This window comes from Panthera onca, chromosome A3, assembly GCF_046562875.1.
Source record: "Panthera onca isolate mPanOnc1 chromosome A3, mPanOnc1 haplotype 2, whole genome shotgun sequence".
Classification (NCBI taxonomy): domain Eukaryota; kingdom Metazoa; phylum Chordata; class Mammalia; order Carnivora; family Felidae; genus Panthera; species Panthera onca.
In genome coordinates, this window is record NC_138341.1 from 18,821,276 (window position 1) to 19,065,426 (window position 244,151).

Genomic DNA, 244,151 nt, shown 5'->3' on the forward strand with positions numbered 1-244,151 from the left:
ATGCACTAGCCTCCCCTAGAGTACTACAAGCTACTTAAAGACAGAGAATGTGTCTAGCATAGTGCCTGGGACATAACAGACATGACTGTGCAGGTCTGAGAGGGAATTTATTTTTAAAAAGATAGCCAACAGAGAACTTTGCAGGTGCTAGGGAATAGGGATAACATGAAATAAATTTTTAAAGATTAGTCTCTCACTTTACTGTAGTTTTGAGTCCAACAGAAACTAAAACTGGATAAATAAGCCCAAATTCTCTCCAGAGCTCTAAAAACTTGACTGACACTCAAAGGCACTTATAAGTTACTTTTATATAAACATTTGGCTAGGGGCACCTGAGTGGCTCAGTCAGTGACACCGAAGTGTCTGACTTCGTCTCAGGTCATGATCTCGCAGTTCATGGGTTCAAGCCCTGCGTTGGGCTCTGTGCTGACAGCTCAGAGCCTGGAGTCAGCTTCAGATTCTGTATCTCCCTCTCTCTCTGCCCCTCCCTCACTCACGCTCTCTCTCTCTCAAAAAAAAAATGTAAAAATTTATAAACATTTGGCTAAAATTTTTAAAAATCTGTTTCCCAGGTTAATTATTACTATCAGTCTTCTGCTATACACAGATGATTAAAAATAAAAATTAATACAATCTGAAAAATCAAGAAAAACAAGTCTTATTCAAATTCAACCAGTTCCTTTTTACTATGATTTGGAAGGAAGGAAGGAAGGAAGGAAGGAAGGAAGGAAGGAAGGAAAGAAGGAAGGAAAGAAGGAAGGAAAGAAGGAAGGAAAGAAGGAAAGAAAGAAGGAAGGAACGAACGAACGAAAAGAAGGAAAGAAAAATTAAGGACTTCTATTAAGGTTAGTATCCTAATCTCAAGACATGAAAAGGTATCTCATGGTAGATAGCAGAAACATAGGCAATCTAAAGCCAAGAACATTCTATTCCCTTGAAGCAACAAGCCCCTCAAAATTCTGGTATGAAATTTTTCCATATTTAAATTCTATGTACTATTCAAAGTATGCTGGTAACTACCTGATCTAAGAGAAAACACTATAAAGTAAGTTAACCAAACTACCTGATGGTCTACTGGAACAGTCTTCCAAACAGAAAAACAAATGTCAGAAGTAATCTATTTGCTTCTATACAACATATTTTAGACAACCTTCAACTGGAATTAAAACCACACTTTCCCAACAGAAAAACGTTTAGCAAGACAATACCGAGGACTGCTAAAATCTAAAAGAATCCTATAATGAGATTTGGCGGGGGGTGGGGGGGGCGGTACTTAATAAACATCATTAGGCTCTAGCTGCAAAACAGACAAGTTCGGTTAGAACGTAGCACTGCATCTGCAGCCAACAGTAATCATCATCAGGCTAAAGAAAGGCAGGTTTTTCTTGCCATCTTTATTCAAGTATTTCACAGCAGTTATATTACAAATTACAGTAAATGTTCAAAATTCCAGAATTCAAAAATTAAATAATTTACTTCAAACTAATGTAAAATGAAGTCAAATGCAAAACATCAATTTAACACAATTCTAAATTAAACTATAAACCCAAAATAGACCATAGTTGATGAAGTCTACTTAATCTACAAAGTAGACATACGTGACCGAAACCAAAGAGGACTCCCAAAGTCTAAATAACTGAATGTACAAAATACAAAAGATGCAGGTACAAGCCCAAATTCAAGCTTACAATGTGATTACAAATAATAATTATAATAACAATGGCATTCAGCTACGGGACCTGACACTGAAGATAACCTACCGAATAGCACCATAGCTGAACCAACTTAATCAAAAATGGGAAGATATTACCACCCCACTCCCTAAAAATAAAATCCAGTAAACCTACAAATACATTGGCATATGAGAGAAATCAAGTCATGAAAGGACATAAAACAAAACAAAACAAAATTAATCACAGGTGAGATTCAAGCTCAAAAACACAATTAACTCCACAGCCATCAGTTTCAACCCTAGTGCGGTTCCATCATCTTCAAAAAGCTCCCATGGTCCCCACAGCTGAGCATTAACCATTGTTGGGCTGTGCTGTGATACATATTTTACTGATCTGAGAGCAAAGTTTTACATAGGAGCTATCATTTATAATGCTCACAATAGGAAATAAGAACAGAGGTCAATTTGTACATATTTTCGCCAATGCTATACAGCAAAAATTAAGAACTTACATAAAGGTAAACAAAATTGAGTCCACTTGGATAATTTCACAAGCTGCTTTAAACTATAGAACCACCAAATATCTGTAAAGTAAGCAAAACTGGTATAGTGTGTGGTTTTTGGGGGGGAGAGGGGGCAGAAGGGGAGCAGAGGAGTTGATATAATTTCAGCTAATTTTTCTCCCCTTGGCATTAGACTGGCTTTCTCTTTAAGACCTAAACTGTTCAAAGTGGCAGTTCCTATCATACTGAGGGTGCCTCCTATTTCTCCATCTATATCAAGGTTAAAATAAAAAAAACTTGATCTTTTGGAAGCATTTTAATGCTAAACATAAATAAATTTCCCTTGTCAAACCCACTGATGGCTAAAATCTTAATTAACTTGTACAAATTTAGTAACCTACTAAGAACATGTGCGTTTTTTTTTTTTTTCCTTTCACAAGTGCTGCTGTTACTTGAACAGAATGCTTCTGAATTAGAGTAACTGGAATAAATATTTAAAAAAAAATAGTGCAGCAAGAACCTGAGACTTGCAAAAAACCCTTTTAGCAGAAACTTGCTACAAAAAATCTGCTACATCTTATTTCATCAAATCTTTAAATTCTGTAACAATTTCCATCAAAATACAAAATGCTAATGTATTAGACAGTAAAATAGTCTGAACTGGTATGATGGTAATAAATACTAAAGAAAGCATGAAAATCCTCCCAATAATCAAATTAGAGGTTTCAAATAACCTCCCCTTTAAAATGGTTCATCGTTAATCGCACTTGCCCACCTTAAAAATACAGTGTGTCTACACGGGTAGCATCTTGAATTACATGACTTAACTGAATATTATGAAAACTTCATAGACTAGGTATAAAGAAAAAAGTGGCATTTCTTAAAAAATTAAGCTATAATCAGAAGGCGCAAAATGTTAATGTAAATGCCAAGAAGCACTTAAGATTACTGCAGTAGCCTACGGCCAAAGTGTGCTTTCTGCGCTGGCATTGGGCACACTCCGAACAGCCAAGAGACAAGGAGACAAGTACCTTAGCTTCAGCGTGTAAACGGTGGCAAAGTGATTACAGGACTCTGTAAACACTACTGGTAACTAAAATACAAAAAGCTGAGGTAGCTCAGTATCTCTGCAGTAGTCCAAGACCATTTGCTCTAATTAAAACCCAAACTATATGTGTTGCATATATTGGAAAGACACACCGGCAGCTAACGGCTACAATGAATGAAGTTATCAAGCCAACTTGTCAAAATTTTCTACTTTTTTTGTTTAAAAATCATCTGATAAAAAAATGTCACTGCACTCCCTTTGCCTCTTTGCAACTGCCTAGACTGTGTCTCCAAATTTGTAGAAAGGTTTTGTAAAACTAGTAACCCATAATTAATTTTAGGTAAGTACAATTCAGAGAAATCACTCAACAAGGTCCAAAACGGGTTCCAATCAAAATGAATAGTTGTGAAGGTAAGCTTATGGTAAGGGATTTAAACATTAATACTGTTAATGTCCATTAATGTCCATTAATTCAAGGACCATACCAGAGCTCACCTGCAACTATGCATATAGAAAATGAACTTTATGGAGCTTCTGACAAATTCCTCTTTTCTGTCCATTTGGCAAGTCCTGGCTTTAAAACAAAACAGTAACAATTTACTATACATGAAATCATTCTTCTCTGGGAACTCAAACATGAATAACTATTAAATTGCCACTGAGAGAAGAAAAAAATGTCATCTATCTATTTTCTGGCCATCATTGTCAGCAATGCTGGAAACGTGTGAGTTTTTTGGTGGACTGGGTAGTATTTGTTGTTGTTGTTTTATTACATGTTTCTTAAACAGAAACAGACCATACAGGAAAACTTACCATTTTAGTATATATCATGTGGCTTAATGAGTGTCTTGATTGAGTTTTGAAAACAAGATAGGCATTTTATACCAAAACACTGGTTGCCTCTCAACGACACAGAGTATCAAAACTTATTTTCAAGGTTGTGACCAAAGAGACATTCTAACTGATTTGCTACAAACAAGCCCATCCTTTTGTTTAGCCTTATCTTTCTCAAATGAATTAAAAGGCACGTTAAAGGCAGTTCTAAAGAGCCTAATCTAATTTCATCCAGTTTCTTCAGTTTCCCACCAGAATATACCATAGCCAACTCTAAAACAGGTTTCAGTCCATTACCCAGAGGAAAAAATAAAAACAAATACGCTAAAAGGAGCAGAAAGGAGGGGAAGGAAAAAAACAAAAACAAAAAACAAAACAGGTTGCCCACTGTTTAAACAATTCAACACAGTTAGAGAACTGCCCCATCCAGTTTCCTCGAGTTTGCTGGTCTGCTCCCTAAGAGAGAAGTCTCCAAAAGAGAGTGCACGAAAAGAGGAGCAGAAGTGAGAGCAGTTTCTGTAGCACCAAAATCTCCAATCTGTGGGGTTGTATTTTTTATTTGTGGAAAATACAACATGTTTCTGAAGTTCTGTTTGGTTCTTGTAGGCTGGTTGGTTTCAGGTACCTGAGACAATAGCACCAAATTCAACAGAGAGAAAGAATGAGTGAGAGAGCACTTTACACCAAGGCTCTGCACATAATTGGTGCAATTTGAAATTGAATGGCTCAGAAGACTGCTCTGTCAGGAGCAGATTGGAGAGGATAAACCACTCATCTTGAAAAGTTCATAGGAATGTCTCAAACATATGAACTGTTCTTTCCATCTCCTACAAGGGGAAAAAAAAGTGCATGTTATCTATTAAAGGAAGGACAAAAGTATTATGGGAAAATTCACTCTAACTTTTTAGAGAAAGAAATTTAGGTACAAGTTAAGCTTTAACTATTTTCCTAATTATAATATGGGAGCTTCTCTGTAAGACTATCTTATCTGCCCTGGACACTTCCAAATGCCTCCCATTGGATATTTAGGCGAATGGATGATGCTAGTACCACTCAATGAGTATTTATTGTGCCAGATATTGTACTGAGAGATTTATGTATATAAATAATTTGTCAGCTAATAAACAAAAGAGTCAATTTGAATATAGGTAGCCTTACTCCAGAGCCTGAGTCCTTCCTTTACTCATATTCTCCCAAAGCAAAATGAATGTATTCAGCCTAGTAAAACTTGTACCCAAAGTAGAATGCACCTGTTCCCACTGCAATTCACTCTAATCAGAGCTGAAAGAAAAAAGGAGGGAAAAAAAGAGAGCCAGAAATAGTCACTGCCATCACCACCAGAAATGCCACTCACTGGTGATTCTGCTATAGCTCCCTTCCCTCCCTAAACAAAACCCCTAGATTATAGAGGTCCAAGTCCCCTACTGAAAAATGTTTCAGTACTAAAGAGTATTCAATACATTCAAGCTAATCAAATGTCAATCATGTGAACAAACAAGTTCTGGGTGGGTGGGGGGTGGGGGGTAGTAAAGAACTCTACCCTACACATTTCACTTAGATGGCCAAGTGTCAAATACATCAAAGGCATCTGGTACATCTCTGTATACAATTAATAGGCCAGATTATCATTGATCAAAAATTTCTCATATATGACCAATAAAAATCACTTTTGCTAAATGTTTCATCATCTTATTACTGAATAAGAAAAAAAAAGTCAGGTTATAAAACAATATACAATATGACCTCAATTTTTAAATATACATTCACATACTTTGCTCTCTTCCTTTGATTCAAGTCCAATATTCCTTATTACACATGAAAAATAATCCCATCCTCTGCATACAAATCTTTAATGTACTAGAAATGCTCCTGGAGAGCAGGGACTGTCTTATTCATGTTTTGCAGCCCAAACATCTAGCACAGTATCTGGAACTACAGGCATTCAATAAATATGTAATAACCAGACCACCAGATAAATAAGCTAACAGGCAAATGAACAGGGAGTCTAAGTCACTTAGCCATTTAGTGGGTTTCTATTTGCTCAGATGACTTCAAAAAGCAGAAGTGTGGCTTGATGATGTAAATTGTATGAACAGATATGAGTTCCTATTTATAAGGAAGAACTCACTTATGGCCCGAAGTTGTCTAGAAAGGGAACAATTCACTTTAAAAGTGCCTAAACAAAAGAACAAGCACTCCTTTGTGCAGCCATTTCATAGGACTAGATCTGATTAATGAGATGCCTTTTAAGTTCTCTTCTAATCATTAATGGGGTGGCAAACAGATCTCACTTCCCAGGCCCATTCCTTTAATCAGCAGTGGCTGCCTTGATAGCACTGGTAAGGACTGTAGGGCCATTCCCACATTCAACTGGCCCAAGTGATATGTTTAGTGATCACTAAACTAGTCACTAGTCAGTAACAAGAAAGGGACAAGAGAATTGTGGCATGCTCTTCTGTGTATTTCCTAACCCAGAACCACGAATTTCTGTGTTTTCATAAACAAAGAATCTCAGATTACTTCTGTCCTGAGACAAAATGATACAGTAAGGCTTTATTCTTCAAACTATAACTCTTAATGAGTCTTCTAATCTTAAATCTTCAAAACATTCTTCAGTTACTTGGTGAAAGATAGAGACTAACTTTTTTCCCTTTTTTGGGGGAGGTGGGGTGGACAAGTAAAAGCATGTATCTGTTTAAGGATGCACTGAGCACTTACCTCTACAAGTTGTGATTTGTCATAATCTTTACGATGACGATAGATGCACTGACTAAGAAGAGAATATAATCTCTCAAGTTGATCAACTGCCAGATTGTTGCTTTTATCTACCAATAAATCAAGCAATTTCTAAGAAAAATTAGAAGAAAAGAGAATAAAATAAAGTTTGTTTTCATTGTTCACACTGAAACAGTTATATTCAAATGGTTAGGCAAGAGACACCACAGGCTATAATGTAACAGTGACACCTGATTTTAGAAGATTCTAGGGCTTAGTTTATTACCAAGACCATTTTCTAAATCCCTCAAAACACACAAAACTCTTTTTTTTTTTACTAGAAGCCCCAAAGCACTTATATTCCTAGGTTATAGCAAGAGATTATCAAAACTAGCTTTGTTCAACTGACTACAAACATATTGAAATGTGTTTCCATTCATTTAAAATTGACGATGGGGGGACAACACCTGGCTGGCTCAGTCAGAAGAGCATACAACTACTGATCTCGAGGTTGTGAGTTCGAGCCCCACAATGGATGTAGAGATTACTTTAAAATAAAATCTTTAAAAAAATAAACTGGGAATAGCTAAGCTTACCTTCAATCTCTCATGATCAACTATAAGAGGTGGCACAGGCTCAGAGGGCTCTTCTGGAACCAGTTCCAGGCTTGTCGTTTTTGCCTGCTCTAAAATTAACTTACGATATTTCTTTACTTTAGAAGCACCTACAATTGAAAAAAAAAAATGCACTGCAGCAAGTAAAAGTTAAGAAAAATCAGGCTTAAACAACTATAAATTCTTTTACCCACCACAAAAACTTTTTGGAATAAGGGTATATTCTTTAAATGGTAAATGATTTTTTTTTTGTAAGAATAAGTAGCCCACATTAAAGAGAACTAAACCACAACTATGAAAGCCAAGCCATACTAGAAGATCATCTAATAAACATATCCACTTAAAGGAAGAGAAAAGCAATCTTCACCTCTAAGCACTAACTTATAAAGCAGTCTTCACTCTTTTTATGATTCACTCTTTTTACTATAGCCATCATTTTATAATGTGGAGCTTTCAGGGGTGCCTGGGCGGCTCAGTCTGTTAAGCATCCAACTCTTGATTTCGGCTCAGGTCCCGATCTCACAGTTATCAGATCAAGCCCCTCAATGGGCCCATGCCGAGCATGGAGTCTGTTTGGGATTCTCTCTCTCCCTCTCTCTCTGCCCCTCCCCTGCTTGTGCTCTGTCACTCTCAAAATAAATAAATAAACATTTTTTAAAAATTTGGAGCTTTCAGAACTAGAAGAGGGGAAGGAACCTAGAAAAGCAGATGCAAACACCAAGTAAGGCCAACCTATCTTCATTATTTCCTTGCAAAGAAAAAAAATCTTCCTCAACATTAACTGAAATTTCTTATTTTTCTCTTTTACATTGCCCAGAATTCTATTAGAAATTGATCTGGGTTATGACAATTTTCCTTAAAAATATAAGCCTGTTTAAAGTATAATAGGGCTAGTGATCTTTCCTACCTTAGAGTGAAATACTATAATCTAATTATTTTCCTCTCAACATCATGCCAAGACCAGCCACACTACGAAGAAAGCAAATTCTGAGGTGGCTGAGCATGATCTGACAGCACCAGGCACTCCAAGGGCTAGCCAGGGCTGGAGGCCATCAAGCCCTATGCTCCCCTCTGTCTGCATACTCTATGAGAAGGCCTGGGGGAAGGAACACCAAGACAAACTAAATAAACTATTTCAGAACTCTATACAGGACTGGCCCACATCACAGACACCAAGGAGAACCTTTCCCCTCCCTCCTGCCTTAATCCTCTTATTCCCACGTCTTCAAACAATTCCCTCTCATCAATGCCTGCTAGACAAACAGTAAAAGAACTAAAATATTGCCTTCGAAAACAAATACCTCCATGTAGCAGAGAAACTGTATATTTCAGACAGGCTTTAGAGTGAAAGCCTTGTTTTATAGTTCAATTAACATATGCGAAGAGTTCTGTTAAGACCTTACTGATCTCATTACCCTATCTATGGACATCCAGGAGCCTGACCGCTTGCACTAGGTAACACTGCCCTCCCTGACATTTACAAGTGAAAACTTCAGGTAAAGCTTTTACACAACAAATATCTTTAAAGTTTTTAGGTAATCAATTGAACATAATATTAATTTAAACCTTTTCTGCAAGCTCACTAAAATCTCATAGTGAAGAACACTAAAAAGGATTCCTTGCCTCGTACCCACAGTGCCTCATCAGAAAGAGCTCCCCCTTTCTCCCACTCTGTCCCAGTCATTACTTAACCCTAGCTTCAACACATTTTTAAAGTTCTGACCGTATGATAAATATAAATAAATACCAAAATAAACACTGCTCTTAAAACTACCTTCTATTATTGAAGAAAAAGAAAAATTCTCAATAGGTAGCATTTAAGAACAGTACACACACACACACACACCCCTACCTATCTCTTTATCCATTAAAAGAATTCTAAGACTTTGAATTTTATTTTCCTACTTCCTAATTCTGCTAAAGGGCTCAAAAACTGGCAGCAAAAAACTTTTCCCACATAGCCCAAATCCCAGGCTAAAGCTATATATAACTCCGCACAATTTAGAGAGCATGACAGAATTTCAAAATAGCCTTGCGTTAGAAGAGTACCTATTCAGGATAGAAATGTATATTCAAAGGGTAGATCTCTAACTCACCCCATCCCACTATGGGCCAAAGAATGAAAAATAAACTAAAGCTAGGAAACCCCAGGCCCCCATTACTGCTTCTTCTTAAAAGAATCACACAGCCACGGGAAGTCAGAAGCTGGCAGAGTGCTCTGAGTCTGTGAGAACAAGGTAGATCTGACAGTGCTCATTCTACCGTTTCCTATACCAATGGCCTTACAAAAGCAATGGAGCACCTTAGACTCAACATCCCTCAGATTCAACAGTGAATGCCTGGAATGAATATACCTCAGTATGTGTCAGGTACCAGAACAGGTGATTAATATACATGACTTACTTAACCTCTGCAGTGACACAACTCTAAGTTTAATTCAGAAGATGGAAAAACAGGTTTGGAGAGCGTAAGTAACCAGCTCAAAGTCACATGATTATGATGAACAGAAGTGGTAATTTAACGTGGGTCTACAAGAGTGTAACATACCATACTGCTCTAGTATCCAAGTCTTCTCAGCCCATGCCTACCCCACCCCACCCCAATAATTCTTATCAGAATTCCATCTTAACACCTATGGGTTTACTTTAGCCATAAATCCAAAAGGATCGGGATGACAATCAGGTGGGAAGCAAAAGAGTAAGCAGACAGGAAAGCAACACATTCTGGGCCATAAACCCTCTGAAACTCCCACCCAAATGTAGTATTCACGTGTTCACTTTTCTAGGGAAAGAGATGAAAACTTTAACAGATTCTCAGAGAGTTATAACTGCTTATCAACTACCGCTACTGATGACCAGACAAAATAAGCAATTAGTTAACTCAGGAGTTTAAAATTTCAGGTTTTTTAAAATATCCGTTCTACCTTCTTTATCCAGTTCTGCATCTTTAACCTCCGCATCAGGGCCAGGTTCTAACTTCTCATTATTGCTACATTCCAGTGCCTCTAGTTTCTCAGGATCATCTCCAAGATGTTCATTTGAAGTTTCTGGTTTTTCTTTTGACTGGTCCTCCGGGAGAATCTTTTGTTCAGAACTACATTTATCTCCACTACCACAGAAAGAAACAACTTCAGCTTTGCCATTCTGACACTCCAGAACTGGTATTCCTTCAAAACTGTCGGTGGAGGCCTCACCATTTAGACAGCTTCCTTTAAGGAAAGGCTCTTTCCTAGATGTCTGCTCTGGATTTAGAGAACTGCTGCTGTTGACGAGTAGAGACTCATTGGAACTCTCTTCTTCAGTAGATGCAAAGTTCTCCTTCGTGCCGGCTCCATTGTTAAGCCTCTGCCCCTGGTCCATGTCCATGATGTCACACGATGATTCATCATTGGTCATAGAAAGGTCTCCAGTCTCTTCTCCATTTTCTTCATGGCAGTCAGTGCTTACCTCAAACTCTCCATTCTCTAACAACTTCCTGTCCTCTGTATGGTTCTCATAGTCTGCAAATTTGGTGTCCTCTTCATCTTTTTTTAAATTATTGACTTTCCTTTTCTTAATAATTCCTTTACCCCACTGTGATCGCCGCCTCGATTTTCTCCGAACTCGAACTATTTTACAGGGGAGGAAAACAGATATGTAGAACTTGGGAGTACAATATTTGTTTTACAAATGTTCACTAAATAAGACCCAAAAGAAAGTAAACCGCCCCCCGCCCCCAAAAAAGAACATAAAAGAAAGTAAACCCATACCGGTATAACACACAAAAACTACTTAGCTCTTGACATCCATGCTGACTAATCCTCACAACTTACAAGTAGAATGAATATGAAGTCAGAGATGAACTCTGAAGAATGAAGTTTTTTTTTTTCCTGAAGAATGAAATTTTTAAAAGTTTATTTCCTGTAGGAGTTTACCCAGCATTAATTATTTTCTATTATCTTAAATTCACAACTATTCCTAATTCCTAACATCCAAGGACCATGCATCTATTATGTACATTTCAGAAATGACCACATTACCAGTCTGCCTAGAAAGTTTGGGGCCATAGCCCTGGATTTCCACCGGGAAGGTAAATGCTTTGCCAGCATCACCCAAAAGCTCCTAAACCATGAAAGAAAATGAACACATGCTCCAGTATATCAAGGTAGAACAGTTACAGGTATCCCACAAAGAATTATCTATTACATCTCCTTCCCGAAGAAGGAATCCCCACAGTTAAGTATAGTCATGGATAGAAACCCTATGATAGTTACAGAGGACAATCTGGTTAACCAACTATTAGTCTCCTCTACTATAAATGATCCATCAAATAGGATCAATTGGTTACACAGTTGTTATTTTAAAATATGGGGAAAAAATTAAGCCCTCTGCTATCAAGGTAGCAACAACATTAACAAAACACTGAAAATAAATATTTGGTCAGTTATATGAAAAGGAAGACCCACAAAAATTGAAAATACTGTATTTATCTTTAGATGCTAGAAACCATCATGAGCTTTATGAGTACTTCCAGCTAACAATAGGCTCAGGAATCTTTAATTCCCCAAATATGCGTTTACATACTTTTTCATCCTTTCATCTTTAATCCTTATTGATTCTCTGTATGTAAAGACACCAAGGTATTCACAGGAAATGGACAAATGTTGTTATAAACATTACTCTTCTTTCTTATCTAAGAATAAATCTACTAAAGATTTCTGAAATTATTTCCAAAATTCAAGTTATTTAGTCACTTGGTTCAAACTATATTTTGCCTTCAAAACCATATCATTTGAATCATCTCACCATTTCTTTTCCCCCTACTAATTTCTATTTTTATAATTTACAGTTACAGGGTAATTGGAGAAGAAATTTATTAGTTTACTGTTAAAAGCTGTACATAAGCTAAAGTGATGGGCATTTGTAAGCATTCCATTAACTATATGAAAAACTAATCCAGTACACGTCAAAAATGGGGAAAAAAATTCACCTTGTTCTTTCTCTAAAAGGTGGAGCTGTTAGGTTTTTACTACCTGACAAGTCACTCCTGACAGTGTGACCTCACTTATTCTCCAACTGTGCAACCAAAAGTACAAGAGGTTCCCCTTTCCCTTCCTCACTAAGCTACAGAACTCTAGAACAAGTAGCAGCTCAACTCTGCTCAATCAAGAGCCAGCTCAATTGTCTGATCTGTAGTACACTAAGCAGAGGCTGTAGAAGGCCTACTGAAGCAAGTTTATTTCTAACACTTTCATCCCAGCTAACAACAACAAAAAATGTTCTCACTTGGGAGGATGTCAAACTAGAAATATTTTTCCCCTCCTTATAGAATTATTTCTAGTGGTTAGTATGATTTTGGCGAAATAAGAGAACTTGATCATATAAGCTCCACAGCAATAGGGAATTTTGTGTTAGGCGCTGCTGTAGCTCCACAGCACCTGGCATATGGTAGTATATACACTTATGGAACTAATCTTTAACATACCACTTCCTTTCACGGGACACTTTGTGTGAAAAAACCAACACAGGGGCACAATCTTTACAGTCAATTTTTATAGCCTCTCTGAGCTTGTTTCCAAAACTAAGACCTCAGGAAAGCAACTCTCCCTTAGGGATATTTAGATCTATAATTCAAGTAACTTAATGTAAAAACAGACAAATGATGAGTCACATATGCCATCTACTGGTAAGAGAAAACAAAACTCACATTTGTGGATTAAAATAACATTTTAATGTTTAAAGGAACTTAAACTGCTTAAAGCCAATTTTCAATGGGTTTTAGTTAGTAAATATTTGCATCAGATATAGAGAATGTACAGGACTTCAAAGTTTAACTTAGAGTGCTATGTTCTATAATCCAGATGATGATCCAAGATACAACTACACCAAATAGCTTTAATCAGTTTCATGGAACCAAATATACTACTAAATCCTTCAAAATTTCTCACATATGAATGCCACTTATCACAAAGACAAAAGCTAAAACAATGAGTATGTTTCATCCATTCGAAGTCAATGCCACTGGTGAACGAACATATTATGGCCAGCTTTACTGACAGTTTCAACAGTATTGCCACTTTTATACCAGAACAGTATGGCTAACCTCAGTGAAACATATGGACTGTATTAGGAAGATGCTGTGTTCGTTAACATCTGTCTTCTGGAAATCTTATATATCACCATGAATGAGGAAAAGTGAAGAAAACTTAGAACTAGTACTAAATTTTCCCTAAGTGTATCTCACTTAAACAAAAATAGATTAAAAGGGCTGTACACATTTTTCAAAGTGAGGACAAGATACTCTCTCAGAAAAATGAACCTCCTACTGTTAGCCACTCCCTTAAGTCAAAGTTTCTACTCTCCACCATAAAGAGAATATCTGGTACATTATAGAGCAAGGGTTAGGACTGGAGGCAGGGGTGGATGAAAAGTCTGTTGGCTCCACATCTCTACCCCAAATCCAAAGTTTAAAACTGAAAATATTCAAACCTAGTTCAACACCCGCAAGTACTGAATATAAACAGAAAAGAGCAAATACGGTTAGAGAAGCATGTTCCTCATTCAGCATCCGACCCCACAAGCTCTTCCCCTCTGAACAGAGAAGAGCTGGGAAGATGTGTGGGGAAACAACAGCACCTGGTTTGTGTCCCCAGTTCCTAACAAATCTGCATCCTTCTCAGGTGTCCCCACTACTGGATAACAGGGTCTCCTCAAACACTCACATGCACATTTATTTGCAGAGTTGTGCCAGACATCCAATGGATTTCTTTGTTTGTGCCGAAATGCCTCTTCAACTCTAGTTTCTGTCTTCCGAGCTCCAGTGCCATGAGGATTTATTTGTTCTGCTGTTACCGATAAGCCTGCAGGCAGAAGATAAGCAACACCCATTTAAATATTCCTAGCTACATAAACCAACAAGTTAAAAAAAAAAAAAAGTTTGAAATATAGAACTAAGTTTTAGTCATTAATTATACCTGGACAGTTTGTAATTTGGATGAAAAAAGCATCGTTTGTTTTAAGATGGAAAAGAAATTAGATATAAAATCATAACAAAATAACCTAGCAGGCCATGCTTAACACATAATCCTTAAAGGAACCCTACGTTTACTCGGTTTAATTTGCAAAGGCACACATTCTTATGACTGTAGGACAACGATAATGTATGGTCTAAAAGTCATTATTTCTGCCATCTTAGAATGTAGTAAGTGTCTGTTGGTCCATTAAACCCCACTCACATGAATGGGTTAGCTGGTGTTAGCTGCCTGTCACACCACACTGCAGTAAGTTTGGTTTTCCGATATTATCTTCCTAAGAGTAACCACTCCATCTCAATTTCCTTCACTAGACTTGTTTCTTCTAGGTGGTCCTTAAATGTTGATGTTTCCTAGGGTTGTCTCTGGAATCCCTTTTCTTCTCACTCTGATCTATACCTTCGACCATAAAGTATCATTCATGCCTTCAGCTTCTACTACCACTACATAATAATTCCCAAATCCATGTTTACCCCAAGCATGTCTTGAGTTTCTGACCCATATATCCAACTGCCTCTTTGATATCTCCAACTAGATATCCTAAAGATAGGTCGAATTAAAGATAACTAGTTTATCTTTCTCCACAAAAAAACCTGTTCATCCCTATCTCTATGGAGTTATTCCCTATCTCTATTGGTAGTATTAGCATCTACTAAGTCATTAAACCTGTAATATGGCAGCCAATTTTGACTTTTCCTTCCCTAACAATGCCCTCTTCGATAATTAAAACTCTGGACAGCTCTAACAGTTTTTTTCCTCCAAATGCTTTACTGAGGTACAATTTACATAACATAAAAATCACTCATTTTAAGCATGAAATTAAATGATTTTAGTAAACTTACAGAACTATGCAATCACCATAACTATCCCATGCCACCACTAACCTACCCTTTGTCTCCACAGACTTGTCTTTTGTGAATGTTTCACATAAATGGAATCACACACAGGTGGTCTTTTGTGACTAGATTCTTTCCCTTAGGATAATGTTTCTGAAGTTCATCTATGTTGTACCATGTATCAGTACTTGGTTCTTTTCTGTGGCTGAGCAGTATCCGTATACCATTTGCTTACCCATTCACCAGCTGATGGGACATTTGCGTTCTTTCCAGTTTTTAGCTGTTATGAATAGTCTTTATATGGGCATGTGTTTTCATTTCTCTGGGGTGTTTCCTAGGAGTAGAATCACTGAGTCGTATGGTAAATGTTATGCTTAATTTTTTAGAAACTGCCCAACTGTTTTCCAAACTGGCTCCAACAGTTTTTTAAATTGTCTCTCATCTTCCTATCCTGCCACATTGAGACCTTGCTATTTTCCTGCTGCCATAGCAATGTACCAATTCACTCCACAGCTTAAAATACTTCAATGACACACATTATGGCGATGATTCTCAAACTTTAGCGTACAAAAAAACCACTTGAGTAGTTTGTTAAAGTGCAGATTTCTCAGCCTCACTCCTCTCGGAGAATCTAACTCACTAAGTCTAATAAGCTGATGTGGGTATTAGGCACATACATTTTGAAAGACACTGACCTACAGGATAAAGTCTAAGCTCCTTAGCATTGGCATTGATTCATTCAAATATTTATAGGACAGAGTTCCAGGGACTTCAGCAGGGCTGTGAACAAACCATTCACAACACTTACATTCCAAATAAGGAAGAAAGACCCCCCCCCCACGCCCCCCCCCCCAAAAAAAAAAAAGACAAAATGCCACATGCTATGATGTCCAGACCCTATATTATAAGATTCGGTGACCTGGGAGGGCCTAAGGAAGTAGAAAAAAAGCTTCTTAATTTCAATGTCCTGGACTCCGCTCATCTCTTGAGCTCTATTTCCCACCATTCTGTACAGCTTCAGCAATACCAAACCGTTTTCAGTTCTTCAAGTACACCATGTTATTTCACATCTCTGTGCCTTTACACATGCTATTATCTGCTGTGCTTACAAATACCGCCTCCTCCTCTGTCACTGCCTCCCTTTTTCTGCTCCACTAGAGACAACACCCCTATATTCATTCCCCAAACTCTGGACAAAATGCTGGGATCCTTAACAGGAGGTCTCTCCTCTGTGCTATAAACATGTTCCAATCGATTCATATACCTCAACTGTACTTGATTCGTTTTACATTTTTCTCTGTCTCCTACTAAAGTGTGAGTTCCTCAAGGACAGGATTATACACTGAATGAACAAACCACATTTGCTAATTCTTTATTTTTATATTAACAAAACTGCACATAACTATCAACAGGGAAAACAAAAACAGTATTTCTAAAAGCTTTTAAAAAGTAAGCCCTCTACAGATATGAAGGTCTATCTAAATCCTTTAAGAATAAAAATCAATAGGGTGCCTGGATGGCCCAGTCAGTTAAGCATCTGACTTCAGCTCAGGCCACGATCTCACAGTTCCGTGAGTTCAAGTCCCATATCAGGTGAGCACGAACCCAGCTCTGGGTGAGCTCGAGCCCCATTTCAGGTGAACATGAGCCCCACTTTGGGTAAAAACACGAGCCCCATTTCAGGTGACCCTGCTTCTCTCTCTCTCTCCGTCTCTCTCTCTGCCCCTTGTGGCATTCTCTCTCCCTCTCTCTCTCTGCTCCTCGCTCACTTGCATCCTCTCTCTCTCTCTCTCTCTAAAAAAAGAAAAAGATTAAAAACAATTTAAAAATTTTTAGTTTAAAAAAGAAAAAAAAAACAATAATTAACAAAGAGATACTCCTGCAAAAAAAATTTCACTGAACAGAACTCTATTTCTGTAATTTGCATTGCTGCACTAAAACTTTCACAAAAAGTAAAAGTAAAATATCTTTAAGGGGCACCTGTGTGGCTCAGTCAGTTAAGTGTCTGATTTCAGCTCAGGTCATGATCTCACAGTTCAAGAGTTCAAGCCCCCCATCGAGCTCCATGCTGCAGGTGCCAAGTCTGTTTGGGATTCTCACTCTCTCCTCTCTCCCTGCCCTTCCCCCCACATGCACTTTCTCTCTCCCAAAATAAATAAACTTAAAAATATATGTATCTTTGAGAATTTAAATGACACATATTAATATCAGAAATTATATACAGTCTGTGCCTCAGGATGCATTATTTTCATTCTGCCAGCAACCATAAAGAGACACCACCCAGTAACATTCAATGACTCTTGGTCTTCAGTAGCCAAGGTCATTTCTAGAACTTACCTCTTTTTATTCTTGCTTCCTTTATTTCTTCACAGAGTTTATTAAATTCTGGATCCAATTCAGCTGCAATGATGGCATGTGCAGTGTCCTTCAGGGTACAAGCCCTGTGTCTAATTATTTTATCTGTTAAAAAAAGTTGGTATACATTTATTATACATATAAATAAAATAACATTAACAAAGGCCATTTAAAAAAGAGAAACAAAAGAATACAAACATTTAAATAAAATTGTAAAAAGCATTTCTGGGTGAGAAACAAGTTCATTTAAATGATGAGTAAAAAATAAATATAATAAGCCACTGAGTCACATTCATAATTTTATGAGAACTGTATTTTCAGAACTTCAAAGTACAGGTAACCCTTGTACAACACAGGGGGTTAGGGTGCCAACTCCCCACACAGTCGAAAATCCATGTGTAACTTTGGATTCCCCAAAAAACTTGCTAGTGATAGCCTAATGCTGACCAGAAGTCCTACATGTAACATAAATAGTCCATTAACACATACTTTGTACGTTGTATATATCATACACTGTAGTCTTACAATAAAGTAAGCTAGAGAAAAGGAAATGTGAAGAAAATCGTAAGAGAAAGCACACTTATAGTACTATCCTGCACTTAGTAAAAAACATCCATGGTAAGTGGACCCAGGCAGTTCAAACCTATGTTGTTCAGGGTCAACTGAACTAATAAGCCTATTTAACAAATCACTATCTCAAAGATACGAAGCTTTACTTTATATTTTAAAAAACATGTATGATTTTCAATAAAAACTTTAAGAGATTTGGAGGATATTCACCATTATGTCCAGCACCAAAGTTGCCATAGATGGATACTGAGAATTCAGAAAATCTTAATTTTCTCCATTTAGTGAAAACTGGTAAAAACTGTGAAGAATATAATATATCCTAAGTAAAGATGACCTATCAAAAAACTAACAGAACTAGAAAAATACAGCAAGACACACTAAGCTAAAGAATGCAAAATGGTAAATAAATTGTAGGTAGATCCGGGCAAGAAATACATACATCCTTTTAGGTGAATTATACCTAACATTTGTACTAAGTCTCTGCTTTACCCTAACCCAGAAGCCAGTATTCATCAACAATACAACCTAAAAAGTACGGTGTAGAGCTATGCAGCTCCAAGGTATTAAAAGTCAAGTAAGCATTATCGAGGCCACTTATTTTACAAAGTATCAAAAACTAAAACCCTAAGTCTCATAATAACATCTGCTTTTTCATCCCTAGTAATGGCAAAAATATATTTTTTAGGCAACACTGGTATATTTCTTTCCAACACATTTTCTCTAAACATTCATTTAAGGCATTCTAAGGCATTTAAGGCATTTCTCTAAACATTCATTTTAGGCAACACTGGTATATTTCTTTCCAACACATTTTCTCTAAACATTCATTTAATAAGTGTTGTCAATTGTACCAGGAACTGACCAGGTGATGGCTAGATGGTAGTGAACAAGAGAGGTCTCCACTGTCAAGGAACTTTTTGGATGAGTATAGGAAAGAGGTATTAATCAAAAAATCTCTCGTACACACATATTAATAAATACTTCCCTCACCCCTTTCCTCACACCCCAAAACCCTGAATCATAGCTACAATGAAAACCTACATGACATTTGGTGTGGATGCCAATTCGGATTGGACAAGTCAGAAAAGGCCTCTCTGAAGAAGCAGCATTTAAGCGAAGACTAAAAAGCCTGCACTGCAAGCCACTGAAAGAGTAGTGGGAAAACCAGTGCAGGCTCAGAAAATACCACGGGAGAAAGTTCTGGAGTAAAAAGATCTTGGAGATTTCAAAAAACTAAAAACTAGCCTCTGTGGTAAGAATACAATAAACAAGAGACAAATGGGAACCTGATTATATTTAAAGGATTCAGACTTTATCCTAAGAGCAATGAAAAAACGTCAAAAAGATCAGAGCAGGGAAGTAACATGACTTAAGTGAACATCTTAAGATCATCTCTAGCTATTACCTGGAAATTAGATTGAAGGGGTCAAGAATAAAATCAAGGAACATAATCAAGAAGACTCTTTTTTTTTTTTTTTTTTTAGTGAGAGAGGACAGCAAATTGAACCAGGATGGTGGTGGTGGTGGTGGTGGTAAAGAGGAGATTACAGATTTGAGATATGTTCTCAATGACACAACTTGATGATGAAGTATGGGATAAGTATCAAAGATAATTCTCTAGTTTCTTGCATGAAAAATGGGAAAATGAAAAGTAACACAAAGATGCAAAAACTAGAGAATAAATAAAGACAGAAGGAGGAAAAGAAGTTAGAAATTAGAGTTAAGTTTAAAGAGGTTTAGTCTGGATACACGTAAAAAATATCCAAAGGAGGTATCATGAATATATGGAGATAAATGAATAAGATCTCACAAACTTATGACCCAAAAACCACAACTGTGTAATCTGAATTTATTATTTCACATATTGTACTTCCCTAAATCTTTTTTTAAAAAACTAGATCTATTATGGTATAGAAAAGATATATTAAAGTACACATATTTAAAGTATACATTTTGATCACACCAAAAAAATACCTAGAAATAAACTTTAACAAAGAAATGAAAGACCTATACTCTGAAAACTATAAAACAGTCAGAAAACAAACTGAAGGTAATACAAACAAATGGAAAGATATCCAAGCTCATAAATCGAAATAATTAGTATTGTTAAAATGTCTATACTACCCAAAGCGATCTACAGATTCAACACAAAAAACCTAACCCTATCAAAATACCATTTTTCACAAAACTAGAACAAATAATACTAAAATGTGTATGGAACCACAAAAGACCCTAAAGAGCTGAAGCAATCTCTGAAAAAGGAAAACAAAGCTGGAGGTATCACAATTACAGATTTCAAGATACACTACAAAGCTGTAAGAATCAGAACAGTTTGGTACTAGCACAAAAACAGACAATACAACAGAATAAAAAGACCAGAAGTAAATACAAACTTATATGGTAAATTAACCTATGACAAAAGAGGCAAGAATATACGTGAGGAAAAGACAGTCTCTTCAACAAATGGTGCTGGGAAAACTGGACAGTTATGTGCACAAGAATGAAACTGGTCCACTTTCTTACATCATACACAAAAATAAACTCAAAATGGATCAAAGACTTAAATGTGAGACCTGAAACCATAAAATTCCTAGAAGAGAACACAGAGAAGTTCCCTGACATCACCCACAGCAACATTTTTCTAAATATGTCTCCTCAGGCAAGGGTAACAAAAACAAATTTAAGCTATTGAGACTACACCAAAATGGATGGTTTATTTTTGACAGTTTATTCTTAATGTGATTTATGTGACTGTTAGTAAAGTTGCTGTTTATTTTCTACCTGTCCCATATGCTCTTTGTTCCCTTTTCCCTCTTTCTCTCACTTCATTTGGATGTGTACTCATTTACGATCCCATGTTATCTCCTTGTTGGTTTATTAGCTCTAATTATTTGCTGCACTACTGCTAGCCCTGTGTGAGCTTGAAGGAATATTCCCTTTCTCTGGTCTCAGGTCGTTTCCTCAGATGTATACACCAATCAGTATTCAGCTGCCGACTGGAGGAGGCTCTTCTGATCTCCAGAGTGCTCTCTCTGGGCAGATTTCTTTCTTTATACTCTGAGAACTCTACCTACTATGACCTCCTTATATTCCCAGCTCTGTCTCTGTCAGGTCCACTTCCAGACTCTGCCTGGGCCCTTCCTTCCTGGACTACGGTCTGGAAACTCTCCAGGCAACTACAGTGCTCAACTTCTGGTTTCTCATCTTTCGGAGATCACTGCCCTTCATTTCTTGCTATCCAATGGCTTCGAACTTGTTTTTTCATACACTTTGTTCAGTTTTTTCATTGTTTCAGGTAGGAGAGTAATTCAATCCCTTTTACTCCACCACAGCCAAAATCAGAAGTCTCCTGATAACTGTCAAATATTCTTTGAGAACCAAACTATAAAAGCTGTGTAAAAATCCAAAGTAGCATGTGTTTTAATTTTTCAAAATTATTGTTCTACTGTTATAAGTTTTAAGTTGCGGGGTGCCTGGGTAGCTCAGTCAGTTAAGATTCCTACTCGTGAATTCTTCTCAGGTCGTGTTCTCACAGTTCGTGAGTTCAAGCCCTGCGTTCAAGCGCAGAGCCTGTTTGGGACCCTTCCTCTCCTGCTTCCCCCCACCCTCCTCAGCGCACACTCTCTCACTAGCTCACTCCCTCTCAAAATGAATGAACATTTTTTTTAAAAAGGAAGTTTTAAGCTGCTTCAAATTTTAGCTACTACACATAAAAACCTACAATAAATACCCTTAGAAGTAGCTATACCTTCAAGCCGATAACACAATGTTTGTGGTGCAGGGGATACCACAATTTTCTGCCACTGACTTTCTACCTCAGCTTGAAAACAGCTAAGAAAGAGGTAAGATTAAATATAAAGCCATGATCTACCTAGCATATTATCACTCTAAAATTAACTCAGTAACTTTCTTTTTGCCTTTTTAAATATATGCCTCCCACCCATATTCCATTCCCAATTAAATGGGAAATGAATGAATGAAAAAAAAATTCCATAAAAATTTCCCACTGGTCTGAAGGACAAGGAATTTATTCTAAAGAGATCTGCATTTGATGAGGAAACAATATTTTTCATGTGCCTATCATAATTATTTTCTATCATAATTATTTTTAATCATTCTTGTCTTAGAGCTGTGTTTTTGTTTATACACAGCAAAGAATCATAAGCTTACAAAATATTAAAACTAGAAGAGATGTCATGTCTTAGATCTTCATCTTTTTTGGAGATGTAGGGGGGTCATCTGAGATCCTTATAAGCATGTGATGAAAACGAAAAATTATACAGGTATACAATTTTGGATGTAGTTGTTCAGACTCTCTCATGGACATCATACCTAAAATCCTTGCTTTACAACTGTGCATGAATATAAGCTACATATTTACCAATTCTTTTGTCTTGTACTTTATGATCTTAAGATTCTCAAAATCCAGGTAATAAAACTACACACATTCGCTTTAAAGACAGAACTCAATCCACTCAGTTATGCCATATAACATTTGTGAGTTTGCATACAAATTACGTAATCTCTAAGCCCCAACCCCCTTATATCTATAAAGATATCACCATGTACATTTGCCTTCAATAAAAAGTAATGGCTATAAGGACAAATTGATGAGTATCTATAAAATTAACAAAATCACTATTTTTAAGAAAATGATAACTATTATCAATGTGTTAATGTTTCTTTTGTATTTTGGCAAACAGAAGTATATTAGCTAGGTTTTATTTTTTCAATAAAATTATTATGAAAGGTTAGTAAGGTTTTTAAGAAAAATTAACTTTTTTTAATCTTTATTATTTTTGAGACAGTGAGAGACAGAGTGAGAGCAGAGGAGGAACAGAGAGAGAGGGAGACACAGAATCCGAAGCAGGCTCCAGGCTCCAAACTGTCAGCACAGAGCCCGACACGGGGCTCAAACTCACAAACCGTGAGATCACGACCTGAGCTGAAGTCGGACACTTAACTGACTGAGCCACCCAGGCGCCCCAAGAAAAATTAATTTTTATGAGATGATTTTTTTCATCCCAAATTACTTCATAATTAAGAAATTTTATGTATTTATTGGCTTATATCTGCATTATGTTATTATGTCTCCATTTTATAATTTCTATCTAATCTGAAACTCCTTCAATTGGAGAACAATTAGTGAAATTTACTGACTGGCCACATTTGCTAAGAATATGCTCCATATAGGTGCCTACACAGATCCTGTTCCCTATCAGCTTAGAGTCTAAAACAAGGGATAGGGATATGTAAACAAGTAACTACTTCAGGTCATGGGAGTGGGGTAAAGGAATGGGTATTAAATGTCTCAGAAAAGTTATACAGTGCTATGATTCCAAGATGAAAGGATTACTTAATAATGGGAAGGACCAAAAACAAAATCTTCCACGAATGTAGCATTTAATATTCCTTGAAGGCTAAGTAGGATTTTAAAAGATATTTGTAGTTTTAAAAACAATGTACTCTATATAACTGACACCTCAATGAAACTGGTTGAAGAATAAAAAAGTGTCGGGGCTCCTGGGTGGCTCAGTCGGTTGAGAGTCTGACTTTGGCTCAGGTCATGATCTCTCAGTTGATGAGTTTGAGCCCCGCGTCGGGCTCTGTGCTGACAGCTCAGAGCCTGGAGCCTGCTTCAGATTGTGTCTCCCTTGCTCTCTGCCCCTCCCCCACTAATGCTCTGTCTCTGTCTCAAAAATAAATAAACATTAAAAAAAAAATATGTTCACACTCCCAGCAGGGGCAATACATTTAACAAAGGTACCCTAGGTTCCAACAGTAAGACAAGAACCTACATTGAGATTGGGATCTATATTTCCTACAGGAGGATCTCCTAGGCTTCTCTCTCTTCTCATTCTATATACTAACTACATGATCTCATTCACTCCTACACACTGATGATTCCAACCATGTTTCTTGCCCAAATGTCTCCCAACCTCTAGAACCATATATACAACTACTATTCTATAATGTCTGCATTTTACCTGGGTGCACCAAAGATTATCTCATACTAACACATCCAAAATTAAAGTTAGCATACTGCCCATAAACCTGTTCCTCCATTGGTTTACTTCTCATATTCCTTAAATACTCAGATCAAAAACTCAGGAGTCATTTTGATTTCTGTCAGTCATATCTAATTTATCAATCACTAAGCCCTCTATGTTCAATCTCTGCTGCCACTGCAACTGAATTGTAATTGATCTTCTAACCATCATCTCTGCACTCCCTTGACCTTACCCCAAAACTGATACTGCCTTTAATACTATACTCTTAAATGCAAATCGAATTGTATCACCTTCTGTCTCAAAACCACCCAATGGCTCCTTATCATTTAGAAAAGAAACTCTGAAGTCCTTACACATGATCAAAAGAAGACGGGGAACTTCCTATGACATTTAGTTATCTGCAGGACACTCTCTACTCAGTAGAATTTAGGCATCTTAGAGGCCAGAGCTGTATATTCTCAGTACTGACCACAGTTTATCCATAAGAGAATACTTCATGAATGGAGACTCGGCGAGGAGGAGAGCAGACTTCCCAACACTCCTCCACTCTAGGGACTCTATTCTCCAACCACCTTTGCTTTCTTTTTCTAACTTTGTACACTACTTCTCTCAGGCTGGAATGAATGCCCTACCCAATCTTACTCAACTCCATGTAGGGTCTTCTCCTCTGTGCTTCACTCACACTGTGCACATAGTTCTAATAGAAACCTTATAAAACTGCATTATAATCATCTGTGGTCACTTGAAGACAAGATCATAAAAATCATAAAATCATAATCACCACCTCTATACTATCTCTATACCTTAAAAATCTATTATAATTGTCATTTGTATTTGTCATTCCTATAATAGAGTAAGTTTCTAGATAGTAAGGACTGTGGCTTATTTATCTCTATATATATAACTTTTAGGGGCTGACCTGGGTTCCCCTCCACCACTCAAAGTTCGTATGTCAAAGCTCTAATCCCTAGTACCTTAGAATGTGGCTTTTTTAAAGCAGACCCTTTAGGGGCATCTGGGTGGCTCAGTCGGTTAAGTGTGCTGATTTCTGCTCAGGTCATGATCTCACTGTGAGATTGAACCCCACTTCAGGCTCTGCACTGACAGGCCCTGTCCCACCTGTGCTCACTCGCTCACTCTCTCTCTCGCCCTCTCTCTCTTTCTCAAAATAAGTTAAAAAAAAAACTTAAAAAATAAAATGAAGTAGAACCTTTAAAGAGGTAATTAAGATAAAATAAGGTTGTAGGGATACGTTCTAATCTATCTGTGTCCTTACAAGAAGGGGAAATTTGGACAAAGAGATACCAGGGGTGCACGCACACAGAGAAAAGACCACATGAGGACGCAGAAAGAAGGTAGCCATCTGCAAGCCAAAGAGAAAAGCGTCAAGAGAAACCAAACCTGCTAACACTTTCATTTTGGACTTCTAGCTTCCAGAACTGTAAGAAAATTAATCTCTGTTTTTTAAGCCACTTTTAGTCTGTAGCATTTTGTTATGGAAGCTCTAGCAAACTAAAACCATAACACAGAGCATAATGTATCTGCCACACAGTAATTATTCAACATTTATTATGTCTGAGTATCTCTACCACAAGAGGCAAGGATTGTCACAGTCGTCTTTGTATTCTATGCACGCAGCTCAGTAACTAGTACATGGTACTCATAAATACTAATAAAGAATACGAATGAGTATGGCTAAACCAGAGCCCACAGAGGGATCCAAAAGCTGGAGTGAAGCTGTGAGCTTTTATTCTTAAGCAACTAGTACAAAATGGAAGATTTTGAGAAGACTCAAGACTAGGGCTGAAATTTCAGCAAAATTAGCTAAATGACAGAATGTATGTGAATGCAACTGAGGGCTAGAAAAGAGACACAAGACACAGAATGGGGAAGAGTTAAACATATGTATCACATATCTGTAAGAAAATAATTAGGGTCAAATATCTGATACTAGTTACATTTAGCACAAGTTGAAATTCTTTTGGCTAACATATTTAATTTCTGTCCACATCATCCTCAAGGGAGAGAATCTGGGTAAACACTTAGGCAACATGTATAGCCTTCAGAATACTGGCTTTTGTCTTCTATGTATATGCTAGTTTTTTGTTTTCCCAAATGGCCAAGGGTTCTACAAAACAGAACACTGTAAGCTTTCAAATACTCATGGGAGCTTGTAAAAGTAATACAACATTCATGTAATTTCCACTTGCTACACAACAGACCCTGAGGTTGTTTTCCTAATACATAACAAGTGGTTCTGCTGCTAAGAAAAAACCAGGCCTCTTAACGTAAAGATATGAAATAACTTGAACAGAGCCAAAATGATGTTTTTGAATTATATCAGACTTTTTTGCATCTAAAACAGTGAAGAAACAAAGTTACAAGTGTACCATGTCAACTCTGAGATACAGCCATGTTCTTTGATTATACAACTGCATTGGATAGGAAAAGGTTATTATGCACCAGAAACCATTGCTTCTTTCTTAAAAGTAGTGTTATTTCAATGTGCTTATAATTAAGTAACATGTGGGGAAAAATCTGGATTAAACTTCTAAACTGGCTTTTTCTAACCATTCAAATATTTATTTTTTACAATCAGTCCCTAAATTTTTTCTAAAATAGATTAAATTTTCAATGTGGTTCAGGGAATATAATATGCAGCAATTGGTACCCACTAAGCACCTAATCATAAAAAATTAAAGCACAATTTCAATAATAATAATGATAATAATAAAAATACGACTACTAACTTCTATGGAACACTTACCATGTCTCTGGCACTATGCTAAGGGCTTAAGGTATTTAGGTTGAACCATATGAAAATCATGGTTTTTAAGGTTTAACCTAATACATTTTCTCATTTAACCCTTACAATGACCCCCGTGAGAAGAATACCATAATTATCCCTATTCTGCAGATAAGGATACTAAATTTAGAGGACTAAACTCGATTGTGTTAATGAACTAGGAAACTGCAGAATGGGGACCAACACTTAAGTATAAATCCAAAGTCTAAGCTCTTATTTACTACAGTTTCAGCAACCTCTGTGTCTTGAAAACTAAAACACAGTATAGGCACTCAGTACTCTCATACTTTGCTCAATGCCACTATAGACACTTGTGCAGACTGGACCCTCACCAAGGGCTCCAGCAAGGAAATCAAATGAAGCTGACATCCAGCCCATTCCTCTCACCACCCAAACTGTGATCCTGTTGCAGGATGCCATCTACACAGAAGAATGAGATTCTCTCGTTCACATAAAATTGTTATACTGGCTAACAGTGACCCTGATGCTGCTGGTAAAAGAAAAAAAATTGTGAGAAGAATTTAACAATACAGATTAAAAGGCTTAAAAGAGATATATACATCCCTTGATTCAAAAATTTCACTTTAAGAAATTCATTCTAAGGAAATAGCTAAGGATGTACATAAAATTTATGCTACAAAGACAGTCATCAGTGTTATAATAGAGGAAAAAACTAAAAAATCTAATATGTCCATCAATAGGGTATTGGCTATTACAGTACATCTATGTGATTAAAATAATGTCTTAGAAATATATTAGCTCATAAGCTTTTCACAAAATATTGCATGAATGACAAAGTTTATAAAAATTATGTTCTTATTTTAATAAAGATATGCACGTAAGTATTCCATATACAATACATCTGTGTAAGAGAAAGAAAGAACACAAGATAATGGAATTAAAGGTTACTTTAATAATCTGTTTTTAATCTTTAGAAATTTTTCTATACAACATATATAAAAAAAAGTCAAAATGAAGCAAAAGAAACAAAAACTAATGAGGCAAATGTCCTAATACAAAGCTTAAGAACTGATACCAGGTACAGCTATGTAAAATTTCATTCTGCCTCTTAACTTGGTATTAGGATGTGTGATTTACTGTGCTCTAAATTTAGATAAGAAATACTTAATTTCATTTGAAAATGACAAATACAGGTTCTAACATGTAGCCTAAGAACTACTGCCCATAAATACAGAAACAAAGCAGAAACTGTATACTAAATACTTTAGATGACTGAAACTTACATACATTCGTAAGAAATAAAAAAACATCTTTGATGTGTATCACCTGTTGAAGAACAGAATTCTCAATAGGTTGAGAAAGAGAATAACAGCCCCTGCCAGCTGGAAATTGGACTGGCGCTATCAGCTAGGCCTTGGTGTACTCATATCAAATACAAACAATTTTATAGAACACAACCTCAGAAAAGGCCACTCTGTGACCATGATGAATCAAGATAAAGCAAGAGCACCCCAAAATCATATGTAAACATAGACAAAAGTATGAACATTGTCCCAGCCACAAAAATAACTTAGTATAATCCTATCTTGGAGATTATGAGTGACCACTGCTTCTTTACCCATCACAGTTTTGGCCTTCCTCCATTCTTCTTGTCTTCCAGGTTCTTAAAATACCTAATCACAAAATTACCCCCACTTCCCAATAGCATCCAATCTACTGTAAAGTCATACTTAAATCCTCTCCAAAATTCTTAACACAAGCTCAAATCCTATATTGTTCTACATGATACATATTCTTCCTTGTTACAAGGAATCAGTAAATTCATCTTGTTTAACTACAGATATGTTCCTGGCGGTCCTCCCTGAAGGGCACTCAAAGAGCTGGGACTACAGATTTCAGTACAGGGTGGAATTAGGAACAAAACAATAAATTTACATTAAAAATACCCACAATCCATAGAATACATACTGTCTACCTAAAGGGGTCTTTTACTATGTAAACATATCCTATAATGAGTTCTCACCAATTTAGAATTCCCAGTGTTTATCAGCAATGGTGGTGTTGACTAAATAAACAAACTTTGGAAGGAAAAATAAGATTAAAACAGAGAGGGAAGCAAACCATAAGAGACTCTTAAATACAGAGAACAAACTGAGGGCTACTGGAGGGAGGTGAGTGGGGGTATGGGCTAGATGGGTGATGGGCATTAAGGAAGGTACTTGTTAGGATGAGCACTGGGTGTTCTATATAAGTGATGAATCACTGGGTTCTACTTCTGAAACCAATACTACACTGTATGTTAGCTAACTTGAATTTAAATAAATAAATATCTTTATAAATCTAAGCAGATCTCTTAAAAAAGTGTTTATATCAAATTCTCAATTACCCAGTTTTCCACCCTACCTGAACAAAGCAAGAACCTAAGTACAAAAGGTAAAAAGTAAATGAAGAAACTAAACCCTGAACAGAATACTTAAAATAATAAAATCCTCTAATTTAAATCCATTACTTAATTTAATAAATTAATTTAGTAATTAAATTTAAGTATATTATGCATTCCTCTTCAAAAAGTTTCTAAATACAATAATATGTCATTAAAACCAACTTATCTATCTGAGACATCGGCATACTTTAGTATTTAAACTTTCAAATATCTTCTCATTGATCACCAAAGTGAACCTTGCCCACTGCATGCTTACCTCCTGGGTCCTTATCTGGATTGTACTCTAAAGCATTGCTACAGATGAGGTCAATATCTTTCAGAAAATCCTTAGCAGTCAGGTAATTATGCTTATCAATTTTAGTTATTACTGTCGATAAATCCATTGGTTCCTTGATTACTTCAAGATAATCTGAAACCTAAAACAAACAGGATTATTTTAATGAAAATTACTTCTGCTATTTCACATGATCTACTCATAAAAACACAAAATAAAACCATAAAATTATTTAAAAATTCAATCTAAAGATCTAAAAAATAATTACAAATAAGGATAAAATTGTAGAGCAATTTACGCTACTAAAGTTACTACTTTGAAGTCATACTTTCCATGAAAAGCTTCAGTTTCAAGTCATATCTAAATCAACTCTGAAATGTTTCTCATCTTGAAATATAAAACCAATTTGTGTCAGCTGTTTTTGCCCCCAGGCCTTTGTACATACCTGAGAAGAGAATGTATGGGTAAAAGCACCCAATAAGTATCAATGCATGTTACTTCAAGAAATTTTTTTAAAGGAAATTAAGAAACATAGATTTTTCATATTATTTATTAGAAAAGTTCTCTGGTAAATCTCTTTAAAATCTTTAAACAAAACAAAACAAAACAACCCCCCCCACCACCACCACCAAAAAAAAAAAAACCACTTTCTTTCTCAATTTTCCAGGGTGAATTGTTTCATGGAAAGTGTTTTCTGCTCCTTTGGAGTCATTACAAACATTTTGAGTCAATTATATAACAAAAATAAGTATTGCTTTCATGACTAGAAGATTTACTTGAACTTCCCTAATCATAAATAAATTTGTAAGTAAATGTGCTCTATTGTGCTGATTTTCTAAGAGAAATAGGAGCTATTAAGTCACAATTTGCCCAATGTTTTATATCATTTGACCACTAAGAAATCTCTTACCAACCTATCTCTACTGCCTCCCCCAATGCATATCTCAAATCAAGCAATCAGGTCTGATATAAAAACAGTCTTAGAAACATCTACTTACTCCAGAATCAAATTCTGGAGCTAGGATAATTTCCACTCTTTGAAACTAAAGGCTACTTTTTCTCCATTGCAAATACACACATACACACACAAACACACAAAAACACACACAAACACACACATACACTCTCTCACACACACATACGCACGCATATATACATATTTTATACACGTTTTAAAATGTTTAGGTTAACTGTGTGTGCATGTTTTATTGTTGAACTTCTAGGAGTCAAAAAGCCAGTCAATCTCCTTATAGGGGAGGTAATGAAGCTATAATGAACAAGCGATAGTTCAGAAGGTATTATTAGTTGGATTCTTGGCCCTGGCATTGGCATGCCTTGAGTACATGTGGAAAATGTCTATTAACTGCAAAGCACTACAAAAATTTATACTAGTAAAGATGATAAAATTTTTGTTCTAATATTTAATTTTAAATTCTACATTTATTTTCTAAACTTTTCTTTCTCTGAAGTCTGCTTTGGAATTCCATAGTTTTTAAACATTTCAAATTCATTATTTGAATATAAATGTTTATGTTTTAGGTTATTTAAATGTTATCTTGTTTTCCCCTCGTGTTTCACACAGACCTCTCTATCTTTTCAGCTTTAAGAACAAAGAACCAGTAGCAGAATGAACATAACAAAGAATAAAAGAGAAAATAAGAAACATAACCCTTGAATAAAAGTTTTATCTGACCCAGATTTTTCTATCCCTTTCCACTGCCTTACCATCATTTATAAAACTTTTACTCTATCACACATGGCATTTGAAATCTGACCATCTCTTCTGGTTAGAAAGAGAGTTCTCTGGAGGAAAGGCAAAACTGGTTTAGTGCAGGAGGTTGACTTGAGATCAAGCCCTTATCAAATAAGTGTCAGAGGCCCATACCCAATTTGAAATAAAAATAAACATCTAAAATAATCCTTAAAGTTGGGCTAAAAGTTTTAACTTATCTGAAAACACTAAGAGGTGAAGAAAAATGTTCCACAAATGTAAAATGGTATGTATTAATTGCAAAAGCAAATTAGCAATTCCTGTCATTTCGACAGAAAATTTAAGGTAGCTATGATATAAAATAAAGAATGCAGGCTTTGAATTTCAAAAAAACCTCCGAGTCTTGGCTATGTCGCTTGCCTGTGAGCCTCAGTTTCCTCAGCTGCAACTTAAAAATAATGATTCTGTGAGGTTGTTAAAAGGATCAAATGGATAAAACTATGTATTTTGGATAAATATACAAATAAAATACAGATAGTTCCTCTACTCCCCCAAAAAAGGAAAACAGCTATTTTCAGAGGGGAAAAACAACACTGGTTCATTCTTCCCAGTCATAGATGAGGTAATGATTCCAAAGGAATCTGCTCAGGTCCAAAAGTACAGATTTCACAAGAAGTACACAACATTAAACTATGAATCATTGCAAAATTCAAATTAATAAAAAGATGAAGAAAAAACTTAAAACTAAAAACACCAAAGCTGTTCAAACATGGAGTCTGAACTATAAGAAGAAGGCCAGTAAAGACTGCATCGTGCTCATCCACATGCTATATTATCCCAGGATAAAACAAAACAAAAAAACAACAAATTTTAACTACGGTATTATAGTAGATTCCAAATGGAAAATTTCTTATCACCACAAACCATGCTCCCACAAGGACACAAAACAATACACATTGAAAGTGAGAAATTTTCCACTGGGAGCAGAGAAAATCCTTGCAGAAAAAAATAATTTTGGCATAAGATATGCTTAACATCAAACAGCATCTTAGTTACAGGCATTTCCAAAATATGAAAGACAAATTTCAGGTTTCTTAGCCACCTCTTTCACAATCGTATACATAATTTTGAAAATGCCAAAATTAATTGGTATGGATTGGTTAATACCAATATACTTTTTAAGAGCAAGATTTATCCTGGAATAAAAATAGTCTAGTATGGACATTTCACTAAAGTAACTTTTAATCCTCTTCTTACATTGAAGAGTAAGAGATCACAAAGATCAATAGTAAATAAGAGGACATACGAATTGGTCACTAATTTCATCCAAAAGTCACCAGATGTTTGCTGATGACATTGGTGGTTATCACATGGATTAAAATTTTACAGGCTAGGGGTAATATTCATCCATGCCTTTGCTTTTTTTCCTTCCAAAAAAAGATGTCAATATTTTTTTCTTTTAGCCAGTTCAACTTCACTGTTTGCACACTACTGAAACAAGACCTCTTCAATATCCACCGGTTTGCTGAAGATGTTAAAACGTTTATCCGTCGCCAGCCTCTTGGTTACATCCCTGAGAAACAACCGCAGCTCTCTTAAAGTATTTTCCTCCTGGTCCTCCATCCGGTTTTTTTCTGATTCTGATAACTGACGAGGTGGAGAAGGTAGTGCAAGAGGAAGCACTTCCATAGCACAAAGACCTGAAGAAAATAAAAGAAAATGTTAAGACTCCAACATGGCAGGGCCAGGACCTCAATTACTTTTCTGGCATTCTCTGAAAAAAGAACTCCAAATATGTGTGAACCACTTGCAAATCCAGCAAGTAAAAATTTGAACAGAAACCAACAGTATATTAGAGAAGAGAATTATTTCACAAAATAACTCACAGTAGGACTCCTTTAAATCGCAAATGATATGATTTTAAATAATTTGATTTTGAAATATTATTTACATACAACTTATGAGAAATATTTCAACTCAACAAAAATATCTTCAGGTGAAGAACTGTATACCAATTTGCTTAAAATCAATGTTGCTTAAAAACCTTCTTCTCAAAATGGGGTTGCCCGATATGCATGAAAGTGAAATGGGCAAGTAACAATTCTTTGATCCTTCCCACTCCCAAAAGAGCTTTGATTTTAGACAAGTCTTTTCTACTCTGATATTCTCAATACAACATAGTAGGGGTAGTGAATGGCACATACCTGTGTAGGGAGCAAAAAAAAATTAGGAACTAAAACAAGAATCCCAAAGACATGGATAAGATGGAAAATCCAGTCTACAGTGTTATATGTAAAATTTACAGTATTCATTTCCGCCTGAACAAACACAAAATCTTCTTAAAAAGTAAAGTATTAACTTTCCTAAACACATTATTCCCTAATTCCTTAAAAGTTTTTCCCAGTATCACACTGAACTTCAGGATTAAAATTCTAAGGATTCTTGCTGATTTCTAAATAGCCCCTAAGACAAAAAATGAAAGTAAATAGAAGCAACTCAAAAAGAAAAAGAATTATGTTAATCCTTAACACAGAATATTCAAATCTTTGAGACTAAAATGTATCTGAGAACAAGTAAGATACCTTATTAAAATGAATCATTACATAATAAAACATTTTAAGTACTGTTATTTTGATTAACAGGAAGCAACACCCAACAATCAGAAGGTGTAACTTCCATATTTAATTTTCCAAGGTTGCTGGGGGGGTAAACTCACAACTATAGCCATATGATAGGTGCTCATTTTTAGAACTCTGAGAAAATGTGGAAAGGAGTCACTAAAGAACAATAAAATAAAGTGTTGGATAATATAATCAGTAAAAAACAGAAGTAGAACAAATATGGAAAAGGAAGGACTTGGAAGGGGTGGAAATGTATTTAACATCCTACAAGAACCACAATGAGAAACATAAAAGAACAAGGGGAAAGATGCTTAAAAACTTCTAACAGGATTGTTATTTTCTAGAAGAAGCTGAGAGATTACAAAGAGGACCTTATCTTTACACATCTTTAAGATTAGAAACAGTCTTTTGATTGACCCAGAATGCATTCCTTTCTTAGGCCAGGGGGCTGAAATTTGAAATATTATGCTATTAGCCCAAATCCAAGAAAACTCTAATGCTTAAAACAAAGCCATGATAGGTTTCCAAGTGCCTCGCACAACTAACATTACAGGTGCTCAATAAATACTTGAAAAATTAGTAAGCCAGAAAAGGCAAACATTCCGATCAGCTCTTGACCTATCACACCTACTCTGACCCACAACGTAATCAGCACACGACCTGGTGTTCTCAATCTTACAGTTTAAGTCCCCTGTACTTGAACTGACTAAAACAGAGCAGAACCAAAGACTTTTTTTCTTCAACTTTTTAAGCCTCAGAATGTGAAATCTACCAGAGTAACTGGATTGAAATGATAAGGTGAATACTTCATTAATGGTCACCTGTTAATAAAGCCTTAACAATGAGGCTGTACTTCCCAATCTCAAGTCGGGTAAACACAACGACCACTTCCGCATAGGTCCATCTAAAGGTAAGGAGAATCTAAAAAACTGACTTTATTTCCACAAAGAAATGGTTTTTTTAAAAAGTGACTCCAAGAAGGGGCATTCTTAACTTCACTCCCCATCCTCCCTCTCCCCCATTTTCCTAAAGGCTTTAGGAACTTTACCAGTGTGTTTCCTTCGTGGTGGAGCCATTGATGCCTGATTGAGAATCAATTCTTGGAAAAATTTTCTTCTGTCTTCTTCAATAGGCCTTTGAATATACAAGACCTCTTCATACTGTATTCTAAAGATACATTTAACCTACACACATACACATACACACAAAGACATTAAATATATAAAGAATTAAAAGCTTACTTATTATACCAAACTACAATTTCTTCAACTTCCAGTACCATTTTCAATTTTCATTCATGTGGGATTAGGGTTAACCTCATCCCAGGCTATGCTGTTGAGAGATTCAACCTCATGGACTAAACAGTAATGAGAGAATGATCAGTTGCCCAAGTCGTTAATAAATTATACTATACCTGGGAGAGTCAGCAAATAGTAGCAAAAAGGATAATTGATCATAATAGTTAGATGGCAACAATCTCAAAGGACTTTTGTGTTAGAGCTAGACAGTAATTACCTAGAATCTACATTAGAGAGCTGAAACCATGCTAACAGCACTGCCTTCTCTTATGTTCTTTCTGTGTACTTCCCATCCAGTCACTTCCTTTCCTGGGCTCTTTTCATACCAAGTCTATTCCACTGAATCCTCCAGAATCCTGGTTTCACTGCAAATAAACTATACCTTCAGTTTCTCCCCAGAATGCTCCACAATAACACCACCTTCCACACAAAACTCCCAAACAATATTAAGCCAGTCATTCTCACATACCTCACAGTTCCTTCCTACTGGTGATTACCTACCTCTCCTTTATTTACCTGCTGTATAGAGGCTTTGACCCCAGATGTCCCCCTTGCAATATAGGCTGTTGAAATCCTCCACATCATCCATATTAATCTACACGCTTTAATTTTTATGTTTTTCTAGAAGGTCTATATTCCACTTCTAGACACCAAACTCCCTAAGAATAGAGATCATTTCTTACTCATCTGTCTTCCTATATGTACCACAGTGACTGGTACATACTAATGTTTAATTAGCATGGACTGAATGAGTAAAGCCTGTATTTTTTTTTTTCCTCGCCCAGATCAACTGGAAACTGCAAATGGGAAAAGGTTATTAATAAGGAAAAAAGAACCAACTACGAGACAATGAGGAAACACTGGATGAAAATTCAAGGAATCAGATCCTAGCCCAAATTTAGCCACACGTTTAAGGTAAACTACATAATCCGTTTAATTTGTCATGTCTAACTACTTACTAAGAATTCCTAAATATTATTTCAATCGAACTTATAACAATGAGGTATGTAGGAGTCCTTCATTTTACAAATGAGAAAACTTAGACTTGGAAAGGTTTAAGTAACTGGATTAAGGTCACAAAGTAGAAGTAAAGAGAGAACACTAGATCACATAATCTCTAAAGGCCTTTTCCAGCTCTAAAATTCTAAGACAGAAAAGACACAATCAATGAAAAGCAGAATTCAAAAATTTGCATAGAGAACTATCTACCTCAACCCAAAGCCAAATCCTTTTAAGAGTTTATAAAATTTCACCCTGTCTCCAATATATTTTTTTTTTTTTGTAGACTACTCTCATGTACAATTCCCCCAACCCATTGATCTATGCTTCACTGACCTTTCTTCAAAAGTTCTGGCAAGCAAATTTACCAGTGCACACCCACTGTGTGCTAAATATAATGTCAAATAGTGCAATTATAAGCTTGAAGAAAATATAGTTACTTCCTGCTGTCAAGGATCTTAAAAGTTTCATAAGAAAGCATTATAGTACCACACCAGGAGTGTTGTAACACAGGCAGAGAAACAGAAGAGACTCTGCAAGAGTCTGCAAGAGGTAAGGGTGAAGAGGCATTAGATATAGCAAAAATAGCTAACATTAACTGGGTCTTGAAAAAATAAACAAAATGCAATACCCTAGAAGTACCAGGATTTTGTTCAAGAGCAGCAAAACATTTAATTTCAGTTTTAAATATTCTTCCTTCTGATAATTGTTCAACATTGTGTTGAACTTTGTGAGTACAAAAGCATACCAAGAGTAAATCTACAGTAATCCCCTGATACTCCTGCCAGGTTATTACCGACAGCTTAGAATCCATCACTTTATAAGTAGGCTACATTTTACTTTAAATTTGCCCCTAACTTTATCTTCTGACATTCCCAGCCTCAAATTACATGCTGCAACTGAACACACCTCAGATAATTCCCTGAAATCATGTGCTTTCACACTGGCTCACAGTGGCCTCTATATGTGCTATCAGCTCTTTCCAACCCTGTTTTTAACTCTCTGCTCAAGCCAATGCTTTCTGGGTAATTCTTTCTCTGATTTTCTCAGATACACTCGGGCATACTATCTAATACCCCTCCAAACTTAAAAAAAAAAAATTTTTTTTTAATGTTTTATTTATTTTTGAGAGACAGAGTGTGAGGAGGGGAGGGACACACACACACACACACACACACACACACACAGAATCTGAAGCAGGCTCCAGGCTCTGAACTGTGAGCATACAGCCCGACACAGGGCTCGAACTCACAAACCATGAGATCATGACCTGAGCCAAAGTTGGACGCTTAACCGACTGAGTCACCCAGGTTCCCCCATCAAACTTTAAAGTTCAATGATTTTTAGTAAATTAATTCAGTTGTGCAATCATCACAAGTCAGTCTTAAAATATTTCCATTACCTCCAAAAAGCTCCCTTGTGTCCATCTAGCCCCAGTCTCCACATTCATACTCCCAGCCCAACAACCACTGATTTACTTCCAGTCTCCAGAGATTTACCTTTTCTAGAAATTGTGTATCAGACAATTGGTAGCCTTTCTGTCTAGCTTCTCTCAATATATCGAAGTGCACCTACATTGTAGAAAGTATCAGCAGTTCATTCCATTTAATGCTGAACAGTATTTCCCTGGATGTATATACAATATTTCATTTTACCAATCACCAGTTAATGAATACTTGAGTTGTTTCCACTATTATGAATAATGCTAGTAGGAACATTTGCATTCAAGTCTTTGTGTGAACATAATTCTCTTGTGTAGTTACCTAGAATGCCAAGTTATAGCCTAAGTTTATGACTAACATCTTCAGAACTGCCAGTTTTTTTCAAAAATGGCTACACCGCTTTATAATTCCAACAGCAATATATTAGGCCTCCAGTTTCTCTACATCCTTGTCAACACTCCATATTGTCTAGTGATCGTACATACAGTGGTATCCCATTCCTGAATAACTAATGATCTTAAGAATATTTTCTTGGGGCGCTTGGGTGGCTCAGTTGGTTGAGCATGTGACTTCAGCTCAGGTCATGATCTCATAGTCCGTGAGTTCGAGCCCCGTGTTGGGCTCTGTGCTGACAGCTCAGAACCTGGAACCTGCTTCAGATTCTGTGTCACCCTCTCTCTGCTCCTCCGCTGCTCATGCTGTGTCTCTCTTTCTCTCTCTCAAAAATAAACATTTGGAAAGAAAAAAAGGACCTCTTCTTGTGCTTTATTAGCCCAAGAGAATACATACTCTTTGGCGAAATGTGTATTTAAATCTTCAGCCCATTTTTAAATTGTAGTGTTCTTTTTTTAACTTAATTGTGGTAAAACAGAATATAAAATCTGCTATTTTTATCATTTTTAATTGTACAGCCTATAGTATTAAGTATATTCACAATGTTATGCAACCATTATTACCATCTCCAGAACTTTTTCATCCTCCCCAAGTAAAATTCTGTATCCATTAAACACTAACTCCCCACGCTCTCCCTTTTCCCAGTCCCTGGCAATCACCATTCTACTTTCTATCTCTATAAATCTGATTATTCTAGGAACTTTTTTAAAAAAGGAATCATGGGGCACCTGGGTGGCTCAGCTGGTTAAGCATATCTTGATTTTTGGCTCAGGTCATGTTCTCACTCACTGCTCATGAGATCGAACCCCATATAGGGCTCTGTGCTAATAGCATGGAGACTTCTTGGAATTCTCTCTCTCCCTCTCTCTCTCTCTGCCCCTCCCCTGCTCGACCTCTTTTTCCCTCTCTCTCTCTCTTTCAAAATAAATTAATGTTAAAAAAAAAAAAGGAATCATGTATTTGTCCTTTTGTGACTGGCCTATTTAACTTAGCATAATGCCTCAAAATTTCATTTATGCTGAAGCATGTGTTAAAATTTCCTTCCTTTTCAAAGCTAAATAATGTTATATTGTATGTATATGCCACTTTTTCTTTATCCATTTGTCGAAGGACATTTGTGTGTTTCTACCTTTTGGCAATTGTGTCACGAACATGGGCATACAGATATCTGTTCAAATCCCTGCTTTCACTTCTTCTGGGTGTATACTCAGAAGCAGAATTGCTGGATCATATGGTTATTCTGTTCAACATTTTTAAGGAATCACTGCACCATTTATTTCCAATGAGACTGCACAACTTTATACTCAAGCGCTCCAATTTCTTCACATCTTGCCCAACATTAGTCATTTTTTGTTTTTATGGTAACAGCCTTCCTAATGAGTATTAACTGACATCTCATTGTGGTTTTAATTTGCATTTCCCTAATGAGTAGTGATGTTCAGCATCTTTTCATGAGCTTCTTGGCCATTTGAATACCCTCATTGCGGGGAAGTATGGTTGGTTGGATTTTTTTGTTCTTGAGTTGTAGGAGTTCTTTATATACTCTGGATAGCAATCCCTTACCAGATATATGATTTGCAAATATTTTCTCCCATTCTGTGGGTTCCCTTTTCACTCTGATAGTGACCTTTGATGCAACAAGTTTTTAATGTTGATGAAATCCAATATATCTATTTTTTCTTCTGTTGCCTATACTTGTGGTATCATAGCCAAGAAACGGTTACAAAATCCAAAGTCATAAAGCTTTCCTATTATGTTTTCTTCTAAGGGTTTTACAGTTTCAAGTATTCTGTTTAGTTCTTTGGCCCATTTTGAGTTAACTTTTGCATATGGTAATAAGGGCCCAATTCACTTTTTTTAAGTTTTATTTATTTAAGTAATCTCTACACCCAACGTAAGGATCAAACTCACAGCCCCAAGATCAAGAGTCGCATGCTCTCCCGACTGAGCCAGCCAGTTCCCCACATCATTTCTTTTGCATGTGAAATTCCAGTTTTCCCAGCACCATTTATTGAAATCACTATCCTTTCCTCCATGAATGGTCTTCACACTCTTGTTGAAAATCATCTGTTGTAGTCGTATGTTGAAAGATTCTTTTTTTTTTTTTTTTTTTAATGTAATCTCTATACCTAATGTGGGGCTTGAACTCATTACCCTGAGATCAAGAGTTGCATGCTCTAGTGACTGAGCCAGCCAGGCACCCTGAAAGAGTTCTTAATACATTCCAGTTTTGAGTCTTATGAAGATATGCAATATGATATATTTGAAGTATTTCTCCCCAGTCTGTGGCTTGTTTTCTCATTTTGTTAATGGTGTCTTTTAAAAAGTTTTTAATTTTGATAAAGTTGCCTTTATCAATTTTTCCTCTTATGGATCATGTTTTTATATAATATCATAGCACGTCTCATACTGTATTATTTTTTTTAGGTCTCTCTTCCCTCTAAACTTTAAATTATTAGAGAACAGTGGCTATCTTTTGGTTTTGCACCTATTTTATTCATTCATTCATTCATTCATTCATTCAACAAAGACTTACTGTACTAGAAATATTTACATATACATGTATCTATTTGTGAGTACTGCATGTGTATGTGTACACATGAGAGACCCTGTAAGGCAGCTAGGCACTGTGAATGAAAACATGAAGAAACCAGACACTTGACCTGCCTTAAGCAAATTCAGACTCATGAAAACACTGCATTACATAAAACAGACACACAATAAATTTTGATGAATAAACAATGGTTTTAACTTGACAAACACAAAACTCTTTATTTCCCTGACCACTCATTAAACTAAGCAACACATTACCCAGAAATTGTCTCTGCAAACTTAGAGAATATAGTACATTGTAAGTGCATGACCTTTGTAATCAGACAAACCTGAGTCCAAATCTTTGCTCTGCCATACTAGTTGTGAGACCCTAGGCAAGGTCTAGGGTCTTACTTTTCTTACTAAAAGAGTTAAAAAAAACCTTGTATTAGATAATATATGTAATTGACCTCTACAGTGCCTGGCACATAGCTGCTTAAGTGGCAGCAATTCTTTCACTAGCAAAGTCTTGTTTTACCTCATCTATTAAATGTTAGAGTTGTCAGTCCTCAGTTTTAAAGGCAGAGTTTATGCAATGTCTATAATGGGGAAAATTAATAATTAAGACTCAAAGGTATGGAAATTAAGACTTCAAAGGTATGGAAAATGAAGTCAGAAATGAAACTAATATAGCTTCTCTGAATAAAATCTGCTTTCCAAAAACAAAATAAGTAAATAATTAAATAAAAATAAATAATAACACTTCACATACTTTAATATAGTAATAATTTATGTTCATTTACTAGAGACAGTAAACTGTGATTTAAAAACTTGTGGTGACCCTAGTAAATTTTAAGATTCACATAAATGTTTTACGACAAAAAAAGTAATACTAAGATATTTCCCTTGTACATATGATTATTCATTTTCAATGCCCCTAACTTGATTTTTCTACTTAAGTTATTGATTTTTAACTCCCAGTTTCTATCATAAACTGAGAGACACAAAATGACACGAAATACTGTGATGACAATATGCTGTTTGTAGTCTTTAATTTCCTAAGGGTAGCTGAGGAAATATTTCTTTAAAATTCATTTACAATATACTGAATTATATCATCTTGAGCCTGCCCATAATAATACCAAAATACAATTCGGTGAATCTCTTCAGAAATTTAAGTGCAATTCTTTCTGACCAAAGTTTGCTTTCCTTCCTGTAAATATTTATACCTCCGTCTGCTTCCTTGTTTAAAAATCCCTTTCCTAGAGCCTAAATGTCCATCAACTGATGAATGGATAAAGATGTGGTTTATATATACAATGGAATACTACTTGGCAATGAGAAAGAATGAAATCTTGCAGCACGCGGATGGAACTGAAGGGTAGTATGCTAAGTGAAATAAGTCAGGCACAGAAAGACAGATACCATATGTTTTTACTCCTATGTGGATCTTGAGAAACTTAACAGAAGACCATGGGGGAGGGGAAGGGGGAAAGGGGAAAAAATAGTTACAAAGAGAAAGGGAGAGAGGCAAACCATGAGAGACTCCTAAATACAGAGAACAAACTGAGGGTGGATGGAGGAGGGGAGCAGAAGAGAGGGGAAAATGGGTGATGGGCATTGAGGAGGGCACTTGTTGGGATGAGCACTGGGTGTCGTATGTAAGTGATGAATCACGGGAATCTACCCCCAAAACCAAGAACAGGGGCGCCTGGGTGGCTTGGTCGGTTAAGCGTCCGACTTCGGCTCAGGTCATGATCTCACGGTTCGTGAGTTCGAGCCCCGCGTCGGGCTCTGTGCTGACAGCTCAGAGCCTGGAGCCTGTTTCAGATTCTGTGTCTCCCTCTCTCTCTCTCTGCCCCTCCCCTGTTCGTGCTCTGTCTCTCTCTGCCTCAAAAATAAATAAATGTTAAAAAAAAAAAACCAAGAACATACTGTACACACTGTATGTTAGCCAATTTGACAATAAAAAAAAAAATATATATATAAAACATACAAAAAATATTTAAATAAAATAAATTCACCAATCACAAAAAAAAAAATAAAAAAATAAAAATCCCTTTCCTATGCTCAATCCTCAGTTCTTTTTTCTAATTCTCCTGAATGAAGAGAAATAACTTGCTATTCCCATGTATCTCAACTAACATTCTCCAACTATCCTCAGAGTCTACAAGGTCCACAAAAGTAAATTTACTTACATTAGAATTTCGCAATAAAAGAAATCAGGCTAAGCAAGAGTTAAAACCAACGTGGTGATTTAGTGGTAAATTCCTATTTTTTATGCGACAAACATTTAGTAGGCAATTCCAATGTGTCAAGAAGTGGAAAAGTGAAGGCCGGTAACACAATCTCCTCTTCTCAAAGAGCTTGTGGTCTAGGGTCAGAGGTTCTCAAACATTTTAGTCTCAGGACCTATTAAACTCTTAAAAACTATTCAGGAATCCAAAAGAGCTTCTGTGTATGTGGTTTACATCTGTCAAAAATTATGTGTTAAAATTAAAACCAAGAGCATTCCAAATTATGTATACACTTAAAAACCAATTACATGACACTGAAAATAGATTTAAAAAACAAAAAAACAAAAACAAAACACATTCTCTTGGGACACCTGGGTGGCTCAGTCAGTTAAGTGTCTGACTTTGGCTTAGGTCATGGTCTGTAGGTCTTAGGTCATGGGTCTGTAAGTTAGAGACCCACATGGGACTCTGCTGACAGCTTTGGATTCTGTGTCTCCCTCCCTCTCTGCCCCTCCCCGACTCATGCTCTGCGTCTGTCTCCGTCTCTCTTTCTCAAAAATAAACAAACATTAAAAAATGAAAAAAGAAAGGGGCATCTGGGTGGCTCAGTCAGTTGAGCAGCTGACTTCATCTCAGGTCATGCATGATCTCACGATTGGTCAGTTCGAGCCCCATGTCAGGCTCTGTGCTGACAACTCAGAGCCTGAAGCCAGTTTCAGATTCTGTCTCCCTCTCTCTCTGCCCCTCCTCCCCCAAAAGAAATAAACATTAAAAAAATTTTTTTAAGAAAAACAAAAAATACATTCTCTTGAAAAATGTATTTTTCGGATTTATAAAATATAATATAAAATAAAGTTTAGTGAGAAAAGTGGCATTGTTTTACATTTCCTCAAATCTCTTTAATGTCTAGCTTAATGAAAGACAACAGGATTCTCATTTCTGTTTCCGTATTTAATGTTACAATATGTTGTTTTGATTGAAGTACATGAAGAAAACCCATATTCAAGCAGGTATGTAGTTGGAAGAAAGAGGAATGTGACAACTCCCTGAAAGTCTTATGGGGCCCACAAAAGTCCTTTTTTTTTTTGATCAAACACCTCATCAGTAAAAAATTTTAAAATACTCATTCCAGTATATGCATATTTATTTAAATATACTATTCCACTAATATTACTATTTCTATCATAAAACATATATGTAAAATACTTAAGATAATATGAAGACTAAAAATGAGTAAAAGTTCTAATTTTTTTTCAATATTCCAATGTACTGACTTGAGTACAAACTTACTTTGGGGACTACTGGATTAGGGGAGATATACATACAAAGAAACATCTACAAGAGACTGTTAAAGAGCTCTAAAAGATGAGATTGTTATTTTGTCGGACAGAAAGAAAGTGGTTTTATATTCCGAATAAAACATTACCCCTATGGTAACTAATTCTTTTTTGGTTTTGTTCTATTTTAAAAACTCAGTATAGAACCTTTCCTTTTCGCCTCTGAATGAGTTTATTTTCTGAGAATAACAATTCAGAAAATGAAAATTGCTATAATCTTAATACCCAGAAATAATTACTATTTACACTTATTAATAGTTATATACGTATGCAAATAACTTTACATATACTACTATATGGTTATATGTATAGCATAATACTATACTGGTTACTGTATTTTTTTAACAACGTATTCACAACATCTTTTCACGACATTTTTTTTTTTACGATTTTATTTTTAAGTAATCTCTACATCCAACGTGGGGCTTGAACTCACACCCCTGTGATCAAGAGTCACACACTATACTGACTGAGCCAGCCAGGCACCCCATGACATCATTTTTTACATCAATATTACATTGTTTCATGGAAGAAATCTACTACAACATAACCAATCCCCTATAATAGGACATTTAGATAGTTTCCAATCTATGAAGAAAGGCTGTAACAAATATTCTTGTATTTTTTGTGTGGTCTGCACAGTATCTTTGTGTTAGTCCATGAACAACTCTTTGGATAATTACTCATAAATGGTACTGCTGAGCCAACATGTATGTACACATTTAAGTCTATTACCTGGACTGCCCTGGAGAGATTTATTTAACTGTTTTTTATATTTGCCTACTTGATAGGTTAAAATTTACATTTCACTTTTATTTTAAATTATCCACTGTATTGGAGCACCTGGCTGGCTCAGTCTGTAGAGCATGTGACTCCTGATTTTGGGGTTGTAAATTCGAGCCCCACGTTGGGTGCAGAGATTACTTTAAAAAAACAAAATCATTTAAACCACAATTTCTTTATCCATTCATCAGTTGATGGACATTTGGGTATTGAGGAGGGCACCTTTTGGGATGAGCACTGGGTGTTGTATGGAAACCAATTTGACAGTAAATTTCATATATTAAAAAATAAAAAAAAAATGCATTGAAAGCTTCAAAAAAAAAAAAAAAAGAAAAAAAAAAACAAAATCATTAAAAAAAATTATCTACTTTACTGTCTTAAATGGACTCTAGTAATTGGCCGTTTCTTTCTTTTAGAATCACTTGGTTTTCTGTCTACTTCATCTCTTCTATAGATCTGGCACTTTGCTAACCTACAGTTACTTACGGTGCAACTCTCCATGTTTTTCATTCATTCCCCAAATATTTATCAATATGTGCTAAGTATTATTCACTACTATCTCAGTTTGTGACCTAAACAAAGCAAGAATTCTAATGGTAAAGCTGAAATTTAAATGAAAGGCTTGGGGGTACCTGTGTGGCTCAGTTGGTTAAACGTCCAACTCTTGGTTTTGGCTCAGGTCATGATCTCATGGTTTGTGAGTTCGAGCCCTGCATCGGGCTCCGTGCAGACTGTGCAGAAGCTGCTTGGGATTCTCTCTCCCTATCTCTCTCTGTCCCTCCCCTGCTCATGCTCACTCTCTCTCTCTCTCTCACTCTCTCTCAAAATAAATAAATAAACCTTAAAAAATAAATAAATAAATGAAAGGCTTGGAGGCAGAGAAGGATTTCCTAAGAGCAGTATGTATAAAACATGTTATGTAATGAGTAATCCAAGAGAATTTTCATAATCTTCACCCCACAAATGTGATGACAGATTTAGTAGCTACTTGATTAGTAAGAGTAAAGAATACAGAAAACAAAGGGAGGAAAAAGAACTGACATTTCATGATTCAACGCTAGTAAATCTCTAATATTTTAGCTACTAATTAAGGTTACTGGCACACAAATAATGAATAAATTGGATCCATTAAAAATATGACAATATAACAACACAGCAGATTTGTATGATCTAATGTTAGCCTTAAAACAACTACCGACAGCGGGACGGATACCTGGCTGGCTCAGTTAACGAGCACGCGACTCTTGATCTCAGGGTAATGAGTTCGAGCCCCACAATGGGTGTAGAAATCACTATATACTAAACTTAAAAAAAACAAACAAAAAACCAACAACCAACAGTAAAATAGCATGTGAATAAACAACAGGAGTAGGCAAAATTGCTACATCAAGAAACTGGGTTCATAATACTTTTATTTACAAATTTTTCAATGTAAGGAAAACATCAGTTAATTATATATTCCTAACCAGAAACCTTAATTACCCAAATTTTCTTTTTTTTTCCTAAAAATATTTATTCATTTTTGAGAGAGAAAGAAAGAGACAGAACACAAGCAAGGGAGAGGCAGAGAGAGAGGGAGACAAAGAATCTGAAGCAGGCTCCAGGCTGTCAGCACACAGCCTGACCCAGGGTTTGAACTCATGAGCTGCAAGATCATGACCTGAGCCAAAGTCTGACCCTTAACCAACTGAGCCACCCAGGCGCCCCAATTATCTTCCTCTCTCATAAAATTATAATAAAACTACTTGACAGTGAGGATCTAATTTTTAAAAGTGGCTCCTAGGTTATGTCCAGGTTTAATCCATTTAAATCAATTTCAAGTACATTTCTACTTCATAATACCAAATATTTTATAACTCTGGCTTCCAAAATAAGTTCACATATACTATGTCACACCAACAAGCCTCTTACCATCCACATTTTATAGATGAGGAAACTGAGGCTATTCTGGGTCCAAATATTTACCCAAAATCAAAAGACTTGTAGAGTAAGTCAGTACAAGTTGGGTTTTCTGACTCTTACTACATATAGCATTCTAGTAAACTTTACTGGCCCCATGACAAAAAAAAAAAAAAAATTATAATTAATGGTCTTAACTAATATCAGATTATGAATAAACAAAAATGAATTATACTACATTTAATATACTTTTCTTACAAAAATCAGTACATGTACAAGTCAACTTTAACAAGACAGCTAACAAGTGCTAAACAGAAGATATCAGTTAACAGATATCTTAATCATAAAATTCTGCATAATCAAGATTTACAGTATAGCATTTAAAACACGCAAAATCTTTTCTATAAATTGTGTCACCTGGGCAAAATATTTCTAAGCATTTCTAAAGGTGATAATTTCAAGACCTAGTAAGCACAGGGTGTTAAAAACACAATTTTTTAAATATCAATTTTATTCACATGAGTTGACTACTATTTTTTTCTGAAACAAATGTGATTTTACCTTTGAGTCTAATATATTAAATATGAGACAGCTTTGAACTCAAAAACTACATATCAGATTTTAAAAATATGCACACTAGTAGTAATAGTCAAATTACCATGATGCTACCACCTGAAAGGTCAAATCCCACCAAATTATCTACCAGACAGTAAGGACGAGAAGGCTAACTGTAATGGAACTGACTGTGATAGAGCCTAGGCCTTCTGAGTACATACCACACATATGTCGGGCTCTGGGACAAACATGATTTATCTCAGTCTTCACGGCAACAGTGACAAATTTATCACTATTATATCAAAAAAGAAACTGAAACTTCAATCATTAGCTAACTTGCTTAAGTCACAGTGCTAACAAGTGGTATAACAAGGCATGAACCTAAACAGTATTTATTTTGTTAAATAAGTAAATTTATTAAATAAATTTAAATGTGTACAATTTACAAGATCAACTATTTTAAAACAGTAAGATAAATATTTAATCACTTACCTCTTCAGGCAGTTCACTGTACATGGTTTCAGAGGTAGACAATAAAAATATAGGTGAAAATGATGGTATATCTTGTAGCAATGTCAGAAAAGTTGCTCTCACAGTTTCACTGACAGCTTCCCACCAGTCACCAATGTGAGGCATGTAAACAATACTAGGTACTGTTCTTCGAGCTTCACGAAAAATCTAATTAAGGAAAGAACTGGCATTAAAAATTCAAACTGAAAAGAATGTTCAAATTGATATTATTCTAAAGTTTACTTAGTAACCCCCAAATACATGAAATGTGTCAGGCCTGTGACTGTAATTATTCTCAGCTCAAATATTTAAGCTGTTCAAGATGTGATGCATAAGCCTCACATATAGCTTCTATCTACCCTTGCTCCACCTAAAAAAAGAAGGGGTTTTTTTTTTTTTTGCCATTTTATTATTTCTATTCAGTACTTATTAATAATATAAAGGTATCAAATTGTTCCACTTATCTATCATGTAAAGATAACAAAGCAAAACACCATTATAAAATATGCTGCAAATAAAGAGATAAACATGCACCAACATGTCACCCACGTCAGAATGAGATCAGTAAGCACAAAGAAGAAAAGACATAGTTTCCGTGTTTGTGCACATTCCCTAAAATCACTAAATATATGGATTAAATATTTTCACCACGATGCATCACCCTAGAGCTTAAGATTATGAACTACCTACTGAACCACTTGTTTACCTCCTATCACCTTAATTCAATCCTCCACAGAGCAGTCACAAAATACCCTCACATCACTAAAGAGCAATAAATAAATTAGCAAAAAGCTCTGAGACACTCCCATCATCAGAAAATACAAAATAAAGTTTCCTCAGGTGTTAAAAAAGAATCCTAACCATAGCTTCAGTCACACTCTGCCAACACATGCCAATAAGGACCGGGTTGGCTATTAGTAAGTTGCCAAGCAGAAGTATTGCCCTTTACATAGATGTCAACAATAGCTCAATGGCCCATCAACAAATTCTTGTGGGATGATATGGCATCTCTTCAATACTTCTAACAAATGAAAGAATAAATGTAAAAATCTTCCTTCAATTTATTTCAGAATTCCATTTCTAAAATTCTCTACTACTTCCCTTTAAACATGTTTCAATTAACCTGTATAATGTGCAAGATAGAGAAATAATGATTTAGTATTTAAAATGATTAGGATTATTAGAAATGTTCCTGAGAATCAAAATGATTATTTTTCTTTAATGAATAAGCCTATCACTTGCATGAATTTTTCAAATGCTACATTTTATAAAGCTTTAAACATTCTGTGTAAAATAAAATGTACTGCCAATTTAATAAACCAGATGGAAGATGCTCAAATAAAAAATTTCCCCCAAATTGGAAATGTAGATGTTATGATCACTCACATCAAAAGTAATATTTGCTCCTTCCCTTCCTTTAATATTTGCATATCCACCAATCCAGAACAGTTGTACAGTACAACTCCAGGACTCTCAAATTTTGACCTTTTCTGCAAACACGCACCCTCTTATCCTGGATCTTGAAAATCCAAGGATTATTGTTTTCCAAAGTTCTTGTAGAAGATTCATAAGAGAAAAACAAGCATAAATATTGGCAAAAGGAAGGAACCACACAGGAGCACAAAGGCAAGTGAGGCATTTAATTTCCACCCCCCCAAAAAGAAAAAAATTGCTACATGCCACCCAAATCAGGGATGGTATGTGGAGGACAATAACCGATGCCTTTTGTCTTTCCAATTCCCACTCTGTGCTAGTAAAACTAGGGAGAGTCAGCAGGGAGAGAATGGTGATTACATGAAAAACACTAATGAGCTTATAAAACTTACTGAGAAACCTCACAAAACTAACCACCTAATTCAGCCATGCAAGTTTACCACATGCCCAAGGAGAGATGAGAAAACATGCCTTTAAAAAAAACAAAATGTAGCCTCTCATTCTAGTACTTGTAGGTTAGGTTTTCTAGAAATAGTTGTTGAGAACATCTAATTGCCAATAAGTATCAAAATAAGTATCAAAGAGTAAGGGCAAAGCAACAGAAGGTTAAGTGATAAAAACTTTATAGAGCCAGAAATTAAATAATGCAGGACTATAGGTGTTTTAACTCATTTGCAAGGCTGAACTAGAAACATAAGCATCACCAGCTCTGAAAGAGTTGAGGGTTGTTTTTGTTTTTTTTTTTTTCTATTTCTTTCCTCTTTTCATTCAATTCTCCCCAAAACAACAGAATGAACTGGATATTCTATTGATCTTATCTCTAAAGCCTTTAGGAAAGTATCTTTATCAGTGAAATTTTAAAAAATTATATTTGAAAACCTAAAGGGGGAAAACAAAGAAAAAAGTCTAAGACAAATATAGAAAAATAAAAAGGCTTAGGCTTATCCATGAATGTATAATTACCTAATTTTACAATTAATCTGACTACATGCAATATTAATAGCCAGGGGCTATTTTCAGAATTTTTTTCCTAAGCCTTTACAGGAAAAATATCTGTAATTTCTATAAAAATTTAAAATCACTACTAAAACAAGTTTTATTTTTAATTCCTTACTCCATGTGATTTCAGAACATTTAAACTTCCATAATTTCTTTAAATATATAGCCAACCTGTTCTAATTCTCCAGTTTTTGTAATGAAAATTCAAAAAGAATGGTCTAAAAACAGTATTTTAAAATTCAGAAAAAAAGTTTAATCATATCGTGATTTTTCCATAATGTAAAAGTAGCTCTTCAGCAGTTTGCTGATAACTTTTAAAGTTGTGGAATAACATACACTCCCTGAAATCAATTAACCAGATTCAGAGTAGAAAAATAAAGCCTAGTTTTAGTGAAGCGGCAACTGTCTTGGGAACAAGTGATGCCATTTGATAACTAGAAAAATACTCACCTATAGGGTGTCTTGGATTGGTGGATGTGCAAGGTGTAGTAGAAAACAGAAAAACTGTTATAGAGAAAAAAAGACAGTAGGCCAAATTACTGAACCAACCGTTCAAAACACCTCTGACATGACCAGCACTCTTGCACAAATAAAATGAACAAACACCAGTGTATGTGAACTGTTCATTTTGATTCTTTAAACAATATATTTTACTTCCTTCTGGCTTCTTCTTGCCCCAGACATCATGGTCCCTTGTGTAACTGTTTTAAAGGTTTCTTTATTAAAAAAAAAAAAAAAAAAGTACAAACTACTTCCTATGAATATTAAAGATATGAAACAAAAAAATCAGGCCACTGAAGTTAAAAGTATCCACACAAAGCAGCACTAATTATATAAACTGAACCTATATTTATAAAAGTTCTTATCATCTCAAAAGCTAAACTTTCAAGTCAGTATTTTAGCCAGCAAATTAAAGTATGTGGTGCATGAAATTTTACTGTATTTTAAAAATTAAGTCTATACAGCCCATAACAAGCCATTTTCTTGAGAAACTGAAAACTAGAGTAATTTTAAACACAAATGTAAATGAAGCAGAAAGCTCATGCCAGCACAGCTTTCACTTTCCTAAAAAAAAGCTCTATAAGAAAGCGAGAAACAATTCTGTCATCAATAAACTTCCAGAATTTGTCTTGGTCATGTTGTAGTACTAGGAATGTGCTAACATTGTAAAAGAGAGAGAAAAGAAAAATCTTGGGGGCTAAAATATTCTTGATTTTTATAAAAATTAAAAAGTACTATTAATATACACTATTAAAATAAGTATTTAATTCCTTAGACCATACTATCATAAATATTAATAATATATCTGCAATACTAATAACTTCATGTCATATCCATCACTTTACTCCATTTATATTCTATTCACCTAAGATTTATCGAGCATCTCTGTGAAAAGGAGGCAACGTCTAGGATCAGGATGCAAGAAATAAAGTGCTGAATTTCTTTAAGCATACAAATCAGCCTATTATAAAACATAACTATACTAGACTTTCTGATCGATGATTGTAATATAAAGCAACATTTTATGAAAATTAAGTCACCCAAATTCTTTTTCTGTTATTTTCATTGCCTAAAAATTTTAAGAATTTCAGTAAATGTGATATGACAAACTCTGGACCAGGATAATTTAACTTTTTTACAACTTAAGAAAAAAAAAAGGTTGTTGCTATGGTAAAACACAGAAACCCATGTGCACAAACCAAGAGTACCCAAAGTATACACAGAATGCTATGGAGAAATCCAGAAACCCTTATGCATAAACACAAGAGCATCCAAAGAATACACATAGGTAAGTATGTTAATTCCTTCCTGCTACTTAACCAAAAAGGATTTTCCTTGAACATTTCCAAATACAATTTCTTTCTGGGAAAAGAAAAATACTGCAATTTTCACCAAAAAAAAGAAAAAAGAAAAGACCTTATTGACCAAATTATTTGTAACAACATATAATATCCAAACTCCAAAGCTTGTGGCACACAATATATAAATTTATCAATTCAATCATTAATGAAAAAGAAAATACACTTATCAATTCTGATTTCCTAAATCAACAGTAGAAATAATATAAATAATACATTTGAAGATGTCAGAAAAAGGGAATCATAGCTGTTCTTTGGTTTTTTAGAGTGTTAATACAGATAAGTCTTTTAGTACAGTTACTAACATCTCCAGCTTTGTTTTAGGTCTCAGTAACTACTTGTGAATTTTACTCAACAACCATAAATCTTCCAGGCTACCCCAGGCTTTTCCATTCTCCTTCTAGAGCTTTTGAGAGACTATAAAATACTCAGTAACATAGATAGATAGATAGATAGATAGATAGATAGATAGATACATACATACATACATACATACATACATACATACATACATACATACATAGACAGGCAGACAGATAGATAGATAGATACAGACATACACACAGACAAAACCACTTTATGAATTCTGGCAATTGTTTCCAGTAATAAATGTCTAGTGTCCAGTTATCACCCAAAGTACTAAATCTCCAAGTGTGACTGATCTCTTAAGACCTAGAATAGTAACACCTGGATTCAGGTTTAAAGCACAGATTCCTGGGGCTCACCCCAAATTTAAAGAATCAGAATTCCTGGGTGTAGAGCCAGGGAATAAGAAATTTTAATAAGCACTCCCAGAAGAGGCTTATACCCACTAAATCTTAAGAAACAATGACAAAACCCTATAGTAGACACGAATTCCTCTACCATTTTCACACACTTTGTAATATTCATCATCAGCTGAGACAGTATGAAGGAGAAAAGAAGGATTAATATATATATGCTTGTATGTGGATATGTTTTAAAGAAAAGACAATTAAAAATGTATAAAGAACTATAAACTGGGCTCTTCCCCTTTCCCATCTTATCATATATATAAATACAGCCCTTTAAAAGTAATTGAAGACTTCTTTCCATGTTTGTGTCACACTATTAAATAATCCAATTTAATTTATATTAAGTATCTTAGAGACTAGGGAAAAGAGAAAAACACAGAAGAATAATGTGCCACAGACGAAACCACATCTATTTTGAGAAAATCCTGCCTATAGGAAGACTAGCTCTCAAGAGAAGTAAGGCAAAAGAAAGGGAATACAGAACAGAGGAATAGAAAGAAGAGGCTTTTATTCTTTCCAGCATTTTTATTTTTGTTTTGTTTTTTCTTCAAAATTTTATTTAAATTTTAGTTAACATACTGTGCAATATTGGTTTCAGGAGCAGAATTCAGTGGTTCATCACTTATACAACACCCAGTGCTCATCATAAGAACTGTCCACCCTACTTAATACCCACCACCTCTTTCCAACATTTTAGCACCTGACTAGTATGCTCTCTTACCTAGGACTTTTATGCCTTCTTCTACCCAGTTACAGATCCACAAATTAAGAAAAACTTCTTGGGGTGCCTTGGTGGCTCAGTCAGTTAAGAGTCAGACTCTGGATTTCGGTTCAGGTCACAATCTCACAGTTTGTGGGTTTGAGCCCCGCATCGGGGCTCTGCACTGACAGTGAGAAGTCTGCTTGGGATTTTCTCTGCCCCCTCTTTCTGCCCCTCCCCAACTCGTGCACATGCTTGCTCTCACTCTCTCTCTCAAAATAAATAAATAAACTTAAAATAGACAAAGGAAAGAAAAAATTCCTCAGTTTTATTACATAATAGTCTCCTTTTAAATAATCTTTTAGGGGGCACCTGGGTGGCCCAGTTGGTTAAGCATCCAATTTCAGCTCAGGTCATGATCTCATGGGTTTGTAGGTTTGAGCCCTACGTCGGGCTCTCTGCTGTCAGCACAGAATCCTGCTTTGGATCCTTGTCCTTCTTGCTTTCTCCCCCCTCCCTTGCTCCCTCGCCCTCTCTCTTTCTCTCTTCCTCTTAAATAAAAATAAACATTTGGGGCGCCTGGGTGGCTCAGTCAGTTAAGTATCCAACTTTAGCTCAGGTCAAGATCTCACTGTTCCTGAGTTCAAGCCCCGCGTTGGGCTCCGTGCTGACAGATGAGAGCCTGGAGCTTGCTTTGGATTCTGTGGCTCCCTCTCTCTCGATCCTTCCCCCACTCGTACTGTCTCTATCTCTCAAAAGATGAATAAATGTAAAAAAAAAAAAAATTAATAAAAAGTAAACATTTAATAAATAAATCTGGGGGAGCGACAGTAATATATTTACGATTTAAAATAACTTTAAAAATGCACTTGAGATACAAATAATCAGGGATTAATCAAGACAGTTTATCTGGTCTCTGGCCAATGTTCAGAAGTCCGAGCTTCAGCTACCATAGCTACAAAATTCTGACTCAGTCCTGAGCAGACTAGACACCCAGGTGTGGTCACTCAAGAATAAGCATTACTTCTAACCCACAATCTTGTAGGCAAAAGCAAGGAACAGAAGACTTCTTGATGTACTAAATGCAGTGTAATACAACCAAAACAATAAATGTTAAGTTTTTCTTCCTTTACACTGCCAAGGGACATCTCTCTCCACCCTCTCCAAGAACACAACAAAAAAGTAAAAGCCAGGAACTGAGTAAGAGACCAAAAAGTATACAGTTAGAATTCAAATTTGGCCCAATGATGCCCAGTAGAATACAAAAAAAAATATCCTAGGATCTCAGTAATACCAACATATGATTTACTACAATGGATCCTAAGTATCTCCTCACCTAATATTCAATAATGGATTTATGAACATGTATATACATGTATTAGCCATAAAGAACAGCTATACACAGAATACCATCTCACTTTGAAAATGTTCCTCTTTCAGAGTGATTTTCTTCAGTTTGCTCCATACTGTCAAATACACATGTCAAAAAAAGAAACCTAAACTGTACAGCAGAGTGTAACCTAAAATGAAAAAGTTTTATTCATTTCCCAATTCTCTAAATTCCTTCCCCAAAGCCAAAGCAATGATTATTAACAGTTTTTTAGGATATTCTTGCACACGATTTATATATAAAAGCATGAATATACATTTTTAAGGTTTTTTACACAAAGATTCTATTTTAATAGACCAATTTATGACTTGCTTTTTCACAAATATTTCCTTCATCTCTCCATATCAGCCTTATGTAAATTTACCTCATTCTTGTTAATGACCTCATAATATGTAAGGATATACCATAATTTATCACAGCCCATCCATCATTAAAGGACACTTAGTTTGTTGGTCTTATTTAGTTTGGGAATTCCATACAATGCTGTGATAAATGTCCTTGTACATTCAGCAGTGACTATTAGATCTAATACATCTTTAGGAAAAATTCCTTAATGTAAAATTCCTGGAACAAAAGGAATATGTTCTTAAAATTTTTTTAAATGGTGTCAATGACTCTAAAATCATCAGGCATCATCAAGCTTTTTATTTTTACAAACCAGACAGTTGCTTCAAAATAGTATCGTGTTGCCTTTTTTTAAAATTTTTTTATATGTTTTTATTTCTTTTTGAGACAGAAAGAAACAGAGCATGAGCAGGGGAGGGGCAGAGAGAGAGGGAGACACAGAATCCAAAGCAGGCTCCAGGCTCCGATCTGTCAGCACAGAGCCCGACGTGGGGCTCAAACTCACAGACTGTGAGATTATGACCTGAGCCAAAGTCGGACGCTCAACCGACTGAGCCACCCAGGCGCTCCTTCTTTTCTTTTCTTTTTAATTTTTTTAAATTCGTGTTGCTTTAATTTGCATTTTCTTCAGCTGTAAGGCTAAGAATCTTTTCAAACTTCTATTGGTTGCTTTTTCTATTGTTTTCTTCCTATAAATGGCATGCTATTTCGCCAATTTTTATATTAGGGTGTCATTCTTGTTTCTTACTGATTTTAACATATTTTTGTATATTTCAGAAACTTATCCTGAACATGTGTGTTACACACACACTTTTTCGCCAGGTTGTGTCTATTAATTTTACAAAAACAATTATTTCTGCCATGTATAATTAAAACTTTTATAAAGTCAAATTTGTTCATATCTTTATGTTTTCTGGCTGTGTTCACTGCTTAGAGAATACTTTCTCATACTCAAGATAATAAACATATTGACCTTGTGAATTCCCCTTTTACACTTCCATTAACAATGTAGAATTTATGTTGGGGCTACAATAAAAAGTAGAAACTCAGTTTTGTTTTTTTCTTTTTCCCCTCATTGAGTCAGTTTTCTAAGACCATTTATTAAATAATCCATCTACTGTATGATATCAAATGTCATCGTTATCATCATCATCATCATTTACCATCATCATATGCTAATCATCATCAGATACTAAATTCTCATTCTATGTAGGCCTAAGGGTTAATTCTCTCTTCTATTACTTTGTCTGTCCATTCTTGCACCCTTACATATTCTTTATTACTACATTCTGTAACACCTTTAAAAATCTGGTAGAGCTCCTTTCATTATACTTTTTCCTCCAGAACTCTCCTTGCTATGCTCATATTCATTTTCTGAAGAATTCATTTTAGAAGAAACGCAAAGCACTTTTTTTTTTTTTAACTTTTCCTCTTAAATTTTGGGAATATACTTGAGCCTGAACTTAATTTATACATTAATTTAGAAAAGAACTCACAGCTTTCCAATTTTGAGTCTTACCAGCCCTCAGCTATGTAAGGAAGCTGCAGTAGCAGTGATAAATATAATGACAGTTAAGAGCTACAGGGTACTTACTATATACCAAACCTATTGGATGAACTGATTTTAGTAGTCACAACCACCTTATGCAGTATCATTACCTTTGTTTCATAGGTAAGAAAATTAAGTCTCAAAGAAGTTAAGCAATTTGTCCAAGGCCACAACCAATAAGCCAAGTAGCTAATATTTTAATCAATTTGCAATTTGACTTGAATCCATACTTTGAACTATAGTAATTAAAAACAAGGTGTGTTTTTTTTTGTTTTTTCTTCTTTTAGACACTGCAAATTAATTATTTAATTTCTAGGTAAAATTAGTTGCTATTTTAATTAGGACCATTTTTTCCATTATATTTCTAACTTGTTACTGGGTGTATAAAAGAAAACTACTTATTTTATAATATTAACTTTGAAAGGTGTCCACCTTGCAGAATTCTCTTATTGTCCCTAATAATTTTTCAGTAAGTCCTAAAAAGTCTCCAAATATACAATCATATCACAGGCAAATATTTATAACTTCAATGTCTGTTCCAATATTTTTATCTCTCAATGTCTAAATGAATCAATTTTGCATGCCTTAATAATGGCATATTACACTTCTGATGTGCTACTAGAATCCATTTGTAATATTTACTTTATCACCATTGCCTAAGTGAAATTACTCTGTTTTCCTCTGTATTTCAGTTTAGCATCAAAATGATCTTATCCTTTAGGATTAAAAGAATTCACCCATGAAACTATCTGGATTTAGTACTTTTTGACACTCAATTTCTCCTTCCACACTTAGTGTCTGTTTAGATCCTCTCTCCGCTGGATTTATTTTTAATGGTACTGGGCAATTCTCTTAACTTGCATACAAACTGCAATAATTTTGTCTCACTAAAAAGGAAAAATATGAACAAACATATAAATCAACATTATTGGAAAACACTCCCAGCCAGGATGAGTTAAATGTACAAAATTTGTAGCAAATTATTTGTATATAGTTTTTATTTAAGCCATGGGTTTTGGGGTGAAAAAAACTTTTAAATAGAGTTTTCTAAGTAGTGAATGATGCTAGGATGCTGATACTCAGACAACTGTAAGTAAAAGAGAAACGAAATCAATGCTGTGGACCATGAAATATATATATATATATATATATATATATATATATATATATATATATATGTGTGTGTTTTCTTTCTACAAGATACAGAGTGGTTTTCAATTAGGTAGTATATGTGTATGTATTAAATAGTTATAAAATGTACTCAAAAACACAACATAATTATGCACAATGCTCTTAAGTGTTACTACTCTGGTCATGTAATCTCTAAAAGTAGGCTAAATATCAGAGTTGAAAGTGGCATTGCCCTAACTTGTTCCAACATGATACACTTATAATAAATTCATAGTTATACGAACACCCCAGTAGAACTCTGCCCTTCACAAACCGGCACAAAGTAGTTAAAAGTCAAATATCACACACACTTGACTACTGATAGAAATATATATAATTTTTAAATTGCTATCATTTTTGTGTTAATTTTCCCCAACTACATACAGTAAGGCTCTAAGTACACACTGAAATCTGGAAAGACTCTGAAACCACAGTGTTGAAAAGAGGGTCAGAAGAAGGCAAAAGAAGCTTCCTTTCTATAACGTTTAATAAAACTTTAATATAAGAAACAGGATATTAAAATTTCTGAAAAGAATGAAATATGGGGAAAACAATAAGCTCACTTTTAAACATGTTATACATCAAAAGGATCCCTGGCCTTAATATTAGAATGCTAATGAGTAACCAACAAAGAGTTAATATTCGCATTACTGTTCTTTGAAAAGACTTTATAAACACTACTGAGATACAGAGATATAAACAATTAAGAAAGTTGGAAGTACTCTGATACGGTACAAACCTACCTGTGCACATGATTCTTCAGGTGTTTTGGCACTAACTGAATAAAGTGCTGGGAGATCTAGTCTGTGCACAGAGAATTTTTCTAGAGTGTGCAAAAGTGCTGGAGCAAGGTGAGAAGTTTGACCTGAGCCTCTTTCTCCAGACAGCAATAATCTTGGCCTGTAAGAGGTTGGCTGATGATATGGTGACCTGGAATACATATAAGACATGATAATTATTTCAAAACGATACACTCTGAAGATCAGTATGAAGTATTAGGTAAAATATTTACACTAAATATGTAACTCCAAATTAATAGAATTTTCTCTTTTACTTCAAGTACAGTGAATCATTTTTTCATTAATTAGCATTTTAAAATGTTGATCTCCCTGACAATTTCAATAACCATGATGTAAAAGTATAAAAACTCATTCTAAAACAAAGTAATAATACCTGGGTATTCATTCTATCATACCATACATATTACTTGGAAAACACTTCAGACACTAAGGAGACATAGCTATTAATTATTCAAAATCAAATGTTAAGAATCCCATTTCGACAAAGAAGTAGGTATATCTGAAGATTACCCAAAATGTAGGACTTTTTTTTTAATGGTTAAAATGGTAAATTTAATGTATATTTTACCACAATTTTTAAGATAGAAAATAAATGTAGGACTTTTTCAGTGGCAGCAAATTTTGGTTTGGGGCCAATACAAACTAAATGTCCACACCCTAATACATGATGTCTAAAGACCTACAATACAGAAAGCAAATTTAGGAAAATGTATTAAACCAAGCTGAACTTACACTCTCAAGATTCCACAACCCCATTAAAATGATGAATGAAACAAGTTTATCTATCATTATAGATAACATAGGAAATTTTAAGCAATGCAGTAAGAATAAAGCAAATAAAAACTGGAATAGAAAGAAATCAGGAAAACACTGTTACTTGTAAAGGATACGATTATGCACTAAAAAAATCCAAGAGAATCAACTAATTAATAACTGTCAGAATCTACCAAAAGTAACAAGTCAGAAAACAGAAACAGAAAAATCAAAACATAATAACACCATCAATAACCAAAATAAAGAAGGAAAGAAGATCCTTTCTTTTTTTAATGTTTATTTACTTATTTTGAGAGAGAGATAATAAGAGCAAGCGAGAAAGGGGGAGAGAGAATCCCAAGCAGGCTCCATGCTATTTGGTAAAGTGTGCTAGACCCAATTTTAGAACAGTTAAACCTGTTTCAATAATAAGTACCTCACATAGTTTTAGTTTTCTTAGCAATTCTATGAAACACATAGTTTCTTCTTATTAAACAGATGAAGAAACCAAGACTCAGAGAAGTTAGGTATGAGACTGTTACAAATGGGTGGTCAAAGAGTTCAAATCTCATTCAGGTCCATATAATTGCTAAGCTGAACCACCATGCTAACACGTACACTACTCTATATTGTAATATATTACAGGGGCGCCTGTGTGGCTCAGTCAATTAAGCATCCGACTCTTAATTTCGGCTCAGGTAACGATCTCACAGGTTCATGGGATCAAGCCCCACGTTGGGCTCCACGCTAAGCATGGAGCCTGCTTGGGATTCTCTCTCTTCCTTTCTCTGCCCCTCCCTCACTTGCTCGCACTCTCTCTCTCAAAATAAATTTAAAAACATTAAAAAAAATCTATTGCAAGAGCACCTGGGTGGCTTAGTCAGTTAAGTGTCCGACTTTTGGTTTTAGCTCAGGTCATGATCTCACAGTTCATTAGTACAAGCCCCACATTGGGCTGCACGCTGATGGTACAGAGCCTACCTGGGATTCTCTCTCTCCCTCTCTGTCTGCCCCTCCCCTACTCTGCCTCTCTTAAATAAACTTAAAAAAAAAAGTATTACAGAACAGAATAATAGAATATAATGTAGAATACACCAAAGAAAAGAAACAGATCAATAGAATAGGCAGCCAGGAAACAAATCATCACAGTTCAAAGAATTTCATACAAGATAATAAGCATAAAAAATAAATGGAAGGGAGATTATAAAATAAATGTTATTTTAAAATAGAGAAGAGGGGCGCCTGAGTGGCTTAGTCAGTTAAGCATCCGACTTCAGCTCAGGTCCATGATCTCATGGCTCAACGGTTCAAGCCCCAAATCTGGCTCTTTCTGACAGCTCAGAGTCTGGAGCCAGCTTTAGATTCTGTGTCTCCCTCTCTCTCTGCCCCTCCCCAACTCACACTCTGTCTCTCAAAAATAAATAAAACATTTAAAAAAAATTTTTTTAATTTTTTTAAATAGGGAAGATTCAGACCCTCATTTCACAGAACAAAATTAATTCTAACAAAGAAAAAACACAAGATTATGTATTTTTTAATTCATAATCTACAAACTTTTGTAACTCAAAAATTACAATCTGAATCAAATGGCAAACAATCAAATGAGACAAACAATCTGCCATTAACAGGAATGGTTCTTAATGTATAAAGAGCTTATGTTCAAAGTGTTTTAACAACAACAACAACAACAACAAAAAACAGCTTCATGAGCAGAGGACACAGACAATTCAAAAAGAAAATAGAAACAGATAACATTTCTTAAAATGTTCATTCATTTAATAATTGGAGAATGGTTCCTATGCTAAGTCCCTCACCCTGGGTATCTAACAATACCAGTTATCATAGAGCTCACACTTGAATGGTATGAAGTAGAAAAAGGAAATCTACAAACTAAAATAATTCAGTGTGATTAACAAGCAGCACTGTTTAAGTACAGAATGCTATGGCAGACCACAATTACAGACTCAACAAAGTCTTTCCTGGACAGTGTTACAAAAGCACAAACCCAACAGGACGGAGGCAGAAAGGACAATTCCAAGAAACAAAAATAGGATGTGCAAAGGACCAAAGGCTCCTGGCCCTTTGGAGTAATAGTTCATACAACTAGCTTCTTTTAAGGTTTTAAAGCCATGTATGTATAAAGGTTCTGTGGTTAGGGGAAAGAGAATCAGACCATGAAAACCTACAAAGGGTTTTGTAAGCCATGTTAAAAGTTTGGGACACACATTGAAGACCATGAGGAAGCATTAAGATACTTAACCAGGGGAAGTGATACAATCATATACATGTTTTAGAAGAAAATTCTATTATCACTATGCCAGGATAGGAAATGAATGAGGGCAAAACAGGAGGAAAGATGACCAGTTAGGAGTCTACAGTATCAACCCAGGCATAAGATAGTAATGACAGTCTAGACAAGAACAGTGTCAGAAGAGGTGAGAAGGAACAGCCTGAGATGAGACTTAATTACAGGACCTGGACATTGACTAGGTACAGAGTAAAGAAAGAGGAAGGAGTTGAGGAAGATGACCATTTCTAGTTGCAACATCACCTTGGGTCCATGGGAGCTCTGATACCCACTGGAAGAGAAGGGGAGACCCAGTCCAGTACATAATGAAAGATCTGTGGCACACAAAGGGTGAGAGACAGCTAGAGATGGTCTAAAGCTCAAGACCAATGTTGGCTTAAGAAAGACTTGGTAGTTGGGCTCCTGGGTGGCTAAGTCAGTTAAGCACCTAACTCCTAATTTCAGCTCAGGTCATGGGCTCACAAATGGTGAGATCCAGCCCCGCGTCAGGCTCTACGCTGGCAGTACAGAACCTGCTTGGGATTCTTTCTCCCTCTCTCTCTCTCTCTGTCCCTCTCCCACTTGTGTGTGCGCGTGTGCACTCTCTCTCTCTCTCAAAATAAATAAACATTAAAAAAAAAGAAATATCTGGGGGCGCCTGGGTGGCTCAGTCGGTTGAGTGTTTGACTTCGGCTCAGGTCATGATCTCGCAGTCTATGAGTTCGAGCCCCGCATCGGGCTCTGTGCTGACAGCTCAGAGCCTGGAACCTGCTTCGTTCGGATTCTGTCTCCCTCTTTCTCTGCCCCTCCCCCGCTCATGCTCTGTCTCTCTCTGTCAAAAAATAAATAAAGATTAAAAAAAAATTTTTTTAAAAGAAATATTTGGTAGTTACAAACAGATGAAAAAATTTTGAAAATAATGAAAAAAACATCTTTTATGAGGAAAATGTTAGATTGATATACTAAAAATAAATTTTAATACCATTAGTGAGAAGATGTTGGGAAAACTGGCTCGTGGTAATGGAAAAAAGCAAAATTTTCCAAAATTAAACTTGGCAATTATGTCACGTATATGCTGAAATGTTTACAAAGGATATTCCGCAACTCATTCTACTCCCAAGGACCCCCTACCTCTTAAGCATTCTCTAAATTTTTTTCATAGTATACATCTTCTAATATTTAATATATTACACTTATTGTTTCATAGATACTTATTAGATACACTCCATCTAACATGTAAGTTCAATAAGGGCAGGGATCTTTGTCCATTTTGTTCACAGACATATTCCAAGTACCTAGACAACATATGGCACATGATGGACACTTTGATAATGTATCTGAGCAAATATGGAAGAACAAATGAACAATTCAAACAAGCAAGAAGATATTATTTTCATCTACCTGGTTGGCAAAAATTTTAAAAGGCAAACAGTGTTCAGAAATAACAAGGTTATAGGAAAAATAACACTCTCCTACATCAGTGATAAAAATGTAAATTGGTACAACCTTTCTGAAAGTCAATTTAACAACCTGTATCAAGTTTTTAAATGTATATACGCTTGATAGAACAATCACTGTTTTTAAAATTTACCCTAAACCATCAACCAGATAGTACTAAAAATGTATACTGAGAAAGATGCCTATCCAGATCCACATATCTATCATAAAAGAAGAAAATCGGAAATTTCAATATTTATCAATAAGATTATAAAAATTACAGAACACCCAAAATATAAAATATTAAAAGAATGACATTAAACATATACTAGCATGAAATAATGTTCCCAACATAGTGGATAAAAAAGCAAGTTATGTTAAGAGACTTACAGGAGGATTTTAATTTATATAAAAAAAATATGTAGGTCTATCTATATGCATAGAGAGAATATGGAAGTGTGGTCGCCAAAACTTTAACAAAAATTACCTTCAACTGCTTGGGCTTTAATTTTTACTTTCTTCTTTAAGCTCTTCTTTATTACTTGAATTTTTCTACAGAGTATATCATCTTTCTAATCAGAAAAAACAAAGCTATTTTCATTTAGAAAACCTCAGAAATCTGTTTCTAATCCCCTTATGGCAGGTAATATACAGTAAGAAAGAAAACTTATTTCCATCATAAGGGTTTTCTGTCAGATTGATAGACCTTAAACATCTTGACTTCTATTTCACCTTAAATTTAAACAAAGGTTTGGGGCACCTGGGTGACTCAGTTGGTTAAACATCTGACTTTAGCTCAGGTCATAATCTTACGGTTTGTGGGTTCGAGCCTCGCGTTGGGCTCAGTGCTGACAGCTCAGAGCCTGGAGCCTGCTTCGGATTCTTTGTCTCCCTCTCTCTCTTCCCTTCCCTTGCTTGTGCTCTGTCTCTCAAAAATGAATAAATGTTAAAGAACATTTTTTTTTAATCTAAATAAAGGTTTCAACATTGTTTTAGGAAACTATTCCCGGAAACAGAAACCCACCAGCAATGCCCAAGCTAGTGTTACTGGAGACCAGTGTTAAAATCATGCTTTCTACTTGTCTAGCACTTTTTCTGTATTGACCTGGCATGCTAACAAGCATTCAGACAGAAGGCCAAACCAAACCAACAACAACAAAAATGTACAGCCCTTACCAAAAGCTTATATTCTAAAGTATATGCTTCTTGGAAAGTGTGAAAATTGTATTGTCCAACCTACCCAAAAAAGCAATACAATTCCCTACCTACCTATTAAGCTCAGAAATCAATTTAGAAATCACATACAGTAATAGAAAAAAATAGGATCCTAGGAAACAAACAGTACAGAGTCTCGCTCTGCTACCTACTATCAGCTTAATCATGGGTGATTTACTTATTTTTCATTGTGGTTCAGTTTCCTAATCTATAAAACAATGATACCACAAATGCTATATGATTGCTGAGAGGCCTATTTGTATTGCTACATATAAAACCTCAAGCTTTATATACCTACCACATGTTTAGTTTGTAATGAACATCAGATACGAACTCCTAACCCTTTATACTCAGAAAGACAGCAAATATCACCATTTCTTCTGTCAAGCCTACCTGAACTTCCCAATGGAAACTTCTAGTTCTTCTAACACATCACTTCAGCCATATCACAACGTCTGTCACCTTCAATAACAAGAACTTCTCCAGAGTAAGACCTACTTTGTATCTTATTCATAAGCATGAATATGTTTTCAGCACCTAGTACAGTGCCTGGCATAAACACACAAAAACTGGCTAGGTGAGTAAAGAAATAAATGGATGGAATTTATCAAAACATCTAAAACAAAACAAGCTTATTTCTAGGATACAGCTGGCTTCCTACTAAATAAAGATCATATCATGAACTAGAAAAGTTTACCTAAAGAAGCTAAAATTCAGCCAATTCCTTCAAAAAGATTTAAACCAAATTAAAAAAGCCATACCAGTGATACGCATTAAATCAATGACAGAGAATGTTAATAAAAAGTCAACCTCAAAACTGCACATGAAGTTTTCTAATATCAAAATCTATTTCTATATTACTTAACTAACAACAGAACTATCTCATAAAATTGAAACAAGTCTTGATAGTTTCCTAGCTCCTATCATATATTTCAAATACAAACAGGTAAAACTGTCAAAACAAATCACACACTCATACACATGCATATAGGGTAGCCAGGTAATAGAAAAAAAAAAATGATTGTTTGGTTTTCCCTTAGCCATCAATAAAACAGATTTGAGAAATTACTGAAAAAGTCCCCCAAAAAATGTCCCTAAGGACATAAAGATCCAGAACAGAAGAAAAGTTACTAATAAAAGAGCTTGCTGCTAAAGAACAAAAGAAAAAAGAGTAAATGAAAATAACTTAGTCTCATTTTAAAAAATAAAAAGAAAGTTATCAATGCAAATAATCAAATTAACATTTTACTGTAATCTACATAAGAGAAACTTCAAGTTGGAAGATTTAAATCTGTTCAGAATAGATTTGAAAAAATTACTTAAAAGTATAATCAATCTAGCCTTTTCTAATAAAAGTGCTATTATAGACCTGCCTGGCAGAAACATTATGATCCTATAACATTCATGCTAATTATGTAAATGAAGCTGCTACTATTTGAAAACTATTTGGTCTCTTAATTTAAAATTACATTAGCACTACTCCTGAAACCATTATTACACTATATGTTAACTAACTTGAATTTAAATTTAAAAAAATTACATTAGCATTAAAATTGTTTACCCAATAAAAAGTGCATAATGAAAGCTGCTTTAACACGGATAAAGGTAAATGTAAATAGAAAACCCATAAAATCTAAATCAGAGAAGTGTAAACTAATGAAGTTTTGAAGAACCAGAAAGTTATCTGTTTATCTGTTTACTAAGAGATTTCTAATTCAGAATCTCTTTAGTACTCTTAGAATCCCTAAATTATCATCTCACACTACAAATTAAAATATTCCAGATCACGGTTAATATTTCATTTGTGAGCATTTTAGTTCAAAATAAAAGACATAAAATCGGGGACATTCCTTCCACTCTGGGAAGGAAGGAAGGAAGGAAGGAAGGAAGGAAGGAAGGAAGGAAAAGAAAAAAGGGGAGGGGAGTGGAGGGAAAAGGGAAAGGGAAGGGAAAGGAAAGGAAAGGAAAGGGAAAAGGAAAGGGAAAAGGAAAAGGAAAAGAGGAGAGAGAAAGAGAAAGAAAGGGAGGGAAGAGCAAGAAAGAATGAAAAAAGGAAAGAGGGGAAAAAGAAAGAAAAAGAAAGAGAAAGGAAGAAATCACACAATCAGCTTAGAAAAAATCATCTTTAGTTGACCAATACACCACTTTATTACCACAGAAGAAAAGCATACACAGTAAAAATGTTCCTGAATTATATCCAAATGACAGAAAAAAAACAGTCTTCAAAGTTACAACCATAAGTAATAATATACCATAATTCTAACCATAAAGTGGTAAATATTACTCTAAATTTTTAAAAAATTGGTATGTTACTTACATTGTAAAATGAAGGTAGGGTTTATGTATAGCAGCAGCTGATGACTGTTTCTTTGGTGATCCTGAGTGACAACTGGTCTCAAAAATTGATAAAGCATTCTCATCTTCACTATCATCTAAAATCAGAGTTTCTATATCTATTCCAAATAAAAAAAAAAAATCCAAAGATTATGAGACTTACAAAGTCATTTAATATTAGTGCCCCTCCAAAGCTAAGGACAACAGGTTTAAAAATCATGTACCATTAACAAGTTACCTATCAAATACAAATCAACCAAGCAAATTGACAAACTGCAGTCTTTTTTAATAATTTGGCTCAGTAGGTTAAGCATCCGACTCTCAATTTCAGCTCAGGTCATCATCTCCCAGTTCCTGGGATCAAGCCCTGCCTCAGGCTCAGAGCTGATGGTGCAGAACGTGCTTGGGATTCTTTCTCTCCCTCTCTCTTTCTCTCTGCCCTTGACTGCTTGTGCATACCTGCACACACACCCATGAGCTCTCTCAAATAAATAAACTTAAAAAAAATTGGGAGAAAGATACATATCCTCAGTTATGAAAATCAGAGAAAAGAAATGTTCAATTCGCAGCAGAGTACCTAGTTCAGACATAATAAAATATTTAACCTCCTATTTGACAAACTTAAGAAATCAAGTAATTCATGTGATATTTCATGAGAATCTATCCTTGAAAAATATAGTTTTTGAAAAATATAAATTATAAAGACAGCAAGATGCGTTGAATGTTGATGATTTTACTATATATAATATTTTTTATGTTAGTATAATTAATTGAACAATTTTCTGGTGCAGACTACCTGCCAAATAAGGTACTAAAAACTGGGAAAATTAAGATAATTAAAACTTATTACTTTGGGGACATCTGGGTGGCTCAGCTGGTTAAGCATCCAACTCTTCATATTGGCTCAGGCCATGATCTCAGAGTTTGTGAGACAGAGCCCTGCATTGGGCTCTGCACTGACAGCATGCAGGCTGCTTGGGATTCTCTCTGCCAGCACCACCCCACCCCCCCCCCCCACCCCAGCCCCCCACCCCCGCCCCACTGTTCCTTGCACTTGCTCTGTCTCTCTCAAAATAAACAGACATTAAAAAAATTTTTTTAAAAAGCATATTGCTTTCTCTTCAAAGTTCACAGGACTTACTTTGGTTAGTATATGAACCTAAAGTTTCCCTGTAAATGAATGACTTGTTTTTTTTTATGTTTGTTTATTTTGAAAGAGAAAGAGACAGAGTGAGTTGGGAGGGGCAGACAGAGGGAGAGAGAGAGAGGATGCCAAGCAGGCTTTTGCTGCCAGCACAGAGCCCAATGCAGGGCACAAACCCACAAAACCTTGAGATCATGACCTGAGCTGAAACCAAGAGTCAGATGCTCAATCGACTAAGCCACCCAGGCGCCCCTTAATGAATTTTCAAAGGTAACTTCCTATTTGTATCTCAGGTCCAATCTTGAGGCTAGAATTCAAGACCTTATACAACCAGGTTCTGATTTACTCCCTTACTAATGATTTACACTCCATTTGCACTGCACACTGCAGAATGCACTGCCAAGAACAACAAAATATATTTGATGAGTTGAATCCAGAGGGACATTATAAGCCACATAGTTAAGAACACAGGTTCTGGAGTTAGGTGCCCTAGGTTTGAGTAAGCCCTGGAACTTACTGAATGACCCTAAATAAGTGAATACATCCCTAAGTCTTCCAGTCTCCTCCTTTACAGTATAAAAGTACCTGCCCCACTGGACTGTTCTGGGGGTTAATAAGTGACAATTTATGTAAGGGCTTTATAATAAATTAAATACAGGGGTGCTGGCTGGCTCAGTCGGTAGAACATGTGACTCCTGATCTCGGGGGTTTTAAATTCGAGCCCTGTTGGGTATAGAGATTATTTAAAAATAAAGTCTTGGAGCACCTGGGTGGCTCAGTCAGTTAAGCATCCAACTTTGGCTGTTACGATCTTACAGTTCGTGAGTCCGAGCCCCACATCAGGCTCTGTGCTGACAGCTCAGAGCCTGGAGCCTATTTTGGATTCTGTGTCTCCCTCTCTCTCTGGCCCTCCCCTGCAAGCTCTCTGTCTGTCCTCTCTCAAAAATAAATAAACATTAAAAAATATTTTTTAATAGTCTTTAAATTAATTAATTAAATGTAAGCCATCATTATTATAGTCAACTTTTCTAAAGAGAGTAACACTTCTATGTTTAGAATCTCCCAAGCAATAACAAATAGAACATTCATTCTTTCTTTTTATAAGCATTCACTAGGCAACTACCATATGCTAGGCAATATGCCAGGCCTGGAATATATCCTGGTGAGTGAAATAGAGACATTTTCTATATTCATGGCAAATATAAAAGAATAACATATAAATAACCTTATGACGAAACTCAGAATTTATTTATGCCTATACTTGTTTCATTTTAACAATATGAAAAAGTAATTTATAGTACCTTCTTTCTTGTCACTCTGGCTAATTTCAGCATGAGGAAACACTTTTTGCAAGACTGCTAGGATGTTGTTGAAGCTTCTTTCCAGTAGCGGCTTTATGATGGGGGATAGTGCGTGTCCCGAAGACATGACAGCACGTTGAGAAGCAGGCACAATATTCTGCATTGCATGGTAAAAATCTTGGGCATTGAGCACTATTGAGGAAACATCTAGCTGCAGTTTATGACTGCTAGCATAGATCTGGGGATAACGCCTCCGCAGGGCAATGAGGGCAGCTTCAGTGCACAGGGCCTTGATATCAGCTCCACAATAGCCTAATGCACAAAAGGAAAAGAATAACAAAGGTAATAAGTTCATTCTTACAGTACCAACTATAGTTTGCAAATATATACATCTTTATTAATGTATATATTAAGAAATAATACTAAATCAATAATTATAGGCAATTTTGTTAGCAAAAACTGACCATTTAAATCACCTAATAAAATTACTCAGTAATAAAAGTATTCTGAATATTTTCATTAACAAAACATGAACTAATGATATTATAAGAAGCCATGTACTTTGTGCCAAAAACACTGATTATAATGTACAATTTTCTTCAGGAAAGGTGTTTAAAGAGTAAGTTTCATATCAATCTTTCATCAGTATTCCCAATTATCAGTTTAGTCCTCAAGATATTACACTTACCTGTAAATTTTTCTAATATCATTAATTTGCAAACACATATAAGGGAGCAGTACAAAGCAGAATATATGCAGAAATCTCAAAAACAGAGTCATTCTACTACCAACTTTGAGTGCCAACCACAAATTTATATGTAATTACCTGAAAAATTATACTTTAAAGTTGTCACCATCTATCATAATTTCAAAGGTATTAAAGGGAATAAGAATCCATTAAATTTCCATATTAATTTCCTTTTTATATATGTTTAAAACAATGGATAATCTAGTTCTAAAGTCTATACAAACACAGTGTATTACATTACCCATTACTCATATGTAACTAATTATTGTAGTTAACAGATCAAGCCCCCAGGGCTTTGAAGTCATTTCACTCATTTAAGCAACAAATACATACAAAAACACAAATAAACTCTTAGGTCTTAACCACAAAAATGAAGAAAAACTCAAACCAGCTATGTTGTTTTTATATCAGCAATTAAACTTGCATTTGGTCACTTTTATCAGTTATGCCAGCAGAGGGAACTACTTGAATCAGTTTTAAAACTAAACGCTATGCTCTTCAAAGAGTGGCATCGAGCTTATTTATCTTTTTATTCCAGGCAATGACCTTGTGGAACACTTGAATAATGAAATAAAAATGGTGATTAGGAAAACTATGAGCAGAAAAGAAACAGCCCCAGACTAACTGGCAGAAAAAGAACATTAAGGCACAAAATCAGATAAAGCAAACTGTAAGTAACTCACACATCTATAATGAAATGTACCTCTACTGTTAGTAGGGCAATCCTGTTCATCAAGTCCCACAAATAACAGAAAAATCCTCTTTGCTCCCTTTCTTCCATAACATGTACCACCGTATCATTTACCTATTATGTTTATTGTCTGCCTACCGCCAACTAGAATGTGAGTTTTGTGAGTGTACGCATATTCATCAGTTTCGTTCACTAACATATCTCATATACTGAAAATAATACCTGGCCTAGCATTCAGTAGATATCCAATAAATATTTCTTGAGTGAAAGAATGAATAAAAAAAGAAAGGCGAGGGGCGCCTGGGTGGCGCAGTCGGTTAAGCGTCCGACTTCAGCCAGGTCACGATCTCGCGGTCTGTGAGTTCGAGCCCCGCGTCAGGCTCTGGGCTGATGGCTCGGAGCCTGGAGCCTGTTTCCGATTCTGTGTCTCCCTCTCTCTCTGCCCCTCCCCTGTTCATGCTCTGTCTCTCTCTGTCCCAAAAAAAAATAAATAAAAAAAAAAAAAAAAAAAAGAAAGGCGTAACTCCAGGGTTATAGTTTGGTTAGTTAAGACTATAACGTTACCACATAGGATCATAAAAAGTGGAGGAATTGTATCTACTAGATTTTTCATCTTTTTTGAAGATGTCTAAATTCTTTAATCATTAATGAAAAATAAAAATTTCAATGAAAATTATGAAAAAACATAGAAAAATATTGCATTCTTCAAGAAATATTTATTCAGTTAAGGGAAAATTTAGTATGACTGTTAAGAATCTAATTCAGAAAACTATAAGCAGATTAAGCACTAACACTGTCCCATGACAGCAATCAATCTACCAAATAATTCTTCAAACTACAAATAGTCTTTCATTTTATATTCTATTTCTCTATGAATAAACCTGGAAAAAAAGGTACATTTTCCTATGCCATATATATATCGTAGCCATATTAGTTTAATAAAATGCCAGCTCAATTAAAAACAATTAATCAAATAAACCATTTCAGAACACGTAAAAAATAAACTACCATCTTCAAACAACATAAACAACTACATTTCTTTTTCTTCTTTAAAAGCGTATACACAGCTGGAGAATATATTATATGATCCTATTTCTAAGAGCAAAAGCCTAAATTTAAAAAAAACAAGCTCAGAAACAATGCAAAACAGAAAAAAAAAAAAAAAAACATTAAAAGGTATTCTATATAAGTGGTGCCCATAACATTTATGTTTGACATAATGTCAGCAACATACATAATAGTAATGCGCTGTTCATTTTCTCTTAATCTACTAAAGATAATTTAAAAGTTTCTCACAATAGATCCCATTTAAAGAAATAAATTTTCACTTGGATTATCATAATCAATAGACTAAAAGAATGGATTTATCTTCATTACATTTGCCCGTGAATGAGAATTATTCGTTTATATCTGGGGTTCTCAGTCTTGGCTACTCAACAATGAAACTGCAACACCAGATTCCCAACAAACCTAGTGAATCAGAATCTCTGGCAGTTTAATATCATAAATGTATATTTTGAGAAAGCTTTACAAGTGATTCTCATATACGAAAGAAAACACCGAGAACTACTTGATTAATAATATACTTCCTTTACTAGACTCTAAAACAATTAAAATTACATGAAAACCATGGCTAAAAAGTTATATTTAGTATCATGTGTCCTGGTTTAGGCCTCTTGTCTTATCATAATTAACAGTATATTTTTTCACTTTCTAAAAGGTCCTGATTTAGAAAACTAGATGTAGGTAATATGATCATCCTAGATATACAGAAAACACACTACAGCCTTTTGAAAGTTAAAAGCTGACGTTAAAGAAAATACCAACATCCCTTTCATAAGAATTCCATAATCATATTAATTCTACCATTACAATTCTAATACTAATGAACACACACAAATATCTAGATACCAAGGAAAAAGCATTCCTTTTTTTTTTAAAGTAAGCTCTATGCCCAATGTGGGGGCTTGAACTTAAGAGCCAAAATCAAGAGTCTCATGCGCTAACAACTGAGCCAGCGAGGCACCCCAAGAAAAAGCATTCTTAAATATTGCCACTGAAATGGAATTTGTCTGAAAAACTAAAAATACAAGCTATTAAATAGGTTATAGACTAGACAAGGGTAATAATAAAATTTTAGGAAGTTACTGTTTAAGTAAAACATCAAACATAACAAAGGTCCACAAGATAGACCCCTCACTGATAAACTTTCATTGTTTTGGCCCTCTCAGTGAAAATAAATAGAGAAATATGATTAGGTTTGAGGTCCCCATAACCTTAAGCTCCTACTATTCATGCATGTGATCTGGACACCGAAATTATGTGAGGACTACTTTAAAAAAATCACACCTATTATGCATGCAAACACCTCCAAGTACTTGGGAATTTATTTCAAGGTAAAAGTTACCAAATCCATAACCTCTACAAGAGGTCAGTTGTCTCTACAGTTTTTCATCAAGACTACATACTCTTTTTGTTAGGCCTATATTTTACTGGACTTAACCCATACATGTCAAAACATGTTTGGGATACAGAAAACGCTAAGTTCATAATGAATTTAAAACTTATTACTATTCTGTTCCTGTTTGAAGACCTGCATTTTTTTATGTAAAACTGGCTTCTTAAATGGAATAAATGTCAAAATCAAAAACAGAAGTCATTTAATTATAATGGATTTTTATGTCACTCTCCAGGAAGAAAATGGTGTATATCCATAAAAGCAGATTCTTCTAAACAACCACCACCGCCACCACCATCCCCAAAAGGCAAGAGAAATTTTTTAGTCCTATAAGAAATTATGTCTCAAAAATGTTTAAACTTAAGAAACTGACTTTTAAAGCTAAAATAAATCACTTGGAATAATGAGTGTGGAATAATAAAATATTATTATTTTATTATTATTATAAAATAATAAAAAAATGAGTGGAATAATAAAATAATCACTTGGAATAATAAAAGTTGTGACCTTTGGAAATGAAAAGGGAAACTGGGATTCTAATATTTAGGATGAGGAACTAGAGTGTAATCTTTCAGATGGTAAATAGGGTAATAGCAAGTAATTTTAAAATACCTATCTTTTAGGGAATTTCCAAAATTATTTGAAGACTTCTGCTTATTTCAGTTAAGGATATTCTGTGACAGATTCACAGAAGAATCCACAAAGATTTCCCAGTCTGATCCGTACTCTAATAAAATAATATCCTAAAAGTAGCAGGAAATAAAAGGGGGCAAATTTCAAAAAGGGAAAAGACTGGATTTTGTACCAAATACCACCCTCTCCCATAAAGCAGCACAAGGCTTTGCAAAGGTCAAGCCAAATTTACATGAAATGGGTTTGGCGCATGCTCTCTTATACCAGGCAAAGCTTAAACTGGAGTAGTGCTGGAGAGATTTACGTTTTCTCCTCACCAGAAGATGTCGAGGTCTTTGTGGTTCAAAAGTTGAGGTATGCTGCTTCGGAGATGGAGGTCCCTGTGGATGAAGAGGATAATTCGGATGTAGCTAACTGAATGGACTAATGTTCTATTTAAGTTTTAATATTTGATGGTGGATCACAATGATTTTTTAACTAAGTTACTCTTTCTGGTTTTGGTAACTTTAAAGTTTTCCCAAGTAGACTGCTGATAGTTAGTGAACTTATTTGGGGGTTTTTTCATAATGCTTAAAAAATTCATGGAGAAAGATTTTTTAATTTTTGTTTGTGAGAGAATAAGAAGAAAATAGACAAAAGACAGAAAAAGAATGAAGGGGAAATACCGGGGTGTATATTCAGTTGTTTAATACTGTATTCAGTTTTATTTCAGACCTAATTAGAGCCAAAACCCTGAATTCCAAAACCCTTGAATTCCATCTCCTATGTAATGATCATGTATGTACATAAAATACTCTCACTATATCCTTTTAGGACAGTTGTATTCATTCACTCTGTGGGGAGGATCTTCCACTCTGTGAATAATATAACATTAAATTGGACAGTTTTGTATTTTGAGAAATACTAGCAGATGCCAGTAAGTATTTTCTTTGAAGACTCCTCTCACTCAACTTCTTTCTAGACCACAGGCATGAAGATGAGCCCATCAGGTAATCAATCTGCAAAGTAAAAGACTGTAGTCCTGCCTTTGACATGGACCTTTATGTCTCAAGGTTAAGCTTATTTTTCTTAGTAAAATTTCTGAGAGAGAACAATTCCTAAAAGGACACAATGCAGTAATATCATGGAAATCCAGCACTCAATGAAAACATATTACTACTAGCTTTGTTAATAATCAAACACCTAATGGCAGCTAAAATTGTAATTAAGAAGTGTTCAAACTTCAGGTGAAATGTTCAAAATAAGTGTTACATTTAAAGGCAAAGTCAGCCATCTATTGCACACAGACATAACTATATTCATTCGCATTCCAAACATAAAGGGAAAGGGCCAGCAGAACAAACAGTAACAATGAAAGAATTCAAATAATAGCACTCACCAACACATTTTTCGGCCAATTCACCTAAAAAAGCATCTGATAATTTTGGATTCCAATCCCTGGTATGGATCTGTAAAATGTGTTTTCTTGCCTAAGAAAAACAGTACAAATAAATAAAATATCACCAACCTCTCAAGTGTATTAGCTGGAACAAATTTATGCACTAACCATACCCCAGAAAAACAACTGTTGTTTTTTGGGTTTTTTTTTTTAAGTTTATTTATTTATTTATTTTGAAAAGGGGGAGAGAGGACTTGCAGGTGGTTTGCAGGGGGAGAGGGGGACTGACAGGGACACAGGGAGAGGGAGGAAGAAGGAGGGAGAGGGAGAGGGGGAGAGAGACAGAGAGAGAGAGAGAGAGAGAGAGAGAGAGAGAGAGAGAAAGAGAGAGAGAGAATATGAATGAATGAATCCCCAGCAGGCTCCACACTGCCAGCCTAAAGGCTGAAGCGGGGCTCAATCCCATGAACCGTAGAGATCACCACTTGAGCTGGTATCAAGAGTCAGACACTTAACCAACTGAGCCACCCAGGCGCTCCAGCAACTATTTATTTTAAAAGACATTTCAATACCATGACATCCACGTCAGCTCTAATTTTCCATAATAACAATACAATAATATGTGGTAGAGATCATGTCTCTGTTTAACAAACCAAGATATTTAATATTCTGAGAGGTGAAGGAATCGATTAGTGGCACATGTGACTAAGTGACTGATCTTGACTCATCTAGGACTAGATTCAAAACTAAGTTTCAATATTTTACATCAGATCATTTTTACCATCTAAATACATATAAAAAACACTTTAATGTATTATAACATTTACAATCTTTTACTGAAATATAATTATAATTGTACAGTGTTGTAATAGTTTAAAATGTACAACATAATGATTCAACAATTGCATACGTTACTCAGAGCTAACTTATTTTTGTTTTTCGTTTTTTGGTTTGTTTTTTCTTTTTAGGTAGGCTCTATGCCCAACATGGGGCTTGAACTCACAACCCTGAGATCAAGAGTCACAAGCTCTACTGACTGAGCCAGCTAGGCACCCCAGTCAGGGATAACTTTGAAACTACAGATTCAGATTTCACAGAACGTTTGGTTCTATCACATGCATGAGGTATTATGACTGCCAATGAAGTAAACAACAATTTAAAACTTGAAAAAAAGTTTTCAATTGAAAAAGTTTTCAATGAACTAAAGAAATATAATGCATATCATTATCTTGTAGGTTAGTTGATATTTTGGCATTTAATATATAACAAGGTAGTATTTCAGTAAATATTAATATAATTCATTTTAAAAAGTCAAATGTTTGAGCAATTCTACCTTGATTTTTTTTTTCAAAATAGCATTCTCTACCTTAAATCTGACTATATAGTACAATCAAAATTTTAACATCTTGGTTTCAAATTAAATGAAATGTCTTCTTCTTCCACAGTCAAAAAGAAACTGAAGTAGTAAGAATCCATAATCAGCTGATATTACCATCATGAAGAGGCATATCAGAATTTTACTTTCACATTTGCCTTCTTTCAAGGAAAAAACAACACTTTGTAAAACTTGAATACACTTGTTCCTTCAACACTGCTACTTGAGCTTCTTAAAGACTATGAAAAAGCAAATTATAACCAAGAGGATAATTTTATTGGCTTGATGAGGAATTTGGGGTCCAGCACCAGAACAAGAAGGACTTCAAAGTCATCAAGCTAAGTTGATGGTCACCTGGGTTGCTCAGTCAGTTAAGCATCCGACTCTTGGTTTCAGCTCAGGTCATGAACTCCTGGTTTGTGGGATTGAGCCCCGCATAGGGCTGATAGCACAGGGCCTGCTTGGAATTCTCTCTCCTCTCTCTCTCTCTGACCCTCCCCCTCCTCTCTCTCTCTAAATAAATAAATAAATAGATAGATAAATAAATAAATAAATAAATACACATTAAAATTTTGTTTAAAAAGTTGATAAAAGGGGCGCCTGGGTGGCTCAGATGGTTGAGCAGCCGACTTCAGCTCAGGTCATGATCTCACGGTCCATGAGCTCAAGGCCCACATTGGGCTCCGTGCTGAAAGCTCAGAGCCTGGGGTCTGCTTCAGATTCTGTGTCTCCCTCTCTCTCTCTCTCTACCCCTCGCCCACTCATGCTCTGTCTCTCTTTCTCAAAAATAAACATTAAAAAAATTTTTTTAAATAAATGAAAAATAAAAAGTTGGTAAAATTTGATATCACTCGCTATTGCTCTAATTCCAAGTTCTAAGTTAGGTGTTCAGCTACCAAAATTAAAGCAATGATGTGACATTTATTTTCTTCGAACTCAAAGTATCTGCCTGAATAGATACCAAAAAAAGTATAAAATCAAGATCCAAAAAGAATGTCATCCTGAGAGCTTATATTCTCTAGAAGATGACATCAAGAATCTATTTTACCTCATTAGCAGCATAGGTACCACTTAGTGAAGACCTTCATAGAATGAGAAGCACATCAAAAAAACAAATTTAAGGGGTGCCTGGGTGGCTCAGTTGGTTAAGCATCTGACTTCGGCTCAGGTCATGATCTCACAGTTTGTGAGTTCGAGCCCTGCGTCAGGCTCTGTGCTGACAGCTCAAAGCCTGGAGCCTGCTTCAGACTCTGTGTCTCCCTCTCTCTCTGACCCTTCCCTGCTCACACTCTGTCTGTCTCTCGGTCCCTGTCTCCCAAAAATAAACAAACATTAAAAAAAAAAATTAAGCTGGAAGATACCTTGAAAAATATCTATTCTTACCCTGTCATTTTACAAAATAAGTAAAGATTTAGAGAAATGAAATTAATTACTTAAGGTCAAAAGTTATTGTCAGGTCGCTAAAACATTTAGTGCCTTGCTCTTTCTCTATATAATCAACCAGAGTCTCCATTCTTTATCATAAAAACAAGAAATAGAAGATGAAATTAACTAAATTAGAAATGCTTCATTATGCACTTTAACTCTCTCCCCCTCCGTATATATAAGTTATATGGCTTCCCCTACTAGAAAGTAGCTTCCTCTACTATTAAAAAGTCAAAGTCAGGGGCGCCTGTCAACTGAGCATCCAACTCTTGATTTTAGCTCAGGTCGTGATCCCAGGGTCATGGGACTGAGCCCCACGTCAGGCTCTGCACTGGGCATGGAGCCTGCTTGGGATTTCTCTCTGTCTTTCTTTCCCTCCCTTCTTCCCTCCCTCTCTCTCTCTCTTCCTCTACCCTTCTCCTGCTTGCACATACACATGTGCTCCATCTCTCTCTCCCTCTCTCTCTCTCAAATTAAAAAAGAAAGATTCAAAGCCATATTCAAGCTCTTATTTTTCAGGATTCATAAATACCCACATAACACATAACAATAATCATTAAGTGTTGGTGGTAATAAAAAGAAACAAAAGAAATTAAAAAGCATCACTGCTTCAAGAAGATATGTGTTATTTTTTGCTAATAAAGGGTTAACAAAATTAGTAAAATTTGGAAGAACCAGAGAGCTTACTTTTACTTTTTTTTTTTTTTATAATAGTTGGTCAAACAACAGGGGTCATGATATTCCACCGCTCAAACTACAGGACTAACATGAGACATTGACTGGTTATTGCTTTAAACTAACGGCCAAATGGAACCTTAACACTCCTCTCAATCCTTCCCTAAGCCATTCATTAGGCCTATCTCCTAGCAGACTAGTTCAGTTTCTCTGTCTGCACACTCAGCGTCTCATTCAGACCTTGCTTGCTAAGTCACTAAGAAAACCGAAGCAGTCAAAATAGAAGTTCCAAAGACTCTCCACAGCAACTGGATCCACCTGTCAGCATATGTACCCATAATATTCTGTCTTCTCCCTAGTATCAGAGACGAACTATCTAAATCCTATGTAAAGTCATTCTCACCACTCGTATAGTAAATACTATCCCCCCTCTTGCCTATTAAGGACACACTATGGTAATTCTTTCTCAATTTCATCACCAAAATTTCCTTCTCTACGGAATAACTGTCTCAGCTTTTTTAAGAACATAGGTTCTCTTGCCTCCAATCCCCTCAACATCTATCACCTTACCTCAATCCTTTGTATCCTTGTGCAGCAAAACTCTTTGAAAGACTTACCTTCATTAACTGTCTCCAGTTCCTCCCCTCCTGTTCTCTCTTAAGCTAACCATACTCCAGACAAACTTTTTTGCACCCACCACTAAATCAACTTGCTCCCATCAGGTTCACCAATGACCGGCATAATGATAAATACAATGGCCAATTTTCTGTCCTCATCTGAGTTAATTTAGCAACATCTGACAAAGTTAGTCATATACTCATTGTTACACTTCTTCACTTGGCTTCCAGAATCCACTTACATAGTTTTCCTCTTACCTTACTGACTGTTCCCTAGGACAGAGGATTTGATAATCTCATCTAATCTTGATAATCTCATGACTTTATTATCTAAGCAAAAAAAAAAAGCTACTTCAGGCCTTTTCCATAGACACAGTCCAAGAAAAATAATCTTAGGTTTAGGTCTCAAAGCAGTTTCCTTGAAACGTAGACAGTTAAAATAACATGGAAAACTATGTTGAGATCCATGCCGTACAATATGGTAAGCCACTAACCACAAATGCTATTTTATTTAAATATTTAAAGAAAATTTAAAATCAGTTCCTTAGTCACACAAGTGACATTTAAAGAGCTCAAGAGCCACATGTGGCTAGTGGCTACCATACTGGACACTGCTTAATGGACAATGCAAACACAGAACATTTCAATCATTAGAGAAAATTCAATTGGACAGTGCTGTTTTAGACCTTGTTTATTGTTTTTGTGTGGATCATACATTAATTGTGAGGATTGTGAACGGCATACATGACTGAGGTCCACATGACTAGGGCGATATAGAAGATAATCATTTAATTCAGATAATGGCTTTCCTGTGCTAAAATGAACACAGACTGTGTCTCTTAGAACTAAACACACTCTCCTCGTATGCTAGACCCTAAAAGATGTGCTTGGACTGAAGTTGTCCCAAACAAAGATAACTGGTGCTTCCCCGTGCTGAAATAGACTGTTCCCACTTCTACCCTTGTCCCCACAACAAAGCACACCTCTACACATTGATACAGTCCTGGAAGCTGCACTTGGGTAATGAAAATGCTGTATATTCTATGTTTCCTATCCTGACAAAGTCAGGTAAATTCAGTACCAAAGTAAAGCCTCTAAGTTAGATAGTCCAAAACTGAGACAACTACAAATGTGGATGTGTAGACCGATTTCAAACTGAAGTATTAACTGTCCTACACAACAGCACCATTGCCTTCATTTCCCCATAATCTTCTACACTGTCCTACTAATCACAGCATTTCACATCTATGTATGTAAACCAGGCATTTTACATGAAGATCTAAATCAAAGCTATGCAACAATTACAAATGTGCATGTGTGTATATTATATATTCATAAATAGCATCTTCTTTCCTTAGGTTATATTTGTATGGATATATGTTATAAATGTTTTAATTATGCTTAAAATGTTAAATTACATAGAAAATATTGTTAAATATAGTATCTTCTCTACATATATCTCTCCCTCTCAAACTTGAGATCCTCGTGAAAAGACAAGTCAATGAATAAACTGGTCCAAACCAAGAATAATAAAAATATCAAGGAGAATTAGGGGAAAAACTTGTATAATATATTAACATTTTACACAATGACTATACATGGTGTAATTATACATTCTTTTTAAAAAAAAATACACTGAAATGAATAATTTTTGCTGCTCTAAATTAAATATGATGTTATGGTCATTTCTATGAAAATTTGCACATTGGGTTCTTATTTATAAGCTCACTAATATTCTAAAAACATTATTTTTATGGGAACAAAGCTATTTTGGCTAACTGGAGACATATAACCTGCCATCCAAGATAATTACTACAATCTGGTGAACTAAAGTAAGCATTTTAGTAACCTAATCAAAAGTTTTCCTGAATAATTATTAATAGAAATAGACTAAATTATTTAATAATTACAAGCTTTTTCTGAGAATTAACCTAAGATATTTCATAAGCACAAAATTTTTAGAAATGAAAATTCATAAAATATCACTCTCACAGTACATACATGGTTGATAAATGGATCACAAATAAATCTTAACACACTGAAAACAAAAACTTACCTTTTGATCAGGCAGGTTGAAAAGGAATTCTCGGTCAAAACGACCCGGTCTCCTGAGAGCAGGATCTATAGAATCAAGTCTGTTTGTAGCACCAATAACAACAATTTCACCCCTGTTATCTAATCCATCCATAAGAGCAAGGAGGGTTGATACTATAGAGCTGTAACAAAAGTTTCAGACAAAATGATAAATTAAAAAAAGGAAAGAAAAAAACTGTAAAAACTGCTGCTTATACTACACTTTATCAGTCTTAAATGCTAATAAAATTATAGCATGAATAAATCTTAACGCAAAATAATGCACAGAAATTATTTTTAAAAGTATTCAAACAATTCATTAATAGACACATAAAGCAAACAAAGAACAATAAAAGAGATAAGGATTCCATCAGAATTAATAATTTTTCTGCTTCAAAGGGCACTATCAAGAAAACTGAAAAGGCAACCTAAAGAATAGGAGAAAATTTTTGCAAATTATATACTTGATAAGGGTCTAAGGTCCAGAATATACAAAGAACAATTACAACTCAATAATAAAAAGAAAATTAACCCAACTTAAAAATAGTTAAAAAAGGGGTGCCTGCATGGCAGTCAGTTAAGCATCTGACTCTTGATCTCGGCTCAGGTCATGATCTCACAGTTCGTGAGTTCAGGTCCCGCATCAGGCTCTGCACTGATGTTGCAGAGCCTGCTCTCATTTCTGTCTCTGCTTCTCTCTGACCTTCCCCCACTTGTGCTCTCAATCTCTCTCTCTCTCTCAAAATAAACAAACTTAAAAAAAACTTTTTTTTAAGTCAAAAGATTTAAATAGACATTTCTCCACAGAAGATTTACAAAGGGCCCATCATTAGGGACATGCAAATCAAAACCAAATGAGGTACCACTTTGAACCCCCAGCATGATTATAATAAAAAAGACAGATAATAGTAAATGTTGGCAAGGATGGGGAGAAATTGGAACATTCACACAGTGCTTGATGGAAATGTAAAATGGTGTGCCTCCTTTGAAAAGTCTGACAGTTCCCTCAACTATTAAACATAGAGTGATCATATGATCCAGCAATGTCTAAAAAAAACTTGTACCAAAATGTTCACAGCAGTATTCATAATAACTAAGAGGCAGAAATAACTCAAATGCCCATCAACAGATAAATAAATGTGGTGTATCAATACAATAAAATAGAATTTGTCAATAAAAACAAATGAAGAACTGATAGATGCTATGATACAGATGAACCTTGACAACATTGAGTTAACTGAAAACAGCCAGTCACAAAAGTCCCCATATTGTATGATTCCATTTATATGAAATATCCAATAGGCAAATCTACAGAAATACAAAGTATATTAGTGGTTGCCTAGGTAGTTTAGTGGGGGATGAAGAGGAGATTGGAGAGTTATGGGTAAAGATTAAAAGGTTTCTTTCTTTCTGGGAAGATGAAAATGTTCTAAAATTAGTTACGGTGACAGTTACACAACTCTAGAAATATATTGAAAGCTACTGAACATGTGGTTTAAGTGACTGAACTGTATGATATATGAACAGTATCTCAATAAAGCTGTTTTTAAAAAGAAATACAGGGGTGCCTGGCTGGCTCAGTTAGTAGAGGATGTGACTCATCTTAGGGGTCATGAGTTTGAGCCTACATTGGGTATAGAGATTACTAAAAATTAGTTAATTAAAATAAATATAAAAATCTCAAAAAAAAATCTAAAAGTCTGTTTTAATATATAGCAATCTGGGGGGAGGGGTTATATCTGACAATTTATATGATGTTTAGAGTTCCTATAGAATTACATGTGCATTAGGGGTGCCTGGGTGGCTCAGTCGGTTAAGTGTCTGACTTCTGCTCAGGTCATGATCTTGCAGTTCATGGGTTCGAGCCGCGGGTTGGGCTCTGTGCTGACAGCTCAGAGCAAACAGCTCGGATTCTGTGTGTGTGTGTGTGTGTGTGTGTGTGTGTGTGTGTGTGTGTCTCTATCCCTCTCTCTCTCTCTCTCTCTCTCTCTCTCGCCCCTCCCTTGCTTGTGCTCTCTCTCCCTCAAAAATAAATGAATTAACATTAAAAAGAAAGAATTACATGTGCATTACTATTATCCTTTCAGACAATTTCTTTACAATGGCTACTATTTTAACTAAGTTCAACTCAAAATAATCTTGTGCATATTTTATAGTTTTTGAAACTATGACTTAAACATTTCTGAATAAATTTGTTACATGTCTAATTATAACAAAAATCAGTTCTAGTAACAAAGGTCTTCCTAGTGTTTCCCAACTGTTCTCATTTATATCCTTTACTCTTACTGCTAATACCTGCCAGAAATAACTTCTCCAATATGCTCAACATGTTAAAGAAATCATTCTCACTCCCAAATAAACTGTTCTAAATGTTTCTCAAAACTATAAATGGAACCAAAATGCTAGAGATCCAGTGTACATGCATATAGAGGATTTGTGCTTGTTCTTTTCTTTTTTTAATGTTTATTAATTTTTCAGAGAGAGACAGAGCCTGAACAGGAGAGGGGCAGAAAGGGAGGGAGACACAGACTCTGAAGCAGGCTCAAGGCTCTGAGCTGTCAGCACAGAGCCCGATGTGGGACTCGAACTCACAAACCCTGAGATTATGACCTGAGCTGAAGTCAGACACTTAACCTACTGAGCCACCCAGGCGCCCCTAGACTGGATAATTCTTTATTCTGAAAGACTGCCCTGTGCATTATGCAATGTTTAACAGCATCCCTGGTCTCCACCTACTATCCAGTTTTGACAATAAGACCTACCCAGGCACCCTGTGCTTGTTCTTTTCTAATTAAATAAGAGAAAATTAATGACCTAAGTATTTCACTTCAGATATAAAGAGTGCAATAAGCATCCTGAAGCCTAAGTTCATATTTATTACCTCAAATTTTTCCTTAGCACATTCCAATCACAGATAGGCATGTCAAGTGTTTAAGATTTATCAACATTTTAAGTGTTTTCTACAAGGATTTTCAGAAGACAAAGTCTTAAACATGGCCAGAAACAGAATTATAACTTAGCTTAGATTCTACCAACAGTTGTCTTCTTTAAAAAAAAAAAAATCAAATGACCAGCCCTTGGATCAAAATCCTCTAGCAACCCCTATTACGTTCAAAATAAAGTCCAAACTACTTTATACTATATTTGAGGCCTACCTGCCTGCCCTAACCCTTCTCCTACATTATCTTCTAAAAGCATTTTTGTAATTTAAATATGGATCTAAATAAAATGAACTGGAATTGTTTTGTATGGTATGAAGAGGGATCCAATTTTTTCACCAGATACCCAATTCTCCCAGCATTATTTATTGAAAAGGTCATCCTTTCCCAATAGTATTGCACTGTCTCTTTTATTATAAATCAAGCATCTATATATGTGTAGATTTATATATGGCTCTGGCTCTTTTCCATCAGTCTATTTATCAAGACTTCTACCAACATCAAATCATCTTAATCCTAAGAGGCCTTAATAACCAGTAGAGCAAATACTCCCACCTTGTTCTTCCACAAAAGTCTTCACTATTCTTAGTCCTTTTTATTTCCATACAAATTCCAGAATCATTTTGTCAAGTTCCGCCCCAAAAAAGTTGATTCTGAACAGGATTATACTGAATCTATTGATAAATATGGAAGAACAAACAACTTTTAAATATCCAGTCTTCCAACTTATGTAATGGTATTTCTCTCCATTTATTTTATTTTCCTTTAATGTTTCTGAACCAAGTTTTATTCTTCCCCCCAAAACTGTACATGGAACTTAATTTATTCCCGGTATCTTCTATTCTAAGTGAGTTTATAAATAGTAATTTTGCATTTTTATGCAGAAAATTGGTACACAGAAAAACAAAATTCTCTATAATGATTGGTTTAATGTTGCAAGATGCTCATTACTATACTTAAGAAGTTATCTGGGGGTGCCTGGGTGGCTCAGTCAGTTAAGCGTCTGACTTCAGCTTGGATCATGATCTCATGGTCCGTGATTTCAAGTCCCACGTTGGGCTCTGTGCTAACAGCTCAGAACCTGGAGCCTGCTTTGGATTCTGCGTCTCCCTCTCTCTCTGCCCCTCCCCCACTCATGCTGTCTCTCTCTGTCTCTCAAAAATGAATAAAGTTTAAAAATGTTTTTAAAAAAGAAGTTATCTAGAGACAGCTTTGGAATTTCCACATGCATAATTATATCACCTACAATGACAACAGTATTGTTTACTCCTCTTCAATACACACACCTTTGTATTGTTTTTTCTTGCCAGACTACACTAACTGGGATCAGTGTACACTGTTGATCAGAATTGTTCACTGCAGCCATGCTTATAATACCTCATATTAAAAGTTTTCATCTTTCAACATTAAGTATGTTTGTTATAGGTTCTTATAGATACCTTATATTCTTCATTCTCTAAGATGAATGATCTTATCAAAAATATTAAATTTCATCCATTTCTTACACATCTATTGAGATGACCATATGATTTTTCACTAATATGATAATGTGATTAATTTACCTTAATTGATTTCTCTCATGTTAAACAAACCTTGTACATGTTAAATATAATCAATTTGGTCATGATGTATTATTATCCTTCTTAAAGCTTCCTAGAAGTCACGTTACTATTTTCTTTAGGAGTTTTATATCCATGTTCACAAGTGAAACTGGGTTCCAATTAACTTTCTCATACTATTCTACATAAGTTTTTCTTTTTAATTGTTTTGAAGATATATTTGACATACAATACACTGAACATACTTAAAGTATACAATTGGGTAAGTTTTGAAGTAAATACACACTTGTGAAACTACCATCACTCTCAAAATAAGTAATCTACCCATCATGCTCTTCCTCATGTCCCTTTGTAATCCATCCCTACAGCCCTTCCTTGACCTCTATCCGATACCCAGGCAACAACTGATCTGTGTTCTTACTTACAGATTAGCTTGCATTCCCTAAAATTTTATATGTATGGGATCGCACACTAAATACTCTTTTTTTTCCGGATTCTTTCACTGAGCATAATTATTTTGAGATTCACCACACTGTTGGTTTACTAATAGTTTCTTCCTTTTTATGGCTAAGCAATATTCCATTATATGGATATGCCAAAATTTGTTTACTGAGTCACATGTTGATGGCCATGTGGATTGTTCCTAATTTGGGACTATTATCAAAACAGCTATGAACATTCATATACAAGTCATGAAGATTTTCCCATAGGTTTGTTCCTAAAAGTTTTACACATTTTTCTCTTAAGTTCATGCCTTTATCCTCTTAACCTTTAATGCTTAAAGAATCTGACACATCACATTTTGCATTCCTAATATTGCATATCAAGGTCTCCTTTTTGTCCTGACCAATCATGCCAGAGGTTTGTTAATTTTATTAGTTTTTACAAAGAAGCAACTTTTGATTTGTTGATATCTATACGTCTTTGTTTCAAGTTCATATTGTTTGTTATTTTTTGTTTACTAGTAACACTGAATTAGAGTAACAGCTCTTAACAGCAAACAAAATTCTCTTATATCTTTTTGCTGTTTCTTATATTCTGTATATCACTAAACTTTGAAAATTAGTTATGATTTAAGACACAATATATGATCAATTTTTATAAATCCTGTGTATGTTTGAAAACAGTGTTCATTCTATATTTGTCTCAGGTAAGTATACCCACTAGATCATAAAATAAGGTTGTCCAAATAATCTATAGGGCATTAACGTATTTTTTTTTTTTCCTTATTTGGTCTTTTAACTACTCAGAGGCACATATCTCTCACAATGACTGTCAATTGGACTCTGCAGATCTGTCAATTTTTGTTTTATACAATTTGGAAACACAGTCATTAGGGAATTACAAATTCTAAATTGTTACTAAATGACTATTATGGACATTTTATATGAATAAAACCATATAACATGTAACCTCTTATGTATGAATTACTTCACTTAGCATTAAGTCTTTGAGGTTCATTCATGTTACATCTACCGGTACAGGGTACACCCATTCCTCTTCAAAGTGGAATAACATTCCATTGTATGGATTTAACACATTTTATATACCCATCCAGCAGTTGATGGACATACGGGTTATTTCCATGTTTTGGCTATTATGAATAACACTGCTATGAATATTCATAACTGAGGTTTTGCATGCCTTTCCCCACAATTTTACTTGGAATCTTTCTATATCTTTCTTTACACATAGATATGTCTCTTATAAACAAAATGTCATCAAATTTTGGTCTTCCCCAGTCTGACAAATTTGTCTTTTATAAAGAACATTTAGGGCGCCTGGGCAGCTCAGTCAGTTAAGCGTCCGACTTCAGCTCAGGTCACGATCTCACAGTTCATGGGTTCAAGTCCTGCATCGGGCTCTGCACTGACAGCTCAGAGCCTAGAGCCTGCTTCAGATTCTGTGTCTTCCTCTTCTCTCTGCCCCTTCCCCACACTCTGTCTCTCTCTCAAAAATAAATAAACATTTTTAAAAATTTTTTAAATAATATAAAGAACATTTAGTCCCTTTACATTTCATGTCATTTTTTATATAATTGGGTTTAAACCTACAATTACATGTTGTGCTGTTTCTCACACTAGTTCTATGATTCCCCTCCCTTTCTTCATTCCATCTGGACTGATATTTTTGTTACTCTATTCCCCCTTACTAACAGTTTAGAAATTATGTTTCTATTAGTAATTACTCTAGAACTTAAAACCTGCATACTTGGATCTCAAAGGTCCCCCTTCCAAGTTTGATGGATGAAGACTTTGCCAGATGATCCCTTACTCTACTTCAGAAAATAACTATAAAACCTGTACATAGTAATACATAAACATATACTTGAAGGAACTGGTGAGTAAACAGAGATACAGAGACTCTGTTGGAAGTTCATGGTCACTTGCAGAAAAGGAGAACATACAGAGAGCAAGCTCCCCCCTCTCTCTGGCTTTCAGCACAGGGCTAAGTATAGTGAGGCAGGTGAGGAAGATGATGTAGGGAAACTCCTTAGCTTTCCAACCTGAGAGTTCAGAAAAGAGTGTGGGAGATCCCACAAGAGCAAGAGCAGGTGAAGACATCTCCAAACTCTATTTGCCCACATCTCTAAATGACCCCTAACAAACAAAGGCAGAGGGCAAAGAAACCAGCCACAGATAAAACATTTGAAAGGAGGCCAAAGCTGCCAGCTCTGTAGTTCAAGCCTAAAACAGAAAATCATCTATAAAACAAAGGAAATATTACGCATAAAAGGAAAATAATAAAATCCAAAGCCTTCATAAACTAACATTAATAGTATCCAGGATGCAATCCAAATTGCCCAACAAATGAAGAACCAATGAGAAAATAAAATCAAGCAGGCCTAACAGTGAGATGAAACCAGATGTTGAAGAAGCTAACACAAAAGGATTTTAAAGCAACAATCACTAACCTTGATGAAGTAAAACAAAATACGTTTAAATGCGTGAAAATCATACTAGAAAAATATAAATAATGAAAAATAATTAAATGTAAGTTCTACAATTGAAAAATAATTTCTGGAAAAAAAATGTGTTGGCTGGACGAAACAGCAAAATGGACATGACAAAGGAAAAAGTAATGACTGACTGAAGACAGATGAATAAAAATTACACAAGATGAAGAGACAAAAAGATTGAAAAAAAGACAAATTAGCAGACACATGATAACCACAAATAAGAGTAAACAGAAAGCCCATACTGAGAGGCATATCACCACTAAGCTGTTAAAAACCAAAGCTATAGAGCAAATATTCAAAGCAGCAAGAGAAAAACCATATATTATATAAAGCACAGGAAGAATGATCCAATTAATGGCTTTCTACTTCTAGGCTGTAATGTAGGGGACATAGAATCCTGGTGGGAATCAGCTGACTGACTCAGTAAGTAGAAGAGACAAAGCTGAGATTCCAAGGACCCCAAGAGGACTTAGAGTTCACCAAAAAGAGTACCAGAGAAGAAACCACTGCACAGGAAGAAAACTTAAGAAATAGCCACAGGGCCTCTCCAGACTTCAGCTAAATATTGCACGCATGTGAAGAAATCACTCACAGCTTCGGGAAAAAAACACCCAGAAGGACTAGAAGTAACAGTATTTTATACTCACAAAGAACCAGGAGTATTGCCAGTTCCCAGAAGCCAGATTGGTAAACCTCATGATTCACAGGTCATTGTGTATAATACACACAAGGACCCTCCTTCATTAGTGGGGAATAGTTAGCTACACTGAAGACTGCTCCAGATCCACGTAACAACTCTTAAAAGCACGATTCAAAAGAATCAAACTGTTTTCTTTTTTTTTTTTAATTTTTTTTTTTAATGTTTTTATTTATTTTTGAGAAAGAGAGAGACAGAGCATGAACAGGGGAGGGGCAGAGAGAGAGAGAGGGAGACACAGAATCCGAAGCAGGCTCCAGGCTCTGAGCTGTCAGCACAGAGCCCGACGCGGGGCTCGAACCCACGAACCGTGAGATCATGACCTGAGCCAAAGTCGGACGCTCAACCGACTGAGCCACCCAGGCGCCCCAATCAAACTGTTTTCAAGTAAGTTACGGTGTCCCCTCAAAAAACTCAAGAATATTTATTTATAATATCCTACCTAGGACTCAACAAGGCAAAATTTATGTCTGGCATCCAATAAACTTGCCAGAAAATACAGTATATAATAAAAATTAATCAAATAAAATCAACCCCAAACTAAGATGTTAGAATTGGCAGATAAGGACATTAAAGTAGTCATTATAAAGATATTCCAAATGTTGAAAAGTTTCTTATATTTTTCTACAAAAGATACAAAACAGACCCACACAGAACCTGTAGAGATCAAAATAAAAACATGTAAGATGAAAAATATAATGAACCAGACAAAGAACAGATTAAACACTTTAAAAAATTAGTTGACTAAAAGAGCAAAGCAACTTCCCAAAATGAAACACTGAAGAGATAGTTTAAAGCAAACTTAGGGGTGCTTGGCCGGCTCAGTAGGTAAAGCATGCGACTCTTGATCTCGGGATTGTTGAGATGGAGCCCCATGTTGGGCGTGGTGATTAGTTAAAAAATAAAATTTTTGGGGGCGCCTGGGTGGCTCAGTCGGTTAAGCGTCCGACTTCAGCCCGGGTCACGATCTCACGGTCCGTGAGTTCGAGCCCCGCGTCGGGCTCTGGGCTGATGGCTCAGAGCCTGGAGCCTGCTTCTGATTCTGTGTCTCCCTCTCTCTCTGCCCCTCCCCCATTCATGCTGTGTCTCTCTCTGTCTCAAAAATAAATAAACGTTAAAAAAATTTAAAAAATAAATAAATAAATAAAATAAAATTTTTTTTAAAAAGTCAAAATTAACTTATCATCAGTGAACTGTGAGACAAGATCAAGCAACTTATAACTGGAGGACCACAAGGACAGGAAAGACAAAAACAAGGGAGACAGATAAATATTTTAAGAAATAATGGCCAAAAACATTAAAACTATGATGAAAACTAGAAGCTCACATATGTCAGGAGCTCAATTCAAGAATGAGAAAAAAAATAAATGGAGAAAACGCTACCAAGGAATATCATTAAACAAACTGCACAAAACAAGCAATAAAGCAGAAAACAACCATTAAAAGCAGTTAGAGGAAAAAGATACACAGCCCAGCAATTCCACTCCTAGGTATCTACCCAAAAGAGATGAAAATACATGTGAACACAAAGACTTACACATGAATGTTCACAGCAGCATTATTCATAACAGCCCAAATTGGAAACAATCTAAATACATATCCAATGTGTGCCTTATCCATACAATGGGTACTACTCAGCAAAAAAAAGGAAAAAAACAGCAACACATGGCAAATCATGGATGCTCCACTAAACCATCATACTCACTGAAAGAAACCAGACATAAGAGACCACATACTGTGTGATCCCATTCACATGAAATGTTCACAAGAGGCAATTTTTTTTTAATTTTATTTTTATTTTTTAATATATGAAATTTACTGTCAAATTGGTTTCCATACAACACCCAGTGCTCATCCCAAAAGGTGCCCTCCTCAATACCCATCACCCACCCTGCCCTCCCTCCCACCCCCCCATCAACCCTCAGTTTGTTCTCAGTTTTTTAACAGTCTCTTATGCTTTGGCTCCACAAGAGGCAATTTTATAGAGACAGAGATTAGATTACTGGTTGGCTGGAGGGGAAAACAAGGATTTACTACAAATGGACATGGTGGATCTTACAGAGGGAAGAAAAATGTTCTAAAATTGCTTTATTCTAATGTTGTACCACTTGGTATAGTTATTTTTAAAATCACTGCATTTTAGGGGTGCCTGAGAGGCTCAGTTAAGCATCCAACTGACTCTTGATTTCAGCTCAGGTCATGATCTTGTGGTCATGGGATCGAGCCCCACATAACGCTCCATGCTGAGCATGGGGCCTGCTTAGGATTCTCCCACCCCTCTCTCTCTGCCCCTCCCCTTCTCGTGCTCTCTCCCTCTCTCAAAATAAATGAACTTAAAAAGCTGCTTTAAAAAATCACTGCATTTTATACTTGAAATGAAATATATAAAAAATGTAATATATATATATAAAATGTAATATATATATATATATATATATATATATATGCACACACACACACATATATATAATATATATATATATATATATATATTATATATAAAATATATAAAACTGTTACGGGGCACCTGGCTGGCTCAGTCAGTAGTGAGTGACTCTTGATCTCAGGGTTGTGAGTTCAAGCCCCATCCTGGATGTGGAGATTACTTAAAAAAGAAGTCTTAAAAAAAACTGTTACAGTTTTATTGATAAACTAAATATTGATATTTATATATCAGTGAACTGATATGTAAAATAAAACTAAATAGAACTGCTTTCTTAAAAAAAGTTAACTTTTTCAGACATGGAAAAGGTGAAACAATTTACGTCCTGCAGACCTACTCTGTAAGAAACGGAGGCAGGAGCACCTGGGTGACTCAGTTGGTTAAGCGTCCAACTTCATCTCAGGTCATGACCTCATGGCTTGTGAGTTCAGTTCAAGCCCCACACCGGGCTCTGTGTTGACAGCTCACAGCCTGGTACCCGCTTCTGGGATTTTGTGTCACCCTCTCTCTCTACCCCCCCCCCCGCTCATGCTCTCTCTCAAAAATAAATTAACATGTAAAAATTTAAAAAAAAAACTGCCTGGGTGGCTCAGTCGGTTAAGTGGCTGACTTCAGCTCAGGTCATGATCTCGTGGTCCGTGAGTTCGAGCCCCACGTTGGGCTCTGTGCTGACAGCTCAGAGCCTGGAGCCTGTTTCAGATTCTGTGTCTCCCTCTCTCTCTGCCCCTCCCCTGTTCACGCTCTGTCTCTCTCTGTCTCAAAAATAAATAAACGTTAAAAAAAATTTTTTTTAATGTGGGCAGAAAGAGAATTATAGCACATGGAAACAGAGATAGCTACAAAACAAGGAACATCAGGAAGGTAACTACATCAATGAATCTTTAAGGATGATGATGGTTATTAGGATTATTATTTAAATCTCTTCAAAAGGATGTGTAGTGGGAAAAAAAGTATGACAGCAATAGCACAGGAAAGCAGAAATGCAAGCACACTATTTTAAGGTCTTCTACCATATGTGAAATGGCATGTTGTCACTTGAAGGTAGATGATGACAAAGTAAAGACACATACTGTAAACCTTAAAGTCACCATGAAAATAATAAAATGTAACAAGCTAACAAAAGAAGTCAAATGGAAGCATAAAAAAATATTCAGGGGTGCCTTGGTGGCTCAGTCGGTTAAGCACCTGATACTTGATTTTGGCTCGGGTCTTGATCTCACAGTTCGTGGGATTGAGCCTCTGGCTCTGAGCTGACAGCACAGAGCATGCCTGGGACTCTCTCTCTCCTCAATCTCTGCCCCTCCGCCACTCACGAGCACACTCACTCTCTCAAAATAAATAAACGTTAAAAAAAATATTCAATTAATTGAAGGAAGAAAGAACAAAAAGGAAAAAACAGAACAAAGTACAGATGGACAAATAGCTAACAATCATCAAGATGATAAATTTAACTTTATCAATAGTCATATGGGGGTGCCTGGGTGGCTCAGTCGGTAAGCATCCAACTTCGGCCTGGTCATGATCCCACAGTTCATGGGTTCAAGCCCCACATCAGGCTCTGTGCTGACAGCTCAGAGCCTGGAGGCTGCTTCAGATTCTGTGTCTCCTTCTCTCTCTGCCCCTTCCCCACTCATGCTCTGTCTCTCAAAGATAAATAAATGTTAAACAAAAAAAATTTTTTGAATAGTTATATGAAATGTAAAAAGCCTGTTTTGGGGGAAATGAGCATATTCATTACTTGGTTTATAGTTACATTTTCATAGGTATATACATATGTTAAAATATGTCAAATGTACTCTTTACACTGCATAAACATTTTGTATGTCAATTATATCTCAATAAAACAGCTTTTAAAAAACCAACAGTGGAGGCACCTGGGTGGCTCAGTCAGTTAAGCATCTGACTCTTGGTTTCAGCTCAGGTCATGATCTCATGGTTTCGTGAGTTCGGACCCTGCATAGGGCTCTGTGCTGATGGTGTGGAGCCTGCTTGGGATTCTCTCTCTCCGTCCCTCTCTGCCCCTCCCCTGCTCACACTCTGTCTCTCTCAAAATAAACTTAAAAATTATAATAAAAAAACTGAAAATCAACAGTAAAATAAAAAGGAGATTCTAAAATATATTCAAAAATTCTTTTTAAAAAGGCAAGAAAGGAGGAGTGCCTGGGTGGCTCAATCAGTTAAGCATCAGACTTCAGTTCAAGTCATAATCTCACGGTTCGTGGGTTCAAAACCCACATCAGGCTCTGTGCTGATAGCTCAGAGCCTGAAGCCTGCTTCGGATTCTGTGTCTCCATCTCTCTGCCCCTGCCCCACTCGCTCGCTGTCTCTCTCAAATATAAATAAACATTAAAAAAAAAATTTTTAAGGCAAGAAAGGAGAAATAGAAAAGGAAAACGACTGACACAAATAGAAAACAAGGTTGTCCTCCAATCCAAACAGGTAATTACAGAAACATTTACAGACTATATCATCAAAATAAATCAAGAGAGTGTCAGATTACAAAAACACCCAACTACACATTATCTATTTAAAAAACACTGTAAATATAAAGACACAGAAAAGTTTATAGTAAATTAATAGAAGAAATGTCCTGAACAAAAAGCATGAGAAGTCTACACTGAACACAGATGAAAACAGATTTAAAAATGAAAAGTTGGGCAACTGAGTGGCTTAGTCAGTGAAGCATCTGACTCTTGATTTCAGCTCAGGTCACAATCTCATGATTTGTGGGTTCAAGCCCTGTGTGAAGCTCTGTACTGATAGCACGGAGCCTGCTTGGGATTCTCTCTCTCTCCCTCTCTCTGCCCCTCATGCGCGCGCTCTCTCTCTCTCTCAAAAATAAATAAATCAACAAATAAGAATAATTAGACCCAAAAAATTCAGTAAAAAAAAATTTATCACAATAAACTTAAATTAGAAAGAAATAATAAGATAATCAAGAAAAAACCTACAATTTGTAAACTAAACACACTACTAATCATTGTGTCAGAAAAAATGACATTAGAAATTATTTTGAAGTATATGACAGTGAATATACAAGAGATCAAAAAATGTGGGATGCAGCTAAACAGTGTTTAAAAGAAAACTTACAATTTTCAATGCCTATATTAGAAAAGAATTAGTTTCAATCAAAAAAACTCTAAGCTTCCATTTTAATAATCTGGGGAAAAAATAAAATTAAACCCAAAACAAACAAACAAAACAAAACCCAAGAAAAGTCATGAAGGAATCTTAAGTGCATATTGCTAAGTGAAAGAAGCGAATCTGGAAAAGATTATATACTGTATGATTCCTACTATATAGCATTCTAGAAAAGGCAAAACTATAAATAAAGACAGTTAAAAAAAAAAGTCTATGTTACCAAGGGCAAGGGGAGGTGAGTGGTAGAACATACATATATAGGATTTTTAGGGCCGTGAAAATACTCTGTATGACATGATAATGATGTATACATGTCACTATACTTTTGTCCAAATTCATAAAATGTGCAATACCAACGGTGAACCCTAAGGTAAATCTATGGGTTTTGTTTATGATGTGTTACTGTATGTTCCTCAATTGTAACAAATGTACCCACTAGTGAAAGATGTTAATAATAAGGGAAGCTATGGGGTGCCTGGGTGGCTCCTCAGTTAAGTGTCCAACTCTAGATTTCACCTCAGGTCATGGGCTCTCAGTTTGGGAGATCAAGCCACAGATCAGGATGCTTGAGATTCTCTCTCTCTCCCCCTCCCCCACTCCCTTGCACACCTGTGTTCTGTTTCTCTCTCTCACTTTCTCTCACTCTCTCTCTCTCTCTCTCAAAATAAATCCACTAGAATGGATAAAGTTAACAAGAACAGCAAAACCAAACGTTGGCAAGGATGAGGAGCAACCCAAGTTCTCATACATTACAGGTAAGAACATAAAATATAACAAACTTGGAAAACCATGCCAATTTAAACATACACTTACCATAGGACCCAGCCATTCCTCTCTCAGGTATTTACTCCACAGAAATCATAACAAATGTGCACACGAAAATGTGTATGCAAATGTTCATAGTAGCATTATCATAACAGCCAAAAATAGAAGTGAACTAAATCTCCCTCAGATGGATTAACAAATAAATAAATTGTGGTACATATACATACTTTTCCTCCCTCCCTCACTCTTAGTCCCTCCCTCCCTTCCTAACTAAGGATGACTACTCAGAAATGGAAAAGAACAAAATATTAGTATACATGACACAGATCAAAATTTCAAGATTAGGCAACTTTTTCTATAAAAGGCGTGAAACTAAATGTATGTAAACTTTGCAAGCCATACAATCTTTCTCTCACAACTACTCATTCAATTCTTCTCTTGTAGCACAGAAGTAGCCATGTGAAAGGTACAAGCATGGTTATGTTCCAATAAAACTTTACAGAAACAGGCAAAAGGCTAGAAGTGGCCCACAGGTTACAGTTTGCTCACCCTTGAGCTAAGTCAAAGGAGTCTTCCTCAAGGACACAGTTCACATTTTTGTAAGCCTCCTAGCACTTATCCAAAGGCTAAAGCTAACTACTGTGTCAGTGAGTGAGAAGAATCCAACATAATCTGATTAAGAAAAATTACCTATGGATCTGATCTTGTCTGCTGGAGCGAACTGGAGCTAATCCATCTATTTCATCAAAAAATATTATAGAAGGTCTCATCAAATATGCCTAGTATAAAAAGAAAACAAGTGTTATTTAGAGTTTTCATTTTTTACATTTAAGTATTGTATTTTCTTAATAGGTAATATAAGCAAATGCTACAACATGCAGTAATTAAGGAAGATAGAATAAAAATGAAAACTCCTTACCACCCACTCTCCAACCACAAGGCCTCTCCCAGTAGACAACTACTGTTCCCAGTTTGTTTACCCTTCTGTGTGTGTCATTTATATATGTACACAAATATTTTAAACATACTATTTTATTTAATGCATTTTAAACAAGGTATTCACATTGCTTTTACCAAATAACACAGTCTATTTTATGTAACTATATATATTTTCATTATTTTTTTTATTTGAGAGAGAGAGAGAGAGAGAGAGAGAGAGCGTGGACATGTGGGAGAGGGGCGGAGAGGGGTGGAGAGGGGCAGAGAGGGGAAGAGGGAGAGGGAGAGGGAGAGGGAGAGGGAGAGGGAGAGGGAGAGGGAGAGGGAGAGGGAGAGGGAGAGGGAGAGGACGAATCTCAAGCAAGCTCCATACTCAGCACAGAGCTTGACTCAGGGCTGGAGCCCAAGACCCTGGGATCACGACCTGAGACCAAGTCAAGAGTTGGATGCTCAACAGACTGAACCACCCAGACACCCCTGAGCAATATATTTTAATTAGCTTCCATATAAGTGCACAATGATCTGCCTCATTCTTTATTAACAGCTACAAAATGCCCCACTGTATGGTGTGCCATAATTAAACTAGTCTCCTATGTGTGGACATGTAGGCTATTTTGTTTTATTTTTAAGTTTTTAATTATTTATTTTTGAGAGAGAGAGTAAGCGTAAGCAGGAAAGGGGCACAGAGAGAGAGAGAGAGAGCGTGCGCCAAGCAGGCTCTGCACTGACAGTGCAGATGTGGGGCTGATACAGGGCTCAAACTCATGAACCATGAGATCATGACCTGAGCAGCAATCAAGAGTTGGATGCTTAACCTACTGAGCCACCCAGGTGGCCCTAGGCTATTTTCAATCTTTTCCTATTATCAATAATGCCTGAATAAACATTTGGCCTTCTATATAAATATAGACATAAACACATAAATATAATAAATTCTAAAAGTGGTTCAAAAGGCAAACGTCATTTCTAATATAGTTAGTTATTTTCAAATTGCCTTCCACTGATCACCACCAATATTTAAGAAACCTCACCAAAAATGTATTATCAAACTTCGATTTTTTAGAATAAAAAATATCTCAGTTCATTTTGATTTTTATTTCTACTCTCAATAAAAATGAGCACTTTCATATCTCTAAGAGCCATTTGTACTGTTTTTTTTTTTTAATTTTTTTAACATTTTATTTATTTTTGAGACAGGGAGAGACAGAGCATGAACAGGGGAGGGTCAGAGAGAGGGAGACACAGAATCCAAAACAGGTTCCAGGCTCTGAGCTGTCAGCACAGAGCCCGACACGGGGCTCGAACTCACGGACCGCGAGATCATGACCCGAGCCGAAGTCGGCCACCCAACCGACTGAGCCACCCAGGCGCCCCTGTACTGCTTTTTTTAATGAAAGTTCTGGTCAGATCTTTGCCAATTTTTCTATTGGATCATTGTTCTTTTGCTTACTGATTTCTAGGAGCCATTCATTTTAAAAATTAAGACTTCTCTCTGTGAAAGGAAATGCAAATATTTTTCTGCAAGGGGTACCATTTATCTTTTGGTTTTGCTTATGATACTTTGTTGCAATGCAGAATCTAAAAATAAAATGTATATAGGGAATCTGTTCTTTGATAGTTAAAACTCTCCCTACTCTGATATTAGGAACAAATCATGAGTTTTCTTCTATTACTTTCACAGTTGTCATTTTTCACTTAAATCTTAAATGTAGCAGCAACCTAATTTGATTTAATATAAATACTAGATTACAAATGTTAAGTCTTTATATTGTATAATTTACTCATATACAGTTTATGTATGTTTCAAAATTACTTACAGCAAATTCTTAGTTCACAGGAAGGACAACCTTCTAAAAACCAGATACAAATTTCACATCTCTCCCTGGTTGATATGCATTAAACCTCCAGTGTTTTCTAATAATTTAAAATGAAGGGCATTTCAATCACAAAACAGGTTTTAGGAGAAAAAAGTTTGTAAAACCAGAATTATATACTGAGGGAAAAAGAATATGGGAACCTGCTGGCTCAGTCGGTAGAAGATGTGACTTTTGGGTCTCTGGGTTGTGAGTTCAAGCCCCACACTGGGTAAATCGATCACTTAAATAAATAAATAAGTGTATTTGAAGCGAAAGAAAGAACAAAGATTTGATCAGCACTTTTATATACATGAAACACATAGCTGTTTTTCAGAACTACAGCCTCGCAGAATTACAATATCAAAGTACGGTATATCTTGTGCCCTTCACTGTGACAAGCACTTTATTACTTCTTTTCTGTGAAATCTCACAGTAGTCCAGTGAGATTAGTATTTTTTCCTCTGTTTTATAAAAGAGGCAACTAAAATCAGATGTTTTCATTTATTTCAAGTTGCATACTAAATATAAAGTCAGACCTCAGTCATTTTTCTAACACCTAAGACCAAACTCTTGGCCAATATATAATACCGCCATCATTTCATTTAGTGCATAGATCACGTCAATTTAGGAACGTGGACTCATTCAATTAAAAAGACAATAATGAAGGGCACCTGGGTGGTTCAGCTGGTGAAGCATCCAACTTCGGCTCAGGTCATGATCTCACGGTTTGTGAGTTTGAGCCCCACGTCAGGCTCTGTGCTGACAGTTCAGAGCCTAGAGCCTGCTTTGCATTCTGTGTCTGCCTCTCTCTCTGTCTGCCCTCACCCCACTCGTACTCTGTTTCTGTTTCTGTCTTTCAAAAATAAATAAACATTAAAAAAAATTATAAAAATAAATAAGTAAATAAATAAATAAATAGACAATAATGAGGGTGCATGGGTGGCTCAGGAAGTTAAGCATTAGACTCTTGATTTCGACTACTGATTTCAGCTCAGGTCATGATCTCAAGGTTTGTAAGCCCTGCATCAAGCTCTGCACTGACAGTGCATGGCCTGCTTGGGATTTTCTCTCTTCCTGTCACTCTGCCCCTCCCCATGCACTCTCTCTCAAAATAAATTAAAGCTTTGCTGAAAAAAAATTCTTAGGGGCCCCTGAGTGGTTCAGTCGGTTAAACATCTGACTTCAGCTGAGGTCATGATCTCACAGTTCATGGATTCGAGCCCCGCTTTGGGCTCTGTGTTGACAGCTCGGAGCCTGGAGCCTACTTCAGAGTCTATGTCTCCCTCTCTCTGCCCCTCCCCCACTCATTCTCACTCATTCTCTCTCTCTCTCTCTCTCTCTCTCTCAAAAATAAACATTAAAAAAAATATTTTTTTAATTTTAAACAGCTTTGTTGCAGTATAATACACATAACATAAAAATTTTAACTACATGCATACTGTTTTTTTTTTTTTTTTAAGTTTATTTATTCTTGAGAGATAGAGAGAGACAGACCATGAGCAGGGGAGGGGGAGAGAGAAGGGGACACACAGAATCCGAAGCAGGTTCCAGGCTCCGAGCTGTCAGCACAGCATAGAGCCCGACGCGGGGCTTCAACCCACGAATTGCGAGATCATGACCTGAGCCAAAGCCAGATGCTTAACCGACTGAGCCACCCAGGCACCCCCATACATACTCTTAAAGGAGACCAACTGCATGTTGAACTTCCCAATAGACACTGAACACCCCGAAGGCAAAAATTTTACTATATCCCTTTCTACTCACATTATCTAGAACATGGCACTTTTTCATACTAACTAAAAGTAATATTTGAAGTGCTTTACCAATTACAAAACACTTTGAAACACATCAACTCAAGTAATGGCAGCTTGAAAATTGTCGAAAGCTTTCTTTTAATTTCATGTAATTTCCTTAGATGTTATGAAATAGAAGCTGCATTGTCAAATATGAATGACTTCCTTCACTAGTTCCAATAACCAAAAGTGAATTTATATCAGGACTAAGTTTTATTAAGTATGAGGAAATAATACTTTTAAAGTTACAGTGATAAAAAAAAAAAAAAAAAAGATTGCCTACATGATATTCAGTCACCTAACCCTGCCTTTTTAAAAAAAATTTTTTTTTAATGTTTATTTATTCTTGAGAGAGAAAGACAGAGAGAGAGACAGAGTATGAGCAGGGGAGGGGAGGGGCAGAGAGAGAGGGAGACACAGAATCTGAAGCAGGCTCCAGGCTCTGAGCTGTCAGCACAGAGCCTGACACAGGGCTCCAACCCACGAACTGTGAGATCATGACCTGAGCTGAAGTCTGATGCTTAACTGACTGAGCCACCCAGGCGCCCCACCTAACCCTGCCTTTTTAAAGCATTCATTACAGAATTCTTCCAGCATCATATTTTATAGCTTATGAAAATAATGTACTACCCTGTAAGATTTCTATGCTTGTTCCATTTCCTCAATTAGACTATAAGTTCATGATATATGAAATTATACCCAGGGTTTTCAAAAACATCTAACGTGGTATTATATGCTTAGTAGCCACCTTAATAAATATCTTGTGAATCATCACATCATTAAATTAGTACTAGTAAAACTGCTGTTAAATACATCTAAAGTTTACAAATTCAGATTACTGAACCTAAACATACTTACTAGAAATATGCCTCCTTGTGAACAGTTTATATTTACAGACTAAATGCACTCAATATTCTATTTAAAAACATTTTTGTTGAATGTTTATTTATATTTGGGGGGGGTGGGGGGACAGCACACGAGCAGGGGAAGGGCAGAGAAAGATGGACACAGAACCTGAAGCAGGCTCCAGGCTCCGAGCTGTCAGCACAGAGCCCGACATGGAACTCGAACTCACGAGCCATGAGATCACGACCTGAGCTGAAGTCAGACGCTTAACCAACTGAGTCACCCAGGCGTCCCCTAAATACTCTATTTTGAAGAAAATATTTTCATATTAGGTGATTTCACTTACCTGATCAAAAAGAAGCCTAAGTTGCCGTTCAGATTCACCAACCCATTTGCTCAGACAGTCTGCTCCTTTTCGCATAAAAAAAGCCACCTTTTTGTCTCCCTGACTGCACTCATTAGCTAATGCTCTGGCAACCAAGGTTTTACCTGTGCCAGGAGGGCCATAAAACAAACAGCCCCTAGAGGAAAAAAGAATCAATAGGAATAAGATAATGTTACTGCCACCACTAATAACCAATACATAAGGATGCACCTCCCATAGAATTTTTTTATTAATGAATATATGACAATTCTTAGATATTGAGAAAGCTCTTTGTAGTATATAGACAAGTTTCACTTTGCTGAGAGTATTCAAGGATGTTCTCAACGACCAAACCTTGGTAGGCAAATCAGAGATGAGAGCCATTTAGCAAGATAAACCAAAATTTTAAATGTGTCTTCCCAATGACCCAGAAATTTCACATCTTAGAATGCATCATAAATACTCAAAATATTATGAATACAGATTTTAAATGAATGTTCAAAAAAGGATCAATTCTAATTTGTGAAAAACTAAAAAAATCTAAATGCTATTAATAAGGCACAGGGCTCAGTTTGAGAAGTGCATGACTCTTGAGCTTCAGCTTAGTTCAAGCCCCATACTGGGTGTAGAGAACACTTAAATAAATAAAACTTAGAAAAATAATAAGGAATAAATAAATATACTGTTATATCTATAAAACAAAATACTACTAAAATATCAAAAAGAATAATATACACATTACTGATATGGGAAGGTGTCTAGAATACACTGTAGAGTGAAAAAAGTTATATAAAAGCATTACTAAATAATGTTATTTATATTAAATGTTTATATATGCATAATAAAGGCAAAATTTAAACTTAACATACACATATATGTATAAAACAAGCTTATAAAGAATATACAAAATTGTTCATCCCTAAGAAGTAAAATTACTCTCTACTTGTAACACTTTCTGCTTCTCTCTCCATTTTATTTCAGTTTCTCCCACAGCCATGCTACTTTAAGGACTTTGGGAAAAGTAATAATTATTTTCAAAATTCAACTTATATCCTACAAAAAACAATACATTGCTTTTGATTTTAAAAAGCCACTGTAGAATTATAAGCCACAGTTTTAATCTGCTCAAACAGAAGATGACTCTTTAATAAGATTTTCTACATCCTGAAACAGATGGAAAATGTAATGGTCTACATGTATATCTTGAATACTTTATTCTCCCAACTTCCCTTAAGTTCTCAGCCTTTTCTAATAGCTACCTAGCTATCTATCTCATGATCAAACACAATCTGATCATAAAAATGGATGTCAAAAAAAAAAAAAAAAAAAAAGCTTACCATTTCAAAACTACCAGCATCAAGTCACATATACACTTAACTGAAATTGTGTTTCCAAAGACTAAACAACATACAGCATCAAACTCTATGCCAAATTATGGAAAATCCATTTGGGCAATCCACTTGTATATTCAAGGCCTGCGCAGAGATTTAGATCTTATACCTGACATTTAAATGCTGAAATGTAAACTTCAAGGATACACTTACTACCACAGCCTTTGAACCCTAATTAATAAAATTTCATTCCTAATTCTCATTGCTAGAACACATCAAATCAATACATATGAAATATTTATATCTATAATCATTTACTAACTGAAATTTGATAAATTAACAGTAATAACAATAATAAGCATCTAGGACATTACTTACCTTGGAGGCTGAATCTTAAATTTCTCAAAGATTTCTGGATATAGAAGTGGGAATACTACCATTTCTTTCAGTGCATGAATATGATGGCTCAATCCACCTATACTATCAAACCGCACCTTGGGAAGAAGGGAAAAAGTTCAATATAAAATAATTTTAACTACTAAAGATTTTTTTTAATTTATGAGATTGTCTTATGATTCAGAAATACATGCCTTCAGCAGGAACTGTTGAACATAAAGTTCAAAAAATTACACTTCTGGAGTGCAGAAAAATAAAGTCAGCAGTAAAATTCAAGTTTACATTTCAGTTCAGCTAAATAAAGCTACCATTCTTTAATCTCCTAGTAACTAAGGACAAGATTAATGTCCAATCTAACACTTTAATGGGTATCTAGAGGAGATGATAAATTGTATTTATACTCTAATGATTTAAATGCCTTTCAAAATACCATCTATCACATGCCTTGCCAGCAAAGGCAGTACTGTCCCTAAGGGAGCAAAAACTGATTTAGAAGTAGGGTGAAAAACATCTTAGCTACTATAATGGTTTGAGACCCTCCAAAGCTCAACTTTATAAAACCAAGTCTTACTCTTTTTTTTTTTTTTTAAAGAGAGAGAGCCCATGTAAGTGGGGGAGAGGGCAGAGAGAGGGAGAGAGAGAATTTCCTAAGCACTTCCCACACTTAGCACAGATCCCAATGTGGGCTCGATCCCACAACCCTGGGATCATGACCTGAGCCAGAATCAAGAGTCAGACATTCAACCTACAGACCCACCCAGGTGCCCCCAAGTCTTAATTTTTTTTAATTAAAAAAAATTTTTTTTTCATGTTTTTATTTTATTTTTGAGAGAGACAGAGACAGAGAGACAGAATGTGAATGGGGAAAGGGCAGAGAGAGAGGGAGACACAGAATCTGAAGTAGGCTCCAGGCTCTGAGCTGTCAGCACAGACCCAGACACAGGGTTCGAACCCACGAACCGTGAGATCATGACCTAAGTTGATGTCAGACACTTAACCGACTGAGTCACTCAGGTACCCCATTTTTTTTAATTTCTTTAAATTTAAGCTTATTTACTTATTTTGAGAGAGAACAAGTGGGGGACAGACAGGGAGAGAGGGAGAGAGAATCCCAAGCAGGCTATGTGCGGAGCCCAATGTGGGGCTCGAACTCACAAACTGTGAGTTCATGACCTGAGCCAAAACCAAGAGTTGGATGCTTAACCAACTGAGCCACCCAGGCACCCCATGTCTTATTCTTTAATATTAATTTATCTAGATAGAAATTTAATTTCTCTCCTTAGGAGACAACAATGAAAAAGTGATTTAAGAAACACTGACCTACCATAAGAAACAAGAGAGATTATTCCTCCCGTCCATAACAGTTTAAATACCTAAAAGACTTTGTAGAGTAAAATATTGTACAGAAAAAAGTACTTGAAGGAAATACTGCCAAAATGTTAACAGTAACCGCCTCCCCCTGTATCTTTATTCTGTTACAGTACTTGAAAATGTTTCAAAGTGAAATGTTACTATGATAAAAAAAAAAAAAACTTAAGTAATCTAGAAAAATAAACACAGAGTTTAAATAAGAAAAACTGTATTTGTATATGATATCAAATTTAAAAAAATACTACTCTAAATAAATGGCAGAGACATCTAAAGTTAACTGATTCAAGACAGTAAGGTGCTGGTCAACAAAATAAGCAAAGAATATTAAGTAAGGTCCTCTGAGAATGTACACTAGTAGATATGAGACTGGGAATTCAATACTCTAAAGTCCTCATTAAAATAAATATTAAAATAAATATTTAAATAAAATATTTTCCCCTATGACTTCAGATTGAGAAGAGATAACATTTCATTTTTAAATATATACACAACTCCATTGGTAACTCAAGCTTGTCATATGAGAATCAGTTAAATTATGTCATATAGAAACATTTATGGGAACAAAAAAAAATCAAATATGATCTTAGGTGGGCAGTAACCTATTCCAAAATACACTCCCTAGAAAGATTCTAGTAACACTAAATATCTATGACATCCTCTAAATCTTGCCTTTCTTTTCAGACTTTCCCTGGGTACTATAACCCACTTCGCATAGTGATCTCAACTCTCTTTATATTTGACACCCATATCTGAATTTCTAGCCCATACAGTTCTCCTTAAGGCCAAACCTAACTAATTTCCTACAAGTTACTTCCATTTGTGATGTGCCATGGACACCTAAACATGTCTACAACTAACTAAATCATCGTAACCCCTCTAAACATTTTCTCTAATGTTCCCTACATCAGAGAGTAGATCCTACCCAGTCGCTTAAGCCAGAAACCTAGGTCATACATTCAACTTGTTTCTCTCCTTCATTCCCCAAAAGCAATAAATTCACCCAATTCCATCAAACCAAATTCTCTCAAGATTCTGTCAAATCCACCTACTTCTTTCCATCATTACCCTACCATGACCATTACTCCAAATTACTATGTTACAACTATGTCCAGACCAGTCTCCCTAATGCCAGCCTTGCTTCCCTTCATTAACTACATCAGAATCAGAGTGTTCCATCTAAAATGTAAATCTGATCATGAAATCTAAGCAGTTTCAACAATACCCTACTACATACCATGGTTTATGGGCCTTGCCATATTTGTCAGCCTCATTTCCTACCCATTTTTTATTATATACGTCAGTATCACTGATACAGGGGGGCGGGGGGGACTTAAGTATCACCTGTGACCAGAGTGCTAGGTTCCAAAACACATACATCAAAACACTAATAATGATGATGTCTGGGTTTTTATTTTTATTATGTGTTGCCTTAGAAACAAGGAAAAACCTTTATTTTTTTTTTTAAGTTACTTCTAGAAAAACATTTACAAAACTTACTGATTTATCAATGTTCATTGGATCAACATCAGCCAAGCTTGCACCCACTTTGACACGTTCTCGGAGAATACCACTAGCTAAATCTTCTGCTCTGAAGTTCATAGGCAAACATCTGAAATTCATAAAAATTCAAGTAGATAGCATTAAAAGTTTCACATTTAACTTTTAACTTTAAATTTTTTAAAAGTTTAACATTTAACTTTTAAGTTTCACATTAATACTCCTCAGGTATTACATGGGTATGTCTACTCAGTTTACAAGATTAAAAGAAATTTCTTTCCCTTTAATTCAAAACTAACCAATTCTAGATCACATCTTGATAGCTAACCTTTATCTTCTGTTTAACTCCTTTAAAATAGATCTTTAGCCACCTAAAATCCTATACTGTATTAATTTTATTACCCTTAAGAAAATACAATCTACTTCCTCTTTTAACCTTGGATAGTTACCAAAAGATGACATAAACAGCCTCAAAAAAAGTATGACTTCTAAACTGAATATACTTCTCACACACATTTCTGAATCTTAACTTACCTTAAAAATATATTTCCAAAGCAAGTATCAAAATAGTTCAGATTAAGTAGACATTAAATTCTTTTATTTAAACTTAGATTTTGGGGGCACCTGGGTGTTGGTTAAGCACCCATCTCTTGGTTTCGGCTCAGGTCATGATCTCACAGTTTGTGAGTTCAAGCCCCATATCAGACTCCATGCTGACAGTGCAGAGCCTGCCTGGGATTCTCTCTCCCTCTCTCTCTGCCTCTACCACTTGCTCTGTCTCTCTCTCAAAATAAATAAATAAACATTAATAAATAAAATAAACTTATTTTTTTCTCTTACATCTTCTTTCCATCACCTACATGTGGAATTATTTTCAGCATATAATCTGCAACAATCCAAACTTGTTTCCAAGAGATACTAACTGAAAATTTGGTATTTCTACAATAGATACATAATACCAAATTATAGAAATACTTTGCTAAATGTACAGTTTCTAAATATAATTTATCTCTAGTAGTATAAGCTAGAAAATTAACTCAAATTTTAAAGAATAAATTATAATTTGATGTTCTAATTACTTATTAGACAAAATACTGGTTTTCACCCAGTGAAAATTCTTTTTTCATTTTTTTAAATGTTTTTATTTATTTTTGAGAGAAAGAGAGGAGAGAGAGAGAGAGAGAGAGAGAGAGAGAGCGTACGCGCACACACAATCAGGGGAGAGGCAGAGAGAGAGGGAGACACAGAATCTGAAGCAGGCTCCAGGCTCTGATGGGTCAGCACAGATACGAAGGCAGGACTCAAACTCATGAACCTCGAGATCATGACCTGAGCTGGAGTCAGACGCCTAACCAACTAAGCCACCCAGGTGCCCCACAGCGAACATTCTTGAGGTTTTAGTGAACCATGTAGTAACCAGTCATTTACCCTAGTTAGGGAAAGACCACCAGATGGCACTCAATGAAACAAAACAAATTTTGCAATAAAATCCAGGGCTCCTGAGATGATTCTATTAGAAACCAAATCTCACTCTGAGTGCTGTAATCATTGTAGCATCTAATAAAATCAACCTCATTAGGGGTGGCTGAGTTGGTTAAGTGTCTGACTTTGGCTCAGGTCATGATCTCATAGTTCATGGGTTTGAGCCCCATGTTGGGCTCTGTGTTGACAGCTCAGAGCCTGGAGCCTGCTTTGGATTGTTTCCCTCTCTCTCCACCCCTCCCGCACTCATGCTCATGCTCTCTCTCTCCCAAAAAAAATGAATATTTTTTTAAATATTAATAAAAAAATTACATAAAATCAGGCTTATTAAATGGATTTGGATTAGAGGAGAGGTACCAAAGAAAAGACTACCAGAGGGGTTGGCTGCTTCCCTTTGGGTCTTCCTCCTTTACCTTCCAGCACATTCACTGAGTAGTTACATAGTAAATAATTTATGAGAAGTTCTCCCAAGGTTAGACATCTATTTTAAGAATTACTGAGTAGGGGTGCCTGGGTGGCTCATTCACTTAAGCATCTGACTTCGGCTCAGGTCATGATCTCATGGTTTGTGAGTTTGGGCCCTGCGTCAGGCTCACTGCTAACAGCTCAGAGCCTGGAGCCTGCTTAGGAATCATGTCTCCCTCTCTCTCTGCCCCTCCCCGACTCACACTCTCTCTCTTACTCTCTCAAAAATAAGTAAATTTTTTTTTAAAAAATTAGTAAGTAAAAACCAAATCAGTGCCTTAATCTGGTCTAAAATATGTAGTAGGGTGCCTGTGTGGCACAGTCAGTTAAGTCATGACCTTAGCTCAGGTCATGATCTCACAGTCTGTGAGTTTGAGCCTTGCATCAGGCTCTACACTAATGGCACAGAGCCTGCTAGGGATTGTGTTTCTCTTTCTCTCTGCCCCTCCCCAGCTTGTTCTCTCTCTCTCTCAAAATAAATAAACTTAAAAAAAAAAAGATTATAAATAAATGAGAAGAGAAGAGAAGAGAAGAGAAGAGAGAAGAGAGAAGAGAGAAGAGAGAAGAGAGAAGAGAGAATATGTACTGAATATAGGTGTTAGCAAAATAGCGGTATAGATAAGAATCCCATTCAAAAAATAACTGTTCAAGGGCACCTCGGTGGCTTAGTTGGCTGAGCATCCGACTTCGGCTCAGGTCATGATATTGCAGTTTGTGGATTCAAGTCCCATGTTGGGCTCTGTGCTGACAGCTCAGAGCCTGAAGCCTGCTTCAGATTCTGTGTCTTCCTCTCTCTCTCCACGCCTCCCCCACTCACATTCTGTCTCTCTCTCTCTCTCAAAAATAAACAAATGTTAGAAAAAAAATTTTTTTAATAAATAAAATAACTGTTCTTGGGGCATCTGGCTGGTTCAGTAACTCGACCATATGACTCTTGTTCCTAAGGTAGTAAGTTCAAGTCCTACAATGGGCATGGAGCCTACTTAAAAAAATAAATAAATAAAAATAACTCTTCTTCCTTTTTTCTACCATGGATATAACAATAAAAAAATTTACTAACCTGTTTCTTGCTCTCGCCATGCTCTTTGATTTCCTTCTTTCAAAGCGTTCTTCATCAGAAGAAGTTGTGTCACTACTATGAATGGCGTGCTTCTTTCTCCTATTTAAAGAGAGTAAAATCCTTAAAATCACTATACAGCAGCAAATTGTTTTTAAAAACACATTGCATGGAGTGCCTGGGTAGCTCAATGGGTTACGTGTCCAACTCTGATTTCGCTCATGTCATAATCCCATGGTTCATGAGTTCAAGCCCCACATCAGGATCTGCACTGACAGCGCCAAGCCAGCTTGGGATTCTCTCTCCCTCTCTGCCTCTCTCTCCCTCAAAAATAAATAAACTTAAAAAAAAAAAAAATCACGTTGTAGAAGGGCACATGGGTAACTCAGCTGGTTAAGTGTCCAACTATTAATTTCAGTCCAGGTCATAATCTCAGTCGTGAAATCAATCCCCTTGTGGGACTCCATGCTAGGCATAGGGCCTGCTTAAAATTCTCTCTCTCCTGGGAATGCAAGCTGGTGCAGCCACTCTGGAAAACAGTATGGAAGTTCCTCAGAAAATGAAAAATAGAACTACCCTACAACCCAGCAATTGCTCTACTAGGCATTTATCCACAGGATACAGGTGTGCTGTTTCGAAGGGACACATGCACCCCCATGTTTATAGCAGCACTATCAACAATAGACAACGTATGGAAAGAGCCCAAAAGTCCATCGATGGATGAATGGATAAAGGAGATGTGGGATATATACACAATGGAGTATTACTCAGCAATCAAAAAGAATGAAATCTTGCCAATTGCAACTACGTGGATGGAACTGGAGGGTATTATGCTAAGTGAAATTAGTCAGAGAAAGACAAAAATCATATGCCTTCACTCATATGAGGACCTTAAGAGACAAAACAGATGAACATAAGGGAAGGGAAACAAAAATAATATAGAAACAGGGAGGGGGACAAAACAGAAGAGACTCATAAATATGGAGAACTGAGGGTTACTGGAGGGGTGGTGGGGGGGGGATGGGCTAAATGGGTAAGGGGCACTAAGGAATCCACTCGTGAAATCATTGTTGCACTATATGCTAACTAATTTGGATGTAAATTTAAAAAAAATTTTTTTTAATTAAAAAAATAAAGAATCTCTCTCTCCTTCTCTCCCCACCCCTCCCCCACTAAAATGCACCCACATGCACATGCTCTCTGTCTCTCAAAAAATAAAAAAAACACATTGTAGAGACTGTCAGCTATAGAGAGTAAACCTAGGACTGCTGGAGGGGAGATGGGTGGGGAATGGATTAAATGGGTGATGGATAGCAAGGAGGGCACTTGTGATGAGCACCAGGTATTATCTGTAAGTGACTCACTACTAATGTCTACTCATGAAACCAATATTACACTGTATGTTAACTAACTAGAATTTAAATAAAAAGTTGAAACAACAAAAAATAATAAATAAATCACATTGTAAGCATCATATCTATAATTAATTAGATCAGTAGATTTACTTATAGAATTACAGTACATTTATTCAGCAAATATTACTAAGATCCTTCAGCTCATCTAGTTTATATCTAATGAAGTATAAACATGCCAACTTCTACAAAGGAAAAAGAAGAAAGGAGTCTATAATTTTTCAAATAGGGTTGTGCAGGAATGGAGTCAAGCAACAAATTTAATTTGCGTCCCTATTAAGGGAATATCTATCAATGATTTAAAAATTACATTAGAATCTCACTGGAAAAGAAAGTTTGGCTTTTTCTCTTATTTTTCTTTTCCCAAATAATCAGAAACAATCCAGACACTAAAGAAAATAATCCACTGGCTTACAGAGAGAGAAATTACTTCCCAATTAAGATACATCCTATCTGAATTTCTTATAAAATGTATAAAGAATTTTTGAAGAAAAAAATGACTTATAATCAGAACTACTATGGAAGAATTAAAAAATGTATCAAGGTAAATTCATTCTCAACAAAATAATATTTAACGAATACTATATCATTAAAATAGTTGATGACATCTCTAAGATACCTAGAAAGATACATATACATATTCATGTGCATCTACAAAGAAACAACAAAATAAACCAGACTGACTTCTCATCAGCAACAATACATCAAAGAGGAGATATATATATGTGTCTGTGTGTGGAGACATAGATATAGATATAGATATGGATATAGATATATAGATATATAGATATATAGATATAGATATAGATATCGGTGAAGAACTTCAAAGGTTTAAGGGAAACGTATTGGATTTAGAGTTGTCTTAATTCACAAAACCATTGGCCAGCTATCAAAATAAAAGGCATTTTAAGATAGCAAAGATACAAAATTTACTTTCTACACATTCTTTTAGTAAATTATTGAGATTATATTCCTACAAAATGAAATGGTAAAGAAAAAACACATGGGATCTAGTAAACAATGGATCCAACTCATGAAAACAGTATTAACTTTTAGCATATTCACTTTGCAGCAGGCCTAGAAAACAATCCCTCTGAAGTGGAACAGGAAGATGACACTAGGGGAGAGGTCATTTGACAAAAAGAATATGAATGTTTTCACATCATCAGAAATTTAGAAAACTGTTAAACTACCTGAATGTTTTAAAAAAAAAAAAAAAGGGGGGAGTGCCTGGGTGGCTCAGTCGGTTAAGCGGCCGACTTCGGCTCAGGTCACGATCTCACAGTCCGTGAGTTCGAGCCCTGCGTCAGGCTCTGTGCTGACAGCTCAGAGCCTGGAGCCTGTTTCAGATTCTGTCTCTCCCTCTCTCTGACCCTCCCCCATTCATGCTCTGTCTCTCTCTGTCTCAAAAATAAATAAATGTAAAAAAAAAAATTATAAAAAAAAAAAAAAAACTCTTGAAATTTTTGAAGACCATCAGGAGATAAATTCAGTGGGTCCTTTTTCCCCACATACACAAATCACTACAAGAAGCCCTGCATACATTATGTTCCTGTCAGGCTATGCAGAAAGTGATACAATCTCCTCCACGCCTATCCCTATCCTGTGAACTCAATGCTCCCCCTCATTGCTCTATTTTCTTCCAAGCACTTGTCACCATCTGACATACTAAGTATTTTACATATCCATTAGTTTATCTTCATTCAAATGTAAGCTCCAAGAAAACAGGGATTTTTACACTTCTAACTTCTTAACATCCAGTGCTTTGAATGACCCTTGGTGAGTAGAGAAGGCAGCAATATATATCATTGAATGAATGAATAAATTTAATAATACAGGAGTATTTCCCACTGAATGGCCAGTTAGTGAAAAAAGATCCACCAAGAAGGAAATTTAATCCTAGCACCTTACTTAGCTCTACAGTGAAAAACACTGTCATTATTCATAGAAAGGTAAAAACTATTCATTGGTTTTTGACTTTTCAGGATTTCAAGATTTTTGACCTTTCAGGATTAACCTGCAAATTAATCAAGACTTAATAACTGTCACGGAAAAATATAAATGTTATCAGCCCTGATAATATAAAAAGATAGAAGGAGTAGAATGGAAGGAAGTGGATGTTTGTGTCCTAATCTTAAAAGTAAGGAGTGAACTATGTGGAATTTAAGAGAGAAAACAAATAAAGAAAGAAAAAAAGAGATAAACCGAAAAACAGACTCTTAACTACAGAGGACAAACTGATGGGTACCAGAGGAAAGGTGGGTGGGAGAATGAGTGAAATGGGTGAAGGGGACTAATAGCACACTTACCTTTACTTTTTAAAGTTTGCTTATGTATTTTGAGAGACAGAAAGAGAGCAAAGCAGGGGTGGGGGGAGTGGGCAGAGAAAGAGAGAGACTGAATCCCAAGCTGGCTCCACACTCTCAGTGCAGAGCCCAACACAGGGCTTGGATCTCACAAACCGAGATCACAACACCTTCTAAAGTCAAGAGTCAGATGCTCAACTGACTGAGCCACCCAGGCACCCCAAAAGTACACTTATCTTGATGAAGACTGAGTCATACAGAGAATTATCGAATCATTACAGTGTACACCTGAAACTAACGAATGTTTACTATACTGTAATTAAAAAATAATAATCTGGGGCGCCTAGGTGGCTCAGTCGCTTAAATGTCCGACTTCGACTCAGGTCATGATCTCACGGTTTGTGAGTTCGAGCCCCATGTTGGGCTCTGTGCTGACAGCTTGGAGCCTGGAGCCTGCTTCGGATTTTGTGTCTCATTCTCTCTCTGCCCCTACCCCACTTGTGCTCTGTCTCTCTCTCACAAAAATAAATAAATGTAAAAAATAAATACCTAAATAAATAATAATAATCTTATTGTCTAATAATTTGGAATTAGGTATATTATCAATATAAATAAAAATGATATGAAGTCATGAAAATGACCTTATAGAATATTTAATGACCAAGAAATGTATTCATCATACATTAAGCAAACAAACTCAGACTACAAAATAGTAGGGAAAAAAAAGTAGGAGTGAAAAGGCACTATTTACAGTTAATAAAACAAAATAGACATTCAAGTATAATGATTCAAATTTCATGTGACTAAAGAAGAATTAAGATTAGTGCTATCACTATATGAGAATGAGGAAGATCAGAAAACACTGTTTAAAGGTGATGAATCAAGGGCGCCTTGGGTGGCTCAGTCAGTTGAGAGTCCGACTCTTGATTTCAGCTCAAGTCATGATCTCACAGTTCATGGGAAAAGTAGGAATAACTTCACCATAAACTTTCAAAATGTTATCAAGCAATATTACCCATGAAGCCGAACTATAGAGCAAAAATATAAGAACTGAAGACACCATAAGAAAACAGGAGAAGACAAAACTCTAAGCTACTGAAACTTCAAAATACATAGGGAAAACACTCAACAAAGAAATAAAGATAAACTGAATACATTAGTTATAAAAAGCTAGAAAATACCTAAAAGGATCTAGAGAATTGAAAACAGCCAACAAAATGTAACAAAAATTTAAAAAGGAAAGCAGAGAAAATGATGGATATAAAAAAGAAAAATTCAACATGGGAATAACTGAAATCTTCAAATAAAAAATCAGAATAATAGGAAAGAGCAAACATTTGAAAATATAATTCAGGAAAACATACTGAAATTAAAAATTTGGTTATTACTCACTTGAAAGGGCAAAATGTGTAACAGACAAAAATGACTCAAGATGATGATCACTTACAAAATACATGCTACTAATCAAGTTACTGGTCTTTTAAGATAAAGAAAAAATCCTTGGGTAGCCACCCAAAAGGGCAAACAGACTTATAAAGGGAAAAAAAAAAATTTACCCTCAAATTTCAACATAGTTTCAACATAGCGGCATTCAATGTCAATAACACAATAAAATACATTCAAGATACTCAAGACAAGCGTGTATATATAAGCCAAAATATTTATACTGAGCCAAACTGTCCTTCAAGTATGAAGACTACAAACAGTTTAGAACATGCAAGAACTTAAGAAATACTGAGACCATGAAGCATAAAAACTGCTACGGCGCAAATCCCAGCTAATGAAGATACGAATAGGAAAATGCAGCAACAAGGATAGGCTGGCTGTAAGCACAATATATTTACCTATAGTTCTAAAACTAAAGCAACAAAATAAGGTGACAGGAGAACATCCATGGCACTGTACCAAAAAAAAAAAAAAAAAAAAAAAAAAAAATGGGAGGCAAAGACAAAGATGTCAAATAAGGTAAGTAAGCCAAATACTTCAATTTTAACAGCAAGAAAGTCAGGGTTATCATTAAAACTTACAAATAAAACCTCTCAAAAATGTAGATTTCGAGGATATGGAAAAAGAGGAACCCTTGTGTACTGTTGGTGGCAATTCAAACTGGTGCAGCCCCCATGAAAAACAGTATGGAGGTTCCTCGAAAAGCTAAAAATAACACTACCTTATGATCCAGCAATCACCCTACTAAGTATTTATCCAAAGAACACAAGAAAATTAATTCAAAGGGATAAATAGACCCCTATCTTTGTCGCAACACTATTTACAATAGCCAAGATATGGAAAGAACCCAAATGTCCATCAATTAACAAAGAATATGTGGTATATATATACATTGGAATATTATTCAGCCATAAAAAAACAATGAAATCTTGCCATTTGCAATGACATGGATGAAGCTAGAGAGTATATTGCTAAGTGAAGTCAGTGAGAGACAAATGCCATACGATTTCATTCAAATGTGAAATTTAATAAACAAAACAAACAAGCAAAGGGGAAAAAATAAGAGAGAGAGAGAGAAAAAAAGTAAGAAAAGAATCTTAACTATAGAGAACTGATGGTTATCAGAGGGGAGGTGTTTTAGGGGATGGGTTAAATAGGTGATGGGGATTAAGGAGTGCACTTGCTGTGATGAGCACAAGGTGATGTATCGAAGTGTTGAATCACTATATTGTACACCTGAAACTTCTATAACATTGTATGTTAGCTAACTGGAATTAAAATAAAAACTTAATTATGTAAAAGGACAATGGTAAACTCTGAAAAGAAAGACTAAAATTGAAAATGGACAGTAGAAAAGATAAGGGAATAGACAGAAACAGACCCTTGCTCAGGGGAAGATGATGTTCAGAATAAGAAACTAATTACTACTAACAAAAAAGATGAGGCCATTATAAAAATTTAAAGTAAAAACCACTATAAAATGCCTTCCTAAATAAAACCAGAATAATTATGTACAAAAATAAATACAAAACACAACAAAAAGAACCACATAGTGAAATTCTATCTGAATTATCAAAAACCACTCCACAAGGCAAGATCCACTAAAACTAATGGATGAAAAGCAAAAAAGATCTATGCAAAATCTCAAAGAATCTTCCCCAAGATACTTCCCCATTGCTGAATTCTATCAAACATTTAAGGAGGAGAGGCACCTGAGTGGCTCAGTCGGTTGAGCGTACAACTTTGGCTCAGGTCATGATCTCGTGGTTCACGGGTTCAGGCCCTGCGTTGGGCTCTGTGCTGACAGCTCAGAGCCTGGAGCCTGCTTCAGATTCTGTGTCTACCTCTGTCTCTGCCCTCCCCCATTCATGCTCTGTCTGTCTGTCTGTCTCTCTCAAAAATAAATAAACATTAAAAAAAATTTGGGGGGGTGTGCCTGGGTGCTCAGTCAGTTGAGCGTCTGACCGGCTCAGGTCACGATCCCATGGTTTGTGAGTTTGAGCCCGCATGGGGCTCTGTGCTGACAGCTCAGAGCCTGGAGCCTGCTTTGGATTCTGTGTCTCCTTCTCTCTCTGCCCCTCCCCCGTTTGTGCTCTCTCTCTGTCTAAAAAAAAAAAGAATTTTTTTTAAATTTTTTTTAATTTAAGGAGGAAGTAACGCCAATCTTACACAAACCCTTTCAGAAAGCAAAAGAGAGAAATACCTCCTAACTCCATTAATGATACCAGCATAACTAACACCAAAACCCCCCAAGGACATTACAAAAAGAGAAAATTACAACCCGACACCTTTCGCAAACAGAAACAAAAAAAAAAAAAAAAAAAAAAAAAAAAAATCCTGAGAACATTAGCAAATTATATCCAGCAAACAATAAAAGCATATATATCATGACAAAAAAAAAAGTTTATCCAGAGAATATAATCAATATAATTCACCACATTAACAATAAAAGAGAAATATTATGACCAATTAGAAGAACACAAATCATTTACCAAAATTCAACCTATTATGTAAAAGCTCACAATAAAACAGGAATAGAGGGAAACTTATTCAATTAGAAAGGAGCATCAAAAACAAAACAAACAAAAAACAACCTTCAACAGTCTAATTACTGGAGAAATAGTGAACGTTTCCCTAAAAATCAAGTACAACACATACCCACTCTCACAACTTCTTTTTACCACTGTACCAAGGATCCTAGCGAAACAATAAGGAAAGAAAACTCACAAAGATTGAAACTGCCTCAATTTGCAGATGATATGGTTTATGTAGAAAATATTCAGTAATATACAAAACAACTACTAGAATAACAAAATTTGGCAAGGTCACAGGATACCAAGTTAACAGACAAAACAATTCTGTTTTTAAATCTTAGTAGTAAACAATTAGAAAGTAGTTTTTTTACACAGTATTTTTTTAATTGTTATTATTTTTGAGAGAGAGAGAGAAAAAGAGAGAGGGGGTGAAGAAAGAGAGGGAGAGAGAGAATCCCAAGCAGGCTCCACACTGTCAGCAAGAGAGAGAGGAAGAGAGAGAATCCCAAGCAGGCTCCACACTGTCAGCAAAGAGCCCCACCACAGGGCTCAAATTAATAAACCATGAGATTATGACCTGAACTGGAATCAAAAGTCAGTTGCTTAACTGACTGAGACACCCAGGCACTCCCAGAGTGTTTTTTTTTTTTTTTAAGTTTTTATTTATTCATTTAAGTAATCTCTACACCCAACATGGAGCTTGAACTCATAACCCCAAGATCAAGAGTCACATACTCTTCTGGGGCACCTGGGTAGCTCAGTTGGTTGGGTATCCGACTTTGGCTCAGCTCATGATCTCACCATTCAGAATTTGAGCCCCACACTGGGCTCTGTGCTGACAGCTCAGAGCCTGAAGCCTATTTCAGATTATGTGTGTGTGTCTGTCTGTCTGTTTGTCTCTCCCATTTGCGTGCATGCTCTCTCTCTCTCAAGAATAAATAAACTTGAGGGCGCCTGGGTGGCTCAGTCGGTTAAGCGGCCGACTTCGGCTCAGGTCATGATCTCGCGGTCCGTGAGTTCGAGCCCCGCGTCGGGCTCTGTGCTGACAGCTCGGAGCCTGTTTCAGATTCTGTGTCTCCCTCTCTCTGACCCTCCCACATTCATGCTCTGTCTCTCTCTGTCTCAAAAATAAATAAACGTTAAAAAAAATTTTTTTTTTTTAAAAAGAACAAATAAACTTGAAGAAAAAAAAAAGTCTCATACTTTTCTGACTGAGCCAGCCTAGAAGGTAGTTTTTAAAACTAATTCCATTGAATCATTAAACATAAAATACTTAAAAATAAATTTAAGATACAGAAAAAACCTCTACACTATAAACTACAAATCATTGCTAAGAGAAATTTCAAAAGACTTAAATGATATACCATGTTCATGAATTGGCAGGCTAAATATTATTACAATATTGATTCTCCCCATATTGACCTACAGCTTCACTATAGTCCAAACAAAATCCCAGAAGGCTTTTACTATAGAAACTAACAGGGGGTGCCTAAGGTGGCTCAGTCAGTTAAGCGTCCGACTTTGGCTCAGGTCATGATCTCATGGCTCAGCTGGTGAGTTCAAGCCCCGAGTTGGGGTCTCTGCTGTCAGCACAGAGCCCACTTCAGATCCTCTGCCCCTTCTCTCTCTGTCCCTCCCCAACTCATTCTTTCTAAATAAATAAACTTAAAAAAGAAAGAAAGAAACTAAGAGGAGCAGGCACCTGGGTGGCTCAGTCGCTTAAGCATTTAGACATCCAACTCTTGGTATCAGCTCATATCACTTATCTCCTGGTTCATGAGATCGAGCCCCACATCAGGTTCTGTGCTGACAGTGCAGAGCCTGCTTGGGATTCTCTCTCTCCTCTCTCTCTCTGCCCCTCCCCGACTCATGCACAAGCACTCATGCTCTCTCAAAATAAATAAACTTAAGAAAAAGAAAAAGAAAAAGAAAAAGAAAAAGAAAAAGAAAAAGAAAAAGAAAAAGAAAAAAACAGAAAAAAACATTAACAGGGAAGCCTGGCTGGCTAAGTCAGAGGAGTGTGTACCTCTTGACCTTGGAGTCATGAGCTTGAGCCCCAAATTGCACATAGAGATTACTTAAAAAAAAAAAGAAAGAAATTAACAAGTTGATTATAACATTTAAATGAAAATGCAAAGGACCTAGGATATACAAAGTAATCTTTAAAAAGACGACTAAAGTTAAAGGACTTACAGTACCTGATTTCAAGATATACTATAAAGCAAAAGAAATCAAGACAATGTGGTAATGCTTGGTAAGTAGAACAAAATCCAGAACCAGACCTACATGTATATAGAAAATATATTTTTGACAGAAGTACCAAGCCAATTCAGTGAGGCATCTTTTTCATCAAAAAGTGATGTTGAGATATTGGATATTCATGTACATAAAAAGAACCACAACTTTTACCTCCTATAATACACAAAGCTAAAACTATAAAACCTCTATTAAAACACATGGGATAAAAACCTTTGTAATCTTATGGTGGAAGAAAGTTTCAAAAAGCACAAACTATAAAAGAAAAATGGATATTCTGATCTTCATAAAAATTTGAAACCAGTAAGAGATGGACAGTAGATAGTGGGAGTCAGGTTTCTCAATGTCTGAAAGTTACAAGATAAAGGAGAAAGGTTAGAACAAACACTTTGATACTGGATTAGAGTAGCCAACTTCAGTACAAACTAATCTTTAGCTTAACATAGATACAGATGGATACAGAAACAATTATAAATGTGCCTGCATCCATAGGTGAGTGTATACACATACACTATACTAGCTATCTGAGAGGCCTTGTACCAACAAACATACACAGTGTCTAGATCTTGGCTTCTAAATATTATTCCCCAATAAAAGGAAACAGGGCTCCTTAGTGAGATGGCTTATCCTAGAGCTGGGACATGGAATATACACAATGAGCCTAGCACATGTTGTAATGACAGGAAATAAAGAAGTACTCAAAAAACAAAAGAAGGGAGGCATGTAAACTGGACAGAGGAGACAACCTGAAAAGGCTTCCAACAGCTAAAGCAGGTACAATTTGAATAACAAAATAATGCAGGATTGCATTATAACCCAAAGCATAAAATAAATATGCATGCATCCATACTGATATAAATGATTGAACAAATATTTTTGAATTGGAGGATGCCAATGTCTTACAAAAGTATTTCAAGTAATATAGGTAGATACTCCCCCCTCTAGGAGATGGAGCTTTAATTCTCAAACCACTACCTTTCCTTGAAGGTGTGTTAGACTTAGTGGCTCTTTACGTAAAGAACAGACTACGGAAATGGAAAAATCGTACCTTTACAGTGGAGAAATGTGGCAAGCATGACTGTAACCAAGTGATAAAGGTTAACTTAACATTATCAGTGATGTCATATGGATACGCTTCCCCTTGATGTGATACAAGATGGACTGTTTTCTATCTTTCCAAAAATCCCCAACCCCAGTCTAATAAAGAGGAAAACATGATTAGACAACTTGGGGGGACATTCCACAAGATACAGAGACAGGATTCCTCAAGATTATCAAGATCATGAAAAACAAGGAAAGGAAGACAGAAAAACTGTCACAGACCAGAGACTATGGAGACATTAACACTAAATGCAATATGGTACCCTGAATTCAATTCTGCAGCAGAAAAAGAACATTAATGGGGCACCTGGGTGGATCAGTTGATTAAGAATCCGACTCTTGATTTCAGCTCAGGTCATGACCTCACAGTTCGTAGGGTAAAGCCTCATATTGGGCTCTGCACTGTCGGCACAGAGCCTGCTTGGGATTCTCTCTCTCTGCCCCTTTCCTGCTTGCGCGTGCTCACGCACTCTCTCTCAAAATAAACATTTAATAAATTTAAAGAAAGGAAAGAAAAAGAACATTATTAAAATCCAAATAAATTTTGGAGGTTGGCAAGTAGTCATGTACCAATGTCAGTTCTTAGTTTTAACAAACATGCCACAACATGTTAATAATGACAAAAATTGGGTAAGTGGTATAAGGGAACCTCTATATTACCTTCACAACTTTTCTGCAAAGCTAAAATTGTTCCAAAATTAAAAATTCATTTTAAAAACATTTTAAACATTTGCCCTTTAAAACACATCATTATGAGAACAGATGGCAAGTCAAAGGACAGAGGAAACACTCGCAAAACATATATGTAACAAAACATTTATGTCCAGAATATATTTTAAAAACTCTTGAAACTTGGGGCACCTGGGTGGCTTAGTCAATTAAGCATCCGACTTGGGCTTAAGTCCTGATCTCGCGGTTCCCGAGTTCAAGCCTCACATCGTGCTCTGTGCTTACAGCTCGGAGCCTGGAGCCTGCTTCTTATTCTGTGTCTCCCTCTCTCTCTGCCCTTCCCCCACTCATGCTCTGTCTCTCTCTCAAAAATAAATAAACATTAAAATGAATAAATAAATAAATAATAAAAACACTTCATAAGAAGGCAAACAACTTGATTTTAAGATGGCAAAAGATTTAAACACCAACTTTACAAAGAAGATATAAAAATGGCCAATAAGTAAGTAAAATGATGCTTAACATGGTTAAAGACTCAGGAACAGTGAAGTAAAAACTAAAATGAGATACTAGTATATATTATCAGAATGGCTACAATTGGGGCATCTGGTTGGGGCTGAACTGGTCGAGCGACCAACTCTTGGTTTCAGTTCAAGCCATAATCTCATGGTTTGTGGCTTCAAGCGCTCTCAGGGCAGAGATCAGGATTATCTCTCTCCCTCTCTCTCTCTACTCCTCTCCCATTCGCTCTCTCTCCCAAAACAGATAGACTTAAAAAAATGGTTAAAATTACACCAAGTGTTAAGGAGGATATGAAGCAAATGGAACTCAAACATACTGCTAGTGAAACTGTAAAATGGTTACAAAAATTTTGAAGATTGGTAATTTCTTAAAAAGTTAAACATCACCTATCATTAAGACCTACACATTCCACTCATAGCTATTTACCCAAGAGAATTAAAACCTATATCCACACAAAGATTTACACACAAATATTCACAGCTGCCTTATGCACAATAGTCAAAAACAAGAAAAACCCAAATTTCCATCAAGAAATGACACATTTGGTATGTCTATACAATGAATACTCCTCAGCAATAAAAAGGAATAATCTGACATACATAACAACATGGATGAATCTCAAAAATCATTATGCTGAGTGAAGGCAGAAGAGTACATACTATATAACAAAACTCTAGAAATTGGAAACAAATATACAATAACAAAAAGAAGATCAGTGCTTGCCTAGGGTCCGACTGAAAAAGGACATAAGAAAACTCTTGAGGACAATGTAAATGTTCTACATCCTGATTGCAACAGTGAAATCACAACAATACACATCTGTCAGAACTTATCTAATTAAATACCTTAAATTGGCCAGGAGGCAGGCAGGTAGGTGGCTCAGTCGGTTAAATGTCTGACTCCTGATTTCCGCCCGGGTGGTCATGGTCTCAAAGTGCATGAGTTTGAGCCCTGCCCTGGGCTCTGAGTGAACAGCGCAGGGCCTGCTTGGGAGCTTCTCTCCCTCTCTCTCTGCCTCTCCCTTTCTCTCTCCCTCTCTCTCAGAAATAAACTTTATTTTTATTCTTTATTTTTGAGAGAGAGAGAGAGAGAGAGAGAGAGAGAGCGCGCACAAGCGAGGAGGGGCAGAGAGAGAAGGAGACAGAATCTGAAGCAGGCTCCAGGCTCTGAGCTGTAGGCACGGAGCATGATTCGGGGCTTGAACTCACAGACGGTGAGGTCATGACCTGAGCTGAAGTCAGACGCTCAACCAACTGAATCACCCAGTGCCCCCAAAGAATAAACTTAAAAAAAAATTTTTGTTTTAAATACTTTAAATGGGTAAAGTTTATATAAATTATGCCTCAATGAAGTTGATTAAAGAAACACAATAGGAGCCTAACAAGACATGACTACAAAATGTATGTAGTATTCTAGATAGAATCCTCGAATAGAAAAAGGACATTGGGTAACAACTAAGAAAATATGAATAAAGTATGGACTTTAGTACATAATATTATATCACTATTAGTTCAATAATTACAACAAATGCACCATACTAGTGTTAAGTGTTAATGATAAGGGAAACTGGGTATAGGCTATATGGAAACTCACTGTACTAGCTTCAAAATTTTTCTGTCAATCTAAACCTATTCTACAATAAGAAGTTCACTTTTTTTTTTTTTAGAAGTTCACTTTTTTAAAAACAGCAAAGGCAAACAAGATTTGTGCATTTCTTTGCGTGTAAATTTTACCTAAAAGAAAAAAAAAACCTAAATAAACACTGAACTTTAGTTACTTGATATACATGCTGAAGAATTTAAGAGAAGTATACTGATGTCTGCAACATACTTAGAAATGCATCTAAAAACTGAGATGGATTGGGGAGACTGAGTGGCTCAGTCAGTTAAGCATTCAACTTCAGTTTGGGTCATGATCTCAGAGTTCATGGGTTCAAGGCCCACATTTGACTCCGTGCTGACAGCTCAGAGCCTGGAGCCTGCTTCAGATTCTGTGTCTCCCTCTCTCTCTGCCCCTCCCCTGTGTGCGCTCTCTCTCTCTTTCTCTCTCTCAAAAATAAACATTAAAAAAAATTTTTTTAACTAAGATAGATTGACATATGGGTAGAGATATATATTTGATAAAGAAAGTATAACACGGACTTCAAGCTGTATTACAAAGCTGTAATCATCAAGAGAGTATGGTACTGGCACAAAAACACACACTCAGATCAATGGAACCGAATAGAGAACCCCGAAATGGACCCACAAACGTATGGCCAACTAATCTTTGACAAAGCAGGAAAGAATATTCAATGGAATAAAGACAGTTTCTTCAGCAAGTGATGCTGGGAAAACTGGACAGCGACATGCAGAAAAATGAACCTGGACCACTTTCTTACACCATACACAAAAGTAAACTCAAAATGGATGAACGACCTCAATGTAAGACAGGAAGCCATCAAAATCCTCGAGGAGAAAGCAGGCAAAAACCTCTCTGACCTCGGCTGCAGCAACTTCTTACTCAACACGTCTCCAGAGGCAAGGGAAACAAAAGCAAAAATGAACTATTGGGACCTCATCAAAATAAAAAGCCTATGCAGAGCAAGGAAGAACAATCAGCAAAACTAAAAGGCAGCGACAGAATGGGAGAAGATATTTGCAAATGACATATTGGATAAAGGGTTAGTATCCAAAATCTATAAAGAACTTATCAAACTCAACACCCAAAAAAAAACCCAAATAATCCAGTGAAGAAATCGGCAAAAGACATGAATACACACTTCTCCAAAGAAGACATCCAGATGGTCAACTGACACACGAAAACATGCTCAACATCACTCATCATCAGAGAAATACGAATCGAAACCTCAATGAGATACCACCTCACACCTGTCAGAATGGCTAACATGAACAACTCAGGCAACAACAGATGTTGGCGAGGATGTGGAGAAAGAGGAACCCTTTTGCATTGCTGGTGGGAATGCAAACTGGTGCAACCACCCTGGAAAACAGTATGGAGGTTCCTCAGAACATTAAAAATAGAACTACCCTACGACCCAGCAATTGCCCTACTCGGTATTTACCCAAGGGATACAGGTGTGCTGTTTCAAAGGGGCACACGCACCCCCGTGTTTATAGTAGCACTATTGACAATAGCCAAAGTATGGAAAGAGCCCAAATGTACATCGACAGATGAATGGATAAAGAAGATGTGTGTGTATATATATATATATATATATATATATATATATACATGTACATATACACACACACACACACACACACACACACACACACACAATGGAGTATTACTTGGCAATCAAAAAGAATGAAATCTTGCCACATGCAGTGACATGGATGGAACTAGAGGGTATTATGCTAAGCGAAATTAGTCAGTGAAAGACAAGTACCATATGACTTCACTCATATGAGGAATTTAAGATACAAAACAGATGAATATAAGGGAAGGGAAACAAAAATAATATAAAAACAGGGAGGGGGACAAAAACATAAAAGACTTTTAAATATGGAGAACAAACAGAGAGTTACTGGAGGGATTGTGGAAGGGGGGATGGGCTAAATGGCAAGAGGCATTAAGGAATCTACTCCTGAAATCATCGTTGCACTATATGCTAACTTAGATGTAAATTAAAAAAATAAATTAAATAAAAATTAAAAAATAAATAAAATAAAAACAAAAATAAAAAAAGAAAGTATAAAATGAAAACTGTAGAATCTTTGTGGTGGGTATGCTAGTATTCACTATAAAATTCTCCCAACTCTTCTAGATATTTGAGAATTTCCATGAGAAAATGTTGAAGAAAGAAATATCACACAGTGAAATGCTTAAGACCATAAAAACTAAACAAAAGTAAGATAAAATAACAGAAGTAAAAACAACAGTCATATCAACAAATGGAAATAAATGTGACACAATTATGAAAATAAGATTTTTAGACTGAATCTCAAATCAGAACATAGCTCAGGGCAGCTGGCTGGCTCAGTCAGTTAAGCGTCTGACTCTTGGTTTCAGCTCAAGTCATGGTCTCACAGTTTGTGAGATCAAGCGCCTGCATCAGGCTCCACACTCAGCATGGAGCCTGCTTGGGATTGTCTCTCTCTCTCTCTCTCTCTCTCTCTCTCTCTCTCTCTCTCTCTCTATCCTTCTCCCACACATGCACACACACACGCTCTCTCTAAAAATAAATAAATAAAACTTTAAAAGCAAAATCAGAACATGGCTCTATGCTGAAAACAGGAGATGTTTAATGTGATTCAGAGAGATGAGAAATAAAAGAACCAAAAGTATACAAGCCAAACAAAGATATGGGTAAAAACCTAACATCAGACTATAAATTAGTATAAAAGAAATAAATGAAACAAAGTAGAATTTTTTTAGTGTTTATTTATTTTTGAAAGAAAGAGACAGAGACAGAGTGCGGTGGGGCAAAGGCAGAGAGAGAGAGAGGGAGACAGTATCTGAAGCAGGCTCCAGGCTCGGAGCTGTCAGCACAGAGCTGAACCTGGGACTCAAACTCACAAACTGTGAGATCTTGACCTGAGCCAAAGTCAGGCACTTAACCAACTGAGCCACCCATGCGCCCCAAAGGGAGAATATTTTCAAAGGCAAAATGACAAATCATAATAAAGTTTCTGACTGTAAGTAGTTATGGACAACTCAACACAGCAACAACACCCAAAAAACAAAACTTATAGCACGCAAAAGAAGAAAGGGATATAGACATCCTAGTACTAGGAAGACTTTAATTCACCCTTTCCGTCCACATCCAAAGTGAAAAGAATACAAAATGAACAAAAGTATAATAATAAAGGCAACCTAAAAAATATGATAAATAACATACTTAATTGAGTTTCAACCTGTGGTTTAAAAATAAAGAATATTTCTTTTCAAATGCCTATAGACTATATATTCAACCACAAGGAAATTTCACTAAGTACAATACAAACAACATTCTCTAATCACAGTGCAACAAATATAGAAATTAATTACAAAATCAGAAAACAAAAGGCACTTGCATCTAAAAGATTCAACATTAGAAAATCTATTAAAATAATTAATAAATCTTAATAATAAATCTGAGATGAAAGATCTCCATAGACCTTAACAATTTGAAAACATTCGATCAATATTCTTGTTTTGATTTTTTTTTTTTTTTTAAGAAAATTCAAGTACTTAAAAAACACATAAATCTTTGGGGCACCTGGGTGGCCTTAGGTTAAGCATCTGACCCTTGATTTCGGCTCAAGTCATGATCTCCCGGTTCATGAGTTCTAGCTCCCGCACTGACAGCACAGAGCCTACTTGCGATTCTCTCCCTCTCTCTCTCTCTCTCTCTCTCTCTGCCCCTCCCCTGCTCATGCATGCTCTCTCTCTCAAAATAAATATTTTAAAAATAAATAAATAAAATAAAAAATAAATAAATCTTTAACATGACAAAAGTACATCTTTCTTAAGCATCAATCATAACATGGACAAGCTAGGAGAATCCCCAATAAAGAAGAGGGGTACACAAAATTAATATGCTGAAATTGTTATATATATGAATCAGAGAGAAAATATAATGGAAAATGAAATATAATGAGAAAATATAATGGAAAAAAAATGACAAGGGAATCTCACAGAAGCAACAGAAAAAGTAAGTTAGGTAAGAAAAAATTAACAATAAATGTGCAAGAACCACACATAACACTTTAAAACATAACTGAATAATATTAAAAACAAAAATAACACAAATAATGTAAAATCACATTCAAAGGAAATTTAAGGGATTAGTTATAAATATTACAACATATTAAAAAGCCTCAACAACTTAAACAGTATTCAATATGAATGGAAAAAATATCCAGAAGCAGAGCAAAACATGTAATCTGATATATGATAAATGTGGCAAAGAGAATCGATGGAGAAATCACGAACTGATTCAATAAATGAGCTTGGGAAAACTCATTTTTCCATCTGTGAAAAAAAGTTGGATCTGTACTACAAATCTTACACCATAAAATTCAAATGAATCAAAATTTAAAAGTAAAAAAATGATATCATATGTTTTCACTCTTATGTGGATCCTGAGAAACTTAACAGAAGACCATGGGAGAGGGGAAGGAAAAAAAAAAGTTAGAGAGGGAGGGAGCCAAACCATAAGAGACTCTTAATAACAGAATAAACTGAGGGTTGATGGGGGGTGGGAGGGAGGGGAGGGTGGGTGATGGGCATTGAGGAGGGCACCTGTTGGGATGAGCACTGGGTGTTGTATGGAAACAAATTTGACAATAAATTTCATATTATAAATAAATAAATAAATAAATAATAAAAACCGTGAAAAAAATGATACCATAAAAATAAACAAAGATGAACTCCTTGAAAACTTTGGATTTGGGTAGGTTTTTCCAACTATGATTTGAATCTAGCGGCATCTGGGTAGTTCAAGCAAGTTAAGCGTCTGACTCTTGATTTCTGCTCACGTCATGATCTCACAGTTCATGAGTTTGAGCCCCATGTCAAACTCTGCACTAACAACATGGAGCCTGGTTGAAATTCTCTATCTTCCTCTCTGCCTCTTCTCCGCTCATGCATGCCCGCTCTCTTTCAAAAATATTTTTTTAATAAAATAAAATAAAATCTAAAAGCCTTAAAAAAATAGTTTGATAAATTTGACTACATAAAAATAAAAACCTCTTCGTAAAGACAACTGAAAACAATGTCAAAAAAAGACAAAGTCTGAACCAAGGAAAAACACTGGCAATTTATGACAAAGGACTAATCTCTTTAGGATGTAAAAAAACTACTTAAAGTAGATAAAAGAAAAACAATCTATTAGAAAAATAGGTAAACTTTGTACACGTTTCAAAAAAAGGAAAAACAAATGGCTTTTAAACATATGAAAAAATGCTCTGATAAGAGATACAGAAATTTTAAATAAACCAAGATCTCCTTTTCAACTCTCAGACTGGCAAAAATGCTAAAGTTTAAAAATACATTTTGTTTGTAGAAACATGGGAAAATAGGCCCTTTCATACACTACTTGGTGGTTTGCAAACTAATCAAAGTTACAATCTCCTATTCCCTTTAACTCTGAGATCCAACTTCTGTGAATTTATCCTACAAATACATTTGTAAACATGTAAAATGAAGATTGTGCAAGGCTATTCATTATGTCCTATTTTGTAATAACAAAGACCAAAACATCTCTCAATAAAGGACTAATTTAAATATTAGAGTATATCTATAAATGTAATAGGTAACTATAAACATAAATGTGAAATTTCACTATACAGAAAAGACAGTTAAAATGAATTAAGTGAAAAAAACAAGGTATAAGACAATGTGCACAATATATGTTGTGTAAAAAGAAGGGCTAACAATGTGTAAGCACACATACATGTATATGACCATATGTTACTATGGGAGAGTGAGAGACTACTAAAACTAGAAAAAAAGAAGCTCTTCATATCTATTTTTAAATTTTTATTAATTGTATATTCCATGAGTATACTACCTTTTCAGAAAACATAATAGATAAGACAGTTTCAAAACCAGTGTCCTTTGTATCTATATATAAAAGAAAGGGCAAAAGGGGGGAAAAAAGGTAGGAAAGACTAACTGAACCAGTGTTTCAAATGAAAGCAATGTGAGTGGTTTAGATTCAACTCTACCAAGAGAGCAGAGAGCTATGTAGCATTAGGGAACATAATTGTTAAAACAGTAACTATTCCAGGCAAACTGAACCAGGAAGAAAATAGTCACATGTAGCATAATAACTACTAGTCACTAATTAAAAAAAGAAAGATATTGGGGCACCTGGGCGGCTCAGCTGGTTGAGCATCCAACTTCAGCTCAGGTCATGATCTCACAGTTCGTGAGTTCGGGCCCGGCATCAGGCTCTGTGCTGACAGCTTGGAGCCTAGAGCCTGCTTCGGATTCTGTGTCTCCCTCTCTCTCTATCCCTCCCCAGCTCACTCTCTGTCTCTCTCAAAAATAAATAAATAAACATTTAAAGGAAAGAAAGCAAAGAAAGAAAAGCAAAGAAGAGAAAGAAACCATTTAGTCCCTCATTGGCATTATTAACACTATCAATACCTATATTCTAATTATGAGAAATTTTGTTATATATTATTTAAAGGATATATCTAAATGACAGATATGATTATTTCCTCCTTTTGAAAACCAACAAAACATACCTGATATGGCTTCTTCTTGCTGGAGATCTATGAATATCAAACAGCGTGTTTTCTCTCTTTTTTTGATGAGCTGGGACTTAAAGAAAATAAAAAAGGACAACACAGAAATAACTAATAACAAATTGATAAATTGATGTTATCAAAGGAGTAGAAATTACTTCTGTTAACTTTCTGAATGAAAGCTAGTCACAGGTGTTCAAGTTCCAAATACTATCTAGAAGGAGCACAACAAAAATAAAAACTCTGTGGATACCTTAAGTTGCAAGTAAACACTCTAAAAAGATGTTAAATTAAGTATTTGTGACTTTTGGTTAAACAAAGATTTTTTTTGGTTACCACACCAAAAGCATAATCCATTAAAAATATTAATAAATTGGAGTTCATCAAAATTACAAATTCTACTCTTTGAAAGACACTAAGAAAATAAGTGAAAGAAATAAGAAAACAAGAGAAAATAAAAGAAATAAGTTGCAGACGGACAAAATATTTGCAAATCACATATCTGATAAAGGACTGATACCCAGAATACATAATGAACTCTCAAAAAACTCCATATTAAGAAAATAAACAACTCAATTGGAAAAAGCGGGCAAGAGATTTGAAATGACACTTCACCAGAGATAACACTGGCAAATCACACATAAGATGCTCAGTGTCATTGAGGAGATGTAAATTAAAACTACAATAACTATGTGTTAAAATTAATTTCAAAAAGTTGACTGTAGCAAGTGTTGGCAAGAGAATGGTGCAACTGGGCTCCCATACACTCTCAGGGAGAAATTGGTACAATCACTTTGGAAAACAGTTTGGCAATTTCTTAGCATATTAAACATACCCTAATCACAAAACCCAGCTGTCCACTCCTCAGTGTTTATAAGAAAAATGAAAAAATATGCCCAAAGACTTGCACGTGAATGTTCACAACTTATTTATAATAACTAAATATTAGAAATGTCAATAATCCAAATATCTACCCACAAATGAATGTATAAACAAATTATGATATACCCATACAATGGAAAGCTACTCTGTACAAGAAGAAACACATTGTTATATTCAACAACATGCATGAGTCTTAAAATTATGGTGAGTGAAAGAAAGACAATAAAGGGTATATTGTACATAAAATTCAAAAGAGTGTAAACTAATCTATGGTTATAGAAAGCAAATCAGATCAGTGACTGCCTCAGGATTGGGATGCGGATGGCATAAGAAGGTTAGAAGGAGATTACAAACAGGCAGAAAGATATTTTGGGGGCTGATAAACATGTTCACTACCTTGATGGTAATGATAGTTTCATAGGTATATATCTAAGGTATTTCCAACTTGTCAAACTACATGTTAAATATGTGCAACTGCAGTAAACTGTATTTCATTCATACCTCAATATTTTTTTTAATCTAAAAAGAAATGATTCAGAATCTTTTTTCTATCTTTACACATCTCCCCCATTATTAACAAGGCTATCTGTGATAATGGCTCCTAACTGGAGTAATGTCTGCATACCTAGGCTGCATGTACTAGAGGGCTGCCATAGTAACTCTGATTCACTCCTTCCAGAGAATCAAACATCATTTTAGAGCATAAGAGTTTGAGTATCTCATACAAATATCTCAGTCCTTCCTTAAATACATTATGCTAAGCGAAAGAAGCTAGACACAAAAGGTCACAAAAAAAGCAAATCTATAGACAGAAAGTACATTAATGGTTGCCAGGGGCTGGGGGGATGAAAGTGTAGAAGTACAAAAATATTCTAGAATTAAACAGTGGTGATGACTGCATAATCCCTGTAAATAAACTCAAAACCAGTGAATTGGGGCACCTAGGTGGCTCAGTCAGTTAAGCACCCAACTTCAGCTTGGGTCATGATCTCGAGGTTCCTGAGTTTGAGCCCTGCATCAAGCCTCACATCAAGCCCCATGTTGAGCTCTGCACTGCAAGTGTGGACCCTCTTGGGATTTTCTCTCTGCCTCTCCCCTACTCACACTTTCTCTCTCTTTCAAAATAAATAAACTTAAAAAAACAAAGAGTATTAAATAAACAAATAAATAAATAAAAACTTTAAACTCCACAACACTTGTATTTTTGAAGGGGTGGTACAGAATAAGCTACTCAACTACAAAACAAAGTTATTCAGGGGCGCCTGGGTGGCTCAGTCGGTTGGGGTCCGACTTCGGCTCAGGTCATGATCTCACAGTCCATGAGTTCAAGCCCTGTGTTGGGCTCTGGGCTCACATCTCGGGGCCTGGAGCCTGCTTCAGATTCTGTGTCTCCCTCTCTCTGACCCTCCCCCATTCATGCTCTGTCTTTCTTTGTCTCAAAAATAAATAAACATTAAAAAAAAATTTTTAAAAGAAACGAAGTTATTCAGCATTTCTTACCTATTGGAGGTGCTTGGTATCTATCCACTGTTTTTCTTTGTCTCAAATTGTATGGTCTATCATTTTCTTCCCCTTCTGCCTCCTCAACTTCTATGTCTCCATCCTCCTCTTGAGATTCTAGTTTCCCCCACACAAAAGGAAAAAGAACTGTTTTAATCCACAAGGAATGGTTCACTCTAGAACTGAATATTTACATTTTATCTTTTACTCTTTCTGCACAGGTAACATTTAAATGTGTCAACATTTTATGATACAGCATGTATCACTACAATTAAAAACCAACCTAGATAGATGTAAAAAAAAAAAAAAAAAAGCCTTTCCAACAAATAATACAGTTCTCTGCTAAATAACCTAGGTATTCTTATGATCTTTCAATCTCTTTGGTCATACAAAGGTATAATAGAAGACAAATCAAAATTTTACTAGAGCAAACTTCATTTTAATGCCCAGTTATCCACCAGTGAATAATGTTAGTATTCAAATACCACTCGGTAGTTCAAAAAAATATGCTTACAAGATAATTACTAATGTTACAGCAAGAGCAATTTTTGTTGGCAATACAATGGTTTGTTAGGCCTGCTGACAAGAGATAAGCACAAATTAGTTCTATTTTGGTAGGAAAATGCAGGTAGGAATTGGGAGGGAGCATGAAGCAGATTTCTGGGGTGTTAATACATTTATTTCTTGACATAAGTGATCACTTTATAATTCACCTAACTATACATTTAAAAATAAATTATAATATACATAAATCTTAAAAGCTTATTTAAAAATAAATTATAACATACATAAATCTAAAAGTTTATTTTTAAAAAGTGGTTTGGCTATAGCTATGATATGACATCCATTTATAGTTTAAAATAAAAGTCTGGGGTGCCTGGCTGGCTCAGTCATACAGCCTATGACTCTTGATCTCAGGTTTGAGTTCAAGCCCCACATTAGGTATAGAGATTACTTTAAAATAAAATCTTTTAAAAAATTAATTAAGTCATATGAAAATTTACTGGTTTATGGTCTTCAAATGCAATACACTTTGTGATTAACTTTTTAACCATAGGAATTATCAATATAACAACCATATTAAAGCACAGGAAAAACCATAAAACCACTAGTGATACTGAGTGAAATAGGATACTAAAATGCAAAGCACTTTATATTTTAGTCATGACATCCGAAAGCATATTCTAAGTTTATAAATATTTTTATTAAGTTCTAGACAAAATCACCAAATATAGTATTATCTAAATTACTCCTACCCAAATAAATCTCTTTAAACCTTCGAAAAATATTGCTTTTTGAGAAACACCTGCACTATAACACACTATTTATTATGGGAAGAAATTCTAAACATGGCAAATCTACTTTGAAAACTCTATAAAGGTGTTCAGTTAATGAAAAGGCAAAAATCACATTATAAATCTGTCTGGCCTATACTGATTTTCTCCAAAGGAAGCAATATAGAGGTTCTAACTGTAACAACAACAATATTTGCTCAATAAAGCACCTTCATTAGAAATATCAGCTCTTCAAAACTTGCTAATAATATATTAATTACAGAATTTGAGAAATAAACCCATTCCTGTCCATCAAAGGTATACACATAGTAGGAACTAGTAAGATTTCCTTGTAAAATAAAACTATCCTTCATTTACAATACACCAAATCTTCTGAAAATCCATTTCAATGAAGATTAACACCTATAGAATTAAAACCTACAGTGTGCTAGTCATGGATTTATAATCTTTGGGGCAAATGTACTTTCATCATGTTCCTAGCTGCAGTCCCACAAATTCAGCTGGGGTTCTTTAGTTCAGAACCCAGACAAGCCTTGGAAAAGAGCAGTACCACTCCCTCCACTAGAACTAGCAGTCCCTCTTTCTTTAAATTTTACCACTGACTCCTCAGTCCATAACTAAATTTGGGGCCCAAATAATCAGAGATTCAGAGAATATGGGTAGAAGGTGACTGTGGATAAGGGCTTCCAATTAGAAACACAAAAGAAGCCTCACCTAACAACAAATCAGCTCATGGCAAATGTCACCAGATTAGGTCAGTGGAGGGCTACCAATAGCTAGCTACAAATAAGATAAATTACATAAAGATGTATAGTGTAAAGGTGTTTTTCCAAATGAAGGTGAAAACTCAGAATGCCAATCAAATAAAAATTATTCCAAATTACACAATACAGACCTCTAAAGCCAAAAATCACCCACTCAGCAATATTACATGTGTATTACTTGTATATAATTTTCTTCCCTCCCCCCTGAACTCTGTAGTATTTATTTCATAAGGTGCTTTACAAACCTTCTTCTTCGCCCTCAGTAGACACTTCATGATGATTTTGTATCCCATAACTATTTCTTCTCAGTGACTTTCTTCGCCTTTTCACTCTTGAATACATATCCATGTTTTCCTGTTAAAGAGAAAAATCTGTCAAATATTAACATGGAATTTATTCCTGGCTATAAATATCATTAACCTAATGGGATATGACCACTCTTGAAATTTACTGAGCACCTATTTGCAAGACACAGATTCATGAAAAACGGAGCTTCCTGAAATCAATAAACGTAAGAGTCAGGAGGAAAAATAAAACAAACTTACAAAATATTTGAAAATTTAAAACTACAGTGCCATGAACACACTTTCTCCCTCAAGCAAATTATAGCCTAGTAGGATGGAGTAAGATAAGTCACAGGTAACTATAAAACAAAGTAAAACAAGTTAAATGCCATTAAAAAAAAAAAAAAAAAAAAAGGTACAATGTAGGAGTGCCTGGGTGGCTCAGTCAGTTAAGTGTCTGATTCTTGATATTCGGCTCAGGTCATGACCTCACAGTTCTTGAGTTCAAGCCCCATATCAGGCTCTGTGCTGACAACTCAGAGCCTGGAGCCTGCTTGGGATTCTGTCTCCCTCTCTGCCCCTCTCCTGCTTGCGCTCTCTCTCTCAAAAATAAATAAATGTTAAAATAATATTTTTTAAAAAATAAGAAAGGTAGTAGGGGGCCTGGGTGGCTCAATTGGTTAAGTGTCTGACTCTTGATTTCGGCTCAGGTCATGATCTCACGGTTCATGGGTTCTAGACCTGCATCAGGCTCTGCACTGACAGCACAGATTCAATCCCTTGGGATTCAATCTCTCCCTCATTCTCTGCCCCTCCCTTGTGTACGCTCTCTCTCTCAAAAATAAATAAACATTAAAAAAAAAATGCTTTAAGGGGCGCCTGGGTGGCTCAGTCAGTTGGGTGTCCGACTTCAGCTCAGGTCATGATCCCACAGCTCATTAGTTCGAGCCCCACGTCGGGCTCTGTGCTGACAGCTCAGAGCCTGGAGCCTGCTTCGGATTCTGTGTCTCCCTCTCTCTACCCTCCTCTGCTCGTGTTCTGTCTCTCTCTGTCTCAAAAATAAATAAACACTAGGGGCTCCTGGGTGGCTCAGTCGGTTAAGCGTCTGACTTCGGCTCAGGTAACGATCTTGCGGTTCATGAGTTCAAGCCCCACATCAGGCTCTGTGCTGACAACTCAGAGCCTGGAGCCTGCTTTGGATTCTGTCTCCCTCTCTCTCTGCCCCTCCCCTGCTCATGCTCTGTCTCTGTCTCAAAAATAAATAAACGCTAAAAAAAATTTTTTTTAATAAATAAACATTAAAAAAATTTAAAAAGGGGCGCCTGGGTGGCTCAGTCGGTTAAGCGTCCGACTTCGGCTCAGGTCACGATCTCGCGGTCCGTGAGTTCGAGCCCCACGTCGAGCTCTGGGCTGATGGCTCAGAGCCTGGAGCCTGCTTCCGATTCTGTGTCTCCTTCTCTCTCTGCCCCTCCCCCATTCATGCTCTGTCTCTCTCTGTCTCAAAAATAAATAAATGTTAAAAAAAAAAAAAAATTAAAAATAAAAAAAATAAAAAAAATTTAAAAAGACTTTTAAAAAATGCTTTAAAAACAAAAAAGGTACAACATACTCTAGAATTCAGAGAGATGATCCTCTTGTTGCTAAGGGGAAGGGAGGCAGCATTTGAGACGAACCATGAAACAAAGGTAGGACTACAGCAGTCCCTAACCAACAGTATTACCAGAAGTAAAAGATAAAGGAAGAATTATTTGTTTATACTTGGGCAATAGTGTGTGAGAAGATAAAGTTGAATCCTGATTATGAAGGTCAAGGTATTTCTAATTAATTCAGTACACAATAAAAAGAACATCAAAGGTTCAGATCAGAAAAGTAACAGAATCAGGGGCGCCCAGGTGGCTCAGTCGGTTGAGTGTCCGACTTTGGCTCAGGTCATGATCTCACAGTTCGTGGGTTCAAGTCCTGCATCAGGCTCTGTGCTGACAACGTGGAGCCTGCTTGGGATTCTTTCTCTCCTTCTCTCTCTCTCAAAATAAATAAACTTAACTTAAAAAAAACTAAAAAAAAAAAAAAAAAAAAAAAAGAAAAAAAAGAAAAGAAAAGTAACAGAATCAGAGCCGTACTTTAAGGTAACTGTTCTGGCAAAAGTTTAGGGAATCTTTTGGGAAAGGTTGCAGCAAATACAGTTAAGGATAGAAGAAGAAAACATAAAATCCCAAACTAAAGAGAAACCAAAGAAAAGGAACAATTCTGTTAATTTAAGAAAATCCAGTGCTGCTCACTCTCCATCTGAATCCCTCAACCAAAATAAAAAATATTTGCAAAGGTTGTTAAAGTAAATATACTCACAAATTCTGTATCTGTCCACATTCTAAGTCGTTCTACTTCTCCTGACCGACGATTCCGTCTGATGTTAATGTTGTCCATTTCCTGTAGTACAGCTTCAGCAGTACTACAATCACATAATAAAACTAGGATTTAGACAATTGTGAGACCACATGTGGCATACACATGAAAGAGCACTCTTCATCAAAGCATAATTTAATTATCTCTGATATGTAACTGTAGATAGCATCCTAATTAAACATCTTTCTGAATCAGCAGCCATCAGAAGATAATGTCCCCCCTAAAAATCCAGAACATCTTCTACCTTAATATATTTAAAACTTACAAAATAGAACTTTTGTTCATAATACTCCAAATATTTAACTCCACAATGCCACTATAAATAACTACTAGATCCAAGGCAATGAAAATAATAAGAATTCAATCTTTTTATTTGAAGATGGTGTTAAGAAAATTTATAGGATAAACAATCTGTAAAAAGTTTAAAGCCAACATAAGGTTAACCGAACAGATATTTTTTAAAAATTAGAGAACACTGACCTCCATGAAATATAGGCTGGCATTACCACATTTTACCTTTTAAACACATTTATATAGTACTTACTATGTGTCTAGATAATGATCTAAGTACTTAACAAATAATAACTAATACTCAAACTTGACATTACCACTATAGAATATAATTTCTTCTCTTCTAAAATGGGATTGTACTGACCTGCCCTCTCAAGGCCACTGCAAGGATTAAGTAGGATAATTTATCATCTGAGAAGAAAAATTTCATTGCATGTAGATACTGAGCAATCGACTAGGCTCATTCACTAGCTATATCCCATATACCCAGTCTCAAAAAACCTTTAATTCAAAATCTTGACTAAGCAAAACTATACTTACTACATATCAATAATGGAACCTAATGTTGCTTGAAAATTGTCAAAAAAAAATTGTTAATGAACAAATAATAAAGGACTAGAACAGTGAAGACAGAATAAAATTATTTTCTATACTATTTACACACAAGAGCTTAAAAAGGAGGAGAAAAATTTAGCTATTACATAAACTACTAAAACTAATAAACTGACTAGAAACTGATAGTAATTGCTAATCACTGCTAATTCAAAGTTTTAAAATAATTACATTTATCGCTAAGTCACTGCTTATTTTTTAAAACATAACAAGCTTAAAAATCAATGGTTTTTTCAAATCTGAAATTTGATTTTGAAATTTTGAAATCTGAAAAATCAAGTGAATAAATTAATTAAATGAAACTGCTTACTGTTTAAGCATTCATACCTATTTACTAGTTGATCAAATAACAAACTCTGGTTCACGCTTTCGAATCTGTTTTTCCTGGAACGACAACTTTTTCTGACTTCCATGTCACCATTTATACAAGAAAGGTCCCCATCTCCCTTCTTTTCCCCTCGAAGGGGATGGCTTCGAAGGGCTACAAGAAGAGAGAGATTTACATTTCAAAGTACAGAGTATAAAAAGAAAAAAAAAATACATCAAAAATTACTTTTAAAAGACTACAAAAAATTCAATATAACCTCTTAAATAGTTTTAATCTCCAATAATCTAAACTTTTGATAACTGTTTATAACCCATCATAATAATTTAAATTATTTCATTTGTACTGACTTCTCAATGTTTAACAATTACATAAGTATTCGCTATGACTGAAATCCAGTCATTTCCAACGATATGCTGAACATTCTAGTAAATCACTGTTTTACCCCACTTTAACACTTACTCTAATAACATTAGTAAGAATTTCAATACTAACCATTTCATAACAGAATACTCACATAAGCTACTATGTCCGTTTGGTAATGTAGCACCAGGCTGAGAAGTTAACCTAGAACACAATTATATTTAATATGCAAACACATCAACATTCATTTAAAGAAGCAAGAAACGTAATACTGGTGGAATCATTTTAATCTTTAAAATGTCAGCAATATTACTTTTTAATACTAAAGACAACATCTTTTTTTACTCTAAGATTGGTAATGCACCAATTAATAAAATATACCAGCTAAGCATCATTTCATTACCTCAAGAAAAGCTTTAATAACAGATTAAAAATTGAACTTACTCTGTCTTCAACTCTATAAAGTCCAAAGAAGAAGCTTAAGTTTAACATGTAGTATAAAGTTAACTGATATTATAAGCAGCAATGGTTACAGACATTTATTATTGGTTTTGGTTAACAAAATAAAATTCAAACAGTGACAAATTTATTCAAACAATAGACTGTAAGAAGAAAAAAGTCTTTGAACACCAAAACTATTTAATAATTTCTCCAATATATTTAATTCACATTCTAACCCACCAAATGAAAACTTAGCTAATTTCTCAAAACAGTCACTGTACAATTCTCCCTTTTGGGTGGAGGAAAAGAAATGTTAATTCAGCAGGAAGATACTTAAATGATCATCAAAACATCAAGACTTAAAAAATTCACAGTATGCTTTGTGAAAACAAAAACTAAATTGCTACATAATAAAAGAAGTGTCGATGTAAACTAAGATATTTCTAAAATACCCAACAATTAGTATTTTCAAAAATTAAGAAAAATGGAAAGGACATTCAGAAAAAAGTAAATACATGATCTTCTGTATGGTTTGCACAAAATTCTCTTTTAATGGAAGTATACTTGATACACAATATTATATTAGTTTTAGGTGCATAACATAGTGATTGGACAAGTCTATACGTTATGCTGTGCTCATTAGTAGTGTAGCTACCATCTCACCACACAACACCACTGACGCTATTCTCTATGCTGTGCCTTCTATCCTCATGACTTATTCATTCCATAAGTGGACGCCTGTATCTCCCGCTCCTGTTTGTACACATTTTCTTAACAAAAATATTCTGTGTTTGGTTACTCCAGCACTTTTCGTGTTCAATTTTAAATGTTAAATATTAAATGTTAATGATAAATGCCCCTGCCTAATAAAGGTCATGGATCAGATGATTAAAGGATATACACAAAAACTCAAGCTGTTACATGTACACATACTGTCAAAAACAAAAACAAAAACACTCCAGCCCTCCTTTCCCCCAGAAAAAAACAAAACTACCTTGTTCTAATATACTACACCTCTTCAAAGTATTTTATTTTTAGTACCTTTATATACAAAGTACACTATAAAGTAATGAAATTGGTATATTAACAGGTCTTTCCTTAAAAGATTATACATGTCAAATTCTCGGGAACCCACTTAAAACCACACAGAAAAGTCAATTTTACTACATCATAAATCTACTTTGACTTTGAACCTAACATAATACTAACTCAGTATGATGAGTTTACTTACAAGTGAGGGCTCAAAATGAATTTTAGCATATGCAAAAACCAAACGATTGAAATTTTACATATTTAAATTATCTAAAAAAAATAAGATGCTAACCTTGAAATAATTCTACAAAAGAAACCTAAAACTTTCTGAACAGTAACATCACTGGGAGAAAAAAGTACAATAAGCCTTTTTGTCCCTCTGAAGAAGACAATGCTTACTTGGCTTTTACTTCATTGCTAATGAAATCTGTTTTAAAAAGGAAAAATAAAAACTTATTCTTCAATCAATCCAATTATCTTACAATCATAGATTATCATTTTTCCATTACCATTTCTCTTTATAAAAATGAAAAACAAGAAAGAGACAGAATAGTAAATATCTGGATATGAAGAGAACACTAGAATTTTAAGAGTTGGCCTTCCTGTATAATAATACATAAGCCTAAAAAGCCCCATGAATCAAAGTTCCCAAAAGTTAATCGCTTAAAATGTAACTAGGTGAGTTCACTGTTTAAATGAAAGCTCCTGGAGCACCTGGGTGGTTCAGTCGGTTAGGCATCTGACTCTTGATTTTGGCTCAGGTCATGATCTCACAGTTCATGGGATCAAGCCACACATCAGACTCTGTGCTGTCAGGAGAGCTCATTTGGTATTCTCTCTCTCCCTCTCTCTCCACCCCTCCTCCTCTCTCTCTTTCTCGCTAAATAAATAAATTAAATAAACAAACACACATTTTTAAATAAATAAAAATTGTTCTGCCAATCAACAGTAATTTCTTTTTTTTTTTTTTTTTTAAATGTTTATTTTTGAGAGATAGGTAGACAGACAGAGTGTGAGCTGGGGAGAGGCAGACAGAGAGAGGGAAACAGAATCCCAAGCAGGTTCCAGACTCTGAGCTGTCAGCACAGAGCCCGATGCAAGGCTCGAACCCACAAACCGCGAGATCATGACCTGAGCCACAGTTGGACGCTCAACCGACTGAGCCACCCAGGTGCCCCCACAGTAATTTCTTTTAAAAATTTAGTAGTCAAGGGCGCCTTGGTGGCTCAGTCAGTTGAGCGTCCGACTTCGGCTCGGGTCATGATCTTATGGTTCGTGAGTTCGAGCCCCGCATCAGGCTCTGTGCTGACAGCTTGAGCCTGGAGCCTGCTTCAGATTCTGTGTCTCCCTCTCTCTCTGCCCCTGCCCTGCTCACACTCTGTCTCCGTCTCTCAAAAAAGTGAATAAACATTGAAAATATATATATAGTTTTTAATTTAGTAGTCATTACAAAGTCCTTTAGGATTCATTATTTTTCATGGTTAAGACTAATTCTTATATACATTCACTTTTCCCCCAAATGAATTATATTTTTAGCACAGTTTTTTTGAAAGAACTTTAATAATTTTACTTTAGTTACTCATCATAGATTATCAAAATAAAGGAATCAGGATTCTTAGGCTCATGACATAAAAACAAATACAATCCTTCAAATAAATCCTGATTTTCATATTTACACTATCTCAAAATCTAAAGTATTTACAAGGTTTCCTTAAAATTCAGTTCTGTTGAAGCTAATAGGTCAAACAGCATTTTCTATTTGGGTCATCTGAAACACCAAAATAGGGGCGCCTGGGTGCCTCAGTCGGTTAAGCGTTCGACTTCAGCTCAGGTCATGATCTCACCACTCATGAGTTCAAGCCCCACATCAGGCTCTGTGCTGACAGCTTAGAGCCTGGAGCCTGCTGTGGATTCTGTGTCTCCTTCTCTCTCTGCCCCTCTCCCACTCATACTCTCTTTCTCTCAAAAAAAATAAATAAATAAACATTAAAAAAATTTTTTTAGGGGCGTCTGTGTGGCTCAGTCGGTTGGGCGTTTGACTTCGGCTCAGGTCATGATCTCACAGTTGGTGGGTTTGAGCCCCGCATCGGGTTCTGTGCGGACAGCTCAGAGCCCGAACCCTGCTTCAGGTTCTGTATCTCCTCCTCTCTCTGCCCCTCCCATGCTCATGCTCTGTCTCACTCTGTCTCTCAATAATAAAATAAATGTAAAAAAATTTTTTTTTCATTTTTTTAAACAAGAAATACCAAAATATTCTAACCCTGTAGCACTTACATTTCTAGATGAAAATTTAACTGAAAAAACCTTTTAAATTGCTATTCTGCCAAAATATAAGTAATAAATTCTGTTGGTATTCATTCTTTCTTAAGTTTTTTATTCAAGATATACTTAGCATTGTTTTAAAAAGGAGTATCATACTGAGGTACCTAAATGGAAGCAAAATTCTCTCCCCAAAACGAGTGAGGACTTTTTTTTTTTTTTAAACAAAAGACATGATCAAGATCAATTTACATAAAGGCCTTCAGAGTGGCTAAGATGTAGAAAATCTAATGTGCTATATACACAAACTGTTAAAATTATCTTACAGTTAAAGGTCAAACTTGAACACTAAAAGAACATTTTTAAGAAATATTTATCTAGAAAAAGAAGCCTGATTCACTCATTTAATAAATATAGGATACAGATTACAACAGGTAGATCAAGTCTAGAAGTGTAATTAAAGGGCAGTACTCATTTTAGTAACATCATTATAGCGACCTGGATCTGTTTTATCTCACAGATGAATATCAGAAAAGAAAAAAAAAAAATCAAAGGCTCTGATTCAAGATTTTTCTACTTAGCTCCCAGACAACGCAAATAAAAAACTTAAAGTGGTCCATCTTCTGAAATATATTGAAATAGATACAGACTCTTTAGGGACCAGTATATACACTGCCTATGAAAGTCTATAAAACACCAAAGATTTTTTTTCATTAAAGAGTAACAGCATCCAGAATTTACCTACAAATATAAAATCAAATAATTTTTAGGTATTTGAAGGAGGAAAGAAACCAAAGGATTTCCTTTTTACTTTTGTTTGTAGTCCACACATCATCAACACTTCTACATCAAAGACTGGAGAAAAGAGAAGCTAAGAATTAAGAGTTCAATGTTTAAATCTTTTCTGTGTGTGTACCTATCCTATCTACAACAAATTATTACTATTTACTTTGGTAAGTGTGTAAAAATAAGTTATCCTGATACATAATGAACCAGACACAAAGTAAATTTAAGTTGAAAACAGACAAATGAAAAGATTTCTTTAAAAATTAATTTTGATTTTACTACATTTTGGCATATCAATTCAAATGTAATATTTCATAATTTTAGAAAAGGGAGATTTTACTTTACATTCAAATAAAAATATAATTCTAATCAAATGTCTTTAAACTTTCAGTATAAATATGTATGCATATTTAAGACCTATCAAATTTCTTACCATTTTAGATTTAGAAATAATGGTTTCTATGAAATACTATAGATTTTTATAAAACAAATGTTCTATGTCATATTTAAAGAAAATTAAAACATAAAACAATTATAAAATAAATAATTTATAAGTATTTCGAGACACTAGTGGCTTTATAATTTAAGAAAATTAGCATTGATATGAGCCCTAAATCATATCAAATAATTCATGAAAAACCAACGGGTGAGTTCTCACTTCTCACCTGGCCTGTCCAGTTGATATATTCCATTCCTCTCTCTGACCAGTACTTCGTGATTTTGATTTGTCTTTGCAAACAGAATCAGGTTGTTTCAAAGTGCGTTTGGCTGGAGGAGACACGTGGCTATCACTTAAACTACCATCAACTTCAGCTTTCTGAAAGACAAAGGTAAAAATGTATTTATTATCCCTATTAAAAAATATAGATTTCTTAAATTCTTGATAAAATATTCAACCAATAAATATTTACTAAGTGAATCTCTCTACAGGTATAGCAAATGTAGTATTCTGTAAATACAGAAACAAGGGAGTTAGAAAGATTAAATTTATAACCAGAAAAGTATATAGTTTCTTATTTTTATTTTAAAATAGTTTCCCTAGGGGCGCCTGGGTGGCTCAGTTGGTTGAGCGTCGGACTTCAGCTCAGGTCATGATCTCGCGGTCCATGGGTTCGAGCCTCGTTTCGGGCTCTGGGCTGATGGCTCAGAGCCTGGAGCCTGCTTCCGATTCTGTGTCTCCCTCTCTCTCTGCCCCTCCCCTGTTCATGCTCTGTCTCTCTCTGTCTCAAAAATAAATAAATGTTAAAAAAAAATTTTTTTTAATAAAATAAAATAGTTTCCCTAGGAATAAACCTAACCAGAAGAGGTGAAAAATCTATACACTGAAAACTATAGAAAGCTTATGAAAGAAACTGAAGAAGACACAAAAAAGTGGAAAAATATTCCAGGCTCCTGGACTGGAAGAACATCGTTAAAATGTTGATACTACCCAGGGGCACCTGGGTGGCTCAGTCCGTTGAGCATCCAACTTCGGCTCAGGTCATGATCTCACAGTTCATGGGTTTGAGCCCCGCATTGGACTCTGTGCTGAGAGCTCAGAGCCTGGAACCTGCTTCAGGTCTTGTGTCTCCCTCTCTCTCTGTCCTTCCCCAACTTGTGCTTTGTCTGCCTTTCAAAGGTGAATGTTTAAAAAATAATAATAGGGGCGCCTGAGTAGCTCAGTCGGTTAAGCGTCCGACTTCAGCTCAGGTCATGATCTCTCAGTTCGTGAGTTCAAGCCCCACGTTGGGCTCTGTGCTGACAGCTCAGAGCATGGAGCCTGTTTCGGATTCTGTGTCTCCCTCTTTCTGTCTGACCCTCCCCCATTCATGCTCTGTCTCTCTCTGTCTCAAAAATAAATAAACGTTAAAAATAAATAAATAAATAAATAAATAATAATAATGTCCATATTACCCAAAGCAATGTACATATTCAATGCAATACCTATCAAAATAACACCAGCATTCTTCACAGAGCTAGAACAACCAACCCTAAAATTTGTATGGAACCAGAAAAGACCCCAGATAACCAAAGCAATCTTGAAAAAGAAAACCGAAGCTGGAGGCATCACACTCCCACACTTCAAGACCTATTATTACAAAGCTGAAATCATCAAGAGAGTATGGTACTGGCACAAAAACACACACTCAAATCAATGGAACCGAATAGAGAACCCCGAAATGGACCCACAAACGTATGGCCAACTAATCTTTGACAAAGCAGGAAAGAATATCCAATGGAATAAAGACAGTTTCTTCAGCAAGTGATGCTGGGAAAACTGGACAGCGACATGCAGAAAAATGAACCTGGACCACTTTCTTACACCATACACAAAAGTAAACTCAAAATGGATGAACGACCTCAATGTAAGACAGGAAGCCATCAAAATCCTCGAGGAGAAAGCAGGCAAAAACCTCTCTGACCTCGGCTGCAGCAACTTCTTACTCAACACGTCTCCAGAGGCAAGGGAAACAAAAGCAAAAATGAACTATTGGGACCTCATCAAAATAAAAAGCCTATGCAGAGCAAGGAAGAACAATCAGCAAAACTAAAAGGCAGCGACAGAATGGGAGAAGATATTTGCAAATGACATATTGGATAAAGGGTTAGTATCCAAAATCTATAAAGAACTTATCAAACTCAACACCCAAAAAAAACCCAAATAATCCAGTGAAGAAATCGGCAAAAGACATGAATACACACTTCTCCAAAGAAGACATCCAGATGGTCAACTGACACACGAAAACATGCTCAACATCACTCATCATCAGATTAATACGAATCGAAACCACAATGAGATACCACCTCACACCTGTCAGAATGGCTAACATGAACAACTCAGGCAACAACAGATGTTGGCGAGGATGTGGAGAAAGAGGAACCCTTCTGCATTGCTGGTGGGAATGCAAACTGGTGCAGCCACCCTGGAAAACAGTATGGAGGTTCCTCAGAACATTAAAAATAGAACTACCCTACGACCCAGCAATTGCCCTACTCGGTATTTACCCAAGGGATACAGGTGTGCTGTTTCAAAGGGGCACACACACACCCAATGTTTATAGCAGCACTATTGACAGTAGCCAAAGTATGGAAAGAGCCCAAATGTACATCAACAGATGAATGGATAAAGAAGATGTGGTATATATATATGTGTGTGTGTGTATATATATATATATATATATATATACATATATATATGAACATAAGGGAAGGGAAACATAAAAACAGGGAGGGAGACAAAAACATAAAAGACTCTTAAATATGGAGAACAAACAGAGAGTTACTGGAGGGGTTGTGGGAGGGAGGATGGACTAAATGGGTAAGGGGCATTAAGGAATCTACTCCCGAAATCATTGTTGCACCATATGCTAACTCAGATGTAAATTAAACAATAAATTTTAAAAATAAAAATAGTTTCAGGCCTACGAAAAAGATGTATGTATCTTTTTATGACATGATTCCTCATTCTCTCCTAAATACTCCAGTGCATACATGCCAAACCAAGGATATTTTGATACATTAGAGTCATATAACCCTCCCAATAGGATATCAGCATTGATAAAATGCAGCGCCAATGCACAAACACATTCAAACTTTACTTGATCCAGATTCAGGATCCTATCAGAGAACATATATTGCATTTAGTTATCAGATCTCTTCAGTCCCCTTCAATCTGGAATAGTTCTTTAGGCCTTCCCCCATCTTTCATGCCCTTGACTGTAAAGAGTACAGGCCTTTTGTTCTCTAGGATGACCCTCAATCTGGATGTGATGCTCCAAATAACCACATTCTTGCGAAGAATATGCACAAATGATACTGTGCATGCTTTACTTACCCATCATTATGTGTAACTTTCATCACCTGGGCAATTTGGCATCTGCCAGGTTTCTCCACAATAAAGTCACTATTTTTCCCTTTGTGTTTGATCTAGACTCAAGGTGGAATTATTCTGATAATTCACCAATATCCTGTTCTTCATCAAACCTTCACCCATCCACCAGCCATTAGCATTCATTGACTATTTCTGTTTTGATCTAATACCATTGTGATGGTGATTACCTAATCCCAACATTCCTTCTCCATTTTTTAGTTGGCATTCTACTTTAAAGAGCTTTCCCTCCATCCCTTTGTCAGAATTCCTTTACTTACTACTTTTATCAGTGTAGATTCATGGATTCTTATTTTATACTATATGTTATAATCCATTATTCCATTTTGCTGCTCAAATTATACAACATTTGGCAATCAAGGGCCCTTAGAAACTGGTTCCTGTACCTTTTTGATATGTCCCCATCATTTTGACTACTTCCTTGTTTTCTGACACAAAAGACATCTCTAAATTCATCTTATACTTTCCCTCCCTGATTCTAAAATTAGCCATTTCTCCAAGAGATACCTGATACCTTTTAGTCATGGATAGTATTTAGAAACCAAGATCTGGGCATTAAGTGTGCTCATTGTTACTAGGGTTTCACAGCTACAGAGTCCTCTCAGAAGAGAGCAGGAAATATATGAATATATATACATACATATAAACATATCTATACCTATTTCTTTACCTGTGCATAAATAATAACATATGCATACACACCAAGGCTTCTAATTCTAATTCCACATCTTAAGTTTCTTTCTAGACTTTCCCCTTTTATATTTGTAAGCTCTTCTCGGGGAGAAACCTGGCTTCCGTTTATTTGCTCTTTCAATTAATTTGCTTAACATAATCAATTTCTCAACCAGAGATGTCCACTTATCACATTTCCATTATTCCCTCCCCAGCCACATGTCCTCTGACTACAGGAAGGTCAGTATCCGCACAGCAGCTCTTGTCTTCACCACTCAATTCCCTGGATACTGGGCAAATGGATAAGAGACTGGAGGGAAGATTAACCTTCCCTTTAGAGAAGATTTAATTCATATGTTAATGCTTTATTACTTGACATTATAGATCAGTATTTCAAAGGTATATATGACCATTTTCAATATACTACCATATATACTATTTTATTTTTTTATGCCACAAATTTAAGAAAAAAATATAAGAACTATTTATTTCATAAATGCACATTTCTAAATCATATTTTCCCAAAGTAAGACAACTACGTTACACAAATAACTAGTCAAAATGTAGCCTAACAAACTTAAGAAATGCAGTGCAGAGCCTGCTTGAGATTCTCTTTTCCTCCCTCACCCTCAAAATAAATAAATAAAAACTTGAATGAAAGAAAGCAAGAAAAAGAAATACTTGTAATAGGGGCACCTGAGTGACTCAGCCAATAGAGCATGTGATTCTTGACCTTAGGGTCATGAGTTCAAGCCCCATGTTGTGCACAGAGCCTACTTTGCTAAAAAATTTTTTTACAAAAAGCCCAGTTTCTAATTTTGTGCTATAATACAATTTGCCATGAGCTAGTTCTAAAGCCACAAGACCAGGGGCACCTGGGTGGCTCAGTCAATTGAGCATCCAACTCCTGATTTCAGCTCAGGTCATGATCCCAGAGTCATGGGATTGAGCCCCCATGTCCAGCTCCATGCTGAGTATGGAGTCTGCTTAAGATTCTATCTCTCCCTCTGCCCCTCTCCCCTACTCGTGCTCTCACTCTATAAACAATTAACAATAAATAAACAAACAAGCAAGCCTGCCAGCCAGCCACAAGACCACACTCATACTGAAAGACACAAAGGGAATGGGGCGCCTGGGTGGCTCAGTCAGTTGAGCATCTGACTTCGGCTCAGGTCATGATTCCACTGTTCGTAGGTTCAAGCCCCGCATCTGGCTCTGTGCTGACAGCTCAGAGCCTGGAGTCTGCTTCGGATTCTGTGTCTCCCTCTCTCTCTGCCCTTCCCCACTCACTCTCTCAGAAATAAACAAAAAAAAAAAAAAAAAAAAAAAAAAAAAGGAGGGGGGAACAACTAGATATTCAGAGTGTCTATAATTAAGGAAAATTAACCTATTTGTTGTGTAACATACAGTACCACTTCAAGTTATCAAGAAAAAGTGTTTAGCTACTTCCAAACTATCATCAGTAGAGGGGGAAAAACTATTTAAAAGCAATTCAATCATGTAATAGTGCTTTATCAATAAACATGCTTACTGTACTTAACAAATGAGTGCTTTTCAAAATTGTACTATTTCACTTCCTCAGGCTCTTGCCTTCTCTAACCCCACCCTTTTCAGAGTACATTAACTAGCCCAAGGTCACATGGCTAACAAATGACAGAAGAAAAAAAAAATTAGGTCCTGCCATTCCTAACATACATCTGTTACTACTATCTCAAACACTCTACCTTAGATATTTATAAAAATACTAAGGTTAAAGTATGTATTAATCGTCATCTAACTCAACTACTCATCCAAGACTTAATTACTGTCTACATTTGTCACTACAAAATGTGCTCCACCCCAGACCTAACCAATCAGAAATCATTTTTCTTTACATGATCCCCAGGTGATTCTTGTGCACATTAGTGTCTGAAAAGCATTATTATATGACATACTTATCAAATAGTCACTGAGAAAGCAATGTCATGTGTTCTAAGCTAAAGCATGTTTGTGAATACAGAAACCGAACAGATACCTGTGAACTACTTCCTCAATTTAGATAGTTCAGGCCTGCATTATTCCTCCTAATCAAATCCCATCACTCACCCTTCAAGACCCATCATTTCCTGGGTGCCTGGCTGGCTTAGTTAGTAAAGCATGCAACCTTGATCTCAGAATTGTGAGTTCAGGCCCCCACAGTAAGCAGAGCTTACTTTAAAAAAAAAAAAAAAAAAAAGACCCATCTTTTCTTGAAAATCTTACCTGAAGGATCTGATATAAATTGACCTTTTTCCTCTACTAGCTGCAACTCTATTATATATTTTGGCATTTGATTATATTCAACTTAGTATAATATGTTTACCATCTTTAAAATATCATATTCTAAGTCTTGAGATTCTAGCAAGATTTTAAGTTCTCATGTACAAAAAAAATACTTCATTTCTTTTTAATTGCACACCATACCAGGGTAGGGGCTCAAGATTTCCCAAAGTTCATTCAGTAAATTATTAATAGGAATTATTAGGAAAAAAAAAGGAAGGTTCAGAATCAAGTAAGTTTGGAAATAATTAGGTTCAAGGTCTTCTGCTGTAGGACTTCTACGAGTCTTATTTAATATGTTAATATGCACTGTAAACCTCTAAATATGGAGGACAGTATATAACATTTCACAGACTTATTTGATGGAACTCTTTTTTCATGGAGCATCTACAGATCCTGAAGTTTTACAAACATACTCTGGGAATAAGTACTACACACTTATTGAATTACAGACATTAGTAAAATATCTGAAGTCTAGTCATTTTTTAAATAATTTGGGTACTACATAACTCTTTGAATATCAATTTAAATGAGTCCGTAGGTTTATTTGTTGGTCATTCTCTCATATTCTACTAGCTTTTTTCAGTTCTATTCAGGAAGGTCTCTCAAAGCGTTATCTGCACACTAACTGAATCAGAAATCACCTGATTCCTCATTAAAGAAATATAACCTGCTAAACTAGAATCTCTGGAGTTGGAATATTTTTAATGAGGGCCTCCAAATGATTCTTAGTATCCAAAGTTTGAGGACTTCTCCCATATAAAACAGTTTAAGTACATGAGGCACATCATTCTAACTGCTGCACTATTCTACTGTATTTTTCTTATCTTGGTAGGGTTTTAATTTTGACTTGCCTCTGTGACAGAAACCTCAGAATAAGTAACATTATAAAAAGCTCCTTCCCTCCAAAGAAATCTAGGGATTTAAGCAAAGCAAATAACCAAAATGTAAATACATACAAAATAATTACTTCACCATTTAATTAACTTCAAGCTTTGGGAAAGCTTTTACCTACAAACCTGATGATACTAACAGTTAACCTTTAATAAGATGATCATAATGCTCAACTTCAACTTTTTCATCTTCAAAGCATTTTACTAGTTAATTATAACCTAACCCTTTGAGGGAAGGCGTTGCCAGTTTCAGGACAAAGATACTTAAGAGAGATTATGCAATCTACCCACAGTCATTTAGCAATGTGTGTCGGAGTGATTACAATCCATGAGTAAGAAAGGCATCTCTGACTAAGGGAATAATTTCATTTAACAAACATTTATTGAGGACTCTACTGTGTACGTAAGACTTGGAGGACAATGGTAAAAAAAAGATTAAGACCCATTTGAACTCAATACAAAATCTACTGGGTTGACAGTCACAAGGATAATATATGGCATAATATAGTGAGGAACATGATTCAAAGATGAGAAAACTTCCAAGTGAAGTATAATAGTAAGTGCCAAATGCTACAAAAAATAAAAGTACAATGAAAAGATAAAGTTATTCCCACCTAAGTGGGAATTCTAACCCCAAGAAGAGTTAAATTTTTCCAGTTAGCAAAAATCATGTTCTCCTGGAGTCTGAGGCTCTTTAGTCGTGCTCATCAGCTACTACAAATACTTGCCACTATTCTACCACAAATCTTATAAAAGTAGGCAAAAGAATTTGAGAATAATAAAGCAGAGAACTTATGCTGCTCTACTTTTTAGGGAAGACTTCCTGCCCAAATCAGAATTTGTCAGAAATCTAGAACCTAGGATTTTAATGTAAAGACAAAAAGAATATATCCAAGTATAGCATTAAAAAAAAAAAAAAAAATGATGGAGCGCCTGGGTATTCAGTCGGTTAAACATCCAACTTCATTCAGCTCAGGTCATGATCTCACGGTTCATGGGTTCGAGCCCCACATCGGGCTCTGTGCTGACGGCTCAGAGCCTGAGCCTGCTTCAGATTCTGAGTCTTCATCTCTCTCCGTTCCTCCTCTGCTTGCACTCTGTCTTTCTCTCTCTCTCAAAATTAAACATTTAAAAAGAAAATTTAATAAAATTAAAAAAATGAGACAGTCAAGGAAGTAAGTGAATTAGCAGACCATGAGATTAATTCGAGTCTTGATGATGGCCTCGTGTAGAATTGTGAAAGCAGAAAATAAATTGATTCCAGAAAGTAGAGTAACTGAGAAATTAGTGACACCAGTATTCAAATAAACACAATGTAACTGCAGGTTAGTAAAAAGTGGTTATTTTTTTTTCAGTGAGCGTGGGGGGGAGCCGGGAGACAGATGTTAAAGGAAGAAGCATAATGCTGAACTCTAATTTCAAAAGTTAAGTTTAGAATTCTAGCCAGAAATCTAGGGAGAGGTGTATCAGGCTGTGGGAAATGCAGCTCTGAGACAGAGTGAGGTGAGGACTAGAGGATAGATATGAAATGGCAATAAAAGGATCATAGATAATATACAGAATGAAAAACAGAGGGCAGAAGTAAAACTCTTTAAAAAATGCCTATATTCGGGGCGCCTGGGTGGCTCAGTCGGTTGAACGTCTGACTTCGGCTCAGGTCATGATCTCACGGTTCGTGGGTTCAAGCCCTGCATCAGGCTCTGTGCTGACCGCTTGCTTAGAGCCTGGAGCCTGCTTCAGATTCTGTGTCTCCTTCTCTCTCTGCCCCTCCCGGTCATGCTTTGTCTCACTCTGTTTCTTAAAAATAAATAAATGTAAACTGTTAAAAAAAAAAAATGCCTATATTCAAGCAATGAGCAGACAGGATCTTGTACAAACTAGTGAAAAATATAGTCTTTTACTAAAACAGCTTGGGAGTGGGGGGGGGGGGGTGGGGGGACGGGGGGTAAGGCAAACTTGGGTGGCTAAGTCAGTTGAGCATCTGACTCCTGATTTCAGCTCAGGTCATGATCCCAGGGTCGTGGGATCAAGCCCCACATCCAGCTCCATTCTGAATGTGATGTCTGCTTGGGACTCTCCCTCTCTCTCTCTCTCTCTCTCTCTCTCTCTGCCCCTCTCCCCTGCTCAGGCTTTCTGTCTCTCTCTAAAAAAAAAAATAATAATAAAATAGAAATAAAAACACTGGGGAGTGGAAGTTTGTTCCGAAACAACTCAATGAGAGAAAAGCTGATAAAAAATGTGGGTTGGTAATTAGAAGGTCACTATAGGGGTACCTGGGTGGCTCAGTTGGTTAAGTGACTCTTGATTTCAGCTCAAGACATCATGATCTAATGGTCTGTGAGATGGAGCCTCACTTCCAGCTCTGCACTGACAATGCAGAACCTGCTTGGGATTCTCTCTTCCTCTCTGTTACCAAACACACATGTGCTCTCTCTCTCAAAATAAATAAACATGAAAAAAAAAAAGTTACTATAACTTCTAACAGGGCAACTTCTGTGAAATGCAGGGCGGAAATCGCTAGGTGAAGAACTGGGTACTTGGTGAGAAAGTACAGGGGATAACTATGAGCAACTCTCGTTAAGAAGTGCCACTGTGAAGAAAGAAGAGACAATAGTCTAAAGAGGTTACAAAGTCAAAGAAGTCAGGGAAGAATTTTATTTTATTTAAATGCCCCCTTTATTTTTTTTCTCATGTACATTCTACTCCCAACATGGGGCTTGAACCCATGACCCCAAGATCAAGAGTCACATGTTCTACCAACTAAGCCAGCCGGGTACCCCAAGAATTTTCTTTTGCTTTTCTTTTTTTAAAGTTTATTTATGTATTTTTGAGAGAGAGAGAGAGAGAAAGCATGAGTGAGGCAGGGACAGAGAGAGAGGGAAAGAGAGAATCCCAAGCAGGCTCCACACAGTCAGTGCAGAGCCTGATGTGGGGCTCAAACCCAGAAACCGTATGTTCTGAGATTATGACCTGGGCTGAAGTCAGATGTTTAACCAACTGAGCCTCCTAGGCACCCTAAGAATTTTATTTTTTAAACAGATAAGATGACTTGGGTGGCTCAGTCAGGTAAGCATCTAACTCTTGATCTCAGCTCAGGTCTTGATCTCAAGGTTCTTCAAGCCCCCACTTCCCCCACCCCCGCCACAACCTCCCCGCATTGGACTCCGAGCTGGGCATGAAGCCTACTTTAAAAGAAAGAAAAAAAAAAAGGATAAGATGACCTGGTTTCTTGTAAATAGAAGGACACATAGAAGAGAATAAAATAAAATTTTAAAGAGTAAGATGACTGATGAGAAAAAGATCCTCAAAGAGACAAAACATAAACAAAATAAGAACATTATCGCCCAGGTTAGATCAAAAAGTATATGAGTACAATCAATCTTTTCCAGTTTTCTTTGTAAGACAGTCTTTTTCCCTACCTTTTTAAAAAATAAGTACTCCTGCTTTCATGAGAAAGCTTAGAAGTGCGGTCAATTTCTTTTTCTTTCAGCAGTTACCATGACTGCAGAAAACAAAACTCACACTGCTATTTATTTGCTTAGGGCCAATATTATTCTACAAAGTCCTCAAACTTCAGGCACACAAAAGGTCCTACATTTTCCTCAAACATCCCAAAAGCAATGGCTTACTAGTTTAACATTTCTAAGCAAGAATGAATATGTGAAAGAATAGACAGACAAAATATATAGAAGTGAGCTGAGGAACTGTAAAAAGACAAAAACAATCTATTGTAAGTTTTAATGCATTTTTCTTCCTGGAAGATAATTTTCAATATGAAAATAATACATACTTTAAACGAGAGACATGGGTACAGAAAAATGCCACAAAATTTAAATACTGGACAGGACCAGTCTTATATTGCAGCACTACCACTGAATTAAAAACTACCATTTACCTCTTAAGATTATTTAGAAGAACCAGTGAGGTAGTAGAAGTAACAAATATTAAACCTACAGCCTGACAGTGGATACAGTCTAAAGTAAGGATACTTGCTTGGCTTTCTAGGATTAATATAATTCCATAAGCTTATTAAATTCCCTTTAGCGATTCATTCTTTTTCACAAACAAAATTTATTAAGCACCTGTTACTGTGTTAGATACTAAAGATACTTGATGATGAGATAATCTCTGCCCTTCAAGAAAGTTAAAGTAGGGGCACCTAGGTGGCTCAGTAGGTTAAGTGTCTGACTTCGGCTCAGGTCATGATCTCACAGTTTGTGAGTTCAAGCCCCATTTGGGGCCCTGTGCTGACAGCTCAGAGCCTGGAGCGTGCTTCGGATTCTGTGTCTCCCTCTCTTTCTGCCCCTCCCCTGCTCACGCTGTCTCTCTCTGCCTCAAAAATAAGCAAACACACAAAAAATTTAAAAAAAGAAAAGAAAGTTAAAGCCTAACTCCTCAAATTACCCAGTGAGAAGTATATAAGAAGAGTGCTGAGAGCATTGGGGAGTGGTGTGCATATTGATTTTAGCCTGTTTAGAGGACAATATGGAAAAACCTATAAAAATTTAAAATACATACACCTTTAACCAAGTAATTCCACTTCATAAAAAAAAAAAAAGTAATTTTCTGCTACATCTTTTATAATATTAAAAACATAGAGGGACACATGGGTGGCTCAATCCGTTGAGCCTGAGACCCCAGCTCAGGTCATGATCTCACGGTTTGTGAGTATGATCCCCACATCCAGCTCTCTGCTGTCAGTGCAGAGCCTGCTTTAGACCCTCTGTCTCCCTCTCTCTCTCTCTCTGCCACTCTCTCCACTCTCCACTTCTCCACTCTCTCTCTCTCTCAAAAATAAACAAACATTTTAAAAAATTTAAAAAAACAAAAAAAATTGAGATAATTTGTGTACTAATAGGGAACAGCTACAGAAGTGATGGTATAATAACACAACAAAATAGAAAATTATCAAGAAGAACTAATATGCAAGAATATACACAATACATAGTTTACTATCATAAATAGCATATAGATTATAATTCCATATATGTAAAATATACATATATAAGTTACCCATAAATACATATGCAATGGTCTGGAAAGATGTACACAAACTTTAACAGTGGTTATTCCTAGGAAAAACAAACTGTAGGAATTAGGGAACAGGGGAAGGTCTTTTATTTTTTTTCCTGTGTACTTCCATATTGTTTGAAATATTTATTTTATAATTTTTTATTTCATATTTTTTAAAGTATTTTTTTTTTTAAATTTTTTTTTTTTAACGTTTTTTTTTATTTATTTTTGAGACAGAGAGAGACAGAGCATGAACGGGGGAGGGGCAGAGAGAGAGGGAGACACAGAATCGGAAGCAGGCTCCAGGCTCTGAGCCATCAGCCCAGAGCCCGACGCGGGGCTCGAACTCACGGACCGCGAGATCGTGACCTGAGCTGAAGTCGGCCGCTTAACCGACTGAGCCACCCAGGCGCCCCTTAAAGTATTTTTTTTTATTTTTTTTTTTTAATGTTTATTTTTGAGACAGAGAGAGACGGAGCATGAATGGGGAAGGAGCAGAGAGAGAGGGGGACGCAGAATCGGAAGCAGGCTCCAGGCTCTGAGCCATCAGCCCAGAGCCTGACGCGGGGCTCAAACTCACGAACCGTGAGATAGTGACCTTAGCCGAAGTCGGACGCTCAACCGACTGAGCCACCCAGGCACCCCTTCATATATTTTAATACAAATAAAATATTTTGCCAAAGATCCAAGGTCATGCGTCTTGTGTACCCTTTATGTTCAGTTGTCTATCTGGTAGACAGTGTTACCCAATTAAAGATATCAAAGAATTTTTTAAAATTTCCTGGGGTGCCTGCCTGGTTCAGTCAGAAATGCATGCGACTCTTGAGCTCAGGGTCATGAGTTCAAGCCCCAAGTTGGATGCATAGATTACAAAAAAAAAAATACCCATTTTCAGTTGAAATGCTGCTTCTGAATAATTAACTGCATGCCCTTAAGCAACTATCACTTCCCCTCAATTCTTCCATCTAATAAATTTGGAGGCTGAATAAGAATAGTAAAAACTAAAAAATTAAAATTAAATTAAAATTCTAAATTTTAGGGGCGCCTGGGTGACTCAGTCGATTTAGCATCCGACTTCGGCTCAGGTCATGAACTCGCAGATTGTGAGTTCAAGCCCCGCATCAGGCTCTGTGCTGACAGCTCAGAGCCTGGAGCCTGCTCTGGATTCTGTGTCTCCCTCTCTCTCTGTCCTCCTCCCCCACTTGCACTCTCTGTGTGTGTGTCTCTCTCTCAAAAATAAATAAAGATTAAAAAAATAAATTAAAAAAATTCTAAATTTTAAAGTATTTTCAAATTTTTAACATAGAATCCACCCACCAGTTCATGAATTTGTGCCGCCATCTGATCTGTGCACACCTGTTGATGAAGCTTCACCTGTTTCTATACATACATTTAAAACTTCTATAAGGTGTCATTCATTAAAAAGGAAGTATAGCTCTGCAATGGGGTTTGGTTTTTCAAAAGTAGCTTTCCCTTAACTTGCACAATCATGTACACAACCACAACACTCATCCAAAGTGTGAGTATTCAAGTATGCTCTGGTTAAAGGGTGTTAATAAGTTGTAAAGGAAATGAATTTTTATCAAGCAACTTCAAGGCTTTATCCCAACAAATGGGCCACTTTACACACAGGCAACAAGAGTCAGGTGAAAGAAGCACCAAATAACTCAAGTAACCGTCAGTTTCTTGTTTAGTCAAGTAACTGTCAGTAAATTTCTCCAGCATACCATCAAAAGTGCTTAAAAATAGTTTAATTATCAATTTAGGAATAAAATTTTTCTAGGTGTCAACATCTGAATATTATGAGTTCCATAAGGAATGAAAAGGGAGAGCAGTAATATTTTTTTAAGTTTATTTATTTATTTTGAGAGAGAGAGTGAGCACATGTGAGGAAGGGAGGGACAGAGTGAGAGGAAGACAGAGAATCCCAAGCAGGCTCCACACTGTCAGCACAGAGCCCCACATGGGGCTCAAACCCACAAACCGTGAGATCATGACCTAAGCTGAAACCGAGAGTCAGACACAACTAACTGAGCCACCCAGATGCCCCAAGAGATTAGTATTATTGGAAGAAACGATCATTTTAAATTATCATTAGAAATGATAAATTGGGGGGCTCAGAAGAGCATGAACTCATGATCTTGGGGTCATGAGTTGGAGCCCCACATTGGGTGTAGAGATTACTTAAAAATAAATAAACTAATTAAAATAAAATAAAATGACATGATAAACTGGCCTCAAACTAAAAAACATGAAAAACCACAAACTAAAAGAGCGAAGATTGCCAAAAAAGGGTAAAGGAAAAACCCAAGCCTAAAATTAGCAAAATGTATGAACAAAGACCTAAAAACAAAAAACAAAAAAAAAACCCTATAAGCTTCAAAAGAGAAAGAATACCTACAAAAGAAAAAGAATCGGACCAACATCAAACTTCAAAAGTAACACTAGATACAAGATGACAATAAAGTCATATTCTTTAAGTATTAGACCTACAATTTTACATCCAGCCAATTTTATTTAAATGAAAGAACATAATGAAAACATTTTCAGCCATGTAATGCCTCAGAAAGTTTGTTACAAAAAGTCCCAAACTGAAAATATTCTTGGAGGAAATATTCACAAAAAAGAAAAATAAAGAATAATATGAGACACAAAAAGTAAGATCATCAGGGGCGCCTGAATGGCTCAGTCGGTTAAGTGACCAATTCTTGATCTTAGCTCAGGTCTTGATCTCAGGGTCATGAGTTCAAGCCCCGCACTGGACTCCACACTGGGTGAAGAGACTATTTTAAAAATCAGGAAAAAAAAAAAGGTAATCATATCGGTACTTGAGAAAAATTTATTGTTACTGGAAAAAAAATTCCAAATTAAAGAAAAAGACAAAGTACTTATATCCATAAAAATATCAGAACTAAAATTCTAGACAATACAGCATAGGAAGGAAGGTGGAACATTATAAGAGAATGTTAAATAGTATGTGGCTTTAAAGAAAAAAAAACAGAAGTCAACAAACAGAAATTTAGGTCTTATGAGCAATTAAGCGCGCACACACACACACACACACACACAGAATATTTAATTTTAAAATAATCAGAAGAGATGGGGCACCTGTGAGGCTTAGTTGGTTTAATTCTCCTCAGGTCACCATCTTGATTTTGCCTCAGGTCATGATCTCATGGGCTGACAGTGCAGAGACCGCTTGGGATTCCCTTTCTCTTTGCCCCTCCATTCCTCCCACTCTCTCTCTCAAAACTCAGTAACATTTTAGATAGATAGATAGATAGATAGATAGATAGATAGATAGACAGATAAAATCATCAGAAGAGGGGCACCTGGATGGTTCAGTCAGTGGAGCATGCAACCCTTGATCTTGAGGTCGTGAGCTCAAGCCCCAAGTTGGTGCAGAGCTTACTTAAAATATATCTATGGATATATGTAGATATGTATAGATATAGGGGATGCCTGGGTGGCTCAGTTGGTTAGGCGTCCGACTTTGGCTCAGGTTATGATCCCACAGTTTGTGGGTTCAAGCCCTGCATGGGTTCTGCAATGGCAGTGCAGAGCCTGCTTGGGATTGATATTCTCTCTCCCTCCCTCCCTCTCCCTTCCTCCCTCTGTGCCCCTACCCCACTTGCATTCTCTCTAAAAAAACTTTAAAAATTAAATAAATAAATACACACACACACACACACACACACACACATATATATACACACACACACACACACAGGGGTAGCTAGGTGGCACAGTCAGTTGGGCGTTTGACTCTTGGGTTTCGGGTCAGGTCATGGTCTTGCAGCTCATGGGTTGGGCCCTACATCTGGCTCCACATTGCCAGTGAGGAGCCTGCTTAGGATTCTCTGTCTCAAAATAAAAAAACTTTACATATACATACACATATTTGTATACCTATGTATATGCACACAGATACATACATACGTATGTATACACATATGTATACACACGCATACATATATACATCAGGATTTGAACAAAAACTTAGGTAGAATCTTAATATGGAACAAGAGATTTAAGTATCTAAATAATCAATAAATCCACACTATAATGTTTCCCATCTCCTAATGTTTTCCATCATATATATTTTTCTACACCAAATACAAAATATGCATTTTTCTTAAGGAAATAACACCAAAACTGACAGTGTATTAGGTCACAAGAAAAAGCATCTAATTCCATACTAGGTTATGTGAGTAATGTTCCTTGCTCTTGGATTTATTATAAAGGTGTCAATTCTCTGTAAATTAATCTTGGAATTCAAATAATTTCCTAATTAAAATTCTAGCTGGATCTTTTGAGGAATTCCAATCTTAACTGGAAATGTTTATGAAAAGAATGAAGATCCTTGAAAATTTAAGTTAACTTTGAAAATAACAAAGAGAAGGAACTTGTCTTTTAGAATATTAAGATATATTCCTAAACTAGTCCTAAAAACAGTATGGTACTGACACCAGAACAGGCCAACAAAAATATGAGAGCAGAACATATACAGGAACTTAGCATACAGCACTATATTAGCAAGATAGCATATTAGCAATAAAGCAATATAGATATTAGCAAGTAGCACTATAAACAATAGGTTATAAATCAAAGATCTAAATAGGAAAAATCAAGCATGTGAAAAGAATCATAATTTAAACAGTATCCCTCACTACGACACAAAGAAGGTTAAAAGCTACCGATCACTGATACTTTTGGAAAACAAGAAAAGTTAACTTTAGTAGAAAGCAGAAAAACGGGCAAAAAATATTAACAGCATGAGGAGGTTAACCACAGCATATAACAAAAAGACTGCACTGCACAACTCCGGGGGGGTACCCTTCACATAGACTGTAGTGTGAATGGTGCCTTCTTGACTTTTTGCAATATGGCAGCCCTATTAACAGTGAACCAAAGAGGCAAAACTTCTTGCCCATAATGCACTTACATTTTAATGTGGTAGGTGTGTCATAAACATGGATTGATTAAATGCAAAAACAAAGGAGTAAGCAAGTCCCACTACCAAAAGTCAGATTGAATGATCTCCAAGTTCTTATCTCACAAGATCAGAGAGCATATCATTTTATGGTTATGTGAAGCACCCCTGGCTCAAAGATCCTAATTTGGGTCCTAGAATACAAACACTAATAATGCTAAATGTGTTTCATTCACTAGTATGTATCATCATTTATAGATATGCCATATAATGTCTCTTCAAGAGGTTTTAAAACATGAAACATTTTTTCAAAGGGAAAACATGTACCTCCAAAATAGATTCTCAGAGCATGAAAGAAAATGTATGGGCCGCCTGGGTGGCTCAGTCGTTTGAGCATTCAACTTTGGCTCAGGTCAAGATCTCATGGTTTGCGAGTTCAAGACCGACGGTGGGCTCCGTGCTGACAGCGTAGAGCCTGCTTGGGATTCTCTCTCTCTCCCTCTCTCTGCCCCTCACTTGCTCTCATGCCTGCGCACTTTCTCTCTCTCAAAAGTAAGTAAACGTTTTTTTAACAAAGAAAAAAATGTACACACTGATAAATATTGCCAAGCGGAAGGGAAAGATGGCAGCCCAAGTACACCTCTAATGCAGACCACCACAATGCCCTAGACTTACTCCACAGGGATTTTTTTCTCCAAGTCATCTTTACAATATTGCAAAATGATCTCTGAACAACATGTCTGCTCCTCTTCCTACAACCACTCCCTGAAATCAGGTAGCAAACAATCACTGAAAATCGCTATCCTGTATTTCACATCCCTACAGGCTACTGTTCCCACTTTCAGTCCCAATACAATCCTAGGCACAACTCCAGATAGTCTAGTAAAAATCTGTCTATACACAGTATATAGAGTATTTCCTGACTGTACAATAGCTGCCTTCTTTCCTTTTCAGATATTTGTGGAAACTACTGCTTGCACAGCAACAAAAAGTAGTGATAAATACAGATGTGATAGTAAAATATACAAGCAGAGAAGAAAGAACTAAATTTAAATATTAAATCTACTTATTATCTACTTATTATCACTTACTACCTATTTGATCTTCTAGTCTAGAGTCTAGAGGAAAATTTTCTTGTTTTTATGTATGGTAAGCAAACATTCAATGTATGATTTTTCCCCTTTGTACGTTCATACAACTGTTTATCCAAAAATCCCAAATCCCTTTTACTCAATAACTCACTTTTCACAAAATCCTTCCCTAGCAGGAAGGCATAACAAATATACTCCCAATATAAGACCAAAACCCCAAATATCAACAAATCAACCCAGCTGAAGTCGCTGGTCTGGTCCTTAGTTCTTCTAACAAGTAGTAATCCTATCACCTGTCCAGCTGGTTTCCAGAGGCTAGAGGTTTATCTATAATTAGGTATTTAAGAGACAAGCACTCAAGGATCTATCAAAGAATGGTCACAAAGACTACCTGCCACGGAAAAGAGCTTAAGAAATTAACATCCTTCACTTCTACAGGTGTTGTAAATTTCATCTAGGACCTTAAAAACTGCAAGTTTGGGTACCTAGGTGGCTCACTGGATTGAGCGGTAGTTAGACTTTAGCTCAGGTCATGAGCTCACAGTTCATGGGTTCCAGCCCCATGTCCGGCTTTGCACTGGCAGCACGAAGCCTGCTCCAGATTCTCTGTCTCCCTCTCTCTCTGCCCCTACCCCACTTGGCTTTCTCTCTCAAAAATAAATAAACATTTAAAAAAAAATTTTTTTAACTGCAAGTTTGAATATCTGGACTACAGAAATGATCAGTAATTGATTTGTTTTAAGTTGCATTTTCAATTGGTTACCACAGATAATCCTATGAACTCCACAGCTACCTTGGTTCAAAGCTGTGAAGGGATATTGTTTACCACATTACTCAAGATACACACACATATGTATACGTATGTGTATTACATTTCCATAATACATATAAGGAAAAACTTGCTCTACTCTGAAGGACTTGTATTTTTCCCTACTTATCTCAGAGTCCTATAAGTTATTACATTTTACTCTCAGACTTCTTTTCTGTGTTTAACCATCAACTTCAGCCACTCTGTTGTAGTATATCGGTAAATGCACGAGTGTTGGAAAAGAATAAGTACAGGGTGATAAAGGAGCATACTACAGAAGGACCCAAGGATTTTTTTTTAATGAAATTACGATAAAGCAAACTTACCTATAAAGTTACTCAAAATATTTATTTTGACCCTCTCAACTAAGATGTGGACTCAAAGAATACTATAAAACCTTCTCAAAAAGCACAAAAAGCTAGTGATGAAGCCAAAAGCAAACAAGCCTAATAGAAAAAAGAGTTGAAATATTGTTCAAAACTGCTTTCCAATTCTGTGAATACAATTATTAGTTCGCTGAGAGGAACTCTTTGATGGAGCAAACAAAGGCTAATTACCGATCATCAGATTAACTGACCTAAAAGAGGTCAAACTTTAAATATACTAAACAAACAAAAGAAGCCAGGAACGAGAGTAATTATAACTCACTACAGAGCAGAAGTCAGCTTGACATTTAAAAAGTGTGGGTTCAAGAAAATCCTTCCAATAACCTACTTGGGAGAAAGGCAAACTATACGCACAGCTCAGGTCCTATGGCTTTTTAAAGCAAATGAAATATGTAGACACGGCCCATGAAATCTAAAAAAGAGGGACGCCTGGGTGGTTTAGTCAGTTGAGGGTCCAATATTGATTTTGGCTCGGGTCATGATCCTAGGGTCGTAGGATTGAGCCCACATCAAGGCTCTACACTGAGCATGAAACTGCTTGGGATTCTCTCTCCCTCTGCCCCTCTCCCCTGCTTGTGCTCTCTCTCTAGAAAGAAAGGAAGAAAGAACTGAAAGAAAGAAAGAAGGAAAGAAAGAAAACAAAGAAAGAAAGAAAGAAAAAAGAAGAAAGAAAGAAAGAAAGAAAGAAAGAAAAGAATCCTGGGGGGCAGAAAGAGGGAAGATCAGCATCAAGCGTAAAGAACACACAAAAGCAGAAAAAGAACCTCCTCAATTATGTATCTTATAAAGAATACATCATTTCTTCCTACCAAAATAAAAAGAGTCTCCTAAAGCAACAGCATGAACAACCCCATTTTCCATCAAGTCTTCACAGATGCCAGCAAATATCTAAAACTCCAGACAGAGAGAGAGTACCCTTAAATACACTGGAAAGAGTACTAAATTCTTATAATTCATAAAACCAACTTGAGAGGAAGAGTTTACCAGACCCAAATCAACCCATTTTAGAAATATACAGCAACGAAAAATACACAAATTTCTTCATAAATATACAGTCCATAAGCTTAACAAATTCAGAATTATAACTTTCCTCTTTTAAAGGATCAATCACAATATATGATTAGAAAATCCTTTACATTTCTCAGAGAAAGCCATTAGAGCATTCTATCACCTACTACAGCCAGAAGACAAGTCTTAAAACTGAAAAACAAACATTTTAAAGTAAATCTTCATTAGCGTATTATTTATGACCTTTTAAAACATTCTAAAAGGATCCCTGAAACAAAGTTTCATCAGCCTCCTTCTAGAAAAAGCTCTAATATCTTTCATTCCTCCAGCAATTTAAAAGCTACCAAATGTTCATTTCTACATTAGATTATTGATTCCTTGCCTTTTAACATCTCCATAACAGCTGCTTGACAAATTACTTCACCTTATTCTTCAGGGGATAAGGACAGCATGCTATGCATGAATTCCAAAATGGGACCACAAACTGATCAGTGACAGATGAGCTAATTGCTTCAGATGAATTAGACACTGCTCTAATAGACTGGGCATTCATACCATTATACTACAATTAAATAGTACACTAAACATTTTATTTGAACTTAGGTATAGAGAACAGACCTTTCTTAAATTTACTTTTATTTTAAAATAACTGTTAGCTTCAAAAAGTCAGTAAGTCTGTACACGTTTGGAATAATCTCTACAAAAAGCCAAGTTTTCAGAAAAATTATTCTAGTTTGCACAACTTTAAGATCTAGCTTTCATATTTTAACCTAAGAGATCTGTTAACCCCAAAACAGTCTACTAACAAGACAGTTTTCAAAACATTTTTATCTTAGCAAAATAAAAGCCGAATATATTTTCAAAGATACAATAAATACATTTTGGTAAAATATATCTGTTGTATTTGCCTCGATTCATTCCGATCAGTGTCAGAACAGTATGACACACAGAGAAAAAGCACACACAAACCATAATCTTGTAGACCCCATAGAAAATAAAATATTGCTTCCCTCCCACAAGAATAACAAAATGGTGTGGGTTTAAAGGAGCATTTTAAATGAATAGCAATTCCCAGCCAAATTACTCTTGGTTAAATTACCCTCTTGCTAGACAGAAGCAATACTCTTTTCTGAATTCATAACCAATCTTGTAACACAAACTTATCAATTCCCTTAAAGTGCTAAAACAAGTGCTTAGCTTAGAGTTTTATACTATAATGAAATCTCAAGATCTTTCAACCACTTTTTAAAAAACCTAAATCACCAGCCTTCTTCAAATGTGTTGGCAACAGTGTGACAACGATGGTGTTAATTCACCTTCTAATCAACTATTCCCATAACAAAAACGCACACATCCAAGAAACCATACAATTTGGAAACAGTGTCTACTCTCCAAAACATTCGACATGCCCCTTTTGTGACTTGAAAGCTCTACCAGGTCCCTACTAGAACCTGGGTTAGCTAGCTGGCTGATTCTCCAGCTACAAAATCATGCTCGATCTCTCCTGCCTGGAGAGGCGATAGCGTTGATTTTGTTTTTAAAGTTGGTGTCAGAGCCGCTACAAACTTTTTTCAGCATCCCTGCCTGGCTGCCAACTGGAGCTCTCCGTTCACTTCCTCACCAACTTGAACCACCCCCAAACAGTTTGAGAGTAAGCTGGAGTTAGACACCGGCAGGAGCTGACACACTTACGAGAAGGGTTTGACACCGCAGAAAACTTTCACTTCTCTTCTCCCAGCCCTTCCACCCGGGGACTCCGGCCTTTCGCTCTTGCTCCCCTAGAATTCCCCTCTAAGGCAGGGCAAGGACACGGAAACCAGACTGTTCCAATGTCCCCGAAAAGACACCCCCCCCCCCCAGACCCCAGTCCTGTTCTTCACACAAAAGAGCCAGAGCAGCAAAGCTATCGCAGCCCTACCTAGCTGGGTACCATCCTTCACCGCACCCGCAGACCCGGTCCCCAGCCGCCCAAGCGGTCTCCACTGGAGGCTTCCTGCCGTAACCCGGCCAGACAAAGCCCCGGCGGCCGGGCCGGCACTCGGAAGCCTCCGGACTCGGGCCGCCGCGCTCTTACCCGGGCCTCTTCCAGAGCGACGCCGGCACCACCGCTTCCCCCGGCCTTGGCGCCGGGGCAGCTGGCAGCGCGGGTCTTGGAGGAGCGGGTCCGAGAGGAGATGAAATGGCTGCTGCCTCCGGTCGCCCCAGGCTCTGCTCCGGCCCCAGGCCCAGGCCCAGGCCCAGGCGACTTGGACCCGAGAAGACGCAGAGAGCTCTTCCGGGTGTTCACCATGGTCCAGCCAGGAGGACGGGGTCCACACAGCGCCCGCCGCGCCTGGGAGAGCCGAGGAAGGCCGGCCCGCCGGCCGGGCAGTCAGGGCCAGTGAAGCCGGGCCGGGAGAGACGAGCCGACCCGGACTCTGCGGAGCGCAGACGAGGACAGGCGAGAGTAGGGCAGACGAATGGAAGTAGGCGTGAGAAGGCAGAAAGCGGGAGGCGGGAGCGATACTCCAGGCCGACAGCTCAGACCCTCCACCGGCTTCGCCCTCCTCAGCGGGAGCCGAGCGGAGCCGCCATTTCTGCCCCTTTCTCTCTCGTTCTCGCTCTCGAGCTCCGTGCGTCAGGGATCCAGCGCCGCAGGGCCGACGAGACCGCTTCCGGCCGTGGCCGCTGCGGGGCGCTGCAGGGTCGGCCAGCCCTTCTCCTGTCCGCTCCCCCTCCTCTCCCTCCGCCCCTCCAGCAGGCCCCGCCCAGCGGCGCGGCGTCAGCGCTCGGCGGCGGCGGGGGCGAAGGGGGCAAGGGACGCTCTGGGCTATGTGAGCTCTATGGTTCATAGGTCTGGCCCCGAGCCTAGGAGGGGGATGGGAATAACCAGGAACGGCGCGGAACGAGCTAGAGCGCTGGAGTTGACCCTGGGACTCTCACGCCCTGCGAGGCCCGAATACCCTAGTATCTCCACCATCGCTCCAGGTGGCTTGGATACAGCCAGGAACGACCGGCAAAGGCGGGGGGATACGCGGGGACAGGGGAGGACGAGGGCGCGGTGACCTGAGTTGGAATCCCAGAGGTACCCGAGGCAGGACACCGAACTTGAGTCGCACTTTTCGTGCCTGTGAAAATGAGACTATGGTAAATTAGATCTGTGCGGCTTCTGGCACATGGTAAGTTGAAGAAAGAACAAACGCTAGACCGCTGTGTCTTTAAACAAAGCAAGAAAGGGTTGTTTTCTATAACCTTTGCCAGATGTAAGGCGGAGTCACAAAGAATGAATTCTTTCACGTAGGAGTCTCCTTTATCACTGCGGGCCCCCGCCCGCGGAAGAATTAATACAAAAAGCTGAACACAAAATATTAAATTTGTGATTTAACTTTCAAGAATTAAGAGAATATGAAAAGCTCTCCAGTAAAAGAGAAATTATGTTAATTTCACCAAATGCTTGGTACATTAGCGATAGAGAGCGAACTATTCATTGGGTAAAAGGTTCTTCCTGTTTGCTGCACTAAGAAAAATTGAAGGCTCAAGAAACGTCCTGTAAAAATATCCAAGCTGTATCAAAATTAGAGCATTCTAGCCACCCAAGCTACCAATCATTCGACAAAACTGCGTACAGCACTGAGAATGGAGGTCATTTTTCTGTTTGGAAAAATGTATGGATTCCAGGAAAGCAGGCAAAACCCGCTTGCATTTAAATGGCAACACATCACCCACCACTTAAACACATCACCACACCACCCACCCGGACTTTTGGGTGTGGAAACCTCATAATGGAAGTAGACCTGGTTCTCCTGAATCAGTTAGCTGTGAATGAGATCACTGAAGAGAATAAACAGTTTTCCTACAGACAGAGGCTGGTTTTCAGATGTATATGAAGCGTCCTGAAGAGGTGTATAACATGCAAATTAGGATATAAAGGGTTTGTGTGCTTTCCTCCTTTGTTTTCTGTGTTTGTTTTTGTAGTCCTAAATTAAGACAGTCAAGTTATTATGACTTGGGTCATTATAACTAACAAGAACAAAAGGCAAGCTGAGTGTAAAACACTGAGCTAAGTGGGACATAGATCCTCAGGCACTAGTAAATGCCTAAGAACAAAGGCAGGGGAAAAACAAATGGTTAACTGATAAAAATCACAGTCTTGTAGGATGTGAAACCCCACTACAGTTTGTAGCTGTCTTAATGATTGACAAGAAAAACACAATCTTGGGGGCCCGTGGCTGGCTCACTGGGAGAAACATGCAACTTTGATCTCAGGGTCATGAGTTTGAGCCCCACATAGGGTATAGAGATTAACTAAATAAATAAAACTTTAAAAAAAGAGAAAAAGACAATCTTAATAGACCTCCAGGAACCTATAAACTCAATTTCCTGGGGCCCTAAGGTCACCTTCACCTCTATAGGTTAGACAACCCTATATAATCAGTCATTCCCTGCAATCGCAGTGCAGCTCTCTGCCCAAGGGTCCTGTCCCTGTGCTATAATAAAAATGCCTTTTTGCACCATAAAATGTCTCAAGAATTCTTTCTTGACCATTGGGCTTGACAATCCTGCATCAATAACCTGCATAATTTACTATCCACAAATGTTTACTCTAAACCCAACTGGTATTTGGTACTCTGCCAGGCCAGGAAGGAGGGAAATTTTTTTAAATACAACACATAGTACTTACAAGAGAGATGGAGACTGGCAAGAAACTAGCAAGGTTCGATACAGTGTGATAAAGAATGAGGCACAGACCTCTAACTCAAACAGGGATTTAGGGAAAGCCCTGAGATTTCATCTTGAAGCACAAAATGGAATAAGGGAACATTATGGATAAAAGAAAAGAAGGTTTGAAGAAGAAAGAGTTGTTTTCTGCAGTATGAGCCAGAGAAAATAAATCGATAAAAATCTGTTTTTAAACTTGGCTTAAAATTACATGAGCTATGGGGTTTCCTGGGTTGCTGAGTCAGTTAAGTGTCCAACTCTTGATTTCAGCTCAGGTCACGATCTCACAGTGGTGAGATCAGGGTCCAGCATCAGGCTCAGTGCTAGGTATGGAGTCTGCTTAAGAGTCTCTCCTTCCTTCTACCCCCTCCCCCCACTTCTGTGCTTGCACAGAAGCACAGTCTCTCTCTCTCTCTCTCTCACTCTCTTTCAGCTCTCTTTCTCTCCCCCCTCCACTCCCTCTCAAAAAAGGCTGGGGGGGGGGGGTGGTGCAGGGGGTACCTGGGTGGCTCAATCAGTTAAGCACCAAACTCTTGGTCTCAGCCTTTGGGTCATGATCTCACAGTTCATGAGATCCAGCCCCAAGTCAGGCTCTACACTGATAGCACCGAGCCTGCTTGGGATTCTCTCTCTCTCTCTGTCTCTCTGTCTCTCTCTCTCTCTACCCTTCCCCCACTCTCTCTCTCAAAATAAATAAACATTTTTTTTTTTTAATATATGAGCTGGCAAGATACCAAAAAATGCTTAGACCAAAAACAAAGTCACTGCAGGAACCCAGACCAGTAATGTATTTTCAATGCATTTGCTCAACCACAGTGAACTTGACCTTCTATGTTCTGTCTTCAGGAGATAGAAAAGACAAGACAAAGCCCAGGACCTGCTCAAGTTACAGTCTGACACAATCACCCTGCAAAATCCTGGTAAAAAAGGATACATCTAAGGGTAAATTAAAAATAAACCTGCCAGGGGTGCCTGGGTGGCTCAGTCAGTTGAGTGTCTGACTTTGGCTCAGGTCATGATCTCATAGTTTGTGAGGTTTGTAAGTTCGAGCCCCGCATCTGGCTCGCTGCTGTCAGTGCAGAGCCTGCTTTGGATCCTCTGTCCCCATCTCTCTCTGCCCCTCCTTGCTTGTGCTCTCTCCCTCTTAAAATAAAGAAACATTTAAAGAAGAAAGAAAGAGGGGCGCCTGGGTGGCTCAGTCGGTTAAGTGGCCGACTTCGGCTCAGGTCATGATCTCTCAGTCCGTGAGTTCGAGCCCCGCGTCGGGCTCTGTGCTGATAGCTTGGAGCCTGTTTCAGATTCTGTGTCTCCCTCTCTCTGACCCTCCCCCATTCATGCTCTGTCTCTCTCTGTCTCAAAAATAAATAAACATTAAAAAAAATTTTTTTTAAATAAAAAGAATAAAAAATAAAATAAAAAAAGAAAGAAACAAAGAAAGAAAGAAACCTGCCAACCTTCCTTCCCATCATTCATCCCCAGGAAACTGCAAGGAAAACTGACTTTCCTAACATCTACACCAAGAATGAGGGGCAAAGGCACCTGGATGGTTCAGTTGGTTAAGCATCTGATTCTTGATTTCCTGCTCAGGTCTTGCTCTCATAGTTTGTGGGATCAAGCCCTGCATCCCGTTCTGTGCTGACAGCTGGGAGCCTGGAACCTGCCCCACACTCTGTGTCTCCCTCTCTCTGCCCCTCCACCACTTGTGCTCTGTCTCTCTCTTTCTCTCCTTCAAAAATAAACATTACAAAATAAGTAAAATAAAATAAAATAAAATAAAATAAAATAAAATTTTGTGGCACCTGGGTGACTCAGTCTGTGAGTGGCCGACTCTTGACTTCAGCTCAGGTCATGATCCCAGGGTCGTGACATGGAGCACCACATCAGGCTCTGTGCTGAGCATGGTGCCTGTTTGGGATTCTCTCTCTCCCTCTACCCCTCTCTCCCACCCATGCTCTGTCTCTCTCTAAAAAAAAAATTTAAATAAAATTTATATGGAGGTGTGCCTGGTTGGTTCAGCAGGTAGAGCATGCAACTCTCAATCTCAAGGTCATGAGTTCAAGCCCCATATTGGACAAGGAGCCTAATTAATTAATTAAAAATAAAATTTATATTGAGATACAAAGAACCCAGAGTCTCTCACACACTCACACACACACACACACACACACAAACACACACACAGTCACCTAAGCAATCAGGAAAAAAATAAAAGTGGAGAAATTTACACTACCTCATTTCAAGTCTTACTACTAAGTTTTAATAATCAAGGCAGCATAAGTATATAGTCATACAGCTGAATGGCAAAGAATAGAAGGTCCAGAAAGAGACACAAACGGTCAACTGATTTTTGTCAACTGGCCAAGGAGATTAATAGGGAAAGGATATTCTTCTCAATAAATGATGCTAGAACAACTATATATCCCTAAGCAAAAAAAAATAAACCTTGACTATTACTTCATGCTAATTAAAAAGATTAACTTCAGATTGATTATAGATTTAAACATAAGGCCAAAACTGTAATTTTTTTAGAATAAAGCCTAAAAGAGAGAAAGCTCAAGCAGGGGAGAGGGACAGAGGAAAAGAGAGAGAGAGAATTTTGATCAGGCTCCAAGCTGATGTGGGGCTCAGTCCCCACATATCATGACCCAAGCCGAAATCAAGAGTTGGATGCTCAACAGACTGAGCCACCTAGGCACCCCTGACAGACACTTTTTTAAATGTTTATTTATTTGAGAGAGAGAGAGAGAGCACATATGAGTGAGGGATGGCAGAGGGAGCGAGAGAGAGAGAGAGAGAGAGAGAGAGAATCCCAAGCAGGCTCTGCACTGTCAGCATGGAGTCCAACACGGGGCTCAAACTCAACAACCATGAGATCACAACCTGAGGTGAAATCAAGAGTTGGACGCTTGGGGCGCCTGGGTGGCTCAGTCAGTTGAGCATCCAACTTCAGCTCAGGTCATGATCTCACGGCTGGTGGGTTCAAGCCCCGCATTGGGCTTTGTGCTGACAGCTCAGAGCCTGGAGCCCACTTCTGATTCTGTGTCTCCCTCTCTCTCTGCCACTAACCCACTCACATTCTGTCTCTGTCTCTCTCAAAAATAAATAAATATTTAAAAAATTTTTAAAAAAAGAGTTGGACGCTCAACTGACTGAGCCACATAGGTGTCCTGTTTTGTTTTTTAATTTTACTTCTGATGGAGCTTAGGTGAGATACTATAACTCTAGAAAAAGGTCCTATGGGAAGAGACTCTGATCCAGTAGGCATAGGATGCAAGAGGCTATACTTTTAAGAAGCATGACACTTTGAATAACCACTGAGTCATGGAACAAAATCAGAATTGGTGATTCTGTGCTGTCCAATGTGCCAACTACTACCCACATACAGCTATTTAAATTTAAATTAAAAAATTAAAAATTCAGTCCTTCAGATACATTACCTATATTTCAAGCATTCAGTAGCAAAATGTTGCTAGTAGTTAATGTATTAGAAAGTGCAGAAACAATTCCCTCATCTCAAAAAGTTGTATTGAACAGCTCAGTCGTAGATATTCATTTTGAGGTAGGGGAAATGATCAAAGATGATCACAGTGTTTGTAACCTGAACTGGATGGTTGGAATGGATACCAACTGAAAAAGATGATGCAGGATCAGGAGCAGATTCCTGAGAGCCACCTATTATCTTTCCATGTCAATTCAAGATGCATTTACCACCCCTAGTATGGACGTATGTAATACCTACTGTATAAAGTATTCTGGAGGAGAGCTAACAAATACATGACTCAGTTTGCACCCTTAAGGAGCTTACAGTGCTGTTTGAGCATTTAGACTTACAACTAAAAAGCCAACAGATTCAATCCTGGGTTTTGTTACCCAAAAGCAAACAAACAAACAAACAAAAAAATAATAAAGAAAATAGAGAAAGAGCAAATGAAACCCAAAAGCTAGTAAAAGGAAGGACAGGGTGCCTGGGTGACTCAATTGGTTAAGTGTCTGACTCTTGATTTTGGCTCAGGTCATGATCTCAGAGTTGTGGGATCAAGCCCTGCATCAGGTTCTGGGCTGAACGTGAATTCTGCTTAAGATTCTCTCTCTCTCTCTCTCTCTCTCTCTCTCTCTTCCCCTTTCCCCTGCTCATAGTCTCTCTCTAAAAAAAAAAAAAAAAAATTGGGGCACTTGGGTGCCTCAGTCAGTTAAGTGGCTGACTTCAGCTCAGGCCATGATCTCACTGTTCATGTGTTCAAGCCCCACACCAGGCTCTGGGCTGACATCTCAGAGCCTGGAGCCTGCTTTGGATTCTGTGTCTCTCTCTCTCTCTCTGCCCCTCCCCCTGCTTACACTCTGTCTCTCTCTGTCTCTCAAAAATGAATAAACATTAAAAATTTTTTTTCAAAAAGAATCATAACAAAATACTATGAACAATGTATGACAACAAATAAGCTAATCTAGGTGAAATGGACAAATTTCTAGAAACATACAAACAACCAAAAGTGACTCAAGAAGAAATAGAAAATCCAAACAGGCCTACAATGAGATTGAATCAGTTATCAAAAACCTCCCAACAAAGAAAAGCTCAGGACTAGATGACTTCACAGTTTCTACTAAACATTTCTACCAAATACTTAAGAAAGAATTGACACCAATCCTTCTCAAAATATTCTGAAAAATAGAAGACGAGGAAACACTTCCTAATTCATTCTATGAAACCAACATTACCTTGATACCAAAGCTAGACAAAGGTATCACAGTAAAAGAACTACAGAGCAAAATCCTTTATTAATAGAGATGCAAAAATCCTCAAGAAAATACAGCAAACTAAATCCAGCAGTATGTCAAAAGAATTCTACATCATAACCGAGTGGTATTTATCCCAAGACCATTAAATGGGGAAAGGACAGTCTTTTCAAAAAATGGTTCTGAGATGGGGCACCTGGGTGGCTCAGTCGGTTGGGTGTCTGACTTTTAATTTCAGCTCAGGTCATGATCTCAGTTTGTGAGATTGAGCCCCACATCAGGCTCCATGCTGACAGGTTGGAAGAGTCTGCTTAAGATTCTATCTCTCATCTCTGCCTCTCCCCCCACCCCCAATTCAAGCACACTTGCACTCTCTCTCTCTCTGTCATCAAAATAAATAAATAAGTAAAAAAAATTTTAAGTGGTTCTGAGAGGGACGCCTAGGTGGCTCATTCAGTTAAACATCTGACTTCAGTTCAGGTCATGATCTCATGGGTTTGTGAGTTCAAGTCCTGCATTGGGCTCCCTGCTGTCAGCATGGAGCCTGCTTCGGATCTTCTGTCCCCCTCTCTCTGCCCTTCCCCTACTTGCACTCTGTCTCTCTCAAAATAAATAAATAAACTAAAAAAAAATTGAAAAATGGTTTTGAGAAAACTGTATATCCACATGCGAAAGAATGAAGTTAGACTCTTATTTTACGTGTATAAAAATTAATTCAAAATGCATCAATCACCTAGTATAAGAGCTAAAAGTATAAAATACTTAGAAAAAAAACATAATGCCAGGGGGCACCTGGCTGGCTTAGTCAGAGGAGCATGCGACTCTTGAACTGAGGGTTGTGAGTTCTAGCATGAGTGTATACCTTACTTATATAAATAAAAGAAAGAAAGAAAGAAAGAAAGAAAAAGAAAAAACATTGGGGAAAATCTTCATGACATTGAATTTGGCAATGGTTTCTTGTTTATGACCCTAAAAGCATAGAGGAAAGAAAGGAAAAATAAATAAATTGAACTTCATCAACATTTAAAGGACAAAGGGCAGTGTCAAAGGACAGTGTCAGTAGAATGAAAGGACAACCCACAGAATAGGAGAAAATATTTGCAAATTACATCTATGATGAGGACTTAATCTCCAGGGGAAAAAAAAAAAAAAGAAAATAACTACAACTCAACAACAAAAAATAATCCTATTTAAAAGGCAAAGGCTGGGGTGCCTGGCTAGCTCCGTTGGTTAAGCATCCAACTCTCGGTTTCAGGCTCAGGTCATGATGTCAGGGTTCATGGAATGGAGCCCTGAGTCAGGCTCTGTGCTGACAGCCCAGAACCTGCTTGGGATTCTTTCTCTCTCTCTCTCTCTCTCTCTGCCCCTCCCCCACTCACACTCTCTAAATAAATAAATAAACAAACTTTCTTTCTTTTTTTTTTTTTTTTTATGAGGGGCTACAGGTGGGTGGTGGCTCAGTTGGAAGAGCATGGGACTCTTGATCTCAGGGTTGTGAATTCAAACCCCAGGTTGGTCACAGAGTTTGCTTAAAATAAATAAATAGATAAATAATAATGGGCAAAGGACTTGATTAGATATTTCCCCAAAGATATACAAATGGTCAATAAGCACATGAAAAAATGCTTAACATCACTGTCAGGAGGGAAATAAAAATGAAAACCACAATGAATACCAACCACTTCACACGAATTAGGATAGCTCTTATATAAAAAAAAAAAAAATCCAAAAAACAAAAATGGAAAATAACAAGTGCTGTCAAGGGTATGGAGAAACTGGAATGCACATGCATTGCTGATAGGAATATAAGATGGTATACTTATCGTAGAAAACAGTTTGGCAGTTCCTCAAAAAGCTTAACAACCCACACGAGCCAGCAATTCCACCTCTAGATATATACTAAAGAACTAAAAGCAAGAGACTTAATCAGATACTTGTACACCAATGTTCACAGCGTCATTGTTCACAGCAGCCAAAATGTGGAAACAATCCAAATGTCCATCAGCAGATGCATGAATAAACAAAAAATGGCATATACATGCAACGGAATATTATTCAGCATAAAAAAGAATAAACTCTGATACCTGTGACATGGATGAACCTTGAAAACAACACTAAGTGAAATAAGGCCAGACCCAAAAAGATAAATATTGTATGACTCCACTTATATGAGGTACTTAGACTATGGCAGCTTCACTAGTGGGGAGGGGTGACTATTTCCATAGGGGAACTCTGACCCTGAGATCTGCAACTGTCTCCAAGGTAAATCAGAAAAGGGCTTTTCTCTCACGGGGAGGAGGGAACAAAGACTAGAAAGACCTGGGTGTGCGGAAGTGGGAGGAACGGGTGGAGGGTGATCACACAGCACTTCAGTGTTTCACTCGGACGTGGACCCAGATTTTCAAGAGTGGTGGATTAGAAGGGGCTGTTGACTGGCTCAGGCGGAGGGTGGGTCAAAGTTTAGGGGCCTGGTGGAAGGAGAGAAGTTGGCTAAAGTTTGGTCGAGTGACGGTAGCTGGTATTTTGTCCAGATCGCTCAGTGAGTGCAGTCGGTTGGGCTAATCATTTATGAGGCAAAAGAATAAGGGAATTGGGAGGGTCTGTGTCTGATCCGTCACAGGTGAACAAGGGGGCACACGTGAGTCATATGTGAGTCACACGGGGAAAGGCGGTTCCTTGCAGAAAACCATTTCAGGAACACAAAAGGGTGGAGGGATTTCTTTAACCGTCGCTTTTCAGAATCACAGAGCTCGGGTAAAGTTCCACATTGTGGGAATGCAGGGAAATCTCTCCGCGTAGTCAATCAGAGGCTGAGGAGGTACAGAGGGAGGCAGCCGCTGGGCTCTCAGTGGAGCCCACACGTCGCAGCCAGCATGTTCCGCGCGGGGTCAAAAGGCAGCTAGCGGAGGCGCCGGGTGCAGGCAGGCAGGCGGCGGCCGCCATGAGCTCCGGTAACGCCGAGGCCTGAGGCGGTGGCGGCTGCCGGCCCCGCCCTCCCGCGCGCGCGCTCTCGGGGCTGCGCAGAGCCAGCTCGGCGCGCGCTCGGCGCCGGGCGGCGGAGACCCCGGGAGGCGGGCCGGGTGCCGGCTGCGCGGCCCGGGAGCCTCAGCGGGTCTGAGGGCCTCCAGCCCGACAGCAGCGGTGGCGCCCGCGGCCCCCGAGCCAACTGAGGACGAGGCCGCGAGGCGGCCACGCCCAGAGGTGAGTGTGCTGGGGCCGCGCCGCGTTCGGCCGGGCGAGGGGCCGGGGCATCCGCTGGCCGCTGGGCGTGGGCCGGCGTTTCCCGGGCGGGGGCGCTGGGGTCGTTGGGTCCGGCTGAGCCGTGGCGCTTGTCTGGGTGTTGGTCTCGGTGGGCCCTGGATCCGGACGGTTTCGGCGACGCTGGCGGCGGCGGCGGCGGCCGGGGCGAGACTCCTGGCCAGCGCAGGTGAGCCGCGACTCGGGCCTGCAGCCTGCGCTTGCTTCCTGCGGACGAGCACAGCGGAGGGCTTCCGTTCTGACGGTGCTCGGAAACTTCGAGTTAGGAGCGTTCGCATGCCCCCATTTCCAAAGACGTGCCCTGCAAGAGCGCTGTGCCGAAATGGCACGTTTGTTTGCGGTGGCCGTTTCTTACGTAGCTTCGTTACCAGTCTCCCACAACATTCTTTTGTAGGTTTCGTGTTCGCTGTTTTCCAGGTTTCATTTTTTAAAAGTGTGCGTCTTTTTCTTTTTCACTCGCAGTTTCTTGTTAGCAATCAGGAACGTTAGAGTGGTGTCCAGCATCGATTTCTTCGTACTTAATTTGAGATGGTGGAAAAGAAAAACAGGAAACTGACAGTCTTTTTGATGTCAGTGTGAAACTGTAAAGTGTGACATTGTGTAAACGACGTGAACATCGGCCTCCCTGTTTTAAAGTCATGGCTCAAGTGTGTTTGGGGAGTGTTTATAAGTTTTTGAATTACAGTTTAGTTTTTAATGGGGAAAGCTCTTTAAGTTGATGTTGCGTCTTCTATGTAAATATGCTAAAAGGCGTATTGATTTTAAAGGCAGTTAAGCTCAGTGAATATTGAGCACCTGTTTATACCACTAAAGTTAGTGTTGGCGTCCAAAAACGGGTACGAATGGTGTGCAGGCTGGAGGGAGTGATTAAGCACGCGAATAATAATGATACAAGGCAGAATACGGTATAACAGAAAGTATTGAGAACTGACTCTTAGCCCTGCACTGCGATAAATACAGGGATACTTTACCCAATATTTAATGTTACTTAATTTGTCATTCAGAATTTTTTAGCACCTACTGTATGGTGAGTGCCCACAATACTATGGTGACCTCTATAGATTTTGCTTATGGACTTTACATTGTTATTGGGGGGAACATATCAAACAACTAATCACACAAGTATCAGTTGCCCCTTGAACAATGGTGGGACTGTTAGGGGTGCCCACCCCCACACGGTGAAAATCTGTATGAATTCTGATTACCCAAAAACTTAACTACTAATAACCTGTTGACCAAAAGCCTTACCAATAATGTAAATAGTTGATTAACACCATTTTGTGTATTATATGCATTATGTTGTATTCTTACAATAAAGTAAGCTAGAGGAAAGAAAATGTTATGAAGAAAACCATAAGAGAAAATACATTTACAGTAATGTACTGTGTTCATAAAAAAAAAAAAAAAAACCTGCATATATGTAGTCCTGCATAGCTCAAACCTGTATTGTTCAAGGCTCAACTGTAAATACCAATAAACCTACATAGAGGCTTAAAAAGAAAGAATGTAGCAGGTTGTGAGAATATGTAACAAGTGGATAACCAGCTGGGAAAGTCAGGTAAAGTTTTCTTAGGAAAGCAGTCTACCAGCTAACATATTATGGGTAAATAGGAATTAGGTGAAGGTAACTCCCAAAGGAGGGAAGAAAGTGGAATCTATTCCACTGAAGGAGGCTGGGGAAGTGTACCCAACTGAAAGGTCACAGCAGTTGGATTGAGTGTAGAATGCAAAAGGGAGCCAGAGATACAATGCTAGGTCCTTTAAGCAGTGTTAGGGATTTGGGACCGGCTGTTTATTTCTTTCTCTTAAACTTTTTTTTAAAAATTTGTTTTAATGTTTATTTATTTTTGAGAGACAGTGTGAGTGGGGGAGGAGCTGAGAGAGAGGGAGACACACAGAATCTGAAGCAGGCTCCAGGCTCTGAGCTGACAGCACAGAGCCCAACATGGGGCTTGAACCCACAGAGTGCAGGATCATGACCTGAAGTCAGCTACCCAACCTACTGAGCCAACCAGCACCCGTCTCTCAAACTTTCATAGCAAAATTTTCAAATCACTCAAATATAGTGAGAGAAGAGTACAGTGAACTCTGTAATATTACCCAACATATGTGGACCTTATTTGAAGAGCATGGGTGGTCATTGAAGGGTTTTAAGCAGGTAAATTGCAGTCTTTTTTTTTTTTTTTTTTTTCCTTAAGATTTTATTTTTAAGGAATACTCTACACCCAGCGCAGGGCTCAAACTTACAATCCTGAGGTCAAGAGTTGCATGCTCAACCAGGGAGCAGCCAGGTGCTCCTCAGTCAAATTTGTATCTTAAAAAGTCAACCCTGGGAGCTCCTGGCTGGCTCTGTGGTAGAGCAGGGAACCCTTGATCTCAGGGTTGTGAGTTCGAGCCCCATGTTAGGAGTAGCGTTTACTTGAAAAAGAAAAGAAAAAAAGAAAACTTTCTGTGTAGAAACTGCATTGTATGGGGATGGGAATGGATGGGAGAAAACCACCAAGAGGTGATATTTGGTCCTAGAGTTGTGACTGTTAAGATAGTATGTGTCCTAAGGGTACATAGCTGATCTCTCCTCTCTGTGTTAATAATTTTATGTTTCCGTCTTTCAGAGTAATTGTGGAAGGTTTTCCAGGGGAAATTGTATTTGAGCTGGGTATTACAAGGTAGATAACACTTCAGTATGGAGCCCTGGAATGAGAATGTCTTGATGTCAAAGTATGGCTGCCTCAGTGACCTTGACAATCTCTGCCAAAGTGTCCCCTTCCCCCTAGAATTTCTCATTTAAATTACTTTTGTCACTATCATTTTGGTCCTTGGGAGCACAGAACTTCCACATTAACAGTTCTTCTAGAAGAAGACAAATATGTATTTTTTTTCAAGTACTGTGATTGCAACTAAGATAAGCTCAAACTTCCCGTAATTTTTGAATTTTTATTTAATAGTTAACTAGAATTCACTAAATACACAAATAAACTGTCTTTTAAAGTGTTTGATTTTGATGCTACCATAGTTTGCTCTTGGAGGTTTGGAGACCTGAAGAGCGAAGTGAAAAGAACCCACTGAAATGTGATCCATCGGTTCCTTTGCCCTGTGTTTAATGCCAGGAATGGCTTTATCCTTAAGGAGAAACTTCAGCTTCTGCATAAAGATAGCATACCCAGTGGTATAATATCTTGATACAAAACCTTAATCTTAAAAAAAAAAAAAAAAAGTAGCCTGTCATGTATGTTTACAAAACATAAGTAAAATCAGTATTATGCAAATTTTTTGTTTGAATTTTAATGTATACATTGAAAGGACTTTTTCTTGGTAGTCTAAATCTATTTTGACTGGGTTTTCCTTTCGGTGGATATGTTCCAAAAAGCTCAATCTCCTCTGTCTCCTGACTGATTTTATAACTGCAGTTGTTGGGAGTAAGTGGGGTAATAATTGGGAAGGTGTTTGGTAAACTGTGATACACAATACAAATATAAGATGGTAGTGGTACTAATTGGAAGCAAACTGAAGCAAAATGAAGGAAATTCGATTCCTCTGTCCCTTCTGATACTGAGCTTCATACCGGTGACTTAGACATTTGTCAGGTGGCTTTTTAAATTCTCTGTAGTATAGTACATGACTTCAGTTCATTTGTGTCCCATGACTGATGATTGTAGAAGCTCACTCAGTTGATATAAATAGATTTTACATGGCTTATTTACATATTACTGATTATGGTAGGAAATATTGAAATAGCGGTGCCTTTATATCTATTTTAGATTCAGTTTTTACTTAATAATTCTATGCCATGTTTGCAATCAGTAATTCGGTATATTTTTTTCTTGTTAGTCTGTAAACTCCCTGATAGTGTAGACTCTGTGCTATTAACCCTTCTTTCATTAGTTCTAAACCAGAGCCTTGTACACGGTGGTGGAAGGTTCAGTAAATATATAAGTGTTTTTAAAAGTTTCATTAGTGAAATCAAAACTAAAGTTTCATAGCCATGTTGAAATTGAAACTTAACACTAAGCCAGAAAATGATTCTTACCAGTCCTTGTAACAGATTATGACGGAGGGATCAGAAAAGAAAAAGGAGCAAACATTATCGTATTCTTAGTATTCTACTCCTCAAAACAAGCTTGTGAGGATGACAGTCATCCCTGTGTTACAGGTTTAGGCAACTGGAGCTTAGAGAAGGTAAATAACGATGAACTCACCCAGCTCAAAAATGATGTACCCAGTACTCCAGTACAAGTCAGTTTGAATACAAGGTCTTCTTCATTCTCTATTGCTTTCATAAAACAAATAAAACCCATTTATTAGTAGCTTATAATTATGAAATGATGAAAAATATTAGCAGTTTGCTAGAGAGCAATAACCTGTTAAAGGGAAACATACTTTTATGTTGACATACTTTAGGGATGGCTCCTCTTTGGTTTGCACTCAGCTAGGCACTTGGAAGAAACACGAAATGTGTAAGTCACCATACCTGTTCTCAAGGTTCTTGGATCCAGTAGAGGCAACTAAAAAACACAAAAGAAACAACAGGAATCAGTATCAGATAATATGACTTAAATACCAAAAATCTACATGCTTTAGGAGAGGAGTATTAGTACAGGTGTAATATCTTACTTGGGGCTCCTGGGTGTCTTAGTTGGTTGGGCATCGGACTTCAGCTTAGGTCATGGATCTCACAGTTCTTGAGTTCAAGGTTTCTGTCAGCCAGAGCCTGCTTTGGATTGTCGGTCTCCTTCTCTCTCTGTCCCTCCCCATCTCGAGCTCTCTCTCTCAAAAATAAACATTTAAAAATATATATTTTACCTTTATAAAACCTAAAAATGCACCCATTATTTTTCTCTAAGTACAACTACTTTGAACTCATAGCTGTTTCTTCTGATATGTACAGTCGTATTTAATTTTTTTTTTTTTAACATTTATTTATTTTTGAGACAGAGAGAGAGCATGAACAGGGGAGGGTCAGAGAAAGAGGGAGACACAGAATCTGAAACAGGCTCCAGGCTCTGAGCTGTCAGCACAGAGCCCGATGCGGGGCTCGAACCCACAGACTGTGAGATCATGACCTGAGCCGAAGTCGGACGCTCAACCGACTGAGCCACCCAGGCGCCCCTGTACAGTCGTATTTCTTAACGAAAAGAAACAGTTTATGGTAGACAAGGATCTTGAGCTGTGACTTGAAGGATAGTTAGGATTTGAATGCCCACAAGGATGGTTATGTATGAACAAAAACGTATAATAAGTGTTTATGAGACAATAAGGATCATATCCAAACTAAGGGATTATTTAGAGTAGTTGAAAATAATGTTAGAAAACTGTCAAGTGAAAAACAGCACCACCAGGATGTAATGTCCACGAGGGTTGGAATCTTTGGCTCTACATTTTTTAATGTTTTTAACAGCTTTATTTAGGTATAATTAATATGCAATGAAATGCACATATTTAAGACATACCATTTAATTTTTAAGTGAAATTGTATTCAATTCTATAATGCTTTATTTCTTTTTTTTTTTTTTAAATGTTTATTTATTTTTGAGACAGAGCATGAACGGGGGAGGGGCAGAGAGAGAGGGAGACACAGAATCAGAAGCAGGCTCCAGGCTCTGAGCCATCAGCCCAGAGCCTGAAGCGGGGCTCGAACTCACGGACCGCGAGATCGTGACCTGAGCTGAAGTCGGACGCTCAACCGACTGAGCCACCCAGGCGCCCCATATGATGCTTTATTTCTTAAAAAAGAAGTAAATAAGTCCAAATTAAAACTTTCCTGACCTCTGAATGGTTGGGGTGGGTGTTTTATGTTTTTCTCTGTTTTCTGTATGTTTTATTATTTATTTTTGACATTTATTTATTTTTTAGAGACAGAGACAGTGAATGAGCAGGGGAGGGGTAGACAGAGAGGGAGACCCAGAATCTGAACAGGCTCCAGGCTCTGAGCGGTCAGCACAGAGCCCGTCACAGGGCTCGAACCCACAAACGGTGAAATCATGACCTGAGCCAAAGTCGGTTGCTTAACCCACTGAGCCACCCAGGTGCCTCAGAAAGGGAAGAATTTTTTTTTTTTTTAAGTTTATTTAAGAGAAAGGGAGAGAGTGCAGGCACAAGTGGGGGAGGTGCAGAGAGAGGGGGACAGAGGATACTAAGCTGGCTCTGTGCTGACAGCAGAGAGCCCAATGTGGGGCTCAAACCCACAAATTGCGAGATCATGTCCTGAACTGAAGTTGGAAGTTGGGTGCCTGAAAAGAAAGAATTGTTTTAAAGGAAAGCAATTAGTTTTAGAAGTATGAGATTTGAAGAAGGACAAAGTCTTAGGAGAAAAAATTAGTGAGCATGAAATTCTGGTTTTCTGAATATGTTTTTAATTTGTTTCCTACTTAAAAAAATTTTTTTTTTAAAGTTTATTTATTTTGAGAGGGAGAGAGTGCAAGCGTGTGTGCAAGTGGAGGAGGGGCATAGAGGGAGAGAGAGAATCCCAGGCAGGCTCCATACTGTCAGTGCAAGAGCCTGATGCGGGGCTTGAACTTACAAAACCATGAGATCGTGACCTGAGCCAAAGTCTTATGCTTCACTGATTGAGCCACCCAAGTGCCTCTGCTTTTTAATTTTTTAAATCAAAATAATATATACACATAGTTTAAAAGACAGTAGTGTTAGAAACCTAAAAATGCACCTATTCTTTCTCTAAGTACAACTACCTTGAACTCATAGCTGTTTCTTCTGTTATGTACAGTCGTATTTCTTTACAATGTACATTTTGAGTTATTAATTTTGAACATTGCTTTTCATATTGCTATTAGGATAGATAACCATTTTAGCCGTCTTTTGTTTACCCCTTTTACCTTCTCACATTCTTTTAATAGTTTTAGCTCATTTTTTTCCATACAATAAGTAAAAATACACACTATTTTTTCCCCCTTTAGACCTCAGGTTCATCCTTGGTCCAGAGATGGTATGTTCATATTTGTCTAATAACTATAATAAACATTGCAAACTCAAAAGAATATTGACAATATTATATCTTACATTTAACAGTCAATTTTTTAAAGCTTTTTTTTTTAAAGTTTATTTATTTTGAGAGAGAGCATACATGCACGAGCAGGGGAAGGTCAGAGAGAGAGTGAGAGAGAGAATCCCAAGCAGGCTCCGCGCTGTCAGCTCATAGCCTGACATGTGGCTCTGTCTTATGACCCATGAGCCGAAATCAAGAGTCAGACACCTTACCAACTGAACCACCCAGGTGCCCCTAACAATCATTTTTATGGCTGCATTTTTAACGCCTATAGTTTACTCATATAATCTATTTAAGATGTTATAAATTAATGATATAAAAAAATTTTCTTGTCTGGTTTATTTGTAAATCGAATGCCTAATTCAGTGCCTTATGTTTAATATATACATATATGTTTAATATATTTATTAAATATATATATGTATATACATATATATACGTATATACATACATAATATGTATATATTTAGTTTAATAAATACTGACTAAGATCCTTGGAAAGAACAACCAAGTAAGCTGTATACACAGAATTTGTCCAACACAGCTGTAGGTCTAGGGAATAATTTTGAAGAGCATTACAGAAGTCTTTTGGAAATACAGAATAGCTCACTTGTGATAATAGAGTCATCCAGTTTGCTTTAGTTGTTGGATGCCATCCTCTCAGATGGTGTGGCTTTCATGAATCCTACCTTGCCCTCTAGCTACAAGGCAGAGTGTGAAGTTACTGTTGGGGATGGCCTTGAAGGTGCTGTCCTTTGCTTTCTTTATATTCTGTACTCACTCCTCAGCCCCATTGTGTTTCCTCCTTTTTCCTTCCCTTTCAGTTTCTCCTTGTCTTACAGAATTTTTCACAATTTTCTCATGACAAGGCCAACAAATAAATTTTCCATCAACTCCTAGTCAATTCATAATTAAAATTAGAGGTATTTAAAACAACTTTCAATGATAGGATATTTTCCAGAGCAGATTCCACTATCCTACTTTAATTCCTAGCAGCACAGACGCTAAGTGGGAATTAGTGCTCAACACAAGTTGCTGTGGTTATGGCACAGCTCCATTAGCAGCAGGAAGTCAGACTGATTTTATCTGGCTGCTGCCAGATCCTCACTTACCAGATTAAATTTACCTCAAGGTACTTGGGAGATTTTTAGGATAGGTCTGGTGGATCTTCAGTGGCTATTAGCATATTTGCCTTCTATTCAGATGTGCTTAAATTTTTATTTTACTTTATTTTTTATGTTTATTTTATTTATTTATTTTTTGGGGAGAGAGCAAGCAGGCAGGGGGAGACAGGGGAGACAGAGAATCCCAAGCAGGCTCCATGCTGTCAGAACAGAACCCAACACGGCTCAAATCCACAAACCATGAGATCATGACCTGAGCCAAAATCGAGAGTTGGACACTTAACCAAATGAGCCACCAAGGTGCCCTGGATCTGCTTACATTTTTAAATAGAGGTACACTATTTACATGTCGCAGAAATATTCATCTTTTGACCCTGATTTTCCACATCTCTAGGAATCTAAAGAAACAACAAAGTTAGCTGTATACACAGAATTTATTAGGAAAAATTGAAAGTGAGCTAAATGCCCAATAGTCATGGTATATAACTGCCTGATGTGATAATATGTGTCCTTTAAAATATTTATGGGGGCGCCTGGGTGGCTCAGTCGGTTGCGACCGACTTCAGCTCAGGTCACGATCTCACGGTCGTGAGTTCGAGCCCCGCATCAGGCTCTGGGCTGATGGCTCAGAGCCTGGAGCCTGCTTCTGATTCTGTGTCTCCCTCTCTCTCTGCCCCTCCCCCATTCATGCTCTGTCTCTCTCAGTCTCAAAAATAAAAATAAACATTAAAAAAATAATAATAAAATAAAATATTTATGAAGCAGTTTATGTAGTCAAATGGAAAAAGCACATAAATGAAAAATACAGGAAATAAGAATTATTAATATACTAATAATGCATTTGAATGTATATGAAGAAACGGAGAGACAAAAGTTTAAATAGTTATTGCTGGAGGTAATAAAATTATGGATTATTTTCTGTCTTCCCCAAACTTTTTGTATTATTGTTTTGCCTTTGTAACAAAATATTGTTAAGAAACAAACAAAACAGATGAATGTTTAAAGTAGTCCAAGCCATCTGTCCACTGAGAGGTCCCGGAAGCACTGACACACGAGAAGCAACACACACTCAGATCTTGGTTTCTTGATATAATTTTCCAACAAAAAAGGGTAGCCATGGCCCCTTAGAGAAAAGTCTGATTCCAGGGCTGGGGCAGAGGAAGAACAAATGATCTTGGAGCATCTGCTTGCTCCAGAAAATAAGAAAGTGCTCAAAGAATTATGAAGACGTAGCAAAAGGACATTGAAGTCACCTTGAAGGGGCCACCACTGGACAAATCTGGGAAATGGAAAATCAAAATAATATTAATAAATTATAACTCATTGAAAAACAAAAACCCACAAATCCATACTGTTAGATCTGAAGGAAAAAGTCAGAAAAAGATGGACTCTTTTACTGTATTGTATTTTTTTAGGAAAAGGTGGACTTTTATTTTTTCTTTTATTTTTATTTTAGAGCGAGAGAGCATATGGGAGCAGAAGAGAGGGGCAGAGGGAGACAAAGAGAGGCCCTACACTCAGAGAGCCTCCCAAACAGGCTTTATACTCAGCAAGGAGCCCAACATAAGGCTCCCAAGATCCTGGGATCATGACCTGAGCTGAAATCAAAAATGGGACGCTCAACTGACTAAACCATCCAGGCACCCCAGGAAAAGATGGACTTTTAATAAAACAGTCATGTGGAGTCACTGTAACTAAGATAAGTTCCAGATATGTCTGAGGTTAAAATTTTTTTAATTAAAATTGAGGGTCATGTCAGCAAAATGGCAAGATGAGCAGTTTGAAGCTCATGTTCCCACACAAACATTGAAAAACAAGCAGTAACTGTTAGAACCAACTTAGAACTCTGGAAAGTAATCCAGGGTGTATAGCAGCCAAGCAAATGGTGAATAGAGAAAAATGCAACTCGGGATGCTTGGCTGGCTCAATTGGTGGAGCATGTGACTCTCGATCTCAGGGATGTGAGTTCAAGCCCCACGTTGGGTGTAGAGACTACTTAAAATATGTTCTAAAAAATTGCAACTTAAAAACAGTGGCAAAAATAAAAAATAAAACAGATAAATAAAAAATGGGTAAAGGACTTGAACAGACCTTTCTCCAGTGAAGATATGTATAGACGAATGACCAGTAAGCACATGAGGAAGATGCTCAACATCCCTAATCGCAATGAGATACCACTTTAGTAGGATGGGTATTCCTCAATAAAAGAAAATAGCAAGTACGGGGTGCCTGGCTGGCTCATTAGTAGAGCATGTTACTCTTGATCTCGGGGTTGTGAGTTTGAGTACCATGTTGGGTGTGGATATTACTTAAAAAAATAATAAAACAACAAGGCAAGGATGTGGAGAAATTAGAACTCTGGCAGGAATGTAAAATTATTCACAGTATTCACAGTAGCCAAGAGGTGGAAACAATCCAAATGTCTGTCAACAGATTAATGTGTAAACAAAATGTATATACATACAATGGAATATTATTTAGCTGTAAAAAGTATGAGTTTATGTTAAGTGAAATAAGCCAGACACAAAAGGACAAATATTGTATGATTCTATTTATGTGGAATACAAGGCAAACTCATAGAGACAGAAGGTAGAAAAGAGATTACTAGGGACTGGGAAGAGAGATGAATAAAGAATTATTGTTTAATGGGTACAGAGTTTCTTTTTGGGAAGTTGAAAAACTCTTGGAAATGGATAGTGGCAGTGGCCATACAACACTGTAAATATAATTGATGCCAATGAATTGTATACTGTACATCTTGTCAGTTTGCTTCCCCAAGGAATTGTAAGAATGAGAATAAGAATGTTACATTCACTTTTGTTTGTTAAACCAAAGGGCACATTGTAATTTTTTACCATAATTTTTAAGAAATATTTCTTTTGTTGGAAGATTATTAGACTCCAGAATTTATTTTTTATTATTTTTATACTTTGTAGATGAAAATGAGAGCTTCAAGTTTGGTCACTCAGGTCCTTAAGACCCTTGCAGTGCTACTTTAAGAGTACCTAATAATTTATGTTAAAGAATATTCATGCATAAAAATACATGTATCTAAAATTCTAAATTGAGGAATTTAGCTTTTGTTTATTTTTACTTTTACAGTAAGGCAAAAGAGAATGAAAGAAGTAGATAACCTTGAAAGTATCAAAGAAGAATGGTAAGTTAATTTGAATTTTCTGTTATTAATGCCTTTCTTAGTTTCTATTTTTGCTGCATTTCACTAACTATAGATGTTTTCATTATGGTTCTTTTAGTTAAAAAACTAAAGGTAATGTATTTTAAAAAGTAAATTTTTATTCAAAGCTGCATTGAATGGATTTTAATGAAGTTACTGAATGTTTTTATTAAAAAAAATTTTTTTTAAATGTTTTTACTTATTTTTGACCGAGAAAGAGAGAGCACGAGTGGGGGAGGGGCAGAGAGAGAGGGAGACACAGAATCTGAAGCAGGTTCCAGGCTCCTAGCTATCAGCACAGAGCCCAGTGTGGGGCTTGAACTCAAGGACTGTGAGATCATGACCTGAGCCAAAGTCGGGCGCTCACCCGACTGAGCCACCCAGGCACCCCTAAATGTTTTTATTATTAATAAAAAAAAGTGTTAAATTTCTCTCTGGTCGCATATTCTGTTGTTTAAGTGAGAAATTCCAGGAACTGTTTACTTTTTTGGGTTGTACTGTCTTAGAGTCATAGTGGAAATAAAATGGCTCTGGAGTCAGATAAGCCTAAGTTTGAATCCTTTCACTGTCTTCACTATCTCTTTGGCCTTTGAGCAACTGAGGTAAAACAGAGGGGCGGGCGGGGGGTGGGGCAGGCACCAGGCCTGGGTGGCTTCCTTGGTTGAGTGTCTGACTCTTTATTTCAGTTTAGGTCATGAGCCCAGAGTCATGGGATCAAGCGCTGCATCGGGCTCTGAGCTGAGTGTGGAGCCTGCTTGGGATTCTGTCCTCCTCTGCCCCTCTCCCCAACTTGCGCTCTGTCTCTAAAATAAAAATAAAAATTAATAAATAAAAACTAAAACAGAGGCAGGAGATACATATGTGTATGTACCTGAAAGATACGTATGTATTTATGTTTTAATTTATTTTTATTTTAAAGAGAGTGAGAAGGGCACCTGGGTGGCTCAGTCGGTTGGGCGTCTGACTTCGGCTCAGTTCATGATCTTGTGGTTTGTGAGTTTGAGCCCCGCGTTGGACTCTGTGCTCACAGGACGGACTCTGTGCTGAAAGGACGGAGCCTGGAGCCTCCTTCAGATTCTGTGTCTCCTCTCTCTGCCCTTCCCATGCTCATGCTTTTTCTCTCTGTCTCTTAATAATAAATAAACGTTAAAAAATTTTTTAAAAAGAGAGAGTGAGCACATATCAGGGATTCCATAAATGGTAGGTGCAAAGTCTATGGTTCTTACCAGTTAGTAGAATATTTTATTCTGACTTATCTAAGGTGAAATATTTATTTTTGTATTATGCTGTTTGTTTTAAATACTTGAAGTAAATTTTTTCCATTCATAGTCCATTTAAGGAGACAGACAAGTATTTATTTCATACTTACAAATACTTTGTAAATGCTTCTGTACTAAACAAATATTATTTGTTACTTTCTCACTACTTATTGTTTTATGTATTTGATACTATATAATTGTGAGATTGTGTCAGGGGCCTCTAAGACCTCTCCCAGGTTTAATGATTTGCTGAGAGGATGCCTAGCCTAGGCATGCCTAGGCTAGGGTTTTTATTGGAAGCTAGTCACATACTAAAATTCCAGACTCAGGGGCACCTAGGTGGCTCAGCTGGTTAAGTGTCTTGAGTCTTGATTTCAGCTCAGGTCATGATCTCACAGTTCATGAGACAGAGCCCTGTGTTGAGCTCTGGGCTGACAGCATTGAGCTTGCTTAGGATTCTCTCTCTCCATCTCTGCCTCTCTCCTTCTCGCTCTCAAAATAAATAAATAAACTTAAAAAAATTTTTCCAGAATCATACGGAAAGTAAGCAGACCTTTCAAAGGATACCAGTCAGCAGCTAGGCCTGCTGTATTAACTCTTTCTTGCACAAAAATAAATGGAATGACTGATTTTAACTTAGGACTTTTTTTCTTCCCAGCAGCTTTATTGAGACATAATTCACATACCATATGATTCATCCATTTAAAGTATACAATTCAACAGGTTTTAGTACATTCACAGTTGCACAAATTTCACCACAGTCAATTTTATAACGTTTGTATCACCATACCCATTAGTAGTCATACCTCATTCTCCTACACCCTGCCCCTGACAACCACCAGTATACTTTCTATCTTTATAGATTTACCTATTCTGGACATTTTTATTTTATAAATGGAATTACACAATATGTGGTCTTTTGTGATTGGCTTCTTTAACATGTTTTCAAGTTTCATTCATGTTGTAATATGTATCAGTACTTTGAGTGTAATTAAATAATTAGTAACGTATCTACATAAAAAGATTAGGATTAGATTTTATACTTTTTGTTGTAACAAGAAATTTTTTGTAACAAAAATAGATTTTTTTAGAAGTAGCAGTCCAGGGGCACCTGGGTGGTTCAGTTAGTTAAGTGTCCAACTCTTGATTTCAGCTCAGGTCATGTTCTCGAGGTTTGTGAGTTCAAGCCCCGGATCATGCTCTGTGCACACAGCGTGGCCTAATTGGGTTTCTTTCTCTTTCTCCCTCTCCCTCTCCCCCGTCTTTCTCTCCCTCTCCCCCTCCCCCTCCCCCTGTCTTTCTCTCCTTCGCCCCCCATCTCTCTCTCAAAAATAAATAAATGAACATTAAAAAAAAATAGCAGTCCAGTAAAACAAAATGAAGACTGATTTCCTAAGTATATCAGTATTTCAAAGACTATAAAATAGTGAAGATCTGTATTTACTGTGTGTTCCAATAAAGCATACACAGATGCAAATCCTTCACCCATTTGGGCAACAGCTAGTTGATATTTATTTAGTTATTTATTTAGTTATTTAGATATTTATTTAGATAAATATCTAATATTTATTTAGATATTTATTTAGTTATTTATTCAGAACACTGTAGTGAACGAGAAAGTCAGAAGCCAAAATAGATGTTTAAAAGTCCCTTTCCTGAACTTGTATACTTTTTATTATTAGAGGAATTCCTGAAACTTCAAGACTTTTTACTTAGCTATAACAACTTTGATAATCTGGTTTTCACATTATAGAGAGGAGGATTGACATTTGTATCATAAGAGGATAGGGACAAGGGAAAGGGTGACAGAGTAGAGAACATAGATGAAATAATAACATTGTCTGGATACTTTTAGTGTTAAGGCAAGTCCTGGTAAATTCATATGCCCATGGGATTTTTGCTGCATTATAGCTTAATATATAGTACAATATAAAGAGATTCTTTGAATTATAAAGAAAAATTAAATGTGTACTTTCTCATTTTTTTCCATCCAAGAATGTCTTTCATACTCTTTAAAAAATATTATTTTTTAATTTTTTTAACGTTTATTTATTTCTGAGAGAGACAGAGACAGAGTGCAAGCAGGGGAGGAGCAGAGAGAGAGGGAGACACAGAATCCGAAGCAGGCTCCAGGCTCCGAGCTGTCAGCACAGAGCCTGATGCGGGGCTCGAACTCACAAACCGCAAGATCATGACCTGAGCCGAAGTTGGATGTTTAACCGACTGAGCCATCCAGGCACCCCATTTTTAAAAAATATTATTAATAAACCTTGTTTTGGAGGCTCCTGGTAGCTCAGTTGGTTAAGTGTCTGACTGTGACTCAGGTCACGATCTCGTGGTTTGTGGGTTCCAGCTCCTTGTCGGGCTCTGTGCTGACAGCTCAGAGCCTGGAGCCTGTTTTGGAATCTGTGTCTCCCTCTCTCTCTCTTCCCCTCCCCAGCTCACACTCTGTCTCTCTCAAAAATAAACATTAAAAATTGTTTTAATAAACTTTATTTTTAAGAGTTTTATACAAATATTGAGCAGTAAATACTCAGTTCCCATATCCCCTACCCCCACCACCCCCCACAGTTTCTTCTGTTACTAACATCTTGTATTAGTGTAGTTTTTTTTGCTACAATTGGGAACCAATATTGATACATTATTATCAACTATAGTTTACATTGGGTTCATTCTTTGTATTGTACAGTTCTGTGAGGTTTGAGAAATGGTGCTGATGTATATAGCGTTATACTTTTTTTTTTTTTAATGTTTATTTTTTGAGAGAGGGAGAGTGACAGAGTTTGAGTGGGGAGGGGCAGAGATAGAAGGAGACACAGAATCCGAAGCAGACTCCAGCCTCTGAGCTGTTAGCACAGAGCCTGACATGGGGCTTGAACTCACTTACCATGAGATCATGACCTGAGCTGAAGTCAGATGCTTAGCTACTGAGCCACCCAAGCACTCCATATAGTGTTAAACTTTTATTTCTTTATTATTATTATTATTATTATTATTAATTTATTTTTTAAAATAATCTCTACGCCCAATGTGGTGCTTGAACCACAGCCCCAAACTCGAGTCACATGTTCTTCTAACTGAACCAGCTAGGTGCCCCTACTGTTGTGCTTTTAATTCCATATATCAGTTGTTATTGCTGGTGTATAAGAAAGCACTTGGCTTTTGTATATTAATCTTGTATTCTGCAACTTTGCTAAAATTACTTATTAGTCCCAGGAGTTTGTTGTTGATGATGATTTGGGATTCTCTGTGTAGACAATCCTGTCATCTGCAGAGAAAGACAGTTTTATTTCTTCCTCCTTCCCATTCTGTATACCTTTTATTTCTTTTATCTGTCTTACTGATTTTGCTAGGATTTCCAATATGGCATTGAAGAGGGGTGGTGAGGAGGGACATCTTTGTCTTACTCCCGATCTTAGGAGGAAAGCATCTAGTTTCTTATCATTAAGTATGTTAGCTGTAGGTTTTTGTAGATTTTCTTTATCAAGTTAAGAGAGTTCTTCTCTGTTCCTAATTTGCTGAGAGTTTTTATCATGGGTGTGTGTTGGATATTGTCAGCTGCTTTTTCTGCATCTGTTGATATGGTCATGAGTTTTCTTCTTCAGTGTGTGGATGTGATGGATTATATTAATTGATTTTCTCATGGTGAATCAGCCTTGCATACCTGAAATAAATCCTACTTGGTTGCAGTGTATAATTCCTTTTACATGTTGGATTAGAAATGCTAATATTTTGTTGAGTATTTTTGCATCTATATTGATGAGAGATACTGTTTGAGTTTCCCTTTCTTGAATGTCTTTGTCTGATTTTGGCAGTAGAGCCATGCTGTCCTCATAGAATGAGTTAGAAGTGTTCCCTTCTGCTTTTATTTTCTGAAAGAAATTGTAGACAATTGGTACAATTTCTTAGATGTTTGATGGAATTTGATGTGGGAAACAAAGGCAGAAGGAAATGGCAGATAAAGTTAAATTTCCTTACAACCTGCAGCCCATTGACAAGTACTTGAGGTAGGCAGAGGTTTCTCCAGGAACTCCCTGCTATCTTAATGCTAATGCTTTGCTGGAGGGAAAAATAACCTTAGTTTGAAAATAGCTAGGCCTCCACTATCCCGTGAGTCTTCTTTAGCATATGAAAGTCTCACTGGAAACTTCCCCTGGACTTTACCCCCCCAACTCCAGTCTCTCCTCATGGATCCGGGGCAGCTCTTCCTGCCCATGGGTCCTGTCCCCGTGCTTTAATAAAATCACCTTTTTGCCCCAAAAACATCTTGAAGGATTCTTTCTTCGCCATCAGCTCTGGACTCCATGAACCACACTATCACCCCAAAACCTCAACAGAATTCACTAGTGAAATCTTTTGTGCCTGGTGCTTTCTGTTTTGGAGGATTATTATTGACTCAATTTTCGTTTTTTCTTTTTTCTTTTAGCTCAAGCAGGGGAGAGGGACAGAGGAGGAGAGAGAATCTTAAGCAGGCTCCACACTCAGTGCAGAGCCCAACGCAGGGCTCCATCCCGTGACCCTGGGATAATGACCTGAGGAGAAATCTAGTTGGACACTTAACTGACTGAGCCACCCAGGCACCCTGAGTTTTTTTGTTTGTTTGTTTGTTTTAAGTTTATTTATTTATTTTGAGAGAGAGAGAGAACCCAGGAGCTCATGCCCTAGCTGGGGAGGGGCAGAGAGAGAGAGAGAATCCCAAGCAGGATCTGCAATGTCATTGCAGAGCCTGACGCAGGGCTCAATCTCAGGAACCATGAGATCATGACCTGAGCTGAGATCAAGAGTCAGATGCTTAACCAATTGAGGCCCCCAGGTGCCCCTCAATTTTCGTAATAGATACTAGCCTTTGCATATTATCTTTTCCTCCTCATGTAAGTTTTGGTAGATTATAAGTTTGAAGACTGTTCGTTTTGTCTAAGCTATCAAATTTGTGGACATAGAGCTGTACATCTTTACACGATGTTCTCTGAACCTTTTAAAAACCTAGACTATTTTCTTACTCATCTTTCTGTCCCCTACCACCTATCATATGGTAGGTACTCAGTAGATATTTGAATGGCTCAAATTAACATAATGAAGGTTAGTAGAATTTACGTATCAAATAGGTAAAGGAGTAAAGCTGCTTTAGATGGTCAGCTTTATTGGCTTTGTACATAGTAATCAAGTATAAACTGCTTTTTTATAGCCGAGGCACAGGGGGTCCCAAACACTACAGGATCGGCCGCTGGCCACCAACAAAGTCCAAAGGCAGAGTGGTTGTGAAACAAGAGAGGAATTTATTTTGTGATGCCAACACCTGAAAGATAGCCAGGAAAGAGCAAACTAGCATCTCAAAGATTGTCTCCAGACTGCGGAAAATACTTCAGGTTTATATAAGGAAAATGTGCAGCAAAGGTGTGTGGGTCTGGGCAAGTAGGCACTGAAGGTCAAATCGATCACTGTGTTGGAGTCAATCACTGTCAGGGGCTGGCTGGCTGAGGGCAGTCCTTGTTGTTTAAGGGGGTAGTTTCAGTTCCCATCGGAGGTTGCATTGTCCTCAGGGTCTTTTGCAAAAGCCAAGAAACACTTTGGAAAGACCCCAATTAGAGAGGTCAAGATGGAGGCACCCAAAGTCCTCTTTCATTCTGAACAGAAAAAAACAAATACCAGAGAGGATCGAGTGGTCATAATGATATCATTATCTAATATTGTGTGCCAGTGTGTACTGATAGAAACTGTATATCAGGTATAAGTTTTTGTATGTGTTTGCTTCTAATCTTCACAGCAACCATGAAAGATAGGTGGTAGTGTCTGCATTTGCAGATGAGGAAGCCCCATCACACAGAGGCTAGTAGGTTTCTCACCCAGTCAGTGTGACTCAGTTCCTAAACACAGACACCAAAGCCTCAACTGTTAGGCAGTAGCCTCTACTGCTACACAGCTGTATTGACTGAAGGGAGGGGAAAATCATTAGTACTGTGAGAAATTGTCTTAGCATGTGATTCTTTTTATTAAGAAGTATCCTGTCTTTGCTCTGAGAAAGGCCCCACCCCGCTCGCGTGCTGCCTCTCTCTCAAAAATAGTGAACATTAAAATTTTAATATTTCTTTTATGACAACATAAATGCAAAATAAAATTAATACTTTGTGATAATATGAAGCATCTTTGTATATAGAGATCACCTAGAAGAGTAAAAAGAGCATGCCTACATTAAAATATTGCTCTGAGTATCGGCAGTTTTTTAAAGGTTATTATTTTTTATGAGGTAATCTTTATTCCCAACATGGGGCTCGAACTCATGACTCCAGGATCAAGAAATACATTGTCTACTGCCTGAGCCAGCCAGGTGCCCCAGCACATAATAATATAGTGATGACTATTTTCTCTAGGACAGTGATTAAGAGTACAGGCATTGGGTGCCTGAGTTCAGTTTTCGAACTGCTTTCGAATAGTTTTGTGATCTTGGGCAACTTGCTTAAGCTTTTTCTTGATGTGTTACACAGGGATAAAAATAATATGTGCCTTTTAGGTCAGTGTGTAGGTTGAATGAGTTAACTCATGTGGAGTACTTGAAATAGTTCCTAAAATATATAATAAGTGCTCAGTAAATGTTAGCTATTAAGAGAAGCTTTATAGGGGCGCCTGGGTGGCTCAGTCGGTTAAGTGTCCAACTTCGGCACAGGTCATGATCTCAAGGTCCGTGAGTTCGAGCCCCGCATCGTGTTCTGTGCTGATAACTCAGAGCCTGGAGCCCTCTTCAGATTCTGTGTCTCTCCCTCTCTCTCTCTCCCTCCCCCGCTCATGCTCTGTCTCTGTCTCAAAAATAAACGTTAAAAATGTTTAAAAAAAGAAAAGAGAGAAGCTTTATAGCATATCATGCTTAGGTGCATAGATGTGGAAGACGGATTAACAGGGTTTGGATTCTGTCTTTGTCACTTACTAGCTGTGTAAATTCACGTAACTTAGCCTTTCTGTGACTCATTTTCCTTATCTATAAAAATATGGATGAGAATATCTACCTTGCAGTTCCTGGCACAGTATGAGAGCTCCAAAAATGTTGTCATTATTTATGGAATCTGAGAAATTGTATTTCAGTACATAGATGAATTTTCTGTATGACTTAAAAAAAGATAAACCAGAAACCATCTTTTCTTTCAAACAATATCTTCAGTAGTATTTCTTTTATGACAGGGGCACCTGGGTGGCTCAGTCGGCTGAGCATCTGACTTTGGCTCAGGTCATGATCTTACGGTTTGTGGGTTCAAGCCCCTCGTTGGGCTCTGTGCTGACAACTCAGAGCTTGGAGCCAGTTTTGGATTCTGTGTTTCCCTCTCTCTCTCTGCCCCTCCCCACTCTTGCTCTGTCTCTATCCCAAAAATAAATGAACATTTAAAAAAAATTACACATTTCTCGTAAAAAAAATGCAAAATAAAAATACAAAATAAAACATAAATGCAAAATAAAAACCAGTAGATGGGAGTAGGCGAAATGGACAAAGAGACTCAAAAGGTACAAATTTCCAGTCATAAGTAATGGGGATATACTATACAGCATAGCAACTATAGTTAATAATATTCTGTTGTATATTGGGAAGTTGCTGAGGGAGTAAATCTTAAACGTTCTCATCACTGGGGCACATGTGTGGCTGTCATTAAGCATCCTACTTCAGCTCAGGTCATGATCTCACAGTTTGTGATTTGGAGCCCTGCATCAGGCTCTGTGCTGACAGCTCAGGGTCTGGAGCCTGCTTTAGAGTCTGTGTCTCCCTCTCTCTCTGCTCCTCCCTCCCGCCCTCCCCCCCCCCCCCCCCGTCCCAAAATAAACATTAAAAATTTTTTAAAATCATTTAAAACATTTTTTTAAAATTTTTTAAATGTTTATTTATTTTTGAGAGAGACAGAGACAGAATGCGAGTGGGTTAGGGGCAGAGAGAGAGGGAGACACAGAATCCGAAGCGGGCTCCAGGCTCCGAGCTGTTAGCACAGAGCCAGACGTGGGGCTCCAACTCACCAGCTGCGAGATCGTGACCTGAGCCGAAGTCGGACGCTCAACCGACTGAGCCACCCAGGCGCCCCTCATTAGAAAAAAAATTTTTTTAAGTTCTCATCACAAAAAAAAAATTCTGTAACTGTTAATGGTGATATATGTTAACTAGACTTGCTGTGCTGATCATTTCATAGTAGGTACAAATATCAAATCATGTTGTTGACCTAAAACTAATATGTCAGTTTATACCTAAATTTAAGAAAAAATAGGTGCCTGGGTGTCTCAGTCAGTTGAGTGTCCAGCTCTTGATTTCAGCTCAGGTCATGAACTCACGGTTCATGGGTTTGAGCTCTACATTGGGCTCTACGATGAGATGACAACGTAGAGCTTGCTTGGGATTCTCTCTCTCTCTCTCTCTGCCCTTCCCCACTCATGCTCTCTCCCTCTTTCTCTCTCTCTCTCTCTCTCTCTCTCTCTCTCTCTCTTTCTCAAAATAAATAAATAAACATTAAAATTTTTTTCCAATGTTTATTTATTTTTGAGAGAGAGAGAGAGAGAGACAGCACGAGCAGGGGAGGGGCAGAGAGAGAAAGGGAGACACAGAATCTGAAGCAGGCTCCAGGCTCTGAGCTGTCAGCACAGAGCCCAACATGGGGCTCAAACCCATGAACTGCGAGATCATGACCTGACCAAAAGTCAAATGCTTAACCAACTGAGACACCTAGCCATCCCAATAAATAAGCATTTTAAAAAAGAAAAATAGAGAGGCACCTGGCTGGCTCAGAGGAGCATGTGACTCTTGATCTCCTGGTTGTAAATTCAGGTCCAATGTTGGGCTTTGAGATTATTTAAAAAGAAAATCTTGAATAATAAGGGGTGCCTGGGTGGCTCAGTTGGTTGAGAGTTCAACTCTTGATTTCAGCTGAGGTCATGATCCCAGGGTCATGGGGTTGAGCCCCATGTTCGGCTGTGTGCTGAACATGGAGCCTGTTTAGGATTCTCTCTTTCCCTTTTCCCTTTGTGCCTCCCCCCGCCTCTCCATGCTCATGTGTGCATGCTTGCTCTCTCTCTCTCTCTCTCTCTCTCTCTCTTCAAAAAAATATAAGGGGCGCCTGGGTGGCTCAGTCGGTTAAGCATCTGACTTCAGCTCAGGTCATGATCTCGCGGTTCATGAGTTGGAGCCCCGCGTTGGGCTCTGTGCTGACCTTTGAGTCTGGAGCTTGCTTTGGATTCTGTGCGCCTCCCCCCTGCCCCCCCCCCCCCGCCTCTCTCCTCCTCAAAAATAAATATATTAAAATTTTTTTTATGTAAAAATAATAAATAATTGATTTAAAAAATAGTGGAGTATTAATTACAAATCAAAGTCTTCAGTGAGAAATCTCATTCTGAAGTTATGCAAATCAAAACTATGATTAGGACCGTTCCTGACACACTATCCCCTTTAGTTCAAAAGTGCTTTCCGTGACCAAAAGGTACATAGTAACTGTGGTGTCTAAATGAGGTGTCTCTCAATCGATTGGATGAGGGCCCTCAAATGTGAAAGAATTCACCTCAGGCAGAACAAAGGAGATAGGGTTTATTGAATACACTTCAAAGGAGCAGGGGCAGGACTGCAGAGGAGGAACTGCAACAAGGCAGTGGGTGGGGGTTGTTTTAAAGGGGAAAAGTGAAGAGGTATGGGAACACATGGAATTTTCCCTTTTTTGGTAACTTCTTGGTTGTGAGTAGCCCATTGTTAGGGCCTATGGATGTTTTGAGGTGGGTCACCTGCTGGGCCTCTTCATAGCCAAGTGGTCACTGTGGGACCTTTTCACATTCCATTGTTCAACCCTGTTTGCCTACAAGCAGCCTCTGCAAGGGCACCTGGGTGGTTCAGTAGGTTAAGAGTCCTAGTCTTGATTGAGACTCTTGTCATGATCTCACAATTTGTGGGATCGAGCCCAGCATCGGGCTCTGTGCTGATAGCAAAGAAAAAAAACAAAAAACAGCCTTTGCAGTAACCTTGTGAAGCTATTTTGAGCTTTTTACAAAGAACACATTTTTTTCCTCTGGACCAGTGATTTTCAACCTGGTGAAGTTTTGTCCCCCAGAGGACACCTGGGAATGTCTAGAGGTGGTTTCAGTTGTTGTAACACTGGAAGAAGGGGTGGGTGGAGTAAGCATGATACTGGCATCTAGTGGATAAAGGCCACATGTGCTGCTGAATACCCTACAATGGACAGGGCAGCTCACACAACAAAGAACTAGCCCTCCCCAAATGTGAGTAGACTGAAGTGGAGAAGACCTTGCTCTGGACCAAAAGGGTTAATGACTTCCCAAGGTCACATATCTGCTAGAATCTTAATTTAGAAGTGGGTCTCGGCACCTGGGTGGTTTAGTCAACAGCTAAGCATCCGACTTCTATTCAGGTCATGGTCCCGTGGATCATGAGTTCAAGCCCTGCATTGGACTCTATGCTGACAGTTCAGAGCCTGGAGCCTGCTTCAGATTCTGTGTCTCCCTCTCTCTGTGCCCCTCCCCTGCTTGTTCTCCCTCCCTCCCTCCCTCCATCCCTCTCTCTCTCTCTCAAAAATAAAACATTAAAAAAAATTTTAATTTAGAAGTGAGTCTGAATTGTGTACAAGGAAGCGTCTGAGTTCAAGATCCCTTAACAAGAGCAATTCATGTAATTTTTTGGAAAATTAGTACTGCTTATTTTTCTTTTTTTATGTGTAGGGTCTGTGAAACAGGATCTGACAACCAACCTCTTAGTGATGATCGACAAACAAATTGTGAATATTTTGTTGACAGCCTTTTTGAGGAAGCTGAGAAGGTTGGCGCCAAATGTGTGTCTCCCACTGAACAGAAGAAACAGGTAAATGTCCATAATTTTTTCTCTTCCAGTGTTTCTCAAAATAGGGACCATATTTTGGGTCCATGAGGTCAAAAGTGTTTTCATATATAATAATAAGTTATTATTACCTTTTCCATTGTGTTGACATTGCACTAATACCACAAAAGCAATGTGGGTTAAACTGCTGGTGCCTTAGGAGGCATCAAGGCAGTAGCACCAAACTGTACGAGTCATTACCATATTTTCTCCCTGCTCTTGGTCGGGGGCATGCTAGTTTCAATGAAGAATGCCCTTGATGAAGCCAGGCTTGGGATAGCTTTATAAAAAACAGTGTGAAGAGAAGAGAGCATTGGAAATAGATGGCTTAAAACCTTGTAAGCCTAGGGGTGCCTGGGTACCTCAGTCATTGAGCATCCTTTGGTGTTCAAGATGACTCTTGATTTTGGCTCAGTGCATGGTCCCAGGATGCTGGAATCTAGCCTCACATTGGGCTCCAAGCTGAACATGGAGCCTACTTAAGGTTCTCTCTCTCTCCCTCTTTCTCCCTCTCTTTCCCCCCCTCTCTCCCCACTTCCTCCCTCTCCCTCTCTCCCTCCCCTCCTCTCTCCCTCCCCTCCTCTCTCCCTCCCCTCCCTCCCTGCCTCCCCCTCCCTCCCCCTCCCTCCCTGCCTCCCTCTGTTCTTCTCCCTTATTCACTTGTTGGAGCATGAGCACTCTCTGTAATTAAGAGGAAAAAAAAAAAAAAGCCTTGCAAGCCTAAGTCTATGTTTCCCTTTATTCTTCCTTCACACTTGATTGATACAATGCCATTCTGGTATCTGAGCTTTTGTATGTGGCACATTTTTTACTTCCTGAAAGCTTTAAAGTCTTTTTTTTTTTTTTTTTTTTATTTTTTTTTTTTAGTGTTTATTTTTTGAGAGACAGAGACCGAGCGTGAGCAGGGGAGGGGCAGAGGGAGACAGAAACACAGAATCCCAAGCAGGCACGGAGCCTGATGCAGGGATCGAACCCACAAACTGTGAGATCAAGACCTGAGCTGAAGTTGGATGCTTAACTGACTGACCCACCCAGGAGCCCCTCCCTGAAAGCTTTTAGAATATTTAATTCTATGTTCTCATGGGCCTTGATGTGGGTCCTTTTTCATTCATTCAATGTAGAAGCTCTTGTTTTACTATTCTAGGACATTTTCTGTTCTTTTCTCTCTTCTTTTTTCCTCCCCCTCCCCCTCCCCCTCCCCCTCCCCCTCCCCCTCCTATTTATTTTGAGAGAGTGGGAGCCGGGAAGGGCAGAGAGAGAATCCCAAGCAGGCTCCACACTGCCAGTGCAAAAAACAAAACGTTATGCATGGCTCAAACTCACAAACCATGATCATGACCTGAGCCAAAATCGAGTTGGCTGCTTAACCAACTGAGCCACCCAGGCACTTAATTTTTTTTTTTTTATTTTTTTTTATTTTTTTATTTATTTTTTTTTTTTATTTTTTTTTTTTATTTTTTTTTTTAATATATGAAATTTACTGTCAAATTGGTTTCCATACAACACCCAGTGCTCATCCCAAAAGGTGCCCTCCTCAATACCCATCACCCACCCTGCCCTCCCTCCCACCCTGCCCTCCCTCCCACCCCCCATCAACCCTCAGTTTGTTCTCAGTTTTTAACAGTCTCTAATGCTTTGGCTCTCTCCCACTCTAACCTCTTTTTTTTTTTTTTTTTTTTTTTTTTTTTTCCTTCCCCTCCCCAATGGGTTTCTGTTATGTTTCTCAGGATCCACATAAGAGTGAAACCATATGGTATCTGTCTTTCTCTGTATGGCTTATTTCACTTAGCATCACACTCTCCAGTTCCATCCATGTTGCTACAAAAGGCCATATTTCATTTTTTCTCATTGCCACGTAGTATTCCATTGTGTATATAAACCACAATTTCTTTATCCATTCATCAGTTGATGGACATTTAGGCTCTTTCCATAATTTGGCTATTGTTGAGAGCCAGGCACTTAATTTTTATATTATTTCTCCTATTTTCTACCTCTTTGTTGTTTTGTTCTATTTTATTTTAGTATTTTTTTAAGATATTATTATTATTATTAACGTTATTCATTTTTTTTTAGAGTTAGAGAAACAGTGAGTGGTGGAGGAGCAGAGGGAAAGGGAGACACAATCTGAAGCAGGCTCCAGGCTCTGAACCGTCAGCACAGAGCCCTACCCGGGGCTAGAATCCATGAACTGTGAAATCTTGACCTGGACTGAAGTTGGACGCTTAACTGACTGAGCCACCCAAGTGCCCCTATTTTTTTATTTTTAAGTTATCTCCACACGCAATGTGGGGCTCAAACTTAGAACCCCAAGATCAAGAATCATGTGCTCCACAGTCTGAGCCAGCCAAGCACCCCTGTTTTGCTCTATTTTATTTTGTTTTGTTTTATTTTATTTTTTATTTTTTTTAATGTTTATTTTTAAGAGAGAGCATGCTGAGGTGCCTGGGTGGCTCAGTTGGTTAAGCGTCCGACTTCGGCTGGGGTTGTGATCTCCTGGTTCGTGAGTTCAGGCCCCTCATCGGGCTCTGTGCTGACAGCTCAGAGCCTGGAGCCTGCTTCAGATTCTGTTTCTCCCTCTCACTCTGCCCTTCCCCCATGCATGCTTTGTCTGTCTCTCAAAAATGAATAAATGTTAAAAAAATTTTTTTTAAATATTAAAAAAGGAGAGCACGCAAGAGAGAGGAAGGGAAGGAGCAGAAAGAGAGGGAGACAGAAGATCTAAAGCCTGCTCTGCACTGACGGCAGACATCCTGATGTGGGGCTTCAACTCACAAATTGAGATCATGACCTGAGCCAGCATTGGATGCTTAACCAACTCAGCCACCCAGGCATCCCTTGTTCTGTTTCTGTATATGCATTTTTTATTTTTATTTTTATTTTATTTTATTTTTTTTTTTTATTTTAAATGTAGCCTTTATTTTTATTTTTATTAAAAAAAATTTTTTTTTAACATTTATTTATTTTTGAGACAGAGAGAGACAGAGCATGAACGGGGGAGGGTCAGAGAGAGAGGGAGACACAGAATCCGAAACAGGCTCCAGGCTCTGAGCGGTCAGCACAGAGCCCGATGCGGGGCTCGAACTCACGGTCCGTGAGATCATGACCTGAGCTGAAGTTGGGTGTTCAGCCGACTGAGCCACCCAGGCGCCCCTATTTTTATTTTTTTAAGTTTATTTTGAGAAAGTTTGAGTCGGAGAGGGACAGAGAGACAGGGAGAGAGAGAGAGAATCCCAAGCAGGGTCTGCACTGGCAGTGCAGAGCCCAACTTGGGGCTCAAACTCTCAAACCATGAGAGCATGACCTGAGCTGAAGTCAGATGCTTAACCAACTAAGCCATCCAGACACCCCTGTATATACATTTTTTAAAGTGAACTTTATGCCCAACTGGGGCTCAAACTCACAACCAGGACAAGAGTCTCATGTTATACCGACTGAGCCAGCCACGGATCCCTATATACATTATTTTTGATATTTTACACTTGAAGTTTGCTCTTAAGAGTGATACATTAAAAAGGCACCTTGGTGGCTAAGTGGGTTAAGCATCCAACTTCAACTCAGGTCATGATTTTGAAGTTCATGGGTTTGAGGCCCATGTTGGGCTCTGTGCTGACAGCTCAGAGCCTGGAGCCTTCTTCAGATTCTGTCTCCCTCTCTGCCCCTCCCCTGCTCGCATTGTGTCTTGCTGTCTGTCTCTCAAAAATAAATAAATGTTAAAAAAAAAATTTTGCAGAAGGTGATCAGGATGTACAAACTTCCAAGTGTAAGATAAATAATTACTGGAGTTATAATGCACAATGGACGACTGCTCTGATACATAGGAAAATTAGAGTAAATCTTCTGAGTTGTCATCACAAGGAGAAAATTTTTTTTTCTCTTTGTTTTTTTTTTTAAATTTTTTAAAATGTTTATGTATTTTTTGAGAGAGAGAGAGAGACAGAACACAAGCAGGGGAGGGGCAGAGAGAGAGGGAGACACAGTTCTGAAGCAGGCTCCAGGCTCTGAGCTGTCAGCACAGAGCTGGACCTGGGGCTGGAACTCAGGAACCAAGAGCCGAAGTTGGATGCTCAACCAGCTGAGCCACCCAGGCACCCCTTCTTTTCTTTTTATTGTATCTATAGGAGTATTATGAGTGTTAGCTGAACCTATTGTGGTAATTATTTTACAATACACGTAAATCAGAGCATAATGTTCTATGCATTAAACTTACATAGTGATGTGTATTAGTTTCTCAGTAAAACTGGAAAAAAAATTGTAGTTTGGTAATGGATGTTGACCAAAATGTGATCATCATCTCGCAGTATGTGCATATATAAGATCATTTTGTTGTACACTAAAAATAAGTACGATGTTATATGTCAATTTTATCAATTTTAAAAAGGAAATGAATGATACATAAAATATATACAATAGAAAAAAATGCAGGATTTTAATCTAGTACATTTTATTAACGTAATACATTTTTTTCTTACTGTTTTGCAGGTAGATGTTAGTATAAAATTATGGAAAAACGGATTCACGGTCAATGACGATTTCCGAAGTTACTCTGATGGTGCAAGTCAGCAGTTTCTAAACTCCATCAAAAAGGGGTAAGCACTCTTTGTAAACTCAAGGATATTTTAAGCATGTTTCATTTGGCAGAATCCACATTATTACATATAGCTATGGTTGGCACGAATCCCTGAAGCAGTGTAAAAAATATAGATAAATCTCATTATATAAATATTAAAAACATATTTACCAGCAACACTTATATGCAGTCAAAAGAGAACTGCCAGACTGGAAGTACTTGTTTCATGTATGTCATGCAAATGGAATATATATACAATTCCTATGAATCACTAAGAAAAAAATGGAAAGAACATTTTATGTATTTGTACCGTTTGATCTGCTTTATAACAGTATGCATTTGATAAAAGTGAATGATATACGTCTATATATTAACATGAGAAGATTTCTGTGGTATCTTTTATTTTTAAAAAGTTTGCAGGGACACCTGGGTAGCTCAGTCAGTTGAGCGTCTGACTCTTGATTTTGGCTCATGTCTTCATCTCACACTTCGTGAGATCCAGCCCCACATCAGGCTCTGTGTTGACAGCATGAAGTCTGCTTGAGATGCTCTGTCTCTCTCAAAACAGATAAATAAACTTTAAAAAAAAAAAAAAAGCAGTTTGCAGAGAATACTGATAATTTGTATACATCAATATCATCTGCAGAAAAAATAAAACAATTACATGGAGTTTTATTATATGTATAGAGAAAATCTAGGAGATAAAACACCAGAGTTTTGTGGGGTTTAAAAAATTTTTTTTAATGTTTATTTTCTAGAGAGAGAGACAGAGACAGAACATGAGTGGGGGAGGGGCAGAGAGAGAGGGAGACACAGAATCTGAAGCAGGCTACAGGTTCTGAGCTCTCAGCACAGACCCAGACACGGGGCTTGAACTCACGAACTGCGAGATCATGACCCGAGCTGAAGTCAGACAGTTAACTGACTGAGCCACCCAGGTGCTCCAACGTGTGTTGTTTATGTTTTTGTTTTAATGTAAGCTCTAGGCCCAACATGGGGCTTGAACTCACAATCCCAACCAAGATCAAGAATTGCATGCTCAGGGCACCTGACTGGTTCAATTGGTGGAACATGTGATTCTCGATCTCAGGTTCCTGAGCCCTAGGGGTTGTGCGTTTGAGCCCTACATTGGGTGTAGAGATCACTTTAAAAAAAAAAGTGAAAGAATTGCATAGTCTACCAACTGAGCCAGCCGGGTGCCCCAGTTTTTTTTATTAAAGTGAGAGTAGGTTTATAAGGAATGTCACTTTCTTTCTTTTTAGTTATTTATTTATTGATTTTGAGAGAGAGTGAATGTATGAGGGTATGGGGGATGGCATTGAGAGAGGATCCCAAGAAGGCTCCACCCATCAGTGCAAAGCCTGACTCAGGGCTTGATCTCAGGAACCATGAAAACATTAGCTGAGCTGAGAATAAGAGTTAGTCACTTAACCAACTGAGCCACCCAAGTACCCTAGGATTGTCACTTTCCAAGTTGACTTATGTTTACATTTTTTACATCTTTTTTTTTTTTTTAGAACAAACATGTATTGCTTATTTTTAAATAAAAATTTTTTGAAGTATAACATATACAGAAAAGTACAAAAATCCTAAGTATAAAATGAATTTGTATTATTTCAGTTATCAAGAAAAAATTATTTTATAAATATGTTAAAACTTGTAATTTCGTTAAAATTTTCCCATGGAAGTTCATTGCTCATATATCTGTGTATTCCATAACATTGTAAACTTTCAAGTGTTCATTAGAAAAGACTGCTTTTAAATTTTTTTTTTTTTAACTTTTATTTATTTTTGAGACAGAGACAGAGCATGAATGGGGGAGGGTCAGAGAGAGAGGGAGACACAGCATCTGAAACAGGCTCCAGGCTCTGAGCGGTCAGCACAGAGCCTGACACGGGGCTCAAACTCACGGACCGCGAGATCATGACCTGAGCCAAAGTCGGACGCTCAACCGACTGAGCCACCCAGGCGCCCCAAGACTCTGCTTTTAAAAGATCGTAAGATTCAAAAAAGTTTACCTTGTTCAGAAGAGAAGCATCTGTGGTATATGAGACAGAGCCTCTGATGGAGTCCACGTCCTAACTGTGTTACTTTATCTTTCTGTTAGGAGTATGAAATGTGAAAACGCTTTTTTAAATTCTACATGTTTTGTATTTTATTTCATCATGTGTAGAGTAAATCTATATAGTTTTTCATTTTTTTATATTTCTATTTAAAAGTGGAAATGAGAGCCTGATTTTTCTAGCACATTTTTAGTTTTATTCAGACACCTACAAAGAGATCAAATTGTTTAAATTTAGCAGAATATAGTCATCAAATATTTCATGACTTTAGTACTATTCTAGGTACTGCTGAGTAACACAAGCTGTTCATGAATTTGTAGTCTTAAAAATTAACTCTGTATTTGGGGCACCTGGGTGGCTCAGTCAGTTAAGCATCTGACTTCAGTTCAGGTCATGGTCTCCACAGTTTGTGCGTTCGAGCCCCACGTCGGGCCCTGTGCTGACGGCTCAGAGCCTGGAGCCTGCTTCGGATTCTGTGTTTCCTCTCTCGTTGCCCCTCCCCAACTCGTGTGTGGGCTCTCTCAAAAATAAATGAACAAACATGAAAAGAAATTACTCTGTATTGTTCTTATTTCTTGGTATTCATCTCATTTGACTGTATTTTAAATACATCCAGTTTGGGAGCAAATAGCTGGCTCAGTCAGTAGAACATCTGACTCTTGATTGGGTTGTGGGTTTGAGCCCCACATTGGGTGGAGAGATTACTTAAAAATAAAGTCTTAAGAATATATTTAGTTTTTTATTGTATTATATATGTCTCTTATTTCTATATACTTTTCAGTTCTGTTTGCATACGGAATATGTTTTTCAGAGAAAAAAAAAACACATCGGGAGCTTTATCACTTTGTTTCTTTTCCTTCCTAGGGAATTACCTTTGGAATTACAGGGAATTTTTGATAAAGAGGAGGTGGATGTTAAAGTTGAAGACAAAAAAAATGAAGTATGTGTGTCAACGAAGCCGGTGTTCCAGCCCTTTTCAGGACAGGGTCATAGACTGGGAAGGTAAATAGGCTCATTAGCTGTGCTTTCCATAAACAGAGGCTTGACTAATACTCAGCTTGTCATTATTTTACAATATAGACCATATATAAAGACCTTATCATTTCTCTCATTGGAAGTGAGATTATTCTTAACTTTCATGAGGACTCCTAGGTCCTATTTACTTTAGTGTAAATTAACACATGCTGGTAGTACACTAAAAAAATCATGGAGGCTTTTTTGATTTTACCAAATTAAAAGGACGTGGATTATTTAGGACATTAGGCAGAATTGGATGTATATATAATTTTTCTCCCTTGCACCCACTCCTTGATCATTGCCATTAATGTTACAGAGTACATATGTTAAGTTTTGAATATAGGGTTCAACTTTTTACTTATCAGTGCCTTCAACGTTGTGTTCTGTGATAAGTATCTGAATTGTGAGGTAATAAAACTGAAAAAATGCATGATAAAGTTAGTATCCATATCAAAGCCTTTAGTGTCACGTTTTGCAGTCTTCATCATATCTAACTCTGTCTTATGACACAATTACAAAGAGGTTACATACGTGATCGCTTGTATTTTTATGCATTCTCATATATTATCAAGGTTGGTAAAGTTATCTACATATTCATCCACACATATAAAAATATTCAGATGTTGAGGTACCTGGGTGGCTCGGTTAAGCGTCCAACTTCAGCTCAGGTTATGATCTCATGGTTTGTGAGTTTGAGCCCCATATTAGGCTCTGTGCTGACAGCATGGAGCCTGCTTTGAGTTCTGTGTCTCCCTCTCTCTGTCTGCACACATTCCCCTCCACCCCCACTCATGCTCTGTCTCTCTGTCTCAAAAATGAATAAACATTAAAAAAAATTCAGATATAACTTTCAGAATAATCAGGAAATACTTTACTTCCTTTTTTCCCCACTTTATAACCCAAAGATTAATCTCTTGAAAACTTATTTTTTACAGAAAATTTTTTTAAAGTTTTATTTATTTTTGGGAGAGAGAGAGAGAGAGAGAGACAACGCAATTAGGGGAGGGGCAGAGAGAGAGGGAGTCACAGAATCTGAAGACAGGCTCCAGGCTCTGAGCTGTCAGCACAGAACTTGTCATGGGGCTCCATCTCAGGAACTGTGAGATCATGACCTGAGCTGAAGTCGAACACTAACTGACTGAGCCACCCAGGTGCCCCATTTCTTACAGAAATGGGGAGTAGTAGGTAAAGGTAAAGTCCATGGATCTAATAACCCTGTAAAATTATTCTGTAAGGTGCTATTTAAATAATTACAATATATTTACAATGTTTTATCATATATTTACATAGCATTCTACAGTCTTACAAATTACTCAGATATGCCTAATTTCATTAGGTTCCTACATTCATCTCATCATATATGATGGACATAAATAATATTGTTATTATTGAGGAAATAGCATTGACTTACTAAAATCTTGTTAAAGTATACTTAATGTAAAATTTTTGTAGCAATTATTTAATGATAAGGTTTTGCTTAATGAACAACATGCGTCTGATTTTGTTGTCTGGATTTTCTTAGTGCCACACCAAAAATTGTTTCTAAGGCAAAGAGTATTGAAGTCGAGAATAAAAATTTGTCTGTTGTTCAACTAAACAACCTGGAACCCATCACTAATGTACAGATCTGGTTAGCCAATGGAAAACGGATTGTCCAGAAATTTAACATTTCTCATAGGTGAGTCTTCCATTTCATTATTTGTCTTAATTTTTTTCCTTTTTAAATTTCTTTTCAGTTCAGTAGGCAGAGCTTAAGAACTAAGCAAGGATCTTAGCAGTTCTCTAAACATAATATATCATGAAAATAAAAATTTTTGGAGATGAAGTATTTTCAGTTTGTTGTATGGATTATCATTTGGTTAGTTTTCCTATATATCTAAATATGTAATTTTATTAATTTTTAATTTACTTTTGTAACCATTGTTTTTAAGTGAAAGTATCTTTTTTTTAATGTTTGCTTATTCTTGAGAGAGAAAGAGCAAGGTGAGCCAGGGAGGGGCAGAGAGCGAGGGGGACAGAGGATCCGAAGCAGGCTCTGCACTGACAGCAGAGAACCCAATGTGGGGCTTGAACTCACGATGGGATCGTGACCTGAGCCAAAGTTGGACGCTTAAATGACTGAGCTGCCCAGGTGCCCTGTAACCATTTTTGTTTAATGTTTATTTATTTATTTAGAGAGAGAGCATGCACACATGTGCACAAGTGAGGGAAGGGCAGACAGGGAGGGAGAGAGAGAATCTGAAGCAGGTCTTGCCTTGATTGTCATTGCAGTCTGTCACAGGGCTCATCTCACAAACCGTGAGATTGTGACCCGAGCTGAGATCAAGAGTCAGATCCTTACCCTACTGAGCCACCCCTAGATATATAATTTTAGAAGAATTATTTTTAATATATTTTAAAATCAGTCGTTAGCATTATGTGCAGATTTTCTGTTGAAAAATATACAGAAAAATGTTGAAAGAAATTGAAATCATTTGAAATTCCATCACCCGGAGATAATCACTATTGTCAGTTTCATGGGTTTTTCCAGTCTTTTATCTCTTAAAATTTTTAATATTTTAAATTTATTTTTATTTTTATTTATTTATTTGTTAATTTTTTTTAACGTTTATTCATTTTTGAGACAGAGAGAGACAGAGCATGAATGGGGGAGGGTCAGAGAGAGGAGGGAGACACAGAATCCGAAACAGGCTCCAGGCTCTGAGCTGTCAGCACAGAGCCCGATATGGGGCTCGAACTCACGGACCGTGAGATCATGACCTGAGCCGAAGTCGGACGCCCAACCGACTGAGCCACCCAGGAGCCCCTATTTTATTTTTTAAGTAAGCTCTACCCCCATCATGGAGCTTGAACTCATGATCCTGAGATGACAAGTTTCGTGTTCTTCCAAGTGAGCCAGCCAGGCACCCGAAAAATTTTTGTTCGTTTTAATTAGAAGTAGGAACATACTGTCTGTGCATAGGTTTCCTTCTTTATTTAAAAACATTTAAACATTTTGGAGAGAAATGTTTTACGTAAAAGTTATATATGTATAGTTAAATTAATAATAAGATAAACACATACACTGCCTCACTCAAAACAAACACCAATGTATCTGTGTGCCTTTCTTTGGTCATATTTCTTTCCTTTTGTGCAGGAGATACTCTATTCTGAATTTGTGTTATTCTTCTGCTTTTTTTTTTTTTTTAAGTCCTTTATTTTGAGAGAGAGACAGCATGGGTAGGGGAGAGACAGGGAGGGAGAGAGATAATCCAGGCAGGCTCTGCGCTGTTAGCACAGAGCCCAGTGAGGGACTCGAACTCCTGAAACTGAGATCATGACCTCAGCTGAAACCAAGAGTCGGACGCTTAACAGCTGAGCCACCCAGGCGCATCCTTCATCTGGTTTTATTCATAGGTTTGCCAAGTACATATGTATCTTTTAAAAATATTGAGTTGTTTTGCTCATTTTCAATTAATTATCTTAAGTTTTACAACAATCATAAACATACAGAAAAATTTTAAGAACACTATAAAGAACTTTTTTTTCCTAGCCATTCAAGAGTAAGTTGCCAAGCTGATGACCCATCACCCAAAGTACTCTGATATTTCCTACAAATATGGGCATTATCCCATATAACCACAATTCAACCATCTGGAAATGTAACACTGATACACTTCTTCCAGCTAATGTTTGGCCCTATTCAAAGTTTGCCATTTAATCCGATATTATCCATTTTATCCAAAGACTATTCAGAATCACACATGTCCCAGTTTCTGGGTTTTTTTTTGTTGTTGTTGTTGTGTTTTTTGTTCCTTCCAAAATTTTATTTAAATCCTAGTTAGTTGACATATAGTGTAGTATTGGTTTCAGAATCAGAATTTGGTGATTAATAATTTACATATAACAACACCCAGTGCTCATCATAACAAGTGCCCTCCTGAATGCTCATCACCCATCTAGCCAGTCCCCCACCCACCTCCTTCCATTAACACTGTTTGTTCTCTATCATTAAGAATCTCTTATGGTTTGCTTCCCTGCCTCCCATATATTCTTTTTTTCCCCCTTCCCATATGTTCGTCTATTTTGTTTCCTAAATTCCACATGAGTGAAATTATGATATTTGTTTTTTTTTCACTGACTTATTTCACTTAGCATAATACAGTGTGTAGTTCCATCCATGTTGTTGCACATGGCAAGATTTCATCCTTTTTGATGGCTGAGTATTCCATTGTGTGTATATGTGCATCCATGTACACACACACACACACACACACGCACATGCATATACACACGTGTCCTTTATCCATTCATCAGTTGATGGACACCTGGGCTCTTTCCATGGTTTGGCTATTGTTGCTAATGGTGCTGTAAACATCAGGGTATATGTGCCCCTTCAAATCAGTATTTTTGTATCCTTTGAGTAAATAGCTAGTAGTGCAATTGCTAGGGCTAGGGTAGTTCTGTTTCTAACTTTCTGAGGAACCTCCATACTGTTCTCCAGAGAGGCTACAGCAGTTTGCATTCCCACCAACAGTGCAAGAGGGTTCCCCTTTGCCCACATCCTCACCAACATCTGTTGTTTTCCTATGTTGTTAATGTTAGCCATTCTGACAGGTGTGAGGTTGTATCTCATTGTGGTTTTGATTTGTATTTCCCTGGTGATGTGTGATGTTGAACGTCTTTTCATGTGTCTGTTAGCCATCTGGATGTCTTTGGAAAAATGTCTATTCATGTCTTTTGCCCATTTCTTCACTGGATTATTTGTTTTTTGGGTGTTGAGTTTGATAAGTTCTTAATAGACTTTAGATAATAACCCTTTTTCAGATATGTCATTTGCATATATCTTTTCCATTCCATAGGCTGCCCTCTAGTTTTGTTGATTGTTTCCTTTTCTCTGCAGAACTTTTTATCTTGATGAAGTGCTAATAGTTCATTTTTGCTTTTGTTTCCCCTGTCTCCCATCAGTGTGTCAGGTAAGAAGTTGCCATGGCTGAAGTCAGAGACGTTGCTGCCTGTATTCTCCTCTAGGATTTTGATGGTTTCCTGTCTCACATTTAGGTCTTTCATTCATTTGGAATTTAGTTTTGTGTATGGTGTAGGAAAGTGGTCTAGTGTCATTCTTCTGCATATTGCTGTCCAGTTTTCCCAACACCATTTGTTGAAGAAACCTTTTTCTCATTACATATTCTTTCCTGCTTTGTTGAAGATGAATTGACCACATGGTTGTGGGCCCATTTCTGGATTTTCTGTTTTGTTCCATTGATCTATGTCTGTTTTTGTGCCAGTACCATACTGTCTTGATGACTACAGCTCTGTAATATAGCTTGAAGTCCGGAATTGTGATGCCTCCAGCTTTACTTTTCTTTGTCAGGATTGCTTTGACTATTCATGGTTTCTTGTGATCCATACAAATTTTAGGATTGTTTGTTCTAGCTGTGTGAGAAATGCTGGTGATATTTTGATAGGGATTGCATTAAATGTGTAGATTGCTTTGGGTAGTATAGACATTTTAATCATGTTTGTTTTTCCAATCCATGAGCATGGAATTTTTTTCCTATTTCTTTGTGTTCTTTTCAATTTCTTTCATAAGTGTTCTGTAGTTTTCAGATCTTTTAACCTTTTTCATTAGGTTTATTCCTAGGTATCTTACTGGTTTTGGTGCAGGTGTAAATGGGATCGATTCTTTAATTTCTTTTTCTGCTGATTCATTATCGGTGTATAGAAATGCAACAGATTTCTGTATGTTGATTTTATATCTTGCAGCTTTGCATAATTCGTGTATTTAGGTTTAGTAATTTTTTGGTGGAGTCTTTTGGGTTTTCCAGATAGAGTATCATGTCATCTTCAAATAGTGAAAGTTAGACTTCTTCCTGCCAATGTGGATGCCTTTTATTTCTTTTTGTTTTCTGATTGCTGAGGCTACGACGTCCGGTACTGTGTTAACTAGTAGTGATGAGACTGGTCATTCCTGTCCTGTTTCTGACCGAAGAGGAAAAGCTCTCCATTTTTCCCCACTGAGGCTGATACTAGCTATGGGAATTTCATATATGGCTTTTATTATGTTGAGTTTGAAATAATAGTTCCTCACTCTTTCTTTGATTTTTATAACCTTGGTATTTTTCTTTTAATTACGGGCCAATTTTGTATTTGATTGTTTCTCGTAATTATATTTAGTTCTCTAATTTTGGCAGGAATATCACAAAAGTGATGCTTTTGTATCTCATTGCGTTCTGTTAGGTGGCATAATTTACATTTTGTCCCACTATGATGTTAAATTTGTTCCCTTTTTTTATTAAATTTTTTTAACATTTATTTATTTTTGAGAGACAGAGTGTGAGTGGGGGAGGGGCAGAGAGAGAGGGAGACGCAGAATCCAAAGAGCCTCCAGGCTCTGAGCTGTCAGCACAGAGCCCAATGTGGGGTTCGAACTCATGAACCATGAGATCATGACCTGAGCCGAAGTGGGACACTTAACCGAGTGAGCCACCCAGGTGCCCCATGTTTGTTCACTTGGTTAAAGGGATATCTGACAGTCTCCTTTAATATAAAGTTATTTTTTCTCTTTGTAATTAATACATATTTTCTGAGGAGGAGGTTTGAAATTGCATAATTACATGTTTTTCCTATGACATCAGATTTATTCGTTTATTTATACCTACATCTTCTCATGGTTCCTATTTTATTTGATGGATTGTATGCTCTCACCAGCAAAATTTATTTTAATGCTCATATATTCCCAGATATAGTCAACGGGACTGCCTTTATCTTACTGACATGTTCCCATCATTCTTTATTTCTTTGTTTTCTGGCACAAAAGTTTTTTCAAGTTTTAGTCTGTACTTTTTCTCAGAAGCCCTGGTTCTTTTTCAGTGGACAGTGGCTACCCACCGTTCTCAGGCCCTCTGAGTGGAGAGAGTGATAGGTGTATACACACATGTACATATATATCTGTATTTTCTATATCTTTGCAGAACAAAAAGCATGAGTTCACATAGATACTGCCAAACTCAATCTACCACCATGGAGTTTATTCCAGTTTTTTCCTTTCTGTATTTATAACTGATTTCTCCCATACTGAATAGCCTGGCTTCAATTATTCTTAATATATTTATTGATTGATTAGTTCTCCTGTGTGGAGTCAATCTCTTTGTTCCCCATTGCCACCTCCCCCTCATGGAAGACTTCTTCACCCTGCCTGGGCTTTACCATATCCTTCTTGAGTTCTCACTTGAGTTCCCTTCTCTTCCCGCTGGGTCTCTGACACATCACCCCAGACCACTTCAACACCCTGTGCCGCTGGCCTCTTTACCCTCTCGGTGACATTCAGTGCAGCCTCTTCTCCCCGGTGCTTGTGCACTCTCTTCACCCCTCTCTGGTTCTGACGCTGCAGTTGGCCGCTCCTCTGTGAGAAGGCTCTTTCCGTTTTGCTTGACACAGGCCATTCTGTGCCACTTCTTCTGCCCCTCAGTTTGGATATATTCCTCACCCCAGTGGGCTGCTGGCAGTGTGTACTGGACAAGTCTTCTGTGTGGGACACACCCCTCACCCGCGTAAGCTCTGACCACCCCTGCTTCACCTCCGCCTGCACGGACACCCTTCTTGTGTTCATCAGGCTCTGGCACCATGCAGGTGGTTAGCTTTCCTGTGCAGAGACCTTCTTCACCCTGCTTAGACTCTGAGTCCCTGTTCTGGGCCACCACAACTCCTATTGTTTCTGGTTCCCATGTTCTGCCATACTATTGGCTTTTGGACCAAGTTGTTTAGTAAGGAAAAAGAAAGGCAGCTTTGCTTTTTTTTTTTTTTTTTTTTTTAAACATGATATGAATGTTATTTTTTAAAATGTTTTTATTTGTTTTTTGAGACAGAGAGCATGAGCAGGGGAGGGGCAGAAAGAGAGGGACACACAGAATCCGAAGCAGGCTCCAGGCTCCGAACTGTCAGCACAGAGCCTGATGTGGGGCTCGAAATCATGGAGTGTGAGATCATGACCTGATCTGAAGTCGGACGCTTAACCGACTGAGCCACCCAGGCGCCCCCATGATATGAATGTTATTATATGTGTTGTACAACTTTTGTTTTTGAGACTCATCTGTGTTGATGTATGTAACTGTACCTCATCTATTTTCATTTCTATAGTATAATCCATTATATGAAATCAATGATCCATCCTATTTTTATTGGTAATGGTCCACATTTACATTTGTTTATATGGATGTATCAATCAGCATTGCTCAGTAAACATATAGGAAAATCTCCTGGCCTGTTATGATAAGTATTTATGTGTTGGCTGGTATGGCTTTTCTGGTCTCCGCTGAGCTCATTCACGTTTGCAGGTCATCTGAGGGAGCGCTAATCTAGGCCACATCCCTGTGAGTCTGGGTCTGCTCCTTGTGTCTGTTCTCCTTGAATCAGCAGCCTGCTTCTCCATGTTGTCATAACAAGGGCAGAGGCACAAGGCTCGTCCCACTAAGCAAAGTTTTACTTGTGTCACTCTTCTGACATCCGCTGGAGCAAGTCACGTGGCCAAGTCCCAGATGTTACACTGTGGAAGAGACTTCTTTCCTGGCCCGATTGCTGTGGCAGCTTTGTGTAAATCACATGATCAGTTCTGGACTCTCCATTCTCTTTGAGTGGTCCACCTATCTTTTGCCAGCTACACTTTCTCTTAATTACTATAACTTTTCAATCAATTAAATTACTGCTTTATTTTTCTGCTTATTTTATCAGTTACTTACAGATCTGTGCTAAAATCTACACCTATTATTGTGGATTTGTCTACTTCTCCTTTATTTCTGTCAACATTTTACTTCATGTACGCTAAAGCTATGTAGTTAGGTCTGTGCAGAGGTAAAAATTGTTTTTCTGATTAATTGACCTTTTTAGCAGTAAAGAAACATCTCTTTTAATCCCTAATAATTTTGTGTCGAAGTTTACTTTGCCTGATACTAATATAGTTACTTATACCAGCTTCCTTATGATTGGTGCTTGCTTACATGGTGTATCTTTCTCCTTCCTTTTAATTTCAACTTAACTATGTATGTGTCTGTATATTTAAAGGTGTTTCTTGTAAATAGTTATTTGAGTATAGTTTTTATATCTAGGCTAACAATCCTCTTCAGTTCCTCTTGTTGTGCTTTTGTGTATTGTTTTTAGCTACCACCTATTGAGTGTTTTCTGTATAGTAGGCTCTCTTCAAGGCATTTCACTTCTATTATTTCCAAATGGCAAACCACCCTACACAGCTAGAATCAGAGAGCTGATGATAATAATAATAGAAGCATATGTTTAAATGGTGCCTTAGAATGTTCTTCTGTGACCCAAATTCCTTTAAAATGAATGGAAGACAAACTAAACAGGTAGAAAATGGAAGAGGGGATATGTTATTCCAGTCTAAATTTTGTTTCTTTGTAGGGAAATAAAATATTTTAATTTCAACTTCTTTGTGTAGAAAAATACTCCAACATTTTCAGTAGCAAATAGTCACCTAGATTTTTTTCTCCTAAATTACTGAAGCATTTAATAATCATTGACCAACAATATTTATTGTCTATTAATCAGACTTTGTTTTTATTTTTTTAATTTGCACATTTTTTTATTTTTTTAGGATGCATCCATAATTTTATTACAAAACCTTTCTTTTGGCAGTAGTTGGTTACCGTGAGCCAGATACTGTGTGGCATAGCGTCTCTAATGTAACAATTGCATTCCTGCTCCTGAACCAAAACCGAAGTTACTTTACATCCTTCACATACAAGTTACCTGCACTCATCAATGGTGCAAATGCAACACAGTGGCGCATACTCCCTTTAGGGAGGAGGTGATGCAAAGGCATTAGAGTAAATGTTGGTAAGATTACAGACATTCCTTCTTGGGGCTCTCTGTTTCTTCTCCCTCCCTCCAAATTACTTTGCTTTAAAAGAATCAGAATTATTAGTCTGAATAGCCACAGCACCCAAGTAGCATCACACTGCACATTTTCTACCACAGGCAAAGGGAACGATCACTTTAGTTTTAAATTCCTGCATTAGAGTCTCTTAAAATAAAAGCATTCCATCAAATTCTTCCAAATGATATTATTGTTGTACATTTGTTGGTGGGTGACTTCTGTGGTGGTTTGCTTTGAAGGGATCTTCCAGTATATTTCCAATATTCCTTTCTTATAGTGTCCTTTTCTTTTTATTTAAAAATTTTTTTTTTATGTTTATTCATTTTTGAGAGACACAGCGCGCGAGCAGAGGAGGGGCAGCGAGAGAGAGGGAGACACAGAATCAGGAGGAGCCTCCAGGCTCTGAACTGTCAGCCCAGTCTGACAGGGGCTCGAACTCATGAACCTGAGATCATGATCTGAGCTGAAGTCAGACACTTTACCGACTGAGCCACCCAGGCTCCCCTAGCGTCCTTTTCTTTAGGATTTCACACAACTCTAATGCTTTATGAAGAATGTTCTCCTTGGTGCTTAAGAAAAAAATTGTTTTTAAGCTTTAAAAAAAAAAAAAAAAAAAGTAAAATAACATCCTCCTTTGGGTGCCTGGCTGGTTCAGTTGGTGGAGTTTGCAACTCCAGATCTCAGGGTTGTGAGTTCACTGAGTGTAGAAAAAAAGAATGTCCTCCTTGTTGTCACATTGGTTTTCTAGCATGTCTTCATATACAGCCACAAAGAAGCCAATTAGGGGGAATTGTGACTTGGTCGTAAATGATTAAGTAAGTGATTTAACAGATTGAGATGTTCGGAAAGACCACAATCCTGTAAACTCCCTTTCTGATACTTCTGTGCGCTTTCATTATGTGGTACTGGTTTGACCTTTTCCAGAGTGTACTGGACTTTTCTCTCCAATATAGCATGATCATTGGGGCCAGCGGTGTTAGAAATTATGAAATATCTTGGTTGCAGACAGAGTTATTTCTCATATCCTCCTTAACAAGTTGGTCTACGGGCACCTGGCTGGCCCAGTTGGTGGAGCATGCAGCTCTTAATCTAGGGGTTGTGAGTTCAAGCCCCACTTTGGGTGTGGAGCCTACTTTAAAAAAAAAAAAAAAAAAAAAAAGTTGGTCTGCATGTTGCAGCTTATTTTCCCAAAGTTGAAATTCCTGAATAACCCATTGTTGATGTTGCCAGGTATAATTCTTCGCATCCTGATTAAGAATATCAGCAATGGGGGGCGCCTGGATGGCTCAGTCGGTTAGGTGTTGGGACTCTTGATTTCAGCCCCCCCCCCCCCCCCCGTCTCCCTTTCTCTGTCTCCCTCCCTCTCTCTCCCTCCCTCTCCCTCCCTCTCTCTCCCTCCCTCTCTCTCCCTCCCTCTCTCTCCCTCCCTCTCTCTCCCTCCCTCTCTCTCCCTCCCTCTCTCTCCCTCCCTCTCTCTCCCTCCCTCTCTCTCCCTCCCTCTCTCTCCCTCCCTCTCTCTCCCTCCCTCTCTCTCCTTCCCTCTCTCTCCTTCCCTCTCTCTCCTTCCCTCTCTTCCCCCTCAGCCTCTCTCCCCTGCTCAAGTTCTCTGGCTCTCTCACTCTCTAAAATAAAAAAAGTTAAAAAAAATTAAAAATGTAACTATAACACCCTCATCACACTAAAGATAAATCATAGTAATTCCTTACTATCCAGAGTCAACTTTTTTTTTTTTTTTAACGTTTATTTATTTTGGGGACAGAGAGAGACAGAGCATGAACGGGGGAGAGGCAGAGAGAGAGGGAGACACAGAATCGGAAACAGGCTCCAGGCTCTGAGCCATCAGCCCAGAGCCCAACGCGGGGCTCGAACTCACGGACCGCGAGATCGTGACCTGAGCTGAAGTCAGACGCCCAACCGACTGAGCCACCCAGGCGCCCCCAGAGTCAACTTTTAAGAAAGATAACCCGGGGCGCTTGGGTGGCTCAGTCAGTTAAGTGTCCGACTTTGGCTTAGGTCATGATCTTGCAGTTTGTGAGTTCAAGCCCTGCATGGTGCTCTGTACTGGTGGCTCAGAGCCTGCAGCCTGCTTTGGATTCTGTGTCTCCCTCTCTCTGCCCTTCCTCCATGCACTGTGTGTGTGTGTGTGTGTGTCTGTCTGTCTGTCTGTCTGTCTGTCAGTCAAGAATAAATAAGCATTTAAAAAAAAACCCAGATGATTAGTTCTATCATCATAATTTCACTGCTCTATGTATGAACATAGCTAAATATCATCAAGTTATTACCTTACATTAATCCACGTTTTCATAAAATTATATTAATAGTCTGTGCTATTTTACAGGATAAGCCACATCAAAGACTTCATTGAAAAATACCAAGGATCTCAGAGAAGCCCTCCCTTTTCCCTGGCCACAGCTCTTCCTTCCCTCAGATTGCTAGATGAAACACTCACACTGGAAGAAGCAGATTTACAGAATGCTGTAATCATTCAGAGACTCCAAAAAACCGCTGAACCTTTTAGAGAACTTTCATAACATTGATTTTTGATACACTAAGTGGAAAGTTTGCAGAGAAATGATGGTTGTAAATGAACACTCAAACCAAAATGAGGGAAAGTAGATCTGATTTGCTGGACTTTTGGTTAGAGCGCTATTTAACTCCCTCCTGATGAGAAGATTTTAAATAAGTACAAGTTAGGAATGTAAACTATGACTAGAAACTGTATTCAATGCACTTTTTCCAAAAGGCTACTCAGAAAACACTTATTTTCAAATACCAGTTATTCAACAATAAGATATATTAAATCACTATATCCTATAGAATCTAAATATGGTATAAATTAGCAAATGTATTCACACATCATTCATTCAGATGGTCCCAACCAGCAGTGATTTGTTTCAATGTCAGCTATCTCAGATTTTTTAAATAGCAATACATTAAGAAATTTGTACATGCAAATTCAAAGCATCAATGTAATTATTTTATACCTGGGATACAGTCAGAAGGCTAGAAAGGACTACTTTCACCACAACTATGCCTGAACCTCAAAGTGTTCTCAGTTTTTATTTTCTAATGGCAAGATATACTCAAATGTTAATTTGGCATAGTATCTAAAATATATTTTTATTTAAGAATAAAATTGGGCATCGTAGTATAATGTCAATACTAATCTGCCTATTCACATTTCTATACTTTCAAGAAGTGTAATCTTTAAAAAATTTCTATCCAGGAATCCAACTTGATCCCCTATTTTATTTTCTTTTGAAAATTAGGGTTTTGTTTTTAGCTAACATTTTGAGTAAACCTTTCATTTGCTACCACTCACGTAGAATCTGTTCTAATGCCTGTGTTGGCACATTGCTACTGTTTTTTAAATGCATCATGTGAACTACGGTTTCCTATTCCATATATCAGAGTCAACCTGTGTATACGTTAAAGGATTATTTATTTACGTTCTGATGCCACCAAGGGAAACATGTTTATTTTAAAGTTCTAACTAAAACTGGTTAGACTTGAATATTTCATCGTCAGATTGAATTCCCTTGCCTGAACATAAGTTTAAGAAGCTTATTTTGCAAATTCTCTATTTGAATCTTATTTAAAGTGAAATGTACATTCAATGTGCCAAGAAACTAAGTAGCCATACCTGTCAGCAGTAATGTCCATAGGGCAGTAGTGGGTATCTGCCGGAAAGAACAGTTCTCAAACTTTTTGGTCTCAAGACCTTTTGTTTATGTGTGTTATATATATATAACATTGAAAATAAAAAGTTAAAAGATATTTATTCAATAAAATAATAAGCACATGTTAGTATAAATCACATTTTAATGAAAAATGCATTTTCTAAAGATTTCGTGAAAAAAGTGGCATTGTGTTCCATTTTTTGCAACTGTCTTTACGGTCTAAAAGAAGACAGATGGAACCTCACGTCTGCTTCCACATTCAATCTGTTGTGATATTGCACACCATGTAGCTGCTAGTAAACGCAACTGTATGTTCATGAGAAAATGAAAAAAAAAAGCAAATAATGTCTTAGTTTGATTCTGAAAATAGTTTTAACTTTGTGGACCTCTTGAAAGAACCATTCTTACAAAGCAGTGGTTCACAGTAATTCTCAAACATTCATGTAAGAATCACTTGGAAAGCATTTCAAAATGTCTGTTCCAGGCACCTGCCAGACGCATTCTGATTTATTGTGTCTGGGGTGGGTCCCAGATCCTGCAGGTTTAATTTCATCTGATTCTTAGGTACACAGGAGAAGTACCCGTGTTCAGGAAATCCAACACTATGCTTCTACCCTAAGAAAGAAAACCTGCCTGCTTCATTCACTGTGAACAGTGGAAGACTCCACTGAAATGGGACTTCTAGACCTTTAAGTTGTGTCCTTATCTCACTCAGTTGGTCCTTAGACTGTTCCCCTCTCACTCTTAACTAATCATGATAGAAACTTATACTTCATCTTCTCTAAGCAGAGCTGAGATGAGGGTGGAACATTTAAGTGAGATTTTTAATAGAAGCTCAGGAATAACAAAAGGGAAATACACACATAGCTAGGTGACCTGGTTTATAAGATATGCCTTCTGTTTGAGGTCCATAGTAAGAGTGCTTGCTTTTCTGGCTCCCAGCCTTACAAATGGTAGAGGCCTGTCCTTTTATTAGGAAGAGAGAGAGAGAGCAAAGGAGAGCCTTTTGCTTTTGTCATTTACTCTCAGAAATGAACAGATATATAATAGAAAATACTGTCAGTGATGTTTACAGCTCTGTTAGAGCTCTCTCTCTCTCTCTTCAGTGAAACAAAAATAGTGGCGTTTTGACAAAAAATGAAAGGATGGTAAAAATTAGCGAACTGTTTCAAATATAAAATGATTGTTAGTGTATTTTTCAGCCTCTAAGAAAATGTTTCCCTAGACCTATCATGAAGCATTTTATAATTTGATATGCATAATTCTAGTCAATATGCGATTCTGCATTTTTTTCTATAAAGGGGCTTCTTGTTGGAAATATTTTTCTTGTACCTATAGAAAAGCCTCCTTTGTGGATTTTCCAGTTTATAATTATTTATCCACAAGATACATAGGGGGCTTTCTTGTGTGTACATGTAGAATACACCCCAGTGACAAGTTCCTACAAAGACCCATCATCAGCAGTAACCTTCATTTTTTAACTGTGAAAACTTTCATTAATGTGAATAATATTCTCAGAGGTTTTCTAAAATGAGAATCATCTGATAAAGCTGTCTACCTTAAAGTTTAAAATTGTAAAGTTGTTAATTAAATATGTAGAATACACAAAACATACTTTAGAAAATATAGACTGAATTTGGTTTGGCAAGGGAAGGCAGACTTGAAAATCATCAAACACTTTGGGTGTAGGACACAATTTGACCTGTGTAGTTGCTTCAGAACTCGTAATCAGTTTCTTGAGAATCATTGTTAAGGCTGATACATAGAAGTACATTTCTAGTTTTACGGATTCTAATTTAATGGTTAAATTATTATGCGTTACGCAGGCTACAAAACTGGTCTTATTTATTTTATATACTTTTCTCATTCAGAATACTTTTTTCATTGTGTTTGTGTTAAAATATAGTATGTTTGCATCTATTTCAGTGCCTTATTTTAAAAGCAATCTTTTGCTAATGGTTAAAGAACTGTTGTCTTTAGAATGAAATAATTCATTAAAAGGATCTGTGAAATAATCTACATTTGTCTCATAAAATAGTTACATCTGGATGCATTTGTTATTTTTATCTGGCAAAGACCTTCAGTTTGAGAATGAACGTTTATTAGGTGCCTTCTGTTTGTCAGGTACTTTAATCAGTGTTACTTTCATTCAATACTGAAAAGTGTTAAGATATGGTAGTTTTAATACTCAGAGGTAGATGTTTTAAAAACCATTTGTGTCCTGAGTTGAACTAGCATGAAAACTCCTTGGTAGAGTTTACTTCTTTGTTCTTTCTCTAAGTACAAACCATTTAATTAAAAAATTGCTCATCACACTAAATCTTCAAATAGAAGTGGCTAATTGAGTAGACTAATATTTGGCTCTTTGTCATTTATTTTAAATATTTTTTCACAGGTAATTCATACTCATTGTGGAAAATTAGAAAATGCAGATATGCTGAAATGATCTGTAAATCACCTATTTCACCTTTCAAACATAACCTCTAATAACATTTTGGTGTTCATCCTTTCAGATATTTTTAAGTGACTCAGTGTTTAGTTTTATTTAATTAAAAGGCAGGCTTCTTGGTTATTGTAATCCTGCTGTTTTATCTCTTGAAGTCTAACATATTTGTCTTTAAAAATTTATATTAGGAACAATAGCTGTTAGGGACAAATGCCTTGTATTTTAATTATATTTCTGGGTAAAAAAAAAAAAAAGATGCAGGGCATTTTTTTTTTAACTTTTCTCTCAAAATTAAAACTGTGGTAGTATGTGCTGCAGAGTACAAATATTGGGAATGAAGTGTTCCCAGGCCTAAAAATGCAAATAAAATGTATGTAAAGGTAGATTATTCAAAGAAATTTCAGCTTGAGTTTTAGTTTCCAAAGAATTAAATATTTAGCACATGTATCATCTAATTCTCCTTCCACTGTTGATAAGGCTGCAATCAAGGAAACAGAAGGTACCCATTTTGTAGGTTAAAGAATTGAGGCATATTTTGCAGTATAAGGAAATAATCACTACTTTTGTACACCTGAAACTAGTATACTGTTCTGTGTCAGTTACACCTCAAAAAGAATTGAGGCATTGGAAATGGAATGGCTTGCTTTAGACCGGATGGTGCATACTTTAGGATTGTATTTAGCCATGACAGAAAATCTAAACTCATAGTAGCTTCAAAATAAAATGTTACTCATTTCCATGCAAAATTTGGATGGAAGCAATTCAGGGCTGGTAGAAGCATTTCATGAAAGGTCAGACTCGTGTTGCTTGTCTCCACATACCATCACTGACCTCCATGTCTCAAGATGACTGTCCTAGCACCAGTCACCACATTTGCATTTCATCCAGTGGGAAGAAGCACACACCTTTCCCTTTAAAAACAAAAGCAAAACAAACAAACAAGATAGCTTTATTGGGACGTAATCTACCTTACCATTAGCCCAATTGTACAATTCGGTGGCTTTTAGTATAACCACAGGATCACTACAATCTGATTTCAGAGTGTTTTCATTCTGTCTAGTGTTTTCATTCTAGAAGAAACCCTGTACTCACTGCCCTCAGTTCTACACTCTGTTGATGCACCTATTCTGGACATTTTGTATACATGGAATCATACAGTATATGGTTTTCGTATCTTTTCACTTAATGTTTCCAAGGTTCATCCATGTCCTTTTTATTGTGGAATAACAAATAGTCCACTGTATGGATACACCTACCACATTTTATTTATCCATCAGTTAAGGGACATTTGGGTTTTCACTTTTTGGTTATTTTAAATCTTGATATGAATATTTGTGTTCAAATTTTTGTGTGAGCATGTTTTTTTCTAGGGTATATACTTGGGAAGAATTGCTGGGGCATATGCTAATTCCACGTTTAACTTTTTGAAGAATTGCCAACATTTTCTATAGCACCTGCACCAGTTTACATGCCAACAAGCAATGTGTGATTTCTCCACGTCCTCCCCAGTGCTGTTATTGTTGGTCTTTGTATTCCTAGCCATCCAGTGCTGTGGGATCTTGTAGTTTTGGTTTTCCCTAATGACATAAGCATCTTTTCATGTGCTTATTTTTTCTCTATTGAAAAGTACCTCTTGAAATCTTTTGCCCGTTTTTAAGTGTTTTATTGTTAAGTTGTAAGTGTTCTTTATATATTCCAGTACCAGCCCTTATGATGTGGGGATATTTCTCCCATTCAGAGGGTTGTCTTTTCACTCGTTGGATTGTTTGCAGCACAGTTGTTCATCTAGATATGGTCCAGCTTGTGGTGTCCTAAGAAACAGCTGTCTAACCCAAGGTTGTGTAGATTTGCTCCTGTTTTCTTCGAGGTGGTGTATACTTTTACCTTTATGCTTACGTCCGTGGTGCATTTTTACTGACTTCACACACTGAAGTCTGAAGTCAGTGTGTGATGTGACCCCTTCTCTCGTAAGGACTTTTCTGGAACGCTGCTCTCCAGCCATCCACCGGCCAGAACTTAGCTACATGGCTATACTATGCCATCTGTGTGAGGCTGGACAGCGTGTGTTTCAGGCATCTTGTATTAAACTTGACCGGTTGGAAGCCTCTCGGCCACAATCTTAGTCTAAACAAGTCCATTCTATAGCTTCGTTTTCCAAATAAATTGATCTGGCGACTTTCACCGCCAGGATTTAGCAGGGGTGTAGCGCGAACCGCCGCTGGCTGTCCGTCTCTCCCTCTCCCTCTCTCTCTCTCTCCCTCCCCCCGGGACCTTCCCCGAGGAGAGCGGTCCCCAGGGACTTCCCGGCCGCCCCTCCACCCCACCCCCGCTCCCGCTGCGAATTTGGGCTCAAGGCACTTCGCCTTTGTGGAAACGAAACAGCACTTCGCGGCTTCCCGCCGCCCCGCGCGCCGCCCGCCCCTCGCCGCGCCGCGCCCACTCGGCCCCGGGGCCGCCCTCGCCGCGGGGCCCGGAGCGCCGGCCGGCCGATAACGCCGCAGGGCAGCGGCCGCGGGCGGAGCTGCCGCGCGCCATGGCCTCGTCTCCCGGAGCGCCCCGGGACCCGGCCGTCCAGGCGCCGCCGCCGCCGCCGCCGCCGGAAGCGCGCACCTCGGAGCGCGGCTCGGTGAGCGCGGGGCGAGGGCGAGTGGGGAGCTGGGGCTGCGCGAGGGAGGCGGAGGGAAGGGGCGCGGGGCCCCGGCCCGGGGCTCCAGATTTCCGACCCCCACCTCCCACCCCCTTGGTGGACTCGGACCGCTGAGAGCCGAGAGGCCAGATGCTCGCGAGTCCTGGACAAGTGAAGTAACCCGCTGGGTGCGTCTTAGCCAGGCTGGCGGGACCAGGGCGGGTCTCTGGGCTCCCGATTCCCAATCTAGGGCTGTTGTCCACCACACCCCGGGTCTTCCCAGGGCGCCCCTGTACCCCGGGCAGGTGGGACTTTCAGGTGTGTGTGCGGGGCTGCCCCTCACCCCAGGCTCCTGGCACAGCGTGCAGGCTCAGCCAGCCTCTCAAAACCTGGCACCAGGCTCTCTTGGGCCCTCGCCCCCCAGAGATGACTTCCTGGCAGCCGGCTTCCCAGTGAGGGTGGAGGGCAGGTGGGAAGGCAGGGGTGTCCTCGTCTTTCCTCATCTCCTGCGTGTTCGGGGCGGGGCGCCTGCCCGGCCGGGTTGGAGAGGGGTTAGGACCTCCGAGCTTGCCGCTGGACGCACAGGTCCGTTGCTTGCTCCGCGCGCAGTGGTCCGTCGTGGCGCCGCTGCACCTGGTTTCCCTTTGTTGCCTCAGTTCTTCCTCTCAGACGCCTCAGAGCAAAGGATTTGTGGCCCCTAAGAAAGAAAGTGAGATAAGGAGGCCCCCTGGAGACCCTCATTTCCCAGGGAAGTTCGGGGTGAGATTAATGGCAAGAGGGAAAACTGAAGTGCCAGGCTTACATTCTCCTAACAACCCTCCGAGGTGTATTTTTTACCCCGTTTTACACATGAGGAAGTGAAGCCCAGCCACGTTTCAGTACCTTGCCCTAGAAGTGGCAGACAGAATTTGAATCCAAGTTAGTCTAGCACCAAAACCGGTGCTCCGTTAACTGTGAAAGGCTTGTGATTTAAGTGGGTGAAACTGTCATCCTCAAGGTTCCAAGAGAGTTTCAGCTGGAATTTCTCTTTCCAGTGACTTCTATGTGACAGAAGCTTGCTAGGAGTGTTTAGGGGGAAACGAGTCCCATGGGGTGAAGTGGGGCTATCAAGTTGGATTCTGCCTGTTAATAAAATTTTCTGGAAGTTGAAATAATGTTCACACCAATGTCAGAAAAGGACATCACATTTTGCCCTGTGTGTGGTTCTCTTCTGAGAACAGGAAGAGTGTGCAAAGGATATGATAAACCCTTATCTAGCAAGAACTTCCCTTCAGAAGGGCCCATTTGGGGTGTCCCGCAAGATACTAAAATGGGTAAAGTCATAGTCCCCTCCACTCCCCCTTATGTCCCTGAGCAAAGGATGAAAAGGAAGGATTCCCAGCATCTTTTGGAGAAACAGCCTTTTACATAGTGTCTTCATGGCATTTATTTCTTCAGCATATCTATACTGAGCATATGCCAAATATTGCTCTAGGTACTGGGGACATGGTAGTGAATAAAAAATTATAGTGCATGCTCTCAGAGTTTATATTCTTGTGGGGAGAGGCAGGAAATAAATGAGAACATATCAGATAGTATAATTGAGAGAGAGAGACATGGGTAGTCAGGGAAGGCTTCTCTGAGATGACATTCAGGCTTAGACTTGAATGGCAAGGAGTCAGCTCTGCAAAAACTCGGAGGAAAAGCCTTGTGGACAGAAGCAACAGGAAGTGCAAAGGCCCTGAGGCAGCAATGGGCATGGTCATTTTGAAGAATAGCAAGGAAGCCACCATGGTTGAGGAGAGCTGTTGAAGTGAGGTGGGAATGGGGGGGAGGGGCTGACTGTGGATTCCTGTAGGCCCCATGGGAAGGATGCGGAATTTTATTCAAACTGCAATGGCAAGCTGTTGGAGGGTTTTAAGCAGAGATGAGACACGATCAAATTTATGTTACACGGCTGGATAGGGAGTGGACAGTAGGGAACGAGAGCAGAAACAGGGAAGCCATTTAGGAGGCCACTGATCGATTTGGTGGGGGGATTGGGAAAGAGAAATCAAGGGCTCCTAGGTTTGTGGCTTGATCTGCTGAGTGGACATGGAGGCCGTTTAATGCAATGGGGACAATAGGGTTAGGAGTTGGGTTGGACAATGGGTGGAAATCAGGAGTTGTGTTTTGACCATGCTTAGCTGAAATGCCGGGTAGGCAACCATGTGGGGCTGAGTAGGCAGTCGAATATTCCAGTCTGGAGTTCACTGGATAGCTTAAGGCTTGTGAGATACGCACACATTTGGAGTCATAAACAATACTTTATCTCAGTGATGGGCTGGGAAACAGTCTCCCCAGGAAAATAAAGAAAGCACCTCTGATATGTAGTGTTTGCTGATATCTGCGGTATAAATTCGCCACGGCTGATTTCAGGCTGCCAGTGGTTCAGCGCTGGCAGAAATCCTGAACATTAAACTCCGCTCCTGGAGCAAATAACACTCGGCTTCGTTTGTGCATCAAAACAACTCTTGAAGTTGGCAGGAATGTTCCATTTGACAGACGAGGCTTAGATTCAGTGATCTATTCAAGGTCACACAGGGAGTTGGTGGCAAAGTTGGGGGCCTCCTGACCCCCCCAGTTCCCTCTGGCTTGCTGACTCAAAGTAAAACAGACTGTAGCAGTAAGCACGGAGAGGGAAGTGTAAGGAAGAACTTCCACTGTGGAATCTTTGAGAGGTCATGGTTTAGGACTTTTTTTTCCTCCTCTTTGCCTCACTTCCTTTTAAGATGATTTAGGGCAAATCAGGACTGAGAGGTTACTGGAAAAGCCCTCCAGACATAGGGACCTCAGGATGCTTATGGGGGTCAGGAGGGTGTGGGGAACTGTGTGTGTGTGTGCGCACGCATGCGCGTGCAGGTGGGGGGCTTAGCTCCTGCGTCTCTCCCCAGGACAGCAGAGCTGGTCACCTCTCATTCTGTACCAAGGTGTGCTATGGCATTGGTGGGATCCCCAACCAGGTGGCCTCCAGCGCCACTGCCTTTTACCTGCAACTCTTCCTGCTTGATGTGGCACAGGTGAGTGTGGACAGCAGCACAGGGCCCCCCATCTTCCTTGGTACCCACTTCTTCCACCCCTACCTGTACTTCACTTGGCAGATGGCACTGCTGTCCCCAACCTGACAGGAAGCCAAGTGCCTTTGAGGGCAACCTCCTCAAGGATGTTTACTGCGGGCTTTTTGTAGTGAAAAATCGGGAAACAATATGAATGCCCAACAATACAGAAGTAGTTGTATAATAAGTTGTGCAATATCCACATAATGGACTATTCTGTAGCCATTCAAAAGAATGAGCTAGATCCATACCAGTTGACTTGGAGGGATTTCCGCAATGACCCTCAAGTGAGAGAAGTTACTTTGAGAGAACAGGATACAAATTGATCCCATTTTACCAAAACAAAGACACGCCCCATGTATGTAGGTACATGAGTATGTGTATGTGACTATATATGGTTAAAATACAAGTATGGAGAAAATAAATTACAGAAGGATATCTATAGGCTGTTAATGTTGGCTATAGGAGGGAATGGTGGATGGAGGACAGAGGGGAAGCAGAAAAAAGATTTCTAATATAGTACCTATGATTTTTTTTTAATGACACTGATACGATCTCATTTAGGTAAAATTATAAATTCTGAATGCACATGAATAAATGCCTGAAAAGGTGATCACCAAAATGCTCTGGCAGTTGTCTCAGGATGGGGGGATTTCAGATGAGCTTTGCTCGTATTTTTCTGTACTGTTTGAATGTTTTTATAACGAGTGTGTCATTTATGTAATCAGAAAAACGAATAAAACATTTACATTGTGAAACAAAAAGCCTACCTCTGTCACCCTTCTTGCACTGAGCCACCTCGGATGAGGGCCCCCAAGCCTCCTCCAGAAGTGGCTGGTCATGAGTGATAACGGGAATGTGCCAGTGTGTGCCTGTCAGCTCCTCCCCTGGCCCCTCTCTTCACTAGTGCAGGCGTGCCCTTAGAGCCTTCTGGATTTGTGTCCCTGGAAAGAGACCAAATAGACCTTCACACCACAGTTCTGCCCCCTGCCAGGTTGCCAGCACTTTCTCCTGGCAGGTGGGCAGGCCCAGACACCCCTCTCTGACGCTGCGGGGCCTTGGCTATCCCCCCCACCCCCCGACCTGTGCTTTTCAGATCCCTGCTGCCCAGGTGTCACTTGTCCTGTTTGGAGGAAAGGTGTCTGGGGCAGCTGCTGACCCTGTGGCTGGGTTCTTCATCAACAGAAGTAGGAGGACAGGGTCTGGACGACTCATGCCCTGGTGAGCGGCCCCACAGCCCCACAGATCCTGGCTCCCAGCCCCCGTGGAAAGCCAGTGGATGGTTAGAGGACAGGACAGTAATAGGTGCTGGTACCCAAGTAGGTCAGGTTGAGCCATGCAGGAGTTCAGAGATATTCCTAGGGGCCTTCCCTCACCAGGTGGCGCAGGGCTGGACAAAGCCTCCAAGGCTTCCAGGCCAGATCTAGGGGTCTACTTGTGGCCAGCGTGGGCTGGAGGCCTTGGAAGGCCTGGATACAGAGAATGGGCAAGTGGAGGCCCCAAGTGCCCAGAGTTCTGCAGTGAATGGCCCCACACTGCAGGCTACCGCCACCTCCCCCCGACCACCCTGAGAGCCCCAGCCCGGGGCTCCTCTTGGGGACGGAGGATTTCTGCCCAGAGGGGTTTGGTTGTTCCAGGTTTGCCCTTAGAGTCGCCCTGTCCTGGTGCCCTACCTCGGCTGTGCTTCCACAGGGTGCTGGGCTGTACGCCCTTCATCACGACGGCCTACTTCCTCCTGTGGTTCCTGCCCCCCTTCACCAGCTTGCGGGGCCTCTGGTACACCACCTTCTACTCCCTGTTCCAGGCCCTGGCCACGGTAAGCAAGTGGCTCCCCTGCCCGGGGCCTGGACTCCGGGAACCCCAGAGAGGGCCATTGGCCACTGTGAAGTCTGTGTGGAGGGGAGAGGGTAGGTGTCCTGGAGGGCCCCACTGCTGGCACCTGCTCACCCTTCCGGCCCTACGCCCCTTCCTCTGGGCTACAGGGGATCAGCCTGGCAGTGCCAGCCTGCTGCAGGGGCCGGCTTGGGCCTGGGGGCTGTGGTCCCGGGCCCCCAGAGGCTGCGTCTGGGCCGCGGGGGCCAGCCTGAGCCCGGCCTGGGCGCCCAGTTCTTCCAGGTGCCCTACGCGGCGCTCACCATGCTCCTGACCCCCTGCCCGAGGGAGCGGGACTCGGCCACCGCGTACCGTGAGTGCGGGCGTGGGATCGGGCGGGAGGCCGCCGCCCCCGGGCCCGCCAGCGCCGGTCACCTGGCGCCGCTCTGCCTCAGGGATGACCATGGAGATGGCGGGGACGTTGATAGGGGCCGCCGTCCACGGCCTCATCGTGTCGGGCGCCCACGGGCCGCACAGGTGCGAGGACGCCGCGCTCCCCGGACCGGTCGCCGTCTCTCCCGACGCGGTGAGTGCCCACGCCACCCTGTCCTCGCTCGCTTCTCGCTCCCTCCCGCTCCTCCGGCGGGACTCGGCGTCCTGCCTCCCTCTAAAGCAGACCAGCAAGACGGGAGAGGGGTGGAGAGGGACCACAGGCAGGGAGGGGCAGGGGAGAGGGTCTGACGTCCCTGCAGAGCTTGGGAGGAAGCGTCTCCTGTGGCCTGTCCCACTCAGCCCTGACTAGGTGGCCCCCACCCCCAGCCTCACCCCCGGTTTGCAAGGACAAGGGAGACCTGGGAGCAGTCCCCCTTCCTCTCCCTGCAAACCAGATCTCTCTTCAGCAACTAAGGGACATGCATCTATTTTATCCATCAAGTTCAGCGACTTTTCCCTTGAGCAAGTGATACCATTATCCAGCGGAACCCCAGGAGCCATCATTTAGTCCTCTCTCTTCAATCGTTACCCCCGCTCCAGCCCATTACCAACTCCTCTCCGTGTTTTAGGCCGCAGATCTGGAATCAGGTCATGACCTTGCATCCCCAACTGCTCCAGCCTGGCCCACACACCAACATCTCCCCGGTCACCCCAGTATTGCAACAGCTTCCCACACGGGCACCCCAGCTTCCAGCCCTTCCCCCAGCACAGTCAGGTGGCCATTGTAAAGGAGTTCCAGCATGGGTGGCCCTCACCTTCAGGTCCTGGCTCAGGTTGCTCCTCCCCGGGTTTGCTTTTCTCTGCGTCTTTCTTGTTTGCCAGCTCGTTTAATAAATATGTCAGACTTACAAAAAAAAAATTATACAGCTCTGGTTCTCAAAGTGCGGTCCCTGGACAGCAGCAGCAGCAGCAGCACCTGGAAACTTGTTAGAAAGGCAAATCTTGGACCCCACCCCGATTTACAAATTTTGGGAGGAGGCCAGCAGTCCATATTTGAACAAGCCCTCCAGGGGATTCTGCCCCCCACCCGGGCTTGAGAATCAATGGGAGGAGAATAGTAGCACATCTTGGCCCAGCGCCCACTGAAGAGACATGACAATGAAGTCCCTTGTTTCCATCCCCAGACCCATCTGCAGGGCCAGCTACGAAATTTGCCTTTTACAGTGCAAAATGAAAACACGGGGCTCCAGAGACAGCAGGGAAGTCAGTCTGTCCTTCCCACGGCCCACCGCCCTAACTGAGGGATTGTTTGGGTCCAGGTGCATGAGGGGCCCCACCAAGTTGCCCTCAGGCCCATCATGACGCTGCCAGCTGAGGGTCAGAGGTGGTGGCCTTGCCCCTCCCAGACTGACTCCACCCACATGCATGTTCACCCCCCACTCAGGCCTCCACAGGCCCCCTCCCCAAAGGTACCAGGTCACTCTCTGGGTGCGGATGACAGGGGCCTTGGGTTGGCCTGGCCTAAAGTGCAAAGGAATGGGAAGCAGGAGGCTGAGACCCCACCCCCAGGAGGTGGAGCCTCCTGTGAGCCAAAGCACAAAGCTTCAGGTAGGTCACGTCCCGCTGTACCGTCCCATCAGACTTCACTCACAAAACACGAATTCATAGATAAAATGATCAAGCATTTCAAGACGGTGACAGCAGAGCATTAACGCCTACCCCAGCACCATCCTGAATGTGGGGTCCTGTGCAACCGTGCTGAGCCCACCCAAGCCTGCCTCCTTCTTTCTTCCCTTCCCCAGAGGCGACCTTTTCCTGTAGCAGGTGACTGTTGCTCCTGTGCATGTCTACATATATTTTATTACTTGTATATCTTCCCCTGGGTGACAGGGAGCACCGTTTCTGTTGTTGACATTTGTCTGTGTCATTGTGAGTCACACTATATTGTAACTGTTGGCTCATGAGTCTGTCTTCCACACTCGAAGCAGGAGTCACTTATTCACCACTGTAACCTCAGGGTCTAGCTTGCAGAAGTCCCAGCAATAAATCTGTGCCTTAAAAAATGAGAGAGAAGGAGAGAGGAAGGGCTCAGACCCTTGGTGGCATGGATGCCCTCCTATTCATGCAGGAGCCACAGGGGCAGCAGAAGGACCATTCTGGGCCCTGAGATCTCCATCTCCTGCTGTGGTGATTGGGAGGAGGGGCACCCAGCATCCTTGGGCTTGGGCTGAGGGTCCCTCTGCCCCCATCGGGGTGTCCCCTCTTCCGTAGGTGGGAGACATCACCTCCACCCCAGTTCTGTCCTGTCCCATAGACTCGTCTCTACTCCATTGCCTCCGCTGTGGTTGCTGTGACCTACCCTGTGTGCAGTAGTTTGCTCTGCCTAGGGGTGAAGGAGCGACCAGGTAAGGGAGTGCAGTCAGAGTGTGGGAAGCAGAAGCAGGGACAGGACTCCTCTGGGGCGTGGGTTTTGGTTTTGAACTCTGCCAAGCCCAAGTGTCACTTTCCTGTGTCACAGGCTCCTCCGTCCCAGCCTCAGGCCCAGGCCCGAGCTTCCTGGCTGGGCTGGTGCTCACTGTCCGGCACCCACCTTACCTGAAGCTGGTCATCTCCTTCCTGTTCATCTCAGCAGCCATTCAGGTACCTCTGGCCTTGGCCCTAGCCATACTGCCCTGTGTATGTTCGGCTTCGGTCTCCCGGCTCCACCAACCAGAGTTGGGCTTTAATAGGGAGAAATGGTGGCTGGCACGGGGCCTAGGGAGTTTGGTGCACGGAGGAGAGAGACCTGGACAGAGCTTGTGGGGCTGGGAGGGTCAGGGCCCCGATGCTAGGAACCTGACAGAATCTGCGTGGTGAGGTCCACTAGCCAGGCAAGAGTGAGGAGGGACTAGAAATGGTTATTCATCCCTGTGTCAGGGCTAAGTGTCCTCTGTGGGGGAGGGGATTGCATGATGGCAGCAGCAACCCGTATTCGAGGTCCCAAAAAAGAGGCCAGACTTGAGACCTAGGCCTTGCCCTTGACTTCTGAGTTCCTGCCATTCCCTATGCAAGCCTACTTCCTGTTGGTCTCCTCAGGTGGAGCAGAGCTACCTGGTCCTGTTCTGTACACATGCCTCCCGGCTACATGACCATGTCCAGGGTGTGGTGCTAACCATCCTGGTGAGTGGTCCTGAGGTGGCAGAGGCAAGGTCAGTCAGGGGCCTAGGTTGGGGAACTATGTGGTCCTTGACAAGACATGGCATAGCCGGAATTCTGGTCAACATTTTGGACTCTGCTGTGATCTTAGTCATCTGCGCTCCAGCGGAGGGTAGGATTGGGTCCGGGGTCATAAAGTTCATAGCCACTGGTTCCAATCTGGGGGCAAAGTGGAGTTCGAGCATCCCACCTAAAAGCCAGGGCTTCTGGAACCTGGGTGGGTAAAGACATTGGCAGCACGGCCCGGACTGGGATGATTCTGTCTGTTCACAGGTCTCAGCTGTGCTGAGCACGCCACTGTGGGAGTGGGTTCTACAGCGATTTGGGAAGAAGACATCGGCCTTTGGGATCTGTGTGAGTGAGGCAGGAAGCAAGGGCCGAGGTGCCTTCAGGGAAGGTGGTGGGGTCAGGGAAGTGGCCTTGGGGCCTCGGCCTCCTGGGAGCTGGCAGGGCTGATGTGTATTTGTTTGTCTTCGATCCCTAGCAAAGGACCAGGTGCAGGGTCATTAGTAAAGACGGGTGAATGTGGGACTGAAAGAGCAAGTCCGGGGCAGGTGGAGGGATCAGCTAGTGTATCTATCTCCCCAGGTGATGGTGCCTTTTGCAATCCTGTTGGCTGCTGTGCCCACAGCACCTGTGGCATATGTGGTGGCCTTTGTATCTGGCATGAGCATTTCTGTGTCCTTGCTGCTACCCTGGTAGGCTGGGTGAGGGGGAGGGGTGGGAGCATCATGTCCTTCCTCATGGGTATGTCCTCTTTCACATCCACCTGTTGTCCCAGGCCCCCTGTGCCCAGCCTGTGCTGGGTAGGGCCCTCCCACCTGCAGGAGACGGAGGCCACCAGCTCAGTCGCTGGAGCTCTCCTGAAAGAGCACCAGACAGCAGGAACGGTGGGCAGCTGTGTTGGGGGAAGGGAGGAAATGCAAGCACACATATTGCCTGGCTCCCTGTGGGCCACTTCTGGTCCTGGGCAGCAGGAACCCAAGGATGGATCCGATTTGGTCTCTGTCCCCAGAAAGCTCTCATGTTGATGGCTACCAAGGGGACAAAAGGGGTAATTCTGCAGCCCCTTCCCCCAGGTCCATGCTTCCAGAGGTGGTGGATGACTTCCAGCTGCAGCACCAGCACGGCCCAGGCCTGGAGACCATCTTCTACTCATCCTATGTCTTCTTCTCCAAGCTTTCCGGCGCAGGCGCCCTGGGCATCTCCACTCTCAGTCTGGGGTGAGTCCCAGGGCTGGACTGTACTAGAGGCACAAAAGACTAACTCCCACTGGAGTGGGAGGAAGAGGGCAGAGTTCTCCACCCTAATAGGCCAGGGGACACCTATGAGTCAGGGACCCAAGCTCTGCTCTTTAGAGAGTGTAGGGGAGCCACCTGCCTCGGGTTGCCCTGTGCACATGACTGAGAGGGGCCTTTCTGGGGGCTGTACCCCACATTCTTAGTTTTGTCTGAGCTCCTCCCTGGCCAGCCCATCCTCTCAACTCTCCCTTCCGCCATGATCAGGCTGATCTGGCCAGGAAGTGAATCCAAATTTCAGGGTAGTGTGGGGGTGGGGTATCTGGGACCCCTCCTGCAGGGAGCCGGGCTCCATGAGATCTGAGCTGGATGCGTGGGATGCTGTGTCTCCAGGTTTGCGGGGTATGAGGCAGGAGCCTGCAAGCAGGCGGAGCAGGTGGTGGTGACCCTCAAGGTCCTCATCGGCGCCGTGCCCACCTGCATGATCCTCACCGGTCTGTGCATCCTCATGGTCAGCCCCACTCCAAAGGTGCCCAGCCAGAACTCCCGCCGGCTGAGCCTTCAGAGGTGGGCACCCCATGCACACGGGTACACACGGCAGGGAAGCACAAACATCCACTGGTGTGAGGTTGACCGGTCGGCAGGTGCCCCGAGACACGTACACGGTTGAGCACTCCTGCTTCTGCGGACTCTGCACTTAGCTTTGGTGATGCCATCTTCTCCTGGATTTTCTTCAGCTGCTTTGCTCATCCCTTCTCAGTCTCCCTCCCTCGATTACCTGTCAGAGGGTGGTGTGGAAGGGCTCCCTTCTCGGCCCCTGGCCCCCTCACCTCATCCACTTGCTTGATCTCAAGCACCTCTTGTGCCCGGTGACTCCTAAAGCTGCCCCTCCCCCCTGGACTTCCTTCAAGTTCCAGAACCACATGGTGGGTTCTGATTTGCACATCTCCTCCTGATGTCCCACCAGTGTGGAGTCAGTTTTGATGAGCCCTGAACTGCCGAACTCATCTTCTTCCCCCATTAGGCTCCTCCTCCTGTGATGGCACCATCCTCTAGCCTGGGAGCTGAAAGCTGGGTTGTCTTCTACTCTTTCCCCCACAGGTTGTGCTGAGCCACTCCCTGAGCCTTGTCCTTCCCACTTCCGAGCACTGATCCCTCCGCACAGGGATGAGATACCCACTGGCTGGCCTTCCCAGTGGACTGTGGGGGATCTGGACGGCTAGGGCTGTGTTTTATTCACTTCCGTGAACCAAGCCCAGCACAGAGGCCACGGCCAAGCTGGTGCTGCAGCGTCAACACGTCTGGCCCAGTGGCTTTCACGAGCACGTGGCCGCATTTTTGGAGATGCTCACACACTCAGAACTTTGAGCACGTGTGCATACAGAGGACTGTACAGGATTGGCAGGAAGTGGCATTGTCATCCGTCCCTCATTCTCAGTGTGGATGGCTCAGACTTGGGCCAAGTAACACTGAGATCACATGTCACACTCGGAGTGACATGCACATGGGGAATTGTTGGGGGGACTTGGGGAAACAAGGGCTGTAGCTTTTCCCAAGGGGCTGTGAAGGGGAGGAGTTGCTAGGACGGCAGGGACCTGCCACTTCCATCGGGCGTGGGGTCTATGGCAGGACAGAGTCCCCTTCCACCCTCATCTTTCTCTTTGGCCCCTTTTCCTTTTACAGGCGGACCAGCTACACCCTTGCTTGAAGTCTGAGCTTGCATGGGCTGGAACAGCAGGAGCCAGCATCTTCTGGGCTCGACGTTCCTTTCTTCTCTGCCCCTTAGCACACTTACTTCGAAGGTTACATGCGACCCATCTTTTCCCCTGGGATATGGAGTCTTCAGTGACATCTCCTGAAGGGACCAGCCTGGTCTCCAGTTCCCTCAGCTGTCATTTCTTGCCTGTTGACCACAGACCAGGTCAGATAGGCCTGTGCCCCTGACCACCCAGCTCCAGGTAACCTTGACCTGGAAAGCATCCCAATAGCAGCTATTCCTGGAAAAAGGAAGCCCACAACCTGCTCACCCGACAGGACAGACACACAGACCTCTTGTTCCTCCTGACACTCCGGTAGACATCGGAGAGAGAGGCTGACAGACATCGCACGAATGGGCAGAGTGGGGACAGATGGACATGCTGGGGATGTCACGAAGAGAGACACAGACAGATGCACTGAGGCCAACAGACCCCAGAGGGAGCACATGGGGACAGCGGTGGGGTGAGGAGACTGAGCAGGCCGCCGGAGGCGTTTCTCAAGCCTTTCCCTTTTGTTCAGATAACACTGTTTCTGGAAATGGACACAGACTGATATGGAGCCATCAAAGATCAATCATTTTTATGAACAAAAGTTCTTTTTGTGGAAATATTTTTTTGAAATGGTATCTTATAAAAAGCACAGGGACCACAGTTTTCTAAAGGCCATATCTTTGAGGAAGAAAGATCCACTGAGGTTTATTTTTTCAAAAAAAAAAAAAAAAATTAAAAGGTTTATCTTCTATTGATTCTGTAAAATATGACTGTGGCCAGCCCTCTCATCCCACCTCCTGGGAAACCACTGCCCAAGGAGGGAAGGGGGAGGGTGCCTGACGTCACTGCCCCTGGCTGTGTGTCCTCAGCCATATATCCCTGATTCTGCATTTCCTCAGGCCAGAGATGCCACCTGGGGCATGGGTTCCTCCTTTGCTTTGGAGGAGATAAAAAGTTGAGACTCTAGAGTAGTCAGGGTAGCAGGCCACAGTGGCTTGTGTGGGCTGGGGATGGGGGGGTGCTGCAGAGGTGTTGGGGAACCCATGGGGGTTCTGATGCCCCAGCAACTCCTTGAAAAGACCAGACACCTAAAGAGGTGACCAGGAGGTGCAGACTTGCCCCCTGCATTTCTCCCCAGCCCCCTGCTCTGTCCCCTCCATGGGGTCAGCTTTCCCAAGCCCACCGAGCAGGGGTAGGCCCCCTTCCACTTCCTCTTTAGAGCTTTGACTGCCTCTTAGGTTCCAGAGTCACCCCTAACACTGCCAGAGCTCAGACTCACATTCAGGGATGGTCTGCCCCTCAAAGCATGAAACGCCTTGCTTCTTCCACAAATGTTGTAGCCCGAGAAGGAACCTGACCTCAGAGTGAGAGTACACAGTGCGACCTGGTCTATATGATGCCTGAACTCTCTGCCCTTGCTTGTGACACTGACATGGGTAGGTGATCATTGAGGTCACAGGGCGTCAGGGAAAGAGCTGGGTTCAGCTTCTCTTCGTTGTCCATCTGCCTAAGGGGCTGCCAGGAAGCTCTGCTCACCCCTGGCTGCACACGGAGACACACACACACACACACACACACACAACCAGTTTCTCAACAATGGAAAATCACTGGCTGTGGGGAACAGTACCTGCTAAGACAGAAGGCAAGGTAAAGTTTCTCCCATGTTATCATGCCGTGCTTTGGAAAGATGGGCAATTCAGGCAGGATCAGAAGCTTGTGCCGAATTCTGTTACCTGTTTCCCAGGAGTGCAGCCTCAAGCAGAACTGTACTGTCCAAATACAGCTGCAGGGGGCCACCTCTGGGGTCAGGGGTTAGATGACCAAGGGCTGCCCAAAATGTATTATTCCATTTCTCCCCCACAGCAGTGCTACGAAGTGGGTACTATTATTCTCATTCTCAGGTGAGGAAACAGCTGAGATTAAGTAACTTGCCTAAGGTCAGTTGGTGGCAAAAATGGCCTTGAACCTAAGTGGGCCTGACTCTAAAGCTTGTGGAGACAGCCAGTGCTGGAAACAATTGTTGGAGGAACAGCTGATGCCCAGACTTTGGTACCAGGAGGACCTCTCCTCCTCTGAAACCAAATGCCAGCATCCCCACCTCAGACTCTAGGCTCAGATCCCACGGTATTATCTGTACTCATGGAGAATTATCATTCCTGACTCAACCCGTTATTCCTACTCTGGATCCTTTGACTCACATTTGCCCACAGGGCCTCCCCTCGTGTCCCTGTCCCTCTTCTGACACCCACCCTCAGAGCCAGTCCTCCTGTTTCAGAGGAAGAGGATGTCTGCTCGCCACTAAGGCCCAGCCCTGGGCCTATTGCTGACAAAGAGTAGGCATCTCACTCGCCCCTTCCCTTTCTGCTACCTTTTCCAAACCCACTTAAATCCAAGAGATCATGCCACTCACTTGCTCAAGACCCACAAGACCAGGGGGCTGCTCAAATGTCACTTCTGGGACGGAGAGACCTTTCCTGCGCTCCTGCTCTCCCCCAGTGACCGTTCCTGCATTCCAGCACTCTCTAAGCTCTCCCTGCTTTGCCTGTGCTTAGTAGACCTACCTCCATGTACAACTGTGTATTTATCAATTGCTTACTTATTGCTGGCCGCCCCCACTAAAATGTTAAATGTCACAAGGACAGGGACATTGGCTCTTCCTGCTAGATCCTCAGTGCCTGGAAGTAAATGATCAATATGCATAAATGTCTACTGAATGAACAAGTGAATGTTTATATCGGCTTTATCCTGAAACAGACAAAAATCACCTTTCCTCGTTCCCTTATCTTCCACCTGTCCAAACAATCTGCTTCGCTCTTCTCCCCCAGCCCCCCGCCACCGTAGTGTTGTTTCCTTGTCCCCACTTGCCATTCCCCCCTCAACTCCTTAAACCTGGCCTCTGCCTTCCTATGGAGACCATGCAGCTCAGCACGGTCAAAGGTCAACTCCAGCATCAGAGACAAGGAAATGGGGGTTCGTATTATTTACTTGTGTGACTCATCAACTTCTGTAACAAACCTGAGCCTGTTTCCTTTTTGAAAGGAATGTGTTCACCATTACCTCTGGATGGCCTTGAGGATTAAGTGTGAGATCATATGTGACCAGGGAAACCCTCAGTGACTGGTAGCCATTAAATGCTGGCCACTCATTTTCAAAATGCCATCCTCCCTTAGCTTACATGATGCACCTTCCCCCTTATCCTCCACCATCTCTGGCCCTTCATTTTCTGTCTTTTCCTTTGCTTCTTCTTCCTTTGATGCTCTGTAGGTGTCTCAGGCTTCCCAGGGCCATGTGATCTCACTCACAATCACCTTTATTTTTATTTATTCTTTGAGAGAAAAGAGAGAGCACAAGCAGGGGAGGGTACAGTGGGCAGAGGAAGAGAGAGAATTTTAAGCAGGCTCTACGCCCAGTGCTGAGCCCTACATGGGGCTTGATCTTGTGACCATGAGATCATGACCTGAGTCGAAAGCAACAGTCAGAAGCTTAACCGACTGAGCCAGCCAGGTGCCCCTCAATCACTATCACCGTTACACCTCTCTATTTTAACCCTGAGCTCTGCTGAACTTCAGAAGCCCATCTGAGTGTTCTTCAGGCAGTTAAAACATCCTCAAGCAGAACTCATCACTTCCCACGCTTGTTCCACCTCCTGCATTTTTGGTAAATTATGTCAGCATCTATCAGGTCCCAAAACCAAAAACTTGGGGTCTTCTTAGTTTTCTTTCTTCCCCATTCGCGCTGCTGTGCCCTTCCTGCGCACACGGAGTGTGGATGAAGCAATGGGAGGAAAGGGTTGCAGCTTGTATGTTATTACCAAATGGCAGAAGTTATTTGAAATTGGATAGAAAGTTGTAGCCCCAGAAATGGATGGGTTTGGCTCATAACACACACGGTGACACAGCTGCTTGTGAGATGTTTGAGGTGTGTATGTGTGTGCGTTTGCGTACTCCTATGGGACTTCTTCGTTCTGCTGGGTATTTTTCTATGTCTCTTAAGGACAAAACTGGTGCAGAAGCAAGGAAATTCAGGTTATGCTCAAATTGTTCTTTAATATAGCAATTGTGTTGGAACAAATTTGTGTTTTCAAAACAAGCATTATAGAAGAACTGAGTGTGTACGTGTGTGAGTGTAAACAACAGAAATCCTAAATGATCTCATAAATATTCAAGGAATGAAATACATATTATAAAGCATTCACACACACATATACACCCAAACCACGAGATTCAAATGATTTTACCAAGTGCTATCAAACTTTTTATCAAGGATCATTTCATAGCTTATGAAAACTTTTCCAGAGAATAGAAAAAGGGCAAACTCTACAACTCATTGTATCAGGCCAGAATAAGTTTAATACCAAAACCAGACAAGAAAAGTAAAAATGAAAGGTAATTTACAGGCTAACCTTAGAGGATTAAAAGAGCACAGAACATAGAAGCAAGAATCTGAAACAAAATACTAGTAAACTAAGGGGCTCCTAGGTGGCTCAGTCAGTTAAGTGTCCAACTTCGTCTCTGGTCATGATCTCATAGTTTGTGGGTTCGAGCCCTGCATTGGGCGCTGTGTTGTCAGCTCGGAGCCTGGAGCCTGCTTCAGATTGTGCCTCCCTCTCTCTCTGCCCCTCCTCACTCATGCTCTGTCTCTCAAGAATAAATATTAAAAAAAATAATGATAATAAAAAAAAAAGAAAAATCTGTCCAGTGAAATTTACCACATTAATAAAGGAGGAAAAAAATTACGATCTCAATAGATACAGAATCATTTAATAAAAAGCTAATATTCATTCATGATAAAAATACTAAGCAAACCAAGAGGAAAAGGACATTTTTTTTGAAGTTTATTTTGAGAGACAGAGAGAGCCTACGCACACACAGGCCAGCGTGGGGGACAGGGGTGGAGAGAGAGGGGTAGAGAGAGAGAGAGAATCCCAGGCAGGGTCTGCACTACCACCACAAAGCCTGATGCAGGCAGGGCTTGAAGTCACAAACCATGAGATCATGACCTGAGGTGAAATCAAGAGTCAGATGCTTAACCTACTGAGCCACCCAGGCACCACAAGTAGAGATTTTTAAACCTGAGTAAGGCTATCTACCAAAAACCTATAGCAAACATTCTTAATGGTGAAATATGTCACCTAGTGGCAAAATGTTAACGATGAAATAGTCCCTTTAAAATCAGGAATAAGGGAAGGATTACTCACTATCAATGCTTCTGTTCAACACTTCATCAGGGGATCTAGCTAGTGCAGTAAGATAACAGTATAATAATTAGAAAGGAAGAAAAAAAATTGTCATTATTTATAAATGATATGATTACCTACTTAGAAAACCCAAAAGGACCTACAGATACATTATTAGAATAAGAGAGCACAGCAAGGTAGCTGGACATAAAATTAACAAAATTACATTTTTATATTCCAGCAACAGTTATAGAACATAATTTTTAAACAGTAGCAACAAAAAATATAAAGTACCTAGAAATAAATGAACAAGATGTGGAAAGACTTGCTCTTGGCCATGATGGAGTAGTAAAGACCAGATCCAGCCTCTCAGTTGAAGCGATTAAAAACGACTGGTCTGTATATATGAAATAAGTTTTCAAGACACTGGGCATGAGGCAATGAAGGAGGAATCTCTGAGAGATGGGAAACAAATGAGGCGATCTTAGGGATTGCCTTGAGGGTTCCCAGATGACCGTGTAGAGCACCATTTGGAGCCCAGAGGACTCTGAGCTGAGAAGGTGAGTTTGGGGAGACCAAAGTGGCTAGAGTTTGCAGGACAGAGTATTTAGAGGAGGAAGCTACACAGAGAGAAAGAGGATTCCCCTCAAGTACCCAACAGGATGTTGATTAAAGAAATAAATGTGAAAGTTGCAGAAGACTATATGCAATATAATGCCGTTGTATAAAGCTCCAAAACAAGGGGAAATACAGACTATTGTTTAGGGCAATGTGTACATATGGTTGTGGTGAAAAAGACAAGGAATGAGGAAATGATAATTACAACAATCAAGACATTAGTTACCTCTGGGGTGGAACTGTCTCTACAGAGAAGGATCCAGAATGGTTTCTAGTAATGTTCTGGTTCTTACATTAGGTGATGGGTGGTTCATTTTATTATTAAGCCTTCCTATACTTCACATCTATTGCGTGTATCAAATAATAAATACCTGTACAAAATTCAGAAAAAATTGGGCACGAAGATTTGTAAAGAATGCCTTTCCTTATGCAAAATATTCTCAACATG

General features: G+C 38.2%; 3 protein-coding genes across 7 annotated transcripts; 2 read left to right on the forward strand and 1 right to left on the reverse strand.

Annotated features, from left to right (window-relative positions):
* Positions 1-1,358: 1,358 nt before the first annotated feature.
* On the reverse strand, positions 1,359-166,474 carry ATAD2B (ATPase family AAA domain containing 2B). Of its 3 annotated transcripts, none has more exons than XM_078444933.2 (28): positions 166,139-166,474; positions 143,760-143,911; positions 138,731-138,780; positions 138,216-138,369; positions 136,929-137,031; positions 134,544-134,652; positions 132,240-132,356; positions 129,858-129,933; positions 109,435-109,533; positions 106,428-106,539; positions 103,542-103,657; positions 101,815-101,989; positions 96,725-96,813; positions 81,515-81,674; positions 75,367-75,457; positions 69,459-69,770; positions 66,997-67,132; positions 58,931-59,117; positions 47,951-48,136; positions 35,032-35,167; positions 32,881-33,062; positions 29,634-29,793; positions 17,569-17,691; positions 14,087-14,224; positions 10,310-10,993; positions 7,369-7,496; positions 6,776-6,904; positions 1,359-4,884 (listed from the first exon to the last, which is right to left on the reverse strand). In XM_078444933.2, the coding sequence occupies exons 1-28, from the start codon at positions 166,352-166,354 to the stop codon at positions 4,843-4,845; spliced, it is 4,362 nt and encodes a 1,453-aa protein (XP_078301059.1). In that variant the 5' UTR covers positions 166,355-166,474; the 3' UTR covers positions 1,359-4,842. The 3 variants fall into 3 exon arrangements, with proteins under 3 accessions (XP_078301059.1, XP_078301058.1, XP_078301060.1); XM_078444932.2 differs by having other exon boundaries at positions 32,866-33,062; XM_078444934.1 differs by lacking the exons at positions 143,760-143,911; positions 166,139-166,474 and having other exon boundaries at positions 32,866-33,062; positions 138,709-138,779.
* Positions 166,475-176,505: 10,031 nt separating this feature from the next.
* UBXN2A (UBX domain protein 2A) lies at positions 176,506-221,172 on the forward strand. Of its 2 annotated transcripts, none has more exons than XM_078444930.2 (7): positions 176,506-176,694; positions 187,978-188,032; positions 199,990-200,128; positions 204,623-204,729; positions 207,638-207,775; positions 209,313-209,468; positions 219,997-221,172. In XM_078444930.2, the coding sequence occupies exons 2-7, from the start codon at positions 187,992-187,994 to the stop codon at positions 220,187-220,189; spliced, it is 774 nt and encodes a 257-aa protein (XP_078301056.1). In that variant the 5' UTR covers positions 176,506-176,694; positions 187,978-187,991; the 3' UTR covers positions 220,190-221,172. The 2 variants fall into 2 exon arrangements, with proteins under 2 accessions (XP_078301056.1, XP_078301057.1); XM_078444931.2 differs by lacking the exon at positions 176,506-176,694 and adding an exon at positions 176,701-176,920.
* A 2,631-nt stretch (positions 221,173-223,803) lies between these two features.
* MFSD2B (MFSD2 lysolipid transporter B, sphingolipid) lies at positions 223,804-238,645 on the forward strand. Of its 2 annotated transcripts, none has more exons than XM_078444929.2 (14): positions 223,804-226,410; positions 229,323-229,448; positions 230,581-230,705; positions 231,122-231,300; positions 231,591-231,669; positions 231,752-231,882; positions 234,043-234,133; positions 234,247-234,368; positions 234,804-234,887; positions 235,197-235,277; positions 235,512-235,621; positions 236,003-236,146; positions 236,555-236,728; positions 237,845-238,645. In XM_078444929.2, the coding sequence occupies exons 2-14, from the start codon at positions 229,366-229,368 to the stop codon at positions 237,867-237,869; spliced, it is 1,428 nt and encodes a 475-aa protein (XP_078301055.1). In that variant the 5' UTR covers positions 223,804-226,410; positions 229,323-229,365; the 3' UTR covers positions 237,870-238,645. The 2 variants fall into 2 exon arrangements, with proteins under 2 accessions (XP_078301055.1, XP_060505768.1); XM_060649785.3 differs by having other exon boundaries at positions 231,177-231,300; positions 237,845-238,643.
* Positions 238,646-244,151: the final 5,506 nt, after the last annotated feature.

What these genes read in the sequence shown, in the direction of transcription:
- ATAD2B (XM_078444932.2), bottom strand. Translation starts at nt 166,354, where the DNA reads ATGGTGAACACCCGGAAGAGCTCTCTGCGTCTTCTCGGGTCCAAGTCG. An exon ending in TTAGGCTTCTTTTTGATCAG is followed by an intron (nt 96,814 to 101,814) that starts GTAAGTGAAATC and finishes TTTTTATACTAG; the next exon opens with GCATATTTGATGAGACCTTC. An exon ending in ACCACGAAGGAAACACACTG is followed by an intron (nt 33,063 to 35,031) that starts GTAAAGTTCCTA and finishes TATTTTCTTCAG; the next exon opens with GTCTTTGTGCTATGGAAGTG.
- UBXN2A (XM_078444930.2), top strand. Translation starts at nt 187,992, where the DNA reads ATGAAAGAAGTAGATAACCTTGAAAGTATCAAAGAAGAATG. An exon ending in GAAAGTATCAAAGAAGAATG is followed by an intron (nt 188,033 to 199,989) that starts GTAAGTTAATTT and finishes TTTTATGTGTAG; the next exon opens with GGTCTGTGAAACAGGATCTG. An exon ending in CCACTGAACAGAAGAAACAG is followed by an intron (nt 200,129 to 204,622) that starts GTAAATGTCCAT and finishes ACTGTTTTGCAG; the next exon opens with GTAGATGTTAGTATAAAATT.
- MFSD2B (XM_060649785.3), top strand. Translation starts at nt 226,318, where the DNA reads ATGGCCTCGTCTCCCGGAGCGCCCCGGGACCCGGCCGTCCAGGCGCCG. An exon ending in TCTGGACGACTCATGCCCTG is followed by an intron (nt 230,706 to 231,176) that starts GTGAGCGGCCCC and finishes GTGCTTCCACAG; the next exon opens with GGTGCTGGGCTGTACGCCCT. An exon ending in AGGGGTGAAGGAGCGACCAG is followed by an intron (nt 234,134 to 234,246) that starts GTAAGGGAGTGC and finishes CCTGTGTCACAG; the next exon opens with GCTCCTCCGTCCCAGCCTCA.